The sequence below is a fragment of the Moschus berezovskii genome, chromosome 8 (assembly GCF_049115385.1).
Source record: "Moschus berezovskii isolate FMDL1 chromosome 8, NW_MosBer_1.0, whole genome shotgun sequence".
NCBI lineage: Eukaryota > Metazoa > Chordata > Mammalia > Artiodactyla > Moschidae > Moschus > Moschus berezovskii.
This window is the reverse complement of record NC_142467.1, coordinates 107,821,351-108,057,453: the sequence shown is the minus strand read 5'-3', so window position 1 is coordinate 108,057,453 and position 236,103 is coordinate 107,821,351. Positions and strand designations below refer to the sequence as shown.

Genomic DNA, 236,103 nt, shown 5'->3' with positions numbered 1-236,103 from the left:
TGTGGGCAGGGCAAGGGGCTGAAGGGGCCACGGGCAAGGAGCATAAACCAAGACCCCTCAAAAAGGTTGCACCTCTAGAGTCCCCCACCACTCCAAACAAAGGGAGATTCTTTTGTGACATGACTGAGATGTGTTGTTATGTTTCTTAAACCAAGAGGAATTATCAAAGCTAGAAGGCAAACCTATGTTCCTGGGCTTTCTCAACAATAAGTGTAAGGTGGGAGAGTGGATGTCTACAGCAGGGAAGACTAAAGACCATGGTCAAGGATATGGGTCTAGCTTGGACCTCTCCATCTTTCCCTAAATCTTCCTGTGTGTTAGAGCATAATTAAGTTTCAACTCCTTTCCCCACAATAGAGGGCAGGGTGAGTCAGCCAGAGGCAGGACCAAATCCTTATTCCTGTCTTGTAAGCCAGTGCCCTTTGCTTATCTGAACCTCAGTTTTCCCTTGTGTAAAATGGGGAAACAATGGTTCCTAAGTCACTGGGCTGTTAAGATTCAAGGAGGCAGTGTGTAAGTCCTTAGCTTGGTGCCTACTCCATAGCTGTCGCCTATGATTATTACTTCCCTGGAGGGATACAGGCTCAGTCAATCCACTTCTTCGTCTACTGAACCCTTCGAGAAATTTGCTCATTTTTCTTTCCTGCACAGGGCCATGCTCCACTGTGGCTTTTAACACTAATCCACAGATGTTACCCAAACTAGAGAGGTCGAGAGTGGACAAAGGACATGGAGGGAAAGCTATGGATCTTTCCTTGCCAGAGATCAGGAAACTGATCCAGACAGCTGGCTTGGGGAGACGTTTTACACATTGTAGATTCTGGGGAGGAAGGCAAGTGATTTCTTTACCACTTGAAAAATTAAAAAACTAAAAGAAAAATGTGTGTGTGTGTATTTCGGTTTTAACACAGCACAACTCTCTATATTACCACAGGTAGATGTTACTACTTCAAGGTTTCAGCATTTCTAGTCCACCAGGCAATGAATGGGGCGAGGGTGGGGATGGGACCCAGGGCAGGAGCACTACCAAGGTCTGCTCGAGGGATGGATGTGGGCACTGAGCTAGAAAACGTGGCACCTCCTTGGTCCACAAAGGAGGTTCTTTGTCTCCCTGAGAGATGGAGGGGGAAGAAATCTGGGCTTGTCAAGCCCTAAACATCCTCTCATCTGTGTGTGTGTGTTTGAGTGTGCATGAAATTCACCACACATGGAAAACCACCAAATCTCAGCACTGGACTAGACCTGGGAGAGCCAGCAACACAAATGCCCTTCCCTGTCCACAAATTTCTCTGACTATTCTGACCCCTAACCCTGAGGGCATGGAGGGATGTTGTTCAAAATAACATTCCTAGAATTCAGCACATAGGAATTCCACACTCAGTTTATCCACCAAGACTAAGGACCAAGCTTGGGCGGAAGTCCAAGCTGAAGGAAGAGCAGTCATCAAGTCCAAGCAGTGTGCTTCCACATTCTACGCCCAAAGCCAGTGACCTTCACTAAAGGCTTCGGCCTGCACCTAGGACATCTGACAGCTAACTAATCTGAAATTCTGGCAGTGAACGCAATTCCTTAGTGCAAATCCAAACACACAGTCCTGCACCCTTATCGAAGCCTTATTTTCACAACTGGCAATGAGTCTTGCCAGCAAAAGACTGAACCACTGCAAAGAATGATCTCTGTCAATTGTGCTTCCCTCCACTGGGAGATGCTCCCAGAGCTCAGCCTCACTAGAACTGACTTTCCAGACACAGGGCTGCACCTGCCGAGAGGACCTTGTGTATGTAAGAAGGAGGGGAGAGGAACTTTTTACAAATGGGAATGTACGCTGGGGGGATGTGGTTTGGGGCTCAGGGACTTCCGGACCCTCTTGTTTCTCTCTGGGCTCTGTCTCCCCAGGTGAAGGCTCCAAGGGAGGTGTGGGAAGGGGGTTGTGCTTTCTTGTGCCTGGTTCTTCAGCAGAAATTCCCTTCTTCCTTCTCCCAGTCCTCTGCTGGGTGCTTCCTGTGTTTTCTGCGCTCCTTGCGAGATTTGTGGTGGCGATGCTGGTGGCGATGCTGGTGGTGATGGTGGTGTCGCCGCATCCTATGGGACCGTCTGGCTGCAGGGAAGCAAGGGAGGACAGAAACGCGGCAAAGCCGGTGAGAAGTGGAGGGCCTGATGCAACGGGCCTCCTTGGAGGAGGGGGAAATGGAGGGAACACCAGGCAGACTGGTGTTCTCATTTATCGGCAAGGTCATATTATCAGACAGACAGCCAGTGAGATCAACGTGTATAGTCATGAGATGTTTAATTGGAGACTATATATAGCTGGAAACATGGGTTGGGATGTCTGGGGGAAGCCACTTACGTTTGGTGCAGACGATTTGGGGCCGGTCCCATTTGCCATTGCTCCGGCACCGGATGATGGCCACATGGTGCTGGGCAAATCCTTCGTCACACTGGTAGCGTACTGTGGCATGGACGTTATACTTGGCCTTGCGCGCGCCAATGGGTGAGGCGTTCTCCACTGCTGGAGGGGGACCACACAGCACTGGGGACAGAGGGACTTCCCGTTAGAGAAGCAGACGGGACTAGTGCCAAACTGGTTTCAACTCTTGTTGAGATGAACCCTCAACAGGTACCCTCCTTTGCCCAGCTGTGACCTTGAAAGGCTAGAAGTGAATATGTCTGTCTCCGCCAATCAAACCAGGAGCCTCTGAAGGGCAGGAACCTCCTGGACCCACCTCACCCTTTAATTCTCGTGCATGATGGGAATGAAGGAGATGGGAGGCAAGAATAATCCGAGCAAATGAAATGAAGAAAGAATATGAAAACTGGCAAAGAAACAGAAGCCAGAGTGAAGAAAAGTGTAAGAGAAAGGTGGACATGAGAATATATATATATACTTAGTATGTAAAGAGCTCTTACAAATCAATAAGACCAATGAACCTATAGAAAATTACACAAAGGAAATTAATTGGTAGGTCACAGGAAAAATACATGCAAGCAGCTTATCAACATATAAAGAGCTGGTTATCCTCATCCTCAAACATACGCAAACTATGAAAACAATGATATACTGGTTTTTTCAAGACTTAGATGAACAAAGAACAAAAAGTGTGAGAACACACAGAGTTGGAGAGGTTGGGGGGGAATGGGTACTCTCATACGTGAAGAGTGAAAACAGGGCTGGAATGACGCCTACACTTATGAACTTAGATGAAACAATGAATCAGTGACAGGCAGGAGGGAAGGTTGGGGGAGAGGGGTGGGAAGCAGACCAGAAGCATACCTGTGCCCTTCTTACAGACATAGGGAAGGTTGTAGTTGCAGGGAACGTCGTTCCAGCGCCCGCTCTCGTGTGCAACCATCACCACACAGTCCTCCCCACCCGCGAAGAAATTGTCCGGCTGATTTTCCCGCCAGTTCTCAAATTGCTGTAAGAATGGGGAGCAGGGGATGCTGAAGGGACCTGCATCCTGACCCAGGCTCTGGCACTAGCACTGTGGGACTCCCCTGACCAGCCCACTCACATTCTTAGGGACTCAGCGTTCCCACCTCTACAATAAGCACTCTTCTGACTTCCCTGAGGGTGGCTGCCACTGCAGTCTGGTTCAACCCTCTTCTAGCTGGGAGGCTGTGGTGCCCTCCTCCCTGGTCCTCATGCTTTCCGTTTCACTCCCTGACAGTTTTCCACATGGGTCACACATTGTTACATAAACAGTTGAACAAAAAGTGACTTCAGACTGGAAGTCCAGGAGGGCTTCCCTGAGGAGGCAGTAGGAGAGCTGAAGACTCAAGGATAAGACTGATGCAGGCAGGGAACAGAGTTCTGAGCAGAGGGAATAGCTAGTGCAAAAGCCCAGAGGCAGGACTGAACTTGTCCCGTCTGAGGATCAGAACAGAGTGAGGAGGGCTGGGGCTGCTGGATCCAGTTAAGAGTGTGGTCAGGAAGTGGGCAGGGGCCAGTTCTCATGGTGGAGGAGAAGAGGTGGATTTTTTTTTTCTAATCGTGATAAAAATATAGAATATAAAATTTACTACTTTAACCATTTTTTTTCTACATTAACCATTTTAAAGTGTCCGATTCATTGGCATTAACTGGATTTACAGTGTTGTACAATCATCACCATTGTCTGTTCCCAGAACTTCTTCATGGCACCAAACAGAAACTCCGTACCCATTAATCCGTCACTCCCCATCCCCACTCCCCACCGCCCCTGGCAACGACTGATCTACTTTCTGTCTCTATGGATTTGTCTATTCTGGGTATTTCATGTGAACGGAATGTGACTCCTTTCACGTCTGGCTGTTTTCACTGAGCACAATGTTCTGAAGTTTTATCTACACTGTAGCACGTATCAGTGCTTTTTCTTTTTCGCCTTTTTAAAAAATTAGAGTGTAGTTGCTTTACACTGCTGTGTCAGTTTCTGCTGTACAGCAAAGTGGATCCACTGTGTGTCCACACAGATCCCCTCTTTGGGATTTCCTTCCCATTTAGGTCACCATGGAGCTCTGAGTGGAGTTCCGGCGCTAGAGTTCCTGAGGAGAGGAAGTTCTCATCAGTTATCTAGTTTATACATAGGAGGCTTTACAAATAGTTGAGGAAAGAAGAGAAGCGAAACGCAAGGGAGAAAGGGAAAGATATACCCAACTGAATGCAGAGTTCCAGAGAGCAGCAAGGAGAGATCAGAAAGCCTTCTCAAATGATCAATGCAAAGAAATAGAGGAAAACAACAGAATGGGAAAGACGAGAGATCCCTTCAAGAAAATTTGAGATAAGGAAAATTTCATGCTAGGATGGGCACAATAAAGGGTAGAAATGGTAAGGACATAACAGAAACAGAAGAGATTAAGAAGAGGTGGCAAGAAAACAGAAGAATTACACAAGAAAGGTCTTAATGACCCAGATAACCACGATGGTGTGGTCACTCACCTAGAGCCAGGCATCCGGGAGTGTGAAGTCAAGTGGGCCTTAGGAAGCATTACTATGAACAAAACTAGTGGAGGTGATGGAATTTCAGCTGAACTATTTCAAATCCTAAAAGATGATGCTGTGAAAGTGCTGTTCTCAATATATCAGAAAATTTGGAAAATTCAGCAGTAGCCACAGAACTGGAAAAGGTCAGTTTTCATTCCAATCTCAAAGAAAGGCAGTGCCAAAAAATGTTCTAACCAGCACACAATTGCGCTCATTTCACATGCTAGCAAGGTTATGCTCAAAATCCTGTAAGCTAGGCTTCAGCAGTATGTGAACCAAGAACCTCCAGATGTACAAGCTGGGTTTAGAAAAGGCAGAGGGACCAGAGATTGAATTGCCAACATCCGTTGGATCATAGATAAAGCAAGATAATTCCAGAAAAACATCTACTTCTTCTTCATTGACTACGCTAAAGCCTTTGACTATGTGGATCACAACAAACTGTAGAAAATTCTTCAAGAGATGGGAATACCAGACCACCTTATCATCTCCTGAGAAACCTATATGTAGGTCAAGAAGCAACAGTTAGAACCTTGCATGGAACAACTGATTTGTTCAAAATTAGGAAAGGAGTGTGACAGGGCTGTATATTGTCACCTTGCTTATTTAACTTATATGCGGAGTACATCATGCAAAATACCAGGCTGGATGAATCACAAGCTGAAATCAAGATTTCCAGGAGAAATACTGACAACTTCAAATATGTAGATGATACCACTCTAATGGCAGAAAGTGAAGAGGAACTAAAGAGCCTCTTGATGAGGGTAAGGAGGAGAGTGACAAAGCTGTCTTAAAACTCAACATTCAAAAATCTAAGATCATGGCATCCAGTCCCATCAGTTCAGTTCAGTTCGGTTCAGTTTCTCAGTCATGTCCGACTCTTTGTGACCCCATGAACCGCAGCACGCCAGGCCTCCCTGTCCATCACCAACTCCCGGAGTCCACCCAAGCCCATGTCCATTGTGTCGGTAATGCCATCCAACCATCTCATCCTCTGTTGCCCCCTTCTCTTCCTGCCCTCAATCTTTCCCAACATCAGGGTCTTTTCAAATGAGTCAGCTCTCCGCATCAGGTGGCCAAAGTATTGGAGTTTCAGCTTCAACATCAGTCCCTCCAATGAACACCCAGGACTGATCTCCTTTAGGATGGACTGGTTGGATCTCCTTGCAGTCCAAGGGACTCTCAAGAGTCTTCTCCAACACCACAGTTCAACAGCATCAACTCTTCAGCACTCAGCCTTCTTTATAGTCCAACTCTCACATCCATACATGACCACTGGAAAAACCATAGCCTTGACTAGACTTGACCAGTCCCATCACTTCATGGCAAATAGAAGGGGGAAAAGTGGAAGCAGTGACAAATTTTATTTTCCTGGGCTGCAAAATCACTGTGGCCAGTGACTACAGTCATGAAACTAAAAGATGCTTGCTCTTTGGAAGGAAAGCTATGACAAAACTAGACAGGGTATTAAAAAGCAGAGATGTCACTTGGACAACAAAGGTCCATATAGTGAGAACTATGGTTTTTCCAGCAGTCATGTACAGATGCGAGAGTTGGACCATAAAGAAGGCTGAGCGCCGAAGAATTGATGCTTTTGAATTGTGGTGCTGGAGAATACTCTTGAGAGTCCCTTGGACTGCAAGGAGATCAAACCAGCTAATCCTAAAGGAAATCAACCCTGAATATTCACTGGAAGGACTGATGCTGAAGCTGAAGGTTTGGCCACCTGATGCGAAGAGCCCACTCACTGGAAAAGACCTCGATGCTAGGAAAGATTGAAGGCAAAAAGAGAAGAGGGAGGCAAAGGAGGAAACTGTTACATAGCATCACCCACTCAATGGACATGAATTTGAGCAAACTCCAGGATATAGCAGAGGACAGAGGAGCCTGGAGTGCTGCAGTCCATGGGTAGCAAAAAGTCAAATATGACGTAGCGACTGAACAGCAGCAGCAAAGGTATATATATGTCCATCTCAATCTACTAATTCATCCCACCCCCCTTCCCCCTCAGCAGCCATGTTTGTTCTCAAGGTCTGTGCCTCTATTTCTGCTTTACAAATAAGATCATACCGCTTTTGTAGATTCCACATACATGGGTTAATACACAAAAAACAGTGGTTAGATGGCACAAATTTGGAGGCAACGCCTTAACCGTAGGCTTGTCAGGCCCAAGGGCCTCTTCCATCCTTGTCAAGAGAAGTACTAACCTTGTCTCCTTTCGCATAATGCTATCACTACTTTCTAATTAATGTTTAATGACCACATTGTATTCCTTATGTGGATGGACCACATTCTCCCCATCCATTCAGCACGGATGGCCATTCAGGTTGTCTCCACTTTTCAGCTACTGTGATCAGTGTTGCTGTGAACACAGCTGTACCAGTATTTGTTTGAGTCCCTGCTTTCACTTTTTTGGGAATCTACCTAGGAGCAGAATTACAGGGTCATGTGATAATTCTAGGTTTAAATTTTGAGGAAGTGCCAGAATGTTTTCACAGCAGGAAGAGGTATATTTATTTTTCTCTTAAGAGGGTTTAAAGCACAGATAATCCTGATCTGATATATGATCTTTAAAAGGCCCCTATAGGGAATTCCCTGGTGATTTAGTGGTTAGGACTCAACACTTTCACTGCCGAGGGTTTGACTTCAATCCCTGGTTGGGGAACTAAGATCCCATGAGCCGTGGCCATGGTGTGGCCAAAGAATAAATAAATAAAAGAAAAAATAAAAGGCCCCTATGTACAGGGTTACCTTTTGGGGTGCTGAAAATACTCTGAAACTAGATCAACACGGTTTTTGCACAATATTGTATAAGTGCTAAAGTCACTGAATTACACACTTTAAAATGATTCATTTTATGTTATATGAATTTCACCACAAATTTTTTAAAAGTCCCCATAGCTGCCAGGTAAAGGGGCAGGAGTGGTGGTAGTGGGGGGAACTGGTGTAGGTGTCCAAGTGAGTGCTAAGAGAGGCTGCACAGGCAGGGAGAAGGGAAGTAGGAACACTTGAGAATTTATGTCTGGTGAGCCAGGCAGAGTGAGCAAGATGGGGCTGTCAAACTGAGCCTAAGGTTTGCAGCCTCAACCACTGGGTGACCAGGCTGCAGGGCTGGGAAGTCAGGTGTGTGTGGGACTTCACTGAAGTTCCTTGACCAACTCCACCATCTCAGAGTCACTGCTTTTTTTTTTTTCAATTTGTTTGTTTCCTGCACCGAGAGGCTTGAGGGATCTTAGTTCCTCATTCAAGGATTGAATCTAGGCCGTTGGCAGTGGAAGTGAGGAGTCCTAACTACTGGACAGCCAGGGGAGTTCCCCACCGAGGACTTTTGATGGCCACTTGCGGTGGTAATTTTGCGCAAGACAGCAAAGTGAAGCCAGAGGGTCTGACCACTGCACTTCACCCAGATCTCTCCATTTTAGGCAGGGTCAGAGTCAACAGTCTGACTGCAGGGACCCAGGCCCCAGGCTCCCGCCACTCACCAGCCCTGTGTTGTCCGTCCACTGGAAATCCCTTTCCACGATCCTGTCATTCAAGCCGATCCATGTGTTTTCACGCCCAAAACCTGTGGGGTGGGGGTCATGAGGGCTGGGTACCCACGCCTCCCCCAGCCTAAGTTACTGGTTGGAGGGAGGTGGACTGGGGGAGTGGGGGTGGGGCACCTGTTATGCACCTTTCTAGGACTGGGATTAGGCTCCTGGCCTTGCCACACCTTGTGACTTAAACCAAAGGCCAGAGGAAACAACAAAGACAAGTCAGATCTCAGGAGAAATGAGAGAGTAGGAGCTAGGAGAGCCGTTGGGGAGGGCTGGACAGGGCAAGCAGGTGAGTCCAGAGGAGAAAGCAGCTGGATGTGTGTGTGTTTGATTACATAGAGGGAAAAAACACCTATGAACCAGGGAATGAACAAATGAAAGAATTAACAGGGGATGGGATGGGGAAGATGTGAATAAATAAATGGATGAAAAAGGGCAGAAGAGATAATGAGGAAATCAGTAAATGTTGGATTTAATTTATGGGATATGCCTCTTTCTCTAAGTCTCTTATTCTCCCTCATTTCATCCCCTGCATCACAGATATTTCTCCATCGCCCTCTAACCCCTGGCCCTGTTTTAATTTTCATCAGTATACTTAAGACCAGTTAAATTATAGGATGTGTGTGTGGGGGGGGCTAAGTCACTTCAGTCATGTCTGACTCTGCAACTTTATGGACTGTAGCCCACCAGACTCCTCTGTCAATGGGATTCTCCAGGCAAGAATACTGGAGTGGGTTGCCATGCTCTCCTTCAGGGGATCTTCCCTGATCCCAGGGGATCTTTGATCCTTCAGGGATCAAAACCTCGTCTCTTAATCTTCTGCATTGGCAGGTGGGTTCTTAACCACTAGTGCCAGCTGGGAAGCTCACACATTTAATTAGATGTTTACTTGTTTGCTTATATCCTCTGTAAGAACCTCACTCCTTCAGGACAGGACGAAGTGTTTCCCTGTGCCTGGAATGATGCCTGGACCATAACAGATGCTCAGTAAATAGCTGGCGAATGAATGAATAAAGTGAATGGACAAATGAACCGGCAAGTGAATAAACAGACAGGTGAATTAATTATCGGTCAGGGCTTGCACTGCCTTCCCTGATGGCTCAGTTGGTGAAGAATCTGCCTGCGATGTGGAAGACCTGGGTTCAATCCCTGGGTTGGGAGGATTCTCTGGAGGAGGGCATGGCAGCCCACTCCAGTATTCTTGCCTGGAGGATCCCATGGACAGAGGAGCCTGGCGGGCTACAATCCAAGGGGTTGCAAAGAGTCAGATAGGACTGAGCGACTAACACTTTCAGGGCTTGCATTAATGAATGTGCCTTCAGAAAGGTGGCATCTTCGGAACCCTGGGGGGATCCCCTGACAAAGGGACTGTAAAGGCCGCCACTGCCCACCCCAGAGTCCCTACTGTTAATGAAGCTGTGTTCTTCCGGTGAGTGGACGCTGGTCAGGTGGCCGGCTCGGCGGCGGCAGTCCCTCTCGGCGTCCTCCCACGCCCGCCGGTGGGCAAAGTAGCGGTAGCAGTGGCCCTGAAACTTGTGCCAGCCGTGGTCACAGCCCTCTGTATCTGGGGGTGGAAAGAGAGCGTGAAGGGGGCTAGCATCGGGTTGAGGTCTGCCTTGCCGACTGTGAGTGCAGCCAGCCCACCAGAGAGGGGGCCCAATGCGAGGTCACTGTGGGGCTCAACCACCCCTTCCCCTGGCCCATCCCCCCCCACCCCCGCTCTACCCCATCACCCTGTCACCTCCCTCCTCCCCTATTCACATCTTTTCTCTTTGCAAAGTAGAGATTCAACTGGAAGATCATTACACCCATCCCCTCTTGTCCCAACTCTGATGTCTCCGTCTCTGATCTGGCCACATCCTGGGAACTCAGGAAACAGTCTCAGGAAGGCCTAAAATTTCCCTCCTGGGAAAAAGCTCCAGTAGACATTTCTCCACCAAAGATATACAAATGGCCAACAAAATAGACATTTCTCCCCCAAAGATACAGCCAACAAGCTCATGGAAAGATGCTCAACATCATGATCATTAGGAAACGTTAATCAAAAAATAATCACAAAAATAATAAGTGTTGACAAGGATGTGGGGAAATTGGAACGCTTGTGCGTTGCTGGTGCGAATGTAATGGCATAGCCCCCTTGGAAAACAGGCTGGCAGCTCCTCGAAAAGTTAAACACAGAATTACCATATAACCCAGCCGTTCTACTCCCGGGTACACCAGAAAGAATGGAGGGGAAGAAAAGAATGGAAAGCAGGTGTTGAAACAAACGTGTGTGTGAATATTCATAGCAGCACTATTCACATTAGCCACAAAGGGGAAAACAGCCCCAAGGTCCATCGATTGGTGAGTGGATAAACAACACATGACTTATCCAGTGGAGTATGATTCACCCATAAAGAGGAAAGAAGCGGTGACCTGTGCTGCAGTGTGGATGCACCCTGAAAACATCATGCTGAGAGAAAGAAGTCAGATAAAAAAGGGACACATAGCACATAACCGCCTTTGTATGTAAACATCTGAAATACGCAAATCCATAGAGACAGAAAGTAGATTAGTGGTTTCCAGGGGCAGGAGAGGAGGAAGGGGAGTGACTGCTCATGGGAACAGATTTCCTTTGGGGATAATGAAGACGTCTTGGAACTAGCTAGAGGTGGTGGCTGCATAACACTGTGATGCACTGAACGCCACTGAACCCTACACTCTGGAAAGGTTCATTCTGTGTTATGTGACTATCTGAAGGAAAGATGTGCCTCCTGTCTGAATCCTGGCGACGGAACCAGAGGCAGAGGCCTGGAGCTCTGTGTGTGGGAAGCCTGTGGCCCAGCACCCGACCCCGCTCCTGTACTATTTCTGGGGTCTTGGCAGAGACTCACCTTTCTCGCAGAGGCTCCCCCCATAGCTGGGGAGGCAGAGGCAGATGAAGGCATTGACCTCATCAATGCAGGTGCCACCGTTCTCACAGGGGCTGGAGATGCAGTCGTCAATATCTGGAGGGGAGGGTGGGGCTCAGTCAGAGGTCAGTCTCCCCTTGGCTCCCGGTCCCCAAGGAAACCAGGCAGAGGATGCAGTCATGACCCCCCCATCTACCCCAGACCCGGGGACATCAGCAGTGGTCTGCACTGCTGACCCAGTGACTCTGGCAGTCAAGGGAGTGGAACCTCATACAACTGACGTGAATCTATATCAGTGAGAGCAGATGTCACTGGACTGGCTAAAGGCCAGAGTGTGCAGAACGTTCCCCCCAATTCCAAAACAGCAAAGTTGTGTCCGGCAAACGGACCCGTAGAATTTTGGAGCTGAAGGGTCTTCAAAATGTGGAACCTCGGAAATTGAGTTCCAGAGCATTTACAAGGGTTTGCACAGTCACAAAGCTGTATGCGGGTATAGGGAGCTATCCATCGAACAATTATGCCAATCTCTGTGTAGATAGTGCCTGAGGCACTTAGGATGCCAAGCAAGTCACTTGCCCTCTCTGAGATTCAGTTTCTTTTTTTTTTGCAAAGTGATGATAATAATACCTCAGTGGTGGAGGGTCAATGGAAGAGCTTCAGAAATTATGTCACTTATAATTATTTTTGTAATTTCACAATTTGGTGTATTTCTTGTGTAGGGCTTTGGGGCTAGCATGCAACAGTTCTGGTGGTGGTGCCTATACCCCTGCCCATCCAGAAGAGGGTAGGAGATCCCCAGGGGCCCTTGGGGGTGGGAGTCTGAACCTTACCATCCTTTTGTCTTCCCCTCCCCTACCCCTGCCTGGTAGTAATGGGAGTCTGCACCCCAGAATGAGAGCTCAGATGTTTGGCTATGGGGCTGGTTTACTGGACCCAAGGAGTGAGGGAGGGGAAAGGAGCATTGGAAGCCAGCCTCTTGCGATCCCCTGATCCCTCATGGAGATGTCTGCTGGGATATCATTGTTTAGATCCTGATTCCACAGTACTCACCGATCTCACAGTTCTCTCCAGCGAACCCCTGGTCACAGGCGCAGCCGTACACGGTGCCATTGACTCTACAGGTGCCCCCATGCAGGCAAGGATTGTTCTCACAGGGATCCAAGGGGACTGCAGGAGGGAAAGGCAGTGTCGGAAGGAGTCAGACCATCAGGCCGGCCTCGCACAGAATCCAGAACTCAGACCTCATTCAGTCCCTCTCTGTGGAGTCCCCTCTGGACCTTCCCGGTAAGTGACTGCTATCTTCCTCTCGCGTGACCTTGTAATGAGCTTTCTCTTTGCAGGAATCTGTTTCCAAAAAATACTCATTAGAAAGCATCTGTTGACTGCGCTGCCTATGGCAAAGTCTTTCCTTGGACTGAACTAGAATGGGATTCCTGGTTAAGACTCCACGCTCCCAGTGCAGGGAGCACAGGTTCAGTCCCTGACTGGGGAACTAAGATTCCACATGCTGTGTGATGGGGCCAAAGGATTAAAAGAATAAAATAAGAGAAGCCCAGGTTGTTCTTTTTACAAGAATGGGATTCCTTCAGCTTCTCTTACAAAGTCTTCTCCTAGAACAAGGCCTCAGTGCTCTCCCTGACCTACCCACTCTTCTAGACACACTCTACTCTCATCGCGCTTCTCATACTTCAAGGGCAGAGTAGACACAGATTCTAGATGGGGAATGAACAGCACCAGGCCCAGTGGGAACCACTGCTTCCTTCATTCTTGTGGTTCGATCCCCTTTGATTCAACCTCAGGGGTTACAATGGGGAGAAGCGGTTACTGTGCAGTCAGAGAGTCTGGTTCCACTCCTGCCTCTGACACTCACTAGGAAATCCTGGGCAAATTCTGTGCATTTCTGTTGCCTCATTTACAAAACAACGATAAAAATAGCTCATCCTTCTCCCATTCCTGACCATAATGCCGTGTCTGGCTCTGTGTGTATCAGCCTGGGGCCTCTCGAGGCCTCTTGTCCATTGCTTACCATGGACACGGGGAGTGAATGTGAAGCCCTCTCCCCCTCTCTCATCCCTTCAGCGGTGTTTCTCTGGAGGCAGGAGAGTCTCCCCCTCCCATCTCAGGGGCCCAGGTGCCTTGGTGGGTGGGCTCTATCCGGGAGCCTTGGAGGGGCACAGCAAGAATCCCCAAGCACCCCAAAGGATGCCCATCTCTTGCCAGGGCAGTGGCAGCTCTTCCACTGCAAGACACTAGAACTGAGACTTAGAGAAGACCCAGAGACCCAGGGCCTACCTCAGAGTCACACCGCAGGACAGTACAAGAGCCACAACTGGCCTTCGGGGTGCTGAAGGCCGAGTTTAAAGCCCTCTCCCGAGCTCCCATCACCCAGGATGTGTTCCTGCTTTGTCTTTGTCTGGGGCCCCAAAAGACACTGAGACTAACAAGCAGGCACCTCCTCCCGGCCTTCCGGCCTCCACCTTCGCCCTTCGCAGGGTATCCCCCAGCTGCCAGAGGAGGCCCATGCAAACCTGAGTCAGACCGTGTCCCTCCTCTGCCTGGATTCCTCCATGGCTCCCGATTGCCCTCACAGGAAAAGTCAAAATCCCTACCTCAGCCCCCAGGGCCCCACACAGCCTTCCCCAGTATCTCCCTGCCTGACTCTCATCCCCCTCCTTCTCTTACCCAGCTTCCAGCCATGCTGGGCCTCTGCTCCTTCACTGAACCAGTCACAGCCCTGCCTCAGGGCATTTGAACAAGCTGTTTCCTCTGCCTGGACTGCTCATCCCCCCAGATCTCTGTGTGGCTCCTTCCTCAACCTCCTTCAGGCTTGCTTAGATTTCATCCTAACCCCTTTCCAAAACCGAAACTGACCACTGGCATCCCTCATCTCTTGCTTTATTTTTCTCTTTTGTCTTTCTTACTCTGTAACCTCCAGGGTAATTTATTAAGATCATCATTTCTTATCCATGCCTCCTGCGAGCGAGGTGATGGTCCACATGGCAGTCACACCCAGCTATTTAAGTTAAGTAAAATGGAATAAAAATTAAACTGCAGTTCTGGGACTTCCCTGGTGGTCCACTAGTTATAAGAATCCACCTTCTAATGCAGTGGATGCAGGTTCAATCCCTGGTCAGGGAATTAGGATACCACATACTGCCAGGCAGCTAAGCCTGCGTTCCACAGCTGCAGAGCCCACACACTCCAAAGCCCTTCGGCCACAACTGGAGGGAAGCCTGAGAGCCAGGCTGAAAAGCCAGCGTGCCACAACGAAGACGCCGTGCGCTGCGAAGAAGACCCAAGTGGCTGGCTGCTAACGTGCTAGACAGTGTAGCTTGAGAACATCTTCATCACTAGGAAAGTTCTAGAGTATTGCTCTAGAATGCCAGCTTCCAGAGCTGTCTCGATCTCACCCTCGTGCCTGGAATACAGCCAGCACTCAGCAGTCACTTGCTAACTGAATAAAGGTAGCCGCTGGGCCTCCTGCAGGGACAGAAGCCTGTCCCTGGGGTGGTAGCTTGTGCCCTCGCGGATGGCCAGAGAGGCCTGTGGCTGTGTCTGTGCCTGGCGCCACCCGGGCACGTGTGTGCACACACGTGGGGCTGCCAGGCACCGGGACGCGTAAGCCCCACCAGGTGCCCCGTGCCGCTGACACCTGCCCACGGGCTGGCGGTGACTCAGTCGCTTGCTGGTGCTGCATTTATTTTTGGCTTCATTAGCATTTCTGCTGCAAGCAGTAGGTGAGTAGGCGCCTGGGTCTCCCCCAGCACTGGCTGCCTCCCTCCACCCCAGCTGCCAGTGGGTTGAGTCTGGAGCCGAAAAACCAACAAAGTCCAGCACAGATCCAGCCGTGGCCCTGGGGGCTCCTCTCAATGCACTTTCCTTAGCACCCCACCCCTAACTTTCGGACCATTCCTCCTCTAGCTCCTCTGGCACTGAGCCCCTTTCCCATACCCATCCTCCACAACCAGTCTCTTCTCTGCCCGCATCCCAGGATGAGCTTACCCCCGCCTCCAAAACCTCAGGGCATTTTGATTTTTTACGCCAATGAAATAAACATCTTAGATTGAGACAAAGACTGTTGTCAGACAGCCTGGATTCAGACTTTATCCTTGACATTCCCCAATTGCAAGACTCTGCACAAGTCACTTGACTTCCCTGTGACTCAGTTTCCCCATCTATAAAGGAAGAATCATAGTAGAACTTGCTCCCTAAAGACATTAAAAGGATTAACTAGGGATTTCCCCGATGGTCCAGTGGTTAAGACTCTCTACTGCCAATGGCGGCAGTGGGGTGGGGGTGGACATGGGTTCAATCCCTGGTCAGCTAACTAAAATCCTCCATGCTGTGCAGAGTGGCCAAAAGATAAAAAATCTTTAAAAAAAAAATTAAAAATAAAAAGATTAACCATGATGATTCCGGTAAAGCGCTCAAAATAATCCAAACACAAAGGCAATCACCGATAATCATCAGCCTTTACCGATGCAAGTGTCCCTGCCCAGGGTCTGCCTGCCTCCTGGGCATCTAAGAAAAGAAGATGGGGCCCCAGACACAGCCCAGAGATGACAGGGTGGGCGATGAAACCCTGCATCCACCATTTCCATTGCCGTGACACTTTGCCTTCAAAAAAAGGAGCAAGTGTAAAACCAATTGTGTTAATAAGAGTGTTTTGCAACTCAGAAAAAGTGCCTTTTAATTAGCTGCTTCTTTTTTTTTAAAACTCACTTGACCAAAAAAATAGCTCAATATGACAGGACCTAAAAACTAAACGGCTGGAACTTGCAGGCTGAGTTATGGGCAGACCTGACCTCAGGAGAACAGGGTGGTGGCTTTGTCTGGACTCCACTGGGCACAGAGCAACTAAGGCACATGTGGACTTGAGGTTTGGTCACTGACTGGCTGGTAGTGACAAATCTCCCTGAGCTTCCGTTTGCTATCTGCGAAATGGGGGTGATGCCCACCACTCCTGCCCTTTCCTAGCATGCACACTTCCCTGTGGCAAGAGATCCCTCAAGATGTTCACCACTGAATTTCAGCTGCAGTTCAACACTTGTCCAGGAAGACCTCCCTGCCAAGCCTGCTCCTTCCGCCCCCACCCAGGGAGGGGTCTGTGCCAGCCTCATCTTCAGACGGGGGCATCACTGAAGGCAGGACCCCGGCCTTGCCCAGCACTGTCAGCTCAGAGAGGACACAAGCATGATCTGCTGATGGTGCTCATTCCCAAACCAAACTCCGCCCAACTGTTCGTCATTGCCTCACCACTCACGGCGTGCAGAACACATCATACACGACTTCACCTCGTGCCCTTTGCCCAGGCTGGTGCTTCTGCCAGGAACACCCTTTCTGGAATTCAGCTTTGTCTGATGAGCCCCCATCTTGAACATCAACCCCTGCTAGAAACCACCTTCCCAGGCACCGAGGACAATCCTTCCTCCCAGCCCCAGCTCCCTGAGCAGCAACACGGTGGCCTGGATGAGACCACAAGCTTCGAACTCACCCTCTTCTGCACTCCCATTTGCAGGAGTCCCTGGCAGGGCAGGCTCCTCTCCACTTGCTGCCTCCTCCCAGAAGCTCTCCACACCTGGGCTCCCCATCAGGACCTCCAGCTCAAATTCCTCTGGGCCCAGGGAGGCAGGCAGCAGGGTGCTGGGGGAGTCCCATGGCACTGTAGGCTCCCCCGAGGAAACTGAAATGGGCTCCTCCTTGTTGGCTGCTGTCGGTGTCCAAGGAGGAAGAATGGGGTCTCCTGAGTGGCTGCCCTCCTGTGGAGGTTCCAAGGCTCCCAGGGTTCCCTGGGTCACCAGCTGGCCCTCTGGCTCTGGGTGGGGCTGAGAGCTTGAGGAGGCCACTGTGAACACGGCCAGGACCCCAACCTTGTCCCCTAGGTCCAAGGACGTGAGGGATGTCACCACACTTGTATCCACAGCCATTTGAGGGCTCAAGGTGAGGCTTTCTGCTCCCTCAACCATGTGGGATCCAGGTTCCCAGTGCCCACCAGCATAGCTGGTGTCCAGCGTGACTGTGGAATCCATAGGATCCACTGTGACTTCTCCATCCATAGCAGCCCAGGGCCCCAAACGTGGGGTGACCTTGGGCATCAGGGAGACTTCAGGGACCCCCAAGGGTGCAGATGGGGAGTGGGGGTCCAGCCCTTCCTGGTGCAGTGAGGCCCACGTTCCCTGCGTCTTGTCCATGGAGGCTTGCAAGCTGGAAGTGGGACTCTCTGCTGTGTTGAAGAGCCCAGACTCAGACTCTGAGATGCCTCTGGCTCCCATGGGCTCAGTGGCAGTCTCAGAAATAGTGACATCTGCCACCACACTCCCGTCCACAGAGGCCTGTGGGCTGGATCCGGGGCGCTCAGCTTTGCGGAGCTCAGTAGAGCTGGCCCCCCGAGTTTTTCCAAAGTCTGCTCCAGGGGAGTTAGGACTGGCTCCAGCTTGTGTGTCTGTGGCTGCCTGTGAAGGGGCCGGAAGACTTCCTCCTCTGTGGCTGCTGAGTGACAGGGACGTGGACTCTCCGTCTTGTCCTGCCAGGCCCAAGGAGGAGGGCAGGGAGTATACTTCTGGATGGATGGGATCCTGTGGGCTGGCTTCGATTTCTGGGGCAGGGGAGGACGGGGCAGTGGCCATGGCCTCACTATGCCCCTTGACTCCACTGGCCTCAGTGGGGAGGGGTGTAGGAGGTTCCTGTGATAGGAGCCACAGTTTGGGGGCGCGAAGCATGGCCATGACAGGGAGGTCTGGAGAAATGACCGCAGGAGAAGTCTCCCAGGGGGCAGGGCTGGGGCCATTGGAGGGGTTGGGTGTGATCTCTGAAGGGGACCAGGGCAGGTCAGAGGTGACTGGTCTCATACTAAAGTGCTTGGCTTCTTCTAGTTCCAGGCCAAGGGCTCTGCTGGGGTCTGGGATGATGGGTGGGACCACGGTTGGGGGCCACAGCCAGGGCTCTTGGGGGCTCCTGCCACCAAGGGAACCTGAAACAATATCAACAGTTATTATAATTCTCTCTCAGCAGCTCCTTCTTCTGATGGTCTCCTTAGCTCCAGGCCTGAGAAAGAGGGGTCTTCAGAGGCTTGGGGAAGCCAGGGGACCCAGCTGTGATTCGGAGCCTCCTCCCCTGCCTCCCTTAGATACCCAGGCAGATCCTATCTCCCCCAGGGACCCCACTCACCAGCTCTGGGCATTTCCACCTCATTTGTCAGCACAGCCCAGGGGCTTTGGCTCTGGCCACTCCCCAAGGCGTCTGTGGCTCCAGTGGTCATGGGAGGCTCCACGTAATTCCCAGCAGCCTCTGGGGTGGGGGGCTGGACGCTTGCCTCGAGTGCCCCCTTCAGCCCTTGCTGGGGTTCCTGTTGCTGGAAGTGGCGCCCGTTCAACCCTTTAAAGCGCTCCCTCTTCCTGGGTGTGGTGCTGGCTGGAGCCGTCTCTATGTGTGTGCCCAACACAGTGCCTGTCTCCACGCTGCTGGGGCTGGGGGCCACCGTGCTCAGCCACACCTCCTCAGCCTCCAGGGCAGGACTCGAGGCTAATGTGGGGACCCCAGGGGCATGGCTGGGGGTCGCTTGAGACTCCTGCTTCTCTGCCAAGATCAGAGACTCTTCTTCCCCACTAGACACCAGAGGCTCCTGGACATCTGGGGTGACTACCCCCTCCTCCTCCTGCAGACTGGGCTCCAGTTCTCCAGCGGGGGCCCCTTCTGCTGACGGAATCTCCCCCTCATCTCCCGATGAGGGAGTCTCTGGGTCTCCATGTTGGGATGTGGAGTGATGAGCTGTGGGAGAAAGCAGAAGAGGTTGTGCTAGGCCCAGGGCCTAGCTGGGAAGTCCTGCCTGAAGTATACCCACATTCCAGCATGCTGCAGCACAGATCTTCTACGTATTTCTGTCTCTCTGTGCCCCTCTGACTCTCTGGGCTGTTTCTGGGATCCCCCTGACTGAGAGATGGAGGTGCAAAGTTTTCGTCCCATTGTTCAGACAGGCCCACTGTCAAGGTCAGAGTCAACTGGTCACAGTAAAGGGTCAAGCGACATCTTGGCTGGTGGGTGAAGCTCAGGCAGTGCCAACTCTCAGGGGGGCAAGTCAGACCTGGGCGTGGCTCCTCCCCAGGAAGAGAAAGCACCTAATGGGCGTAGCCTCCCTATGAAGAGATTCCCCCGACCCCCGCCCTTTCACATAAGACTCAGCTCCTTTGGATTTGAGGTTGGCAGCTTCTGAGGGTATGGAACCAACCCAAGGGCGAGGGTCATCCCGTGGTCCTGTCCGTGGGGCCGTGGCCTTGCTTAGGGGTCGTGGCTAGCCGAGGCATTAATCCCTTCCCAGTGGGTGCTCCCGTGCAAGGTTCCAGGCAAGAAACTTTCCATCCAGCGGTCTGAGATCATCTTTTAGAGATCTCAGGAGACATACGTGCTAAGTCGCTTCTGTCGTGTCCGACTCTTTGCGACCCACACTCCTCTGTCCATGAGATTCTCCAGGCAAGAACACTGGAGTGGGTTTCCATGCCCTTCTCCAGGGGATCTTCCCGATCCAAAGATCAAACCCGCGTCTTTTGTGTCTGTATTGGCAGGCGGGTTCTTTACCGCTAGCGCCACCTGGAACACCTAGACCACACACTGAACAGGACTTCCCCGCAGAGCCTGGCTTGCCTTGGGCTTGTCCTGAGGAGGGGCGGGGCTCCCATGGAAAGCTTGTCTCAGAGGTGTGACCTTTCCCTGGGGGCGTGGCTCACCGCGGAGTAAGTTTTCAACCTGCTTCTCCCCTGCCTGACCTCCGCCTCCACCAGAAACCCAGATTTCCAGGGGCGTGGCTGTTAGCAAAGCGCACGCCCTTGGGGCGTGGTCACCGGGGAACGCACCCTCCAGGGGCGAGGCTTCACACATACCTCTGAAGCAGTAGGCATCGAAGCGCTCTCCAGGTGCCGGGAAGCCGGTGCGGTTGACAAAGCGGTATACGGTGCGCACGCCAGGGGCTGGGCCACCGCAGCGCCGACGCGGCGTCTGGATCGGGTAGCGCACGCTGCCGTCAGCCAGCCAGCCCGGGTCGCACTGGTCCAGGCCCTCATGCCAGGCCAGGTGCAGCTGTCCTACCGAGGCCAGCACGGCGCCCTGGCGTCGGCACTGGGCACGCGCGCCGGCCAGTGTCAGGCGGCGGGCCAGGCCTACGTAGAAGACCTCGCCTGCGGGAAGGCGCGGGAGAAAGTCAGAGGTGTCCCAGGGACCCTCCCCCGGAGCCCGGGAAGGGGGTCCCCTCTCAAATAGCCCTGATCTGGCCGGATTTGGGTTGTGGCTAAACGAGATGGAGGCAGCCGCAGCTGCGCGTCCCCCGTCGCCAGAGCATCACTGTCATTGCCTCTCAGGCAGTGCTAAGAGGGGGCTTCACTTTCTTTTCACAAATGAGGTAACTGAGGCGCCTGAACGAGTTGGGCTTCAGAGAGAGGAAGGGGCTTGGGGAAGGTGTGAGGAGGAAGGAAGTAGGAAGAGGGAGAAGGGGGCAGGAAGGGGGAGAGATTCAGAGAAAGGGAAGGGGCACAAAGGAGAGGGGCTCGGGGAGTGGAGGAAAAACCGGTGCGTCCAGGTTTTGGCTGTGGGTTTAGAGAGGGATGAAACTTTGGAGAGCTAGGCAAGGACTTAGGGAAGGATGGGGGTTAGGAAGGATAAAGGGGCTCAGAGAAGGGGGCGTTCTACCAGCCCCAGACTTACCCCCCAGCTCACGGGCAAAGCAGTACACATCATAGAGTTCCCGTGGGTCCCGCCTCCCGTAGTTCCTCACCCCCGGAAGGCTGCTGCGGTCACCATAGCAACCAGGACGGGACTGGGTGATAGGATACCTGACAAGACAAGGAGAGGGCCTCTCTCAGATTTGTACTCTGGGGGCTCCCAAGGAACATCTTTCTCCAGGGGCTAGCTCTCCAGCTCCCTACCCTGTGTACCCCCTCACCGAACAGTGCGGTCAGAGAGCCACCCGGCATCGCAGTTGTCAAAGCCATCCTCAAAGGCAGCCTGCAGGTGCCGCGGGGCTGCAATGGTGGCTGAGTTGAGACGACAGGCCTCCTGAGCCTCAGCAAAGGTCAGAGAGTAGCGATCCAGGGCTGCTCGGTAGTGGAACACAACACCTATGCAGAAATACCCAGGATAGGGAGCTGATTTATGCTGAAATCTTCAAGCACAGACCTCCCTCTTGCAGAATGCACCACCTAGACTAACGGTAATAGACGACTTGCTGCCCTACACTGCCCTGTACCATGTCTGTTCACTCAGCACCAGGCATAGGGCTAGGGTCATGATGGGGAGTGAAACTGATATACCTTGGTTTTACAGATGAGGAAATTGATAATGGCCATAAAGGGCTGCTGCTGCTGCTGCTGCTAAGTCATTTCAGTCGTGTCCGACTCTGTGTGACCCCATAGATGGAAGCCCACCAGGCTCCCCCGTCCATGGGATTCTCCAGGCAAGAACACTGGAGTGGGTTGCCATTTCCTTCTTCAATGTGTGAAAGTGGAAAGTGAAAGTGAAGTCACTCAGTTGTGTCCGACCCTTAGCGACCCCACGGACTGCAGCCCACCAGGCTCCTCTATCCATGGGATTTTCTAGGCAAGAGTACTGGAGTGGCTTGCCATTGCCTTCTCCACCATAAAGGGCTAGAATTTGTTAAATATGTGCTATGTAAAAAACATTTATAAGCATTATGTACATACAGGCTAAGTCACTTTAGTTGTGTCTGACTCTTTGCAATCCCGTGGATTGTAGTTCACCAGGCTCCTCTGTCCATAGGATTCTTCAGGCAAGAAGAATGTCCATGGCATGGGTTGCCATGCCCTCCTCCAGGGGATCCTCTCGACCCAGGGATCGAACCCGGGTCTCCCGCATTACAGGCAGATTCTTTACTGTCTGAGCTACCTGGGAAGCCCTATGTTGGCCATGAGCCAACAATGTTTCACTACATATTTTATGGGGTTGACCAATCATTCCCTTTCCAAGGCCTTTCCAAGGGGATCTTCCCAACCCAGGGATTTAACCCACGTCTCTTAGGTCTCCTGCACTGGCAGGTGTATTCTTTACCACTAGCACCCCCCCGGAAGCCCCTTATACTCACCACCTCATTGAAATCTTACAATGACCCTATGATTATCCCCATTTCCAGAGGAGGAAACGAAGCCTCAGAAAGGTTGAGGGACAAGTCTAGAGCCACATGACCAGTATAATGGAGAGCCAGAATTTGTATCCAGGAAGATCTGGACTCCAAAGATAGCATTCTTCATGCCAGGGTTAGGGACTGGAGGCAACAGAAGGCATGGAGAAGACTGAAAGAGAGGTTCTTCCTTTTAGGGACTAAGTGCACACACATTGAGAGAGGAAGCAAAGAGCAACAGGCGATCAAACGTGGCTCTTGCCCGGTTTAGAGGCGGAGTCACCAACGGCTTACTGGAGAAGGCAACGTGTAATTCACATCCTGCTTTATCAGATGTGAAACGTCAGTAAGCTCACTGTGACTCCGATTCTGATTTAGGGGTGAGAGACATGGCTGAGCAAGACAAAGAAATTACACATTTTGCTCCATCTTATTACACTGAGAGCTCCCAGAAGGCAGGAGCTGCATCCCAGTCATGGCTGTGTCTCCAGCACCAGGCTGTCGTGTGGTAGTTGCTCAATAAATGTTCGGTAGAATGAACGAACTAAACAAACCCAGAGATGGAATTCCCTTCTTTCATCACTTATGAGTTTTCTTTGAGGTTTATTAGTTTTGAGAACAAGGCTTTAGAAAGGGAATTTTATGGGCTGACCCCATAAAATATGCAGTGAGACATTGTTGGGCGTGGAAAGACTGCGCTCCAGAACAGGGGGGTGCAGGGACTTTCCTCACAGCCAACATAGGGCTTCCCAGGTGGCTCAGACAGTAAGAATCTGCCTGCAATGTGGGAGACCCAGTTTTGATCCCTGGGTCAGGACAGTCCCCTGGAGGAGGGCATGGCAACCCATTCCAATATTCTTGCCTGGAGAATACCATGGACAGAGGAGCCTGGCAGGCTACAGGACAGAGTGACTAACACTTTCACTCCCACTTTTCAACATAGGTTAAGGGAAATTGACTTCCCTGTAGGCGTCCACAGGATGTTCTCCACACAATGATCCTTTCATTGATTCAATGCTCAGATATCTATTGAGCATCTTCTGTGTGCCATGCCCTTTTCTAGGACTTTGGTTTAATAATTAAAAGAAATATATTTGTTTGCTTTGTTCATCTTGACTGGTTAGGAAAACAGAAACTACACTGAATATTTCAACAGAAAGAATTTAATGTAGAAATTTGTTAAACAGATATTTGAGGACTGTCACTTCCTTAATATATAATTCCTTTTCATGATTTTTTAATGAATTCTACCTGCATTTTAAAAATGTTTATTATTTATTTATTTGGCTGCACAGCTCTTAATTGTAGCATGCAGGATCTTTAGTTTTGGCATGTGGGATATAGTTCCCTGACCAAGGATCAAACTCCAGGCCCCCTGCATTGGGAGCGTGGAGTCTTAGCCACTGGATCATCAGGGGAGTCCCCTTAACATATATTTTCAATCGACTTTTTAAAAAGAATGTCCCTTTTAAAAAACATATATTTATTTTAAAAAGAAATCTGTATTCCTATATTAAATACAAAACCAATATCCTCTGCCTTATGTGAAAGTAGATGATCATGACATGGACGGAAGGTTATGAAATCCTGTGGCCTATAAGAGACTAGTCAGAGGCTGCTCTCTCTTAGCTAAAAAACAGAGACGCTAAAGAGAGAGGAGTATGCATAAAGACTTTCTTCATGATTTTATCAGAATTGAGAGCAAACCACTGTTCAGGGAGTATTTCTTTCTTTCTTTTTTTTGCCTGAGGGATCTTAACTCCCCAAAAAGGGATTGAATCCAGGCCCTCGAACCCCGGCCCTTGGCAGTGAAAGTGCAGAGTCCTAACCACTGGACACCAGGGAATTCCCCAAGGAGTGATTTCTAAGGTGACATTCTGTGAATGCACTTCCCTGTCCCAGCCTTGGCCCCTCCCCTTCCCCCAACTGACCCGTCACCTCCAGAGGCACCAGGTCCTGCTCATCCTCGATGCCCCTCACCACCTGGCAGCGGTAGAGCCCGGAGTCGCTGGCCCTCAGTGGTCCCAGTAGCAACGTGGCGTTGGCCCGGTGCCGGGGGTAGGTGGGAAGTGACACACGTCCCTGCCAGCCCTTGGCGACTCGGACCACGTTGTCCTTGGCCACTAGGATGGGCAAGTCCTGCCGCTGGCCTGATGCAGTCCGCACCTTGGTCCACTTGATCCGTGGGGCTTCTCGAGTTGCACCTGGCCGTGGCCGCAGGCTAAAGAGACAGGGCAGGGCCACCAACTCTGCCAGTGCAGCCCGGACTGACCCAGACCCCACTTTCTGCATGTGGAGCCCCTTCTCAGCAGTGGCTGAAGCTGCGGTGGTATGCTGAGGGCCTGGGGTGGAGAAGGTGGAGAGAGGGCCTGATTGAGAGGCAAGGACCAGCAGAGACTGCAGTTTTCCTCGCTTTACAGACAGGGAGACTGAGGCCAGAGAGGTTAGGCTGCCTATACAACATCACAAGGCAGTACACAGATCTGTGATCTGCAGCTCAATCTGTGAGCAGAAGAGGGGTAACCGGGTTGAATCCTTTCATAGTTCTGCCTCCACTCAAAGTCCAGATCCTGGAGACCAGAGATTTGACTCTCAGTGTCACTGACGTGGCCATGGAAAAGTCAGTGTTCTCCTCTGAGCCATGGTTTCCCTAAAAGTTAAACGAGAGGCAACCATCGGAAGGGAAACGGTGTTTGTGGAGTACCTTCTATATACCAGGCACTTTATAAATAGCAATCAGCTCATTTGATTTTCATAACCATCTGCAGAGGTAGCCATCTCTCATCCTCTTCTGAGGGATTTGAGGAAATTGAGGCTCACAGACATCATACTTGCTTGAGGCCACAGAGCAAATCAGGAGGCATTTCTAAAGTCTGGCCTTTTGACCACTACTGGGGAGATGCCAGGGAGAGGCATATAGGGTTTTAGTTCTATTGCTGCACCCATGACAGGCATCACTAATCAATCTTCATACGATTCTCTCTCCCTCTTTTTTTTTTTTTTTTTCTTTCTCTTCAGCTCATCTCAGCAAAACAGTGAGAGGCGGGAACCTCTAGCCTCTGCTGGCAATGACTAAAAATAACCTCTCAGGTGTCTTGTTCGCTTTTGACTGTTCAAAGACTTTTTTCATCTATTCTCATTTTATTCTCCAGACCGAGCCAGAGAACCAGCAGGAGAAGGCTCTCAAGTTAAAAGGCTGCCCCATCTTGTCAGCTCTCCAGACCCCAACCTCTCCCACCTCATGAGCAAACTCACCCTGCTCCCCAGCCACAAAGAGAAGCATCTGGAGAGTCAGGAGGCCTGAAACCCAGACAGACAAGGCCCCCATCCTGGACCTGAAACAAGAGGGAGAGGGAGTAAGGGCTGAGTACATCCCTTCCAGAGAGTTGAAAGGACCAATTCCTCCCCCTCTACAGATCTGGAAACATGGGCTAGAGAGGCCATGCATCACTCAAGGTCACACAGTCAACAAGCAAGGGCAGATCCGGGATCCAAATCCAGGACCAACTTCCTTCAGAACCCCAGCAAGTGAAGTCTGATGGTCAGAGCATGAGTGCTGGAGTGAATCAAACAGGGGTTGTCTCTCTGCCTGTTCCTTGCTGTGTGACCTTGAGCAAATAGCTTAGCTTCTCTGTGCCTCAGTTTCTTTGCAGGTCAGATAGGGATAACATCAGGTAGTTGGAAGGCATAAATCAGTCAATACAGTCAATACATACAAAATACTTAGCACTGCCTGGCATGAAGGGGTAAATTTCAGCCGTTATTATTATTGACTTTAACAACCAAGATCAAAATCCCATTTTTCAAGTTGGCCTCCTAAATCAAATTGGGGGCTCCTAGAGGGCAACATCCAGTCCTAGTCTGCCTGGGGTCCCCAGTTTTGGCATTAGGCTGGCCTCCAAGCCAGCCTGTAATCTGGGTTTGCTGACTGACACGATTCTCAGCTTCAATTCCAGGATCTGGTTGTCGCCAAGATTCTATTCCTGGTTTCTGGGATTTTTGAAGAGCTGCCAAGTCCCAGCTGGAGGAAGGGGCCTCACCCTTGCCCATCCCATCCTCCCTCTGAATTCACACTGCTTGGTGAGGAGGCCTTCTAGATCCACAGAGAAACTCCCGTTGTGGGTCCAGACTTCTATAGAGGTTGTGGCACATGATCATAAAATGCACAAATACTGAGCACTACCTGTAAGCAAAGCCTGTTACAGACACTGGGACACAGCATGTCCTCCCAGACTTCACATTCTTCCAGAGACTAGAAACCCTGGGGTAAGGCTCCTCCCTAAAGCCTCCCACTCCTCTGAAAACCCCCTCTCTGTGTCCCCCTTCCCCACCAACGTGCCTTAGCAGGTGGGGACAGATGGGAAGTTAGAACATTACCTATAAACCCAGCCCCTGCACCCTCTTCCTGATAAAAGAATAGCCCTGAGAAGGGGAGTATGGGTGGAGTCTGGAATAGGGTCCTGCGGGGGACCGCGGGGCCATGCCAGGTTCCAGCTCCCAGAGGGCCCGTAGGAAGGCAGGCCGGGGACCTGTCCGTGGTGCTGAACTTTGGGGCGGCAACACAACGGCACTGCCCACTCTCCTTGCCTTCTTAGGGCAGTGACTTAGAATCCAGAGAGGGTGAGTGGTTTGCCTAGGACTGCACAGCAGGGCAGAGATCAGCTCCTGGTATGGTGTCCCTAACTACCAATCTGTAAACCTCAGCAGTTTCAACCTCCATCCCTGGCTGTCCTCATTTCCCCCTTTCAGAACCCTGAGCAGGGCAGGGTCCCCTGATAGCTCAAGTCCTAAATAGGTATTAAAGGGTGGGGCAGGACTCTGGCTGTGCCTGCCCCAGGACAGCCTTGTTGCATGCTAAGTCACTTTAGTCCTGTCTGGTTCTTTGCAACCCTGTGGACTGTAGCCTGACAGGCTCCTCTGTCCATGGGATTCTCCAGGCAAGAACACTGGAGTGGGTTGCCATGCCCTCCTCCAAAGGATCTTCCTGACCCAGGGATCAAACCTGCGTCTCTTACACCTCCTGCATTGGCAAGTGGGTTCTTTACCACTAGTGCCCCCTGGGAAGCCTTACAGAGAATTCTCATGCACATGCACAACCACACACCCTCCACAAACACACTTTGTATGATTAACAGCTCAAACTATATCCTCATGACTAGGTTTCAAGGCCTGTCTCTACTCCCCACATGTCGCTTCATCACTCTGTGCCTCAGTTTTCCCACTTTGTAAAATGGGATCACCCAGAACAGACCTCAATGTGTTACTGGGAGAATGGAATGAGCTGACTTGTGAAGTCTAAGAAATGTTCACTTAAACAACAGCTACTTGTACACAAAGGCTTGTGTACACACTCAAATATACAATGGTGGTCCAACAAGGTGACAGACACAGATTCAAGTGCACCCTCCTCCTGCCACACACATGCCTTCCCACACATACCCCATCCCCTCCAACGGCACCCTCACACACCCACACCCTTTCTCTTAAAATACCTCTTCCCCAGGACCACCAGAGGTGAGCATTTACACAGCTGTCTGGGGCTTGTCCCCTTATTAATAATGCATGAGTCTCATACATATGCAAGCAGGGGCCTGTGGGACTCTGGGGGAGGGGTGGGCAGGAAGAAAGAGAGAGAAGAAAGTGTGTGTGTGTATGTGTGTGCACGTGTCTCCCCCTCCCTCACACCCACCTCCTGTCTCGGAAGGCACTGAGTGACGGTGAGTTTGCCAGCAGGCGTTTTTTTGTATGTTGGGCCTGGCTGTGCATCGAGGTGCTGTCCAGGCAAGGATGTGCTCTGTGGTATGGGACCATGTATAAGGGTCCACAGCAGCAGTGTGTTCCGGGTGGGGCACAGGGGACCAAGTGTGGCTTCTGGGTGTGTGGGCACCAGTAATGCTTAGCAGACGCTATGAGCACACACGTGTATGTGTCACTGGCCTTGGAGTCAGGGTGTATTTGTGTGCATGGGTTCAATGCACGGAACTCCTTAGAGGAGAAAGGAAGCTGGGCTCAGTAAATCAGCCCTGGTTGCCCCATTAGCTCCCCAATTCTGCACACAGACCACATCTCACACTCCCCCACTCAGGGTCCACACTGCCAATCATATGGAGAGGGCCTGGCTGTACACATGGGACACACACACAGCCACACACTCTGGGCTCAGAGCCTTGGAGACTCACACTCGCAGATTCACAGTGACATTAACAAAGAGAGACAATACGGGCACTTACAAGGCAGGCAGCACGTCTTCTGCACAAAGACGCACACCCACAGTCTCAGGCTCCCCACGGAAACCCCTCGATGCGGCCACGCTGCCAGACACAGTTCCTCACGCACACTCGCACATGCAGCTGCCAGCCCCTGGCACAGACCAGACTGGACAAATTGTGGCTTTGGTGACTGGTGGGCACACATCATCTTGCAACCAGGTGATGTGGCCCCAGCACAAGTTTCCTGACAAAGACACAACCTTGGTCACATTAGACTCACAGAGGACACCATAAGCATCCACCTCCTCCCAGCATGAGGTAGACACACACACACACACACACACATGCACGCGCGCATGCACATATACACACACACATCCCTAGCTCCTGGGGGACAGCTTCCATTTGGGAATGTCCCCAAGCCAGCGAGGCTGCTGGGGTTCTGGGGTCCCACGGTCTGCCCAGGCTTCCCTCCCTGCCCTTCCCCCACAACCCCCGCTGGGGCCCAGCGCCAACCCTCTCTTCAGCCTGGCTGTCTCCCATTAATGCTGCTGAGAGGAACAAAGCCCCGCACACAGGGATGGGGGTCGCTCCTGCTCAGGCTGGGCCCAGGGCCCCAGCCCCTTACTTCCCAGTGCCTGTGCCCCCAAACCAATCCAGGACTTCCACATGCATCCATATGGACAGACAGAACTGAAGGGGTGAGGCAAGGGTCTGTGTTTAGCGGTGAGGATGTGGTCAGATGTGAAAGTACTGGAGGCGGCTCCCCCTTAGCGACTGGGTGCTCTGATCGATAGCTGGGGGTTTTAAGGGGCTCTCACCTAGTATTCACCTAGGACACACAGCATGCTCCCCGAGAGAAGGGACAGCACCCCAACTCTAGGTCCCAGAAAACAACAGGAACCACCGTGGGATGGAGCGCCCCCAGAGCCTCCTGCCTGAGTCAAGATGTGGTAACAAGATCTGAGCCAAAAGGGCAGAGACACCGCAGGACACCCTTTCCCTATGGGGGTTCAGTCTTTGTACAGACCCCCTTCTATCGGGCTCAGGCTGGTCTGGGGAGCCCCTTCACCGCTGCAGTCCATCCTGGAATCCTGCATTCATCTGCAAACTGGGAATCCCCACTTAAAATCTTGGGGTGTCTCAGCTCAGACACGGGGTGCCCTGTTCCGGAGTCCCACGCTCAGCGGGCGGCTGTTCACCTCTTATCTCTAAACTTGGGGCGCCCCTTCTTTAGCCTTGGTTCCCAGTGCCTCCCCAGCTCAAAGACCCACCCCCAGCCCGGCCCCTCCCCATCGCAGGGTCGTCTCCGCATTCTCTAGACAACCTTACCCCCAAATCCGAATCCCCCTGACATTCTCAAGCCCTATCCTAGTTTGCGTTCCCTCCCCAACTCGAGGCTTCCCTCCCCCTCTAAGCCACCACCCCATGCGAGGGGCTTCTCTCTGATCCCAGCCGCCCCCCCTCCCCAGTCTTGAGCTCTGTGTGAATCCCCTAGGACCTCTCCCTCAACGTAACCCCCTCCCCACGACCGACCCCCACCTGGCTCCTAGCTCCAACGCATCCCGGGGCGGTCGACCGGCACAAAGGACGCTCCGGTTGGGCTCAATCCGCGCCGGGTCCACCCCTGCGCCCTGCGCTCTGCTCGCCCCAGCGCCGCCTCAGCGCTTATAAAGGGGCTGCGGGGCTGCTTTGCGCATGCGCCTCCTCCAGCCTGAAGCCTCCAACTGTGCGAGGGAGGGGGCTCCCTCTGCCTAAAATCCCCTCCCCACTCCTACGACCACTTACCCCACCCCAGAGACGACTGTGCCAGACTTCCTCCCATTCACAATAAGTGTCCCCAGAAGTGCCATGGTGGGGCCTGCTCCATCTTACAGATGGGGAAACTGAGTCCCCAGGGAGAGGAAGTCACTGTCAAGGTCATGCCTAGGCAAAGAGCAGAGCTGGGATTCCAATTCCGGTCTGTCTAGCTCTCCAGGGCTCACACTTGAAACAGTTTTGGCTACAGTTACTGTTTTACACCACAGTATAGAGAGGAAGGGATTGGGGGCGGGAGGAGAAGGGGACGACAGAGGATGAGATGGCTGGATGGCATCACCGACTCGATGGACATGGGTTTGAGTGAACTCCGGGAGTTGGTGATGGACAGGGAGGCCTGGCGTGCTGTGATTCATGGGGTCGCAAAGAGTCGGACACGACTGAGCGACTGAACTGAACTGAACTGATAGAGAGGAAGCGAGACTCAGAGAGGAAAGAAAGCTGCTTGGGTCACACAGATGGCAAGAGACTTGCAACGCCAGAGCCCAGGGGTGCCACACCTAGAGCTGTTTCTGCCAGCACCAGCCAGAACTGTCATTCAGCCACTCATTCTATTATCTAGTCAACTTCTATGGAGCACCTGGTGTGGACCAGGTATTGTTGTTACAGAAATATTTTTGCTTTGATGGGGGGTGGTGTGCCTGTCTTTGTAGGGAGATCCCAGATCTTAAAGGGTCTACAGTGGAATATTATTCAGCCATAAAAAGGAATGAAGTACTAATACATGTTCCAACATAGACGAACTTTGCAAACATTATGCTGAGGGAAAGCAGCCAGGCACAAAAGGGCCACAGTCTGAGTCCCTTTATGTGAAATGTTCTGAACAGATCAATACAGAGGCAGAGAGCAGACTGGGGTGACCAGGAGCTGGGGGAGGGGGTGACAGGGAAGGACTGAAATGGGTACAGGGCTCCCTCTGGGCATGTCGGGCATATTCTAGAGCTAGAGGGTGGTGACGGCCGCACAGCACTGTGGGTCACTGCCGCCAGTCGCGCACTTTCAAATGGTGAATTTTGTGTTCTGTGTATTTTCCCATAACGATGAGTGGAAATGAGAGAGGACAAAAATATAAAGAAATCAGTCCTTTCCCCAGCAAACCTTTCTTCCCAGGGTCTCCGTTTCTCAGCATTGAGACTGGGCTGTGCTGGCTGAGTGTCCTGCATCCTTGTGTAACTGTATGTCTGAGGGGGGGTCTCGACTGGTGGAAAAACAAAGAAACAAACTGGATGATTAAAGCAAGAATGCCAAAAAGGGGGTGAGAATGAGTGAAGAATGAGGGAAGACCCCAAGGGAGCAAGTTTGCCCTGGAAGGCCTGTGTCAGCAGGCTGTTCTGGGGGTGGGCTCGTGGTGGCCGTGGAGACCAAAGTGACACACCGGGGAACTTCTCATCACAGAAGAGGGGTGGAGGTCAGAGATCACACCAATGTGAGTGTCTGCAGGCGGCAGGCCCCAGGGACAGGAGTCTGGGTGACATGTGTGGGGACAGCTTGGTCCCCACAAGTCCAGAGTTCAAACCCCTTTCTGAGGAGTTCCATGGTGGTCTAATGGTTAGAATTACACACTTTCATTACCATGGCCAAGGTTCAGTTCCTGGTCAGGAAACGGAGAGCCCACAGGCTTTGAAGCATGCCCCCGCTCCAAAAATAATCCTCTCTGAAATCCCTAATAGTGTAATTCTGGACCAGCCATTGCATTTTTCTGTCTCAGTTTCCCTGTCAAAACGGGGATCATTAAAAGCAAACCACCTTACAGGGTTACTGGGAAAATGAAATGGGGAGTAAACACACAAGCTGGGAGCTGCTATCAAGCTGCTGCCCATTTTCCAGCCAAGAAAACTGAGGCTCAGGGAGATAGGACCAGCTGCCTGAGGTTGCAGAGTGTGGGTAGGGGCCAACCAGGAGCCCTGATGCTGAAGCTGAAACTCTAATACTTTGGCCACCTAATGCAAAGAGCTGACTCATTTGAAAAGACCCTGATGTTGGGAAAGATTGAGGGCAGGAGAAGGGGGTAGCCCAGGATGAGATGGTTAGATGGCATCATCGACTCAATGGACGTGAGTTTGAGCAAACCCAGGGAGATAGTGAAGGACAGGGAAGCTTGCATGCTGCAGTCCACAGGGTCACAAAGAGTTGGACATGACAGAGCTTGGGAACAACAAGTGGGAGACCAGGTCTGTGGCTTCAGAACCAAGCTAATCCCCACCCTGACTCCCCCAACTTGTTCCCTCCCCCCCCTCCCCACTCTCTGGCTCCCCTCACTGGTGCCAGGGCTGAGCTTAGCGGTACTGGCCTGGGGCCTGAGAGCAGGCTGTTGCTGGGGACTTGAATGAGGCAACCTTGCCTGGGAATCTGCTGGGCTCAAAGAGCTATTTATAGGCCTGCACTGGGAATGGGCCAGCAGCCTCCCACCCTCAGCCCTGAGTGCCCTCTCTGTCTCCCCCACACTGGGTCTTAGACCAGGGACTGCTGTGAGTCGGGGGCGGGAACAGGGGAGGAGGCTGGTTGCCCAGAGGATGAGCTAGGAGGCAGGACCCTCCAGGAGAGCTGGGCCTCAGGAACAGACACTGTCCCCTGAAATGCCTCTCACACACCAAAGGTGACATATCCACAGGGCATGTGCAAGCATATTCACACCTGTCACATACAACGTCACTACCAACCACTGATACGAAGTCATATCCCAGACATACACAGGCAGCCAGCCACACCTGACCAGGTCACATGTAAGTCACACAGGCCACACACACTGTCACCTGGCCACACACAAATCATATCTACTGTACAACCAAACTCACAGCTCTGAGCCCAGCTGCATCTAGCCCCTTCACACTCACACACGCCTGTTGCTGTGCATATCCATGGAGACAGCCTTCCCGGCAGCCACAAACAGCTCACATCTGCCCCACGTTGTTTACAGCCAGCGTGATCACAGCCACAGGTGTGACTGTAGACAGCCTGCACCCAGCCACGACCACTTGACGCCAAGCCGCCGACACGGGGACAGGCCCCCGGGGCCATACCCAGCACAGTCACTCATGTTCACCACCCAACACACTCAGTTGTGGCCCAAGGTGTTCCCTGGCCAGCTCAGCTCTGGCCCTTCATGCGTGGCCACCCCCTCTGCTGCCTACTGTCACCTCCACTTACCCAGGCTCCCAAGCTTACCTCCTGCCAGGACCGACGAGTCCTGTCAGAAACAAGTGAACATCATTTTACCTTGAGCTGGGCCCTGTGCTACCCATGCAGGCCCCGGTGGATAAATCAGACCCAGATCTGCCCTACAGGGGGCTGCCAACCCCAGAGGATTCCATCACCCTTACCTCCACAGACTCTCCAGGCTGTGGCCTTGGGGCAATCATTACACTTATGCCCCAGGGGAAACTGAAGCTCAAAGCAATCTGAGGGCTTTTCCCTGCCCTACTCCAGGATGACAAACTGATGGGAAGTGGGACCTGTTTTCTGCCATGAGGGTGGCTGCCTCCCCAGAGTCCTTGCTGACCCATACTTGCTGTGTGACTTCAACAAATCCATGACCCTCTCGGAGCCTCCATTTCCTCTCCTGAAAAATGCAGAACTCAGCTCAACTCCAGAGTGAGGCTGAAGTTTCCATCCCTGTTCCCCTGGGTGACCTTACATAAGTGACTTCTTTGCCTCAGTTTCCCTCAGCCAACCAGAGTTACAGTTCCTGGCTCTTCTAAACTTCCCTCTGCCCCACCCCCTGGGGTGAGGAAGGAGGGAGTGATTAGTCTCTTCTCACTAAGGCAAATGAATGGACCACTTTTGGCTGCCCTGCTGGGAGCTTAGAGAGGCTAATTCCCTGGAGAAACAGGAGGCTCTTTCATGCCCAGGCGCCGGTGGGGTGAGGAGGCGGGAAGAGGGTACGAAGCTGGCTTCATCCCAGTGGGCACGGTGGCTCCATGCCAAGACCAGGAGTGGTAAGGGGGGCCTTGGGGTTGTGCATATCCTCCCTGGGGAACATTGGCTGCTGAGTGGCTGAGCAGCTGTATCCTTAGCTGTAAAATGGGGGTGACAAGGACCAGCACAGCAGATTTAATGATTTAGTGGATGGAGACAGTCGTGGCTTCAAGTTAAACACGGGTAGGTGTTCAACAAATGTCAACCACTGTTGTTACATGTCAGCCTGAAGAGCCCACTGAATTCTCTAGCAGTCCTATAAGTGGAATTCTCTTAATTTCACAGATAAGGGAACCTGCTCAGAGAGGTCACCATATTTTTCCAAGATCACACAGCCAATGAGTGAATGGTCTAACCAAGATTTGAACCTGATCTGGACTCTCCAGGGTCCATACTCTTCCTAAATTCTTCTAGAGGTAGGGAGGTGTTTTTTGACAGCCCCAACCCACCCCCCGCCCGGAGCCCTGGCCCTCAGACCAGCAGAGCCAGGTCTGGATGGCATGAGGCCATGACTGAATGCAGGAAGTCCTGGCAGACAGGGGCTGATGGGGTGGCTCTTCCGCTGGTGTCCCAGTTTCCCAGCCAGCCCCCACTCCTGGTGTGGACTTGGGCAGACACTAGTAGGATGCCAGGAGGACCATTCCCCTAGCCCTTGAAGAAAGGGGCTGGATCCCAGACCATTCAGTTAAAGCCAGGAGCTGCAGCCTCTTGCCAGTGGCTGCTCTGTCCAGAAGTCTCCATTCACGCGGATTGGATGGTGTACCGCCTTCCTCAAACACCTTTCTTTCTTGACTGCTTTAGGCCCAACAGGATCTGGACTCACATATTTTATTCAAATTCATGGTCTTTTTATTCAATCAGGCCTTTGCTTATGCTGTTCACTCTGCCTGCCCATCTACTACCCCACTCCAACTTTTCTCACCTTGGTGAATTCCTGCCCATTCAATAAGGCACAGGCACAATATCCCCTCTCCCAGGAAGCCCTCCCTCAGGTAGACCCTCTACTTCCCCAACCTCATCTCTCCCTCTGGCTCAGCTCTGGTCCCATGGGGCTGGGATTGTATGTGTCTAGCTCTTTCTTCCCCAGATTGGGAGATCTTCAGATATGGGGCTGGAACTGAGACCTCTCATAGTCCTCAGCATCACTCAACACAGGGCTGGGCAGTAGGGAGTGGCAGGAGTTGTTTACTGAATCAGTGCACCAAAACTTTACCCAGGTATCTGAGGCTTTGTATAATACAGTTTGGCAAACTCCTCTTCATCCTTCAAAACCCACCTCACATTACTCCTCCTCCAAGAAGCCTGTCCCAGGCAGCATTTACTATGAAGACAGATTTGGAAGCCAGGACATCTGTGTCCCAGTGGTGACACACGAGGCTGATAAAGACGCCCAGTACTTGCACCATCATGGCTTCTTCCTCAACTCTTCCTTTGGCCTCTGGGAGGCAGTGAAGTGCAGGGATTCCCAGGCTTGTGGGCTTCCCTGGTGGCTCAGTGGTGAAGAATCCTGTTTGCAATGCAGGAGATGTGGAAGATGTGAGTTTGATTCCTGGGTTGGAAAGATCCCCTGGAGAAAGAAATGGCAACCAACTCCAGTATTCTTGCCTGGGAAATCCCATGGACAGAAGAGCCTGGAGGGGGTCGCAAAAGAGTCAGACATGACTTCCCTGGTGGCTCAGACAGTAAAGAATCCGCCTGCAGTTAAGGAATGAACTAGGCAGACTTCATTCTACTGGTGGGAAGACATCATTATACGAAGTCTCTTGCACTCTAAAACCAGTGCTCTATACCCGCAGGCACCAAAGGACAGCCCCCCCACACACACAGTAGGCACACACTTGCTTTAGATACCTGCATTTTCCCTCCAGATTCAAGAGACTTGCTTGTAGAAATCCATGGCCCCCTTGTTTTCCACCGAAGTGCGAAATGGCACTGCCTGTCTCCTTGCAGGGCTGGCCTTGGGGAAGTCCTAGCGAAGGAAGGCTCCTCCTCTAGTAAGAATCTCCAGCCTCAGGTTTTTTTTGTTGTTGTTTAGTCATTGTGTTGTGCTCTTAGTCGCTCAGTCATGTCCGACTCTTTACCGCCATGGACTCTGTCCATAGGGATTCTCCAGGAAAGAATACTGGAGTGGGTCGCCATGCCCTTTTCCAGTACATCTTCCCAACCCAGGGATCGAATCCAGGTCTCCCTCATTGCAGGTGGATTCTTTACCGTCTGACCCACCAGGGAAGTCGGGTCTAACTCTTTTGCGACCCCCTGGACTGTACCCCTCCAGGCTCTTCTGCCCCTGGGATTTCCCAGGCAAGAATACTGGAATTGGTTGCCATTTCTTTCTCCAGGGGATCTTCCCAACCCAGGAATCGAACTCAAGTGTCCCACATCTCCTGCATTGCAAGCAGGATTCCTCGCCACTGAGCCAGCAGGGAAGCCCGCAATCACTGGATCAGGGCCCTTTAAGAGGCAGGCACTGAGGGGCGGGGCAAATTAAACCACGCCCCGGGCGCGAGGGCCCGGCGCGCCTGCGCGGCTTTCACGCGGTTCCGGGTCTTCCTTTTGGTTCCGAAAGCGGTTTGAGAGAAACTGAGGCTCCGAGAAGGAGCGACCGCTCCCTAAACCGATGGGAAACCCATTTACCTTCCTTGGACCCGCTGTGCAAGGCCTGGCCTGGGGTCGTTAGCAGTGTCTCCGAAACTCCAGGTTTTTCCAGCAAGGGGTTGGTTGGTCAGGCGACGTTTAGGCCTGGAGAGACCGGGCAGTGGCGGATCTTGTGCCGCGCTACAGGTGAGGACGCGCAGATTCTGAGGCGTGAACAGGGTCGCGCTCTGGCGGCCTGGATTCGAACCTGGACTGAGCCCAGCTCTAGTCCCGCGAGGCCTCGTGGAACCGAGATGACCCACTCTTTGGTTTGTCCAGAGACAGTGAGCAGGTGAGAGCCCGGGGCAGGGGTGGGGTGTGAACGGGGGCGGGCAGTGGCGGACGAGGCCCTTGGCCTGGAGTGTAGTCCCTAAGGGGCAGACGGAAATGAGGGTGGTGAGTAAGGGGTGAGCCAGGTAGTAGGCGAGCCCTCGCCACGGTGCTCAGCACCTCTCCACGCTGCGACTCTGCTTTTAGGGTGAGTTCGGTGCTGAATCGGAACACCAGGCAGTTTGGCAAGAAGCATCTGTTCGACCAGGACGAGGAGACCTGTTGGAACTCGGACCAGGTGACACACCCTCTCCCTGGACTCTCCATCCTTAGTGTGAATCAGAATCAGGGCGGGGAGCCTAAGAGATTCCCTGTTGGTCCAGTGGTTGAGAGACTGTGATTTCCCTGCTGAGCGTGTGGGTTCAACCCCTGATTTTGGAACTAAGATCCTACAAGCTGTGCTGCACCGCCAAAAGAATTAATGAATTAGGGGTCTAGTGTCCCCCGACAATTTGGGGGCTCCCCAGCTGGGCAGATTGGCCAGGAAGGGAACCTGTGCTCACACTGTGCTCCCCACCCCTCATGGACTGTGAATGAGAGAGACAGGCATAGCAGGGCTGAGTCTGAAGTGCTCATGGGCCTTTCCTTTTCTGCTTCCAGGGTCCCTCCCAGTGGGTAACACTGGAGTTTCCCCAGTGCATCTGTGTCTCTCAGCTGCAGATCCAGTTCCAGGGGGGCTTCTCCAGTCGCCAGGGCTGCCTGGAAGGTACTGGAAAACCCTGGAAAGTGGGGGGACTAGAGAGGACTCGCTGGCCTCACTGCTTCTTTCTCTGCTGCAGGTTCTCTGGGGAGTGAGGCTCTTAGCAAGATTGTGGATTTTTACCCTGAGGACAACAACTCGCTTCAGATATCCTGTTTCAGCCGCTGGGTAGGATTATCTGTGCCTCTGAAAGTTGTGGGCCCTGGCATGTGACCTTGGGCAAGTGGCCTCTAGGTCTCCACTAGTTCATTTGTAAAATGGGCTCATGACAGTCTGTTCTGTGCGAGAGCTTCTGAGGGACCAACAGTGTGCTGGGTAACCCAGCACAGTGGATGTATCTGAGCTGGGGCTGGCGGGTGGGAAGAGATAAAGAAATCCATTTCCCTTGACTGTTCTGCTTACACCTTCCCAGTGCCACCTGCTGAGGTGGACCGGCTGAAGGTGACGTTTGAGGACACAACTGATTTCTTTGGCCGAGTGGTCATCTACCACCTACGTGTGCTAGGGAAGAAGGTGTGAGGCTGCTGGGTGGCTGCCTCCTCCAGGAAGCCCTCCAGGAAGCACAGCAAAGTCCTTCAAGTTCTGCACAGGTTTATTGGTTCCTCTTGGAAAGGGCCCCCTCCCACCGTCTGTCCAGGAGCTGCCTTTGAAGCCGGTTCTGGGTTCCCCAGCTCTGGGTCGACCATTTTGTTCCCTGAGTGTCTTGAGTCCCTGGTGGGCAGTGTTTACTCGGGGTCGGCAGGCACCAGGTTGCTCTGGAAGAGTTTAAGGATGTGGTTCTCGATCACCTGTTGCACTGGAAACAGAACAGGGAAGGGGTGGGCCATGAACTGAACAGTGGCTGCAAAGGCACAGGCCAACCTGTACCTTCTCCTTGGGGTATGAGCAGGGCCCTCAGCCATGGGGCCTGGATGGAGGACCTATTTCCTCCTCAAGGAGATCAGATCCTTACCAGAGAACATCTGGGAAGACAGAGGCTCCCAGCCTAGGAACCTCAATTTCCCCAAAGTTTGTAAAAATGCATTTTTGGAGGTCTTTCAGTTATAAACATATTCCTTACCCAACAAAATTGACAAAGTGGAACTTTTAAAGTTGAGAGGGACTGTGAGAAATTATTTGTCTCAAATGGACTAAAACTCCATCAAGGTAGGATGGAATGGGATATTTCCCATGCACCACCCCCCATAACCCCAGGGGTTAGTTCTGTTAGGATCTCCCCATTTTCTGAAGTAGGGAGTCAGACTGGGGTCTGTCTCCAGCCCAGTCCACTTCCTGCCATGGAGGGGGCTGGTCTCCATGGCCATACGCACTGTGGCCCTCCTGGTATCCTCGCCCCATTGGGGCCTCCTTGAGACCTCTCAGTGCCTGCATGTACCTCCATTACGGCCCCTGTCACTGATACACATCGGCCTCCTGCCCCAGTACACGGGGAGCCCCGAGAGCTGGGGCTAGTACATGCCCAGGCCAAGTATACACCAGCACCTGACATGTGCTAACATGAGCACTTTCGCTGCTAGCATCTGACATCCAGAAGGGATGTCCCATGCACCCTGCTGTGGATTATCCCACCTATAGCACCCTGACACTGCCTCCAAGGGTCTCAGGCCAACCTTTCCGATATCCCAAGGCCACGGCGAGGTCCATAGGGGTGTAGCCAGAGTCTGCCTCAGTGGTGAGATCAGCTCCTCGGGCTGCAAAGCAGAACAGAGCTGTAGAGGAAGCTGGGCTGGGGACCAGGAGCCTGGGTGGGGCGTGGAGGTGCAGGGACTACCCACCACACAGCCACAGGTCTGCTGGTAGCTGTGTGGCCCTAGACCAGAGCCTGACGTGATGAATGTGGCCGCTTGAATCTCCACCTCCAGGGTCTCTGAGGTATGCAGAGTGTGGGTGCTCAACCCAGTCGGCCAGATCCCTGTGCTGTTCCTGCCACCTCCTGTCCCCACCTCAATCTTCCAGGAAAAAGCTCTTAACCATCCTAAGAGCAGTTCAGGCAGAGCTCAGACCCCTCCCTGGCCGTCAGGATTCCTGCAGGGCCAGCCTCTACTCCACTCACCCAGCAAGGCCTCCACACACTTCACGTGGTTCCCCCGCACGGCGTACAGCAGTGGTGTCCCTCCATTCTGTCAGGAACAGGGATAGAGGACAACCGACACCATCTTTTCCAGATTCTCATGACCCCCCCACACCTTCCAATTTAATGTGGTTCCTCCTCCTGTTTGTCACTTGGCCCATCTAGCTTCTTTCCTGGATCTCAGCTTAGATACTGCTTCTTCCAGGAAGCCTGCCCTGACTTCCCTTGGCTCTGCAGGTGGCCTCAGCTCTGTTCGCTATATCTGAGCTGTTTATGTGTCAGCTAAACCCCTCAAAAAAAAAAAACAAAAAACTGGGAGCTCTATGAGGCTTGGGGATGGGTCTCAGCATTCTGAACAGACTTGGTACTCTGTGATGTGCCCAGGGCCAGTAGGTGGCGCCTCACCCAGTCATAGATGTTGATGTCCACATCACGTTCCAGCAGAAGCCCCACGATGTCCGTGTAGCCACCGGTGCTGGCCAGTGACAGGGCACTCTCCCGCTCCTTGGCCAGGATGTGGGGGTCGGCACCCTGGGAAGAGCAGAGGGGGCAGTGACAGAGCCAGGGCAGAGGGAGGGGTGGGGGCAGCCTCTGCAATCCTGGGGCCCCCATGTTAGCTCCATCTTACAGACACGGCCCCAGCAGACTCAGCTGAAACTGCTGCCCGCCCCCCAGTCCTTAGGAAGCCCCCAGCTGGCTGGGACGCACCCACTCGAGCAAGAAGCGGACAGTCTCGATCTCTCCAAAGGCAGAGGCCCAGATGAGGGGGGTGAAGCCGCGCTCGTCCGGCTTGTTGATGAGGTTGTCGCCTGGCAGGAGGGGGGTGGTACCACTGGGATGTACCCCTGCCCACTCTCCCCAAGGCTGTAGAACTGGGGACGGGGTGGGCGGTTGGGGTCAGGTGTGGGGCAGGTAGGCATACACGTGGATGACACATGTGGACACGCGCAGGCACACGTACAGGCATAGGCACACATGTGGAGGTTCAGGTCATGTCAGCAGCCACACGCACACACCAGCAGGTGAAGTCACACTGGCGCACACGTGTGGGCACACACCTTTCCTCAGATGCTCCTTCAGTTGGCTCAGCTCCCCCTGCGCTGCGAGCTGGTGGATGGACAGGGCTAGGGGCCAAAGAGAGGCAGAGTCCTCACCTGTCCCATCCCTGCTCCATTATTCAGTTTACTCCCTGTCCAAAGTTGCTCCTCTCAGCCCTTGCCGCCCCGCCACTTCTCTCGCCCTGGGGACCAGGGGCCCACTCACAGTCCAAGGTGGCTGGCAGGGCCGAGACCTCATTGCCCCGCTGCCGGTTGGTGAGGGTCGTTGAGTGCTTCAGGGAGCTGCCTGCTGGGAGAGAGAAAAAGGGCTTCAGTTTCCCCTCAGTATGTCTTGGGTTTTAAGGCCAGAACCTGGGGGCTTGGCAGAGAAGGCAATGGCGACCCACTCCAGCACTCTTGCCTGGAAAATCCCATGGGTGGAGGAGCCTGGTAGGCCGCAGTCCATGGGGTCGCTGAGTCGGACACGACTGAGCGACTTCACTTTCACTTTTCACTTTCGAGCACTGGAGAAGGAAATGACAACCCACTCCAGTGTTCTTGCCTGGAGAATCCCAGGGACAGCGGAGACCAGTGGCTGCCGTCTATGGGGTCGCACAGAGTCGGACACGACTAAAGCGACTCAGCACCAGCAGCAGCTGGGGGCTTGGAACTACCAGAAGCATTGCCTGACTCCACTATCCACTCACTCCACCCTCTCAGAATCCCAGGGTGTATATTTCTTCTCCATCCTGGCGAGGTTCTGCACAAAGTCCCTGCCCTCAAGGGCCCATGGACAAACCAGGGAGTCAGACAAAAACAGAAATAGAATGAAAGCTTAAGCTGAAACACGGGCTCAGGAGAAATGAAAAGCATGTGGAAGAGGGGCAGAAAGAAGGAAGGGCAGGGGGCGAGTCCCTTTCAGAGAAAGTGGTCAGAGAGGGCCACTCAAAAGAGGCCCAGCTGTGAGCGTGGCCAGGTGAAGAAAGGAGGGGAGAGGTGTAGGAAGAGCATTTCACACAGCAGGGGCAAAGGCCCTGGGGCACTGAGTAAGATGCTCAAAAAGTCCCGCCAAAAGAAATCCTTGGGCCCTCAGTAAGTCAGAGTTATCCGACCTAGCATGGTACCGCCCAAAGGGTTGAAATCATGTGTTCAGACAAAAACTGTACATACATGTTCACAACAGCACTGTTCATTCACTAAAAGAGGAACAACCCAAAGGTCCATCAAGGGATGAATGAATAAAGTAAATATGGTCCTTCCACATTATGGAAGATTATTCAGCTATGAAAGGGATGAACACATCACAATGTAGGTGAACCTTAAAAACATGCTGAGTGAAAGAAGCCAAACATGTTCATGGGCTACACGTTGCATGAACCCATTTATAGTCCATAGGAACAGAAAGCAGACTTTGATTGCCAGGGACTGGAAGAAGGGGATGGGGAGTGACTGGCTAATACCTCTGGGCGATGGACGTGTTCTAGAACTGAAAGATGTGGAAGTGAAACACCACGGTAACTTACTGCCACTGAATTGTAAGCAATTCCAGTTAAAATGGTTAATTTTATCTTATGTGCATTTTACCACAATTTAAAAAAAGAAAACAAAACAGTTGAGCAATCCCTCACAGGCTGGAGAGGGAAGACACATTCAAGGTGATGGGACATAAAGACAGAGGTCTCGTCTTGGGCCTGACATGCCACCGTTCTTGCATCCCAGAAGCAGGAGTTCAGGGGAAGTATCCTACCTTGAGGTGAGGAGCTGCCAGCATCTGACTCAGGATTCCCAGGCTCCGGGATACAGGGGAAGAGACTGAGGACCACAGTGTCTGAGCCATCAGGGGCTTCGTCCCTGGGGTCTTCGGGGTCCCCAAATTCTGGGGTTGAAGGCTGCTGGGTCAGGCTGAGATCCTCGGCAGGTTGGGTGTGCTCCATGGGGAAAGCTGGTGGAAAGGCCAAACAGGGAGAGATGGCAATAATTATCAACAACTCATTAAGTAGGCACTGACTGCATACCTGGCCTTACACAGTAAGGGTGGGTAAACTCGACTCAGCCAGAAAATTAAAACCAGAGTCCAGTTTTAATTGGACTTCTCGGACCCACTCCTCCCCACCACCAGAGCACACATAACAGGCATTGCTTGAAAGCCCTGGCTCTGGGGTCGGCTATCTGTTTGAATCCCTCCACTTATACGCTGTGAAAGCTTGGGCATCTGACTTAATTTCCCTAAACCTCATTTTCTTCATTAAAAAAATGGGTAAATGAGGCCTAAAAAAAATCATGTCTGTAAATATCTGAGCAGGAGGCCTGATACCCGGGCAGATCTTAATAAATGTCTGCTGTTGTTTTTTTGGGGAAGGGGGAAATCCCTAGAATGAGCGAGGGCTAAACAAAGATGTGATTGGCTGCATCCCACCCGCCCCTCCCAAGCCAATCCATCAGGGTCCACTCACCTCCAGCTAGCCTCCTCTGTCACCCGACGCCGCAAGTCAGGGTACCCCCAAACTTGGGGGCGCAACTCACAAACTTTTCTCTTCCAATTGATGTAAGGGGCAGCAAGATGGAGCCTGTACTGTATGCGCCTTTACTGCTTCTGCTGGGACGAGAGCAACTTGATACGCGACCGCTACCCCCACCCCGAGTTCTCCCACTGCGCCTGCGCACCCCCGCCCCCCGCAAAAGTGAGGAAAGGCTGGAGCAGTAGGAGCGGTTTCGGGCCCTTTAAGGCTTGGGGGAGGGCCGTGGCTTCCGCCGGGGCAAGAATTATGTAATTGCGCCTGCGCATTCCCGTCCCCGCCGCCCCGGAGGGAGCCTGGTAGGGTCGGGAGGGATGGGCGGGGCCTCAGAGGGCTCTCTCCCGAGTTCACGGCTCTCGTCCCCTCACCCGTAGCTCCGCCTACACGCTTTTCCTGACTCAGCCAATCGACTCCGCCTTCGGACAGACGGGCCGGGCTTTCTTTAGTAGGTGGGCGCCAGCGACTCCACCACTGCTGCCCCTTCTGTAACAATATCTCCTATTCAGGCGTGGGGGCTCAGGAGCCTCTGCAGGGATTTGGTAGCAGCAGTGGGGTACAAGTGCATGGAGTGTTTCCCGTTTTTTTGCCTCTTGAAAAGGGGTTCGGTAAAGGAGGGCACCCTTGCTCCTCCTCCTTCTGAGAGTCCCTCTTGGAGCTTCAAGGGGTCTCCGGCCCCTCTTCACTCACCTCCCGTTTGCTTCTTTCCCCAGTCTCTCACTCACGGCCCTTCTGTCTGGGTTGACTAAGAATCTAGACGGGAAGACCAATTAGTAGCGGAACTGGATAAGCGCGGCGTCCAGTTTCGCAGGGAAAGTTTAGGCAGTTGTCTCTACCCCCAGACTTCCGGTTCCGGTCTTCGGAATAGGACCGTGGCTACTATGGAAGAACCCGAGATGCAGCTCAAGGGGAAGAAAGGTGGTGTGGGCCCCTACGCGGGGCGGGGCGGAGGGGCCAAGGGCTCGTGGAAGGGCGATCTGAAGCGGGTGATAAGGGGCCACGGCGCTGAGGGAGCGTTTGGGGGCAGTGATTGAATTACCAAGAAATTCCGGCTCAACCGCTGGCTAGTTTTGAAACCTTTAGAGACTCTCTGTGCCTCGGTTTTGTCTTCTGTAAAATGGGGAGTATAACAGTCTCCTTGCCTCCTCCTTTAAAATTGTTAAGAGAATTCAGTAACCTGATATGTTCAAACATTGTGTTAAACACTGGAAGAATGCCAGGGGCGTGGCAGTTGTTGTGTGTAATGTTTGCTTTGTATTTAAGCATTTGTGTTTATTTGTTGTTGTTCAACCGCTAAGTCGTGTCCGACTCTTTGGGACCACCTGGACTGTAAGCCCACCAGGCTTCTCTGTCCATGGGATTCTCCAGGCAAGAATACTGTAGTGGGTTGCTGTGCCCTTCCCAAGTTGTACATATTTACATATTTGTAATCACATAGTTACAAGTTACAGAATGCCACAAGCTATTTTTAAAGTATCAATGTCGTTTTTAATTTGTTACATACATTATTGCTAGTTGTTTATTTACACGTCACAAATACATTTAATTCCACATCTTTCATAACAGCACCGCGAGGTGTAAGCTGTTACCACTCTGTTCATTTTCAAAGGGAGCAGCCCTAAGAGGGTAAGAGGAGGTACAGTTGGGAGGTGGCAGGCTGGGCTCTGCCTGAGTCAGGGCACAGTGGTGAGCTGGGCACAACCAAACTGGACAGTCTCAAGCACAGCCTCACTCGACTCCCAGACACCAGTAGGCTCTCCCTCACTAACTACACTGTCCTGGGCAGTGGGATGGGGTCCATCTCGGTAGCAAACCTTGAGGTGGGTTCTGTTATCCTCCGATTTTTCCAGATGAGGAAACTGAGGCTCAGAGATACTCCTGCCCTCACAAATCCCAAGTTTTAGGTAAACGTAAGGCACATCATGAGGAACGCTGGGCTGGAAGAAGCACAAGCTGGAATCAAGATTGCCGGGAGAACTATCAATAACCTCAGATATGCAGATGACACCACCCTTATGGCACAAAGTGAAGAGGAACTCAAAAGCCTCTTGATGAAAGTGAAAGAGGAGAGTGAAAAGGTTGGCTTGAAGCTCAACATTCAGAAAACAAAGATCGTGGCATCTGGTCCCATCACTTCATGGGAAACAGATGGAAAAACAGTGGAAACAGTGTCAGACTTTATTTTTGGGGGCTCCAAAATCACTGCAGATGCTGATTGCAGCCATGAAATTAAAAGACGCTTACTCCTTGGAAGGAAAGTTATGACCAACCTTCATAGTATATTAAAAAGCAGAGACATTACTTTGCCAACAAAGGTTCATCTAGTCAAGGCTATGGTTTTTCCAGTGGTCACGTATGGATGTGAGAGTTGGACTGTGAAGAAAGCTGATCGCCGAAGAATTGATGCTTTTGAACTGTGGTGTTGGAGAAGACTCTTGAGAGTCCCTTGTACTGCAAGGAGATCCAACCAGTCCATTCTAAAGGAGATCGATCATGGGTGTTCATTGGAAGGACTGATGCTAAAGCTGAAACTGCAATACTTTGGCCACCTCATGCTACGAGTTGACTCACTGGAAAAGACTGATGCTAGGAAAGGTTGGGGGCGGGAGGAGAAGGGGACGACAGAGAATGAGATGGCTGGATGGCATCACCGACTCTGGACATGAGTTTGAGTGAACTCCGGGAGTTGGTGATGGACAGGGAGGCCTGGCGTGCTGTGATTCATGGGGTCGCAAAGAGTTGGACACGACTGAGCGACTGAACTGAACCTAAGAAAGAATGAGAATTTTTACACCTTTCTGAAACTGACAAAACATTGGAAGTCAACTATACTCCAATGTAAAATTTTAAAACCGAATAAGAATTTAAGTATAAGGGAAATGAATTAAGTTCTGAGGTTGAGAGTGAGGTTGAAGGGACATCTGATTAAGCTTGGTAATTAGGGAAGGCCAGGAGGTGACATTTGAGCTGAGACATGAGGGGTGAAGGGAATTGAGAGGTGGGGTCGGAGGCAGTGTCATTGGCGGGATAAAGTACAAAGGCCTTGAGGTGGCAAAGTGTTCAGAGCTGTGCTGCAATGCTAGTCACAGTACTTATTCATATTTAAATTAATTAAAATTAGATAAAATTTAAATTTCAGTTTCTGAGTCACATTTCAAGTGCTCAGGAGTCGAATATGACTAGTGGCTACCATATTGGGCAGTATAGATTATAGAACCCGTCCATCATCTCAGAAAGTTCTTGTGGAGAGTGCTGAATGTCCATGGAAAAGCCTTGAGGCCATTGTGCCTGGGGCAGAGGGCCAGGCAGGTGGTGGTGGGGTCGTGGTAAGAGCAAGCAGAAGATGCAGAGCCTTCTGGGCCATGTGAAGCAAGGCAGATTTAATTCTCTGGCTGATGGGAGTCATGGGAGTGTTTCAACCAAGGGAGAGACCTATCTGATATGTTTAGTAGGAGCTCGTCTCGTCTGTTTTGTGGGGATTGGATTGTTGGCAGGAAGGGGAGTGGGGAGACCAGGGAGCAGCTAAGTTTGGGTTCTAGGTGAGAGACAGCTATGCCTGGACCAGTAAGGGCAGTGCAGTGGTAAAAGTGGGTGAGTTTTGGGCTTTGTTTTGTGACTGAACAAGCAGGAGCTGCTCATTGATGGGGTAGGAAGGGCAGAGACCACCATCTGGCTTCTGTTTTTGAGGCAGACCCTGGGATAAGGAGTTGTCTCTAAGTATCTTACTAAGAAAGCCCCACAGAGGACAGGGGGAAACAGGACAGGGTTGGGGAGGAGGCTGAGCAAGCAGCAACTTCAGGTAGAATCCTGCAGAGGGGAGCCACGGTCCATTCCCATAGGGGAGCTTATGGGGATGAGTCACACCTCAGAGTTGTTTGAACACTCAGCATGGGCTTTCCTCCCGCTCTGTGGTCAGTCATGGCCTAGAGCCATCCACCCATGTAAACTTGCAGGCACTTTTGGGTCCAGCAGCCAGTGGGCATCTGAAGAAGAACCTCTGATTTTGTCACGGGTAAATGAAATATGAATGAATCTGAGCAGGTGCCAACAAGCAAGTAGCTTTAGGAAGGGAAGGATCGAAAATTCACTGGATACATTAATGTCATCAAGACTGAGGCCCTTCTGTGACTCCCAGATGGAGTTGTGTGGCCCTGCTGTGGTCACTTCCAGCCCATCACCAGGGCCACGGTGACCCAGCTGGGAGGGATGCTGGGCTCTCGTCTCCTCTGGGTGGACTCATGGGTCGAGCAATCAGGAGTCTAATGCTTTGTCTCCTTGATCCCCCGTCAACCCTCTCCCCTCTCCCCACCGGCCCCACTTTGCCAACTGTCCATCCTGGACCCAGTTACTGACAAATTCACTGAGAGCGTCTACGTCCTAGCCAATGAGCCATCTGTGGCCCTGTACCGGCTGCAGGAGCATGTGCGCCGCTCTCTGCCGGAGTTGGCCCAGCACAAGGTGAGTGTCCTGCCCCAGAGGCTGAACTCTCCCAGGGTCTGCACCTTGTGAGCGGGGGCCTGCTAGGTGGAGCAGGGGCTATTGGTGCAGGAGTCAAAGCCGGGACATGAGCAGGGAGGTGCATGGTCACTGACCCAGCTTGGGGGGTGGATTTGGAAGAAGAAGGTGCTGCGTCTGCTGTGACCCTTGTGGTGAGAAGGAGGCAGCCACATGAGGACCCAAGGGAAGGATGTGCCAGGCAGAGGGAAAAGACTGTGCAAAGGTCCTGAGGTGTAGTTGCCAAGTGTTCACAGAAAACTCAGACTAAGGAGGGGTGGGGGTTGCCGGAGTAAAGATTGGGGCTGGAGGGGGCTGATCTCTGCAGCCATGGTGATTAGCCTTCGGGTACTCCGTTCCAGAGAACTGGGAGGAAGGAGGTAACAGCCAGTCCTGCTCACAGCTCCCCATCCTCTGCAGGCTGACATGCAGCGGTGGGAGGAGCAGAGCCAGGGAGCCATTTACACTGTGGAGTATGCCTGCAGGTGAGTACCGTGGCCTCCCCACTGCCCGCTTTGCCCCACTGTGGCCCGGGTGTTCAGCTGCCTGCTGAGCCCTGGCCTGCCAAGCCCACCTGAGTAGGTGCAGGTGGAGCTCACCTCACCTGGCCACAGGGCAAAGTTCCAGCCCAGACCCGTGCTTCTCACTATTTGACTGATCCTCAGGTGTCTCGGTCAGGCTTCTTCCTGGTTCTCAGAAGCCCCCACCATCTGTCACAGGAAGGGGTCATAAGGATTCCAGGAGGTGCCTCAAGAGGCCAGTGTTTCCCACCCACAGTCAGGACCACAGACTGGCTGGTGGGGTGGATGGCAGCTGGGGGTAGTGCCCAAACACAATACTGTTTATTTTTATTTCTTTCTAATTTTTTATATTGTTGTAAGAGACGCATAAGTAAAATTTATCTTCTTAACCATTTTTAAGTTCAGTGGTATTAAATATATTCATAATGCTGTCCAGCTATCCCACCACCCACTTCCTGAGTTCTTTTCCTCTTGCAAAACTGAAACTCTGTCCCTGTTAAACATGAACTCCCCATTCACCATCCCCCATTCCTGGCTCCTGCCATTCTGCTTTCTGTCTAAAAATCTGACTCTTCAAGGGACCTCACATTAATGGAATCATACTTTTTTTTTTTTGTCTTTTCATGACTGTCCTCTTTCACTTAGCACAGTATCTTCAAGGTTCATTCACGCTGTAGCCTGTGTCCGAGTTTCCTTCCTTCTTTAGGGCTGAATACTATTCCATCCTATAGATGGACCACGTTTTGTTTATCCATCCACCTCTTGGACATTTGGGTTGCTTCCGTGTTTTAGCTACTGTGAATAAAGTTTCTGTGACCATGGGTATACCATTTGTTATTTGTGTTTTCTTGTTTGCTTCAGTTCAGTTCAGTCAGTCGCTCAGTTGTGTCCGACTCTTTGTGACCCCATGAATCACAGCACGCCAGGGCAGTTCACTCAAACTCATGTCCATCGAGTCGGTGATGCCATCCAGCCATCTCATTCTCTGCCGTCCCCTTCTCCACCCGCCCCCAATCCCTCCCAGCATCAGAGTCTTTTCCAGGGAGTCAACTCGTCGCATGAGGTTGCCAAAGTATTGGAGTTTCAGCTTTAGCATCAGTCCTTCCAATGAACACCCAGGATTGATCTCCTTTAGAATGGACTGGTTGGATCTCCTTGCAGTACAAGGGACTCTCAAGAGTCTTCTTCAGCACCACAGTTCAAAAGCATCAATTCTTCGGGGATCAGCTTTCTTCACAGTCCAACTCTCACATCCATACTTGACCACTGGAAAAACCATAGCCTTGACTAGATGGACCTTTGTTGGCAAAGTAATGTCTCTGCTTTTTAATATACTATCAAGGTTGGTCATAACTTTCCTTCCAAGGAGCAAGCGTCTTTTAATTTCATGGCTGCAATCAGCATCTGCAGTGATTTTGGAGCCCCCAAAAATAAAGTCTGACACTGTTTCCACTGTTTTTCCATCTGTTTCCCATGAAGTGATGGGACCAGCTGCCACGATCTTTGTTTTCTGAATGTTGAGCTTCAAGCCAACCTTTTCACTCTCCTCTTTCACTTTCATCAAGAGGCTTTTGAGTTCCTCTTCACTTTGTGCCATAAGGGTGGTGTCATCTGCATATCTGAGGTTATTGATAGTTCTCCCGGCAATCTTGATTCCAGCTTGTGCTTCTTCCAGCCCAGCGTTCCTCATGATGTACTCTGCATATAAGTAAATAAGCAGGGTGACAATGTACAACCTTGACGTACTCCTTTTCCTATTTGGAACCAGTCTGTTGTTCCATGTCCAGCTCTAACTGTTGCTTCCTGACCTGCATACAGGTTTCTCAAAAGGCAGGTCAGGTGGTCTGGTATTCCCATCTCTTTCAGATGTTTGCTTACCTTTCTGTAAATACACAGAATTTTTAACCCCAAGTGAAAGATGCACCCGATAATAAAAAGCGGCAGTTGGTGTTTCTCCCCGTTCTTGCAGCTTTGCCGGCCTGCCTCCTGTGCTTCTGTTGGCTCCCCATGACTGTATTTCATGTCCAGGCTTGTTCCATTTGCTTTAGGAGTTGGTGACTTAGGAGTGCTGTTTGCTCCTAGTGCGGGCTATAGGTTGTTTTGGTGGAGGCTAGACACTCCCCAGCAGTCCTTGTCAGTGGCACTGTGGGATTTGCCTGCCTGTGTCTGTTTTATAGTCAGAGTTCCTTGACAGAAAGTCCTGTTGCTGGGAGTTCTGCCATCACCAGCCTTGACCCCTCCGCTGGGACTGGAGAGTGATTCAGGCTGATGGCATCTTCCTGGGGATTGTGGTCACAAACAGTCTTCTCAGCTCCAGGAAGAGTAGAAAAGATAAAGGAGTTTTTCTTGCAGCTACTAAGTAGTTCCTGGTCAGCCAAGATCCTTTCGGCCCAGGTTTGGGACTTCCCGGGTGGTCTAGTGGCTCCCAGTGCAGCAGGCTTGGGTTTGATCCCTGATCCGGGAGCTAGCTCTCACAAGTCGCAACTAAGAATTTGGATGCTTCAACTAAAGATCCTGTGTGCCACAACTTAAGACCTAGCACAGCCAAATAGAAACAATTTTTTTTTAAAAAAAGGCCCAGGTTTAAGGAAGAACAGATCAAAGTCTGTATTTTCTCCCAGTTCCTCTAGCTGCCCTGTCCATTGCAGGAGCTTGGACCCTGGTTGGCTGTTTACAGTTATATTTTAATGAAATAAAATGAAAGATTCAGCTCCTCAGTCTCACAAGCCACACTTTGTGTTTAACAGCCATCTCGATGGATAAAGAATGTGTCCATCATGTTCCAGAATGTTCCATTGGACTGCCTTGTGGTAGGCAGGGGGCCAGTCTGCTCTGAACTCTGAGCACTTCTCTTTAATGAGATGTAAATTTCTCTAATGCTGAAAGACTGTTTCCTATGGACATGAAAGTGCCCTTTTAGTTCTTTAAAATGCCTTATGCAGTATTAATGGTTAGTGTGAAACTGGAAGATACTATATGGTCTGTTGGTTGGGCCAGTTGTGAACTTGTGTTAGACAGCTTTTTATCGAAGTGGACAGATGCTAGGAAGGCTGACTGCATTTGGTGGTGTCAGGTGAGCAAATGGACAGTCTGGATTTCAGCCAACGCTCCCCTCCTTTGATCTCATGGCCATTTTCAAGCAGGTCCTTGACTGATAATGAATGGGAATGACTTCTTTGTCTTTAACAGAAGGACTTGAAAATGACCCTTTTATTTCTACTGCAGGTGTCATCACACAGGCAATTTTCTGGCCTTAGTGATGCCCCAAGAGGTTTGGTGAGCATTTCCTGTAGTGCTGTTGGGAGCAACATTTTCATTAGACAGTCATCAATGTGGCAGCAACGTCAGAGCTCAGCACAGCTTTGCAGTACTCCCTCTCTAACGGTGCTGAGTCTAAGCTCACTTTAAGTGCTTTTCACAGTCCAGCTGACAAACTTCCTTTAGAGGGAGGAATAGGTTACCTAAAAGGAAAACATGATATTTTAAAAACTGAAAGCTGAGTGCTTTCATTTATGCTTGTGAACTGTGGTGTTGGAGAAGACTCTTGAGAGTTCCATGGATTTCTAAAGGAAATCAGTCCTGAATATTCATTGGAAGGACTGATGGTGAAGCTGAGGCTCCAATACTTTGGCCACCTGATGCGAAGAACTGACTGACTGGAAGAGATCTGACCTTGATGCTGGGAAAGATTGAAGGCAGGAAGAGAAGGGGACAACGGAGGATGAGATGGTTGGATGGCATCACCAACTCGATGAACATGAGTTTGAGCAAGCTTTGGGAGTTGGTGATGGACAGGGAAGCCTGGCGTGCTGCAGTCCATGGGGTCACGAAGAGTCAGACACGACTGAGCAACTGAACTGAACTGATTTTATTTACACAAGAACTTTGCTACACATGCAGGCTTTCTCTGGTTGCGAAGAATGGGGGCGACTCTCTAGTTGTGGTGCTCAGGCTTCCCGTGGTGGCTTCTCTCTTTGCAGAGCACAGGCTGTAGGGTGCATGGGCTTCAGGAGTGCTAGCACACGGGCCCGAGAGTGCCTCTTCAAGCGGTTGCGGTGCATAGGCTTAGTTGCTGCAAGGCATGTGGAATCTTCTCGGACCAGAGATCAAATCCATGTCCCCTGCATTGGCAGGCAGATTCTTACCCACTGTACCACCAGGGAAGTCCAGAGCATGTTATTTTTGAGGTCATCTTTGAGTGCTTATAGCTCCTTCAAAGCATTAAATGGTCTAGCAGCCATCAAGCAAAAGTTGTATCTTGCCATCCAGTGTTCTGGTCCATAGGGAAATCTAAACTTTAAGCACACAGTGAGCCCTCAGGGAGGCCCATGGAATCCCCCAGCAGCTGGACAAACCACTGGGCCAATGCGGGTACCCACTGAGATCTGGTTACAGGTGTCCACTGGTCTGGTCTGGTGCCGCTGACTGGGTCCCCCCTCCCATTTCAGTGCGGTGAAGAACCTTGTCGACAGCAGTGTCTACTTCCGCAGCGTGGAGGGTCTCCTCAAACAGGCCATCAGCATCCGGGACCACATGAACGCCACGGCCCAGGGCCACAGGTAGCTGCTGGGACTGCCCGCCCCTGCTGCCCTCAGCCTCCTTGCTGCAAGGACCTTCGCTGCTCAGCCAGGAACTACACCTTCTCACTCCTTAGATAACTCCCTTTCTTGGTCCTGCGGTGGCCGGTGACTTCCTTTTATCCTTTGCCGTCTGTGGAGGTAGTTGCCTCAGTCCGCACCCAGCTCCTGCACGCTGCTGTGTGCTTGGGCTGGGTGCTGGAGGCATGGCAGTGACCGAGACAGGTTTGTTCGCGGCCTCAGGGAGAGGCACAGAACAACCAGATAGACACGGAACACACAAGAACATTTCAGATACGTGTGAAGGAGGAGAATGGGCCCCCTCTGAAGAGGTGGCAGAGATGCAAACAGAGGCTTGACCAATAAGCAGACAAAGGTGACCATGGGTGGGTGTTCGGTGTGGCAGGGGCGGGGCAGAGGCCCTGGGCGTGGTGAGCTGGCTGTGTTGGAGGAACATCCAAGGCAGTTGTAACTGGAGTGGGTGCAGGCGGGGAGACGGGGCTAGGGAGGTGGGCAGGGGCCTTGAGGGCCACAGGGAGGGTGTCCAGAGCTGAAAGAGGCCTTGAGCCGATGACCAGATGGTCCAAGCGTGAAAAGTGCTTACAGTTCATACATAAGGGGGAGAAGTAGCTCTTTTTGGTTTTGTTTTCATTATAACTTAATAAACATGCATTTGAACACCCATGTACCTGCCTTACCACTTCGCAGGTGGCTCAGTTGTAAAGAATCCACCTACCAAGCAGGAGACACGGGTTTGATCCCTGGGTCGGGAAAATCCTCTGGAGTAGGCAGTGGCAACCACTCCAGTATTGCTGTCTGGAGTACTGGAGTACTCCATGGATGGAGGCGCCTGATGGGCTACAGTTCCTAGGGTCGAGAAGAGTCAGACACAGCTTAGCGACCAAATGGCGGCAGCAGCCCCACCTGCTGTAAGCCGTCACTCAGCCTTGAGATGGGTCTGACTCCTGCAGTGTGGGGTTCTGGCATGCCTGTCCCCCACAAGGCTTTAGAAAGGAAGAAAACACCTTTATGTTGCTGTGTGTGAAAACAGACATAAGAACTGTCAAAACCGAAAAAACCTTGCATATATGTAAGAAGGGATATGCAGTGACCTGCCCTCTGAGGGTAGCATGAGTGGGGTTCTTGGGGGTTTACCAAATCACCACCTGGCTTCTCTGCCTCGGGTGGGTGACAGCCACTGGGACTGGAGTTCACCGCAGCAAGCTTTGCACAGTACTCCGCGACTTCACTTTCACTTTTCACTTTTCGTGCATTGGAGAAGGAAATGGCAACCCACTCCAGTGTTCTTGCCTGGAGAATCCCAGGGACAGGGGAGCCTGGTGGGCTGCCGAATATGGGGTCGCACAGAGTTGGACACGGCTGAAGTGACTTAGCAGCAGCAGCAGCCCCCACAGCAGGGCCACAAAACCAATAGCTTCTACTTTCAGCTCAGTTGCCCAGCTGCTTCCAAAAGCCCTGCTTGTGCCCCTGAAAGACATCAGCAGCAGCTTGGGTAGTAGCTGCTCACCCCCTCTTGCCTCTCTTCGCAAGCCCCAAGGATTTGAAGCTCCCAGACCTACACGAGACCCAGCCACAACCTCTGAAGTGGGTAGCTGGTCCTATTTTTGCAAAGGATACCCTGAAGGCTCAGGCCAGGAGTCCTGGGAGACTGGGGCGTGACCCCAATGTGCAATCCAGTCTAGCCAAGCACGCCTCAGGGCCTTGGACCTCAGCCTCATAGACGCTGCACATGTTTTGTTCCAGCCCTGAGGAACCGCTCCCACCCTCCTCAGCCTGATCCTGGAAGAGACTTTGAGGAGCTTCAGCCCCTCTGGCCCAGGTCAGTGCCAAGTGGACCTGGAGCCTCTCTGCTCCGTGCCCTGAACTAACCCATCCTCTCAGCATCTGAGAGGGGACCTGCTTGACTAACCACTGCGGTTTTCTCCCTGGGCTTGCAATGGTTTCGTTTGTGGGAAGCTAGTGTTCTTGCCTGGAGAATCCCAGGGACGGGGGAGCTTGGTGGGCTGCCGTCTATGGGGTCACACAGAGTCGGACACGACTGAAGTGACTTAGCAGCAGCAGCAGCAGAGGGTAGGGGCACCTGGTGCCCTCTGTTGCACAGGGCTGTCGTCAGCCCATCTCCCTGGTGTTCTGTCGTCTTCCTGCCTCTCTTCCAGGCCACAGGCCCTGTCTGGATCCCAAGGGCGCCTGCCCCTCAGGAAGAGCAGAGCCCCATTTTCGCTACCCTCCGTGTGCCACCTGCTTGCTTTACCCTCACTCACTGTCTCAGGCAGAGCCCGGCACGGCAGTTACCCACCCGGCTCTGGAATCCTCTTTCTACTGGCGACCTGCTGTGTGACCCTGAGCAAGTCCCTCCCCATTCTGGTCTCTGCCTTTCCCTTCTGTCACAGTGGTTCATTAGCGGCAGAGAGGACATCAGTCAGCTACTGCTGCATGACAAACTGTCCCCAAACTTAGCAGCTTATGACACCAATCATCTGCCAGCTTACAGTTCTGCAATTTGGGCTGGACTCAGCCAGGCCGTTTTGCTGGGCTCACGTGGGGGCCGTTCGTGGCTCTTGATGGGGTTCTGTATTCTGAGGTAACCTCAGCGCCGCCTGGTGTTGGGGGGAGTATCTGGTTCTCCTTGTGGACTCTCGCGGGCCAGCCCAGGCTCCCCTGGTGCTTGAGTGCCTGGTGTGCACACGCTCCTTCAGCCTTCCCTTGCTGCACGGTTACGGGTGTCCCATTGGTCAAGGCCAGTCATGTGGCCAGGACCGGGACCAATGGGAGAGCAGGAGGGCTAGTACCGGGAGGTGTGGTTGACCATCTGAGGAGAGCATGGCACCAAGACTGGCCTGGCGTCTTGTTATTCTGTGCTCATGCAGGGTGGACACAGGCAGATTGGAGGTGCCCGAGGGACTGACCGTGCCCATGGCTTGTGGAGCTCTCAGAGCCTCCTGCTCATTTGCCACGGTGTGCTCTTGTGCTGCGGAAGTCTCAGAGGGTCAGGGGAGGCCTGGGTGGGGACAGAGACCCCTGTGCCTCCTCGGGCAGCAGCCCTGAGTGCCAGGAGGTGGCAGCGTTCATGGGTGTGCAGTCAGAGTTCTTTGGGGGCCCCTGCCATGTGCCAGGTTTGGCTCTGGCTGTTGGGTTAATGAGGAACTCTACGGATTGTGGGGTTGTTCAGGGGACCCCTGGGAGGGCCTGAGCAAGAATGGCTGCCAAGGGGGTCAGCAACCCACCCCATTCCACCACCCAGTGTTGCCCACCGCCCCTGGACCCACACGCCCCCATCTCCTGCATCCTGTGCCCTGGCCCCACCCACCCTCGCGCCTCAGGAAGCTGCCCTGCTGCCCCTTCTATCCCCTCCACACCCAGCGTGTTTCTCCTGCGCCTGCCTGGAGGCTCCAGGCCAGCCGTGAGTGCCCTGAATCATCTGCTGTCCCCTGACTGCTGTACCCCTGCAGAACAAAGTGCTCTGTGGTGCCTCCTGATCCCACCTTTGTCACCACAGACCCTGCTCTTCTCCCCAGAATTCCCGCCGCACACCCCCTCTCAGAGCCTCCGCTGCCACTGTTGCCCAGAAGGCTCCCCACAGGGTTGTTGGTGGCCTTTCACAGGGCCAAGTCTTAGTCTCCCCTGCTTCTCCTGGCCCAGGGCCCTGCACACACCCCCATTTTGCAGAAGAGGAAACAGGCGTGGAGACGCAAGGTGGGGTCAGCATCGTGACCGGAAATGCCGGGGTCCACACCCAGACTCTCTAACTCCCAGCACTTCACCTCTTCTCTTGGCCCCACCCAGGATCCTGCTTCAGATGCCACCTCATCGGGGCTCCCCTGAAGCCCTGGGGACATCTCAGAGCTCACCTTGACCCTCACCTCTATCCCTATAGCCTGACCAAAGCTGGACTCTTTGACACAACCTTGTGGGACTGGACAGGGACCGAAGACCAAGCAAGTGTGGCTGGTGCATCCCTCCTGCCTCTGGGCCAGCCATGAACGTTCTGAGATGAGCCTTTGCTGCCCTTGGATTCTTACCCGCCCCTCACTGGCCTGGACATGGCCACGGCCCCTCGGACCAATAACTGCTGCCACAACCACACACCTGCTGTGTGTCCAGCTCTGTGCCGGGTACTTCAGTCATCATTCATCCTGACAGCCCTGTAAGGGAGTTGTCACCCCAGATACAGATGGGAGGAGAGAGGCTCTGAGAGGCGGCGCCACTTGTGCAGGGTGACACAGATAGGGGAGAGTAGACCCTGGTCTGGTGTGGTCCCAGCCCTGCCTCTGGCTTGCTGGATGACATGGGGCCTGGCTCGAACCCTCTCTGGTCCTACCTTTCTCCATCTAGACAAGAAAGTGTGCACGGGAGCCTTCTCTACAGGCTGAGGCGGACATTTGTGTAACTGCCTGCCTGGACTGTGTTCTACCTCAAACAGAAATGCCCACCCCAAGCTCCAGCCATATAGAGAAGACACCCTGACCCCAGGGGTAGGTGTGGGACCCTGGCCTGGCTAACAGAGCGCCCCATCTCCCAGGTCACATTGCTTGGTTTGAGATGGGCACATAATCCAACGAGGGGTCTTCCCTGAAGATTTTGCTGGAAAAGTACAAAAAGTACCATCTTCTTTTGGGGGTTGGTAAGCTCAGCAGATAGAATGGATCTAGCTGTACCTGACACTAGAAAAATCTTAATTCTTCAGTTTCATGAGTCCCTAAAGTCACTGCATTTGCCAAGATTGATCTGAGTCTGTTTCTGCTGACTTGAGGGTATTCCAAGCCTGGGAGATCAGGGCCCCTGGTTTGTACGGCTCCAGGGTCAGCTGTGTGCCAACACAATGCCCAGCAATATCTATCAGGACGATCAGAATGGAGTTGAGGGTACAGCCAGGATGGGCCCCAGGCGCACCGCTCTGGGAGCATCCCCCAACTTGGCGCTGTGAAGTGGTTGGGAGGGGTGGGGTGCAGAGAGGGTCCCGGTGGGGTGTCAGGGCTGTAGAGGGGCCTGCGGGCCTGGGAGGAGGTTTAGGGACCCTGGAGGTGTTGAGAAATAACTGCCTCCCACCATCAGGAAATGGTCAGCCCTCCCTCTTCTCTCCTAGGGTATCCTGGGGGTCTGTGTGCAACCATTCTGTCTTCCCTCTGCCCTAGCTCAGTTTAGAGGGACGAGCCTCAGGTTCACTATTGTAGGCCCTGACTGGTGTGTAGTTGGCCCCCCGAGACACTCTCTCTTCATCCACTCTGAAGGCACCTCTTGTCCATCTCTCCTTCCACCATGATGCCATGTATCCAGCAAACACTGATCTGTCTGAGCTAGGACCTGTCTACCCCAGGGGATGCCCTGATGAGTCAGACAGACCAACCCTGGCCCCAGAGCTCAGACCCACTAGACAGCTTACTGATGTAATTTTATGAATCCGAGGGCCAGCCTTGGATGGTTCAGGCTAGTGAGCTAGTGGGTAGCAGTCATGGGGTGCCCTAGACCTTCCAAGGCTCCCTATCACCCACAGCCTCTGAACACGACTTCAGCCAGTGACTAATAGTACTCTCAAAGAGATCTGTGCAGGACTGTGGGTTGTCAGATCCCACCACCACCCCAAGTCCTGTGCACACAGGGGGTGTGATTAATTGTGCCTTTCATTCGTATGGCCAATTTGCCCTTCACTCCTGGCAGACGTCCCTGGGGCTTCCCTCATAGCTCAGTTGGTAAAGAATCAGCCTGCAATGCAGGAGACCCGGATCGGGAAGATCCCCTGGAGAAGGAAATGGCAACCTACTCGTTTTCTTGCCTAAAGAATCCCATGGATAAGGGAGCCTGGCGGCCTACAGTCCATGGGATCAATGGGGTCGCAAGAGTTGGACACGACTTAGCGACTAAACCACCACCTGGCGAACGTCCCACCCGCGATGACCGCCAGGGGGCGCAAGAGGCAAAGCCTTGGCGGGGCTCTCCGCCTCTGGGCGGTCATTGTCCGCAGTCTTGGCAGATCCTGGAGAGTGCAATGTGACCCTCTGCCCTTTTTCACCTCATGCGTCCTTGCTCCAGTTATCCAGAAAGTGAATTAAAACTTCGAGAGGCCACTACCCAGAAACACCTCGCATCTGCCCCCATGCACTAGTGGCCTTATGTATTCACCAGATTGGAGGGTGTGGGCAGTCCCTGGCTCACCAAGACTTGCTCTCGGAAACAACCTCCTCAAGCCAAGGGACATTCAAGTAGGGGTCCTAGCGCCCGCAAGAGTGGAGGTAACCTGGAAGGGCTCCCTGGGTAATGTGTGGGACCCCTCTTTCTGATCTCTGGATGGAGTAAAAGGAGGCCTGAGAAGGCAGCGACTTGCCAGCGGTTGGTCTACGGTGGTCAGAACAGGAATCAGACGTGAATTTTGACTTTCTGTTTTTAGCCCCTGATCCAAATCCTGGTCTTTATTTCACTCATGCTCTGCCCTCTCAGAGGGTCCTGCCCCTGGGAAGCCCATTGCCAGCCCCACCTCATCCCTCAAGCAAGGACCCTGGTTGCCCCAAGGTTGGACCCCAGGCCCCTAGACTACTCAGAACCTCTCCAGTGTTTCAAGAAACCCATGAAAACACCCCTTTTATGTTACCACAACACACGGCCCAATCGCAAGGAGATCCCCGACTCCAGGAGATGATGAACACAGGCATTTCTGAACCTCTGGGCCAGCGCTGAGGTGCAAAGAGGGATGGGGGTGTCAGAACACCAGATGGAGGGGGGATAATGAAAGCTTTTGGAGGAGGAGGGCGGTATTGGAGACAGAGCTTGAAACACGTCTACCCCTGAGGAGGCACCACTATTGTCCCCATCTTTCACATGAGCAAACAGGCTCAGAGGAGTGAAGTGACTGGCCTGAGGTCACACAGCGAGTGGGAGTCAGAGCGGGGTGGGGGGGAACCCAGGGCCCTTGAAGCCTGAAGCCCTACCCACTGAACCATACTGCCCTTACCATGGAGGAGCCGTCAAAGGCTTCCACTGCTGACATTCTGGGAGAAGATATGGAGAAGGGAGACTTGGGGGGAGCAGCCTCTACAGCCCCTTACCTTCCCACCCCAGTCCACCTTCCCCATCTACCAGGCCCTCTTCCCAGATCTCCCTCTCCAGCCTTTTCTATTCCAATCTCCCCTGAAATCTCCCTTTCAATGCCCAGTCTCTTACTCCAGCTCCTAAGAGGGTCCCCTCATCAGAAAAGATTGAGGTCAAGGTTCCTGATTGCCCCAGGGGAGGGTGTGGGTCCACACAGGATAACACAGCCAGTGATGGGCGCATGTATAGGACAGGAACAGGGGTAAAGGCAAAAAGAAGGAGCCATTATAGGAAACTGGATGATAGAAGAGGGTCTGGACTGGATTGGGAAGGGGGTTTGGGAATGAGAGAGGTGTAAGGGGGCCACGCGTCAGGGGCGGGAACACCAGAGGGAGCCCCAGTGGTGGGAGGGGGCGGGAGGTGTGCCCCATGGTGGGCAGCCCCAGCTGGCTCAGTTCTGGCTGCCCCCAGGGCTGCTCCAGCTGCCGCCCTCACGTAACCAGAGCCTGCCTGTTGCATCAGAGGCAAACGGGCGGTCTCGGGTAAACAGAGCGGCCCTCGAGGGGCCCAGAGCTCCCTAGCCACCTCCACACTCTGCAGGACTCGTTCTGTGCCTTGGAGCCTAGGCAGAAGCCCCCAGCCTGGCCTGGGTCACCCTGGTGTGTCCTTGGGACACCTGAACATCTGGTGTTGGGCGCTGAGGGGCAACCGGGTGGGGTGGGAGAGGAGGAAACCTGATCCCCACCGACCCTAGTTGTTTTTTTTCTCTAAAGAAAAATCTGTTACCAGGCTCGGGGTGCAAACTGCCCATGTCACAGAAACTGCTGTGTGGGGAGACGCACAAGCCTTCCAGGATCTCTGTTGCCTTCCTCAGTGTCCCTCACATACTAATATCGCCTCATGTTCCCTCCTGAATCCAGAGGTCTGATCATCTGCTGTGTTCTGAGAAGATGGACAGACAGCTATTGCAATTCACCTACTGTCCCCTTTCATCTGCCCCAAATGGACCCCCTCCTCCAGTCTCCAAGCCCTTCTTTAAAGGGCCTCCAGCCCAATCTACTTATGCTCACTGCTCGGGCTTCATCTTTCCCCACCAAAGAATGTTCTGCACTCTTTCTCTGCCCCCTTGCAAGTCCTCTTGAAAAATCTCACCAATGCCAAACTCTTACTCATGCTTCAAGGCCCATTACAAATGGCCCCTCTTTGGGGGAAGCCCTCCAGACTGGGGGCTTCTCCAGAATTGCCCAGTCCAAAGTCATATTCATCCTGCAGTCCTTTCCACCTTGATTCACTCCCTAATCCTGCTCTGATGCCCCTCTGGGTTTGAGACCTGTCCTGGGTGGTGCGGGGATCCCAGAGAAGAGGGGTCGAGTCCCGGAAGATGACCGCTTCAGGAGGAGGGCGCCCAGTTACTGAGGGCCCTGTTACCCTCCTGTCGAAGCATGTGGGTCACACATGCTGCTGCAGAAGGCACGCAGCTGGGTGAAGCCACAAGCGATCCCAGAAGCCTCTTCTGCAGTCCCTGCATCTGGGTGAGGGCAAGGGTCAGGGTTGGCTGCGAGGTCTCTCTGTCTGGGGCCTCAGGGTCCCGATCGGAGTTATATTTCACTTAGGTTGGAGTTAAGCCCAGGGTAGGAGATAGCCACTCCAGTACTCTTGCCTAGAAAATCCCATGGACGGAGGAGCCTGGTAGACTGCAGTCCATGGGGTCGCTACAAGTCAGACATGACTGAGCGACTTCACTTTCACTTCACTTTCACACATTGGAGAAGGAAATGGCAACCCACTCCAGTGTTCTTGCCTGGAGAATCCCAGGGACGGGGGAGCCTGGTGGGCTGCCGTCTATGGGGTCGCACAGAGTCGGACACGACTGAAGTGACTTAGCAGCAGCAGCAGGGATAGCAGGGGTTACAGACAGGGTCCGAATTAGGGTCAGGCAAAATAGTAAGGTCAGGGTCGCCCACTGACAGCGGGGGATGCCTGGCAAGTCTTATCCAGCCATCTTCCGTGAACCCCTCCCTCATTATATTATTTCCCCGTCTCACAGTCTTCCAGCGTCGGATTCCCGGTCCCGGAACTCCCAGGGCCCGGCCACGCCCACCGCAATCTGCAGACACGCCCTCTATGCAAATTTGCGTCACGCCCAATCAGCTCCCGGGGGCGGGGCCACCCGCTCAGTAGGCACCTGTGGCCGCCCCGCGTTCCGTCCGAGTTCTGAGCCTCTGCCGCCCGGTCAGCGCGGGAAGGTTCAGGTGGAGCAGGTGCGTCTTGCGTCGGGCCGAGGTCTGTACAGCGTCCTTTGAATGGCATCTGTGGGCTGGGATGAGTTTGAAGGTCCGAGGGTGCTGCTGTACGCGGGAGAGCTGTGTCTAAGAGGTTTGCAGCCCTAGGATTGTGTTTGAGAGGCTATGCGTCCAGGGTTTGTGTGTCCAAAGGTTGTATGTCCAAGGGGTGTGAATCTGAGGGGTGTGTTCGAGGGTTGTGTTCCTGAGAGGTTTGTGTGTCCAAAGGGGTGAGTGTCCCAGGGTTTGCATGTCCAGGAGTTACATCTGAGGGAGTGTGTGTCATCGCTGAGCAGTTGTGTGTCCAAAGGTCATGTGACTGAAGGTTTTGATGTCCGTTGGGAGTTGTGTGTCTAAAGTCGTGGTGCCATTAGACTCTGGTATGCGTCTGTGAGCTCCAGTGGTTCCTTTTCCTGTGGCACACCCCTCTGTGCATCCTGGAAGGCTCTGTGCACAACCACAGCCCCCTGCCTTCCTGCTGTGAGCATGCCCTCGTGTGTCACGGCCCCACACCTTCGTGTGGCATGGCATCCACGTGTGCCTGTGACTGCTGTGACCCTTACCCACCCTGTGGGGTTTGTGTCTCGTGGGCTGGGCACCACGGGGTGCCCCTGTGGCTGCGGGCAGGACGGTGGGCATGGAGCCCTTAGCAGGGGACCGCAAGTGCCTGGGCCACTTCCTCCCCGTGCCTCAGTGTCCCATCGGAGGAACAGTAGTCACAGCCCCCCGCAGTTGTCAGCATATGACAAACTGGTGGCCGAAGTACTTTCCTGGCCATGGTCCCCACCCTCTGTATTTCTCAGGGTCCTGGTCAGTGGACGTCACCAGCTGGAATCCCAGTCTGTACCCTGTCCCCAAGCTGCAGACCTGAGAGGTCAGACACAGATGAGGCCTTTAGCCTGACCTGGCTGAGAACCCTCACAGGGGAAGGGCAGGACCTCTGGACCTTTGGCGTCCGGGGTTGAGCACTTGCAGGCTCTTGGGGTAAAGGAAATGGGGTTCAAAGAAGTATTTAGACTCAGAAGGACAAGTGTGTGGAATTTGATTCCAAAAGTCGACGGGGCTTTGGGAGAAAGCCTTGCTCCCTCCTGTCCGCATACCTGCCTTCCTTCACCTGTCTAAGTCCAGAAGTGAATCTTGGCTTCCAGGGAAGGGAATCTGGGGACATTGAGGGTCCTAGGGTCTCACCTGTGACAGCTGGAAACTCACTATCTAGTCTGAAGCTGCCACTTTGCAGGAGGGAAGACTGAGGCCAGGTGGAAACACCCAGGCCCCTCAGAGAAAGGATGAGCTCCAGGCTGCCCCTCAGACCCTAGGAGAACAAAAGCCAGAAGTGAGGGGCTGGCCCCAGCTTCCTCTTGCCCGTCTCTGTGTGACCTCAGACAGATCACTGCCCTTTTCTGAGCTCTCTGGATGCCCTTGTGACCTAAGCAATCTGAGCTCGATCTTACTTCCCATCTTCAAGTAATGATTGATTTCATTAAATCATTACCCAACCAGGCAGACATCTGGAAAATGCAAATTAGAGGAGAGAGGGAATTAAGGTCATTTGTCACCCCAACTCAGATGCAATGAGTGTAGACATGTTGGGAATTTGACCTTCCGGAATATTTGAGGCACACAGGCACTTGCAGACAGATGTCATTTTTTGGAGAGGATTTATCACACGCCTGGGATCCCATTTGGGGTAGGAGAGGTCACCCCAACCCAGGCTCATGAATCCAGTCCAAGTCAGATGTACACAAGGATTGGATCCCATTTCTCAGCACCCCCAAAGGGCTTCCCTGTGCCTGCAACTTGGGGGCCTTGTGAGGCTGCCCATTGGCTCCAGGCAGTCCAGAAACAAGTGTCTCAGACCCCACTAGTACCCAGGCCCACTTCTCAGACTGGATCGGGGGGCTAAGGGGGGCTGGGTTTGGGGTGCAGCTGGACAGCCATGGGATACAAACCCACACTTGAATGAGGATCTGGGGTCCCACTGTGTGGCCCTGGGAAGGAACCCATTTCTGGCTGTGTAAAACAGGGCAGCCACCTCCACTGCACTGGGCTATCTGAGTCAGGCTGGTTCCCGTGTGTAAATGAGGTGGAGTGTGGGCCCCAGGTAGACAGCAGGCACCCAGAAACAGGAGGTGCCATCCGAACCATGACCAGGTGGAATGCTGTGAGCCCCATTCAGGCCCCCCTCACCCCACCCTGCACCAGGGACCAAGTAGGCCTCAGGCCTGTCAGCTTCCCTGTCTGATCCCCTCCAGGTTCTTGTTCACTAGAGGTTGAGTTGGAGGTCTGGTTGAGCTGGGTTCTTCAGAAGGGAACAGTGCAGGCCAGATGTCACAACAAGTCACTGCTCTGACACAGGCCTGCCTCTGTCCAGTTTCCACAACCAGAGCCTCATCTCCTGCTGGATGCTGTCCTGTACCTAAGGACTCCTCCTCACAGCAACCACGGGGTCTGTTGAAAATCCGGAATCATACCACAGCCCCCGCCCCCGCCCCCCTGACTCATACACCCTCCATGACTCAGTTGCTCTGCAGTCCCCTCTCTCACCTTGATTCCCAAGTCCCCTGTGGCCTCCTGGCTCCCCTCTGCTTCTGGTCGCCCATTGCTCGCCCATTCTCAGCAATATAGACCTCCGCCATACCTGGAACCCACCTAGCACATTACCTCCTCCGGGCCTTTGCACCTGCCGTTCTCCACATCCTTTCAGGGTTGGTGTACTCTCCTCCCTGTGGTTCCCTCCTCCTAGTGTTTCCTTTTTCAGAAAGCCTTTTCTGGCCCCTCTGTTCAAAGCAGCTTTCTCCGCACCACCTCCCCCACTGCCTTGCCCTGTAGAATTCCATCATTAAAGTCTTCTGTCCCTGACACCGTGATGTGTCTGTCGTCTCCCTCACCAGACCCGGCACTGCAGAAGGTTCGGCTGGGTCTGTCTCCTCCCTGCCCTTGTATCCCCGACACCTTGGTGAGCCATAGACATTTCTAGGGGAAGAAAGTGGGGACCAGGGATGCCCCAGGGCCCCCAGGTTGGATTCCCCACTGGCTGCATCTCTGCTCTGCTGGGCTGTGGGCTGAGTCCCTTCCGCCCAGCTCTGACAGATGTGTTAATTTCCCAAGCAGGGAGGCCCAGGCCTCTGGGGATGAATTTCTGGGGCCCTATGGGGACATCTTTCTCTGGAACAAAGAGAGAGAAACCTTGGGCTGTTCCTGTAGCTGCCACTGCAGCTTAGGAGACATCGTTGGGGGCCTTGGACTGGGCAAGGGCCCTGACTTGTGTGAGATAGCAGGATTGGGTGTTGAATGTACGGTCTCTCTCAGCCCCAGGGGTATGCTTCCTAAGCCCCACAGGAGACGAATGGGGCATTGAGTTGATCTTGCAGTGGCTGTGACAGAAACCAGCCTTCCTGGCAGGACCTGCAGTGGACAGGGAAGCCAGGCCCTCATGGCTTCAGGACGTAATTTCCTTCTGAGGTGGGCACGGGAACCTGGGGCTGAGAGAGGCCTGAGCACCATCCAGTGTGCCGTTGTGCTGGGGGCTGTTTAGCGCGAGGATGTTGGGGGGCCACTCACACTGGCAGCCTGTGGGCCAGATGGGGCTTCAAGTTTGTTTTGTGAGCCATGAGGTGTTTAAAAGAAAACAGAACCCGTTGCCGATGTCTCTTCCGTTTGTTAAGCAGTTGTTGGTTGGCTCGTTCAAGGAAGGGTGATGCAGACCTCCTCTGTGCTGGCACTGGGAAGGCCCCATCTCTGCCCTCATGGAATGGGCCTCTCAGGGGCACAGTATGACCATCAGAGGGGCTTCCCTGGGCTCAGATGGTAGAGTCTGCCTGCAGTGCAGGAGAGCCGGGCTCGATCGCTGCATTAGGAAGATCCCCTGGAGAAGGGCATGGCTACCCACTCCAGTATTCTTGCCAGGAGAATTCCGTGGACAGAGGAGCCTGGCGGGCTGCAGTCCATGGGGTCACAAAGAGTCGGACACAACCGAGCAACTAACACACACACACACACACACACGATCATCAGAGAAACTAACAAAGAAGCACCAAAAATACCTGGTACGACTAAGCTGCGCAGGGAAAGAGAAATCTGCTCTGGGGAAATGAACACTCCTAGAGAAGTTTCTGCCCAGCCTTGAAGGACATGTAGCAGCTTCTCAAATCTGGGTGAGTCTGAGAAGGGCGTTCAGGACAGAGGGTGCGGCGGAGCAAAGACTGGCGATGGAGAAGAGGCAGGTCTGTCTGGGGCTGGTGTCTCAGGTGCCAGGAATGGGACAGAAGGTGAGCGAGTCTGTTTAGATGAGGCCTTCCTAAAGTGGAGGCACAGGTGAGCGGGTGCCAGGGCCCACTGCATAGATGGGGAAACAGGCTTGGAGCACGTCAGGCAGTGACTGTGCAGTGGAGCCAGGGTAGGAACCCTGATCTAGCCAAGCCCCCAGCCACAGCCAGGCCCGCAGACCCCTCAGCGCACAGCCATGCTGGGCCCTCCCAGAAGCAGGCCTGCCGAGGGGCTGTGGAGGGGGGGTTTGAGGGTTCCCAACTGGGCCTCAGTTTCCCCCTGATTGTCAGAGGGACCGACAGACAAAGGGACCTCCCCCCACAAAGGGCCTTCTCCACCTGGAACCTTCTGGGTTTCTGGGATTCACAGCCACATGTGGGTAACGCATCCCACCCTCAACACCCCCCACCAGTCCCCAGAACTACCCACAACCCCCTGCTAACTGCACCGATGCAGCCTGTGGTCCCCGTGCGGTGTCCATACATATGCTCCCTGAAGCCCTCCTGCCCCCCCCCACCCTCAGAACCCCCACCCCCTAACCTGCATCTCTCCCCTGGGGAGTGCTCCCACCCTGCCTCAGGAAGCCAGAGGGGGGCGATGCCACTGCAGAGACAGAGGCCCGATCTGTGTCCAGGTGCCTGCTTGTAATGGGAGACCAGCATGGGTCTGGGGAGTCTCCCTGTGTTTGGGGGAGCTCTGTGTGTGTCTAGTAAGGTTACATGTGGGGGTCACGGTGTGTTTAGGGGTGTCTATCTATAATGAGGGTTTGTGTGCATGTGGGGGATTGGCATGTGTTGGGGAGTCCATGTGTGTGTGAGAGGTCTGTGTGTAATTGGGTATCTGTGTGTGGTCTGCGGGATACGTGTGTTTGGTGAGCCATGTGGGTTTGGGAGGGGTCTGCAAGACCTGTGTGCTGCACGTGTTTCAGGTGGTTCATGTGTTTGGGGGGAGTCTCCCTATGAGGGGAATCTCCCAAACCCCCATCTGTACATGTAAGGAAGGCCTTTCCCCCTGAGCCACCTGTCCCCAGCACCGTTCCTGGGTCTGCCTGGTGCCCTCAGTCTGTCCTGGACAGCCCCGGGCTGAGGGGAGAAGACCCTAAGTAGTTCTGCTGCCTGCATAGAGAAGGAGGGATACAGCCTCCCAACCACACCTACTTCCGAGAGCCCCCCAACTCAGGGAGGTGTCCCCGGCTCTCCCCATCTTCTGGGGTAGGAGACAGGCCTGGAGAAGCTTGGCCACACAGGAGTCACTGCCAGAGCCTGCCTTCTCCCGAGGGCAGGAGAGGGGCTGCTGTGGGCTACCCAGCCCCTAGGTCACCCACAGTGCTCCCCCCAACCTGGGCCTCCATCTCCCCAGGCTCCCAGGGGAGGAGGCGGCCCAGGGCCCCGGCTGGGGTGGGGGAGGGTCTCCAGCAGCTGGGGTCAGAGCCTCCGGGGCCCTCAAGAGAGGGGAGGGGGGGTCCCGACTTTCCAAGGGGCTCTTCCTGTCGCCCGTAACGAGGTGCTTGGGGAACAGGTGATGAAACCACTGCCTGGGTTGCGTGAGGCTGGGCTGCCGGCCTGATTTGCTGCTGGGCCCAGGCGCAGCGACCCCTCCCCGCCTCGCCACGTCCCCTGGGCACTCACCTCCCCCCGCCACCCACCTGCCTCTCACTTCTCCTTTCCTCCCCTCCTTCCCGGCCTGGGTCCCCCGCCACACTGTGGCCTCTGGGCTCAAGGGTCGGGCAGCCTAACTCTGCTGCTGGCCCCTCCATTAAAGCCCTGCTGAGAGCCGAGAAGGGGAACTGGTCTTTTATCTCAGACCCTCCCTGCAGAGCCTTTGAGGTCAGGATTCCATGACCTGCTTTATGGAGGGGGGGCAGGTAGGGGCCTGATGTTGCCCAGCCTGCCACAGGAAGGGTCCCCGTGGCCTCACGAGATGGCATGCTGACTCAGCACCCCCAGCTCCAAAGCTCCTCTGTCTTCTGGCTCCTGGGAGTCCAAAGACAAGGTTGAAAGACCCCTCCACTGCCCCCTCCTCCTCAGCTGGTGGCAGATGGATTCTCACTCCCATTTATAGATGAGAAAACTGAGTCCCTTCACAAGAAGAGCCCCACAGTAAAGGTTGAGTGGGAGGGTGGGATTCCTTCCAGACCCCCATCTCCATCACCATTTTGCTGAGAGGCCTCTTAGTGGGAGGTGACAGTCATGGCCTAGAGGACTTCAGGGGTGCTTGTTGATGGACTTAGTGACCACAGGTGTCACAGTAGAGACTTAGTCATGCTCTGGGTGCTTATGAGATCTTCCTGTGTGCTCCCGGTGTGGGGCTTCCCCAGTGGCTCAGCGGTAAAGAACCCGCCTGCAATTCAGGAGGCTTGGTTTTGATCCCTGGGTTGGGAAGATCCCCTGGAGAAGGGAATGGCAACCAACTCCAGTATTCTTGCCTGGTGAATTCCATGGACAGAGGAGCCTGGCGGGCCATATAGTCCATGGGGTCTCAAAGAGTTGAACATGACAGCATGCATGCACACACCACACGCACCCTCAGTTTCCCCCACAAATAGCGCTCAGGCCTGAGACCCCAGGCTCCCTCCAACCCCAGGCATATGCCACCAGCATATCCTGTCCCCTTGGTTGACAAACAGCCCATCCTCTCTGCCTTCCCGCAGCCCCATCTCAGTTCAGGCCCCGCATCTCCTGCCTGGACGTCTGCCCCAGCTTCTCCCTGTCATCTCACGCCTGCCCAGACAGCTGCTGTCGTCACAGCTACCTGAGTGGGGGATGGGGGGAGGTACTTTTTAAAAATCCTTTTGGTTAAGTCACGTAGAGGGAAATGCAAAAATCACTGGAGTAGGGCTAAAAAACTTGCACCAACTGAATACAGCTGGTCCAGGGAACAGAACGCTCCAGCCCCCTGACTTGCATTATCCTGTCACAGCACCCGCTTAGCATGGCCGCTGTGCTCATATCCATCACTGGAGGTGAATTTTGCCTGTTCTGGAACTTCGTATCAATGGAATCACATGGCATGTCCGTTCTGCAGAGCCCAATATTGTTGAACCCTCCCGCAATCTGGGAGGTTCACCTGTGCGGTTGCGTGGAGCTGAGACGCATCCTTTTCCTGTGCTGTATAGTAGCCCACCATAGAATTTACGAGAAAGTAGTTGTCAGTTCTCCCATCGAGGGCGTTTGAATCATTTCCAGTTTGGGGCTATGATGAATGAAGTTGCTGAGAATGTTCTTGTTTGTGTGATTTCTTACATGGGCCCATTTGTGTTCGGTAAATACAAGGGGAAGGGAAGGATCACTGGGTTGGAGGGTAGCTGCTTGTTCAGCTTTAGTAGATGCCAGACAGTTTTTCAGAGTGGCTCTTCTTCTTTCCCCTCCCACCAGCAATGCCTAAAAATACAGGGGGATTTTAAACTGTCAAAATCATATCTAGGTACTCCGTTGCCCCCAAATTCTCTGTAGCTCCCTAATGCCCTCAGAGTAAACCCCACACTCTTCACTGTGGCCCACAAGGGCCTACGTGGTCCAAACCCCATTCCCACCACCACCATGCCCCTCCCTTCTCCCCACTGTTCACGTTGTCCAGCCATTCAGACTTTTTTGCTGTTTTCAAAATGTCAAACTCGTGAACAGTCTGAACTTTTGTCCTTGCAGTTCCCCCTGCCAGGAACACCCTTCCACCAGAGCTTCTCACTGACTCTGCCCTTTGATGCCTGTCTCTTTCTTGTGCCTCTGGTCTCAGTTCAAACGTCACCTCTTCAGAGAGGTCTTCCTTGAATCCCTGGCTACTAACATTGCCTCTTTTGTGGTCAATACTTCTCTCTTTTTAGACTCAGGTTCTGACCTATAAGAGGCTCATTAAAATGACTTGGGGTGCCCCTGTTTTTAAAGGTCTGAGTTAATATAAAGAACATTTCACTTTCCTGTCCTCTAAGGTTTGATAAAACAGCTATAAAACCTTAGGGGCCTGTTATACTTTGAATGTTACGTCTCGAGACGCTTTTTTAATTTTCCATGGTCATTGGTCTACTCAAGCTTTCTCCTTCTTTTGAGGTCAGTTTATCGCAATGGTTGATACATGGCTGACACTGGATAAGTGGGGTACAAAGATAGGGGTGAGAAGGTGCTGGACTCTTGACTTCAAATGCCCACTCCCTTCAGTTCTCAGGCCCCCACTCAGCCCTCCCACTGAGGCCCAGCTGCATGCTTTCTCTGCTGAGGTGCCCTCTTGGATTTATCCTGGTTCTTCTTCCCTTGCCTGGGTCAGTGGGTTCACCTCTGCCACTCTGCTGGGCAGATGCAACAAGCTCTAGGCTTTCTAGCTGGACCTTGGTGTGGGGTGGGGAGCTTGTGCCCAGAAGAAGCCTCCCCCAACCTCAGCCTCTCCCAACCTCAGCCTCTCCCAACCTCAGCCTCTCCCAACCTCAGCCTCTGCTAACCTCAGCCTCCCCCTCGTGCCCTGCACATTCAGCACGCACCACCACCTCCCCCCAGCAGTTCCGATCACCATCACGCCAACATCTGGAGAACTGGCCGCCAGGTCTGTCTGCGGCTCAGGGTGGGGATTTGCATGTGAGTACAAATATATATGCACACCCTGGGCCTCCCGCCTCTGCATTCCTGGGCTGGCCCTTCACACCTGGGCCTGAGGCAGGTCAACGCTGAGTGGTTGGATTTGCATGCGCGTGTATTTCTGGGTAGGGAGTCAGCTGGGGGAGTCTGAGAGGAAGTTGTTGAGGGAAGCTGAGGGGAGTTCAGACGTGTCCCTCTTGACCCACTCCATATCTTCCCAGTCACCCCTGTGTCTGGTCCTGAGGGTCTTCCAGGCTAGGGGAGAAGGAGAGAGGCCCCGCATCCGACAGCCCACAGTATCGGAACTAGAGGGGAAGGATGGAGGCTGTGAGCAACCAGAGTGAGAGGGCAGGGAGGGCTTCCTGAAGGAATGGATTTCTTGAGCTGGGTTTTTAAAGTGTGAATTGGAGTTGGCCAGGTGCAGAAGAGGCAAAACGGGGATTTCAAACAGACGTTCTGCTGAAGGTTGAGAACAGTGGACAGGAGCTGATCAGGGTAGGGCCTTGAATGCCAGACTGAGGACTGGAACTCCCTTCCTCCTGAGGGCGGTGGGGAGCCGTGAGGAGTGTGTCATCAGGAATGGGCATGACCAGAGCTATGTGCTGGGTAGGTCCCTCCAGGACTGGAGCAGGGGGTGACTTTGGTTCCTAGGTGAAGACTGGGGGTTCCAAAGTCATCAAGGGTCAGAAGATGCAAACCCCTGCATAAGTCCATCTGCACCTGTCAGGCCTGCCTCCAGAGATGGCAGAGGACCTGGTGGCCTCTTGAGGAACCAGAGAGCCCTAGAGCACAGTGACTTAAAGCACAGGACTCAGGCATGGCACAGAGGGGGCTAAGCCTGGTCTCGACCCAGAGGGACCCAGCTCTGGCCTCCCTGCAGTTTGCTGTCCTCTTTGCTTCTGCCTTCAACAGTCTTGCTCCCCATGACAGCTATGACCAAGTTTTTTTTTTTTTTTTCTGACTGAACCAGTTTTTTTTTTTAAATTTGGGGCTATATCGGGTTTTAGCTGCAACACCTTGGATCTCATATGGGATTTAGTTTCCTGACCAGGGATCAGACCTGGTCTCCTGAATTAGGAATGAAGAGTCTTAACCACTGGACTACCAGGGAAGTCCCCGTGTTCAAGTTTTTAGAGTCCTGTCCCTTCTTGATGAACCCCCATCCTTCACGGCTCTCCATTGCTCTTAGAGCAAAACCCAGAGGCCTCATGGCAGCTCAGAGGACCCAAAGTGGCCCTGCCTCCGCACTTTCCCCCTCTTCCCTCACTCGAGCCTTGTTGATGCGTCTCCTTCTTCCTTAGGGACTTTGCACCTGCCATTCCTTCTGCCTAAAACTCACTTCCTGTCTCAGCTCTTGAGTCTCAGTTCAGGGTCCCCCTCCTGACCTTCCAACTCTCCGGGGCGCCCCTATTATGTGAGCCCTGCCCGGGCCAGGAGGTCCTTGTCTCAAATGCGGACAGCTGGAGAAGGGGCCAAAGGTGGATCTTCCAGACCCCGAGACTCATGTCCAAGTCCCCCGTTCCCATGGGATTCCAGGCGTGGGGGGCATTTCCGGAATCATCTTGGCACCAAGACCTCCGGGCCAATGCCCTCCTCCTGTCCCCAGGGGCCCGTCAGGGCAGGGATAATGCATCCCAGCCGTGGGAACTAGCCTGATTCCGGACAGGGATTAAAATTAGCCCCAAAGGTTAAATTTAGCAAGTCAGGCTGGGGGGCCATGGTGGGGGCTCGTTTCGGCCTGGACTCCACGTAGTTGTGACTGCTCAGAGACCCAGACCGGGGGAGGTGGAGGGTGTGCCTGGGGTGACCCAGTGGGCTGCATATGACGGCTGGGGTGACTCACGTTTCCAGCTCTGGATCTTTGGGAAGATGGGGATCCCCCACCAGACCCCTCGGGCTGGGGTATGTTTCTCCCAGAGACAGACCTGCATTTCCCTACACTTCCCAAGACCTCATTCTCAGGCTTTGTGCGAGGTACTCTGCCTTTTGTACCCACCCCATTTACAGAACAGCAGACTGAGGCTGAGGGAGAGGCTGCCCTTACTGAAGACCTCTCTTCTGGTCTGAGGCTGGCTGGGATCTGAGCACGGGCCCACTTCATCCTGGGGAAGGCCTGTGGTGCGGCCTCAGTCCCCTATGACACGAGAGGGCTGGGGGGTGGAGTGTGGTCATGGGGTTGGCGGAGGTGTCTCGGGGGCCAGTGGGGTGGGTGCTGCAGGACGCGAATATGATTCCTTGATTCCAGGAGCCCTGCCTGGGGGCTGCTGGGGAAGGGCTGGGCCAGGTCTTGGTTACCTGTTGCCCTCACTGAGCTGCCCATTCTCACCTTGGGGCCCCCACCAGGGAGATCCCAGATCCCCATGAGGAGGGTCCAGACTTCCTCTCTAGTTTGCATGAGCCCACCCCTCCTCCCAGTCTGAAGTCTCCAAGTGAAAGTCTTCCCAGGGGATTCCCCCTCCTCCCACTGGAAAGTAGTTCAGGGATGGGGTTTCTCTTAGGCTTCCCCCCATTTTTTATTTCTATCTTTTCGGCTGTGCCATACAACATACGGGATCTTAGTTCCCTGACCAGGGATCCAACCCAAGCCCCCTGAGTTGGGAGCGCATAGTCTTAACCACTGAACCGCCGGAGAAGTGCTCCCCCAACCCCCAACCAACACACATTTAAAAAAATAGAAATTTTTAATCACTGAGGGAGAAAAGTTAGAAAATTCAAAAGATAAAAATGAAAAAGGAAGAGATGAAAAGGCCACACATTGTATGATTCCACTTATAAGAAATGTCCAGAACAGGCCAGATGCATAGATCAGTGGTTGCTGGAGGCTGAGGAAGGGGGAACGGGGAATGGCTGCTATGGGGCTGGGTCTTCTTTTTGTCTTGTTTATGGGTTTTTGGCTTGGTTTTGGTTTTTTGGTCTTGCCAAACTGCATATGGGATCTTAGTTCCCTGACCAGGGATTGAACCCAACCCCCTGCAGTGGAAGCACGGAATCTTAACTACTGGACTTCCAGGAAAACCCCTGGGGTCTCCTTTTGAGAGGATGTAAAGTTTCTGGAACTAGGTAGAGATGATGGTTGCACAACGTAATAAATGCTCTAAATGTCACTGAATTGCACATGTTAAAACGGCGAATCTTGTGTTAAGTGAGTTGTATCTCAGTTTTTAAAAACTCACCCATAAGTTTCCACCCAGCACTGACTCCCAGCTTGAGTATTTCCTTCTAGTCTTTTCCACTCGCAATGCAATGTTTAAATATATGTTTTATATATATTTTAATGTATGTTTTCTGGTAACCACAGCCCTCAACTTTGCTCATGGAAGGGCTGTCGTGGGTGGACTGAACGAGTTGAAAAGTGTCTGCTGTGCGGATCAGGCTTACTTCCGGATCACTAAGCCCCACTGGGTACCAGCATCGGATGGCCCTCCAGCCTGGCCTGTTGAGGACGTCTAGGCTGCCGCCAGTGTTCATAACAGCAGTGCACCCGCGGCACCTGCTGTCTGCAGGGCAGATCTGAGTGCCCTGTGTGGGCTAGCTCATTTCATGCTCCAGCAGCGCTGGGCAGTGCACTACACTGTCATCTCCACGCACAGACAGGGGGTCAGGCTCCCCTGAGGTCCCACGACTATCAGCTTGTTTTGCTTTAGAGCCTCAGTTGGGGGCACCTGTACCTCTCAGTCTTTCCCCCGGGGTCAGCCTTTTCCTTATAAGGCACTGGTCTGAAGGTGTTCAGTGAGCGTTTGATGCATCCTGGGCTGGCTGGGGGTGTGAGATGTGGGGTGACCCACCCACCTCACTCTCCCCCATTGTCTCCTGGCAGGGGTATGCTGGGGAGCCTGTCCCCACTCTCCATCCACCTGCTCTGCTCTCTTCTCCTCCCCCACCCCAGCCTCCAGACAAAGGACACTCCACCCAGCCTGGGACATGGGGAGGAAAAAAATTCAGATCTCACGCATTCTGGACCAAAGGAATCGGCAGGTGAGTTCACTGGGTGGAACAGTGGCTGGGGGAAAGGCTTTCCTGGCAGAAGAAACAGCCTGGGCAAAGGCTTGGCCATTTGGGGGAACTGCAAGGGAATAAGGAGACTCGATGTAGTGTCAGGAGTTTGAGATGTAGCATTTACTCATTCTCATGATTTATTCATTGATTCTCTGTGATGACTGGAGCCCCAGTCACAGGGGAGATAGAATGCAACACAAACACATCCAACTCAAAGTGCTGGGCCAGAGACAGGTACAGAACTGGGGAAGCTCAGAGAGGGAGTGTGGGATCTGCCTGGAGACCAAGGAAAACTTCCCTAAGGAGAGAACATTTGAGCCAGGTTTTGACGCATCAACAGGAGTTTGCCAGGTTGAGAAGTGAGGAGTAGTACATTGGAAAGAGCACATGCAAAGGCATGAAATCATGAAGCATGTTCATGGAAAAATAGGGCCCTCAACTTCCCCTCTCACCACCCTGAATTTTTGTCTTCTCCTGCCCTACCTTTGGATACTGAGTCCAGGTAACATTTACCAAGCGAAAGTTCGGGCTGATGAAGAAGGCCTATGAGCTGAGCGTGCTCTGCGACTGTGAGATTGCCCTCATCATCTTCAACAGCTCCAATCGCCTCTTCCAGTATGCCAGCACAGACATGGACCGAGTGCTTCTGAAGTACACGGAGTACAGTGAGCCCCATGAGAGCCGTACCAACACCGACATCCTCGAGGTACCCCCGGGAGCCTCCTCCCTGGCCGCATGAAGCCCAGCACACTCTGCGCACTCAGAGCCTAGGGACTCTTGGTTTGCACAAAAGATGAGCGTTGCAGTTTGGCTTTGCTGGATCCCCTGGAGAGGAAATGGCAACCCACTCCAGTATTCTTGCCTGGAAAATTTCATGGATAAAGGAGCCTGGCAGGCTAGAGCCCATAGCATCGCAAAGAATCGAACACCATTGAGCGAGTGAGCACGCATGCACACACGCATGCCCACACACATGCCAGTCAAAGCAGGTCTGGGGTAATGGAGAGCCCCTTCTGGGGCAGCTGCCTAGCACCACCCAGGATGGGCAAAATCACTATTACTTTTTTGTTTTCCTTTGATTTTGGCTGTGCTGGGTCTTCACTGGGCTCTCATCGTGGCACATGGGCTTTTCTTCAGCTGTCACAGGCGGGCTTCCCTCGTGGAGCTTGGGCTGTAGAGTGCACAGGCTCAGTAGTTGTGGCACGAAGATCACTGTCATTTTGGATCTGGGCATCTTTACCCAGGAACGGGAAGCTGAAGCCACTGGATGGATAGAGCACTGGGCTAGGACTGACTGGGGAGCCCCAGGGTGACAGACAGTGGGGAGAAGCTGGCAGAGGAGAGGTGGGGGTCTAGGAGTACCGAGATCACTGGTCCCAGGGGATGACAGCTCAGGAGAGCCTGTGAAGTAGCCTCGAGATGCTCAACTAGCTGATGTTCACTCACCGCCTGCTGCATGCCAGGCTCTGAGGCTGCGCCTGGGCGCGGGATGGAAAAACCAAATCACACTCAGGAGGAGCATTAGGATAATGCCAGCAGGCCTGGGTGGATCTCCGCCCCTGCTGTGTGACCTGGGCCTCTCTGGTCCCAAGGCAGGACAGTCCCTCGCTCACGTACAGTTGGAAGTTACTAGATGATAACTCCCTGGGGGTTTTGGTTAGTGGGATTTAGCTGGAGCAGCTGTGCCTGCACTCTGCCTGCCCACATAGCTGGGAGGGATGGGGCGTGTCACCCTGCTCTCTCCCCTTCCCACAGACACTGAAGCGGAGGGGTGTGGGCCTCGATGGACCGGAGCTGGAGCCAGACGAGGGGCTTGAGGGGCCAGGAGAGAAGCTGCGGAGGCTGGCAGGTGATGGGGGTGACCCAGCCTTGCCCCGGCCCCGGCTCTATGTAAGTGACTCCCTGTCCCACCTTACGTGGGCCCTCTCCCCACTTCCAAGGCCCCCGTGGCTGGGGCTGAGACTGAGAGAAGGACTCAAGACCAGGATTCCTAGCGTCAGGGGACAGGGAAGGCTTCCTGGAGGAGTAGGAATTATAGTAGGGGCTTTGAAGGATGGAAAAGAGTTCAACAGGCAGACAGTTCCTTCTATCTTTATTTCTTTGATGTATCTAAACCTGGGAAGCCCCCTTGGGACCAATCATTTGCTTAGTAAGAAGTTTCAGCTCGGCCTAGCTGTCAAGGAGTGACAGAGGCAGTCACAGACTCCCCAGCCACGTGGCGTTTAGGCCAGAGGGGGAGTAGTGAGGGCTTCCAGAAGTGGAAGCTGGCCCTTGAGCTCACTGGGATTTTCTAGGTTGAATTGATGCCCTCATCTCTGTGTTCCTCAACCAATCCTGTCCTCTGTGACCGCAGCCCGCAGCTCCTACTATGCCCAGCCCAGACATGGTATATGGGGCACTGCCCCCACCAGCCTGTGAACCCACTGGACTTGGGGAGGCCCTGCCTGCCCAGAGCCGCCCATCCCCCTTCCGGCCAGCAGCCCCCAAAGCTGGGCCCCCAGGTGAGCATGGGGCACAGGCCCTGGGTGGGGGGTGGAGGTTCCGGTGGGGGTTGTGCAGCGGGGAAATGTTGGCTTTGGCCCTGCTTGGCTGTGGGCGTCACTCTGGACCTCAGACTTCATCAGATGACGTGGCCGCCTGCCTTCTCTGGGGGTCCCCTGCTCCCCAGGCCTGGTGCACCCTCTTTTCTCGCCAAGCCATCTCACCAGCAAGACACCACCGCCCCTGTACCTGGCAGCAGACGGGCGGAGGCCAGACCTGCCTGGCGGCCTGGCCGGGACCCGAGGCGGGCTGAGCAGCTCGGTGAGTGCGGGGAAGGTGTGGAAGGGCTGCGGGGCAGGGCGGCCTGGCTGTGGGTCTCAGGCTCCCCTTTACTCTGTCTCCCCGCAGAGAGGCCTCTATGGTGGCCTGCAGAGTCCCTGCTCCACCGCTGCCCCCGGACCCCCGCTCGGGAGCTTCCCCTTCCTCCCTGCCGGCCCCCCAGGTATGCACTTGCCCTGGCTTTCGGAGGGTGTTTCCACACTCCCCCGCCCACCAGAACCGCAAACTGGCGGGTTGGGCGGTCAGGCTGGGGAGGGGCTCCCTGGGGTCAGAGCCTCAGTTTCCTCTTCCTGCCCCGCAGAGTATGGCCTGGGGGATCCTCCTCCACCCCCAGGCTTGCTGCAGCCCCCCACCCTGGCCCCCTGGCAGCCCTCCAGGGTTGACGGGCCCCCGGCCACCCCCACGCAGTCTAGGTAAGTGCCCCAACTGTCTCCCCGGTCCCTCACTCCCCGAGTTCGGGTTCACAGTTGCCCCCCCCGCCCCAGTTTCAAAGCCCCTAGCCACGGCTGACCCCTGGTGGCCACTCTCGGTTCTGCACACAGCCCCGCCCGACTGGTCTGGTGGGATGGGCAGCTATTTTGGAGGCCCCAAGAGGGATCGCCACCCCCTCCTTTCCCAAGGTTCTCCTGCCCGATCTTTGCCCAAGCCATGCCACCTTTCTGCCTTCCTCGCTGAGCTCACGGCCCCGCTCCTCTCCCTCTCTCTCCTTGCAGTGGGGGCCGCAGCTTGGGCGAGGATGGCCCGCCGGCCCGCGGCGCCCCCTCGCCCACCCCTCCAGTCAGCATCAAGTCCGAGCGCCTCTCCCCGGCCCCCGGAGGCCCCGGCGACTTTCCAAAGACCTTCCCCTACCCTTTGCTCCTGGCCCGGCCCCTAGCAGAGCCCCTGCGACCTGGACCGCCTCTGCGCCGGCTGCCCACTGCCGACGGCTGGCCCCGGTAGTCGGCCCGGGAATGGCACCGGTTCTGACCCTCACGTCAGGCCAGGCGAGGGCACGTGGGTTCCCAACCTGCCTCCCTGCGTCCTTGGAGAAGACGCAGCAGTTACCACTGTCTCTGCGATGGGGACGTGGAGTGGGGAGCCTGGGTTCGGATTCACGGTTGGGGCTTCTTTTTCCCTTTCCTGTGTGTGTGTCCATCAATAAAACACAGGTGGTACCCGTGGACGAAACTGTCGCAGCCCAGAGCCACACCCCCGCCTGGCTGCTTGCATCTCTCTCCAGCGGCCTCAGTCTTGCCTTGTCTTGGGTTGGGTACCTACTCCGGAAGGAATCGGACGGTGAGAAGAAGCCTCCTGTGAGGCTTGGAAAGGGGTGTAGTAAGGGGAGAAGCCCTGTAGGGGCGCCAACGAGCAGGCGACCCCCTGGCAGTGGGTGCACAGCCCACTGGGGGCCCTAGGTGCCTGCGTAGAGTATGCACTTAGAGTGATTCCACTCCAGGAACAGCGGCCTGGGCTATTTACCCTCCGTCTCCTGGGAGTGCTAGGTCCAGGGCTCAGGCTCGGTCACAGTTCCTTGCAGCAAGGAGCAGTCGGGATCCATGAGTGAATGCTGGGTTATGGGCTCGCTGGAATGGCTGCGACACTGTCCATCTTTAAATGGGCGTATCTCTTGATCTACAGCAGATGGAGGAGGGGGCCAGGTATTTATCCACCCATTTTTGGATATGGTCAAACTCCTTCCACTTTGGCCTGTCCTGTGTGAGGGCAGACTTGGGGTTCCAGGGGGAAGCCAGAGGGAGCTCCATCTATTCCTCCCCTCCAGCTACTCCCCAGTGGTCTCAGTGGAATCTTTATAACAGATCTGACCCCTGACCTTCCCGAGCTCCTCAGCTGCCTCCACCCACTGTGTCCCCTGCCCTGAGGTCTCTAGAAATACTTGCTGTTCCACGCTAAGGCCATATTGATCTTTCCTCCTGGGCCACTTCCTGCAACCCCCAACTGACTTTCTTTTTAGACTGCTTCCTACCCTTCAAGGCCCAGCTCCATGTTCCCTCCTCCAGGAAACCCTCTGCACTGCCCCAACCTGAGAAATGGCTCTGACAATTCTCAAAGGGTTTGCTTAGTAAAGATCACTGATTCAGACCAAAAAAATGTGGAAAGCGTACAGTGTTGGCATCAGCGTTTGTAAGATTTCTGTGCCCCTGTTGCATATTGTGGCTCAGCTGGTAAAGAATCCGCCTGCAGTGCAGGAGACTTGGATTCAATTCCTGGATTGGAAGATCCCCTGGAGAAGGGAATGGCTACCCACTCCAGTATTCTTGCCTGGAGAATTCCATGGACAGAGGAGCCTGATGGGCTGCAGTCCACGGGCTCACAAAGAGTTGGACGCGACTGAGCAATGAACATTTTCACGACTTTTCATCCCACCATCATTCTAGCAAGGTCCAAAGCTGATTGGTCTAACTTGTCCGGGGAGAAGTGAGTCAACTTGACCAATAATTTCAAGACCCTTGTTCTGGGACTTCCTTGGTGGTCCAGTGGTTAGATCCCTGGTCAGGCAACTAGATCTCACATGCTGCAACTAAGACTGGCACAACCGGAAAAAAAAAAGACCTAACCCTGTTACCCCAGCACTCCACTGTGGGCCTTTCTCAGTAAAATGCAGTCTTTCATTCCACCGTGAGCACACGCAGACCTGGATGTGGATACAGAGGCAACATGTGTGCAGGCTTCAAAATCTTTTAAGGGGTAGGAAGAGGGAAAAAGTATAAACTGACAGACCCTCCTTGTGAAATGAGAGCTCCTGCTTGAACAGCCACATGTATAACACCATTCATGTCCAGATCCAGCCTGGGGTTTGTCCTCTAATCTTCCCAGTCCTCATCTCCTTCATCCCCAGTGAAGTTGGGGCTTTGGACTTCCAGTGTCCAGGGGAGAGACATGATAAGATCAAAGTTTGTGAAAGCCTCCATCCCTGGGTCTTCTGTGGGCGAGAGTGGAGGTGGGGTCGGGGAGCAAAAGAGGCAGGAGACCGAGGGGGCAGTGGAGGGACACTCCAGGGTGTGCTTGGGGGCACAGCCACCAGGACCTGTGGATGGCTTGGATGTGGGGGTGAAGGGCTTCACACGCAACTCATACAGGGAGTTCCTTCTTACACAGGGAAACCCGCAGAGAATGCAGAGGCTGTGGGGTGAACTCAAGGCCTCAGTGGAGTGTTTAAGTTCAACTGGAGAGCTCTCTCACCCAACTCAGACGCAGGTCCTAAATCCTCCCACCTGCTTCCTTCTGTCCCTTCCTACCCCCAGAGAAGGGGTGGGCCGCTGTCTGCACCCCAGCCAATGACAAGGCACTCTGGGCACCCGGCTGAGCACACAGCCCCTGCCGTGCCCAGCAGCACCATCGCCACACGCACCATGGTCGCTATGCGAGTGCAAGTTTCTCCATCTGGGGTACCCTTCTGGGGACCCCCTTCCTCAGGTCTCAAGGACCCTGGCCATGCACATGAGGTGCATGAACTGCCAAACTAACCCCCCCCCCCCCGGCCGCCTCCTCACCACAGCGTCTCAGCCACAGTTCCCCATACAACCAGACACAGGGCCAGGGACTTAGGGGGAAGAGAGAGGCCAAGGCAGCCAGTCCTCTGGGGGAAACTGAGGTATGGCCAGAAAGGGCTCCTTTTCAACCTCTGCATCTTACCCACACGGTGAATAAGAAGGTGGGCCGGGCCCTGAAGTCAGTGCCCAGTGTGGAATTCATAAAAATGTGGGCTGGTCTCAAACGCTGGGGGCCTCCAGGGCCAATGGGTGTGGCTCCGTTCAAGCCTGGGAGGTTGCACTTTCACCATCTGCCTTTAGGTGGCGCCCAACAGTGCCCTTTGGATTCCGAAGTCCCCACGAAAAGTTTCAAAATAAAGTGAAATAATAATAAATGGGGCTTCCCAGCTGGTGTTAGTGGTGAAGAACCCATCTGCCAACGCAGGAGACATAAGGGACACGGTTTCGATCTTTGAGTTGGGAAGATCCCCTAAAGGAGGGCATGGCAACCCACTCCAGTATTCTTGCCTGGAGAATCCCATGGACAGAGGAGCCTGGCGGGCTGGATAAAAACAGTGATGGAAGTCGGAGATATGAAAGATGCATTTTTGAGAGCACTATAAATAGAGACAGTGAAACTGTGGAATGAGAGAGTGGGCCTCAGTGTGGTCAGAAATTGTGGGATGTTAGACATAGGGGCTATGTGAGGATTAGGGAAAATGGAATAGCCAGTGTAGGACAGAGAACATGGAGTTACTCAGTGGAGAATAGACGGTGAAGAACATCCAATGGAAAACGCGCAATGTGAACATCCAATGCAGAACAGAGAACGCAGAACAGAGGCATGGCCAGTGTAGAGCAGACAACATAACGCATGCAGTGCAGAGCAGGGAACGAGGAACGTTTCCTATTGCATAACTAAAATGTTGCCATTTCCTGGCGGTCCAGTGGCTAAGACTCCACACTCCTAATGCAGGGGGCCTGGGTCTGATCTCTGGGCAGGCTGCAACTAAATAGTCCACATGCCGCAACTAAGACTAGACACAGCCAAATAAATATATATATATATATATATATATATATATATATATATTTTTTTTTAGAAAAAGGAACTGGGGCTTCCCTGGTGGCTCAGTGGTAAAGAATCTGCCTGCCAATGCAGTAGACGAGGGTTCGTTCCCTGATCTGGGAAGATCCCACGTGCTGTGGAGCAGCTATGGAGCCTGTGCTCTAGAGCGCAGGAGCTGCGACTACTGAGCCCGAGTGCCACAACTATGGAAGCGCGTGCACCCCAGAGACTGCTCTGCAACAAGAGGAGCCACACAACGATAAGGCTGCACACTGCGACTAGAGAGGAGCCCCCGCCGGCCGAAACCAGAGAAAAGCCTGCGCAGCAGTGAAGACATAGCACAGCCAGATATATAAATAGAGTTATTATTATTTTAAAGAACTGACAAGTTGACCAGTGAAGGGTGGAGTGCATGGGCCAAGAGCAGACTTTGGCATTTGTTCTGCGTGAGGTGGGAGCAGGATGGTTGTGTGAGCAGAGAAGGAACACGGTCGGGTTAAATGTTAACAGGTTCCTTTAAGATGCTTGGGGAAAACTGTGGGAGTGTGGGGAAAGGGGAATGGAAGCTGCAGGAGACCAGGGAGGAGGGGACTGCAGGTGGGAGATGAGACTGGACTGGGTGGAGGCTGTGAAGGGAGGGAGGGAGGCTGGGTGGGACAATGGTTACAGTTGGAAGGTGAAGCCATTAGGAGGGACTAACAGGCCAGGTATGGAGCAAGAGAAAGAATTTAAGGCCAACTTCAGAATTTGGGAACAAGCGCCTGGAAGATGTAGCTGCGTTTTCTGCAACAGGGAGAGGCTGCAGAGGGAAGCTCAGAACTCCAGGGGCCTGGATGTGTGCGAGCTGCCCGCAGTTCACCACATGAGGGCGCTGTGATGCCTAGATGCGTAAACCCCATGGCCCCGGGAGAAGTCAGGGTGTGGATTAGAGATTTGGGCCTTTCAGAGTCTCAGTATATTTATCAGTTTAATGGAGACAATTGTCCCAGCACCCTGATCTGCTGCAGAAAGCAGTCGAGCCGGTCCTCCAGCCTGGTGAGCAATGGACCTCCACCTTTCCTGACACCCTCCCCAAACCCCAGCTTCCCTGGATCCCTCCTGGATGCTGTAGCCCTGAGGGACGTCTCATGACCCCCATGCAGGACCTGTGAAATCCTAGTGGTCCTCACTGCCTCTGTCACCCACCCTCTCTCAAGCCAACACATTGGGTCCAGAGGATCAAAGTCACAGAGTGAATGTCCCGCAAACAGACATCCACGTATGCTCATATGCAGAGACAAAAACAGAGAGACAAGGCAACCGACTACATATTTGTATAATTATATACAAATATACATATATAGTATATATACATATATACGTGTGTATATACATATACAATCAACTATACACAGGCCCCACAAAGGCCCTCAGAGAGTCACACCCACAGAATATGTCCACGTTCAGGCAGACATACTCATCCATAGATATACAGCTGCAAAACTTGGGCTTGAAACTCTTTCATCTAAGCCTTGAAACAGAAAACATTAGATTCCTGAGGCTGACATTTAGTTCTTGATCTAGCCATGCCGGAAGCTGACAATGCTTTTGGAGTTTTCACACGAGCCAGTTTTTTCCTTTTATTGCTGGAGCCCATGTAAGTTGGCCTCCCTCCCTTCCCCTCCATCTTCCCGCCACACCCCCCCCCCCCAACTTGCAACCAGAGATGAATAAGGCTTTTGCCAGATGAAATAAAGCGTTGGGGGGAAGATACAAGAAAGCAAGGCTGGTGGCTAGCTGTACTGTTGTGAGTACAATAGTGCTGGCAGCAAGCAGATTGAAGTCAGGCAGAGGGCTCTGAATTCAGTCTGAGCAGTCAGTGGGGGTCACCGAATGTTCTTGATCATTGGAGTTCCACGCTCCGAACTCTCTAGCGGGAGACAGTGATTTGACGAATAAGTATATTCGCTTCAAACCTGCGAAATAGGTGCAGGTGAGGAGATTGGGTCTCAGAAACAGTGGTCTCCCTGGGGTCCCAAAGCCACCGATCGGAGCGCGTCAAACATCTTTAAACTACAACTTCCGCCATGCAATGCGAATGACTCCCGGTCCTCGCGATTTGCCCCGACTCCAAGCCTGACGATTGGTTGGATGGGCTGCTTGTCAGACCAAAATCGGATTCTGATCGGTCGAGTTCCGCGCAGAGCTCTGAGCTCCAGGCCTGGGGGTCCCCACGCCGCGCTCCAGACGGCAACATGGTAAGCCCGCAACTCTTAGCTTGCGGGCCCCGGAGAGACTACGGATTCCGCCGTGGGGAGTCCAGGAAAACACCGAGGAGACAGAGATCCCTCTGTGGGGACTGAGGACTCTGAGGGACTCGGGATCGCCCTGAGGGCTGTGTTTCCTTCTCTGGGGTTAGGTCTCGCTCCGCGATCTATGAGGGGGTAGGGGTTGTGCAAGGGAACCGGAAGGCCTTGAGCGTTCTGGGCTTCTGACAAGTCCCTGGGGTGCCTTCTAGGGGCCTAAGGGCCTGCTGAGGGGCCGTCCCTTGGAGGGTGCTGGGGATCTGAACACCTTCGGAGCCCCGCGAGGGGCTCACACTGGGGCCCACTCTGGGCACAGTGTCCTGCGGGAACCTGGGGACACACCGACAGGACCCATCTGGGCTCCCTCGGGGTATGGGGTGTGCTGAAGGACCAGGGAGAATCCTGAGGCGGGGGGGCATGCTGAAGGGCTCAAGGTGGGTTCTGGGCGGGCGAGGGCCCCAGAATTGGAGAGAGAACAGTTGGAACCCTCAGGTCTCTCGTGGTCCTGGGTCCAGCCCATTCAGTTTATTCTTCATTATCCTGGCCTCTGTGGGCAAGGCTGGTGTTGGGTGAGGGCGGAGGCCCCACCCCCCATCCCAGTCCCTAGGACTGGGCAGAGGCAGCGACAGACTGGAGGGGCTGGGAAAGGGGCCTGACCTTGCCTGCAGTGGGGTGCGTCCCTGAGGCGGGGTGTTGGAGGTGGGTCTGAAGTAAGAGCATTGATGGAAGGGGCTGGTGAAAGAGGAGGTCATTCCAGGGTGTGGGGTGTTGTAGGAGGTGAGGGGAAGGGCTGTCTGAAATGGGATGCAGGAAAATCCCGGTGATGTTATTGAGTGGCTAAGTTGTGTCCAACTCTTTTGCGACCCCATGGACTGTAGCCTGCAAGGCTCCTCTGTCCATGGGACTTCCCAGGCAAGAATACTGGAGAGGGCTGCTTTTTCCTTCGCCAGGGGATCTTCCCAGCCCAGGAATCGAACCTGTGTTCCCTTCATTGACAGGTGGATTCTTTACCTCTGAGCCAGCGGGGAAGCCAGCCGCATTGATTTGATGTTACTTAGCAGGATTCTGGGATCACTGATCTAGGGAATGGGTTTGAGCAGACGAGGGACATGGGGTGATGGGAGGCTCCAGAGATCTTTGGAGATCTGCAGAGCGTGGACCCTAAGACCAGAGCTGTGGTGTAGGGCCATGAGAAACACCCTTGGACGGACCTTGGGAGTCTTAGGTGTGGGGTGCGTGCCTTCCTTCTATTCTCTTCCTCCCATGCCTTTCTTCCTTCCATCCTTCCTTCCTCTCTTTCTCTCTTCTCTTCCTCTCCTTCCCCTCTCCCGTCCTCCCTCTCCTAGGTGCTGGGAGCACAGTTTGAACAATGGGTCTCCTCCCTGAGAGGTGTCCAGGGTAATGGGGTTAGCAACGGAGAGCTCTGGGGTCTGGGAGTGTCTCTGAGACCCGAATGGTTGGGCGCACAGGGCGTTAGGGGAGAGAGCTGGGCAGGTTGGTCCTGAGCAGGGTCCACTGGGCCTTGCGGGCTGAGGAATGGAGCTGGACGTTCATTTGTGAGACTGGGAAGGTCCTGGGCCGCCTCTAGGAGCCGTGTCCGTGGGAGGGATGGGTGGGTGCTGGGGTCTCCAGGGAAGGGCCTCGAGGAGGCATGGTCTGCGAGCTCAGCAGAGAGATCTTGGCTGGAGGTGCCGGTGGGCTGGAGTCGTGCTGGGCTATGTCGGTGGTTAAAACCCTGCCAGGGGATGGTCACAAGGGAGAGGTATCTGGAGAGCTAGGGAGACTGGAGAGCAGCTGCTGGGAGGTGCTGGATTTCTTAGGGAGGAGTGGAGGAGGGGTCCGTGGGGAAGGGCGGGGCCGTATAGAGAGCCCGCCCACGGGCTCCGAGCCGGCCCACTGCTCACGGTCATTAAGCCTGCTAACCAGTTTGCACTTGGGTAGGGGTAAGGGTGAGCAGTGAGACCAGAAAGATGATGCCCCACCTCCTTACTGAAAAAATGCTCTTGGTCTCAGTTTACAAGTCACAACATAGATAAAATATCCTATTAGTCCTTTTATTTTAAAGATGAATTTCTCAACACTCATTCTGAATGACGGGGCTAAGCCCGATAGCCATCACTTTAGAGATTTTCCTACTGAAGTTAGCTTATTTTGGCCTGATTAAAGGATAATTTTAGTAATGAGTTTTAACATTAACATAATCTTTATTTCCTTTAGTTGTTAATACCATGATAGAAGCTGACAGCCTTCCTGAGTGCTTTGTTTTACATAATTATTGATAGCAAGGACTTCCCAGCTGGCGCTGCTGTTAAAGAACCCACCTGGCAATGCTGGAGACAAGAGATGCAGGTTCCATCCCTGGGCCGGGAAGATCCCCTGGCGGAGGAAATGGCAATCCACTCCAGTATTCTTGGCGGGAAATCCCATGGACAGGAAGCCTGGTGGGCTACAGTCCATGGGGCCACAAAAATTCAAACACGACTGAGCGACTCAGCACTGTTAGCAAATGGTTATTTACTACATTCACGCAGGAAAACCCATCTTCAGACTGATTACCAGAAACATTTTAAAATAAGTATATGGAAATTTGTTATGCTTGTTTATGTTCCATAAACATATATGGAAAAATGTTTTAAATGTTGTTAGTAGCACTGGGTGAGGAAATTCCTAATTAAAAAAATTCATCCCACTCAAATGTGTAAGTGTTAATCCTGAAACAGGTAGTGGCCAGAAATAGACCACTTTTCTCCTTGGTTGATTACAAAGGAAGGGAGAGGGAGAAAGGATGATTTCAGTTTTCAGGGATAATTTCAGATGGAGACAGATGTAGGGAACAGAGCCAGCTGGGTGAACAGTGAAGCTGGAAGTTCAGCTGAGACACAGTTGGTGCGTGGGGCGGGGGAGGGGTGGTACCCTGGGAGAGGAGTAGCTTTCACTGGGTGTGCCGGCTCGCTGTAGGTCCCGGAGGTGGTCCTAAGAGTATATGAAACAAAATAGGAAGCACCCATTTCCAGATGAGGAAACTGAGGCTCAGGGAGATTGTTACCTTAAATCCTTAGCACAGGAGGAAATTGAGCCCCAATCCCTGCTCCAGCACGTGCTCTCCGCCACCGCTCACCCCTGCCAGGTGATGGGGCGGGACCCGCGCCTTGTGCGGCTCCCAGGGTTGGGTCTGAGCCCACCCTCGGACCCTTCCCCAAGAAGCAGCTGGAGCCAGGGAGGGCCTCCCTCCCCCACCTGGCTTCAGCTTCTGCGTCTCTCTATAAATAGCCGGGTTTGCGAAGGTGAGCTTGTGACCCTCTGGCAGGCACTGCCTTTCCCGTCTCCTTCCCGCAGGCGGTCCTTGGAGTGCAGCTGGTGGTGACACTGCTCACTGCCACCCTCATGCATAGGCTGGCGCCACACTGCTCCTTCGCGCGCTGGCTGCTCTGCAATGGCAGGTGAGCCACGCCCCTTCCCCGGGCGGTGGGCGGGACCCCAAAGGCACCGCCCCCTTATTTTCCCCAGCCCCGCCTCACGCCCTGTAAGGCGAGGGTTTTTTTAAGAACTTTATTGAGATAACTGACCCAATAATTGAAGATATTTGAAGCACACAGTTGGATCAGTTTTGACAGACTGTACACATCGCTGAGACAATCTCCACCGTCAGAGGAGCAGCCGCTCCCTGACTTCTGCTCCTGTTTCTCCCTACTCTACCTAGAGATTTTATTTCCTAAAATTCTTTGTCAGGGTTTGGATCTTGGACCCTTTTTGAAAACCCAGTGGCAATTGTGAAACTCTCTTTCCAGGAGAAAGACATGCCGGTTCCGCCAGGAGAGTTAGCCAGAAGATTCTAGGGTGTCGAGGACCCCTGCTGCACTCCCCTGTCAACCCCCAGCCCACCTTCCCCCGCCCCCTTCGATGACCCCTGCCCATCCTGTTCCAGGCTTATCAGGGCCAGTCTCCCCTCTGCAGTCTCAGCTTTTGAGGTTCACCACGTTGATCCCCTCCATGGCCAGGCTTTCCTGACGGCCTCTGTTTCCCTTCAGTCTCTTCCGATACAAGCACCCTTCGGAGGACGAGCTGCGGGCCCTGGCAGGGAAGCAGAAGCCCAGAGGCAGGAAGGAGCGGTGAGTGGACCCCCAGCCTGAGGTCAGTGGCTCCCTTTCAGGGGCGACCCTGAGGGCACAGTGCCTGCCCTGCACACCTCCAAGCACTGCTCTAGGCACAGGCAAGTTGGAGACACCCCAGGAGAACTGGGAACACCCCAGGCTGAGGAGGTGGTCGCTGTCTTTCACTGTTTGCTTCCCGTTGGCATCCCATGCTCATTGGAACTTTGCTCGGGGCCAGCCCTGTGGGTGGGTGGTGGCCACCCCATCGCATTCAGAGGACACCCAGGCTGGGATGAAGGTACCTTCTAGACCAGATCCTTCTGTGCTCTGAGGGTGACACTAGAGCCTCCCAAGCTGGGGTGGAGGAGGCCGCCATGGCTGCCGATGCCATTCCCGCTCATCTCCCCTGCTCCCAGGTGGGCCAATGGCTGTAGCGAGGAGAAGCCGTTATCTGTGCCCCGAGACGCCCCATTCCAGCTGGAGACCTGTCCACTCACAGCTGTCGATGCGCTTGGTAACAGCTGGGTCCCCGCCCACCCGCACCCCCTGGTGGAGTTGGTGGGGGGCGTCCCGGGCGGGCTGGGCTGGCGGCTGAGCGGCGTCCTCTCTGCAGTCCTGCGCTTCTTCCTGGAGTACCAGTGGCTTGTGGACTTCGCCGTGTACTCAGGCGGCGTGTACCTCTTCACGGAGGCCTACTACCACGTGATGGGCCCAGCCAAGGAGACCAACATCGCAGTGTTCTGGTGTCTGCTCACCGTTGCTTTCTCTGTGTATCCTTCCCCTTGCTGGGGGCGGCGGAGGCCCCTGGGAGCTGGGTCAGAGGCTCCTTCTCCCCACTAAATTGGCACATCAGTTCCCAACTGCTGTGCGGTAAACCTGCCCAAAACTCGGTGGGGGTAAAGCAATCGCTATTTTATTTGTTTTCCTGACCGGGTTTCAGCTGGGTTGCTTCATCTCTGCTCCAGGTTAGGGCGACCAGGAAGGAAAAGGGGGCGCTCCAGGCCCCCTACAGCTTGGGCTGAAGTCGGTCCACCCCATCCCTGTCCATACTCTGGGTCAAAGCAACTCAACAAGCCAGCGTAGATGCAGGGGCTGGCAAAGAGACACCCCTCTGTAATTGTCTTTACTAAGCTGCATAGAGAACAGAGGCGGAACTGTGACTTTGAGGACCCAAGTTGGAGGCGGCGTCCTTGTAGAATAGGGTTGCAAAGAAAGGCAGCCAGTCTTGAAACTCACACCACTGGTTCTGGAAAGCCCTGAGGGTCTCTCTCAGGAGAGCTTAGAGATTGAAGCTGTGTCTCTGGCAGCCTCTTGGAGGAGCAGGAAACAGGACCTGTGAATGCAGCTGGGAGGCTGGGTGGGTAAGGGAGACGACCTGAAGAGAGAGCTGGTGGCCAGTGCTGTTTTCTTTTTAAAACTATTCTTATTCCTTGGTTGGTAGTATTTGTTTTTGGCTTTTCTGGGTCTTTGTTGTCGCAGGCGGGCTTTTCTCTCTAGATGAGTGAGCAGCAGGTTGTCTTGCTGTGGATCACAGGCTCTCGGGCACGAGGGCTTCCGTGCTTGCAGCCCATGGGCTCAGTAGTTGCAGTACACAGGCTAAATTGTGGGATCTTCCCAGACCAAGGATCGACCCCTGTCCTCAGCGCTGGTAGGCAGAGTCGTAACCACGCGCTAGCAGGGAAGCATGGGGGCTCCTCTTGCTAGCGGTGCTTGGGCTTCTCACTGCAGGGGCTTCTCTGTGGGGTGCACAGGCCCCAGGCCCATGGGCGCCAGTTGTTGCAGCTCTCAGGCTCTAGAGTGTGGGCTCAGTGGTTGTGGAGCATAGGCTTAGCTGCTCCATTGCATGTCGGGTCTTCCCGGACGAACAGTGTGCCTCCTGCATTGGCAGGTGGATTCTTAACCACTGGACCACCAGGGAAGCCCGTGCTGGCCCTTTCTAACTGACTGCAGGCAGTGTGATGAGGCCGAGCTGGAGGCCTGGCTCAGGCTCACTTGGTCTCCGGTAACCCGGGCCTGAAGAGTAGTGAGCCTTGTGTCCTGGGCTTTTCCAGCGTCTGTCTTTATCACGCCCCTGCTCTCCAGGACTCTGAAACTGGACTTCCATGTTTGTGGTCTGGAGTTGGGGGGGTCACTGGCTGCGGCTGGAGGACGGGGGGGTCACTGCAGGCGCCCGAGGCCTCCTTAGCCCTGCCCCCAGCAAGGTGTTCCTGACCGTGACCCGGCTGTACTTCAGCGCGGAGGAGGGAGGTGAGCGCTCCGTCTGCCTCACTTTCGCCTTCCTCTTCCTGCTCCTGGCCATGCTGGTGCAGGTGGTGCGGGAGGAGACGCTGGAGCTGGGCCTGGAGCCAGGTACGTGCAGCCTGGGGCCTGGGAGCACCAGCTCCATCACTCCCTTGTGTAGGCTGGTGAGGGCGGGCTGTAGGTGCCTTTTCCACCTGCACACAGCAGGTGAAGGACGGGAGCCCTGGGGCTGGAGCAGTGTCTGTGGGTGCTTGCCACCCTGCGTGCCCCCTTGGGCTTTGAGGAGAGAGGACACCTCCTCTCACCGATGGGGGCCTGTGCCTGTGACTTCTCCTGGGCACATCTGCTCCCTGCAGGCTGCCCTCTGCCCAGCAGCCATGGTGATTTAATGTTCACCTCCTCTAATTTAATTGGGAGCGGAAATAGATACATGGAGTGCTATTCCTAAAGTACAGGAGGATACAGAGTAAACTCATCCTTTCACACCAGGTCTCCCCAGATGAGACCTAGGGAACCACACTGCACATTCACACAGAACAGCCGCAGAACAGTGGCTCCACACCTTGTCTTTTTCTCTCAGAAACAATGTGATTATCATATTAAGTGCAGCAAGTCAGACAGAGAAGACTAATAGCATGTGATACTACTTATATGTGGAATCTTAAAATGATGTAAATGAACTTATTTACCAAAAAAACCCAAACGACTCCCGGGCATAGAAAACAAACTTATAGTTACCAAAGGGGATGGGAGGGGGAGATAGGTTAGGAATTTGGGATTAACATATACACACTATTATATATAAGGACTTACTGTTTAGCACAGGGAACTATATGCAGTATCTTGTAATAGCCTATAGTGAGAAAGAATCTAAAAAAGAATAGATTTTTGTATATATATCTGAACCACTTTGCTGTATACCTGAAATTAACACAACATTGTTAATTAGCTGTACTTTAAATTTAAAAAAAATTAATAAGTATTGGAGGTTGTCCCTAGATGCTGCTGCTGCTGCTGCTAGGTCGCTTCAGTCGTGTCCGACCCTGTGTGACCCCATGGGACTACACACAGTAATAGAATGTTACAGTGACATAGCAACAGTAATTTGATACTGCATTTTGTAATTTTATGAATTTTCTGTGATTCTTTAACTAGGTCTCAATTTATGGCCATGTAAGTCTTTCTCCTATTAAATGCTGTTGCACAAAGCCATGCTATATACAACAGTGTTGCACCTTGTGCCTGTGACCCTGTGCAAGAAAGTGCATTTGTAATTTTAATAATGTTGTTGGAAAATTGCCCATCAGAAAGAGATGGGTGAACACACGTATCCCCACATCCTCTCCAATGTATTTCTCAGACTATTTTGTCTCGGGTGATATGATGGGTGAAAATGTAAGTGAGGATGAGCATCTTTCCACGTGTTGAAGAACCATTTCTATTTCCCTTCTGGGAAAGATTTGTCCTTTTGCCCAGTTTTCTATTGGGTTGTTGACCATTTTATTGATTTGTAGGAGCTCTTCATATATTAAGGAAATCAGCCTTTATGTGTGATAGGAGTTGTACATTTTTTTCAGTTTCTCATTTTTGTTTTGATTTTTTTTCTGCTTCTTGAATGATCTTTTAAAAACATAATTTGGATCACTCTTCTGCCCAACACCAGACTCTAATGGTCTTCGGATAAAGATAAAAATCCTCACCATGACCCACATGACCCTGCTGACTCCTTGAGCTTTGTTATCACCAATACTTCCTACCTTTCAATTTTTAAATTGTATGATGAATATATATATATATATGAGAACATACATATAAATTACAAAGCCAAATACTGTAAACACTCATGAATCTACCTCTCCCATTCTGTAGGCTGCCTTTTTGTTTTGTTGATAGTTTCTTTCACGGTGCAAAATCTTTTTAGTTTAATATAGGCCCATCTGCTTATTTTTGCTTTTGTTTGCCTTGCCTGAAGATACATGTTCAAAAAATATTGCTAAGACCAGTGTCAAAGCGTGTACCACCTATGTTTTCTTCTAGGATTTTTCTGGCCTCACGTCTTACATTTAAGTCTTTAACCCATTTTGAATTTATTTTTATATATGATGTGAGAAAGTAACTCAGTTTGGTTTTTTTGCATGTAGCTGTCTAGTTTTCTCAGCATCATTTATTGAAGAGGCTGTCTTTTCCCATTGTATATTCTTGCCTCCTTTGTTGTAGATTAATGGACCTTGTAGAGTGCTCCATATATTCTTGATTAAGAATATATTCTCTTCCTCTCCGTCCAATAAATTCAAATTTCCATCTTTACTAACTTTTTGTTTCTGATATAATCAGAAACAAAAAGGGTTAATCTCCCTCTGGGATGGTACTGTGCTATGCTAAGTCGCTTTAGTCGTGTCCGACTCTCTGTGACCCCATGGACTATAATCCTCCAGGCTCCTCTGTCCATGGGATTCTCCAGGCAAGAATACTGGAGTGGGCTGCCATGCCCTCCTCCAGGGGACCTTCCCGACCCAGGGATCGAGTCCTCCTCTCTTACGTCTCCTGCGCTGACAGGCAGGTCCTTTACCACCTGCGCCACCCTGGAAGCCCCAGACTTCAGGGACAGTGGAAGTCTTCGTTTCTCTTAGCAGTTCTCTCAGTGTTTGCTTTATATATTTTGAAGCTAATTGACAAGGTGTTTACAGGTTTATCTTCCTGGCAAATCAGCCATTTTTTTTCATGATGTATTTATTGACCCCTTCTGACATATTTCCATCTTAGCCTAGTTTGTCTGTGTCAATATAGTCTTTTCAGCTTCTTTCTTCCTTCCTTTCTTTCTAACTTGAGGTATAATTGACATATAACATTGTATTAGTTTCAGGGGTATAACACGGTTCAATACTGTGTGTATTTGCGGAATGATCACCACAATGAGTCTAATTAACAACCATCACCTCACATAGTTACACATTTTTCTCTTGTGATGAGAATTTTAAGATCTACTCACTTGGCAACTTTCACATATACAGTACTGCCTTTCTTTGGACTAGTACATCACTTTCAGCCTTCCAGTGACCTCATGTCGAGATGTGTCTACTTTAAAACACAATCAAGTCTGATAGGCCGTGTCATTTAGCTTCAAGTTTAATCCACTTACATTTATTGTGATTTCTGACCTTTTTGGCCTTGTTTCTATGATCTTACATTTTCACTTTCTATTTGTTCTTTTCTGTTGCTGCTGTTGAGAGTGACTGCCAAATTAACTGTCCTTCCTTTTAGGTGACCTGTCGTAACTCTGACTGCTCTGAGGTCTTTGCTTTTGGTATTCTGCAGTTTCACCACAGTGTGTCGAGGCATGGGTGTCTTTGTATTTATCCAGTTTTATATACTTTGTGTGTATCATGCATTCTGCAGACTTTTCAGTCATTCTCTTCCAATATCTCTTCTCCTTCATTCTCTTTCTTCTCTCGCTTTGGGGCTCTGACTTAACTTGTATTAAACTTTCTATTGTGTCCTCCTTGTCTCTTAATCTCCCTTCATATTTCACACCTTCTTGTCTTTCTGAGTTGGAATCTGAGTGATTTCTTCAGATCCAATTCATCAGTTATTCCTTGGGCTGTTTCTAGTATGCTAACAACCTATCATTTCAGTAATTATATTTTCCTTTTGGAAGAGCTTAGTTGGTTCCTTTGCAGATCCACTTGGTCCTCTGAGGTAGTCTCATGTCACCTGTTCTGTGACTCCAGCTTTTACTTTCCTCGGTCATTTCACACAGAATTTATAACACCAATTTCTGAAGTCTTTGGAATTTAAGCTTATCTTTTTTTTTTCTTCTGCTGATTCACTTTGATGTTTTGTTTCCTTATGTGTCTGGTGATTTTGGTTGTGAGCTCATATTTATTTGCTTTTACTCTGTGGAAAATGTGGGGGCCTGAACTGAGAATTCTTTCCAGGACATTGATTTTCTCCTGTGGAGCCCTTAACGCCAGCATCCAGGAAGCTCAGACTCAGTGCCCTGTGCCTCCATGTCCCCTAGTCAAATCAAGTGTCTGCCTAGCACATTCTCCTGAGCTGCACAAGGGAACAAACTTGTCCTCATGCTTGTCGCAGGGCCTGGCTGTCACTAGCAAGTTCTCACCTGGGGAGCAAATGGATATCTGGGAGACGAGGCAGAGTGGGCCCTGGGGCCCCGGGGCCTGTTGGACACTGCCCTCTTTTTGTCTTCCCCAGGCCTGGACAGTATGTCCCAGAACTTGGAGCCACTTCTGAAGATGCAAGGCTGGGACTGGGCGTGAGTCCTGGGAAGGGAGGGAGAGCCGAGGCAGGCTGTGACCTGCACACAGGGTGCGGGCCTGCCACAGGAGCCCCCTGAACCCCTCTCTTTCCCCCAGTCTTCCTCTGGTCAAGCTGGCCATCCGCGTGGGGCTGGCGGTGGTGGGCTCCATGCTGGGTGCCTTCCTCACCTTCCCAGGCCTGCGACTGGCCCAGACCCACCATGATGCACTGACCATGGCTGAAGACCGGCCCATGCTGCAGTTACGTGGGGGACCGGCTGGGTGAGGGGTGAGGGGTTAGGGAGCCTGGAGGGGGGTGCAGGGGGGCACAGTCGGTGCCCACGCCTACCAGCTCCGTGCCCTTGCCCCCAGGTTCCTCCTGCACACCAGCTTCCTGTCCCCCCTGTTTGTCCTATGGCTCTGGACCAAGCCCATGGCGCGGGACTTCCTGCACCAGGCTCCCTTGGGACGCACGTCCTTCTCTCTGTGAGTATGGCAGTGGGGCCGGGAGGCCGGGCAGCTGGGCCCCCTCTGGGTACTGCGGACTCTGAGGCTGAGGGAGGAGCCCGGGGTCCTGCGGGAGGGTCCTGGGGCCGAGGGCGGCTCCTCTAGCCCGTCGTCGCCCCTCCGCACAGGCTGTCTGACTCCGCCTTCGACTCGCTGCGCCTCTGGGTGCTCGTGGTGCTGTGCCTGCTGCGGCTGGCGGTGACCCGGCCGCACCTGCAGGCCTACCTGTGCCTGGCCAAGGCCCGCGTGGAGCAGCTGCGGCGGGAGGCCGGCCGCATCGAGGCCCGAGAGATCCAGCGGCGGGTACCGACGCTGGCGGGGAGGGAACGCGGCGCTCGGGGTGTGGGCCTCTGCCCCCTCGGGCCTGAGGTTCCCCGGGGCGCGAAGGTCCCCGGCTGCAGCCCCTGCTCCCTGCCAGCAGGTGGTGCGCGTGTCCCGCTACGTGACGGTTGTGAGCCTGCAGTACTTGACTCCGCTCATCCTCACGCTCAACTGCACGCTGCTGCTGAAGACCCTGGGTGAGAAGCCGCCTGGGCGGGAGCGCGCTGGGGCGGGGCCGGGGGCGGGGCCGGGGCGGGGCCTGGAGCTGGAGCGGGGCGGGGCTCGGGGGTGGGGTTGCAATGGGGTGTGTGAGGGGCGGGCACGGCCCGGAATGGATCCGGTGACTGGAGGCCTGGCGATGAGGGAGGGGGCGGAGGCTGGAGAGCCTGGAGGCTGGAGAGAGTGAGGCGAAGCCCGGAGTGGGGCCCGAAGATGGGGTGCGGGTAGAGCCTGGGGCGGGGCGGGTGACTGTCAGCCGGGGTCCGGGGTCCCGGAGGCCAGCACCGCCTGTACCGCCACCCGCCCCTCCCTCTACCCTCTTCTTGCAGGCGGCTACTCCTGGGGACTGGGCCCGGTCCCCACGCTGTCCCCTACCCCGCCTTCAGTCCACGATGGCCCGGTCAGCCCCGAGGAGGATGAGGCCCAGCAGACTGCAGCCCTGATCGCCGGGGCCCTGGGCAGCCTGCTTACGCCCCTCTTCCTCCGCGGAGTCCTCTCCTTTCTCATCTGGTGGATCGCCGCCTGCCAACTGCTCTCCAGCCTCTTCGGCCTGTACTTCCACCAGCATCTGGTGGGCTCCTAGCCTTCTTGCAGACACTCCTGTGGTCCCGGGTTTGGTCCTGGGCCAGTGGGGCCCAGCTCAGCCCCTCGGTGTCCCCAGGTGCAAGGCGCTCCTGGGAGTTCCTGCTGCGCGGCTCCTCCTTCGCTACAGTGCCTGAGCCGTGGGCCCAGCCTTGCACACTGAGCTTCTGCCACGAAGCCGCCTCCCCAGACCCAGCAGCAGAGGGTCCCAGGGCCGGCCACTGTTCCCAGAATGCCTCTGCCCACTTTGACTGCAATGGGCCTGTGCGGCGTCGGAGGGGGCACTTTTCTGAACAAATAAAGGAGCCAGCCGCTTTTAACAAACAGGATACAAGTGGTTTGGGAGGCAGCTTTCTGCATGTTGTGGCAGGGTGGGTGGGGGCCCGGAGAGTCTACAGAGGGCCTACATTGCTGAGTGAGGGGAATGATGGAGGAAGAGCTTAGCAAAGGCCTGGAAGGAAGAAGCGAAGCCTTGGTAGAAAGCTGACATGGGAACAAGTAAATAAACTGGGGAAACTACACAAAAAGAATTGATTTCTTCTTACAAGGAACGATCTCAGATGGACTCTGGGGAGAGACAAAGGCGCAGGTAGTATTCAATTGTGAGATGCTATTTTTTAACTTGTCAGATTGTGGAAGATCAAAAAGGCTGGTGTTTATGATCTGAATTGTGTCTTCCTCCCAGTTCCAATGTTGAGGTTCTAACCCCCAGGACTTCAGGATGGGATTGTATTTGGAGATACGGATTAAAAGTGATTAAGCTGAAATGAGGTTGGAGACTTCACTGGTGGTCCAGTGGTTAAGAATCCACCTGCCAGTGCAGGAGACACAAGTTTGATTCCTGGTCCGAGAGGATCCCACATCCCCATTTAGGAGCAGCTAAACCCGTGTGCTGCAACTGCTGAGCCTAGGCACTTAGAGCCCGTGCTCTGCCACAAAAGCAGCCACACCAACGAAGAGTAGCCCCTGCTCGCCACAACTGAGAAAGCCCGTGTGCAACAGTGAAGATGCAGTGAAGCAAAAAACAAATAACAAATAATTTTTTTTTAATGAGGTTGATAGGGTAGGCCCTGATCCAGTAAGACTAGTATCCTCACAAGAGGAAAAGAATATTTTTTTTACAAGAGGAAATTTTGACCCCAAACTTGTGTTACCTGAAAACTTCACCTCTTGTCAGGTGTTGAGCCAACTGACACAACCAAGCCGAAGATGAATGAAAGGAAGGACGTATGTTGACTTTCAGCAAGTAAGGGAAACACTGGGGATCTTTCCCAAAGCTGTGTCTCCCTGAACAGCAAAACTGGGGAAGTTTTAAGCTCAGGGTACATGTATATTCATGAAAGGGCTTGAGCAGAGGAGGATTCAGCATAGAACTGGGGCAAAGGTCCACAGAGTCCAAGCTTCAGTTGACTGAAGTCAGAAGAATCAATGTCATTCCACCCTCTACCTGCTTGGGGGCCTTAGTTCCTGCAGGACTATTGTTATAATATATCTTATTATATATCTCGTAAGATAATTATTAAGATATATTATTATAGGGAAAAGAATCTGAAAATACACATATTCTGTGCTGCACACCTGAAACTTACATAATACGATACTATAAATCAACATCAATTAAACATTTTCTTAAAGAGGCGGAACTAGGACTCTGCCTTATTACTGCACTACTATTTGACTGCCTTTTCTCTGTTCCCGCCTTCCTTTGTTCCCTTAAGATCATTAATTCCGGAGACCTGTTCAAGGATAAGCATTGCAGCCTGGCTTAGCTCACAAAGTGGCTTAGGCCAAAACGGCTTCTCTCATGTCAAGAGAGACATTCCTGGTCCTCTTTCTCCAGGAGCCCCACCTGATCTGCCTACACGAGCACAGAGGACAGGCGAAGGGAGGACGCAGGGAGAAGCCAGTCGGTCAGAGCTCAGTAACAGGCCTAGAATGCGCCCTTCCCTCCCGGCCTCGGAACCAAACCTGCCAGCACTCTGGTTCTGGGCCTCTGGCTTCCAACTCTGACAAAACTCAGTTCTGTGAGTTTAAGCCACTCACTCCATGGTCCTCTGTTAGGGTGGCCACAGGAAACTCAGATACCGAGGGCACGTGGTGTGTATGGATACAATGTCTCTGCAGGAGGTGTTTCTATCCATCTTTGGATAGATTGCCCCCCAAAGATGACCCTGTCTCTAAGACTCAGGGACCTCACCTGAGAGGGGACCTCATGGAGCCTCTAGGAGGGTAGCGATGTGAGACAGGGAGGAAAGAAGCCAGCAGGAGTGCCTGTGAGCCGGCGACTCTGGGCAACCTGGGCTGGGTCCTGCTGGGGACCTCAGGGGGAAAAACACAGTGCACAGCCTTAGAGTGGTCCCGTGCCGGTGCTGAGGGGCTGCATGGCATACCCCTCAGCTGTCCACAGTCACTGGCTCCTGGACTGTTCCAGTGGGGAACCCTAGGCTGGGTCCAAGTGACTTATAGTTAAAAACAGGGTGGGAACCATGAATGCCAGGCTTGCCACCAGCATCAACTATACTATTAATATATCCCTGATATTTATCCAGCAATTACATTCCTAGAAACTTAGGCCACAGGAACACTACCTTACGAGCTCAAAGAGGTACATACAAGGAGGTTTGTGTCAGAAAGGGCCAGGAAATTCAACTCTGTTTCAAATACAGAACGAAATGATTTCTGTTGTTGGAAGTTGAGAGGCAGTTTGGCTTCAGGTAAAGCTGAATCAAGCATCCCAAAATGTCACCAAGAAATCCAATTTCTATGTGCATCTCTGCTCTACTTAAAAAAAAAAAAAAAAATATATATATATATATATAGCCAAGTCAGGTCTTAGTTGTGGCCTGTGGGGTCTAGTTCCCTGACCAGGGGTTGAACCTGGGCCCCCTTGCACTGGGACTGTGGAGTCTTAACCACTGGGCCACCAGGAAAGTCCCTCTGCTCCACTTTCTGCAGTGGCGCCTTCACCCTGGGATTGGTTCCTACCTTGCAGTCACAAGATAGTGCCAACAACCACCCAGGGTTGGGGTTTTATATCCTGGACCAGTGGAAGAGGGAAGGTGCATCTCGAAGGTCTCCCTGGAAGTGGTTAGCAAACATCTTTATTTTCACAGGTCCAGATGGGGTCAAGAGCTCACCTCTGTATATCAGGGGATGCCACAATGTTGGAGGAGAGTGAGGAGGGGCCGACCTCACCCCTCAGGCTCAGGAGACAGTGTGAGAAATGGGACTGACCAGAAGTTAGGATGGACGTGGGGGGGAAATTCAAGAACCCCCAGGGACTGACCAGAAGTTAGGATGGACATGGGGGGAAGTTCAGGAACCCCCAGGAGCCACTAATCAGGCTGTCGTGGCAACAACCCAGTAACAGCCTCGCTGTTGGTCAATAGGGGCTGGTGGACCTCATCACAGGCCATCCCCCTGGGGAATGCTAAACTGCTGCTAAACGCATCCTGTATTTGACAGCTACTGACGTGCAAGAAATAAGGCTGGCTAAACGCAGCTCACAGAGCAGCTCGGCAGACCATCCTGGGACCTAGTTTGCCTCTGTGTGCCTGCACATGCGCTCACCTGGCCCCGTCCCTCCCCGGCCCGCAGAGGCTCCCACTCCTGGTCTCAGTCCGGGTGGGTGCTGCAAGTCATTCTACACGATGGGCTGCAGGCGAGGCAAGTCTCAGGGCCCCTGGGAGCCCTCTGGTGGCCTCACCCTCCTGCCCCTGTGGACAGTGACACTCACGCCGGAAGACTCAGCCCATCACTGAGCAGACCCGGGGCTCTGGAGAAACTGTGGGGTTCTGGGGGCAGTGCTCGCTGAAGGTCACAGCCTGTCGTGAATGACGTCCCCAAAGGGACAAGTGTGTGCACACAGGGTCTCTCTGGAAGGGGGCACTGGTAACGGGAGATATCCCTGCAAAGGGAACAGGGAGCCAAACCTACTTTTCATGGTAAACTCTTTGTGCAGTTTGCATTTTCTAGCAAATCCTGACCAAATCAAGGTCGGGATTAACAATCCATACAACAATTACATTTTTTAAAAAAAAGTTATTCAAAAATCTGTCAAAATAACTTCAACCGTGTTTTTGGTTCCTAGGGGATGAGGATCAGAGCTGAAGAAGAGACATGGGCAGGAGAAAAAAAATCATTTTGACTTTTATTAAATATACTCTCTTGGCACAAATCTTTAAAATATATAAACATTATATATAAACAAAGTGTCTTCATGGCATCAAAATGTAACTCCAAATCAGGCCAGGCAATCAGTGAGAGGGGTATGACTGCCGAGGGCAAAGGTCCAACTGTGTGCAGGGCTTGAGGTGAGGAGAGTCGGCGCTGCCGAGGTGCACTTGGCTGGGAGCCACTTTGGAGAGGCACACTGGGGCCGGTAACCCTGGGGGGCCCTCCCTGCTCCTGCCCAGCCTGCAGCTCAGAGGAGGGCACGACCTAAATATCCATTCAGTTTCACCCACCAGGGGTGGGCCCCAGCCTGGGCACCCTCATGCTCCCATCCCGCCTCCCTGTGAGGAGTGCCCCTGCCTCTCCTGAGCGCTGGGCAAGGCTGGGAGAGAAGGTGGGTATGATGCTTATCAAGCGGGGCAGCTTGGGCCCCCTGGGAACAAAAGTCTGGGGACAAGACTGGGGTTGGCTGGTGGAGACACGCAGGAAGGACAGAAAGAGGGGTCTTCGCACCCAGGGGACTAAGGCAAGAAAAATGGAAACAGGACAGAATAAAAGGAGGAAATGGAAGCCACAATCGGAAATGCATGTGTGGCAGAAACACACCCTCTCAGACTCTCACACCTCAAGCTACTGAGCCCACTGGGGAAACCAGCCCTCTGCTTGTCCTGGTCCTGGAACCAGACTGGACTGGTTAGGGTTTATGGTGTCTGGACCCAGGGCCAGCCAGATTGAAAAACAAAAGCAAAAATCAAACTCCAAACGTCATTAGAAAACAGGTGTTTCTGAGTCCCTGTGATTCCTGGTGGCCCCTGGGGGGTACTCTGTAAGACCAGCTCCCGAGGGGACCCTTACTCTTTCAAGCATCCTGCCCCCAGCCCAGATGCTGTCTCGGGCTCCCACTTAGGGAGAATCAAGGCTACCAGCTGCCTCCATGTTCTCCATTCGCGGGAAATCAGACAACCCCATGGGCCTTAAACTGCCTCAGGACCCAGCCAAGTAACTGCTCAGGTGGGGCACCCACAATGTGCCAGATGCCATGGGCTCCCCCTAGGAGCCCTCATGCCTAGGGGCAGAGGTTCAGGGCCTGAGGCCTAGCCTCTGTTACTGCAGTGGAGCAGGACCAAGAGCTTCCTGGCAATCCAGGCAGATGCCTCCAGGTTGGGACTCAGACCAAACCCATGGCGATTCCTCAAACCCTGTTGCCTGGAGGTGTGACCCTCAAACTGGGAGGGAGTGGGATAACAGAGGGGAAGACCCAACTCTGGGGCCTGGGATCAGGAGTCTCTGATCAGGATGACACTCTTGGGAGAAGCCTCAGGCTCTGGGGAGGGAGAAGACATCTGGGAAATAGTGGTGAAGGTAGGAAAAGGCGGGGCAGGGTGGGAGGCTGCACTAGGAGCCACAGCTGAGCAGAAGGCTGGTCTTACGGAGGCCAGGCCTTGGCCCCACACTCTCTGGGGCTCCCCCTATCCCCTCCTACCTCCGCCCAAGAACACGGACTCTGAACAGCAAGGGGCAGGCGAGGTCTGGCTCTGAGCCTAGTGGGGACCAGGTCCCTAGAACCAGGAGCCTGTCCAAGGGCAAAGAACACCCCAGGAGGCAGTGCTGGCCACGCCCCCCTCAGGGCGTTCACGGTGAACGCCTCCAGGGGCAGCCCCAGCCCAGCTGAGGCCGGAAGAGGAGGGCGTGGGAACCCCGCCCCAGTCCCAACAACGCGCAAGGGCCCCCGGCTTTCCCCTCAGACCTGGGCCGCACTGAGCTCAGGCCCCCAGGCCCCCAGCTTGTTTCACAAGGCGCATCCGTGCGCCTTCTGGGTGGAACCCAGCACATCTTTGCTCCCTGGGCTCAGACACGGAAGGAGTCAGCGGTCCACCGCCAACCGAAGCTCAAGCGCGGCCGCCGCCACCCGCCCCTAGCTCTGCAGGTGTCGCAGCAGGATCTGCATGAGGTCGAAGGTGGTGAAGCTGATGCCCACGGCGATGGGGCCCTTAAGCCAGTTCATGCTCAGGCCCTTGTAGAGGCCGCGCACCACGCCCTCCTCCCGCACGATGCTGCGCATGGTGCGCGCGATGGAGGCGCGCTGGTGGCCGGTGACGCCGGCCGTCTGCATGCGCCGCCGCACCACGTCCAGCGGGTAAGAGGCAGACTGCCCGATGAGACCGGCGCAGGCCCCGAAAATCATGCGCTCAAAGGGGTAGGGCTGCGGGCGGCCGCTGTACTCTGCAGGGGGAAGGGTGGGAGGAGCTGTGAGGGCGGTGGTGGGAAGGCGCGCCCTGGCAGCCAGAGGCGCTGGCACCCGCCCACGCCCCTGCACCCCGCTCCCGCGCGCACACAGTGTCACAGCTGTGCCTCGGACCGACCAGCGTCCCTTCTTCCTCACCTACTGACCCCCGCCCCCATGTTTAATCAAATGTGAGATGCAAAAGAGTTTTACAACTGAAAAGCACAAAGAATGATGTGACCAAGTTCTATGACCCAGAACAAGCTCAGACCCACTCACTGCTGTTTCCCATCTTGTGAAGAAAGAATATCACTCTGCCCAAACCCTCTGAACTGCCCAGCCTTCCCATCAGGTGCCCTCTCTACGGGTGGTGTGCGGACCTGCTGGCTGGAGGGAGGAGGGGACAGCAAGGGATCGATTGGGTTCTTTAAAAACACGCTGTTTTCAGTTTGAAACTAGGGAGTAAAAACAGGGAGCTGCCCTATTCACTCAGCAGACTGGCAGAACGTATGGAACTTGTCAGCACCGAAAGCGGTGGGAAGGCAGCCGGGCCCCAGTGCAAGCCTGGTCGCTGGAGGAGCAGAGGGTGGAAAAGGTAACACAAAGAATGAGGCCTCACACCACACAAGGACAACAGCTCCTGGATGCCAGCTGAACACAGAAAACCCGCAACAGCCTCACCGCCCCCGACAGGGGTCACCCTCCCCCACAAGACGGATCAGAGCTGCAGGACCGCAAGCGCAGGGGGCAGCCACTCAGTTACTTCCCATAACCAGAACAGCACTAGGCTACACACAAGCCCAGGTAGAAGGGTTTGCAGTGAAGGTGAAAGGTGTAGCCAAGCCCTGATAAAGAGGCAGGGCTGAGGGGAGACGGGCTGGGGATTGGGTACTGGGGATCTGGGCTTTACCCTGACCATTTCCCTAAAAACAACAACTTGGAGCCAATAAGGCAGATCGTTAACACCAGAGCAAACCAAGCAGCAGGTATCAGTGGGCTTGTCTGCTCTGTGTCTCCTGACCCAGACCCTGGGCCTCCAGCCTGCCCCTCCCCCACTCGCCCCCACCGCCCCACCCGCCCACAGACAGGTGAGCGTGCCCCGTGGAGGTGCTGCCCCAGCCGGCGCTCCTCACCCCGGTGCAGGCTCTTGAGGGTCTCATAGGTGAAGAAGCTCAGGCCTGCGTAGGGAATGACTCCCAGCACGGTGGGAACAAATCCGTGGTAGAGGGTCTTCAGCCCCTCTTCTCGAGAGATGCGGATGAAGACGTGAAAGATGTTGCTGTACCTGTAGGCAGAGCGGTGCGGGGGTGGGGTGGAGGGCTGCAGACCTCAACTCACTAATTCTCTCTCCTCCCACGTCAGCGGGGGCAGGCCTGGACGCTGACAGAACCACCATGCCGGAGTTCTGGCATTTGAGGGGGCCGCGCATGCCCAAGACACAGGCCACCTTCACCACTGGACTCTTCCTGTGCTTGGCCTGTGGCTGTTTACTCAGATGCATTTTAAGCAGATCTGTTTCGACTCAACATGGAGACTCTGGGTTTGATGGAAGTAGACTGCCACCCAAGCTGAGAGACCCACTGTCCTTCTGGAAAGCTGCAGAACCCAGGCCCAGAACCTATCCCCAGGGGCCTGGTTGGGGGAGCCCTCCTGGGAACCCCACTAGACACAGCCCCCAGTGGTGAAAACGTCACCAGGGAGACTCACATTTCCTTTGGGGTCACAGCCATCCGCGCTCTGACCAGGTCCAGCGGGTAGGTCAGCGAGGCGGCCGTGGTTCCAGCCAGCGCACCCGCGAGGAGGCGGGGCCAAGGGGGCAGGGCTCTGAAAGAGGGCGGGGGTGAAGGTGAGCCCCCAGGGCTCCGGGTGCCCACAGGTCTGGGGTGCGGGTAGAGATGGGGGAACGGGCGGCCGAGCTGATGGGCGGGGCGGGGGTGTATCTTGGGGGTGCCTGCCTTTGCCCCTGCTTGTCTGAATGAATGAAGGGCAGGCGTCTTTCCACCTGCTCTGGGGCACAGCGGGACGGTGGCCGTCCTGTGACGTAGGTTCGAGGAGGGCGGGGAGACGAGAGAAGTTCTGACATGGTGAACAGGTGGAAGGCAGGGTCAGGTGACAGAGCTGGGAGGGCCGGGTTTTTTGGGGGGAGGGGGTCTCACTCTCCGCGGAAGCCGTAGTAGCTGCCCAGGAGGCGTTTGTACTCCTCGTGCGCGCTGAACTGGATGGCGGCGTAGGGAACCACACGCACCATGGTGGCCGAGTTACCGCGCCACAGGCTCAAGAAGCCTTCGTGGAGGTAGGTGAAGTAGAGGAGCCGGAAGGCCTCCTTGGGGGCAGGCAGCGGAGAGGGGCAACGTCAGTGCCCAAGGCCTCTGACCGAGCGTGGCCTTTGCGGGCAGAGCGCAGCTGCCCGCTCAGCTCGCCTTTGCCCAGCCGTGCGCCTGGGGAGGGGGTGACCTCACAGACCGCCCCCACCTTCCCTGGGCTCTGCGCTGGGGCCCCCAGCCCTCCTCCCCCAGCCCTGGGAATCATGCAATGAGACGGGGAAAGCAGAGCTGCAAAGCAGAATTACCCCCACTAAGGGGGTTTTGTAGGTGTTTGGTAGCCTAGCTTTTTAAAATATTCTTAATTTTCCTTTATTAAGAAGGAAACACCTGCTCTGTGGGCTTCCCAGGTGGCTCAGTGGTAAACAACCCACCTGCCAATGCAGGAGATGTGGGTTTGATCCCTGGGTGGGGAAGATCCCCTGGAAGAGGGCATGGAACCCCACTCCAGGATGCCTGCCTGGGAAATCCCATGGACAGAGGAGCCTGGCGGGCTACAGTCCATAGGGTTGCAGAGAGTCAGATACGACTTAGTGACTGAACAAGGACAAACACTAATACCTGCTCTGTGTTTAAAAATAAACCAATTCTGAAACCTGCGAGTTTAGACCAACAAGTCGCCTCACCAGCACCCCCAGGACAGGTGGGTCTCCCGTCACTTTTCAGGGTGGGCTGTGTCCAGGCAGACTTGGGGTGCAGACAGACGGCCTTGGCCCCAGCGCCCAGCAGGGGAGGCCTGGGTCACCCAGCAGTCCTGCAGCCGGCCTGGGGTGGGGGTCGGGGAACCAATGGGAAAAGCCCCTTGAAAAGCGTTTGCCCAGCCCCTACCACCCACCTCCCTGCCTCTGCCAGCCCAGTAGGGCAGAGGTGAAGGCCCCAGAGACGGGGGTCCATGACCGAGCGGCTCACCTTGGCAGAAAATCTTTTTGAGGACACTGGAAAAAAAAAAAACACAACAGAGATTGTTGGATGTGAAGGATGGGACTGCCCCCACTCCCGTCTGCACGGCCCCACCACAGGGGCCTAGGTTGAGCAGGGGAGTGAGGGCCTCCCCTGGAAATGCCCCCCCCAACCCCTGTAAGGGCCGAGGCAGGCACATCCCCAGCAAAGTCACTGTTCCCCAGGAGCCTCCCCACCACTCCCCACACCCAGGCCACTCTGCACACCAACTTCTCCCCTTCTTCAGGGAGAGGAGCCCAGCTGCCACCTGACCCCGCAGGACAGTGAGGGCCTGTGGAAGTACACACCTCTCCTGGGGGTCTCCACCCAGCTGAACTTCATCTCCCCCAAGTCCCTTGGAGGGGAGGCATCCCAGCCGCCAGCCATGCGGGATACAGCTAAGCGGCTCCAGCTCCCTCAGCGGGGGTGTCTGCCCTCTCTTCTCCATGACCTGGCACGGGCAGCCCTAGTTCCTGCCCTCCGGAGCTGCCCGGCCCACCCCAACCCCCTACTCCATAGTGAGCTGCACCGCAGTGGCCAGGAGGACCCGGAAACCCAAGTCACGAGGGGTCTCAGTCTGGCAGCACCCCCAGCGCTGCACTTCCCAAGCGTCTGCTGCCTTCCCAGCACAGCTCCTGCCTTCGGAATTAAGCTCAGCTCCCCGTGTGGCGCTCCGGTGGGAATGTGTTCCAGGACCAGCTCAGCTGATGGAGGAGATGTGTCCTCAACCACAGGCCTGCCCTTTCCCACATCAGCTCACTCCCCCGCTCCTCCTCAGGCAGGAGGTTGGTATCAATGATCCTGTTATATGGACAAGGAGCCTGAGGCCCAGAGAGATGAGGGGCAGGGGTCCCAGCTTACGACCACCCCCTGCCCATCATGTACGGGACACAAAGGCCTCATCTTCCGGGGACCCTGCACCTGCTAAACCCTAAGGAGGGAGGGAGCTGGATTCTTGAACTGTCTTCCCAAAGAAATGTCCATGTATGCTCGCACTCTCAGCACCCACGAATGAGGCCTTAATTGGAAACAGGCTCTTTGCAGGTGTAATTAAATGGAGGTCATGCTAGAGTAGGGTGATCCAATGGTGTGGGTCCATAGAAGAGGATTCAGACATACAGACTGGGGTGGGGGGGAGCAGTCACAAGCCAAGGATGCCTGGAGGCATCAGAAGCTGGAAAGAGGCAAAGAAGGGTCCTCCCTCAGGGCCCCAGGAGGAGCTCACCCTATGGACCCCTTGAGTGTGGACTTTTGGCCTCCAGAAAATGAGAATAAATTCCTGCAGTTCTAAGCTGCCTGGTTTCTGGTACTTTGTGATGCCGGTCCTAAACACTACAGACTTTCTAAGTGGATTCTAAAGAGGCATTTCAAGGGCTTCCCTGTTGGCCCAGTGTCTGAGAGTCTGCACTCCCAATGCAGGGGCCCAGGTTCGATCCCTGGTCGGAGAACTAGATGCCCCGTGCTGCAAGTAAAGAGCCTACTGCAGTGAAGACTGAAGATCCCATGCGCCGCAACCAGGGCCGGTGCGGCCAAAGAAATACATTTGTTTAAAAGAGACGTTTTAGAAAGCCCTTGGCAGTGCAGTGTGGGGGCCCTGGGGAGGAGGGTGAACCTGGCAGCCGCTCTATCACAGGCGATAGGCGCACAGGCAGCGTTTACCTTGGAAGATGATTTTGGTTCGGTCCAGGGGAGCTACAGCTGTTTTGGCAAGAGCACCAGCCAGTGCCCCAGACAGAAGGGAGCTGAGAACTTGCCTGTGGTCACTCTGCAAGAAAACACACGAACACACTGCCTATCATCAGAGAGGGAGAGGAGACGTCTGCCCTGCTTGGGACAGTTTTCTCTCCGCCTGGCCCGGGGCAGCCAGGGTGACACCGCCCTGCTGGGCCCTGGGCAGGCTGCGGGGGACACAGTGAGAACCTCTTGGGCCACAGGGACCATCCGCGTGAGAGGGGACACACTGTGCAGGGACCATCTGCGTGACAGGCTGGGGTGCCGCGCGTGGTTCTAAGTTCTCAGAGACGGCCTCCAGTGGGATTGATGCCAAACGTAAGAGTCACCCTTGACCATTCCTACTTTCAAGCCTTGGTCCCACCCACTGCCCATGTCCAAGGGACTCGTGAGCTTTAGTGTCTCAGGGTAAAGGCTCCTTGTGGTCTGGGGAGTGAGTGGTGGGTATTGGGCAAGCAGACCCTGACTCTGCTCAGCGTTTCTGCTTTCCACCACTTTCTATCAGGACTTCCGGTGTCTGTGGCTCTTCATCCAGCTAAGCCGAAGGTGATGGGGACAGGCAGAGCTGACTTGCACTTCATGCTCCTGTGGCCAGTCTCAAAGTTGGTGCTTTCCCGAGTCTTCCTGTGGCTCCTGGAGCCCTGGCTCAAACAGCCCTCCTTCCCTTGAGGCCCACAGAGCCCGAATTGCAGCCTGGAAGCCATCTGCTCATGGGGCTCTGTCCCCCACCCCCACCCCCATGACTCAGGCAGAGAGCTTGCCAGGGGCTCCGTGCAGGATACACCCCACCCATCCTCACTGCAGCAAGCAAGGAGGTGAGAAGCAGGGGCGCAGCGATTCCGGGACTCTGTGACGCCCACCCAACCCAGGTGCCCTCCAGAGCCTGGGGTCACAGTATGGGGCGGGGGCATGCACAAGCCCCCACCGCTCCCCTCCCAGGGATGCCCGTTGGCGGGGGGAGCCAGACATGGCCGAGCTCTTCAGACAAATGTGAGCAGAATCAGCAGGCTGTGAGGGGCTGTGGGGAGGGGGCTTGAGTTCCAGGAGAATGCGGGCTAAGGGGTCAAGGGGGTATGATGAGGCGCACCTGAAGGCAGGGTGTGGGTGCTTGTGCAAGAGTGTGTGTGTGACACACTAATCAAGGGGGAGGACCTGAGCACTCAGAGGCCCCAGTGAGAAGGAGCCGGGGCCACACGCAGAGGCCCCAGCGAGAAGGAGCCGGGGCCACACGCAGAGGCCCCAGCGAGAAGGAGCCGGGGCCACACGCAGAGGCCCCAGCGAGAAGGAGCCGGGGGCACAAGGAGGGCAGGGCGCTGACACAGGGAAAGGGAGGGGGCAAGGGAAGAGAGACGTGATGAAAGGCGGGCGAGGCTGGACCCCACAGAGCCTGACAAGGAGGTTGACCTTGGCCTACAGAGAAATGGAGAAGCATGCAAGGTGAACAGGTTACTTTAACTGGAACCAGAGGAGACGCAGCTCCTGTGAAAGCCAGGGCTGAGACGGCAGAGGCTGGGACCAGAGGAGGCTGCAAGAGGGGAGTAATGAGGGGGCATTTGAAGGGCTCGACTGGCAGTCTGGGTTCCTGAGTGGGCATGGTGGAGTCCAGGGTGATGCCCAGGTTTTGCTCAGCTGTGTGGGAGGCTTGGGGGAGGGCCGGGTCTGCCCGCAGTGACTGGAGGGCCTCTCTGCTCCCCGGTCCCTCACCTCTGACACAGTCAAGTGCTGACTCCTGGCCCAGACCCCAGATCGTGTCCCAGGTGAATGTCCCCAGGGCCCTGTGCCCCTCGGCCTGGCCCCTCCCCTGGTGCCCCCTCCACCAGCCGCGCCCACCTCTCCCTGAAAGAGCAAATCCCCACAGCAGTGTGTTCCTGACTCAGTTTCTGAGGCCAAGCTCTACCACAGGGTCCACCTTTGTGCTTCACAGAGACCCGTCACTGGGGACCCCTGCCTCCTCTGGGTCGCACAGCAAGGTTCTGGACATCTGGCTTCCAGAGACGTGGACATCAGACGCCAGAAGGCTCAGGGGTGTTTCTGGGACCGGCTTTGAGGCCCTCTGCCCCTCTGCTTCAGTCTGCTCTCTGTGAACCCATGTGGCGACCGCTGACCTCGAGCCCCTGTGAGCACAGGGTAGCCTGCAGCCTGCCCACGGCCTGTGAGCGCTGCAGGCAGAGCCCAGGTGCCCCCCCCCATCTCCCCACCAGGCGCTTCGGGAGACCTGCGGTGCTCAGCGTCGCCAGGCCAGGGCTGCGCATGCAAGGACACACGTCCTGAAACCCTAACCCTTGGTGTGGCGCTCTTAAGACACTCCGTGAGCCTGCTCCACACGCTCAGTGCAGGAGGCGGCTGCTGCCTTCCGCTGACTCCCGGGACTCCTAAATGACGCAGCTGGCTTATCCTTTGAAGATAAGTGTTAGTTGCTCAGTCGTGTCCGATTCTTTGCTACCCCATGGATTGTACCCTGCTAGGCTCCTCTGTTTGTGGGATTCTCCAGGCAAGAATACTGGAGTGGGTTGCCACTTCCTCCTCCAGGGGATCTTCCCGATATCGAACCTGGGTCTCCTCCACTACAGGCAGATTCTTTACCATCTGAGCCACCAGGGAAGCCATCATGGTTGGCAAAGGCATCACCAAATGGTCAAAGTCTCCACAGTTATCACATGGGCTGTTGCTGTTCAGTCTCTAAGTCGCGTCCAACTCTTTGGGACCCCATGCACTGCAGCACACCAGTCTTCCCTGTCCTTCACTTTCTCCCAGACTTTGTGCAAATGCATGTCTGTTGAGTCAGTGATGCCATCTAATCACCTTATCCTCCGCCACCCCCTTCTCCCCTTGCCCTCAGTTTTTCCCAGCATCAGAATCTTTTCCAATGAGTCAGTTCTTTGCATCAGGCAGCCAAAGTACTACAGATTCAGCTTCAGCATCAGTCTTTCCAATGAACATTCAGGGTTGATTTCCGTTAGGATGGACTGGTTTGATATCCCTGCAGTCCGAGGGACTCTCAAGAGTCTTCTCCAACACCACAGTTCGAAAGCATCAATTCTTCAGCGCTCAGCTTTCTTTATGGTCCAATTTTCACATCTGTACATGACTACTGGAAAAATTATAGCTTTGACTAGATGGACCCTTCTTGGCAAAGTGATGTTTCTGATTTTTAATATGCTGTCTAGGTTTGTTATAGCTTTCCTTCCAAGGAGCAAGTGTTACTGTCCTCCGTGATTTTGGAGCCCAAGAAAATAAAATCTGTCACTGCTTCTGCTTTTTCCCCTTCTATTTGCCGTGAAGTGATGAGACCAAATGCCATGATCCTAGCTTTTTGAATGTTGAGTTTCAAATCAGATTTTTTACTCTCCTCTTTCACCTGCATCAGGAGGCTCTTTAGTTCCTCTTCGCTTTCTGCCATAAGGGTGGTGTCATCTGCATATCTGAGGTTATTGCTATTTCTCCCAGCAATCTTCATTCCAGTTTGTGATTCGTCCAGCCCAGCATTTTGCATGATGTACTCTGCATATAAATTAAATCAAGACAGTGACAACATACAGCCCTGTCGTACTCCTTTCCCAATTTTGAACCAGTCTGTTGTTGCATATCCAGTTCTAACTTCTCATCATAGGAGAGATCCTTGAAATGAAGAATGAGGCAGGCAGCCTGATGGAGAGAAAATGGGTGATCCACAGACAGGATCCACATGAACAGCGAAACCACAGGAAGACGCCCGGCTCTTTCACCAAAGAAATGGGACACTGTAGAGTGAGCTCCCTGCACTGCGTTAGCCAGGCAGGCAAGACTGATGTGGGTTGTGCCAGCGGGAGGAAAGCTGCTGCCATGTGTGCCCCAGTGCAGGCTGGGCACGGGCGCCTTTTCTGGGCACGGGGGCCTCTGCTGGGCATGTCTGCTTGGCGGGATCCATCTGGGCCAGTGGAGGGATGGCCACGTCTCCCTCATATGCTATAGTTCACTGAACTGTGGGGGTGGGGTGCCTGCTTTGGGGCTCACCCGTCTGTCGACCAGCGTGGTGACGATGGTCCTGAGAACCAGGCTTCCTGTCCACCTGGTGCTCCACGGAGCAACCTGGAACTTGGGGAAAGGCCAGGAAGGCCAGAGGTTGACGCTGCTTCAGCCTTTGAACCCGTGGACTTTGAGAACTGCCTGCGGGCCCCTGAGCCGGCCTGGCAGTGAAGGTGGATTAGTCCATGCTCAAGGTTCCAGTGGGAGAACTCCTGGCTCCTGTGGTGAACAAGCACGGGCCTGATCCAATTTCTTTACGAGGGAATAAACCTTTAGTCTTCAACTGAAGGGCGTCACTGGGGATGAACTTCAGAGCTGAGGGTAAACTCCTCCCTGGTGTGAGGAGCTCCCCTCAGTCCACCCAACCATTGGTTAATTACTCTGTGTTGGCAAATATAAGTCAGAAGAGGGACCCCAGGACACCTGTGACATCCCCGCCAAACGTGGGCGAGGTTTTGACTTCTTGCCAAGCGGTGGGGCGGTGGGGCAGTGGGGCGGCTGGATCCACAGCACAGATAGGGCTATACAAACGGAGTAGGAGGCGGCCTGCATCACCCCCCACCACCCCCGCCCTCGCTGTGGGAGGGGTGATTTACATGGCGTGCGAGCACAGAAGAGGGAGCAGGGGAGCACGCCCACGGAGGGGCAGGGGTACTTGCCTTTGAGGAGACGTGCGCGGGCAGGACGGGCTCGGCATCGTCACGCAAACGCACCACGCCTTCCTTCACACCATTACCCATTCCAGTCCTGCTCAGAACGGCGGAGACTCAGTCCTGGGGAGCAAAATGGGGTGCGGTGAGGAGGCGGCCTCCCCCACCAGCCCGATGCCAGCACTGCTGCAGAGGCGCGTGGCGCCTGCCCCGACTTCAGTCTCCCTGAAGGAGAAAGACACCAGAACCCGCCTCTGGATGCCAGAGTCCCCTGCCCTGACTGCTTCATCATTGACAAGAGCACTTCCCATCAGCTCTGTGATGTCGTCATCACCAACAGGCCTCTGAGTCCTCTGCTGCTTTTCAGCCTGGTGCCAACCGCCTTGATTGGCTCAGAGAGGTTAGGCTGCCAGCCAGGTCACACAGCAGGAGGCTGGGGTGGGGGGTGGGCTCTAGGGTGTGGAGGCTGGAGGTCTCCACCTGCCCTGGAGCCCAACCCACTTTGGGGTGATGCCAGCTTGGACCTGAGATTCCGTTCTCAGAAATACTTGTAGAAAATTAACCTTTGGACTTCCATAGTAGTTCAGTGGTTAAGAATCCACCTGCCAAGGCAAGGGACATGGGTTTGATCCCTGGTCTGGGAAGCTCCCACATGCCGTGGGGCAACTGAACCTGTGTGCCACAAGCTGAGCCCTCGTGCCCGGAGCCCATGCTCCACCACAGGAGCAGCCACCTCAACAGGAGGCCCACAGACCGCAACAAAGAGCAGCTCTGGCTTGCTGCAGCCAGAGAAAGCCCGCTCACAGCAACAGAGACCCAGGGCAGCCAAAACCAGCAAATACAATTAACTCTTTAAAAAGGAGGGCGGCTTTGTCCTCCTGTGTGGCTGCCTGGCCTTTGTGGCCCAGCTTATAGTAAGTGTCCTGACACTTGAGGACTTCTACCTGGAAACCTGTAAGCAGATCAGTTAGGGAGTCCCTGGAGAAAGACAACCAGGAATGGCTCTCTTGACCAAAGAGAAGCATTTTGGCCCAAGTCATTTTGTGATCAAAGCCTGGAGGCAATGACTGCCCTTGAACAGGTCTCAGTAATGAATGATCTTAAGGGAACAAAGGAAGGCGGGAACAGAGAAAAGGCAGTCAAATAGTAGGGCAGGAATAAAGCAGAGTCCTAGTTCCTCCTCAAAGGATACACATAATAATAAATATATCTTTGAGTTCTGTGGGAACTAAGGCCCCCAAGCAGGTGGAGGGTGGAATGATGTTGATCCTCCTGACTTCGATCAACTAAAGCTTGGACTCTGGACCTTTGCCCCAATTCTATGCTGAATTCTCCTCTGCTCAAGCCCCTTCCTGAATACGCATGGACCCTGAGCTTAAAACTTCCCCAGTTTTGCTGTTCAGGGAGACGTTGCTTTGGAAAAGGTCGCTTGTATTTCCCTTAACTTGCTGCAGGTAGTAAGTCCTTCCTTCTCCCCATCTTTGGCTTGGTTGTGTCTATTGGCTTCACATTCACGAAGAGGCAAACCCAGTCTTCAGGTTAACACAGGTTTGTGTCCACATTTCCTCCTATAAAAGAATGTTTTTTCCTCTTTGTAAGGACGCCCAGTCCTAATGATGAGTCCGTCCTAACAACCTCAAGTAATAAATCCTTCCTTCTCCCCATCTTTGGATTTGGTTGTGTCTATTCGCTTGACATCCACCAAGAGGTAAACCCACTGTTTTGGTAACAAACCTACCTTTAACCTCCCAGAGGAAGCGCACTCAAAGCTTAGCTAACCACAGGGAAAGGACCAGGAGGAAAAACGTACAGTATGAAGGACTGGTGTCATCGAGATGCCACTAGGCACTGGTGTGCTTGGAGGTCTCAGTTCCCACGCTTTAAAATCACCCAACAAACCAACAGGCTTCCTTGGGACTTTCCTGATGGTCCGGTGGTTAAGAATCTGCCTGCCAATGCAGGGGATGTGGGTCCGATCCCTGGTCGGGGAACTAAGATCCACAGGGCAGTTGGAACCTGAGCCAAAAATAAAAATAAATATTTAAAAAAATATTATGCTTTCCTGCGCCCAGTCACGTGTCACCCCGTGGACTGTAGCCTGCCAGGTTCTTCTGTCCATCCCAGCAGGAATACTGGAGTGGGTTGCCATTTCCTCCTCCAGGGGATCTTCCTGACCCAGGGATCGAACCCATGTCTCCTGTGGCTCCTATGTTGGCAGGTGGATTTTTTAGCACTGAGCTACCTGGGAGGCTCCATGCTTTCCTGTAAATGATGCAACTGAGGCAGATACCCCCTGAGCCAGCCTTGGAAGCCCCTCCTGCCCTCTGGGCCCTCCCAAGCACCCGCTGGTGTGGGACATCCTAGGAAGCACAAGCAGGATTCTGTTCCAAGTGGCTTCTGCTGCTGTTTGCAACCTAAAACAGTCCCTGACTCAGGGAGGAAGGGCTGCTTCTAAGACAGGGCCAGAAACTTAAGGATGAGCCTGGGCCACCCTGAGGTGCTGGGCAGAAGCCACAGCCAATGGTGCTGTGACAATGGGACCCAAAGGCAAATCAAAGCACTCCCAGTGGCCAAAGTCGGAACACTGGGTCGGAACACAAAATCAATAAAGCAGTGTTGGTTATTATTATTATTTTGGCTGCACCACAGCATGCTGGATCTTAGTTCCCCAACCAGGGATGGAACCCACACCCCCTGTAGTGCAAGAGCGGAATCTTAACCATTGGACCACCAGGGAAGTCCCAGCAGTGTTGGATTATAACCCGAAGTGCAAAATAAATATCCACAAGTCCACACGAACATAAATAAATTATTGACTAAATAAATGAGGAGGAAAAGACAAATCTCCCTGGTTGAAGAATCCCAAGTAACTGACACAGATGCTCAGCCCTGGAAGAAGAGAAGCATAAGCATGAGCCCTGAGGTGTAGGCCACGGGTGGTAACTTCCTTTCAAAGGCATAGCACAGAAAGTTAGAGGAGAGTCAATTTAGTGAAGACAGCTGCCAGCAAACCCCCAGCCAGGTGATCGAGGCCAGCACCACAGCCACGAGTCACATTCACGGCACATGCCCTAGGCACCTGTGTGATGAAACAGGCTCCTCCTCTCCGAAGCCCAGTCTAACCGTGAGAAAAACATCGGACGAATCCCAACCAAGGGCTGTCCTACAGAACACCAGACCAGTTCTTCTCCAACCTGTTACAGTCATCAAACCAAGAGAGTCTGAGAAACTATCTCAGCCCAGAGAAGCCTAAAGAGACGTGACGTGATGACTAAATGTAGTGTGAGGATCCTGGGATAGAAAAAGGACATCAGGGAAACACTAAGGAACTATGAATAAACAATGGGCTTCAGTTAATCATAACGTGTCACGGACATCCCTGGTTGTCCAGTGGTAAAGAACCCGCCTGCCGATGCAAAGGACATGGGTTTGATCCCTGGTCCAGGGAGACTGCAAAGGCCTGGGGGGAGCTCAGCCCGCACATCCCAACTACTGAGTCTGAGCTCCAGAGCCCAAGAGCCACAACCCCTGAAGCTCTTGTGCCCGAGAGCCTTTGCTCTGCAGTAAGTGAAGCCAGGACAATGAGAAGCCCATGCACCACAATTAGAGAGTAGCCCCCCCACAACTAGAGAAAGCCCACCAGCAAAAAATTAATCACTTTAAAAATAATAATGTATCGGTATTTGTTCATTAGTTGTGATAAATGTAACATACTAACAGAAGATGTTATTAATACAGGAAACTGGGAGTGTGCGGTGCTGGATGGAGGGGGACTCTGAATTACTTTTGCAACTTTTCTGTAAATCTAAAACTGCTCCCAAACAAAGAGAAACTAGGCTGGAGGGCTTTTTCTCAGCCAGTTGCTGGGCTCTCCGTCTGGGGAGCACTGCGACCACATCACACCCCATGTGTCTGGCTGACGCTCAGCGCCACTGCCAGCGCTCTGGGGGACTGTCTCCACACCTGGGCACCTGCATGTGAGCAATGCAGCCATTTTTTCTTTCTACATTTATTTGTTTGTCTGCTTCGGTCTTAGCTGTGGCGCCCAGGATCTTTCCTTGCGGTGCACGGGCTTAGTTGCACCTCGGCATATGCTCCCGACCAGGAATCAAACCCACATCCCCTGCATTGCAAGACAGATTCTTAACCACTGGACTGCAAGGGAAGTTCCTAATTTTTTCTTTTTCCTGTACTGCTCGACAGGTAGGATCTTAGTTCCCCGATCTGGGATCAAACCTGTGCCCCCGTCAGTGAAGTACACAGTTGTAACTGCTGGGCTGTCAGGGAGGGCCCGATGCAGCCTTTCTCAGGGCTGGGTCAGGCATGGTGCATGTGGACACGTTCTGATAAACTGCCCTCTTGATAAAGGATCCAGCCCTTTGGTCCCTGCCTCATAGTCTAGAGTCTGATGACCTGTCTTCTTGCCTCCCTCTGACTCTTGCTCCAGGCTCCCCAGGAGGAAACAGAGTTCCCCAGGCAGGTAGGGTGCAGGCTCAGCCCCAGGTTCGCCCGTGTTGCCCTCTGAACCATTCGTCACCCTGTGGCCCAGGCCAGGGGCCTGTCCTGGGAGCTCTGCAGACCCAAGACAGGTCCTCGGTGTGGTGGACACTGACAGAAGCAGAGTCACTGCACAAATCAGTGAAGACCTATGAGAGCACGCCACATGTCACCGCTGGTGACAGAGTGCCAAGGCCAAGACACAGGAAGGCACTGCTGGGGGCTGAATGGTGCCCTTCCCCCCCAGACCTGTCTGTCCCCCCCGGAATCTGTGAATGGGGCATTATTTGAAAAAAAGCCCTGCAGATGTCGTTAAAGTAAGGATCTGAAGAGCCTTACCCTGGATGAGGCTGGGACCTCAAATCAAGGACAAATCAAATCTCTTATCTCTGATAAGAGACAGAGAAACAGACACAGGCAGGGAGGCCCTGTGAAGACAGAGGCATTAGGATGACACACCCAAGCCACAGGCCGAGAAACACCTGCAGTGTAAAAGCTGGAAGAGACCAGGAAGAGTCTCCTGGAGCCTGAGGAACAGCTCTACAGAATTACTGTGGGATTTGTGGTCTGCAGAGCTGTGGAAGAATACACTTCTGTTGTCATAAGTCAGTTTGTGCTGGTTTGTCACAGGGGTCAGGGAAAACTAAGACACTTTTTGGAAGAGAATGTGGGGTGCCCCAGGCTCCCTAACTCTGAGCAGAAGGGGCAGCCAGAGTTTGCAGGCAGCTCCTGCCAGGGCCTGGTGCCTCCAGGAAACTCCCCAGGATTGCAGGGTGGAAAGAAGGAGATTCCTTCCACAGGGCAGTGGTGGGGGTGGTCACAAGATTTTGCTTCTCAGGCCAAATGCTAATTTCCTAGCCTTTGCCCTTTCAAAAAACAAAAATGAACTCAATACAAAGGCAAAAAAATGACCAGGTCACTGGGAAGGAAATCCATGGTGTCTCAAAGAGTTGGACACGACTGAGCAACTGAACTGAACTGAACTGAACTGGGAAGGAAAAACAACTTAAAAATATGACAGAGGGGCTTCCCTAGTGGTCCCATGGCTAAGACTCCGTGCTCCCAGTGGAGAGGCCGTGAGTTCCAGCCCTGGTCAGGGAGGTCCCGCAGGCCTCAACTAAGAGCTTGCATGCTGCAACTAAAAAAAGGTCCTGCACACCTCAACTAAGACCCAGTACAGCCAAATAAATAAATAAGTGACAGGTACCAGACTGCACTCGCAAGGAGAAAGCAGGTTTAAAACCCTTGTGGGAGCTGCTGGCATGTTGGGACAGTAGCACACGGTGGATGAGCGGGCAAAGGGGCAGGCCGTGGGCAGCTCCTCTCAGCTGGTGATTTGGCGAATGTCAGAATGTGTGCCATTCCCCCACAGGTTAGCGTGGAGCCTCATGGACTGGTAAGGCCATGACCAGGCACTGGTGTGACCTGCAGGCATGACGGTCTGGATGGGAAGCCATGGGGGAGAGAAGGGAGGTGGGGACAGGGAGAATGTGTGACCTCAGCCCTCATGGGAGGATGCCAAGCAGCCTGTCACTAATGAGCGACCCTGCCTGAGCCTAGGTGGGAGGCTGTCTGGATGCAAAGACGGGAAACAGATCGTGTGTTTACAAAGTGCTGTCAACAGTGAGGAGGACTCTCGGACACGGAGGGGACAGGTGCGGGAGGAGCCTGACCATGGGTGCACAGACGTCCCAGCAGTTAGCATTTCGCTGGCCCCCACTCACCTCTTCACGAATCACAGAGTGAGGATACGACGTCCAAGGGGCTGCCCCGACACCCACAGTGCCCTTCCCTAGTCAGACACCCCCCACACACACTCAGGGACCCCTCCCTGCTTCCTCCTGGCTTCTTTCCCCCAAACCGCCACATGATTCTGAATTGACCCGTCAACCTGCCCCAAGAGGCCCCCTCACTGACTTCGGGCTCCCACAGCCCACACTGCTCCCATACGCAGGACAGTCATCAGGCCCCCTCGGCCACCAGGGTGGGTCCACTGAGGCTGGGGCTTCTCTGCAGCTGCCGAGACCACATGCCCAGAGCCCGTGCTCTGCGACCAGAGCGGCCACTGCAGTGAGAAGCCTGGCACTATACGAAGGGTGACGCACTCACTGCGACTAGAGAAAGCCCGCGCAAAGCCACAAAGACCAAGCACAACCAGAATAAACAAAATAAATTTAAAAATCTTTTCCATACCTGTTAGCTGACCAGTTATTTAAGAAATCTTTGTGACTGTAACCTACATTCAGAAACATGTTCTGTATCATATATTCACTTATACTCAGACACTTCTGCTTCCATGCCCTAACTGCAACCAGAGTTTCAGGAAGGAATTCACTGCAACTCGAGAAAAGTCTAAGCAGCAGTGAAGAAGACCCAGCATGGCCAAAATAATAATAATAAAATTAAAAAAAAATGTTTAAATGCAATTCGCTCTGCCATCTCCCCCTCCCGCCCCTCTACTTAATTTCGACAAAGCTAACCACAACCAACCACGCTGACTTCATGAATAAAGGGTCTCAAGCAGCAGACTGAAGGAACATTGTTACAAGCTATGGGTTGGGAAATGGTCATTTCTTCCTATCTTATGCATTTTATATTATATCTTAATACATGTATTAATATATGGCAACCCAATCTAGTATTCCTGCCTGGAAAATCCGATGGACAGAGGAACTGGGCGGGCTACAGTCCATGGGGTCACAAGAGTCAGACATAACTCAGGGACTAAACCATGCATACACATTTTAAGCTCTGACCTCAGACTTAAACCCACATTTCTTTCTAGGGTAGTGATACAAAATAAACTTTAGGTGAATTAAGTTAGAAAAGAAAACCGTGAAGTAAATCCTAGAACAGGAGGTGCAGCTAGCTTTCATAACTGAGAGAGGAGGTCCCTAGGGATCTCAGAGGCACCAGGCCCACAAGTCACCCTGGTGTCTCTCATCACAGCAGAGAGATGCTCTCTGTGGTCCAGGAGCCCCAAGGGAGAAACCAACACATGGTCCTGGGGTCAAGGGCGAGGGTCAGACTGGGGCAGCCGCTTGCTCAGAGTGACAGATTTGCTCCCTGACAAGCAAATACGCTTCCGGCCCAGACAGAATCACAGAAGCATCTTTTGGGCGGGGAGCAGAGAGAGACCTTTGGTTTCCCTTCAAAGCCCACATGACTTTCTCAAAATGAGAGCTGCTCACAAGTTCAAAGATGTATTTATATAAAATATCTGTGGCGGGGAGAGGGTGTGGAACATTAGATTAGGCCAGCTGGAAATGCTGGCTCCTAAAAAACGATCCTTCCAAAAAGACGGAAGAGAGCTCAGAGCTCTGGCTGCCGTGTCCCTCAGGGCCTCAGCAGTACACACTCCCTGCGGCCGTGCCTCTCTCCCGGTCCTCGTTGGAATGTCTGGCTCCTGTGCTGCTGCGTGTCTGCTGCACGACCGTGGATCCACGGACCAGAGGGACGCACACTGTGCTGGTGACACTGGCTCTCTGCGGGGCTCTGTGTGCAGCTCAGTCTCAGGCTCCGGATGTCCGCTCACGGGCAGCCCGCTGCTCACCCTCAAGGCTCCAGCCTCCTCTTGGAGTGCACGAACACCGCACGACCGGCTGGAGCACTCTGGCCAGAGGTTCTTTCTGTTACTCTTTGCTGTGAACGACACCCCAGCAGTCACTCTGCTGGGCTCACTGCCCTGAGGCCCTCCTTCCAGTAGAGAGTATGCCTTAATGTTTCAGCACATACTCCTCACTTCAGGGGGGAGTCAGCAAACTCTACAGGAGGCGCTGGCTTGGTTTTAGGTGGCGCAGGCAGACTAGGCTCCCATGAAGAACACCGTGCAGGCTATGGGATTTAGGTGAGGGTTTTTTTTTGGGGGGAAGGGGTGGGAGGGGATCTGAGATCCTCCTTAAAAATATCTTCAGCACAAGAAAAAAACAATTTGTAATTATGCATGATGACATATGTTTAACTTACTGTGGTGCTTATTTTGCAGTGTACACAAATATTGAGTCATTATGTTGTAAACCTGAAACTAATGTACCGTCAGCCCTCTGTATCCACAGGATCTGCATCTATGGATTCAACCAACTGAGGACTGAAAACAGTTAAAAAAAAAAAAATCAAGAAAGAAAGAACGAAAAAAAAGAAAAAAAACCCAGAAAGTTCCAAAAAAGCAAAGTGCACCAGGGCTTCCCAGGTGGCTCAGTGGTAAAGAATCAGCCTGCAGTGCAGGAGATGAGGGTTCCATCCCTGGGTCGGGAAGACCCCCTGGAGAAGGAAATGGCACCCACTCCAGTATGCCTGCCTGCAGAGTTCCATGGACAGAGGAGCCTGGCCGGCTACAGTCCAAGGCAACTACTTATATAACACACTGTATTAGGTATTGTAAGTAACCTGGAGATGATTTAGGGCTCTCCTGGTAGCTCAGCTGGTAAAGCGTCTGCCCACAATGTGGGAGACCTGGGTTCGATCCCTGGGTTAGGAAGATCCCCTGGAGGAGGGCATGGCAACCCACTCCACTATTCTTGCCTGGAGAATCCCAGGGACAGAGGAGCCTGGCGGGCCACAGTCCACGGGGTCGCAAGAGTCTGACACGACTGAGAGGCTAAGCACGGCAGAGAGATGATGTAAAGTAGACTGGAGGATGTTATACACACATACTACATTATTTTATAAGGGGCTTGAGCACCCCCAGATTTTTATATCTGAGGGGGATTCTGGAACCAGTCCCCTAAGGATAACAACATGGGTGCTTGGTCGCTCAGCTGTGTCCAACTCTGTGTGACCCCGTGGACTGTAGCCTGCCAGGTTCCTCTGTCCATGGGATTCTCCAGGCATGAATGCTGGAATGGGCTGCCATTTCCTCCTCCAAGGGATCTTCCTGAGCCACGGATGGAACCTGCATCTCTCACGTCTCCTGCGTTGGCAGGTGGGTTCTTTATCATTAGCACCACCTGGAAAGCCCAAGGATAACAACAGGCGACTATATGTCAATTATACCTCAATAAAAAATGCAAAAACCCACCCCCATTAACAGACAGGAACTATTATACATAAAACAGATAAGCACCAAGGATTTACTGTACCGCTTTGGGAATTATATTCAATAGCTTGTGATATCCTATGATGGAATATAATCAAAAAAATATATAACTGAATCACTATGCTGTACATCAGAAACTAACATGATATTGTAAATCAGCTATACCTCAAAAAAAAAAAAAAGTTCTCAGTAAAACAACAACAACAAACAAAACAAAACCCAAAAACCTTCAGGTAAGAGAGACAGAGCATATACAGGAACAACAGCCAGATCGTGCATGATGGTAGGACTCTGACCCATGACCTCTGCAATAAGCAGCCAGGGAAGCAAACCATAAAGACCCCAGCAACTGGCCCAAAACAGCTGGAGTTTAGTGACTGCCACTTCCCTAATTTTTGTTTCTGCTTCCAACTTAGGACAATCCAAAAAAAAAAAATTGTATGTCTCCCTGACCATTCACGGAAGGCAACTGCTGTTGGCAGCCATCCCCTCACCCCACTTGCTCTTGCCAAGAGCCTCCAACAGGCACACCTGAACCTCCTCTTCTCCACCATAAAGCTCTCTCCCCACTGCTGTCTTTGAGTCTCTGCCAATGCAGTGGTGGCAGCTGACCCCCGTCTCTAGCAAGCCTCTGCTGTTTTCACTGAAGTGGCCTTTGTTTATTTCCACAGGTAACTGGATGAAGAAGGGAGAAGAGACAGCTCCTCCTTATGGCAGAATGTCAACTAATGAACGTGCAAGGAATGATGGACACAGAAAATCACCAACAGACAAATGTCGGTGTTCACCATTGCTGCCAAAAACCGCGAACGGACTTCCCTGGTGGTCTGGCGGTTAAGAACCTGCTTGCCGACGCAGGGGACACGGTTCAACCCCTGCTCCTAGAAGGTTCCACATGCTGCGGGGCACCTGGGCCCATGCACCACAACTACTGAAGCCCGAATGCCCCAGAGCCCGTGCTCTGCGACTAGAGAAGCCACTGCAATAAGAAGCCGGCACAGCACAAGAGAGCAGCCTCCGCTTGCTGGAACTACAGGAGGCCCACACAGAGCAGTGAAGACCCAGCACAGCCAAAAAGAAACAGGGAACTCAGTAATTGAGAGAAATTTACAAAAAAGAACTATGGGCGGACCGACACTAACGGGGGAGGGTGAAAACACAGTGAGAAGGGGGTGTCTGTGTGGCCTCCAAGCACCCCTCACAAGACGCTTACTCTCTCTGGGCACAGCGAGCTGGCAGCCCCATCCTGACCAAGCGCTCGAGGTCAGCCACTGAGGGCAGGACACAGCGGCAGCTCACACGCTGGATAGAAAACAACGGGAAGGACACAACGTCACCTCTGCCAAAGACGCACAACCCCGATCTGATCCCGAGCAAACACCTGACCGGCCACACTGAGGCACACGCTGCACACAGCTGAGTGGTTCTCAGCGTGAAGGTCATGGACGACAAGGGAAGGCTGCAGAACCATCACAGCACAGATCAAAGGTGACTCAGGAGACACGAGGACCAAATGCAACATCCGAGCCTGGCAGAAAAAGAACCTAAGGGGGAACCCTGGTAACATGAGGTTCCGGTCTGGAGGTGAGATTCTAGTGTCGCATCGACGCTTACTTTCTGGTTCAGATGACTGTATTGTGTGAGACGCTAACCATGGGAGACGCTGGGGGAAAGGAATTAGGAACTCTCAGCTATTTTTGTCATTTTTCTGTGAGTCTAAAGTTATTTCAAAATACATAGCTTAAAAAAAAAAAGAAGTTATGAGAAAACCAGGAGCTTCTGGGACTGCCAAAGTTTTCAGAGAAACACATGTCAGATGCCTGTGGCTAGAGGGGCTGGCACAGTGAGCTGGCTCCTCCCTGCCTCAGGGGCGCTTTTGAGCAGCGTCTCCAAGTTCTGTGCTGGGAAGGGTGCTGGCAGTCACCGCCCCACAGGAGGGATTAGTGCTGCCTGGCTTGAAGGGAGACCGGCGTCCTTCCTGGCAGGCGCACCCTGACCCTGGTCTCTCCTCAGGCCAAGGCCTTCACCCTCTGCCTCTGGCTCTGCATGTCGGGGTGAGAATGGGGTGAGGGGTGACACTCGACACCATGGAACAACAGCAGCTGTTGTTCATTAAATCCCTCCGCCCCTGCATTCTCTGTCCAGCCTGAACCAACACCCATGGATGCCGCTTTACAGATGGGAAAGCTGAGGCAGCATGCGTCCTTGCTGGAGACCGGTGTGGTGATAACCATCACAGCTGATGACTGCGGCCATCACAGTCGCTGCTTTAGTCCCCGCTTTGCTGATGAGACGTGGAGCAGCTTGGCCAGACCAAGAGCAGAAGCGACTCCAGCCTTGACACGGAACTCCAAAGCCGCAGCTGAGTCCATCTGCACAGAGCCCGGCTCCTCGGTGACCTCAGTATCAGTTCATCCTGAATGCTTCTTGCAGAGAAGCACATGCCCCTTAACGAAAGGTTCTGTTTAACCTGAAGGAACAGTAGCGCAGGGGAGGCAGTGGTAAGAGTTTGGCTGCACTCAGACAGCGCCTGAGACAACTCTCAAAGCCACACAGAACTTGAAGCCAAAGGGCAGGGACCCCTGCCATCTGAAGGGGCTGGGTCACCAGAGGCCAATATCAGCACGTTCCTGAGATGTGAGCCTGGAAGAGGCAGCCAAGGGGCCCACTGAGCAGTCGGCGGGGAGAGCAGTCAGTGATGGAGACCCTGGGTAACCAGTCCCTGGTGGGGACTCACTGACGGCCGCGGGGTGGAAGTAAGGTGTCAGCAGGAAGCCTGGAGGGATGGAGGCCTGGTGTCTGGCAGCCTGAGAACTTTCGGTCTTGAACTTGGAAGAAGGTGGCCCCAGTCTCTGGCTCCCTCAAGTCTGGAAAAAGCCAGCGGAAATACTGTCTGGGAAAAGATGATACCCTGGACCTTGCGGGATTTTAAAAAATCTAGTATTCTGGGCCCAACCTGAGATAATGAGGTGCAAGGGGAGACTGGATGAAAGGAGCAGAACCACCCCACATAGGCGGGCTGGGCAGATGCCATCTTGGAAAATGCCGACGGGTTGTTCAACAGGGAAGGGCTAGAGCTGGTTCGAGCCCCAGTTGCCCCTTCTTCTGAATGAAGGCCTCGTGTGGCCCACTCCCTGCATGGAGGTGACTTAGGGGCAGTGGGCAGGGCCACATGGCAGTACCTGATAAAATAAAGAAGCGGCGGCCTCTTGAGACCCCTGAGTGTCACAGTCCACAGATCTGAGAAGGGTGACCATGCAAAGGGCGCCTGGAATGACCCGGGCAGCGAGACCTTTACTGCTCTTGTTCTAACATAACTGTCAGCTGAACTCCTGGCTTTCTTCGGTTTCATGAGCTATTTCCTGGACCTCCCTTTTCTGCCTCTGTATCTCATCCATGAGCTTGAGGCCTTCCTCGTCCTGCAGGATAACCCCACCTCATCCCCCGGTCTGGGCTTGTCCGAAGTGTTTTCTCACCATTAGCCTGGGTTGTGGGGTTCCAGGAGGTACACAGAGGTGGGGGGCCCTCTCCCAAACATTATACCAGGGGACCCTGAGGGCACAGATTTACTCCAGGGGAGATGAACCTGGGCTTCTTGGTTGAAGTGGGGTCTGCCATGTGTCCCCCTGTCTAGTGACCCTTTTCTCCTTTCTAGACTCTTCTCTCTAGAACCAGCCCACCATGGGCAAGAGGTGGGGTGGGAGAGGGAAGTTAAGCAAGAGGCTGACAGGGAGGATACACACACACAGCTCAGAATTCTTCCAGAGCAGTGCTCTCCCCACCTCCTAACCTGTTTCAGTTGTGTCCAGCTCCTTGTGACCCCACGGCTCCTCTGTCCATGGGGTTCTCCAGGCAAGAACCCTGGAGTGGGTTGCCATTTCCTCCTCCAGGGGACCTTTCCGACCCAGGGATCGGATCCGAGTCTCTTTTGTCTCCTGCACGGGCAGGTGGGTTCTTTGCCACTAGCGCCAGCTGGGAAGCCTGTGTCTATTTACTCATTCAGCCATGTATTCAGATCAGATTACACTGTGGGTTAAATCGGTGCTCTGTTACTTATTTACTGCTTCACTCTTCCAGCACTGGCTGTGCTGACGGAGCTGTTTTCCATCCACTGGAGGTGGAGGGGCAGGTCTGGGGATGGGGTGGGGATGGCGACCCCGAGGATGATGAAATAGTGGTCCAAAACGTTCCAGCAGCTGCAGGAGTCAAAACTGGGAATGCACAAGGAACAAACATCAGTGTGCGCCTATAGGCCTCAAACCTGACTGCACAGATAGATGTAGGCGAGACGCAGGGCAGGGTGCCTGCTCCTGTCTGAGGCCAAGCGCCGCTGCTCTGCAGACAACCCTCTGAAGGCTGCCCAGCCACCTGCTGCCCCCAGCACCTGGGCAGTGGAAACTGAGGGGAATTCACTCCTTTGCTCTGGGTAAGAGGACCTGACAGGGGAGTGGTGCCACCAGGAAGGGCCAGGGTGGGAGGCTTGTGAGCAGGGACCAAATGGACTGGAACCTTCTTGTCCTGACATCTGGGGTAATGGTCCTAGAAAAGGAAGCCAAAGGTCCGTCTAGTCAAGGCTATGGTTTTTCCCGTGGTCATGTATGGATGTGAGAGTTGGACTGTGAAGAAAGCTGATCACCGAAGAATTGATGCTTTTGAACTGTGGTGCTGGAGAAGACTCTTGCGAGTCCCTTGGACTGCAAGGAGATCCAACCAGTCCATTCTAAAGGAGATCAATCCTGGGTGTTCATTGGAAGGACTGATGCTAAAGCTGAAACTCCAATACTTTGGCCACCTCATGCGAAGAGTTGACTCACTGGAAAAGACTCTGAGGCTGGGAGGGATTGGGGGCAGGAGGAGATGGGGACGACAGAGAATGAGATGGCTGGATGGCATCACCAACTCGATGGACATGAGTTTGAGTGAACTCCGGGAGTTGGTGATGGACAGGGAGGGCTGGCGTGCTGTGATTCATGGGGTCGCAAAGAGTCAGACACGACTGAGCGACTGAACTGAACTGAACTGAAGGACCACTCTGGTCCAATATTTAAAGGTAAGTGGTAAGCTGAATGATGGCCCCTAAAGACATCTGTCCTAACCCCCTGGGACTTGTGGATGTCACCGTACATGGCAAAAGGAACTCTGCAGTTGTGATCAAGTTAAGGATCTTGGGATGGAAAAACTGCCTTGGAGTATCAGGATGGCCCCAATGGCATCACAAGTCCTTAAGAGAGAAAGGTAGTCCTGGTAGTCCAGTGGTTAAGACTTCAAGCTCCCAAAGCAGGAGGCCCAGGTTCAATCCCTGGTCAGGGAACCTGATCCCACAAGCTGCAACTAGGAGCCCGCACACAGCAAAGAAGATCCTGCGTGCCACATGTGAGACCTGGTGCCACCAAATAAATGGAGAAAAAGAAAGAGAGAGAGGGAGGCAGGAAGGTCAGAGAAGGAGAGGTGATGACGGAGGCAGATCTCAGAATGATCTGAAGATGCCACCCTGGCTTTGAAGGCGGTAGAAGGGACCATCGTCAGGAGCACAGAGATGGCCTTTGGGAGCCGGAAAAGGCAAGGAAAACAGATTCTCTTCTGGAGTCTCCAGCCCTGCAGACCCATTTTAGACATCTGACCTCCGGAACCAAAGGATCCTGAGTCTGTGTGGCTTTCAGTCTCCGTGTGTGTGGCAGAGTGTTACTGCGGCCATGAGAAACTGACAGACTGTCACACGATGCTGGGCAGTGGTCCTGGAGGATAGTGCACAGAGTCACAGCAGGGCGACTCCAGGTCAGCATAAGGCGATAAGAAAACCTCAATGGTCAGTACTGCTTGCTGCCCAACGGCTGCCCCAGGGAGGCCGGGCTTGCACATAATGGTAGGTGCCCAGAGCCCCCTCGTGCCAGGCCCTGCTGGGCCCTGAGGGCATGGCAGCGAACTGGCATGTGCCCTCACGCAGAAGCAAGCAAGACAGTTCAGGGAGCTGAACCATCACACCCTAGGAAGGAAGGGAACAGGGAGATGGGGACCCAGATTCAAGACTGGGTGGCCAAGCTGGCCTCCTGAGGGGGGTGTTGGAGCGGATGCTGGAAATAGATGGGGCTGGGGGGTAGAGACTGGCAGGAGCTGCATTCCAACAGTGAGACAGGGTGTGCAAAAGGCCTCCGGGCAGGAATGAGCCAGCCAGCCTGTGGATCTGTATGGGTGGCGGGGAAGCCGGGGACAGGCTGAGGAGGCCTAGAGAGGCTGCCCGTGGGGTCACTCAGGCAGGACAGGGTCCGACAGAGGGAGGCTAGGGGGACCCAGGAACCTGCCCACGTCCTCTCTGAGACCCTGGAGTGGTGGGCTTGTTTTCTGGGATGGGGCGGCCTGGGAGGGGCCAATGTGGGGGAAGGGAGGCCAGCAGGGCAGGTGGCCCTTGTTTCAAGGGTTCCAAACTTGGCAGATTCTTGCCCACCCCCAACCCTGAGCTTCCCAATTGAGAAGAGATTGCCAAGACTTCTGGTACTATCTTGTGGTCCCATGACAGCATTGGGGAGGATATGAGGGCAAAACATATAATGCATCTAAGTTTAACTAAAAAATAGACCCAGTGGGGGACTTCCCTGCTGGTAGAGCAGTTAAGAATCAGCTTTTCAATGCAGGGGACACAGATTTGATGCCTGGTCTGGGAACTAAGATTCCACATGCTGTGAGGCAATTAAGCCCATGCGCTGGAACTACTGAGCCCGCAGGCAGCACCTAAGACCCAATGAGGACAAATAAATAAATATTAAAAAAAAAAACACAGTGGATTTGCACTGGAAATCACCTAGTGTCAGTCCCGTCTGGGGCGCTGCTTCCTCTCTCCCCTCCCCCACCACCCTCTGCCTCGCCACTCACCCTGACCACCAGGCTGGTTGCAATGGTTACTCCTGTGGTTCCTTGGTTCAGGGCTCGGCCTCCCCTCTGTCGCCTGTCAGGGAAGTATAACTGGGAAGGGAGAGTCATGGGTCCAAAGCTGGTTCCGCCCCTCGCCAGGTTCATGCCCTTGGGCAGTGCCCTAAAGCTTGGGGGCCTGGGCTGACCGGTGAGCTGGGCTTGGCCAAGCCTGGGGTGAGCGAGCCAGAACACAGAGAACCATGTTCCCCTGACTTCATCCTACTGAGGTCTGCCCAAACTTGCCCAAGGGACCTGGAATCCTCATGTTCCAGAAAGTGCGATAGGGCTGTCGCTGTGGAAATCAGCCTGGAGGCTCCCCAACTACTTGAACACAGAGTTACCATGTGACCCCAAGATTCTACTCCCACTCTGAAGAGCTGAAAACAGATGTTCAAGCAAATCCTTGCACACCGTGTTCAGAGCAGCCCTAGTTGCAATCGCTAAATTATTATTAGTCAGCCATAAAAAAGAATGAATTCCTCTTGGGGGAAAAAAGAGTGAAACACTGACATGTACTGCAACATGGATGAAGCTTGAAAACCTTATGCCAAGAGCAAGAGGGCAGGCACGAAGGGCCAGATGTTACGAGCCTCCACATACACACATGAAGTGTCCACAGCATGCAGATCCACACACAGAAAGCAGACTGGCAGCTGTCAGAGGCTGGGGGAGAGGGAACAGGCCTCCCTTTCTGGTGATAAAGAGGCTCTTTTCAAAGGTAGTAGCACAACACTGTGACTGCGCACCACGCCACTGAACTGGGTAGAATGGGAGAATGCCCTATCAGTCCAGGGGGTAGGACTCTGAGATTCCACTGCAGGAGGCATGGGTTCAATCCCTGGTCAGGGAGCTAAGAGCCTGCATGCTGTGAAGAATGGCCGAAAAACCAAAAAAACAAAAGGTAAAATGGTAAATTTTAAGTTATGTGTCCTTTACACACACACACACAAACCCAGCCGGTACTCCCTGGTGGCACAGTGGACAAGAATCTGCCTGCCAATGCAAGGGACACAGGTTCAGTTCCTGGTCCAGGAAGAGCCCACATGCTGGGGTGCAGACAAGCCTGTGTGCCTAGAGCCTGTGCTCTGCAGCAAGACACCCCAGTGGGAAGCACGCACACTGCAATGAAGAGTAGCCCCCATCCACTGCAACCAGAGAAAGCCTGCACACAGCAACGAGGACTCGGTGCAGCCAAAAATAAATAAAACTAAAAACAACACACTGTTTCGCTTTAAAAAAAAAAAAAAAAAAAAACAGCCCCCTACTCCATCTGCCCTGGGAGGCCCTTCTCTGATTCATCAGAGAAGCGCTTCCAGTGCCCTCCAGGGCTGTAGGAGCCTGGTCACACTTCAGGCCTCCCTTTCCTCACCAACCCTCTTCTCCCCTCAGTTCAGTCGCTCAGTCGTGTCTGACTCTTTGTGACCCCATGGACCGCAGCACACCAGGCTTCCCTGTCCGTCACCAACCCCCGGAGCCTGCTCAAACTCAAGTCCATCGAGGCGGTGATGCCATCCAATCATCTCATCCTCTGTCGTTCCCTTCTCCTCCTGCCTTCAGTCTTTCCCAGAATCAACGTCTTTTCCAATGAGTCAGCTCTTTGTATCAGGCGGCCAAAGTATTGGAGCTTCAGCTTCATCATCAGTCTTTCCAATGAATGTTTAAGATTCATTTCCTTTAGGATTGACTGGTTTGATCTCCCTGCAGTCCAAGGGACTCTCCAAGAGTCTTCTCCAACACCACAGCTCAAAAGCATCAGTTCTTCGGCGCTCAGATTCCTTTATGGTCCAACTCTCACATCCACACATGACTACTGAAAAAACCATAGCTTTGACTAGATGGACCTTTGTCAGCAAAGTAATGTCTCTGCTTTTTAATATGCTGTCTAGGTTGGTCATAGCTTTTCTTCCAAGGAGCAAGTGTATTTTAATTTCATGGCTGCAGTCACAATCTGCAGTGATTTTGGAGCCCAGAAAAACAAAGTCTGTCACTGTTTCCATTGTTTCCCTATCTATTTGCCATGAAGTGTTTGGACCAGATGCCATGATCTTAGTTTTTTGCATGTTGAATTTCAAGCCAGCTTTTTCACTCTCCTCTTTCACTTTCATCAAGGGGCTTTTGGTTCCTCTTTGCTTTCTGCTATAAGGGTGGTATCATCTGCATATCTGAGGTTACTGATATTTCTCCCAGCAATCTTGAGTCCAGCTTGTGCTTCATCCAGCCCTGCATTTTGCACGATGTATTCTACATACAACTTAAATAAGCAGGGTGACAATATACAGCCTTGATGTACTCCTTTCCCAATTTGGAAATAGGCATTGTCCCATGTTCGGTTCTGACTGTTGCTTCTTGACCGGCAAACAGATTTCTCAGGAGGCAGGTGAGGTGGTCTGGTATTCCCATCTCTTTCAGAATTCTCCACAGTTTGTTGTGATCCTCCCCTCCCCTGCTAGGCTATTTTGCGTCAGATTAACTGGGTGGTTGCCGTGCACGTGCTCTGGGAAAGCGCCACCATGGAGAGGGTGGGGCATGGCAGCCCACTCCAGTACTCTCGCCTGGAGAACCCCATGCGTGGAGGAGCCTGGCGGGCTGCAGCCCACGGGGTCATAGAGAGTCAGACACCACTGAGGAGACTCGGCGTGGCCACAGGGGCTGGGCGCGGGGGTAGGGCAGCTAGTGTCTGATGGGGGCAGGGCTTCAGTCTGGGGAGGTGGGGAAGTTCCAGAGATGGATGGTGGCTGCGGGTGCACAACAGTGTGAGTGTGCTTAATGCTACCGAACTGTACACTAAGAAAATGTTAAGATGGTATCTTTTATGTTGTGTGTGTATCAATGCTCAGTCGTGTCTGACTCTATGGACTGATGCTATGGACTGTAGCCTGCAAGGCTCCTCTGTTCATGGAATTTTCCAGGCAAAAATACTAGAGTGGGTTGCTATTTCCTCCTCGAGCGGATCTTCCTGACTCAGGGATTGAACCAGCATCCCCTGCATTGGTGGGAGGATTACCACTGAGCCACCTGGTAAGCCATATTTTATGTTGTATATATCTTAACACAATTAAACAAGAAATTCAAGCATAGACAAAACGCATCTGTGATGTTAGGATCAGATGGGGCTACCTTGGCAGGTAAGACAAGAAAGGGGTGTGGAGAGGTCAGCTGGGGGGCCTGAAATGCTCTGTATCTTGATCAGGTCTCACGTGTGAATGGACATAATAATTCCTGAGCTGCACATTTATGGGCTAGTCACTCTACTGTGTGTAAATTACAGTGCAATAACAAACTTCAAAACCATAAAACAAAACAGAAACCTTCTTGGCCCCTCCCAGGTCAACTGAGTCTGAGCTTGAGAGCCACGTTCCTAACTCCCAGGGTGCTCTGATGGCATCTGGGGCGTGGGGGTGACATGCACTGCTCACTACTGCTCACTCCCCTCCCCATCTGCAGAAGATACACCTCGGATGACTTTGACAATAACTGACAGTCTGGAGGAGATGCTTAAGCTCCTGGAAGGTGGGCCACACATGCAGTGAATGACCAGCCCTCTTCTGGAGACTGCACCCTGGTAGCCACCTACTCCACCCTCTATCTCCTTGGAGAAGGGGATGCTGACCCTCCCCTTGACTCCAGGGTGACCTCGGTGACCCTGCTCAGGTCATGAGAACTCACTCTCCTTGGTTTGGGGTGCTGGACTCAAAACTGAGACTTTTGAGGGAGCCCCCTATGCTAGATAAGTCCTTTTTCTCCAGGGAGGGGTACTTAGGCCAAGGGCAGTCAACATAGAGCCAAGGTCAGGAGGGGGAGCCAGACACCAGCAGACTTGGGGTGTCCTGGGACCCAGCAGGCTGAATGTACAGGAAGCACCTGGACTTTTTCTCCCTAAGCCCACAAATCCCCTTTTCAGTTCAGCCAGTTTGGGATGGGTTTTTTCCCCAAACAACAAGTGTTCATTGGGACTGCCCCAGTGGGTCCAGTGGCTAAGACTCCATATTCCCAATGCAGGGGGCCTGAATTCAATCCCTGGTCAGGGAACTATATCGCACATGCCGCAAATAAAGATCCCACATGCCACAACTAAGATGCAGCACAGCCATATAAATACCTTTTAAAAAGTGAAAAACCCAAATGGTTATCTTTCCACACACTATTTCTATACCACTCATTAAACAAAAATTAAAATGAAGTGGGGATGGGGGCAGGGGATGCCATGCAGCAATATAACTTACTGAACAGCACTATCTAAGAAACATGAACCTCAGACTTCCCTGGTGGTCCAGTGGTTAAGAATAAGCCTGCCAAAGCAGGGGACACAGGTTCGATCCCTGGTCTGGGAAGATTCCACATGCCTTGGGGCAGCCAAACCCTTGAGCTGCAACTACTGAGCCCACAGGAGAAGCCACTGCGATGAGAAGCCCGCGCACCACAACCGGAAAGCAGTCCCTGATGCTGCAACTAGAGAAAGCCCGCCTGCAGCAGTGACGGGCCTGCGCACTGCGACTGTGACCATCACAACCAAAAGGAGACCACTAAACACGTAAACAGATAGAAGAAACACGAGCCTGGGGTCACAGGGTCTTAGATGGCCCATCCCATGGGCACCACACTGCAGCCACTCCACGTCCGAGGCCGTCCTTACACACACTCACGGACACACACACTCACAGGCAGCTCCCTGAGCAGGGTCACCCACAGCTGGGTGCCCCACCTGTGGGATGAGGTAAGTGTTTACACAAACGGGAGGGCAGTTTCTCGGGAGATGGAGTCCCCAGCAGCCATGGAACAGATCCCGTAATCTCTTGGTAAAGGGAGGCCTATTAACATCCTATCTGCCTGTTGATAAAGGCTGTTTTCTTTTCCAGTTAATAGCCTACGTGAGCGGCAGCATCTTACATAATGGCCTTTCCCTGCTAACTCTGACCCAGCTGGCTGCGCCTGCTCCTTCTCCCTGCTGCAGTGCTCTTGGGTGCATGCACTGCAGACCAACTCCGGTCACTGCAACCCTGTGCTGCTGTCTCCACAGGTCAGACACCCATGTCCGGAAAGATCCAGAATGCTCTATGGGCAATCACTGTCCTTGGTCCTTGCAGACCGTGCTGCCAACGCCTGTAGTCAATGGTGTGTGAAGTGACCTAAAACAAACTGAGGCACTTAATGGTCTTCATGCTCCTCTGCTAAGAGGCTGCACTTGTGTAACATCTTTACCCCAAAGCCCTGTGTTCCTGACACACGGAGCCCAGCACAGGGCTACTCAGTTGCACCTACTCAATTATTTACTGGATGAGTGAACTGATTTCGCTTTGGCCATGTTCTCCATCCTACTCCTTATGCCTGGCAAACTCCTCTGCATCCTTCAAAGCCCATCCTAAATATCCTGGTCTCACCTTCTCAAGGTTAGCTGCTCTGCCCTGGACTGAGCACTCCGTGGTTCTCTGCTGTGCTGGGAGGGGCTGATTTCCACTGCCCTTCCCCACTAGCCTGGGGACCCTGGAAAGCAAGGGCCCGGGTCACACTTAGTGTCAGCGCCTAGCAGAAAGCCAGAGGTGTAGCAATGAAGAAAGTGTGAAGACAGTGTTTCCGCTGTCTTCCTGCCCTTCAGGCATCATGCACCAGCAGCATGAATGCACCTCTTCTATCACTGTCTGCCTTGTTCCCTGGGTGGGAGCATGCCCAGGCTCCTTGCCATGCTGAACTGGTGTTGTGGGAAGATGGAGTCTAGTGTGTGACCTTGGACATGTTACTAAACCTCCTTGGCCTCATTTTCCTCCTCTGTCACTATCTTCTGAGGCTGGGGCTGCCCAAGCAGGTCTCTGGGGTATCGTGCTCCCTAATGAGGAGTCAGACCGGGGCTAAGGTCACCCAGTTCTACCGAGCAGGCCTCCCCAGCTCCCAGGCCTCACCATGTACCCACACACTTCCATGCTGGGGCCTCCCAGAGGGCTGAGCATCAGTCTGTGGCATCCAGCCCTTGACCCTGTCTCCTGCAGGTTCATCTCCTCAAAGTGTTAAAATCTGGACAGTGGCGCCCTGCTGTCCATTAAATGATGGCAGTTTAGGAAGCTCCTGCTCTCCACCAAGCCCTCGGCCATGCTACCACTGCTGCTCACAGGCAGCAGGGCAACCTCCAATTCTGACATTCACGGCTGGCCAACATTTGGCTCTGACTGATCAAAGAGGCTCCCTGGGGGACTTCCCTGGTGGTCCAATGGTTAAGACTCTAAGCTTCCACTCTTCCACTGCAGGGAGCAAGGATTCATCCCTGGTTGGGGAACTAAGATCCTACGTGCCATGTGGCAGGGCCAAAAAAATGGGGCTCATAGGCCCCAAACTGTCTGTTCTTCAAAGTCTGGCTCTTAGGCACCTCATCACTAATGGGAGGCTAGACCCGGCACTGGCTAAGGTGTGACCAGCAAGGCTATAAGCCACATACTCCACCCCATCCCCTCCCTTCTCACGGTTGCAGAGACCTGCCCAAAGTAGGGGAGGGGAGGGCAGCGTTTCAGCTAAGCCCCCAGGAGTGCCTGTCCCAGAATCTCTGGTGACATTCGTGCAGGGCTCTTGCCCCGAGACATAAATCAGAGTCACTAAGTGTGATGGAGGAATCAGCTCTTTAGACAGGGCGAGGGTGAGATTAGCTATGTTGACACTGTGGACCGGGCAGGTCACTGTAGCTAATTAATACCTAATGAAATGTACATATTGACTTTCTCAACTCATACCATGGCAAAGGTACACCACTTGGAGACAGAGCAATGGCTCCGACATCCGTTCAGAGCACTGTCCTAGCACATTTCCAGGAAGTCTCAAAACCATTCACAAGGCAGGTCTTCCATTCTGGTCCTCATCTCATAGTCGGGGAGGTACAGGTGGTCAGAGGGTCTAAGCATGGGTCTGCTGATCTGGCCTGTCCACAGTGGCCTGGCCTCAATGCAAGACCCTCTCCTGTGTCTCTCATCAGTACCACGGACCAGGTCTTTCAACCCAATCCCCTCTTGGGACCCTCGTGTGTTCCCTGGCCCGGCCTTCTCTTGGGTCCTGCCATATTCAGGCTTGTTTGCTTCTTTCGCTCATAACGCTCTGTCACCTCGCTAACTCCCTGCTGGCTTTCAGGTCCCTGGGAGCCCCTGAATTAGCACCCTCAGCCTCTGCTCAGTTCAGTTCAGTTCAGTCGCTCAGTCGTGTCCGACTCTCCGCGACCCCATGAATCACAGCACGCCAGGCCTCCCTGTCCCTCACCAACTCCCGGAGTACACTCAAACTCATGTCCACAGAGTCGGTGATGCCATCCAGCCATCTCATTCTCTGTCGTCCCCTTCTCCTCCCACCCCCAACCTTTCCCAGCATCAGAGTCTTTTCCAGTGAGTCAACTCGCCGCATGAGGTGGCCAAAGTATTGCAGTTTCAGCTTTACCATCAGTCCCTCCAATGAACATCCAGGATTGATCTCCTCTAGAATGGACTGGTTGGATCTCCTTGCAGTATAAGGGACTCTCAAGAGTCTTCTCCAACACCACAGTTCAAAAGCATCAATTCTTCGGCGATCAGCTTTCTTCACAGTCCAACTCTCACATCCATACATGACCACGGGAAAAACCATTGCCTTGACTAGACGGACCTTGGTTGGCAAAGTAATGTCTCTGCTTTTTAATATACTATCAAGGTTGGTCATAACTTTCCTTCCAAGGAGCAAGCGTCTTTTAATTTCATGGCTGCAATCAGCATCTGCAGTGATTTTGGAGCCCAAAAAAATAAAGTCTGACACTGTTTCCACTGTTTTTCCATCTATTTCCCATGAAGTGATGGGACCAGATGCCATGATCTTTGTTTTCTGAATGTTGAGCTTCAAGCCAACCTTTTCACTCTCCTCTTTCACTTTCATCAAGAGGCTTTTGAGTTCCTCTTCACTTTCTGCCATAAGGGTAGTGTCATCTGCATATCTGAGGTTATTGATATTTCTCCCAGCAATCTTGATTCCAGCTTGTGCTTCTTCCAGCCCAGCGTTCCTCATGATGTACTCTGCATATAAGTTAAATAAGCAAGGTGACAATATACAACCTTGACGTACACCTTTTCCTATTTGGAACCAGTCTGTTGTTCTACGTCCAGTTCTAACTGTTGCTTCCTGACCTGCATATAGGTTTCTCAAGAGGCAGGTCAGGTGGTCTGGGATTCCCATCTCTTTCAGAATTTTCCACAGTTTATTGTGATCGACACAGTCAAAGGCTTTGGCATAGTCAATGAAGCAGAAATAAATGTTTTTCTGAAACTCTCTTGCTTTCTCCATGATCCAGCGGATGTTGGCAATTTGATCTCTGGTGCCTCTGCCTTTTCTAAAACCTGCTTGAACATCTGGGAATTCACGGTTTACATACTGCTGAAGTCTGGCTTGGAGAATTTTGAGCATGACTTTACTAGCGTGTGAGATGAGTGCAATTGTGCGGTAGTTTGAGCATTCTTTGGCATTGCCTTTCTTTGGGATTGGAATGAAGACTGATCTTTTCCAGTCCTGTGGCCACTGCTGAGTTTTCCATATCTGCTGGCATATTGAGTGCAGCACTTTCACAGCATCATCTTTCAAGACTTGAAATAGCTCAACTGGAATTCCATCACCTCCACTAGCTTTGTTTGTTGTGATGCTTTCTAAGGCCCACTTGACTTCACATTCCAAGATGTCTGGCTCTAGGTCAATGATCACATTATTGTGACTATCTTGGTCGTGAAGATCTTTTCTGTACAGTTCTTCTGTGTATTCCTGCCACCTCTTCTTAATATCTTCTGCTTCTGTTAGGTCCATACCATTTCTGTCCTTTATTGAGCCCATCTTTGCATGAAATGTTCCCTTGGAATCTCTAATTTTCTTGAAGAGGTCTCTTGTTTTTCCTATTCTGTTGTTTTCCTCTATTTCTTTGCATTGATCACTGAGGAAGGCTTTCTTATCTCTCCTCGCTATTCTTTGGAACTCTGCATTCAGATGCTTATATCTTTCCTTTTCTCCTTTGCTTTTCGCCTCTCTTCTTTTCACAGCTATTTGTAAGGCCTCCTCAGACAGCCATTTCGCTCTTTTGCATTTCTTTTCCATGGGGATGGTCTTGGTCCCTGTCTCCTGTACAATGTCACGAACCTCCGTCCAGAGTTCATCAGGCACTCTATCAATCAGATCTAGTCCCTTAAATCTATTTCTCACTTCCACTGTATAATCATAAGGGATTTGATTGAGGTCATATCTGAATGGTCTAGTGGTTTTCCCTACTTTCTTCAATTTAAGTCTGAATTTCGCAATAAGGAGTTCATGATCTGAGCCACAGTCAGCTCCTGGTCTTGTTTTCGCTAACTGTATACAGCTTCTCCATCTTTGGTTGCAAAGAATATAATCAATCTGATTTCAGGACTCATTAAATACAGTGCCCCAGTTCCTTGGAGGTATGTCTGAGCCACACCCAGGTCCTGCACCCTTTTGAGCTGGTGTTTCTGCCTCCCTCACACCTGTCCCTGACCCTGGCACACAGATATTTACAGATTATAGAAAAGTGTGCTGTAAGGCTTCAGGTCTGTTTCACTCCTGGAAGCGGTGCTGGTGGTGGTGTTCCAGGACATTGTATAAATATCTGATTCTAACAGTGGCAGGAAGCACAGTGCTATGGGTGGCTTGTTTGAAGGAGGACAGGATCTAGACTCAGGACAACCTAGGTCTGCCTTAGCTTTCCCTCGTTTTTCCTATGTATCTTTGGACCAAAGTCCCCTGATGCCTTGGTCACCCTTCTGTAAAGCTGGGGTGATCCAGACCAAGCTCCGTAGGTAAGCACGTGCCAAGGAGTGACAAAGAGCAAAATGAAGACATGCGTTCACGTGTCTGGGTCCTGCTAGCCCCGAGCAGGTGCCCCCATCTTCCAGCAGGGAGGCAGATGAGTGAGGGAGCCATGGGGACACATGGGCCACCTGGAGGGCCTGAGAAGCGTGTTCCGACCCTGCCGGCCCTGTCTTGTCTGAAACAGCAGAGGCTGCTGGACGAGCACCTCCTTCAATAATGTCCTGGCAGGAATGCTGGCTCTGCAGCTAGAGGGGTTAAATGAGGCCTCCTGAAGTTCACGTCTACCCAGGACCTCAGGAAGTAACCTCATTTAGAATAGTGTCTTTCAGGTGTAATTAGCTAAGGATATCAAGATGAGTCATCTTGGATTTGGTGGACCCTAAATCCAACGATGGGTGTCCTTAGAGGAGGATACACGTATGGGGAAGGTCACGTGAAGCCAAGCGAAGGGACTTCCTTGGTGGTCCAGGGGCTAAGACTCTGAACTCCCAATGTGCGGGGCCCGGGTTCAATCTCTGGCTGGGGAACTAGATCCCACATGCCAAAACTAGAAGATTCCCTCATGCCCCAACTAAAGATTCTGCATGCCATCACGAAGACTGGAGATCCTGTGCCTGTGTGTCGCAAGTAAGACCCAGCACAGCCAAATAAATAAATATTATTTTTTTTAAATTAAAAAATAAATCTTCAGAAGACAGAGATGGAGATTAGGACGCTAGAGCTGCAAGTTGAGGAAGTCAAGGACTGCTGGCAGCCGTCAGAGGCAGGGAAAGGGTCTCCCTCAGGGTCCAGGTAGGACACAACCCTGCTGTCTTAGTCAGTTCTGGCTGCTGTGATAAAACACAGCAGGCTGGGTGGCTTGTAAACAGAAATATATTTCTTGCGGTTCTAGAGGCTGAGAAGTCGAAGGTCAGGGTGCCAGCAGATTTGGTGTCTGTTCAGATTCTCTTTCTGGTTCACGAAAGTCCACCTCTCTGCGTCCTCACAGAGCAGACCGGGCAGGAGAGTTCTCTTGGGCCTCTTTTAGAAGGCTAGAAATCCCATTCATGGGGGCTCCACTCTCATAATGGAATCATCTCCCTAAGGCCCACCTCCTATTACCGTCACATGGGGTTAGATTAAGTTTCAACATATGAATTTTAGGGGAGACACAAACATTCAGTCCACAGCACCTGCCAATCCCTTGATTTTGGACTTCTGAACTCCACAACAATGACAGAATAAACTTCCGTTGTCTCATGCTGTCCAGCTTGGGGTTATCCGTTAAGGCAGTTCCAGAAAACTCATACAGCAGGAGTGTGAGCCTCCCGAGTGCACTCTGTGCCCATGGCCCTGAGGTCACTGCGCCTCTCCTTGTATCCCTCAGGGTGCCCTGATGGCCAGGCTTCAACAGAAAACCTGGCTTCTCCTGATCTCCGTTGAGACCCTGTAACCTAAGCCCTCAGCTGCAGCAAAAGGTATTCAGTGAAGAAAACAAACGTTGACAAGCATATTTTAAAAATAGCACAGGACCAGGGAGGGGCCACTGGGGCAATATTCTACTGTTTAAACTGGGTGTTGGATTCCTTATTCTTTCTACCTTCTTTCGTTTCATATGCACATTGTGTACTATTATTACTAAGAAGTAGTTCACACTTAAAACAAAAAATACCATGCATTTTTTAAAAGAGTTGGCTTGCAAAACCCAAACAAGCTAACGGCTCCAATCAACTCAATAGTCCTCTAATGTCCAAGTGCCAAAAGAGAAGACTAAAATACAGGATGACAAATGTGAAACGGCCTGCCCTTGGTCCGATGACGCCCTCCACCTGGCACCAATAGTCGGAAATCACTGACAACGCAGGAAAGTCTCAAGACAACTTCCAAATAGATTTAACATCTGTGACTTGTGTCAGCCTCATCTGACACCTTCATTCTTTTGCTGGATCCAAGTGTTAAAAAAAAAAAGAAAGCAACAGTCAATATCTCCGACCTCCCATCCTGGGACTCCAGGCAGTGCCTGCATCTTTCTCTAGAAAGGACCGCCTCTCCCACCACCAACCACCATAGTTTCCTTCGGAGCCCTGCAGAGGAGGGACTCAAATATTTTTTTGGACTGAACTTTAGACTTTCGAAGAGAAACAAATCTAATGTTTAATCACCACCCACTACAGGCAGGAACACCTCAGAGAGGGACGGATAGAAAGATTGGAGAGACCGGAGCTTGACAATAACTGCCCTGGTCACCAGGGGAGGAAACGGGCATTCCAACTCCACAGCTGAGAATACTGATGACCGCATGGCCTCCATGGAGGAGCATTAACCATTTAGATGCACGTGTCCTGTGGCCTGGCCACTCTTAGGAGGTTGCTGCATTTGGATGTTAAACTCCATGAAGACAGAGAGGGTTTGAAGTGTCTGTGCTTGGCTGGAGCCCCACACACTTTTATTACCTATTTGCTCATGCAAGATTCAATCTATTCACTGCAGTTTGGTTTGTAAAAGCAAAATATGAGGGACTTTCTTGGTGGTCCAGGGACTAAGATTCCGTGCTCCCAATGCAGGGGGCCTGGATTCTATCTCTGGTTGGGGAAATAGATCCCACATGCCGACCTAAGACAGCACACAGCTGCAACCAAGACCTGGTGCAGCTAAATAAATAAAAAATAAAAATTTTATTAAAAAGCAACATATGAGAGACAACTTAAACAGCCATCAGTAAGGAACTGGTTATAAAGTCATCCACCTTTTTGATACAATCTGATACAAATTTACCAGTGGTTTAAAAGGGGCCCTTAGACCACCTCTAGGAGAAGGCAATGGCAAGCCACTCCAGTACTCTTGCCTAGAAAATCGCATGGACAGAGGAGCCTGGTGGGCTGCAGTCCATGGGATTGCTACTAGTTGGACACGACTGAGCGACTTCACTTTCACTTTTACACATTGGAGAAGGAAATGGCAACCCACTCCAGTGTTCTTGCCTGGAGAATCCCAGGGACGGTGGAGCCTGGTTGGCTGCCGTCTATGGGGTCGCACAGAGTCGGACACGACTGAAGTGACTTAGCAGCAGCAGCAGCAGAAGGGAATATTGTTATACAGGAGAAACTATTAACAATGAGGCCCTCCAGAAGGGGACAGGGCACAGGCATGGGAAGATCTGCCTGGTTTTTATTCTTGCTTCCTTTTGTACCACTTGATTTTATTTATTTTTACCATGTATATCAATTACCTTGTCAGTTTATTCATATCTTTGCATATGTATATATATATATAATACATGCATCTACATACATACGTATAAAATGTGTGCGTGTGTAACCAAATACATACGATGTCTACAGATACACACACACATACACACAAACGCACACATTTCAAATGACTGTTTGGATTTGGACAGAAAACCCCAATGACTTTAGAACAAGACCCTTCAGAACATTCCAGCACCATCTTTACAGGGAGAGACGGGGGCGGGGGGCAGGTAGGTGTTAAGAAGTACTTACAGGAAATGGCAGGTTATTGCTTTTTTAACAATAAAGACACCAGCCTCCTTCCACACTGCACACTTGCAAATCACACTTCAGGGAACTTAAAAAGTTCCAGAAAAATCTTTATCCCCAGCACCAAGCCAGGCTACAGTTTTGCAGTTTATCTCTAAGCAGCTGAAACATTAGCCTTCTCACTCTGAAGAGTGTTTCCTTACTCTCTCGGTTTATCAGCATCAAGGGCCCAAGGAGCTCTCCCGGGTCAGCAAGGAGACTCAGTCTGTAAGAACTGGAGCCAGAGTCCCAAAGTCTGGCAATCCCCACCACCAGGCGACACTGCGAGCTGGGACGGAGGCACCCTAGGTGTTAAAGCCCAGCTGCGACAGTGCCCCCGCCCCCCCGCAGCTCCTGGACTCTGAGACACATGCTCAGAAAGCAACCAGGGGCCGCCCCTTCCAGCTCAGCCTTTCCGGACCCAGCCAAAGTCATGACTCCTGAGGAACAGCTGCAGGGAGGGTGGGGGTCCCCTCCCTACCAATCCCTCAGAAATAAACACAACAGATGGGCAAAAGTGGGGGAGGTCCACGGAGAAGGGTCAGCAGCAACGCTCAGTGCTTGGGAAGAGGTGGGCAATGCCAAATCACTTTAGGTTCATTGCTGGTAAAATGGAGATAATTCCGGTTTGTCTGGCTATTGGGCTTATGCTAAGCCCGGAAGTCACTTAACAGACCATCATAAATGAAAAGATAACATCTGAGTGGGCTTTTTCGCAGGGGGTGGTGGTGGAAGGTGCCATGATCCGGAGATAGCAAGGCTTGGGTGAGTGTTGGAAAACCTGGATTATAGAGTGGGCACAAACACAGGTGCATGTGGAAGAAAGTACAGGTGGGTGCAGACTGGGGGCGTTCAAGTCACAGGGGGCTGCCAAGGGCACTAGACAGGTGTGTACATGTGCAGGTGCAAGTACCTGAGGGCGCTGACCCAGATAACTTAGGATGGGGGCAGTGAGAGGGGCACAGACTTGGGTGTGAGAAAAGCCAGTGAGGGAACAGGAACAAGTCCAGACGCGAGTGGGGAATGGTGAGTTTGGGGTCACAGGCTCAGGCGTCGGTGTGGGGGTGCAGGCCCGGGGGTGGTGGCGCCGAGAGGAGGAGAGGAACGCCCTATGGTGTAGAGGGCATCATCAGGGAAGGTCTCAAACGATGTGCGAGGAGGTGTTCGTGAGTTGGGGGCGCGGTGTCAGGTGTGTAGGGGGAAGGAATATAAGGGGGGGTCAGAGAGACAGGTGCGCGTAGGGGTGCAGAGTCAACTGTGCGAGGCACCTGGTGGCACGGCCCCAGCGGGGTGGGGGATGTCAGCGAGGTGGACAGACTCAGGTGTCTGACGGGAGATGTCAATGAGAAGGGCTGTGCTGTCAGGTACGTGTGGGCTGTCGGTGAGGGCCTCAGATACGGCTGCGGGGATCCCAAAGGGGCATCAGGTGCGGGGTGTGGGGGTCGGGGTGGGCTTTAACCTCTCCCCGTCCCGGCGATGCTGCTGTCACGCCCCGCCTCGTCCGCCCCCGCCTCGGGCCCGTGACAGGACTGCGCCTCGTCCTAGGTCGGCCCGATAGGCGCGGGCCCCCTAGACGCCTGCGCTGCCCCGCGCCCCCCGCGCCCCCTCACCGGCTGGGACGTGTCGCCACCTCCGCTGCCGCCGCCGCCGCCACCTCCAGCCGCCACAGCCCCGCCCCGCGCACCCTCCGCGCGTGCCGCGGGAGGGGTCCAAGCCGTACTCCGATTGGTTGCGTGCTGGCCAACCATCCTTGGAGGCAGCGGATATTGGTGGACATGAAGCGGACGAGCAGCCGCTGAAGCCAATCACTGAGGGGTGGAGGCGGGACTATTGGGAGAGACAGTGGGGCCCCCGGGTGGTCCAGCTGGGCGCGAGGTGTGGGTAGGCGAGGGCCCAGAGGCGGGCTAAGATTGGAGCCGCGGAGGAAGACGGGCAGGCCTGTTGGCCAATGGGTGGGGATCAAGGGCGGGGCTCCGAAGAAACTTGCGCGACTGGCGCTAGAGGAACTGAGGGCGTAGCCCGGAGGATGACGGAGATTGGCTAAGAAACAAAGACTGGCAAGTCCGGCGGCCAGTCGTAGGGGTCGTCGGCCGTGCGCCGGGACAAGACTTGGAGCAAAGCAAAGTGCAGAATTTGGCCCTGGACGCGGTGGCCGGAGGTGGCCTCGAGCGTCCCACGCAGGGTCTCCTGAGGCTGTGGCGAAGTCAGACTCTCTGGCCACCCAGTGCAGAAGCAAGACCTCCAACTTAGGCCGTGAACTTGGCCATCACGGCCGAAGGACTCGTGAATAATTCAGTTCTTTACCACCCACTATTCCGCCGCAGATGGTACAGAGAGGACAGAGGCTCGATGGAGGTCACTCAGCTGCAGCGCAGGGTAGTGCGAAGACGTGGAGACAGGTGGAATCCTACGCACGCGCTTTAGGATTTTCTGAAAATGTTTGATTTCTCCGAGTTTAAGCTTTCTCTTCCAGGGATCAAATTACATCCGGGCCACCGCCCTGCTAAGCGTTTGGTGAATAAACCGAATCCTAACCACAAGCCCGTGAGGTCAAAGCGACCACTGGCTCTATTGTATAGAAACCAGAGCACAGAGAGGTCAAGCTCCTTGCCCTCGGTCACACAGCACTTCAGCAGGCTCAAAGTAGCCTACTTTTTGGAAAAGGGGTGGTAAAGACCCCGCCTGTCAATGCAGGAGATATAAGAGATGAGGGTTCTATTCCTGGGTCAGGAAGATCCCCTGGAGGAGGGCATGGGAATCCACTCCAGTATTCTTACCTGGATAATCCCATGGGCAAAGGAGCCTGGCGGGCTATAGTTAATAGGGTCGCAGAGTCTGACATGACTGAAATGACTTAGAATGTTCGCAAGGCAGTGTGAGAGCTCAGCCACTGGGGGCCTGAGTGACCAGCCACTGGCTGACGACACAACTTTGAATAAGTCCCTCAGATTCCTCATGGGACAATGATTCGTACGTACATCTTGACCTTTCCTCTCTGGGACTGCTCCTCTGGGAGAACTTATATTCCAGCCCTCCCCTTGACCTTCAAGTGAAAACCTTTCCCCCCTCTGCAGGTTACATCTGGCCTGTGAGCCCCAGCTTTTCTGTGAGGTGCAGGGTCATGGGATTCTTTGCAGATAGGGAAGCAGCTGCTGTCCAATGCTAGGCTGTGTCATTGGCACCTCTCCTGAGCCCACCCGTTCTCTGACTCACTAAGTGCCAGGGCAGAGAGGTTTACCAATGTTCCAGATATTGGCTCTTATTTCCTCTAGGTGTGGGCTGGAGTTGGTGGAGATCAAGTTCAGAGTCAGGGAAGCCTGGGAGAGAACAAGGTTGAGGTAGGCTGTGAAAATGGCTCACATTTCAGGGCTGTGCAAACCCCCTGCTAAGTACGTAATCCATAACTTCTCAAAGGGCCTCTGTAAAGAAACAGTGGGGGGCTCACAAGTGGGAGCCGCTAGCCTGGGCCTACCATCTGACTCCTGATATTCCCAGCATATTCCCACCTGAGCCTCTTCTCAGGCATCTCCCAATTGTGGTTTGCTTCCCCTACAACTTCCAGGCCCTGGTCTCAATTTTGCCCTCTGGAGAAGAGGAGGAAGCTGCGTGCTGAACACCTGCTGGGTGTTGGGTCTTTCCTGAGCCAGACACTTCTCAAACACCATCTCATGACCTGACTTCCAGATGCGGGTGATGATGCCCATTTTGCAGATGGGAAAACTGAGCTTTGTGCAACAAGTGTTTCTTGCTGGGAGGGTCCGGGGCTGGGTTTGAAACCCTGCTTTTCTTGACTTGCTAGCCACAGGAACTTCCGCAAGTGCTTCAAATTCCTTTGCCTAAGTTTCTCCAATTAGCTCCAAGGGTTGATGGGAATATTAATAAAATGAATGGAGGCAAACCACAACATGTTGACCATAGCAAGTGTTTGCTGAATGTTGGCTGGATAAACTGTTCTTTTCAGGGTCTCTGTTTCCCTCTCTGTAAATAGCACCTGATGGAATGTAGACATAGACCGACTATGGGTATGGTTTGCCATGCAAAGAGGGAGAAGTCCCCAGCTGCAGCACCCACCTGCTAGGTCCTGTGAGGGAGTCACCAAGCTCCTGGAAAGTTCCACAGCACCCCCAGGGACAGTGCCAACTGGGGCAAGGGTCAGGCAGTGGCCCTGGAGGTGCTTGCTGGGCTCTGGCTTCTGTTTGCTCATCAGCAAGCTGGTACTGGCCCACCTCTCAACAATGGCAGACAGTGCCTCTCAGCATCAGCAATAGACATCTCCCCACCACAGGCACCTTGGCTGTACCTGGCCAGGGTGCCCAGGGGACCCAGCTCTTCCCTGTCCGCTTGGCTTCCCCTGGGCAGGACACTGACTCTCTGCACCTCCAGTTCCCTCTGTCTCGGGAATCCCAGGAATCATCTGACACGAGGGCCATGAGCCAGGCCTGGGCACGGTGACAAGGGCTTAATCAACCAAGGCTAGAGAGCCATTTGCCCAAGGTCAGGTTAGCAACACTGGCAGCAGAAGAGGGGCATGGAGGCAGGCTGAGCCGGGTTCCCATCCCATCTTGGCCCCTCGAAAGCCGGCGAGTCTGCTTCTCATCTGGAAAATGGGGTTCCCAGGCCCTGCCTCTCAAAAGCGTTCACATGAGAGCAACGTTGTTCCTTTCCCAGGACCCAGGGCCCTTCCTTGACATCTTGGACACCACAGAGATGACAGTCAGGACTGACCAGTTCCAAGGCAGCCTCACTCGGTGTCCCAGAGGCTCAGAGAGGTCAGGCCCCTTCCTCAAATAGCACACGGCAGTAGAGGAAGAACTGAATGTGCCGGCCCCTCCCTTGCAGCAGTTTCCCCCTCAGCCCACATTTCTGTGGTCAAGGACAGGATAGAAGCACTCTTTAGAAGAGTGCTGTGTATCGCTTCTCGGCCTTTTGGCTAAGATCAAGTGTAGAAGAGTGCTGTGTGCCGGACACCCCGAGCCAGGCCACGCAGGGGGCCTTCTCCCTGTGCGGGGACACACTTAAGCCCATATCCAGATGAGGAGGCGGAGGGTCACCTGGGGGGGAGGGGAGGAGAGACTGGAACGTGGACCTGGTGGATCTCAGTGAAATGGCTCTTCAGTTGGAGGTGGGGTTCCACCCATCCTGGGGATGTCCAAACAGGCCCTGACCCACACCCACTGAAGGCACGCTCAGGCAAGGTGGGGAGGACTGATAGGCAGGAGCCGCCCTTCTTGAAGAAGGCTGCAGCTGTGGGAAAGCTGGACGGGATTCCAGGCGAGGGAACCAGGGCGACAAGGACAGAGGCCTTCCCTACAAGCACCCTGTGTATCTGTTCATTTACTCGGGTGTACATCTGAAAACACTGATGAGAAGTTGGTGCAGAGCGGAGAGACAGGAGCCTGCTCATGGGCAGTGGGCCGGAGAGGGGGAAGACAAAGAAAAGCATACAAGTGAGGTGACCTCAGATGGGGGCAGAGGTCAGGGATACAGCCCCGTGGTCATGGGGCACCAGGGCAAGAGGGCAATAGGGAATTTCTCTGAGAAGGCAACTTGTGAGCTGGAACCTGGTGCCAGGAAGGAGCCAGTCATGGGGAGGGTTGGGGAAGGATGCTCCATGCAAGGCATGACATGTGCAAAGGCCCTGAGATGGGGAGGCTGGAGTGACTGGAAATGTGATTAAAGGGGAACATGGGGAAGATGTGGGTGGGAGGAGGGTAGGGCCTGGAGGACAGTTTGGTTTCATGTGGAGGACAATGGGGAGCTACAGGAAGACTCAGAGTAGAGCTGAGGCAGGAGTTACAGGGCTGACACCGCAAGCTTCCCCAAAATGGACTAGCAGTACCCACCGCCCATGAGACAGATGGAGAAACAGGAGGCTCACAGGGCCTCCAAGGACACAAGACTGATCCAAAGTCTCATGGTTGGAGCCTGGAGCGGGTACGGATCATCCCACCCACTGGCTGAGTCCCCAATGAGCAAAGACAGGCCTGGGGAGCTGGGGCAGAGGTTCTCATCAGCCCCACAGAGCTGGCAGGGCCCTCCCCATCCGGAGGGGGGGTGGGACCCGGATGATGCTCCTCCCGCAACTCTTCCCGCGGGCCAATTTCCACCGGTGCCAGGGGCCTTCTGGGAAAGGGCTTGCACTGACTTCGAGGACTGAATTCAGACCTTTTTCAGCCTAGAGGAGGGGAATGGCAAGCAGGGTGGTGGGGACTTAGAGGAGTGAAAGGGGCTCCTGCCCTGTGGCCTCAGGTTGTCGGGCATGACGCCAGGAGGCCACACGGGGGCCTGGGGCGGCTCTGACTCTGATTGGAACATGGGAGATGCCCGGAGCTGCCACATGACCACACCGTGAGCCCGAGGGTGAATAAGGAAGAGAGCTGGAGTCTGCCAGGCACTGCTGCCGAGCGACACCTCCAAGACACCTGCAGAGGGTGGGTAATGGGGGCAGCAACAGGGACACCCACCTTACAGATGGGGAAATGGGTGCTCAGAGAGGGAGAGCTGGCAGCCCCAGCCAGCCAGCTACCAAGGACCTTGACACAGGCAGGTGGGGGAGAGCGCAAGATGATTCTCCTGGGGTGACTCGGGCGCTGAAGTGAGACAACTGGGTGTCTCCCATGCGCCCAGCTCTGCACCACCACCCTTTGGAGGGGGCTCTAGCCCCTCCCCTCTCCCCATTTTATGGAGGAGGAAGTCAAGGCTCAGAGAGGTTGTGTCACTAGCTCAAAGCCACAGAGCAGAGTGGGGGCCAGACACCAAGTGCTCCAGAGCCCCCAGGGCAGGGCACATCCAGGCACAGCGACGCTGGCACCCTCAGATCCCAAGTCTGACGATGACCCCAGCAGCCCACCCCTCTGAGAGTGACAGCAAATCATATATCCCAGGCTGTGCTCAAAACCCTTTGCTTTCCTCAGTGAAGCCATGACTTCCCCAACGCACACCCCTCTCCCGTGTCCTTTGAGGCCACTGGCTGCAGCCCCCACTCCCCATGGTGCTATGGAAGAGACCCCTCCATTGTTCAACCAACAGTCTTTTATTACCAGGCTCCACTGGCTGGTCTGGCACGTCTGGAGACCAACAAGCCTTGGTCCTATCCTCTGTTCAGCACGGCAAGGCACCTGTGATCCAACTTACAGATGACAGAAGCGATAGCAGGGATGAGAATGGACTTGCAGGAAGAGAAGCAGGATCCCTGCCCTGCTTTGAGATCGGCCAGTATGGTTTCCAGATTTCAGACAGACTTCCAGCTGGAAGCAACGCTGAGGGGGCACTTCTACTAGCAAAGGGCAGTGGGCTGGGGGTGGGGTGACACAGGGCGGATGAAGCCGATGCTCTCAGCAGGTGACTGAGTGGAAGAACGTGCAGAGGCGCTGAGACCCAGGGGCCACTTTCTGCCGTGCAGGTTCCTCACTAAGACTCCCTTCCCACTCCCTGGCCTCCACCTGGGACCAGTCAGAAAAATCCTCTTCTGGACGGGGGAGGAAACTGGGGGCAGAGTGGCAGGACACAGACTGCTGGCCTGCCCCCAGGCTGTTCCCGAGTCACACGACTCACCCAGAGTCACAGTGCGCACTGGGTCTGCGGTCACGGTGCCAGGTCGCCCTTCTGGCCAGTCCACAGCTCTCGGAGCTCAACATGGCAGCCCAGGTCCCGCAGGGCGGCCTTGGCCACGTCCTCACAGTCACGGTGGGTGGCTCGGGCTCGCGAGATGAGGGCCTCAGCCCCCAGGTCCAGGATGGGCTGTGAGAAGGCTTGGCTGCGGGCCACCAGGTTTCGGATCAGCATGCAGGCCTGTTTCTGGAAGGGAGAGCAGGTCAGTGGCTGTGAGTCGGGGGGGTGGGGCCCACTCTGACCCTGGGGTCATCATAACACAACATGACTGCCGGCAACATGCAGCGGGTGCCTACGCTATGACTCATCAAGCGAGACCCATGCCTCCACTTCAGCCTCTTGGCACCCTGGCTGGGCTGATCCCCCCAGCTCCCAGGTGAGGAGACTGAAGCTCAGGGTGGCCGAGTGTTGGGCAGGCAGGGCTGATTCCTCAGGTATGGGACTCAAAGTCTCTGATCAATGTCCTTGGGTGCTGGCAAGAGCCTGGCCGGGGCGGGAGGGCAGGGAGACAGAGGGCTGTGCCCAGGGTCCGTCAGTCAAGTACACTGTTGACTCATTCCGTTAGCATCCGGGCTCTCTGTCTCTGCCGGGCAGCAGTGCTGAGAAACACCCCAACATGGGAGAGCCCAGGAGGAGCAGGCGGAACGAGGGCCCGCCTGGCCAGGGTGGTCAGGAGTGGACAAGGTGATGGGCCAGCCGAGGGCACGGCATCCTAGAGGAGGGAGCCAAAGCCCCCCATGGGACTGAGCCTGGCGCGTCTCCAGACCAACCAGGAGGTCCCTGAGTCAGGATGGTACAAAAGGTGGGAGTGGGAGGACGGTGGGTTTCTGACAAGGGTGTGCATGGCCCCGTCTATGCTTCAGCTTGACTGACCTCCAAAGCAGCAGCCTAAGGTGGGGCTGGGAAGCTTCCGTGAATCCCAGCAGAGCCCCATCTGTGGGTCCACCCAACTCCTGACCCCCTCCCTCCATATCCCTCTAAAGAGACTGTTAGGAAAAGGAAAGATCAAATGCAAGAAGAGCAAAGGAACAGGAGAGAGGACAACAGCGGGCAGAGTTCAGCACGTTTTTGGAAGCTGGGATGGAGACGCAGGACACTGGGGGCTGAGAAGGAAGGAGGCCCTGGAGGCTTGGGTCACAGTGGTAATGGGCCAGGCCAAAGAGGACCTGCACCCTCCTCTCTGCCCACCCCCAGGACCTGCTGGCTGGCCTCTCGCCCCACCTGCCCACCAGGCTCCCGACCTCTCCACCTGTCGCCCATGCCTACTTGGACGCCAGCCTCCTGAGGGTGTGCCTTCATGGCCTGCAGTGCGGCCTGGGCCCCGCCGCCCTCCATGATGACGCGGCTGTTCGCTGGCTTGCGCAGGGCCAGGACGCACAGGGCTGCACAGCTCTGCTCGCACACCTGCAGGGTGGGTCACGGGGACGGCTGAAAGGAGGCAGACAGACCCCCCACCACCAGCTCCTCCAGTGAGTGCTCTGTGACCTCCCTGGGACAGACCACTGTCCCCCTACGTGTGTACCGACCAGCAGTAACGGAAACGGTACCGGGATGCATCAACCAAGCTCTTAGGGGTGACAGTCTCGCCCCACCCTGGCCCTCACTCACCCTGCCTTCAGCCTCTGGCTTGCTGGCCTCACCCTAGGCCTGGCCTGGCTTCCAGAGATGGGATAGGCCATCATGTGGATACAGGTACTGATCCGGCATTCCAGCCATGTGGCCCTGCCTGTGTGCCCCTGCCCTGGGGTGGGTACCTGGGGACTGGCCAGGTGCCGGGTCATGGCAGCCACAATGGACTCGGTCCCGCCGGCGCGGACGATGGCATCCTTCACATCATCGTTGCCTGCGATAGCTCTCAGAGCACTCAGCACCTGCTTCACCAAGTCCTGGAGAGACAGCAAAACACAGGTTATCCCCAGCAGCACCCGGGCATCAGGTGCTTGGTTGCTGGATGGTGGGAGGGGAGTCTTGAGGCGGGTGTGGGCCTGTTTCAATGTCTGCTGCCTGAACGCACAGGGGACCACTCCGGGGTGTGCAGGCAGCATGGAGCAGCAAGCTTATCTATCACTCGCTGTGTAGAGAAGGCAGGGGAGGCCTGGGCCAGGCCCTGTGGTTCTGGCCACCTGCATCCAGGACAGGCATTTGGGTGATTTTGATCACCTGCTCTAGACACACAGAGGGGCATGTGGCTCAGGTCAGCACCCACACAGGTGGCCTCGCTCAAGCATCACAAACTTCAGCTGCCCCTACCACACCCACTCTGCTTCTCTCACTCCTGATTGAAAATAAAGGTGTTAAAGGATGGTGAGAGAGGGTGGGTGGGTCTGTTTCCCCCTAAGCTTTAGTTCCTTCTCACAGGTCGTGACAAGCAAAAACCGAACTTTGATTCTGGGCTCTGCAGACAAGGCCAGCATGTTCTGATGCAAGCCTGTCTGGCTGACCAGGGCCCAGAGGGGCCGAGTTCACTGGGAGACCCAGAGCCTTTCCCAGATATCGAGAAAAACGACGACTGAAATTCAGGTGAGGGACTTCCCTGGTGGTCCAGTGGTTAAGAATTCACCTGCCAATGCAGGGGGCACGGGTTCGATCCCTGGCCTGGAAAGATTTCACAGGCCGAGGAGCAACTAAACCCGTGTACCCCAGCTACTGAGCGGTGTGCCCTAGAGCCTGTGCTCTGCAACAAGAGAAGCCACCACAGTGAGAAGCCCATGCACTGCAGCTCGAGTGACCCTGCTCACCACTGCAACTCGAGAGAGCCTGAGTGCAGCAATGAAGACAAAGAGCAGCCAAGAATAAAGAAGGGAAACTCAGGCAAAGGAACTTCACATCCTGAGACAGCTGTGGACGCCCACCTGGTGGTCATTGCAGTCAGCCAGCAGGGCCACCAGGACGCTGAGGCCCCCGAGGTCGACGACCTCCTGGCAGAACTCGTTGCGGACAGCCAGGCGGGACAGGGTGCTGCAGAGCTCACTCAGGATGCTGGGATTGTCGGGGAACACTGCAGAGTGGGGAGGGGGAACCCCAGGGTGAGAAGCGGAGAACCAGCCCTGGCTCTGAGCCGGCACTCCTGCTAGGAATCCCGAATCCGGCTTCACCAGGGCAGCCTGGCCTCTCTGCCTGGCTGGGTGGCTGCCTGTTGGGGTGGATGGATAAGGCAGGGGAGAGGAAGGACCACTGGGGGCTGCCCAGGCCTGCAGTGCCCCCTGCTGGCTGTTGGGGGAGACACGAGAACGTGCCTTCCCCTCCGCTGTGCCCCAGATAAATTCCAGAACAACTGATGATCTCAACTAAAAAAAGAAAAACCATAATAGTGCAATAATAAACCATCTGAGACTATTTTTATGATCTTGGGTTGGGAATGACCTTTCTAAGTGCAACAGGACAGCTAGAAACTGCAGAAGGACATATGGAGAGAGTTGACCCAGGCAAAAATTAAACGCAGACGCTGCAGACAAAGTTCAGAGGCACCAGGGAGGAGCGGCCTGCCTGAGGATGATGGTGGGGAGGAGGGTCAGGGAGTTGCCGGCGCGGGGGTGGGCGGTGGGTGGGCACGAAGAGCCATAATAACACAGAGCTCAGCGATGCTCAGTGTGGATGGCCCCCTGGCCAGGCCACAGCCCCCAGTGGCTCCCGGAACTGTAACCTGGGTGTGCCATGGAGATACTCTGGAGATGTGGTGACATCCATGACTAGCTGACTTTTAAGTATAGCAGATGACCCTTGATGGTCTGGGTGGGCCTCGTCCAATCAGCCGAGGGCCTTAAAAGGGAAACTGAGGTCTCCCTGAAGAGGAAGAAGCTTGCTAGCGGACTACAGTGTTGGCTCCTGCCCAAGCCTCAGCCTGCTAGGTAAGTCTGAAAGCACCACAACCACACAAGCCAATTCCTTGCAATAAATCTTTCTGTGTATGTATGTATACATGTATGCCAAAACACACACGCCTCCTACTGGTTCTGTCTCTCTGGAGCACTCTAACTGATATGTGTTAGTCGCTCAGTTGTGTCTAACTATTTGCGACCCCATGGACTGTAGCCCACCAGGCTCCTTTGTCTGTGGGATTCTCCAGGCAAGAATACTGGAGTGGGTTGCCATTTCCTTTTCCACTCACTGATATGAACCCCTGTAAATAAACAAGGAAGATGTAACCCACCCCTCAGAAAAGCAGCTCAACTTTGCAGCCGGTCAGGTCCTGTTTTCCCCCTCTCTGGAGGTGCAGAGGGGAGACTGGGGCAGGCCCCACTCCCCCACAGCCAGAGCCAGAGTCACACACACTGGCCTGGCAACAGAGTCACAGCCACAGGGCAGGCTGCAAAGGGAAACTCACTCTCCTAGCACCTTCTGTGTGCAAGACCCCAGTCCGGCCTTTTCCAGGGGATGCAGTGCCCAGGGGGCAGGAGTTTTGGTGCCCATCTGTCCGTGCTGTGACGTCCTATGGCTGGCTCATCGGGGCCACCTCGGAGTCAGGCACACGGACATGCACGAGAACTGGCGGCCAAGTATGAGGCAAAGCGTCAACCCCCACCTGGGAGCAGCCCCGGTGAGCGCCAGCAGCGCAGCCCCACCTCTGGGAAACAGCACCCTTACTCTTCCCTTTGAGGAGCGCGCCCCTCCCACTCTCAGTCTGTGCTGCTGGACAGAGGCAAGTGCTTCCCTAAATGGTTCTAGAGGTGAGCACAGGATGTGGTCCAGGCCAATGATCGCTGGCTTGGAACCCTCCTAGAAAAACTAGGTGGAAGGACAGCGTCCTGCTAGAGCTGTCATGCAGGTGGGACCGAACTGACAGATACGACTGGAGCCCGGAGCCAACCATGCTTGAAGCTGTCCTAAACCCTGACGCTTCACTCTTGCCATATCTACTCCTACCTTTGGCGGCCTCAATGAGCACCTTTAAGCCTCCATTCTCCTGCACGATCATCTTGGCATGGTCATGGGCGTGGCCGAAGGGCACACGGATGTCATCGTCAAAGGTCATGACACGTAGGGCCCAGCAAGCCTCCCGGACCACGTCGGCACAGTGGCTGTGCCGGGCGATGGCGCCAGTCAGCAGAGGCAGCACGCCGGCCTTCACCAGGCTCTGCCGGTTCTGCTCGTGCTTCAGGCAGGCGTGGCGCACACAGCGGATCCCGGAGCAGGTCACGTGGGCTGAGTCAGCATTGTGGGTCAGCGTGGCCACGAGCAGCTGCAGGCCCTGGGTGTCCAGGAGGTCGGGCTGGCCATCAGTCAGGGCAGACAGGGCATTGAGGGCCTGGAGGAGGAGGCCCTGGTCACTTGCTGCAGCCAACTTCCAGGTCTCCAGGAGGATGGAGTAGGCCCCCTTCTCGGCTGCCAGAAAGCGGCAGGCTTTCTGCTGCTTGCACTGCTCACAAAAGCGGGCAAGGTGTGTGGACGCCTCCTGGGGGTGCGAGCGGGCCACGGACTCCTGCAGGTCATTCAGGGCCTAGGGGACGTGGGAGAAACGTCAGCGTCAGCTCAGTCCAAAGAAGGTCACAGTGACAATGCTGGGCCCCAGTGGGATCCCTCTGCCTGGGATCTGGTCCTCGGTGGAAGACCTACGGGGCCAGTTCCAGCTGGGGCCGCTTCCACACCTGTGCTTTGAGAGCACTGACTGGGCTTAAGAGGCCAAAGAGAGAGACAGAGGCCGTGCTATCTCAGTGTCCCTGACAAGCAGCCACACACACAGAAGCACAGACATGAAACATTCCAGCCCTGGGCATCAGTGCATGAAGTCCCCAAGTGAGACCATCCAGCAGTACCGTCCAGTTGTGATTAGTCAACCCAGCAAAATCACCAGAAACAATAAAACGGCTATTATTTGGGGCTGTTTGTTAGGCAGCCATAACTAACTGACACACCCAACAACGGCCAGCTGTCTAAGGAAGGTGAAAGCCACCTCCACCACTTCTGCCCGTATCATATGCCTCCTGCTTGCCTCTCTCATTCACTCTACAAGTATTTACTGAGGAACTGCCCAATGAAACCACACTGTACACATGGCTGGTTTACCCATGCGCAACTCTAAGCACTTGGGGGAAAAAATTATAATGAGAGACAACAATTTGAACGGGACAGACAAGTCTAGTGGCCACTCAGTGCCATAACTTTGGGACCTGCCTCAGCTTGAGCCCAAGATGAACCCGCGCACCTAGAGCTTATGACATTATTTGCATCCAGCCCTAAGGAGAAGGGGTCTACAGATACCATCAGCCCAAAGGGCGCAGATGTGGCCTCAACTGCCACGACAGTCGGCAACCCACTCCAGCACTCTTGACTGGAGAATCCTGTGGACGGAGGAGCCTGGTGGGCTGCTGTCCATGGGCTTGCACAGTGTTGGACACGACTGAAGCGACCTAGCATGCATGCATGCATGCCATGATAGTCAACAATGCCTGCCAGCCAACCCTTGCTGAGCTCAAATTTGTGGACTTAACTAAGCATACGTTATGATGAAATTGAATATTAAGGAATTAGTTAAAACCAGAATGTGTGACTTGAATAAACATTTCTTAAAAGATACACATACAAATGGCCACTAAGCACATGAAAAGATGCTCAACGTCACTAATCACTGCTGCTGCTGAGTCACTTCAGTCGTGTCCGACTCTGTGCGACCCTATGGACAGTAGCCCACCAGGCTCCTTTGCCCACAGGATTCTCCAGGCAAGAATATTGGAGTGGGCTGTCATTTCCTTCTCCCACTAATCACTAGGGAAATGCAAATCAAAACCACAATGAGACACCATCACACCCATGAAGGTGGCTACTGTTAAAACAAAGAAAAAGAACATAACAAGTGTTAGGAAGGATGTGGCAAAAACTGGAACCCTGTGTTGGTGGGAATATAAAATGGTGCACCTTCTGTGGAAAGCAAGTTCAGTGGTTTCTCAAAAAATTAAACCAAGAGATCCAGCAATTCTAGACACATACCCCAAAGAACTAAAAACCAACTCAGAAATATGTTGGCACACCCATGTTCATAACAGCGTTATTTACAACAGCCAAAAGGCAGAAGCAACCCAAATGCCCATCAGTGAGTGAATAAACAAATGTGGTGTTTCCATAAATGGAATATTATTCAGCCATAAAAAGGAAAGAAATTCTGACAAATAGTACAACCCAGATGTACCTTGAAGACATCAAGCTAAGTGAAATAAACCGGTCACAAAAGGACAAATACTGTATGATTTCCCCTAGGTTCACATCCAGGGCTGCCTCCTCCCACTTCTCTTTTTATCACTACTTTCTTTTGCAGCTGGGTGAGTCACTTTTTCTCTTTGGATCTCAATTTTCCCATCTGTTAAATGGGGATGATAACCCCACCCTTGCAGGTATCTTTGGGCTAACAACTGAGATGGCACAAAGCAAGTGCCTGGCACAGAACTGAATTCACAGATGGTTCTCAATAAACACTACAACTTTCTGCTGTTTTACCAACAGCTTACCAGTTTGATGGATGACCTTAAGGAAAAGACTGAACCTCTGTGAGCTGTATTTTCCTTGTTTGGGTCACGGTAGAGTGAGGGCAGGTTCTGGGTCTCTGTTAACCTGTCAGAAAGCCAGGAATGACGTACTTACCTCACACAGGCCAGTTTTAGTGTGGCAAGGGGGGGCTATAACGTGCCAGGAAACAGTGGATGCTCAATGAGTGACAGCCTATGATTGCACTCTCCTTTCCTGGGATTCCTGTCCATTTTACTGAGCAAACTCAGAGCTTGGCAGGCCCAAGAGAGGTTCCTCCAGGGGGTCCTCCAACCCAAGGCTCCCAACACCAGGACAAACACGAACACTGTCTGCCCCTTAGGCCTAGAGGGCTATCCCTTCCCTGTCCACTCTAATCCCAGAATGTCACACGTGGGTGGGTGGGCAGAGCATGGGGCCCCCAAGAGGCCCTCAGACATTGACTAGGGGAAATCATACAGTATTTGTCCTTTTGTGACCAGTTTATTTCACTTAGCTTGATGTCTTCAAGGTACATCTGTGTTGTACTATTTGTCAGAAACCCTAGCTGCACACTCAGGCTTGCCTGTGCTTGCTGGGCTGGCTTGGACCTTCTGAGTCTGTGCCTGCCATCTGGGAAAACGGAAAAAAGTACTCCCAACAGAGTAATGAGGTGACGCAGGATCACACACGTGAGGCCCAACGTGGGCTGCCCGCTCCTACCTGCAGGATGTCATGTATGGGATCCTGGGGTCCATCCGCAGAGACTTTTGGGGTTATCTTTACAATGTTGCTCAGGTCAACCCCTGTGGGAGGGTGGGAAGTCAGGAAACAAGAGAAAGTCGTCAACCCTGAGGGCCTGCCGGAGTCAAGCTGGTGTCCCTTCAGCTGAGACCACCCTACTCTGGAGGCCTTCTGGGATCTGCCCAGCTCGCCACCCCAACCCTCCCTGCCTGGGCAGGGCCCAGCAGCCATGCCTACGTGGGGTGTGGGGTCTCTGCACCTTGGCCCTGTCCAGCCAATGGGAGCAGAGGAGCAGTGAGGATGCACACCAGTGCTGCAGTGAGGGATGTACTCTGCCTGGTAGGCTCAGAGGGGAGTGCAACCTGTGGTCTCCTCCCTGGGGGCTCCCACTGGTCTTCACCCTGGCTGCGTCTGCACCCTTGCTGGCAGACCCAGAAGAAGCCCCCACTGTGCAGAACACGTCTAGGTACCCCTCCCGTCCCTGTCCAGGGTTTAGTCCCTACTCTGTGCCCAGGATGCCAGCTCCTGACCTGGAAGGTCGGATCCCCGGACTTCCTTGCCCTCTGGCGTCTGATTGGGTTTGGCCAATGGGAAGCTGGATCTGAGATCAGAGGCAGGAGGAGTGGGAGGATAGGGTGTTCATTCCCAGGTTCCTGCCTCTGCCTCTGTCAGGTGATTCCCATCGCTTGCCATGGCCTGTCATGGGAGAGGGGAGGTCCTGCTGTGGGTAGCACGGTCTCCCAACCCTGCCCACATGATTGCAAACAGCTCCCTCTTAACCATTCTCCTCCACAGTCTGGCTAGGACATGCTACCTGTTTTCAGAGGCTGGTGACCAATACCCCTTCTTCCTCCATGAACTCACACTGGGGCGCAGGTGGGGCAGGGTGGCAGGTGGCCGTTTCTTCGGGGGGGGGGGTCAAGAAAGGTCTCTTCAAGGAAGCGACCATTAAAATGAGACCCACCTTGAAAGACCCAGCCCTGTAGATGTCACGGTGCAGTCCAGGCGAGTTAGAGGGTAGGCATCAGTGAGGTGGGAGGGGGTGGCCAGCCCGCTTGGGTCACAGTGTAGAGAGAGGACAGCACCCGGGGCAGTCATGCCAGGAAGGATGTGTTCACGGCAGGACACCATCTTTTACATATTAGGAGCCATGGATGGGACGTCCCTGGTGGTCCAGTGGTTAAGACTCCGTGCTTTAAACGCAGGGAGCATGGGTTTGATCCCTGGTCAGGGAACTAGGATCCCATGTGCCAAGTGGTGTGGCAACAACAACAACAAAAGAGCCGTGGACTGAAGGCAACCCTGAGGCAAAGAGCCAGACTGGCGCTGAGACCGAGGCACATCGCCCTACCTTGGGATTCAAACTGCTCCACGGCCTCTCTCACCGCCTCCTCCGGCCCCATCTCAAACTCCTGGATGTTCTCACCAACAGCTGCGTCAAAGGTCTCCTGGGTGATGCGCTTGGAGGCCATCTTTATCTCCTCCACGTGGGGCCAAGCTGAAAAGGTAGAAGTTAGACTTGCTGAGGGTCAGAGGGCAACTGAGAACCTGGCCACCGTCTAGAGAGCGTCTTCCAAGAGGCCAGAGCCTGTAACTGTCTTGGAAAAATTCTAACAGCCTGAGTCACAGGAAAGGGTGACATCCCAACAGACAGCCTGAGTCACAGGAAAGGGCGATACCCCAACAGCCAGAGAACATCTAGAAGTACAGAAGAAGGCAGGTAGTCTGGTGCATTTTATCTAACTGGGGCATGTTAATACAATATGCCTTTATGGTAAAAAGTTGCTGCTGTTGTTTAGTTGCTAAGTCGTGTCCGACCCTATTCAACCCTGTGGACTGAAGCCTGCCAGGCTCCTCTGTGCACGGGATTCTCCTGGCAAGAACACTGGAGTGGGCTGCCATTTCCTTCTCCGGGGACCTTCTGGGCCCAGGGATCGGATCCCCATCTCCTGCATTGGCCGGTTGACTGTTTTACTGCTGAGCCACCAGGGAAGCTCCAACAGTGAAAAGCAGCAGTAGTAAAATAAAGGTAAAATAATATCTTAATAATATATGTTGTGGAATTTCCCTGCTGGTCCAGTGGCCAGGACCCTGCACTCTCAGTGCAGGGGGCCTGGTTTTGACCCCTGCTCAGGAAACTAGATCCCACATGCTGCAACTAAGAGTTTGCATGCCAAAACTAAAACGCCCACTTGCCACAGTGAAGATCAAAGATTCTGCCACAGCTGAGACCTGGAGCAGCCAAATACATAAATAGTGAAAAAGTGATAATAATATTATGGTGTATGTTATGTGATTATATTATAATAACATTATAAGATAAAGATATACTACTCGATTATACCGTTATGTACTTTATATATAATTATATAATGAAACAATGTTATCACAGCATACCATGGCACTAATAAAATATAAATGAAATTAATAACGATGTTAAGTAATTAAAATTAATATTAAATCATACCTATTACTTGTTACTTTTTAGACATTTAAATTACTTTTTATTATTTTTTTTATTGCTAATAATAAATAAGTAAATTAGAAGCTAATAGAAATAGTTACCTGTAAGAGGAGGTAGAGAAAAGGGTGGTGAGAGCAGGAATAGAAGCTGGATTATTCTCTCTTAACGTACCTTGCTTTAGAGGGTTGAATTTGGAACTCAGGTAAATGATTTACGTGATTAAGAAAAAAATATGCCAAAATAAAAGCAATCCCTAAAAATTAACAGCAAAATGAAACCCATGAACCTAACAGTATGTCTATGTGGATGAGATCATTTCAGGCAATTTTAAAACACAGTGATATGACTGCATATTCTAACTGGGATCTACCCTAAAGATGAAAGTGAAAGTCGCTCAGTCACGTCCGACTCTTTGCGACCCCATGGACCTGTGGAATTCTCTAGGCCAGAATACTGGAGTGGGTAGGCTTTCCCTTCTCCAGGGGATCTTCCCAATTCAAAAGATAGAACTGCAAAAGAAAATCTTCAACAGTTTTCAGTAATCATGTTATTGGACACCTCATTAGTAATATTATTTGGAAATGATTACAGATATAGTAAATAAGTAATGATGTTTATACCACGAATAATCAGCATAAAAGAAAATAAGATTTTGACAAAATCAGGGAAGTAAAAACTCAGAACTCCTAAATTTGAACTGGAAATACGACATGAACTCATTTTCTCTTAAGCAAATAAAGAACCAATTTTCTATTAATATGAACTGAAAATGCCTGGAGAAAATAATACTACCACGCAGCAGTGAGCACCCTGAACACCAAGTGTGGTCTCTACCATTTCCCACCAAAGAAACCAGGGCTCTTGGAATAAGAGTTGATTCCAGTTTTAGGCAGGAAACAGGCCAGAGGAGCCAGGAGCATCAAGTGAGACCAGAAAGCAAAGAAGCATCTAAAGACCACTGGGGTCATGTCAAAGGATTCAGGAGCCAACCCTCTGGGGCACCACCTAGCTAAAGATGGGATAAGTGAGCATTAAAAAAAAAGACTACTGAGCCCACAAGCCACAACGAAGATCCCGTGTGCTGCAATGAAGACCCCAAGCACCCAAATAAACAAACAAGTATTTTAAAAAAATTTTTTTAAAGGACACTCTCTTATACATTCACAGCAAAACTGAAATTTAACACAAGAGATTTAACACTGACAATGATGCTATTTTCTAACATACAGTACACGATGGACCTTCTTGGTTACTGTAATATCGTCTTTTAGAACAATTTTGTTTTTTTCTGGTCCTGGGTCCATTCCAGAATCATGTGTCACAGAAAGAACAGAAACTGTATTAGGGAGATGAGGCAAAGATGGCAGCAGGCTGATGGCACGGGAATGTGCAAATGTGGGCTGTGGGGGAACAAGCCACCCAAGCCCTCGCTTGTCTCTGCGGAGGCAGCACAGGACGTGACTACTGCACCTGTGTTTGGGCAGAAGCTCAGGGTCAGGTGGGGGAGGACAGGCTCCAGGGCAAGCGGGAGCAGTGGGGCTGTTGGTCAATTCTCATGTGTGACACAGGGACAAAGAATCTGCCTCACAGAATGTAGTGAAAATTCAACCCGCCAATTTCACAAAGCACTGAGAACAGGATTTGGCACAGAGCTCAATAAACATCACTTAGTTGTTCTTTTCCTCTTTTGCTTAAAAGGTGCTTCGACCAGTTCCTTAGGAGTAGGGGATTTTCGGGACTTAAATGCCTTGCCTCTCTCCCTTGCAGATCTCCTCCTCTTTATTTCCCAGAACAGGGAGCCTGTTCAGCAGTTGCTAAGTATTTCCAAATCAAAGCTGGAGGAAAAGAATAAGGATTTTCTGTTTCAAGATAAAGAGTTTCTCCAACCTGATGGTCTGTGTGCTGCAATGAAAGATCCCGCATGAGAGAGTGAAGATCTTGGTGCTGCAGTTAAGATCCGATGCAGCCAAATAAATAATTTTTCTTTTTAAAGATACAAGAATTTCTCAGTGGGGAGCCTGCTCTGGTGAGGGGAAAGGGTCCTGGCCAGCTCTGGGGCTGGGTGCTACTGGGGGGACTCTGCTTCTGGCTCTGCCACCACATGTTGCTTCCACCACCCTGGCCATGCTTCAGACCCAAGTGGGCCAATGTGGAGAGGCCACTGGGTCACAGAAGAAATCATAAAGGGGAACATCACTGTGCCTACTTTAAGGATGACGAACCTGAAGCTCAGAGAGGCAGCAAGAATCCTGGCCAAGACCCTGTTCTGTCTCATTAACACTTTCCCTCCACCGAGCTCCTCTGCGGAGCTTCCACCTGCTTGTCCAGGCTGCCTCCTCACAGGAGCCTTCTGTGGCTACTCAGACAGAGCCTGTGTACCCTCAGCTCTTCCCAACTCAGGAACCTCTCTCTGCACAGCCCTGAGATCCCTGGGCTAGGGAGGTCAGTGTCTGGCTCTGGAACAACCACTTCCGAGTCCTTCGAGGTCCCCTAGGTCCAGCACAGCCTGTGTGTGGGGCTGAGGGCAGCGATGAAAGTACAAGGCTGGAGCTCATGAGAAAGATGGTGCCTGGGAATGGTCACCTGGGGGTCACCTTGGGGACAGCGCAGGCCAGGAAAGGAGAGAAACAGCATTACCAGCCTTCATGCTGCGTCCAAGGCAAGCTGGGCCCCGATATTCATCGCAGCACTATTTACAACAACCAGGACCTGGAAGCAACCTAGATGTCCATCAGCAGTTGAATGGATAAGGAAGTTGTGGTACACAGACACTATAGAATATTACCCAGCTATAAAAAGGAACGCATTTGAGCCAGTCCTAATGAAGTGGATGAATCTGGAGCCTATTATACAGAATGAAGTGAGAAAAAGAAAGACAAATACTGTATAGTAACGCATATATATGGAATTTAGAAAGACGGTAATGACAATCCTACATTCAGGGCAGCAAAGGAGACACAGATGTAAAGAACAGACCTTTGGACTCAGTGGGAGAAGGCAAGAGTGGGATGATTTGAGAGAACAGCATTGACGTATATTACCATATGTAAAATAGATGAACAGTGCAAGTTTGATGAATGAAGCAGGGCACCCAAAGCCAGTGCTCTGGGACAACCCAGAGGGATGGGGTGGGGAAGGAGCAGGGGTTCAGGATGGGGCGGCACATGTATACCTGTGGATGATTCATGTTGATGATGTATGGCAAAAACCATCACAATATTGTAAAGTAATTATCCTCCAATTAAAATAAAAAATAATATCACTTTCACTTTTCACTTTCCTGCATTGGAGAAGGAAACGGCAACCCACTCCAGTGTCCTTGCCTGGAGAATCCCAGGGACACGGGAGCCTGGTGGGCTGCCGTCTATGGGGTCGCACAGAGTCGGACACGACTGAAGCGACGCAGCAGCCGCAGCAGCAGCAGGGAGGAGGGAGTTATCAAGGCTCCCAACTAACAGCCCGCTTCCCTCTCTAAGCCACCGCTCTGCTTATCAAGAACACAGTGCCCTCACAAACCACGGGCCCTGAATGATTAATCCTCCTCCGGCTGCACACCCACCTTGGTTCAGGTGGCATCAGCTGCTTCCTCCCAGCCGTACCCAGTGCTTCTGTTCTCCACGAGGCAGCCAGAGGGTGAATGGAAAGCAGAGACCATCTCACTTACTTATTTAAAACCCTGCAGTGGCTTCCCAGCCTTCTCTGAATAAAATCCAGTCTCCTTACCAACACTTGTTTACCTAGACCTCCTCACCTGTGCCTTCCCGCTTCTTTCTCATTCTTCCCAGCTACCCGAGGGACATCCTTCATAAAGCAGCCCTCGCTCTCCTACTGCATCACTCTCTCTTATTATTTTAACATTATCTCAACACGGAGTGAAATGTTTCTTCTATTTATTTGCTTTTACTGCTCTAGCCTCCTCCCTAATGAAATTTAATCTGCATGAGAGCTGGAGCTCGTTTTATTAAATACCCCCACTACCTAGGATGCGGTCGGGCATGCAGCAGGCATTAAGTACCTATATAGGTAGTGAAAAAATGAATACATGAAAACGACAGGCAGAGAAGTGAGCAATTTTGTCCACGGGCGGCTTCCGTAAGTCTATCATTTACCCAAAGCCAAGTCGTCGAAGGGCGCGCCCCCGTCCCTAATCCGAGCCCGCGGCGTCCACTCCCGGCTCCTCGCGCGAGGGGGCTCGGCGGCCGCTGCTTCTCGCCGGGTCTTCGGGGCCACGTGGGGAAAGGGTGCGGTTCGCGGCGGTGCCCGGCTGCCCCGCCCCCGGCCCCTTTCGGCCGCCGTACGTGCGCAGGCGCTGTGGCGAGGCCGCGCCTCGGCCTCCGTCAGCCCTGTGAGCCGCTCTCTGGGTGACCAAGAGTGACCGCGAGTACACGTAAAGCTGAGAGGGCCAACAGGTTTGCGGCGTCTCTGTCGCCTTTTTCGGGTCGCTGCCCGTCGCCGCCGGCCCAGGGAGAGAAATTGTTGGCCTCGAGAGTGTCCGCCCTGCAGGTTGGGCAGTGCGCCTGCGCGAGAGGCTCTGCCGCCTGCGCCGCCGCCTTGAGGCTCGGCCGCGGCCTGCGCCTGCGCGGCGCGGCGCTGCGGAGACCGTTGGTTTATTTGCATGTCCCCGCCTCGCGCGGTGGCGGCGGCGGGTGAGGCGCCTGAGGCGGTGGCGGGGGCGGCTCCGCGCGCGGTGGGCTCGGGGTGAGGCCCGGGCCCAGGCGTTGTCGGCGGGTGGGCCCGGGGGTGCGCGGTTTGGGCTCGATCCCGGGTCCCCACGATGGCGCAGCGGGCTCGGCCCTTGGACTGCGCGGCGGACGCATCGCGGCCGGGTCGGCCTGGGGGGGCGATCCGCGGCCTTCGAGGCCCGACGCCCCCTTTTCTTCGACCTCAAAGGCCGAGAGGAGGCGGGCCGCGCCCGAAGGGGTTCTTTCGTTCGTTCATTCATTCAGCCTGAGCCGGGAGCGGCCCCTCTGGTGGGGTGATAACGGCTGCGGGGCGCCGACTCCGCCTCTTTAGACATTTTTTTAACTGGTTCGATCCCCACAGCAACCCTTACCGTGAGCTGCCCGTTCCATAGATGGGGAAGTGGAGGCACGGAGAGGTTAGATCACTTGAATTGATCCTGGGCCACCTGGCCGGAACCCCCTCCCGTTCTATAGCAGAGAACAAGGGGGGCCAGGGAAGAGGCCTGAAGGGTAGGGAAAGGAGGTAATGGTTATAAGAAATGACTGTCAGGCAGGGGCAGGCTTGGGTTTTGAGGTGGAAGGAATATCTTGCTGGGTAAGGACACCACCACTGGATTTCTCAATATTGCTTCTCAGTCTTTTTCTAATCAGTTTTAAGGGCTTTGTCCCCACAACCAGTGTCCTGTTTGCCAGGTTCCAGCCCAGGCTGGTTGACCTTGGTTGGGTCACTTAGCCTGAACCTCCCTTTTGCACTTTTGTGTCATTTCATTCATAATGGGCCCCACTTGTTTATTGGATTGTTGCAAGAAGTGTTGTGGGAGTCCCTCCCCTTCAGCAGGAGCTGGCACAGAGCAAGCTCTGTCAGTAGGTCATTGTCACTAGTCCGGGATTTCTCCCCTCACTTGCTGAGACGCCTCTGTCAGAGGGGAAGTTAGCTCTCAGAGCCTCTTCGCCGTGTCTGTAGAATAGGAAAATAGAAATGGGAAAAATCATGTCTTTCCTAAACATCATTTGTAAAGGTTTATGCTCCTGATAAGTGTGTTGCTTAAACAGCCTCATCTTACTCCTTCTTAGACAACACACACCTGTGACGTTCATGTGGGCAGAGCTCCCTTTAAAATAAACCAGCCTTCCTCTGAAATGCCATACCAGATTATGGGTCACTGCTTGGTTACTCTGAGGATTAAGTGGAATAGATCAAGCTTTGTGAGCGTTAGTTGTCATTCTTAGTGTCTTTCCCTGCCTCTTCTCATTACAGATCAGAGAAACATGGCAGCAAGGAGAATTGCACAGGAGACTTTTGATGCTGTATTGCAGGAAAAAGCTAACCGATATATGGATCCCAGTGGTGAGGCTGTAGGTGAAACTCTTCAGTTTAAAGCTCAAGGTAAATTAAAGTGCGTGGTTTTGGGGGGAGTGAGGCAGGTGGATGGAGCATGTATTTAGAATTGGGGCCCAATCTGCAGCTCCTCAGATTTTACCTTCTTAAGTGGAGATAAAATTTTCTCTTGGTCCACCTGTTAAATCATGTAAAAGGAGATATTGTCATTATCCAGAGCTTCTCCCCAAGGCACCTTGCCCCACCTAAAGAAGGGTTCTTAAATAAATTGCCTGACTCCATGTCCACTATCACTACCCAGGTTTGAGCTCTTAATCAGGTCTTACCTGGATTATTGCAGTAATCTCCTCCTGAAATGTCTTTCAGTTTCTGGCTTCATTCCCTCAAATCTTCTCTCCCCACAGATCTGTTAGTGCTAACTTTGCAGGACCAAGGCCAGGCTTAGGCTCTTGGGGCTCCCTATTTTGGTTTTACATCCTCAGACAAGTGCGGGAGCAGCCAAGTAACTGGTGTGCAAGACAGGAGGGCCTTGGAGCCTTGTGGAGCTGCTGAATGTAGGCCCTGCCTGAAAACATTCCTTTTGCAAAGTTTTGAAGCATCATGTCAGCAGAATAAAAAATGGGCCTAGTGTAAATGGCAAGACAGCTTGGAGGTCCCGCCCCACAGTGCATGAGGCTCCTAGCTCTCATCCTCTGCCTTAGGCCTGTTGTTTCACTGATACTGTGTGCTTGTCTGTGTTGTGAATCCCTCATCTCAGCTCTGTGTGATTGATTCCCTCAGTCAGTAAGTCCTAGTCCACAGGTGTCTTCCGCCAGGAGGCCCAAGTGGGCCTGGAGATTGATTGTACACTGTGTGCGTGATGCCCTGCTATGGGCTGGCCTCCTTTGGGCCTGTACTGTTTGCTGCTGCACCAGCCCTTGAGCCAGCCTTGGTGTAGAGAAGGCTTCCTCGGTGCTGGCTGCATGAGTCTAAGTGCTTGGGGTGGGGATAACTTATTATGTGCTTTGGACCCAGAGAAACTGAGGCTTAGAAGGTGTCTCCAAAGTCTTGAGTTTTCAAAAATTGTATAAGCAGCAGACAAAACCATTCCTGTTACAAAAGATTGGAAGGATTAAGTAGTTAAGAACAGAATGTCGGGACTTCCGTGGCCATCCAGTGGTTAAGACTCCACACTCCTAAGGCAGGGTTTGATCCCTGGTTGGGGAACTGAGATCCCACATGCCACACTGTGGGGCCAAAAAAAAGAACAGGGTGTAAAAAGCCTCTTTGCTGCTTCCTTATTCCTTGGAAGTAACCATATCTGTGGTGTTTTGTGTATCCTTTAATTCTTTTAGCCATATATGAATCCTGAATACTTCATGTGTGTTTATATATATACATATGTGTGTGTGCATATGTACATTGATACACATGTATATGCAAAAACACGTGTATGTGTGTATATATATATTTGGAGATTTGAATTGGTTTATCTTCTCTAGAGACTCAAACTCTAACACATATCTTAAGTTATCTCAAGAAAGGTTGGGGGCGGGGGAGACTCTGAACCCAGTCTGATGCTGGATGGTTCTGGAACCATCTCTGTGTCATAGAGCTGCATGGTCCATTGGTCTGCCTCTCTCTCTCTCTCTGCTGCATTTTTCTGAGGCCTTGTAAACCAGGTCCTGTTGGGCAGAATCCAGTCACCACTCTTCCTCTAATGCTCCCACCATAACCAGGCCATCAAAAACCATCAATATCTGCATTATCTTGGTGGACTCCTTGCTGGAACTTCCACTCTTGCCCCTTGCAGTCTGTTCCCCACACAGAAGCCAGTGAGGTTGTCCCTTTGCTCCAACCCCCCATGGCTTTCTGTCTCATTCATGGTAAACTCTGGAGTCCTGTCGAGGGCCTGGGTTGATCTGGTGTGCACCCACTTCTGTTTGCATCACCTGTCATAGTAGTTCACTAATTTTGCTACATGTTAGAATACTTTGGGAGCATTTTAAAAGTCCTCATGCCCAGGTCACACCTCACCCCAGTTAATTAAATCAGAATGCCCCAGGACTGCAGTGTGCAGCAGAATCTAGGTGCTGCCTCCTTACCACTTTGTCCCTCCTTCCCTCTTCCATTCTCACCGCATTTGTCCTGTACTCATCTCAGCTTACACTCACTCTCCCTCTACCTGGTAGACTTTCCCCATAACTGCACATTCTGACCCCTCACGCCAGGCCTCTGCTACTCAGATACCTTGTTGTTAGAGCTGCCCACACTGACCAGCCTGTTTAAAAATGGCTTTCCCTCTTCACATTCCCGCCGGTTTGGCATTTCCTTACTCCTGAAGAATTTTTTGTTTATTATTTGGCTTCCTCAACTGAAGAGTCCAGGAAAGTAGGGACTTTGCTGTGTCTTTTCCATGCTATAACTTCAGGGCCTAGAACAGGGCCCATATACAGTAGGTGCTTAGTAAGTACTTGTTGGACAGATAAACTTGGATTTATAGAAAGCCCTTGTTTCCTGTGGCGTGTTGACCCGTCACTACTTCTCTCTCTTTTACGATTGACTTTTTGCCTCGGTAATGGATCCTGATTCAGAAAGTAAGAAAGGCGCTCTGTGCAGATGTCTCCCTGAGGCCCTCTGTTCCCTTGTGCCCATAGTTCTCTTCTTTTTTTGACTCCTTACGGTTTCTTTTTTCTTTTTGGCTGCGCCATGCTGCATGTGGGATTTTAGTTTCCTGATCAGGAACTGAACCCAGGTTCTTGGCAGTGAAAGCGTGGAGTCCTAACCACTGGACTGCCCGGGAATTCCCCTTTCCGTTTCTTTATGCATGAATGAACAAATGCAAACAGAGTGTCCTATTTTTCTCATTTCTGCACAGAGGAGGACAAAAGCACATACTGTTCAGTTTCCATTGTGGTTTCTGTTGTTGTGGCCTGTTTAACTTTTGCCTTCCCTCTTACTTGCTCAGTCTCTTTTTTCAGGTATTGGTTGGCTTAATGACCCTTTCTGAGGGAGCCCGTCAGCCACCTTTGGATCAAGTGCTCAGCTAAGGTCCAGCCAGCAGTGGTGGGTGCGGTGTCAGATATAGCTCCCGCCTCAGTGGCACTGTGGGCCAAGAGTTCCTCATAGGAAGCAGGCAGCCTCTAGAAAACCTGTCTGCTGTGTGATAGTACACAAGTGTTCTGGTCACAGTAAGACCAGGTTATTTGGGAACCAAATGCCCATCCCTGAGTCTAAAAGAAGGCTTGTAAAACAGAAAGTGAAGTGAAAGTTGCTAGTTGTGACTAACTCTGCAACCCCATGGAATTCTCCAGGCCAGAATACTGAAGTGGGTAGCCGTTCCTTCTCCAGGGGATCTTCCCAACCCAGGGATCAAACCCAGGTCTCCTGCATCGCAGGCAGGTTCTTTCCCAGCTTAGCCACCAGGGAAGCCTTGTGAAACAGAGGTAGGGCAACAGATCTGAATGAGTGAGCTGCATTGCTGCCTTGCCTCCATGGACTATCGTCAGGCCAGATACAGGCCCAGGACTCATAGCTCTTCTGTTTGCAAAAGTAGAAACCTAGGTTTTTAAGTGAAACCACACATATTTTCCATGTGAGTTTCTAAAATGCACTCTGACTGGGAAAGCACCCTGCTGGTGGTCTGCAGATCATCCACTTGCAGCCTCTGGTCTGACACATACCTTTATGTTTCTTTTTGGATTGCTTATTTCAGATCTTCTAAGGACAGTCCCAAGAGCCAGAGCAGATATGTTTGATGACGTCCACAGTGACAGCAGGTACACTCTGGGTGCATCTGTAACTCATCCTCGAGACAGTGGGAGAGAAGGCCTGAGAGGTGATGTATTTCCAGGACCTTCCTTCAGGTCAAGCAACCCTTCTGTAAGTGAAGACAGCTACTTTCGCAAAGAATGTGGTCGGGATCTGGAGTTTTCCCACCCTAACTCCCGAGACCAGGTCTTTGGCCACCGGAAACTGGGACATTTCCGCTCTCAGGACTGGAAATTTGCACTCCGTGGCTCTTGGGAACAAGACTTTGCCCACTCAGTTTCTCAAGAATCCTCTTGGTCACAGGAGTGTAGTTTTGGCCCTTCTGCATTACTGGGGGACTTTGGCTCCTCCAGGCTGATTGAGAAAGAGTGCTTGGAGAAAGAGAGTCGTGATTATGACGTGGATCGTCCAGGGGAGGCAGACTCTGTGCTTAGGGGCAGCAGCCAAGTCCAGGGCAGAGGCCGAGGTCTAAACCTTGCTGACCAGGAGGGTGCTCTCTTGGGAAAGGGGGAGACTCAAGGCCTGCTCACTTCTAAAATGGGGGTTGGGAAATTTGTCATGCTGAGAAACGTGAGCACGAAAAAGGGACCCACTATGAGTCGTATCACTCCCAAAACTCAGGGCACTAACCAAATCCCGAAAACCACCTCAAGTCCTGACGTGACGCTGGTGACAAACCCAGGGACAGAAGATGTCCAGTTCCCCACGCGGAAAGTTCCTCTGGGGCTTGATCTGAAGGATGTCCGGCTCCCCAGGAGAAAGATGAGTTTCGACATCATAGATAAGTCAGATGTCTTCTCGAGATTTGGGATAGAAATAATCAAGTGGGCAGGATTCCACACCATAAAAGATGATGTTAAATTTTCCCAACTTTTCCAGACTCTCTTTGAACTTGAAACAGAAACATGTGCTAAAATGCTCGCCTCATTCAAATGCTCCTTAAAACCAGAGCACAGAGATTTTTGCTTTTTTACTATCAAATTTTTAAAGCACTCCGCTTTGAAAACACCCAGAGTTGATAACGAGTTTTTAAACATGCTTTTAGACAAAGGTGCTGTGAAGACCAAAAATTGCTTTTTTGAAATCATAAAGCCCTTTGATAAATACATAATGAGACTACAAGACCGGCTGCTGAAGAGTGTCACACCCCTGCTCATGGCCTGCAATGCCTACGAGCTGAGTGTGAAGATGAAGACCCTCACTAACCCCCTGGACTTGGCTATTGCCCTGGAGACCACCAATTCTCTCTGCCGGAAGTCTTTAGCTCTTCTGGGACAGACATTCTCCTTGGCCTCTTCCTTCCGGCAAGAGAAAATCCTGGAAGCTGTTGGCCTCCAAGATATAGCTCCATCTCCCGCCGCATTTCCAAACTTCGAGGACTCTACTCTGTTTGGGAGAGAGTACATCGATCACCTGAAGGCCTGGCTGGTCAGCAGTGGGTGTCCACTCCAGGTCAAGAAAGCTGAATCCGAGCCAGCCCAAGATGAGAAAGCTGCGCCTCCTACAGAACCTGAAATTCAGGCCAAGGCTCTGAGTGGTCTTAGTGATGGTAAGGAAAGCAACAGCAGTTTCTATTTGTTGTGATTTGTTTGCTTTTTTGTAATGTCTCTCATTCTCTTTGCTATTTGTACACTGAAGTTCTTGTTGGAAACAAATCAGAATTTAAGGAGAAAACTCACAGTGACTGCCACTCATTTTATAAGCGTGTGGATGGATGTTTGTACACAGTATTGCTTTACTATCTGGGTTGTTTGTATTATCTTATAGCCAAGGTTAAGAAGCCTTGTTCCAAAAATTACCCCTTCTCTGCCCCGCCCCCCCACCCCCAGCCCTGAGTTATTACTTGAAAGGAAAGTAAATACAGGCCACAGTCTCCAAGGATCCCCCAGGCTTCTGAGGGGAAGAAATCACAAACCCAGCCCCTCCTGTGCTGGGATTAAGGGGATATAGGAGAGGCCCCAGCCCAGCATGGGGAGTCAGGAAGGCTATTTCTGAACTGTTCTGAGGGCTAGATGGTGGAGGCACCTTTTCGCCTGCTCACTTTTCTAAACTGGCTAGAAGTTGAGAGATCACTTCAGTATACCTGGTAACCTGCAGTTAACAAGTTGGCCTACTGGGGAGGGGAAAGACAAAGAAGAAGGTAGTAGAAGTGACTGGCTGTGTGGCGTCCCTTTCCCTCCTCCTGTGCTCCCAGGATGGATGTTTTCACAGCCCAGAAAGCCCAGAAGCCATGAGCACACATAGTGGCCACTGAGGAAGCCCCTTTTCCCTCTAATAGCGTTTTCAGCTTCCATTGCCCCAGTCAAGTTGGTAAGTTGCCTTTGTCCCTGAATCTCCTCAGTCTTCACCCTTGTGGAGTCCTGGCTGCTACAGGCACTGGGCAGGTCCCTCCATGGATGGGCGGCCACACCTGCTGCCAGAGAGGGAGCCTTTCAGAAGTGAGCTCAGGGCTGGAGTGGGGCCTCTCTTCCCCACGTCCCCCAAAGTAGTGGGGTGGAGGCCTGTGTGACCGACATTGAGAGGAACGAGAAAGCCCCCAACCTGAAGCTGCCCAGCACCGTCCCTGGCTGTGCGGCTGTGCGGGCGGCCTGCCGCTGCCATCGCGCTGCACCGAGACACTGCAGTCTGCTCCTGCACGGGATTATCAGAGGCTCTTTGCCGTGCTTCTGCAGCATTGCTGCATCTCCCTTGATGTTGGAGTCATAGTGCTTTTTATTAAAGGTTTCTGAGCCTGAGTAGAGCTGGGTCCCTGTGAAATTGGCATCTGTCAAGCATTGACTCCTTGTCTGGTCATCAGGTAGATGGCACCATTGTCCACATCTAACGGGGCATAGGCTGCCACTACTTCCATTACTGTTAGAAATGCTGGGATGATATCTTTGGTTGAATTTCTTGATTCTTACTATTATTTTCATTAAAAAAAAAATTGAATCCTCCTTGAAAGGAGATATCCACAGAAAGAGCGCTGGGCCCAAGGTAAGATCCACTGTCTGGCCCGTAACTGTGGTCATCTTCTCTAGAGTTGGTTGCAGTGATGCAAAAATTTCATTGTCTTTGAAAGCCTCTGATTTTGAAGCTCTTACTGTTTTGTAAAATCATGTAAAACCAGCAGTTATATAAAATGAGAGCCAACAACAAAAAAGTAATTTCAGAGGGGAAATGAAGGATTGATACATCCTGTGTTAAGAATTCACACTGATGTTGAGAATGTCAATACCTTTCCACAATAAACTGGAAAACCTCTCCAGTTTGGGACTGATTATTGAATGAATGAACAAATAGACCATCTGTGCTGTTAAAACTAGCAAATATCAAAGGAAATTCACACTTTAAAAGACGTGTTTTTTCAAACATTCAACAGATACTTTCTATGAACACCTATCTTGGAACTATTGATTTTTTTTATATTAACTTTTTTAATTGGACAATTTTTCTTTGTGAGCTTATGTATGTTTTCTGATTACACATCACATGTGTTTATTTTTTATAGATAAAGCACACAAAAAAGTGAAATCCCTGCTAAATCTGCCACCCATAGATAACCTCTGTTAACTTTCTGGTATATTTCTGTCTAATCTTTTTTTTTCTGTGTGTCTATTTATTTGTATCTCTGCTTCGTTTTTTCATATGCAAATTACAGTTTAGATATACTTTTTACAATATTTTATACTTAGCTACATTTTATGTTTTTCTGTTTTCCCCTTAATATTGTGAACAAGTTAAGCTGTATGCAAAAAGTGATAAGGAGTTGCTCCATACCATTTCCTTCTATAGAATATTGCTCTGTACAGTCACTAAGTTTGCGACTGTTTCTCTCCTAGTGATTATGCTACTATAGCTTTTGAGAGGATATTTTGTATATTGGTTTCTGGAATAATAGGCCCTTTCCCTGTTTTCAATGCTGGTCTCTTGTGAAGGAGGATTTCAGTTGCTGGCGCCTGCTTAGGCTCCATCCTTAGGCTCTATCCTGATCTTCCCAGGCCCCATGTGGTCCAGTATGTTTCTCAGAGAAGACCTTCTGTGTGTTCCAGAGGTCCCCCAGCGAGCAGATCACAAGGTGGTGGACATCATTGACCAGCTGGTCGCACGTGTCATTGGAGGCAGCCTGTCTCCCAAAGAGAGAACTCTTCTCAAGGAGGACCCTGCTTACTGGTAGGTCTCTAAATGGTGCTCTTCTGAATCCCTCCTGTAAAGTACAGGGCAGTGTTTCTGTTGCTTTGATGGTGTCCAGAGAAGAAAGTGAAGTGTTTATTTTGAGCTGCGGTGTCAGTCAATGGGAAGAGCATGAGCGTGGGTCGGGTTCATGTGGGTTCAGACTCCTCGTCTGTGCTGATTTGAGGACGAGCTGAGAGACGCGTGCAGAGAGTGAGTTTAAGATGAGGAAACGGCACAGCAGTTGATTTATTGCTGCTCTGCTCAGCTGTCTTCCTTTTGTCTTACTGCCTCTCTGCTTGAATAAAACAATATTTTAAAATTAAAGTTTCTGCCATAAATATTGATAACAGCATTTGCTTATTAGAAAAGGAGAAGAACAGACAGCTGGGCGAAGCCGCCTGTGCTCTCACTGGCGCTCGCTGGCATCTGGGGGTGTTTGCTAGCAGTCTGTCTCTCATTGGTGGCTCTGGTTTCTCACGCAGTTGTGATTTTGCTGTGGTGTACCCTGCTCCTTTTACACAGGAAAGTGCTCATGATTCCTGCTCTCTGAAGACATTTCAGATGGCTGTGTTTACTGGTCTACAGAGTAGGTCATCAGTTTATTTAGCCATTCCTCTCTGTTGGATTTTTAGAATTTTTTGTTTTTTAAATAATATGCCCTTCCCTTATTTAAATTTTTAAACATTATTTATTTCTTTGACTGAGCCAAACCTCAGTTGCACCCTGCGGGACCTCTCTTTGAGGCACGTGGACCCCAGCTGTGGCACACAGGCTCAGTGTTTGTGGCGTGTGGGGTCCTCGCTCTCCAACCACCATTGGACCTGTGTCCCCTGTATTGCATGGTAGATTCTTTTTTTTTTTTAATTTATTTATTTTTGGCTATTTATTTTTAATTTATTTTTTTTTAATTATTTATTTTTGTCTATTGCTGAGCTCAGGCCTTTTCTAGTTGTGGTGAGCAGGGACTGCCCATCGTTGCAGGGCGCGGGTTTTCCATTGGTGTGACTTCCGTTGCAGAGCATGGGCTCTCGGTGCATGGGCTTCAGCGGTCGCAGTCTGTGGGCTCAGGAGGGGTGTCCCGCAGGCCTAATTGCCACATAGCATGTGGGATCTTCCCCAACCAGGGATCAAACCCGTGTCTGCTGCATTCACAGGTGGATTTGGACCAACAAGGAGATCCCCAGATTTTCTGTTCTTGCTGTTGTAATTACTAAAGATGCTTGAAAGGTTAAAATTTCTGTGTAACGGTGCCAGAGCTTTGGTGATAACCAGTATGATTTCCAGGAGGAGAGTTAGAAATTGTTATGGTTTTATTTTGACAGAATTCTTAAAATGTTATGTTCATATATTGAATAAGATAGGCATACAACTTAAAAGTTAAAAAAAAAACAAAACCCAGTAACCTAATTGCCCCAGTATCATTTATTGAATACTTTTTATTTAGCGAATCTTTTGCTTTTTGTGCACTTGGTACCCTTCTTAGCACTTTACTGATTTAAGCACTAGCTGGCCAAACCCTCATAAACAACCTCTTGAAGTAGATATGTTGTCATATTTACAGACAGACAGAAAACTTGAGACTTAAAGAAGCCTCTTGCCTGGAGGATGCACAGCTAGTAACAGACAGAGCTGAGATTCACACTCAGGCGCTGTGGTCTCAGCCAGTGCTTATGCTGAAGGAAGGAGGCTAGATAGCCTCAGACTGACAGAGGAAAGCAGGGACTAATTCCTCTGGGTAAGATGTCATGTAGACTTGAAAGACCCAGGGCCAGTTTCCAGGGGATTGTTGAGATTATTGGGCTGGAGGGAAGGGGGACCCTGAGAGGACTGGGAACATGTATCCCTGCCCCGTGACTGCTGCACACTCCCTGCAGGCTCACGGTCACTGACAGCTGGGGGTGGCGGACAGAATCAGAGCCAGGCTTGGGGGTATGTGTGGTGGTGGTGGTGAGCGGGCCTGCAAATCAAAAGTAAGCATGTATTTGAGGAAAATCAGCGTCATGAAAGAGGATCACCAAACTTCAACAGATCTGACACCTAAGACAGAGTTACTATAAGAAAAAGAAGACTGTCTAAAAATACATATGTGATTAATAGTCTTAGATGGATAATAGCATATTATATCCATGAAATAGGAACTGCTTATTATGAAAAACAGCCAATTAAAGATCTTGGAATTGAAGAATGCGATTATTGAAATAATCTCAGTGGTTAGCTGATAGAAATGATCTGAATGAAAAACAGATTAGAGAGCTGACTCAGAGATTTGATCACTTGTGAACTCCTTCAGAATTACCCAGAGCCTATAAGAAGAAAGAGTGTGCAAAGAAACTGTGTTTAAAAAAAAATAGTAAACTTAGGTTTTTGGTGTATATATTTAAATTCTTAAGTCAAAGTGGTACTTGTGTGTGATTTACCAAAAAAATCAATGTTATCACAAAAGGCAAAATGTTTCTGCCATGATCCATTCTCATGCCAGTTCCACCTTTTTTTTTTTGGCCATGCCAATGCAGCCTGTGGGATCATTCCCCAACCAGGGATCAAACCCATGCCCTTCCTACAGTAGAAGAGTAGAATCTTAACCACTGGTCTGCCAGAGAAGTCCCTGAGTTTTCTCCTTAGAGACAGTCACTTTTAGTTCTTTAAGCTCCTTTTAACAGTTAACTGTTATATCCTTAGAGATGACACACCTATGCTGCTCTTTTCTTTTTTAATGCCTGAGCTGTGCGTCTTGTGAGATATTAGTTCCCCAACCAGGGATCGAACCCAGGTCCTGGCAGTGAAAGCACCAAGTCCAAACCACTGGCCCACCAGGGAATTTCCCAAAACATTTTCTTCGTAACAAAAAGTATATAATTCAAGCCTCACAGCAACATGGTGAAATAACTTATCATTATCACCCATCCCATCTTATAGATAGAGAAACTGAGGCACAGCTAGTGCGTGACTACACTGGGATTTGAGCCTGGCAGGCTAGCTGGGGAGTGCACTGAGCTGTTGATGTTATGCTCCACTGGAGCTGGGGGAGATGGGCTTGTGACTGATGTGTGGAACCTGCACTTGGCATTAGAATCGACCACAGAAAAGGGACTCCCGTGGTGGGGATCCGGGTCACCTGGCATTTACTCCGCTTTCTACCGTGGATAGGGGGCTACATTTGACTTGAGAGCTGGAGCATCCGTGTTGGTCCGCCTTCCCTCATGTGGGAACCTAGGCTGGTAAGGGTGCAGTCTCACAGGATGCTGCTGCTGCCCAGCAGAGTGTCTCGGGCAGCAGGGGAGCCAGCACAGCCTGTTCCCCCAGATCCAGCCAGACCTTAACTGTGTAGTGAGCATCAGCAGGAGCTCCATACAGAGCTGCCCGCCAGGGACACGCCACATTACACAGAACTGCCAGCATCCTGCTGTGCACTGCCACCTCATGGCCAGTCAGCTTCTGCCACTGGCAGTGGGGAACCTTACCTAATACATGATCTCAATAGCAGACAGTCCAAAAGCCTCGTGAAATACTACCATACTCACCAGATGCTGCTTATTCTTTAACACAAACTGAAGTTGAACATTCACAAAAACCTTGGTATGAATGAGGTCATGGAGAAAACTGCAGACCATCCTAGGAAAGGAAAATCATGTTGGCCACTTTGTGCAATGCATAAAACTTGAAACCAGCAACAGCCTAAATAAAACTGGCTTCTAATAACTTTTCGTATGAAAGAGAATTAGAATTGAAATTAGAAACTCTTTAGAAGGAAGTAGCAGGTTGGGGGAAAACTGTCACCTTGCATGTGTTTATCAGAAATAAAGAGTGAAGATAACCATTCAATTCATGAGGCGAGGGAAAAATGGTGAAAAAAATGGGACTAGGAGGAAGGGTTAATAGAGATGAAAGAAAGTGCTAGTGAAGTGGTCTGCAAAGTAAATAATGTGAAAGACCCTGCCATTCCCCTTTCTCACCCACTCCTTAGAGCAATCAATCTGTGTGGATAAAAACAAATATACATGGATGTTATGTACACAAAGGCAGTTTCACAGGGTGTGTTTCAGTGTTGGAGTTCTGTAGCTTGCTCTCCATGGGCTGTGTCATGGATCTCTTTCTGTGTTAGTACATGTAATGTCAGTACATGTAACTCAGACTGTTCTGTACTCTTCTCCTTATGACTCTGGCACATGATTTCACATCAATGGCACGCTGTCCTTAATGATGTAATTAAAAGGTCGCTGAGTGTCCACCATTTGAAGGGTGTCACCTCCTGAAAGCAGTGTCTGGGAGCAATCCCTGCCATTCCCTGGCAGCAGTTGACTTCCATGTGAGGCCACCAGGAGCCATGAGCTCCTTCATGGTGCTGAAATCGAGGAGGAATCAACCAGTGCTCCATCAAAGCTCCTGATCACCCCGTGGTCACTCTGAGCAGGACACATGACCAGGGCCCAGCGCTGGGTCCTTGGTAGCGCTGGGCAGAGCCTCTCCATCAGCAAGGAGGCCACCAAGTAGAAAGGGTTTGCAGAAATGTATTTACAGCAGCAATTTGGTTGTGCTAGTATGTTCACAAATGTCCTGCTGTTCCTGTTTTGTTACATAGGTTTTTGTCTGACGACAGTAGTCTGGAGTATAAATATTACAAGCTGAAGCTGGCAGAAATGCAGCGGATTAGCCAGACCTTGCCAGGAGCAGATCAGAAGCCAATGGCAGCAGAGTGTGCGGTCCGGGCTATGCTGTATGCCCGGGCAGTCCGGAGCCTCAAGAGAAGGCTCCTACCAGGGCGGCGGCGGGGACATCTTAGAGCTCAAGGACTCCGGGGCTGGAAAGTGAGGAGAGCCACCACTGGGACCCAGACCCTACTCTCCTCAGGCACCAGGCTGAAACACCATGGCCGGCAGGCTCCGGGCTTCCTGCAGGGCAAGCCGCCCCAGCCAGACAGAAGTGATGCTGCCAAGGACTGCCCCCCAGAGTTGGCCGGACCCTCGCCTCGGGACCCCAGCCCTGAAGCCTCAGGCCCATCCCCCAAGCCAGGAGGCTTGGATGTCTCCGAAGCCCCTCAGACCTCTTCTCTTTCCCCGTCTATTGATGGTGAGTGCTCACCCCTGTCCCTGTCCTCTGGGCCCCAGCCACAACTCTGGTCTATCTCCAGGGGTCTCTGCGGAGGCAGGCAGCTTCAGTGGGCTGGGCTGGGCAGCAGACAGCAGCAAGAGGGACCCAGCCAGGACAGCGCCCACCGAGGCTCTCCTCTCGCCTCCTCACGGGGAGGCCCTGGAGTCCTGCTGCCCCTTCCTCTTGTCCTGAGCGGGGAGCCAGCATGCGTGCTGCCTGCTGAGTCTGAGCTTCCCTGCACAGTTCCCTTGCTGGCCAGCAGGGTGTACCATGTGCCCGTGCTTGGAGCGGTGAGCTCCTTGATCCGATTCTCTCTATTCTTGCCCCTTGCACTTCTCATAGGGCTGCCCTGGTTCTCGTTCTGTTTCCTCTTCCCTGCTAAGTGTGCTCATTTCCTTCCTTAGAGTTAGATGACTTGCAGTTTCTTCTGTTTCTCCCAAGCATTGCCTTCTCCTTCCACACAACAGGGCTGCCCTATGGCCAGTGCTTCCCCTCAGCACTAGATGGGAATGTAGAGGGAAAAAAATCTACTCAACTGATAACATTTTTCTAGTTATTGCTATGTAACAAGCCAGTCCAAACTGTGGCTTCAAACAGAAAGCATCGAGTGTTGTTTCAAGTCGGCTCAGCTGGGCCTGCTAGCTGCAGGCAGTGGCCAGTAGTCAGGGACTGGTAGCTGAGGAGATGGAGCTTGTGGGCTGCATGCCTGTCACCCCCCAGCAGTAAGCCTGATGGTTGGATTGTGTATCCAGGAGATGCAGAGGAGGTGCTTGAGGCGTCTCAGGCCCAGGCTCCACATTTCTGTCACATTCTCAGTCAGAATGAGTCCCAGGGCCAGCCCCAGTTCAAGGAGAGAAAGGAGAGTCCACCCCTGCTGGACAGAGCGGCAGAGGCACATGGCAAAGGGTAAGACCACAGTGACGGGTCGTCTTTGTAATCATTCTCCACAACCCCATGATGTTCACATGGAAATTGGCAGCTCAGAACCGGTACATGACAGTTGCTTTATTTTGTAGTTGATACGAAGACAATGGAGACTGCAGAGAAACTGGCCAAATTTGTTGCTCAGGTGGGACCAGAGATTGAACAGTTCAGCATAGAAAACAGCATTGACAACCCTGACCTTTGGTACGTACCCATCACGCCCCTTTGATTTATGTTCACCTCATGAGTGTCCTGAGAGCCCATAGAAGGTCGCCCCCAGGATAGATCATGACTTCTCTTCCACCGAGCTCAGGGCTTTTCTGGAGAAGCATCTGTCTGGGGTTGTTGGAGACCTGCCCTCATCTGGGGCGTCAGGAAAAGCCGCCCTCAGAGGGAAGTTTAAGCTGGATCCAAAGGCTCAGTGGGTGTTGGTCAGGGGAAGGGGGAGAGAACACCCCGGCAGAAGGACGTGAAGGTTCCCCAGAGCCTGTGCAGAGGCAGAGAGGAGAGTGTGTCCTCGCCTGTGAGTCTGAGGAGGAGGGCACTGCCCCTGCTCGTGCTGGCAGCTCTGGGCGGGGTGAGAGTGTGCTGCTCATGTCGTGTGAGGGTGGGTTTGGTCCAGGTGTGAGCAACAAGCACTCCCCTGTAGTAGTGGCTTGGCACCCTTGTCCATTCTTCAGTGGGGTAAACTTTCAACATTCTACAGACCAAAGGCCATAGAACCCACTCTGCCTGCGGGGTGAGGATTCTGCTTCAGGGGGAGGCCGCCTGAAGGCCATGTGTTCTCAGTACCGAGCCTTAACTTGGCTGAGCTCCGCTTGGAGTGGGTGGGATTCCCATGCTTTCTGGATTGCATCCTACCGCCAGCTAGGGGTTCTGGACCCTTGCCCTATTCCCAACGTGCTAGAGAGTTGTGCCTTGGTTTACTTAAGGATACGGTTAAGAATTTTACATTTCCTGGAACATTTCTGGGAGTCAGTGTGTCTAAGCCCTTATAGCAAATTTGGACGTTGAGTAGGTCTCCTGCGCTGGATGCCTCTTGCTTCCTGTGAGACACAGACCAGCCACATGGAGCACTGGTGGCCTTGGAGGTACTCAGCCTAGTACTGCCTTTTACAGGCCTTGGGGCTGCTGGGCCTTACAGGTCTTAGAACTGGGCTGCTGCCGCATGTAGGACATCACACTGCTCAGTGAAGGGCAGGCAGGAGCATTTTAGCAGTTTTCTTTTTTCTCCCAATGCAGAAAGAGAACTCTGCATTGTCCTGCTTACTTGGCACTGCCAGGGCTTGGTGTTATTCCTCAGTCTCTGTGGCAGCCTTTTCTGAGCAGTGTTCCGCAGAAGATGCTGTCCGCTTTGTCCCCTGGAGAGAGAGCCAGAGAACTCCAGCAGCCTCAGGTGGGGTGATACATTCTCGCCCCCAGTGCTCGTAGGATAGGTGGAAAATGACTGCATCCAGTACCCACCTGTTTAATAAAAGGCAAGATGACTTTGTGTTTCTTTCCCTTAGAAGAATCACACCTGTAATGTGTTCAGTAGTTGCTTCAGTTAATTCATTTTGTGTTTGTGGTTATGTCATCAATTTGACACAGTCAAATTCATTTGTTTCTGCTGAGAATCTATTTGGAGGCCTTTTTTCTTATCCTTTTTAATTTAATTTTTAAAATAAGTACAGAATTTGTATGGCATGCTTACTCCTTGGAAGGAAAGTTATGACCAACCTAGGTCACACAGAGTCGGACACGACTGAAGTGACTTAGCAGCAGCAGCAGCAGCAGATAGTATATTAAAAAGCAGAGACATTACTTTGCCAACAAAGGTCCGTCTAGTCAAGGCTATGGTTTTTCCCGTGGTCATGTATGGATGTGAGAGTTAGACTGTGAAGAAAGCTGATCGCCAAAGAATTGACGCTTTTGAACTGTGGTGCTGGAGAAGACTCTTGCGAGTCCCTTGGACTGCAAGGAGATCCAACCAGTCCATTCTAAAGGAGATCAGTCCTGGGTGTTCATTGGAAGGACTAATGCTAAAGCTGAAGCTCCAATACTTTGGCCACTTCATGTGAAGAGTTGACTCACTGGAAAAGACTCTGATGCTGGGAGGGATTGGGGGCAGGAGGAGACGGGGACGACGAAGAATGAGATGGCTGGATGGCATCACCGACTCGATGGACGTGAGTTTGAGTGAACTCCGAGAGTTGGTGATGGACAGGGAGGCCTGGCGTGCTGTGATTCATGGGGTCGCAAAGAGTCGGACACGACTGAGCGACTGAACTGAACTGAAAAGTAAAAATGACAAAAGATAAACTCAGAGAAGCCTCATTTCCCTGTCCATCAGTAATGAGAAGCCATTTCCATTTATTGGCAGCACGGGTGTGTGTATTCTCTCTCGGTTCTTGCAGCGCGGGTAGGCCTCTGCGTGTAGCAGGGTCTTTTGTGCCTCGCTGTCTCCTGTCACAGCGCACCCAGAAGCCCCTCCCGCCCCGCCTGTGTCCACTTTCTCCAGTCTGCGTTGTCCTCCCCGTGCAGCCACATCCGACCCTGCTCCCAGTGTGCTTGAGTTAGGGGTCAGCTTAAGAATAGAATTAAGAGGGCTTCCCTGGTGGTCCAGGGGTTTGAGAGTTTGCCTGCCAGTACAAGGGACACAGGTTCAGTGCCTGGTCCCGAAGGATTCCACATCCCGTGTGCCACAACTGCTGAGCCTACACCCTAGAGCCTACACAACTGCTGAAACCCAAGCACCCTAGAGCCCGTGCTCCACAACAAGAGAGGCCACCAAGGTGAGAAACCCATCCCTCTCGAAAGGATAGCCCCTGCTTGACACAGCTAGAGAAGCCCGCACACAGCAACAAAGACCCAGCACAACCAAAAATAAATACATCTTGGAAAAAAAAGAGTACAATTAAGAGACCTGCATGGGCTGGACTTGCAAAGGGATCACCCTGCCTTTGGCAGGAATTTTATTGCATCCTTCCTTGGAAAAGAAGAATCATAAAAAGAAACAGCTTGTTCGAAGTCCAAATTCTTACTTTATGGATGTAAAAAGTCCAGGTAGATACAAGATTACTCTGGTTTTCAGCCATGCTCAGACTGGTCCTTTGTGTAAGTTGTTCAATAGTGAGTGGTGTGTCAGCCAACAGGAGGGAAGACCAGATTCCTCGAAGGGTGTTCATTTAGAAAAGCAACACTGATGAGCCACACGCCTTTCTGAGCTTGTGTTCTATCACAGGAAGCCTCATCAGTTCAGCAATTCCAGTTCATCTGCCTAGATTAACTAATTATGCTTCATTTTGTAAGGTATACAACTCGCTCTCCTATTTTGATGTCAGTTTTTCAATAAAGTTTTGATTATGGGTGAAAAAAATACAATTAAGAATATTTCCTGTAGCATAGAACCAATTTAAATATTTTTCTAAAAAGCTGCCTAGTGGTCCCAACACCATTTGTTGAAAAGGTGGTTCTTTTTCCAGTTTCATCAGAAACTGTGTTTCTGGTCTTTCTCTTGATCTGTCTGTCCATAGACCTGTGTCATACTGTTTTAACTATAGAGGCTTTACACACCTTGTAATATGTGGTGGAGCTGGGCCTCTTCCTCATCTTGTTCCAGGGGTGTTCCTAGATATTCTTGCATACTTATGTTTCTGTATGCACACCTGCTGGCTCAGGTGGTAAAGAATCTGCGTGCAGTGCAGGAGACTTGAGTTTGATCCCTGAGTCAGGAAGATCCCCTGGAGAGGAAAATGGCGGCCCACTCCAGTATTCTTGTTTGGGGAATCCTGTGGACACAGGAGCCTGGCAAGCTATAGTCTATGGAGTCACAAAGAGTTGGACACGATTGAGAGATTAACCCTTCACTTGATGAACTTAAGAATCAGGTTCAGATCCAGGGAAAAAAAATGATGCTTTTACTTTTATTTTATTTATTTATTTTTTATTTTTTTGCTTTTACTTTTATACATTAATATTTAGTTAGGGAAGAATTGACTCCTTTATGAGGCTGAGTTGTCCTTTCCAGGAACAAGGGCTGTCTTTGCTTTGGCCCAAGTATATTTTGTGTGCTTTTGGTCTCTCAGCACCAGCCACACCTCAAGCTGTGACTGAGGCCCTTGAGCTCTGGGGTGCGGAGAGGCCTTGTTGCCCCGTATTCACACAGCTTTGCTGCAGAACATGAGGCAGGAGGCGCTGTGGCTGGCACACCTTTTCCACCTCGTGGCTGGAGGGAGGGAGGAACAGAGTCACAGCACACACAGGCCTAGAGTGGCTGGTGACGTAATTAGAGATGAGGTGAGGCCCAGGCCGGATCTCCTGGGTGTGGTGTTAGAGCTCGTTCCAGTGTGTTCCCTGACCGTCCCTGCATACCTTGTTCCTCCAACTCCCTCCCCAAGAAAGCAGTTAGGCCTCTCATGTTTCTGGCTCCTTTGTTAAATTACTAATACTCCTCAAACTTTCTATCTCACTGTAAGGCTGACCACCAAGAAAGAAAGGCTGACTTTCTACCACAGCTGGTAGAGAGAGGTCATGTATCTGTTTCTTTGTGCCACCCCCAGTTCTGTCAGGTCCATTTGGACCGTTTCAGCAAATAGGAATGTTTAGAGAACCCTCTGGTTAACCAGTGTATCTCAATTTATCCTAGGTTTCTACATGACCAAAATAGTTCGGCTTTCAAATTCTATCGAAAGAAGGTATTTGAACTGTGCCCATCGATTTGCTTTACGTCCTCTCCACTGACCCTCCATGCCAGTGAGAGCGCCGATTCTCAGGAGAGCCCCCTGGAGCCCATGGAAGGAGAAGGCGAGTTTGAGGACGAGCCGTCTCAGCAGGAGGCTGAGCTGGAGAGCCCAGAGGTGATGCCTGAGGAGGAGGAGGAGGAGGACGAAGAGGAGGACGAGGAAGGGGGTGAGGAGGCCTCCCCTCCTGGAGGGGCCTCCAGGCCGGCAGAAGGGTCCAAGTCGGAGGGCTCGGAGGGCAGCCCCCCAGCCGATGGCCTCCTGAGCGAGGTGGCCGAGGACAGCCCGACTGGCGGGCCTGCCCTGTCCCAGGCCTCCTCAGGGGCCTGCTTCCCCCGGAAGAGGATCAGCAGCAAGTCACTGAAGGTCGGCATGATCCCGGCTCCCAAGAGACTGTGTCTCATCCAGGAGCCCAAGGGTGAGTGCCTGGGTATTAGTCCAGTGGCCTCAGCGCTGCTTCTGTTTAATAGCTGAGGAGGAATGGTGCTCAGCTGGGGGCTATGGAAAATTGTGGAGACGTGGCCTGTTTTGAGGAATTTACCTGACTCCCCCAGCCCAAGTTTAGCTGCAGGATGACCGGCTGGCCCGTCACCCCTTCTGCCTCTGATTACTCCAGCTAATCTTTGAGAATCCCCCCTAGGACCAGCACAGCCTGGGGCTCTTTGGTCTTGTATTTTATTTAATCTAGGATAGTCCTATTGGTTTTGCACACAGTCCAAAATGTTCATGAGAAACTGACGTTTCCAGTTGGTCCAGAGATGGCACTCTAAGGAGAGGCTGCCTTTGGCTTCTAGCACCCCACACATTGCTTGTTATTTTCTGTTATTGCTCAGCTTCCAACAGGGGAATCCTAGCTGTGGAAGGAACAGGCCTGGGTCATCTTGGCTGTTTCCTGCCTGTGATCTAGAGGGGTGCCCAGCTTTCTGAGCACTGAACACCCACCCTCCTGCAAGGCCCCCAGGGTGGTGATACCTGCTTGATGATGCTGAGGCAGGGGCCATGGAGCAGTCTGGGACAGCAGTTAGTGGGACCTGTGGAGTCCACGCTCTGCCAGTCTTGGCCATGAAAGGCCATCTCCTGCTCGTCTATAGGGAGGGTCAAGGTTTTTGAGGTACAAATTACCAGCAATAAAAGCACACCCTTTTCAAGTGGATAGTTCTTGGAATTTTGGCAAAGGCGTATAGGCGTGAGCCCCCTGGCACTGCTGAGCTGGGACTTCTTCCGGGAGTGTCTCTCTGTCCCTCCACCGTCTCCTACCTGGCCCCAGCAACCACTGACCATTTTCTGGCCTGTGGTTTTGCCTTTTTCGGACTGTCAATAGGTAAATCACATCATGTGCCACTTTGGGTGGGCTCCCTGCTGCCCACCCAGGTCTCCACACAGCCAGGCCTGGGCCGTGTTTCCTGTGTGGGGCTGACCCTTCGATGTTTGTGTGGGAGGAGGTGGTTTTGGTGAACAGTGCTCCACTGTGTGTGTAGGCTCTACGTGTTCTCGGTTATTGAGGGCATCATATTCACACCCAACAGTATCAGTCTAGTTTCTCCTGCTAACAGTTCTCATGATTTCTGTTTAGAAACGGTGTTGCAATCGATTGCTAACTCTCTACTAAGCTCTTCTGTCCTTCAGAACTTTCCAGAGGGCGGTAGCACATCACAATACTTGTTATGATGGCCTTCATGGGGGAAAAGTGGGATTCTTTCAATTTTCGAAGCTCTCAGTTATTTGATATGGTGGTTGATGAGATAGTACCAGACCTGCTAGTCTCTCTTTTGTCAAATATAATAATAATAATAATATGATTTAGTGCTCTGTATGGAGAAGGCGATGGCACCCCACTCCAGTACTCTTGCCTAGAAAATCCCATGGATGGAGGAGCCTGGTAGGCTGCAGTCCATGGGGTCGCAAAGAGTCGGACACGACTGAGCAACTTCACTTTCACTTTCATGCATTGGAGAAGGAAATGGCAACCCACTCCAGTGTTCTTGCCTGGAGAATCCCAGGGACAGGGGAGCTTGGTGGGCTGCCGTCTATGGGGTCGCACAGAGTCAGACACAACTGAAGCAACTTAGCAGCAGCAGTGCTCTGTATGAGAAGTGCAATTGTTTTTACTGGAAAGTTCTGTGTGGACTTTAGTTCTTTATCTGTGGAACACTTGCAGAGACATGAAGAGGGCACAGTGTCACAAATCAGTTATTTGTTGAAGCAAAATGCCTTTCTCCAGTCATGGAAAGCAATGCGTGTGTAGGGTCTGTCATCATAAACATGGCAGTCACACTTAAGGAGACTCCCACAGCAAGGCAGCACTCAGCTGAGCCTCTGTGTTCATTTCTGCACTCTGCAGGCCGCAGTACAGCTCCTAGCCTCTGTCAGCAGAAGGGCTGTTAGCCAAAGCTGCAGCATGCTTGTCTTCTAAGTGTCAGTAATTTGGGGAAAGGACCTGTGTATTTGTATATATACATTTCTTTTGTCTTCCAGTTCACGAACCAGTTCGAATTGCCTATGACAGGCCTCGGGGTCGCCCCGTATCCAAGAAGAAGGTGAGCATGGCTGAGCGTCCTCACATGTGGCATAGAGCTTGCCCGAGTTCTCAGGGGTACTGGATGCAGGCTGTACTCACTCTGCAGGCCAGGTGTCAATGTGCAAAGAACAACACACAGCCTTATCTCTCTTAAAACTGTTTTGCATTGCCCAAAGCACAGGATGGAGTAATTAGTCTATTTAATGGATGGGTAAAGCCTGATGTGTGCAGTGGATCTGCGAGATGAACAAGATAATGTCTCAGCCATTGAGAGGTTCAGATTTAGTAGACTATAATTGTGGTCAGGAGTACGCTGCTTTGCTGGTAAGCTGAGTGTATGTGTGTGTGTGAGTGTGTCTGTGCTCGTGCACGTGCACATGTGTGCTCACCTGCATGAGCGTGTGTGTGCGTGTGTGTGTGCATGAGTGTGTGTGCATGAGCATTGTGTGTATGAGCGTGCATGAGCGTTGCGCGTGTGTGTGCACACGCGCGTGTTCATTAACGAACCAGCACCGGCCTCGGGTGCTCTCTCTTCCATCTGCCCGCCCAGAGGCAGCAGTGAGCAGGGCTGTCAGTAGCAGAAATGTGCAGAACCAAGCATGGTGGGTGAGAAGGAGCAAGGTGGGAGGCCTGGTAGAAGCCCCAGGGCAGACACAGGTCAGCAGCAAGCCCTTTGTGCCTAGAGTGGAGTAATGGGGGTGGGGTGCTGAGGAAGTGGAGGTGGCAGCAGCCAGGTCACATGGGGTCTGTAGGTGGGTGTCAGCACTGTGCCCCTTCTCTGGGAGAGGTCAGGGAGCCACACCACGGTGGGGATTTGGGTAGAAGACATGGCCATTATGACTGCTGTGTGGAAAGCAGCCTATGGGCTAGCGGGCCAGGCAGAGCTGAGGCCCAGGCGGGGTGAAGTGGAGTTGGTGTGACTTACTGATGGACTGGATGTGGACCAGAGAAGTCCGGAAAGAGTCCAGGGTGACTCTGGGATTGTCGGCCTGGACAGTTAAGGGAACAGGGCTGCTGTTGACTGAAATGGGACACCCCTGTTGGGGGTGGGTCATTGGAAGGAGACAAGAGCGAACTTCAGGCAGGTGAGGCTGGCCCAGGTCACCTGGGACACGGGACATCACAGGTCCCTAGCAGCCCAGGAGGTGAGTGGGAAACCAGGTGTCTCTGCGGGCGTCCAGGGATGAGGAAAGCCCGTGTGGTGGCTCAGACTGTTCTGAGTGCATCGCGCCAGTCTCAGCATATAGATGAAGCGTCAGTGTGACCTCAGTTACAGCTGGGAGCAGGAACCTTCCTGTCCGTGAAGTGTGTGTTTTTAACAGGTGTGTTGGGTTTTAAGCTGAGCCAGCACCCAGGTACCCATCTGTTGAGGCACAGCCTGGTGAGAAGGCAGCCATTTCAAGCTCAGCCTGGCCATCTAATCTTGGCATGAGGTTCTGTTTGTCCATCTGTAAAGTGGGACAGTTGCACCTACCTTGCAGGTAGGAGATCCCACAAGGATTAAATGAAATGGTGTTAACCCAGTGTGCAGCCAGCTGGTATCTTGCCAACGTGGGTCTCTCTTTGGGGTGACTGCTGACAGGGAGGAGGTCTCCTCGTCGCTCTCTGTGCACTCTGCAGCCTGGCCTCAGGCACATGGCTTTGCTCTAGCCCCAGGAGGCTAGGAAGGCTGATTCTTAGACACAGTTGAAAACTCACCAAGATCTGTCTGGCTGAGTGGACCCCTGTTCCTCTTGTTGCTTCCACTTGCGCAGCTTTCTTGAAGCGGGGTTCAAGCCTGCCCTTGGGGGACCCGTGGCCAGCCTTTCCTGTCCCTTCTCCACTGTCTTCCCACCCACACTGCAACCCTCCCTGCTGCTCCTCGCTGCCTGATCAGGACAGAGGAACCTTCTCCCTGGGAGCGCATGAGCCCCTCTCAGTCTCCCCAGGCCATAAATGGATTAAAGAAACAAGCTCAGGCGGAAGGAACTGTGAGCCCCTAGCTGCCCAGACTTTGCAGCACCCAGTAGGTGCTCATGAATTCCCGTAGCTCACACTAGGCAGGTGTCTCCTCCAGAGGCCTCTGGGCCTTTTCATTCGTCTTTCCACAGCCTGCTCTGGAGCCCAGATCTCTGCCAGGGCTGCTTACTTCTCCACCCACAAGGTCATTCCCAAGCCCTATCCTTCCCAGCTGCACCCACTCTCAGCGAGGTCTGCTCTGTGCTAGACATGGACTGCAGAGTCCAGGTAACACCTCATCCCTGCCCTTGAGGAACACTCAGAGCCCCAGACCTGGGAAGGACCAGACACACACATAGGTCAGTCAGTAAGTAATGCCTGAGGGCTGCCCAGGAAGCTTCCAGGATGGAATCTCTGTCCAGCATTTTGAAAAGCTCACAGGAATGAATGAAATGATGAGAGAGGAGTGGGCGTCAAATAGAGAGGACCCTTTGAGACAGTTTTTCTGGACAGCCTCTCTCCATGCCTATTTGGCCCCCTCCTGCCTTAGCCCTGCTTCCCCTCTGACTCTGGCACTCCAGGGGCCTTCCTACCTCCAGGCCTGTTCCACCCAGACTGGGATATGCCCCCTGATCATCACATGGCCACTTTCTTTATTCAGGTCTCCACTCTGGGATCTCCTAGTCAAAACTTTTGGGCCCAGTCCCTACCATCCCCTCACAAAGTTTAGTTCACAGTCTCAACACTGCAACAAGAGTGGTCGCAGGAAAGCCTGAGAGACTGGTCTGGTTCAGTTCTCTGGGGACACCTCAAGCTGTGATCTCCAACCTTTACAACTATCAGCCCCCTGCCAGGGACTGTTGCCGGGACCGTGACTTGATCTTGAGCATCTGGGGCATCAAAGAGGTGTTAGGGGTGTCAGTACTGGACCATGTCCAGGTGCAGCCCGGGGCAGACTCTTGACCCAGGTGCTTTGCTGCCTCTCATGTGCCACGCTCTCCTCTCTCCTCAGAAACCCAAGGACTTTGATTTTGCCCAGCAGAAGCTGACCGACAAGAACCTGGGGTTCCAGATGCTACAGAAGATGGGCTGGAAGGAGGGCCATGGCCTGGGCTCCTGTGGGAAGGGCATCAGGGAGCCCGTCAGCGTGTACGCGGCAGGCATCGGGGGCCGGGGGGTGGGCAGCTGTGCTGGGGAGACAGGCTCTCTGGGGGATTCTGGCCCTAAGTCCTTTGACCGGCACCCCTTGGTTTCCCTGATGTTGAACGTGGCTTCTAGCAGGTCATTTCCCTCTGCAGGTGGACACACAGTTTCTGGCTGCATTTGCATAACCTTGGTCCCTGGCATTTGGCCATGTTCATTATTATCAGAAAAGCCGAGCGGTAATTCTGGGTAGTTAGGCTAACAGCCACTTCCCTTTTCCGGGAACCCACACTCAGACTGGCCAGGAAAGAGCATGGCCCACAGTTTAGGAAGCCCCACGAACGTGCAGCAAGCATTTTCATTAAAAGTGAGCTTAGCACCTGCTGGGGAGGCTTCTGCTGTAATAAGGGGCTGGCTTCTGAGCACGCTTCTCAGGAGGTCCACAGGCCTGCACAGGTGAGTGTCCCTTGTCCCCACCATGAGCTGTGTGTCTATTTCCTCTCTCCCTTGCTATCACTGGCATGTGTCCCTCATACTGCCGTGCCCCTCTGGCAGCTCGGGCTGTGTCCGTGCCCTGGTGGCCAGGCCACGGGCTCAGGCGTGGCTAACTGTCCATTTTGCTCCTCAGGGGAAGCGCATCGGAAGGGGAGGGGCTGGGTGCCGATGGGCAGGAGCACAAAGAAGACACTTTTGACGTGTTCCGTCAGAGGATGATGCAGATGTACAGACACAGACGGGCCAGCAAATAGGTACGTATGTGAGCCAGTGGGGGCTCTCTGCCTGAGCTGGCGTGCCAGGGCATAGAACACGAACACCAAGGTGTCACTCCCCCAAATCACAAAGCTCTGTGAGGGAAACACTAGGGGTGTTTGTGGGTGTGTCCCGCCTCTCACCTTCCAGGTGTGGCTGAAGGAGCGAGCCCCACACTCACCCTGCTCCGCTGCCTGCAGCCTGTGGTGGGGCCTGAGCGCCGGGCCATCCTGTGGAAACAAGCTGCCTTGGGAGTGGCCTTGTGTCCTGCATGTGTAAGGGTGACCTCGAAGCTGGCACCACAGAGTACAGCACTCGTACCTCGTCTCGCTTTGAGGGTCTTCCAGTCCTTTTCCTTCCCGAGGGCCTTTGCCTATAAACATCCTTATCTTTCTCCCCTCCTTTTAGTTGTCTTCCCCGCCCATAATTTCCAACTCAGTTTTGAACAAAATCGTTCTCTCCCTGAATAGATGAAAACCATTGGTGAGAAAGATAAGGCTTGAAGCAGCAATTATTCTTAAAACACCACCTCTGTCCCGGATCAGCCCTGGAGCCAGTGCCCAAGTAGGTTTGGTGTGTACATGGAAAACAAACATCTCTGCAGTTTCTGGTGTGGAGGTTCCCCCAGCTGGCTTCTCTTTTTCTCAAAAACAAAAAAAAAAACAAAAAAAAAACGCCGTTTCCAGTCTGCTTTTGCCTTTCCCCCTTCTTCCAAATGCTTTTGGCAGCAGGTCTTCTGCAGGTCTCTGCTGGTTCCACTCAGAAGGTGGAGTTGCCCCTAAAAGCACCAGCACCCTGTGAGTGCTCAGTAACTGGCTACTGTTGGGTTTCCTGTCCCAGGACACATTGCTCTCTAAAAGCAAACTTGATCCCGAAACAGTCATGGATTGTGTCTTCTCAAATTCAAATAGGGAATATGAATCAGGAATAATGAAGCCTGCACTCTAGTAACACAGCCTGTTGGTCTGAGTGCTGAAGCTCTTTACACAAGTGGATTCGATGAACATGTTATTTATGGAGTCTCAACTCTTAAATGCATCCCTAGAGACTTAATGAAATTTCACCGATGTATTCAGCAACTAAATTCATTGGGGAGTAATCATTGCACTAATGAAACTTTCCCCAAATTTACATTTTCTTTAAAATCCACAAAGCAAACTAGTTTTTTTTTTTTAAACCACATGTGGAGTGTTTCTTGCAAAGGGGTAGGAGGTGTAAACTCCAAGATTTCGTTTTTTGCGCATGTGGCAGTGTAAAGAATTCTTTTATTAGGGCCTTTGTGCAGAACAGAAAGGATCCTCTTGGGGTGGGCTCTGCAGCTGTTTGCTATTTCAAGACGTATGTTTGCGGCCCCTTCCAGCTTCTCACACTCTGCCTCTTGCAGCTACATGTGGAATTCTCAGGTTGTGGGGCTCTCTTGACCCTTCATCAGAAAGCAGCAGTGTTAAAGTTTTAAATATGTGTCAAAATCTGAAAAACGAGATACTGCTGATACTGTGAGCTCGGGGGACAGAGCAGTGAATGACCCCATCAGCCACTTTTATCGGCAGTTATGAAACCCTCATTTTCTCAAATCCTCAGCTGTCCTGGGCTGTAGCCCCAGTCTCCTCTGGGTCTCTCTCTATCTGGCCCACACTCATTGGCACAGCATCATGTTCCCACTTGATGCTGCCTTCATGTCACAGGTAGTCCCCAGAGCTCTGCTTGCTTCTGGTCACTTCTGTTGTTTTTGCAGATCTTTATGGGTGGACATGTTGGAGGTTCTTCAGCAGAGTTGAAATAGCCTGCAGGGGTGGTATGGTTTGGGGGAACCACAACTTGGGGGAATCACCTTCTTTCTTTTTTAGTCCTTCCAACAGCCTTCCATGTTGGCTGTGAGTCAGGCAGAGTGATCGAACTCTGAGACCTGGGCCTTGGTTCCCCATGGCCTGTCACAGAGCATGCACTCCCAGCGCACGCCCGGAGTGAGGTGTGCACCCCCAGCGTGGGTTCTCGCTCTTCAAGCACAACGTTGACCGTCGTATTCACTTTGTCCTAGTGTGCTCATTCTTAGCTCTCTGCTTTTATTTATAAATAAAATACTTTAGGAATTCCCAGGATTCGAGCCCTATTCAATCCACAGCCTCCTGCCACTGCTGGGGGTGTCCTGCTTTGGCTGACACTGAGCCTTTGGCAAACGTCAAAGGGAACACCTACTTCTTGAGCCTGGAGAGCCCCGTAAACACTCAGGTGACATTTCTGTGGAGATGCCATTGAGGCAGTCAAGGTGTTGTGGGGGCCGGGGAGGAGCATGGCGGTGCGTCCTGTGCCGTCTTGTCGGCTGGGGACCAGCACGCTGGCCCTCCATGCCTGCCCTTGCTCTTTCCGGCAGAGGCCCCTCTGCAGGGAGCATGCATTTAAGCAAGCATGACGTGCAGTTGCGTAGCCTTGTCAAAGTCACAGTGTCTTTTCTGTCATTCTAGTTCCAGGGGCTCTTCGGTGAGGACGACAGGCATCCGGAAAGTGCTAACTCGCCACTTTGGGTGCTTACTGTCTCTGCCTTGTTTCCATCACTGGAAATCACATAGAGAATGTTAGCTTTTTGGTCCTTGGTAAAACCTAGAAGACATTTGTGATGTTACAAAATGGAAGTTTTGGGGGTTGGGGGTTGTTTTTTCTTTTTTTTTAATCTAAGAAGTTGTGGGTGTTGTTAATCATTTAGCAGTTGAAATAAATGTAGACAAAACCCAATTTTCCGTGGTCTCCACTGATGCATTTTTCAATCGTACTGGCCTGGGAACATGTGGTGGATGTGGTGGGGCCTACATGGAGACAGATTGTAAAACTGCTGCCTCTTGGGTGTGTGCTCGGCCAGCCGGGGCCTCTCTGACTGCCCCGCTGTAGCTGGGGGGCCTGGTAAGTCACCAGGAAAGCCTGAAGGGTGCCAGAGAGCAGGTGGTGATCAGGGCCCAGCATAGTGGCTGGTCCACTGTGTTTTTTGTGGAGAACCAGGGGCAGGTTGCTGGGTACAGAAATCTGCTTTTGAGAGGGTGTCGGAATATGGGAGCTTTACCTGAGCCACCCACAGTTCACCTGCCCACCACACAGCCTTCCCAGGGTTGGGGTTCCAGCTGCCGGAGTTAGAGGAAGGCCCACTCGGGCTTTGCCCTGACTTCAGAGCCAGCCTGTGGAATATCTTCAGAGCTCATTGCTGTTGCCATATGCAGCCCTGTCTGTCTGCTTGCTCCATCAGCAGCCCTTGGCCCTTCTGGTGAGGAGCGGGCATCCGGAGCACACGGGCGGGAAGCCTAGCGCCTGCAGGGCCTGTGGGGACCTCCACCTGAGCACAGCCTGATGGGCAGCAGCCTGCTTGGGCCCAGGGTGGCAAGCAGCCCAGGAAGGTTTGGGGGCTGTGTTAGCAAGTTAGGGGTGGAAGAGACAAGACCCCTCAGGAAGCTGGTGTGGGTCCCCTGAACTGCTCCTTTCACTGTCCCAGAGGACACTCAGGAGTGACAGGCCCACATAATCATGATAGGCGGTCTCGTCAGCCAAGCAGCCACACGCTTGCTGTTGTCCTCACCGGAGCCCCGGGGGTGGTGTCTGACCGTGACTTCTGTGCTGCTGCCTGAGAAAACTTGAGAGCCTGCAAGGGCCCCGCCCACTCTCCTCCTCCCTCTTGGGAGACCCCCTTCCCTGCTCCTCTGCCACTGCGCAGGGCTGGGGAAGGTCACCTAGACAAAGGCACACAGAGCGAGCTTCTCCACCCAGGAGAACTCAGGACGGTCTCTACCTCAGGCCTATCTTCCCCTCTGCGATTAGGAGAAGATTTCTTTCCGTTTGGAAGGTAAACTTTCCTCTGCTGCCTCGTCATTTAGGGCTGATTGGAACCTGAGCATACCGTTACCAGCGTGGATGGCCTCTCCCCGCCCCTTCCTCCCCCCTCATCCTCCCCTCTCCTGGGAAGCCTGTGGACCAGGACCTTGAGAACGGCAGTGGCGCTGCTGGAGAAGCTCTAGTCTGTGGGCCTGTGTAACATGCACATGCGCTACACGCAAGCATACACATCCAGGCAGCATGAGTATGTTTTCTTTGTAAAAGATTTTTTAAAATGCAAAACCCAGATAGATGTAGAACAAAGCATGGAGGTTTCCTCTCTTTCCCACTCCCATGTAAAAGTAACTAAAAATTTAAGACTCACCATGCATGCTACCTTCCTCCTTGGAAGAAAAGCTATGACCAACCTAGATAGCTTATTAAATAACTTTGCCAACAAAGGTCCATCTAGTCAAAGCTATGGTTTTTCCAGTGGTCATGTATGGATGTGAGAGTTGGACTATAACGAAAACTGAGTGCCGAAGAATTGACGCTTTTGAACTGTGGTGCTGGAGAAGACTCTTGAGAGCCCCTTGGACTGCAAGGAGATCCAACCAGTCCATCCTAAAGGAGATCAGTCCTGGGTGTTCATTGGAAGGACTGATGTTGAAGCTGAAACTCCAATACTTTGGCCACCTGATGCGAAGAGCTGACTCACTGGAAAGACCCTGATTTTGTGAACAATTGAAGGCGGAAGGAGACGGGGACGACAGAGGATGAGATAGCTGGATGGCATCACCGACTCAATGGACGTGAGTTTGAGTGAACTCCGGGAGTTGGTGATGGACAGGGAGGCCTGGCGTGCTGTGATTCATGGGGTCGCAAAGAGTCGGACACGACTGAGCAACTGAATTGAACTGAACTGCCTGCTACCTAGATACTTGCTTCCTCATGGTCTAAACAGTCTTTCCACAAGTATCATTTTCAAGTACTGTTTGTGAGTAAATAATGCCTAGCTAAAGTCAAAATGTACAGAATTGTGTTCCATGGGAAAATAATTTTCCACAACCCAAGGCCTCAGATCCCTTTGTATAGATGATTTTATATATGGGCATGTTTTAGACAGAACGCTTCTTAAAACTGCAAATTATACTTCATATTCTATTCTGCCTTCTGCATTTTTTCACTTAACTTTCAAAAAAACCATTTAAGTGTATCTGTGTCTTGGACTGATCTTCTCAGGTGGCGCTAGTGGTTAAGAACCAGCTGCCAATGCAGGAGACATAAGAGATGCGGGTTCGATCCCTGGGTCAGGAAGATCCCCTGGAGGAGGGCATGGCAACCCACTACAGTATTCTGGCCTGGAGAATCCCCACGGACAGAAGAGCCTGGCGGGCTAGTCCATAGGGTCGTAAAGAGTCGGATATGACTAAGCACGCACACATGCACACGGATAGCCTTGGACTATCGTTTATCTCACAAGTTCCCCACCCATAGCCACGTGGGTTGTCCAGAAACTTTGGCCTGACATCACAGATTACCTTTGTGGATAAAGCTCTAGAAGTAGCATTTCTGGAGCCCTCCCTGCAGTCTCTCCACCTCACTGCCTCCCTCCACAGTGTTCCCTGTCACCCGCCTTTGGGGGCAACCCTGGGGGTGCCCTTGTTTCCCCAGCTGTGTCTGCCTTGCTAGAGCGTAGAAGGGCTGTGGATCCTGGAAGTGCTCCACTGTGAACCACAGCCTGTGACCCTGACCCCTCTGGACCAGGACCCAGGCCCAGCTGCCACCCCTCTTGGCTTCCCCCAGATTCCTTTAACCCCATCACCTGCTCCACCCTATTTTGACCTGTGTGGAGTCAGCGCAGCTGTTGCTGATGGTCCCCAGAGTGGCCATCGACCGGGGTAGGGGACCCTGCCTCGCCAGGCCTTGACTTCCCCCCTCTACACCTGCCTAAGTGTCATCATGAGGGCTGAGGACGCACCAGCTGGGAGCGAGGGAGAGGGGAAAGGGAGCCTGCCAGAGCAGGCGGTGGGACTCCTCCGGTGAAATGGGATAGCTGATTTGCAGGGTAATCCAGGCCCACTTCTAGAGAGGGACTGGTATTGTTACTGACCCTTCCTCGCCCCATCCTGTTGGGCCTCAGTTTCCCCACCTGTGAAGCAGGAATTGACCGTGAGGATCCCAACCCCCTTCAGAGTGCTCTCCTCACCCCTCTCCGTGGGCAGAGCCACACCCCCAAAACTGCCCCCCTTCCTAGGCTGAGGCCTAGGGTCCAGCCCTTAGGAGAGGAGTAAATTGTCAAACTCCTGTGTGTGGGGCACGGGTTCTATCAGAGGGAATGACCAGGGGTCACATTTTTTTGCTAGGGCTGGAGAAAAACTCCTGCTCAGCTGGAAGATTCTACCAGCTGTCCTGTACCTTTCGTACAGATGGGGAAACTGAGGCCCAGGAAGGGGCAGAGCCCAGGCCCCCACTGCACAGGGAGCACTTCAAAGTCTCCATGCCTGCTCAAGCCTCAGTTTCCCCATCTGGGGAGGGCTGGCACTGTGCTGCAGCAGGCATCAACCTTTAGAGCCAGTCCTTGAGACTCACAGTGGAGCCCTGGGGTCAAGTATTGTCTTCTGCTCCTGGATGTCAAGTGTGAGGGAGACTCCTAAACGGTATACCCCGCTGGCCATCTGTTGGGGGTGACTCTCCACCCTGTCCTGAGGCCCCACTCTGCCTGCAGGATCTCTATTCAACCTTCAAGTCCCACCTCCCATGTCTCCTCCTCCAGGCAACCCTCCCTGCCCTGCCCAACAGAGGCCCGACTGCCCCTCTGGCTTCCCCAGGTCCATCCCTCAAACCCTTGGCTTGGGGCATTCAAGTCCCACTCTGTCTCACCCGGGCTGAAAGCTCCTTCACCCAGGCCTTCTTGTCTTAAACTCCCAGCATTGAATGAGTGTTTCATGAAAGGACAATGAGCACAGTGTCTGAAAGGGACCCACTTTGGGGTAGGACATGCAGACCCAAGTCAAGTCCTAAACCAGGGCCGTGTCAGTGGGTGACCTTGAGCAAGCTCCATGACCTCTAGGGCTCCATCTCCTTCATCCATGACATCAGATGATGACGTATAAGTTCAGGGAGTCCGAAACGTACCACTAGTTGAAAAGCCACTTTTCTCTGGTATTTTACAGTGCTGTTTTAATTATTTACTTTTAATTTTTGGCCACACCACACAGCTTGCAGGATCTTTGTTCCCCAACCAGGGATCGAACCTGGGCCCCCAGGCAATGAAAACGCTGAGTCCTGACCACTGGCCCACCAGGGAATTCCCATACTTCATCATTTTAAAACACTGTATCGGACTCTAGGGAAATAGAGAAGCTATTCCCTTCTCAGAATACATACATCCATCATCACAGACAAATTCTGGAAAACTCCACATCCACCTTTCAACAGGGGTTCCTTGGGAAGGGTGGAGTTTCCTCTATTTATCTCTTTGTGGTTTGAAATTTTTGCTTATATGATTTTAGAGTGACAAAAATTTGTGGTCTAGGAAAACGTGGATAATAAACTAAGCCTTGGCTTTGCTTTGAGAATCAAAGGAGATCACAGGTGTCGACTTCGGAGCCTGTAGACCAGACTAAGTGCTGTAACCAATCTCCTTCCAATAGTCTCCCTGGACTGTAATCCACATCCAGCAGGAGCTGGCCAATTTCCCAGTGGAGAAGCTGAAGTCTGGAGTCTGACTCCAGACTCACACTAAACACCAGGATTTCCAGTTGGTCTTACTCTTGCCAAAATCTTGGCTCCTTGTCCACTAATGCCAAACAGAAATACGGAGACAGAGTTTGGAGGAAATAGAAAAGAGTAAGTAGCTTTATTGTTTTTGCCAGGCAAAAAGGAAACACAGCAGGCTAGTTCCTCAAGAACTGTGCCCCTTTCTTGGGAAGAGGGAGAGGTTTTATATTCTCTTGAAGTGCTTGCTTTATTTTTTTTCTTTTGCACAGTTTCAAAATGAACACAGCTAGCATTAGGCAGACCAGCTGGGTCCGGTGTCCCTGACATTATCAGCCCCTGACCTTTCTGAAATGCAGAATGCTACAACGGGGAGCAGGGGGAGAAGAACGCCAGGTGCAGATTATAATCTATATGGAGTCAGAGAGTAACCAGCTTTGTAAAGGACAAGTCCAGCTACAAGTGTCTGTTAGTAGTAACAGTTAAAAATAACCAAGATTGTTTAACTCCTGCAGGCCTGTTTGGCTGGTATGGGCCAAAGACTGTTCACTCGTTTCTGTTTTTGCTGCGACGAATTCCCCCGTTAGTCTATTCCCTCCAGATCAATGCAGGAAGGAAAACAGGCATTGTTTCTTGTCTGCCTAAAGGCAAAACTTCAGTTTTGTTCCATTTGACAAACATCAGTTTCCTGGTCCAGGGGCCCCATCCATCTCCTTCTTCAGCTTCTTCCTTCAGAACCCCAGGAGGGGGACCTCATGAGCTGAGCTGAGCTTGATTTTTCTCCAGAGACTCCTCTGTTTGGTCTTGTGGGAGTGCCATCTCCCAGCTTCTGGAGTCCCTGGTCCAAGTGTGAGATTTGAGGCTTCAGCTCCAAGATCTCAGTTCTACTTCTTGATAATTTGCTTTTGCCCAGAGGCAGCTCAGCGCAAAACAGAGCCTGAAGGTTTGAACATTCCCTCCCTGTGCTGTGCGACCTGGGGTGAGTGATTCACCTCTCTCAGCGTTATTGTCCTCATTGATAAAACAGGCTTCTGAGAATCAGCACCAGCATGCTTCAACGCTCACAAATATTCGCTGCACTGTTTCCATTGTTCTGTGAGGCTGGAAGCCTGTCACTGAGGATCCTTGGCCTTCTCCTCCTAAAGATAAAGTCCCAAGTTCCTGATGTGAAGGAACAGCCATAATGGGTGATCTTGGAAAATTCACTTCATCCCCTGGGAACCTCAGTTTCCTCGTTTGTAGATAAGGATATTAACGCTGTCCTGGAGCATCAGCCAAGAAGTGTGAATGAGCAAGAGATTTGGAGGAAAGGAATGCATGCAGCCAACAAATCCCTGAGAAGAGGTGGCCTCGCTGACCACAAGCCCCTACAGGTGTAAGAATTGCTAATGCCCGGTGGCTGCCTGCATTGGCAGAAACAGCACTTCCCTCCTTGCTGGCTTCCATGAGGATCGCCCCAATTTTTTTGTTTCTTATTGCTGTAAAATTCACATAACATAAAATTTACCATTTTATTCATTTATTTTGAAAATTTAAAGTTTTTGGCCGTGCCGCATGGCACATGGGATCTTAGTTTCCTGACCAGGGATCAAACACACACCCCCTCCCTGCCTTGGGACCATGGAGTCTCTTAACCCCTGGACCACAAAGGGAGTCTTGAGATTTACCATTTTTGAGTGAACAATTCAGTGACATTTAATACATTCATGACGTTGTGCGAGGACCATCCCTATCTAGTTCTAGAACATTCACCCCAAAAGGAAACCCCATGCCCACTATCAGTCAGTCCTCAGTCCCCTGACCCAACCCTAATAATCGGTACTGTCTACTCTGCCTTCTGTCTCTGGATCTGCATGCTCTGGACATTTCACAGAAACCGATCACATATTACGTGGCCTTTTGTTTCCAGTTTCTTTCACTCAGCATGGTGTTTTCAGGGTTTGGTCATATTGCAGAGCTTTTCAGTGCTTCATTCCTTTCTACGGCTGAGGAATATTTCGCTGTGTGGCTGGACCCTATTTTGTTCATCCATTCATTTGTCAGTGGACATTGGGATTGTGTCCTCCTTTTGGTGATTGTGAATAGTGCTGCTCAGAGTACTCGCTTATAGGTGTTGAACTCCTGTTTTCAATTCTTCAGGGTCTCCGCCTAAGTGTGGAATTATGGGATCCTATAGAAACTTCACATTTAATCTTTTGAGGAGCTGCCGAGCTGTTTTCCATGGGGTTGCTCCATACTCCAGCCTTTCTGCCAGCTGATGTGGGCCAGTGTCTTTTAAAAACCGTGATCTTCCCCCTCATCTGGCAAACACACTGAGGTGAACCTAGGGCATGACTCTTGATGTCCACAGATGTGAGGCGGAATCCTGAGAACAGAGCAAACAGAGGGAAGGCAGGGAGAAGTTCAGGGGTCTTTGATGTGAAATCTCGTGTAGCTTTTCATGAAGAAGTTAGACCCGGGGGGGACAAAATCTGAAGCGTGATGTGATTTTTTTGTGGGAACATAAAGGAAAAATTGCAAAGCGTGATGTGATTTTTGTAGAAAACATAATATATAAAATGTAAGCAGATCCCCTACATGCAAAGAGAGAAGGGTCTGCTCCAAACTGCCTGAGTCACAGGGAAAGTGGTGGGGGTGGGGCAGAAGCTCTTCCCATCCCTTCCCCAGCCACGTGCCTGTACCCAGCGAGAGTGCACGCCTATGCAGTTTAAAAAGAAAACCCACTGAAGAACATTCAAAGGAAGTAAAAATGATGAAGCATGTGTCGGCGTCAGTTGTCGGTCTTTGTTTCAGAGGCAGCTGCAATCTTAGGAGAAAAAAGAACCAGATGTGAATCTAGACAGTTTCTTCCCGTGTCAAACAGGTGATTAAACATCGCTTCCTCCAGGACTGGTTTGTAAGCTGCCATGAAAACCCCTCCAGCATCTCCCTGACACCATCTTGGTAGCTAGCCCCTGTCCATCTCTGTTGGTTCACACGCTCATTCATTCGTTCACTCACAGAATCATTTATTCATGTACTAATCCGCTCATTCACGCACCCACATATTCATTGACTCATTCATCACTAATTCACTCATTCGCGCACCCACATACTCCTTCACCCACTAATTCATTCATTCGTTCACAGAATCATTCATTCATGTACTAATCCGCTCATTCACGCACCCACATATTCATTGACTCCTTCACCCACTAATTCACTCATTCACGCACCCACATACTCCTTCACCCACTAATTCATTCATTCGTTCACTCACAGAATCATTCATTCATGTACTAATCCGCTCATTCACGCACCCACATATTCATTGACTCATTCATCACTAATTCACTCATTCGCGCACCCACATCTATTCATCCACTCGGTCACTCAGTCATCTGCTTACTCCTTCTCTCACTACACATCTGAGAAACACCTAACTGCTCCTTCCTGGTGGGACTTTCCACCCAAGATCTAAAACCACAATGAAATTACAGCCTGCAGTCAGTGATTCGAAGGAAGCTTCCCTGATAGCTCAGCTGATAAAGAATCAATTCCTGCGTCAGAAGATCCACTGGAGAAGGGACAGGCTACCCACTCCAGTGTTCTTGGGCTTCTCTTGTGGCTCACCTGGAAAAGAATCCGCCTGCAATTCAGGAGACCTGGGTTAGATCCCCGGGTTGGGAAGATCCCCTGGAGAAGGGAAAGGCTACCCACACCAGTATTCTGGCCTGGAGAATCCCATGGATTATATAGTCCATGGGCTTGCAAAGAGTCAGACACAACTGAGCAACTTTGACTTGCACTTTCCCAAGGTACAGAGAAAGGGCTGTACTGGAGCCCGGTCTGGGAAGGATGAATAAGAGCAAGCCAGGCAGAGAGAATGGCACGTAAACAGGCCCTGAAGTATACATGTGGAAGAGGAGCGGGGAAAGTTGAGGGTGAGAGGTGTCTAGGGTGGGATAAGTATGGATTTTGTCCCAAGACAATGCGGAGTCACGGGAGGCTTCAGAGCACAGCAGGGGCATAGCCCTATTTATGCTTTTTTTAATTGTTGTAAAAGTTACCCAACATAAAAGTTACCACTTTAAAATGTTTAATTCCATAGCATTTAGCATATTCACAATGTTGTACAGCCACCACCTCTATGTATTGGGTTGGCCAAAAAGTTCACTCAGGTTGTTCATAAGTTGTTACTGAAAAACCCAAAGTTGGGTTACTTTGGCCAACCCAATAGTTCCAGAACACTTTCACCATCCCAAAAAGAAACTCCATCCACATTAGCAGTCTCTCCCCTTTCCTTGTTCCCCAGCCCCTGGCCACCATCACTCTGTTTTCTGTCTCTGAGGATTTGCCTGTTCTGGACTTTTCATATAAATGGGATCACACAACACGTGGCCTTTTATATCTGACTGCACCATGTATACTTTTAAAAGAGCAACTTGGAAGGGCAGGAATAGAAATAGACACTATGCTACTCCATCCACACCCCTCCATCCCTCTCCTGTTTAACTGCAAGGACACTGTGTGATTGCTTGTGGTTGCCAGGGGATCCTCTGGGCTCCTGGAGCACCCTTTGCCTGCATGCTGACCTGAGTTGACATCCCCCAGGGCAGCCCTAACCAATGGCATAACACACTTCCAGATCTCCCAGCAGGCCAGAACCAACACCACCCTCCAAGGACTCTGTGGGAGGCACGCCTGGACTTTTCTCCCATCCCTCCCCCTGCTCACATCTTCCCTTCCCTGTCCTTCTGCGATTTTCTTTAAAAATCACTCAAGGGAAAAAAAGTCACTCAAGGGACTTCCCTGGTGGTCCAGTGGCTAAGACTCCATGCTCCCTATGCAGGGGGCCGGGGTTCGATCCCTGGTCAGGGAACTAGATCCCACGCACTGCAACCAAGAGTTTGCATGCTGCAACTAAGGCTAGGTGCAGTCAAATAAACACATAACTAAACATTAAAAATCACGCTCCCACAAATGCTTGTTTCAGGCCTTGCTACAAGAGCCAGTCACAGGTGCGAAAGGCCAGGGCAGAGGGCGTCAGTCCTCCAGGCCAACGTGCCACACCATTCCTGCCCCACAGTGGGCCAAGAGACACAGAGCAAATGACCCCATGTGCCGAACAGCTAGCTGTTTAGCAAAACAGCCACCAGGAAGGATTGGTCAAGCAGTTCCATTAGTGTGTCAATGCTACTGTCTCTCTGGGGCTGTCAGAACAGCCTCCATCTTAAGCTGTTACCTGAAATGGGACAGCAGACGAAGTGGTGGGCTCCACCCCAGCCCTGAGCCCAAGGGAAGTCACTTCTGGGGGGTTTCAGAGCCAAGCCTGTCCTTTCTGGGAGTGGCTCATCTCTCCCACTGCCCACCCTGGAACCTCGGACTCGAGACCCCAGCCTGAGATATCCACTCCCTCCATCCTCTGGCCTTCCGTGTTCTTGGAGGACGGCTGCAGTGGGAAGGAATGGTTGGGCTCACCGGCATCACTTGGAGAACCTTTTTGTGTCTGTATCAGGAGGAGCCCAGAGTGAGCTGGAGGTGTGCTAGATAACACTAGAGATTTTATCACACCAGGCACATGGGACTTCCTGGTGGCGGTCCAGTGGTTAACACTCCACGCTTCCACTGCAGGGGGCCCAGGTTCAATCCCTGATTAGGGAACTAAGATCCCAAAAGCCAGCTGGTGCAGCCAAAAACAAACAAACGAACAAAAACACCAGGCATGGCACAGCTCAGGGCACTTGCAGGGCACTCATCCCTCATGCCCCTTTCAACTTGTTTTACAGAGAAAGAAACCAAGGCCCAGAGAAATGAATAACTCTTAATTAAGGGCTAGATCCACGCCATCTCTGTCAGCTGCAAGAAGGCTAAAGGGAAGTAACTGGTTAATAGGATTGAACAAGATAGCTTCAGGCTCGGCTGAACCAAGGTGCGTAAGCTACTTGACTAGGCAGCCTCTCTTTCCATCTCTCAACTCTGCTGTCCTTGTGTCGGCTTCATTTCCAGGCAGGCAAGATCATGGCCAGCAGCTCTGAGCTGACAGTTACACACTCAAGCAACGTTTGAAAGAGCTCTGTTTTCTGATAGCTATAGCAGAAGCAGGGCTTCCCAGATGGCGCTAGTGGTAAAGAACCTTCCTGTCAGTGCAGGAGACATAAGAGATGCAGGTTTGATCCTGGGTTGGGAAGATTCCCTGGAGGAGGGCCTGGCAACCCACTCCAATATTCTTTCCTGGAGAATCCCATGGACAGAGAAACCTGGAAGACTGTAGTCCAGGGGGTCGCAAAGAGCCGGACACGGCTGAGCGGCTGAGCGTGCACGCGCAGCGGAAGCACCAGGACTGCATTTTGTTGACTCAGCCTGGGGCACACGCCTCCCTCCAAACCGGTTACACGGGTTAAAGGGCCCCAGTACACTGACTGGGAGGGCCTGGGAGACTTCACTGAGAGGGGAGAGGATCAGCCCTATACACACCAAGATGCTGTTCCCAGAAGGAGCAGAAACAAAGGCTGCAGGTAGGCACAGCCAGGACCAAAACCCGAGCCTTCACCCAGAGCTCTACAGATCTACTGATCTCAGCTGCTTTTGACCACGCACATCCACCCCTTCAGATACCTCCCACTTCAAAACTGCCAAAAATCAGACCCAGGGAGGATACCTGGAGCCCCTCACTGCTGAATCCCAATCTCTGCTCTCTTCCCTTCTCTTTTTTTCTTTTCTATTTTCTGTTTATTTATTTGTTTGTTTTGGCTGCGCTGGGTCTTCGCTGCTTTGCACGGGCTTTCTCCAGCTGTAGAGAACAGGAGATGCTCTTTGTCGCCGCGCTTGGCCTTACTGTGGTGGCGTCTCTCGTTGCGAAGCACAGGCTCTAAGTGCAAGGGCTGCAGCAGTTGCAGGATGTGGGCTCCGAGGTTGTGGAGCCCGGGCTCCGGGGCTCCTCAGCATGTGGGATCTTCCCAGAGCAAGTTTCGAACCCGTGTCCCCTGCATTGGCAAGTGGGTTCTTATCCACCATGCCACCAGGAAAGTCCTCTCTCCCCTTTTCTGAGCCTTGATTTCGTTCTCTGTAAAATGGGCTGAGAGCAGGGAGCCTATTGCAGTCAGTGAACAGTCAAAGGTCACCCTGGGTTTACAAAAAGAGTTGCAAGGAAAGGACTTTTCTGAGTGCTAATGGAGTCCACCCTGAGAGAGGTGTCAGCCTCAGGGGTCAAGACCCAGCAGGGAAGGCGTCAGGAGGCTGGGAGCAGCTGGGGGCCCAGCAGAGGCTTAGCACACGGCTGTCAGCCCAGCCCTGGGAGGCCAGCCTCTGAAGGCTGCCTTCATCTTCCCAAGAAAATCACAATTCTCTCTTTCCCCTCAGCCCTTCCCAGTCCCCTCCTCCGCCCTCGTTTCTTGTTTACTCATTCAGGGCCATGATTTATTTTTGGATGAGAATGTTGGTCCTCTTTGCTCTCGCGGCCACCCGCCAGAGCCACCCACTGGCCACACTGAGAGAAGGGAGGTCAGGGGGAATCCAGCCTAGCTGAGATAGGGCGGGTCCTGGGGGGAGGGTCTCCATCAGGCCCAGCCCTTGTTCTTTTGTTTATCTTCACAGACAGCAACGAGGAGCACAGGCAGCCAAATTTTTGGATTTCCCCACTCTTGATGAACGAAGAGACTGACCTGTCAGTCTATAGCACTGTCTTTGCTGTGGACATAAACACTGTCACTCAGAAATTGACATGGGCAAGCCAGGCATGGTTTGTGGTGGGTTGTAAGAGGTCCAAATATGCACTCTTTCAGTTCATGCAGACAAGAAAGGATGGGTTTGTTTCCATTTTTAAGATTATGTTTAGGACTTCCCTGGTGGTCCAGTGGTTAAGATTGTGCTTTCAATGTATGGGGCGTGGGTTTGATCTCTGGGCAGGGAAGTTCTGCACACACATGGCCAAATATATATATATATATACTTAGTTCAGTTCAGTTCAGTCGCTCAGTCGTGTCCGACTCTCCGCGACCCCATGAATCACAGCACGCCAGGCCTCCCTGTCCATCACCAACTCCCGGAGTTCACTCAAACTCATGTCCACAGAGTTGGTGATGCCATCCAGCCATCTCATTCTCCGTCGTCCCCTTCTCCTCCCGCCCCCAACCTTTCCCAGCATTAGAGTCTTTTCCAGGGAGTCAACTCATCGCATGAGGTTGCCAAAGTATTGCAGCTTCAGCTTTAGCATCAGTCCCTCCAATGAACATCCAGGATTGATCTCCTCTAGAATGGACTGGTTGGATCTCCTTGCAGTATAAGGGACTCTCAAGAGTCTTCTCCAACACCACAGTTCAAAAGCATCGATTCTTCGGCGATCAGCCTTCTTCACAGTCCAACTCTCACATCCATACATGACCATGGGAAAAACCATAGCCTTGACTAGACGGACCTTGGTTGGCAAAGTAATGTCTCTGCTTTTTAATATACTATCAAGGTTGGTCATAACTTTCCTTCCAAGGAGCAAGCGTCTTTTAATTTCATGGCTGCAATCAGCATCTGCAGTGATTTTGGAGCCCAAAAAAATAAAGTCTGACACTGTTTCCACTGTTTTTCCATCTATTTCCCATGAAGTGATGGGACCAGATGCCATGATCTTTGTTTTCTGAATGTTGAGCTTCAAGCCAACCTTTTCACTCTCCTCTTTCACTTTCATCAAGAGGCTTTTGAGTTCCTCTTCACTTTCTGCCATAAGGGTAGTGTCATCTGCATATCTGAGGTTATTGATATTTCTCCCAGCAATCTTGATTCCAGCTTGTGCTTCTACCAGCCCAGCGTTCCTCATGATGTACTCTGCTGCATAAGTTAAATAAGCAAGGTGACAATATACAACCTTGACGTACACCTTTTCCTATTTGGAACCAGTCTGTTGTTCCATGTCCAGTTCTAACTATTGCTTCCTGACCTGCATACAGGTTTCTCAAGAGGCAGGTCAGGTGGTCTGGGATTCCCATCTCTTTCAGAATTTTCCACAGTTTATTGTGATCCACACAGTCAAAGGCTTTGGCATAGTCAATGAAGCAGAAATAGATGTTTTTCTGGAACTCTCTTGCTTTCTCCATGATCCAGCGGATGTTGGCAATCTGATCTCTGGTGCTTCTGCCTTTTCTAAAACCTGCTTGAACATCTGGGAGTTCACGGTTTACATACTGCTGAAGCCTGGCTTGGAGAATTTTGAGCATGACTTTACTAGCATGTGAGATGAGTGCAATTGTGCGGTAGTTTGAGCATTCTTTGGCATTGCCTTTCTTTGGGATTGGAATGAAGACTGACCTCTTCCAGTCCTGTGGCCACTGCTGAGTTTTCCAAATCTGCTGGCATATTGAGTGCAGCACTTTCACAGCATCATCTTTCAAGACTTGAAATAGCTCAACTGGAATTCCATCACCTCCACTAGCTTCGTTAGTAGTGATGCTTTCTAAGGCCCACTTGACTTCACATTCCGAGATGTCTGTCTTATATATATGTATATATATCTTCCCTCTCTGTACTGTAAGAGAGGAATCCTCCAGTACTATGGTCATCTGCTTATGACTCTGTCTCCTGCTCTGGGCTCCATTCAAGCACCTAGCTCAGTGCCTGGCATATAGTGGGTGCTCAATAAATGTGGGACTTTGGGGGAACATTTTTAGAAAACAGCTTTATTGAGATATAATTCAGGTATCATTCAATTCATCCATTTAAAATATATAATTTGACCCCACTCTAGTACTCTTGCTTGGACAATCCCATGGACGGAGGAGCCTGGTGGGCTGCAATCCATGGGGTCGCAAAGAGTCGGACATGACTGAAGCGACTTAGCAGAAGCAACAGCAGTAGAGATTGAGGAAGATCATTCAAGTGGGAATTTTGCTTGTGGAATAAAATGGTGGTGGAGACTGGGGACCAATGAAGCCTGAGTGTATCAGAGCATCACAGCAAGCTTGATTTTAGCACTTGCTAAAATGTACTTTCTGCGATCTTATTTTCAAGAGTTGCATTTTAATATTCAATGGTGATTTTGATGCTAGGAGTCCGAAAGTCATACTTTGAAAAATACTGGCATGAAAGGAAGAGAAGGGAAATTTGAAAAAATTAATGTGCTGATGTCAAGTACTGTTCCAAAAGAGCTTAACCAGAGGAAAATATTACGACCATTATTTTACAGGTGAAAAAAATTAGAACTCCACATGATATAAGACCCTGTGGTCATGTTGATAGGAAAGAGGTGAGCTCTGACTTGGATAAAAGAATTCTTAAATTCACCATCTATGGTCCTTTTGCTTCTGTTAGGTTTATCTAGTATTCACAGTGATCATCTTATAGCACTTCTATAGTTTGGCCAACTGTATACAGTTGTGTCAGCTTCCCAGGTGGCGCTAGTGGTAAAGCACTCAACCGCCAATGTAGGAGATGTAAGAGATGCAGGTTTCATCCCTGGGTCAGGAAGATCCCCTGCAGAAGGACATGGCAACCCACTCCAGTATTCTTGCCCGGAGAATCCCATGGACAGAGGAGCCTGGCAGGCTATACATAGTCCATAGGGTCACACAGAGTAGGACATGGGTGAGTGACTTAGAACACACATAGTTGTGTAAAGCCTGCTACAATCAAGATATAGAATCTTACCACCACCCCAAAAGATACTCTGGCACCATTTTGCAGTTACTCCCCTTCTCCCATCACTGGCAACCACCTTTCTATTTTCTGTTTCTGAGTTTGACTGATTTAGGTATCTCATATAATGGAATCATGAAATTTTTGTCTTTTAGCCATGGGATTATGTAACTCACCATAGTGTCCTTAAGGTTCATCTGTGTTGGGGTATATGACAGGGTTTCCTTTTTGAAAGCTGAATAGCATTCCATTGTGTATGTGTATATATATATGTGTGTGTATATATATATATTTGTTACATCATATTTTCTTTATCCATTCACCCATTGATAGACACTTAGGCTGTTTTCATGTCTTGGCTATTTTAAATAATGCTGCAACAAACATGGATATGCAAATAAAAAAATAAAATAAAATATATAATTCGATGGTTTTTAGGATATTCACAGATACGTGCAGCCACCACCACGGTCAATTTCAGAACACTTTCACCACCTCCAAAATAAACCCTGCGTCCATTTCAGTCACTGACACTCCTCCTCCCTGCAGCCCTGGCAATCACTAGTCTACTCTCTGTCGCTATGGGTTTGCCTATTCTGGACATCTCACACAAATGGGATCACACGGGGCCCCACGATGTGTGGTCTTCTGTGTCTGGCTCCTCTCACTAAGCGTGTCTCCAAGGCGCATCCACATTGGAGCAGGTGTCAGTGTGTCACCTTTTTGGTGGCTGAATAATATTCCGTTGTGGGGTTGGACCACATTCTGTTCATCCATTCTTCTATCTATGGACACTTGAGTTGCTTCCACCTCTGGCTACTGTGAATACTGCTTCTGGGAACATGTAAGTCCAAGCATTTGTGTGGATGTAGGTTTTCGCTTCTCTTGGGTATGTCCTAAAGACATAAATGTAAATGTTTCCTGGTTATATTGAACCCTGTTAGACTTCAGTCAAATAGGCACTTGGGGGGATTTCCCTGGTGTCCAATGGCTATGACTCTGTGCTCCCAATACAGGAGGCCCAGGTTCTACCCCTGTTTAGGGAATTAGATCCCATATGCTATAACTAAGAGTTTGCATCCTGCAATGAAGGTCAAAGATCCCAAGTGCCACAACCAGGACCTAGCACAGCCAAATTGATTAATTAATTAATTAATTTTTAAAATAGTCACCACCGTGGAGAACAGTAAGAAATTCCTTAACAAACTAGGAATAGAACTACCATATTGACCCAGCAATCCCACTACTGGGCATATACCCTGAGAAAACCAGAATTCAAAAAGGCACATGTATCCAATATTCATTGCCGCACTATTTACATTAGCTAGGACATGGAAGCAACATAGATGTCCATCGCCAGATGAATGGATATATACAATGGAATATTACTTAGCCAATTTGAGTCAATTGTAGTGAGGAGGATGAAACTAGAGCCTGTTATGCAGAGTGAAGTAAGTCAGAAAGAGAAAAACAAATATCATATATTAATATATGGAATTTAGAAAAATAGTACTGATGAGCCTATTTACAGAGAAGAAATGGAGACACAGCTGTAGAGAACGGACTTGTGGACACAGTGGGGAATGGAGAGGCTAGGAGAAATTGAGAAAGTAACATTGACTTATATGAACTTTAATGTGTAAAATAGACAACTAGTTGTTCAATCACTAAGTCATGTCCGACTCTTTGAGACCTCCATGAACTGCAGCATGCCAGGCTTCCCTGTCCTTCACTATCTCCTGGAGTTTGCGCAAGCCCAAGTCCATTGAGTCAGTGATGCCATCCAACCATCTCATCCTCTGTCGCCCCCTTTTCTTTCTGCTCTCAGTCTTTCCCAGCATCAGGGTCTTTTCCAGTGAGTTGTCTCTTCACATCAGGTGGTCAAAGTATAGGAGCTTCGGCTTCAGTATCAGCCCTTCCACTGAATATTTAGGGTTAATTTCCTTTAGGATTGACTGGTTTGATTTCCTTGCAGTCCAAGGGATTCTCAAGAGTCTTCTCTAGCACCACAATTTGAAAGCATCAATTTTTCAGTGGAAAGCTGCTATATAACACAGGGAGGCCAGCCTGGTGCTCCGTGAAGATCTAGAGGGGTGGGATGGGGAAGTGAGGCTCAACAGGGAGGGGATATATATAATTATGACTGATTCATGCTGGTGTACAGCAGAGACCATCACAACATTATAAAGCAATTATCCTTCAAAAAAAAAAAATCAGTCACCTTGGTTGGATAGATAAACGATCCAGCCCCTCCGGCTTTGAAATCAGGAATGCCGGCTGGAATCTTCCACTGGCTCACCTGTGAGGAGGACCCCAGAGGCTCCTGGATTCCTCTGATCGCCTCGTAGAGGTCTGAGAGTAGAAAGTGCCCTTTCATTGTCAGCTGGTATAATCAATTCCTCTCTCCTGGGTCTCTCTAAAATGATTTTTTTGTTTTTCTTGAGGCCAACCGGTCCACCCCTCAAGGGGATGGGGAACCAAAGATAGCCCTGTCCATGGGACTGGAGACACCTAGATCTCTGATCTGAATCAGGCTTTGGGGTTTTGGAGGGGGACTGATCTCAGGGCATCCTGCCCTGGGTTTATTTTGGTTGAGGGTGGCAGGCTGGGTCAGCATGTTGGGGGTGGCCTGTGCCCAGGACCATGAAACCTGAGGCCTCAAATCCACGTCCTTGGCATGCAGGTGTCTTGGATGGCATCCGAGGCCAAGAACCTGGTCTGAGTCCAGTCAGGAAAGGCCGAGGTAGGCTGTTCTTGCCTCTAGATGCTCTCATTTTGTCAAGGAAATCCCATCTCTAAAACGCAAGCCCTGGACGTCACTGATGGTCCATGGTTAAGACTCTACACTTCCAGTGCATGGGGTGCAGGTTCAGTCCCTGATTGGGAAAGTAAGATGCTGCAGGGACAAAAAAATAAAAAACGAGGGCTTATCTGGTGGCTCAGTGGTAAAGAATCTGCCTGCCAGTGCAGGAGACATGGGTTCAACCCCTGGTCTGGGAAGATCCCACATGCTGCTGAGCAACGAAGCCATGGGCCACAGCTGTTGAGCCTAGGAATCGGGAACCTAGAGCCCGGGAACAGCAACTATTGAGCCCTTACACCCAGAGCCTGGGGCTCCGTAACAAGAGAGGCCACTGCAGTGAGAAGCCCGCACACTGCAACGGGAGAGCAGTCCCCCCGCCGCAACTGGAGAAAAGTCTGAGCAGCAACGAAGACCCACAACACCAAAAATTAAAATAAATATAAATTAAAAAAAATAAAAAGCAAGTCCTGCCTCCGCACAGTGAGGCCTCTGGGTGCCTGTATCAGTGAAACAGAGTCAATATGATACATGTAGGGACTTCGCTAGTGGTGGAGCAGATAGAAATCCACCTACCTGCCAGTGCAGGAACACGGGTTTAATCCGTGGTCTGGACGAGTCAATACGCCATGGAGCAGCCAAGCCCGTGCGCCACAACTACCGAGGCCCAGTGCTGCAGTTACTGAAGCCTGGTCACCTAGAGCCCATGCTCTGCTACTAGAGAAGCCATCCCGATGAGCAGCCCCCCACCCGCTGCGATAGAGAAAGCCGGCGCAAAGCAACGGAGACCCAGCGCAGCCGGAACTAAACTGAACCGATCGAGGCACTAGGTCCTAGCCGCAGCACGCAGGATCCTCGGTCTTCGTTGCGGTGTGTGGGATCTTTTGTTATGGCATTCGAACTCTTAGTTCCCTGACCAGGGATCGAACTTGGGCTCTCTGTATTGGAAGTACCGAGTCTTAGGGAAGTTCACTGGACCACCAGGGAAGAACTTGAAGAGAGTTCTTTTTTCCCAGGAGACCGTTTTGGCTCTTAAGGCCTTCAAAGAAAGAAAAGAAAGTCGTTCAGTTGTGTCCGACTCTTTGCGACCCCATGGACTGTAGCCTACCAGGCTCTTCCGTCCATGGGGTTTTCCAGGCTAGAATACTGGAGTGGGTTGCCATTTCCTTCTCCAGGAGATCTTCCCAACCCAGGGATTGAACCTGGGTCTCCCACATTGTAGGCAGACACTTTACCAACTGAACCACCAGGGAAGTCCCCTCTTAAGGCCTTCAATTTATTAGATGAGGCCCACCCAGATTCTCAAGGATAACTTCGTTGCCTTAAGGTTGACTGATGGGAGATGTTAACCACATCTGGGAAATATTTTCACAGCACCATCTAGACTAGTGTGTGACCAAACCCCTGGGAACCGTTGCCTGACGAAGCTGACATGTACATTTTCACCATCAATATGTTTCCACGTCCCCGCCCCACCATGAGCCATCCATGAGAATGCCAGCTCCTGTGAGGAGACTGCAGTGGTGTCCCCTGGTCACAAGGGAGAGCATGTGGAGGCGTGCTGACTGGCTGCCTCTGGACGGAGAATGCAGGACAGGAAGGACGAATGTGGGCACGTGGGGTGTCTGTGGGAAGGTGGGGGAAATGTCAGCAAGGGGGAGAACTCCAAGGCCAGGCAAGGTCTAGACTTCACCCCAGGGCCACGGGGAGACATAGTAGGTGTTAGAGCATGTTGCATGCTTGGATACAGCCATTCTCTTCTCCAGGGGATCTTTCTGACCCAGGGTTCGAACCCGGGTCTCCTGCATTGCAGGCAAATTCTTTACCGTCTTAGCTACCAGGGAAACTCATGGTTGGATACACTGACCATTAATAAAACTTGTCCCTGGGGAGACTTCCCTGGTGGGCCAGTGTATAAAATTGCATGCTTCCAATGCAGGGGGCCTGAGTTCAATCCCTGTTTGGGGAACTAAGATCCTACAGCACAACTAAGCCTGAGCATCTCAGCTACTGAGCCTGAATGCGCTAGACCCATTTGTTGCAGCTAGAGAAGCCTGCATGCAGCATCGAAGACCCAGAGAAACCAGAATAAATAATACATCTTTTAATTTAAAAAATTACCTAACAAAAAATTAAGGAAAAAAAAATGTCACTGACTGTTATGGGTCTCTCAGCACCCTCAGGTGGGGGCAGTGAGTGTTAGGATCCCAGTCCACGCAGGGCATGGCGAAGCCTGGGACCAGGACTGCGGGGATCGGGGTGGGTCTGCTTTAAAATGTTGCAGGTACATCAGCCTGGGATGAGTGTAAGTTGCTAAAATCAACACGCTGAGCTCTTTGGTTCAGGCCTCCGCTCTCTTCTGGCAATTATGTCAGAACGACCCCCCTGGGCTGCACAAGGCCAGTGACCTGGCCCTGAAAGTCTGTGGTGCCTGTGCCCCTCCCTCTGTGGGACCACTGGGGAGCAGTTGCCTAGAGACGGCCGCCTCCCCTCCCTGCTCCCAGTAGAAAACTAACCCCCTCTCCCCTGGCAGACAGTCTGGCAGGGAAAACAGGCTCCATCTTGCCATTCCCCAAACATGCAAAGATTTTTCCTACCCCAGGGCCATTGCACTGGGAGTTTCCTCTGGCTGAAATGCATTTCCTATCGTTTTCCACACAGCCAGTTTCTCCTTGCCCCTCAGGCTCGACCTAACTTTCATCTCCCCCAAGAAGCTTCACTATTGTCAGTCTCTACATTGTTATTCAGTTGCCAAGTCTGACTCCCTGCTGAGGGATGAAAGGAAGAGGCCTAGCTGACTCCATCTTGAAAAAGAAGGAAACTCCATCTTGCACTTTCAGTGAGCTTTGGACCGACCATGTGCCTGGCAGCCATGGGGATAACACACCTACGGCCAAACTGGCCTCCCGGACTGATAAAAACCAGATTCCATACCAAGATTTCCCGTCGCCAAAAAGAATGTAATGATCCCCTATGAGGTCAGTCACCTTTGTAATCTTTAGGGCATCCATTGGTGTAGGCCACAGTGTATAACCAGCTGACCCTTCTGATTATGAATCATGCCTGTAACCTGATTGTATCTCCCTCTGATATTTTCCAAGCTAGGTTCAAGGAATCTGGGGATGTGGGCTTGAGCAGTACATGTAAGGTATATAAGGTTTTCACAGAAGTTGGTCAGAGTCCTTGGCTAAGAGGAGACTCTGCCTTGGGCCCACCGGTGTAATAAACTGCCCTCCACTATCTGCATTGTCCTTCTGATTGAGTTTGCTTCCGGGAACATGTAGCTAGAACACTGTGACCCCACGGACTGCAGCACGGCAGGCTTCCCTGCCCTTCACCATCTCCTGGAACTTGCTCAAACTCATGTCTATTGAGTCGGTGATGCCATCCAACCATCTCATCCTCTGCTGCCTTCTTCTCCTTTTGCCTTCCATCTTTCCCAGCATCAGCCTCTTTTCCAATGAGTCAGCTCTTTGTATCAGGTGGCCAAAGTATTGGAGATTCAGCTTTAGCATCAGACCTTCCAATGAATATTCAGGGTTGATTTCCTTTAGGAGTGACTGGTTAGATCTCCTTGCAGTCAGTCCAAGGGACTCTTAAGAGTCTTCTCCAACACCACAGTTCAAAAGCATCAATTCTTCGGCGCTCAGCCTTCCTTATGGTCCAACTCCCACATCCGTACACGACTACTGGAAAAACAATAGCCTTGATTATATGGACCTTTGTCAGCGAAGTGATGTCTCTGCTTTTTGATATGCTGTGTAGGTTTGTCACAGCTTTCCTATGCCTCTGTGACATCACCTGTTTTACCTCCCAGGATCTAAAACAATTTTATTTTCTTTTATGCTTCCCTATCTGGAGTGTGGAGTCATGAGGGTGGAATTTTTTCTGCCTTGATCACCGACACATCCATAGTTCCTACAACAATACCTGCTGCTGCTGCTAAGTCGCTTCAGTCGTGTCCGACTCTGTGCAACCCCACAGATGGCAGCCCACCAGGCTCCCCCGTCCCTGGGATTCTCCAGGCAAGAACACTGGAGTGGGTTGCCATTTCCTTCGCCAATGCATGAAAGTGAAAAGTGAAAGTGAAGTCACTCAGTCGTGTCTGACTCTTTGCGACCCCATGGACTGTAGCCTACCAGGCTCCTCCGTTCATGTGATTTTCCAGGCAAGAGTACTGGAGTGGGGTGCCATTGCCTTCTCCGACAACAATACCTATCTCTCAGTAACTGCTTGTTGAGTGAGTGAATAAAGAGCCACACCCCCTTCTTATCCTCTTATCCTTTAAACAGTGACTCTGGGCTCACAGATTTCTTCCCCTCCTCCCCCCAGAGTTTCCACGTCACCATGGAGACACTGATGCCACTGCTTTCCTCTCCTCTCGCTTGCCTGAGTCATTCCTGCGGCTCTACCCTCACTCCTTCCAATCCATCCCCAGAGGAATATTTTATTTTTCATCATTTTTTGGCTGCCCCGCACAGCATGTGCAATCTTAGTCCCCCAGCCAGGGATTGAACCTGCACTCCCTGCAGTGGAAGCATGGATCTTAACTAGTGGACCACCAGGGGAGTCCCAAGCTGAACATTCTTGCGAGAGGGTGTGTTGATGACATGAAAGGATCTTGCCTAAGGGGTGGTGCAATGGACCTCACAGCAGCCCCACTACTGTGGGGCTCATCTTGTTTTTTAAAAAGATTTTATTTGTTTATTGGCTGCTCTGGGTCTTCATTCCTATGCTCAGCCTTTCTCTAGTTGCAGCGAGCAGGGCTGCTCTCTAGTTGCGGTGTGTGGGCTTCTTACTGTGGTGGCTTCTCTTGTTTTGGAGGCTGGGCTCTAGGCATGTGGACTTCAGTAGTTGTGGCACACGGGCTTAGTTTCCCCATAGCATGTGGAATCTTCTAGGAGCAGGGATCAAACCCATGTTCCCTGTACTGGCAAGCAGATTCTGAACCACTGGACCACCAGGGAAGTCCCAGGGGCTCATATTAGAGATGAGATGTTGGAGGCTCAGGGAGACCAGGGGGCAGGACGTCCACCTGGTGGTGCCCCCTAGGGGCAGGGCGCCAGTCTGGACTCTGCTCTATGTGCTGTGGGACACGGGATGTCACAGAGACTCGTGTTCCTCACCTGAGCATTGGAACCACGGTTAGACTTGGTGAGGAGGTGCTGTGTGCGTCCACCCCAGGCAGTGTGCAGCAGGACCTCAGTCCTCACGCGGCTCTTACGTTATTACTTCTCTGTTTCAGTTTGTCCATTGGTAGGATGTATGTAACGGAGTATTTGTCATTTTTAAGGTACAGTTCAGCAGCACTCAGTGCACTCACATTGTTGTACAACTCTCACCCCCGTCCACCTCCAAACTTTTCCATCTTCTCAAACCGAAACTCTGTGCCCATGAAACCCAAACTTCCCATCCCTTCCCTCAAGTCCCTGGTAACTACTCTGCTTTCTCTACAAATTTGACTATTATAGGTATGTCATATAAGTGGAATCATACAGGCATCCTTTAAATGTATTTTTGGCTACTGTACAGCACTAGGAACTCTACTCAATATTCTATAATACCCTATATGGGAAGAGAATCTGAAAAAGAATGCATAAATGTAGGATTTATTTCGCAAAAAGAGAGCTATGTTAAGCAACATGGAACTGAATATTATTTTTCAAACAAAGTTAAAAGCACATTGTATTTCCTTTCTGACCACTTGCCCAGTCCCCATCTCTTCGAGAGAGATGAGCTTCATCTAAATTGTTTCGTCTGATTGTCATTTATAACTTTGTTACTTTTGTCTCAGGTATTCCTTTGGAAAAGCTGTACAGAGTCATTACATATTCTAATGTACTGTCTATAGATAGGATAAAGTCAAGCATTTATCTGCTGATACTTTTTAAGTTGACCTTTCTTTATACTTGGAAACGTCTCTTAACAGTAGGCTTCCCTGGTGGCTCAGATGGTAAAGAATCTGCATGCAACGCAAGAAACCAGTGTTTGATCCCTGGGTTGGGAAGATCCTCGGGAGAAGTGAATGGCAACCCACTCCAATATTCTTGCCTGGAAAATTCTATGGACAGGGGAACCTGGCTACAGCCCATGGGGTCTCAAAGAGTCAGATATGACTGAGCAGCTATCACTCGCTCATATGTATAACTCAATCATCTTGCTGTACACCCAAAAGTAACAGAACATTGTAAATCAACTATTGGCTGCTGATGTATTTGTGAACTCAGACTTTGCGACCCCGTGGACTGTAGCCCGCCAGACTCCTCTGTTTATGGAATTTTCCAAGCAAGAATACTGCACTCTAGTATAAAACTAAAAATTAACAAAAGAAAGTGGTAAAATAAAATGTAAAATTTACCATCTTAACCATTTTTAAAAGATTTTTTTATGGACCACTTTTAAAATCTTTATTGAATTTGTTACAGTATTGCTATTGCTTTATGTTTTGTTTTTTTAGCCCCAAGGTATGTGTGATCTTAGCTCCCTGACAAGGGATCGGGCTCACACTTCCGGCATTGAAAGGTGAAGTCTTAACCACTGGACCTCCAAGGAAGTCCCCATCTTAGCCATTTTTAAGTGTATGGTTCAGTAGCATTAAGTATATACACTTTGTTGGGAAACCATCACCACCATCCATCTCTAGAACCCTTTTTACCAGGTAAAACTGAAACTCTGTTCCCATTAAAGAACCCTTTATTCCCACCTCCCTCAGGTCCTCAGCTCCCAGCACCCACCATCCTTTCTGTCTCCATGAATCTGATCATTCTAGGTGCCAGGTGTTACCTGGAGTCCTGCAGTATTTGTTCTTTTGTGACTGGCTAGCACCACTGTGGATTTTGATTGCAGTCATGAAATTAAAAGATGCTTACTCCTTGGAAGGAAAGTTATGACCAAACTAGCTGCTGCTGCTGCTAAGTCGCTTCAGTCATGTCTGACTCTGTGCGACCCCATAGACGGAAGCCCACCAGGCTCCCCTGTCCCTGGGATTCTCCAGGCAAGAACACCGGAGTGGGTTGCCATTTCCTTCTCCAATGCATGAAAGTGAAAAGTGAAAGTGAAGGTGCTCAGTCGTGTCTGACTCTTCTCGACCCCATGAACTGCAGCCTACCAGGCTCCTCCATCCATGGGATCCTCCAGGCAGGAGCACTGGAGTGGGGTGCCATTGCCTTCTCCTGACCAAACTAGATAACTTATTAAAAAGCAGAGACATTACTTTGCCAACAAAGGTCCGTCTAGTCAAGGCTGTGGTTTTTCCAGTGGTCATGTGTGGATGTGAGAGTTGGACTGTGAAGAAAACTGATCACCGAAGAATTGATGCTTTTGAACTGTGGTGCTGGAGAAGACTCTTGAGAGTCCCTTGGACTGCAAGGAGATCCAACCAGTCCACTCTAAAGGAGATCAATCCTGGGTGTTCATTGGAAGGACTGATGCTAAAGCTGAAACTGCAATACTTTGGCCACCTCATGCGATGACTTGACTCACTGGAAAAGACTCTGATGCTGGGAGGGATTGGGGGCAGGAAGAGAAGGGGACGACAGAGAATGAGGTGGCTGGATGGCATCACCGACTCTGTGATGAGTTTGATTGAACTCCGTGGGTTGGTGATGGACAGGGAGGCCTGGCGTGCTGCGGTTCATGGGGTCACGGAGAGTCGGACACGCCTGAGCGACTGGACTGACCTGAGCTGAGCGCCACTTTAATGGCCTCAAAGTCAGTCCGCACTGTTATTGTTGTCCAGCTGCTCAGTCACGTCCAGCTCTTTGCAGCCCCATGGACGGCAGCTCGCCAGACTTCCTTACCTTCACCATCTCCCAGAGCTTGCTCGGACTCATGTCCATCAAGTCAGTGATGCCATCCAACCATCTCATCCTCTGTCACCCCCTTCTCCTGCCCTCAATCCATCCCAGCATCAGGGTCTTTTCCAAAATGAGTCAGCTCTTCGAATCAGCTGGCCAAGTATTGGAGCTTCAACCTCAGCATCAGTCCTTTCAATGCATATTTAGGATTGATTTCCTTTAGAACTGACTAGTTTGATCTCCTTGCAGTCCAAGTCCATCCATGTTGTAGAATGTGTCAAAACTTCATTGCTTTTTAAGGATAATGTTCTACTGTCTGGATACCCCCATTTGTTTTTCCATTTATCCATCAATGGACAGGGTTGCCTCCATCTTTTGTCTACTGCAAACAAAAGGAAAAATGCTGCTGTGCGTGTAGTGTGCGAACACCTCCTCCACTCCCTGCTGTCAGTTCCTTGGTTGCACCCGGAGGTGGAATTGCTGGACCATGTGGTGATTCTATGTTTAATTTTCTGAGGAACTATCAGACTGTCTTCCACAACAGCTGCACCATTTCACATCCCCACCAGCAACACATGGTTCCAATTTCTCCATATTCTCCACAGAGTGTTAGTTTCCCTTTGTTTTTATTGTAAACATCCTAATGAGTGTGAAGTGATAGCTCACTGTGGTTTTGATCTGTATTTCCCTGATAACTAAGGAGCATCTTTTCATGTGCTTATTGGCCATTTGTGTATCATCTTGCCCATTTTTATTTATTTTTTTGTTTTCTTTTTTCTGTTTTTATTTTAAGGTGAATTTTCTTTTTTTTTTAAATTGGGGTATAGTCTTTGCCCGTTTTTAAATGGGGTTGTCTTTTTGTCTTTCAGTTGTTACGTGTGTGTGTGTGTGTGTATGTCCTAAGTCACTTTAGTCGTGTTCAACTCTGTGCAACCCTATGGACTGTAGCCTGCCAGGCTTCTCTGTCCATGGGATTCTCCAGGAAAGAATATTGGAGTGGGTTGCCATGCCCTCCTCAAGGGGATTATATGTCTATATTATACACATATATAATTATATATTGCCTTTTTACTCTCTTGATTGTTTCCTTTGGTGCACAAAAGTTTTTAATTTCCATGAATTTCATTTTATATATTTTTTATATATTTTTTCTTTTGTTAGCTGTGTTTTTTGGAGTCATATCCAAGGATTTTGCCTGATGTTTTCCTTTTTTTCTTCTTCCATTCAGGTCTCTGATGCATTTTGACTTCATTTTTGTACATGGTGTTAGGTAAGATTCCAGCTTCATTCTTTGGCATGTGGAGATCCAGTTTTTCCAGAACCAGCTGTTTCATTGAAGAAAAGAAAACCTGTCCTTTACCCCATTGAATGACCTTAACATCTCTATCAAAAACTATTTTACCATGTATTTGAGGGCTTATTTCTGGAATCTTTGTTCCATTGATCTATTTGTTTTTATACCAGTGCCACACTATTCTGATTATTGTAGCTTTGTAAGAAGTTTTGAAAACAGGAAGTGTGAGTCCTCTAACTTTGTTCTTCTTTTTCAAAATTGTTTTGGCTATGCAAGGTCCTTGAGATTCCATATAAAATTTAAAAATTTTTTGGCCATGCCATGTGGCATGTGGAATCGATCTTTTTTTACCAACCAGGAATTGAAACCATTCTGTCAGCAGTGGAAATGCAGAGTCTTAGCCAATGGATCACCAGGGAAGTTCCAAGATTCCATATAAATTTTAGAATAGATTTTTCTATTTCTGCAAAATAAGTCATTGCAATTTTTATATGAGTAGCATTGAATCTGTAGATTCCTTTGGATAGCATTGTCATCTTAACAATATTAAGTTTTCAGTCTACAAACTCAGATGTCTTTCTGCTTATATCTTCTTTAATTTCTTTTGGCAACATTTTGTAGTTTTTAGTGCACAAGACTTCCCTTTCCTTATTCAGTATATTCCTAAGTATTTTATTCTTTCTGATGCTGTTGTAAGTAGAACTGTTTTCTTAATTTTCTTTTTGGATTCTTCATCGTTAGTGTATACAAACACAACTGATTTTTGCATGTTAATTTTGTATTCTGCTGCTTTGTTGAATTTGTTTATTAGTTCTAAGAGAGGTTTTTGTTGTTTGGTGTATGTGGGGTCTTCATAGGATTTTCTACATATGAGATCTTGCCGCTTGCAAAAAGAGATCATTTTACTTCTTCCTTTCCAATTTTGGTGCCTTTTATTTATTTTTCTTGTCTAATTGTTCTGGCTAGGCATTCTAGGACTAAACTGAATTCAATTGGTGAAAGCAAACATCCTTGTTGTTACAGACTGAGTGTATACCTACCCCCAAATTCATATATTGACATCTTAATGACCAATGTGATGCTGTTAGGAGGTAAGACTTTTGGGAAGTGATTTGGTCATGAGAGAAGAGCCCTCATGAATGGGATTCATGCTTTTATAGAGACCCCAGAGAACTCTTTTACCTTCTTTGCAGCCTGTGAGGACACAACCAGAAAGCACCCGTGCAGCTCAGAAGAGGGCCCTCTCCAGAGCCTGGCCACAGTGCACACTGGTCTCAGACTCCCAGCCTTCAGACTGGGGGAGACATGCTTCTGCTGCTTGTGAGCCACCCAGTCTGTGGCCCTTTGTTATCGCTGCCCAGATTGACTGACACTTGTCTTATTTCTGATATTAAAAGAAACTCTTTAGTTTGTCACCACTGAATGTGATGTGACTTGTGGGGTGTTCAAACTTTGTCTTCATTCTATTGAGGAAGTCCCCTTCTATTCATAGTTTGCTGAATGTTTTTACTCTTAAAGGGCGTTGGATTTTGTCAAATGCTTTTTCTGCATTGATTGAGGTGATTGTGTGATTTTTGTCCCTTTTTAATTTGGTTGTCACACTGATCAATTTTCACACACAGATTAGTTTTGCCTGTGGCAGAATCTCATATAAATGGAAGGAGAACTGATTCAGCAGATGTGGTGGTAAGTTGATGGTAGACTCTTTTTTGCAACTGTATAGTATTCCAGGTCTTCCCAGGTGGCACAGTGGTGAAGAATCCGCCTACCAAAGCAGGAGACACAAGAGATGCAAGTTTGACCCCTGGGTCGGGAAGATCCCCTGGAGTAGTTAACGGCAACCCAGGCCAGTACTCTTGCCTGAAAAATTCCATGGACAGAGGAGCCTGGCAGGCTGCAGTCCACAGGGTCGCACAGAGTCGAACACGACTGAACACAGCACAGCAGTATTCCACAGCAGGCCTCAAGCACAGCGCCTCCATCCTTTGGTGGATGCGTATTGGGGGTGACTTCCAGTTGGGGTGACGAGGAATGGTGCCGCTGGGGGCATCTGTGTCACAGTTCTATGGGTCAAGTCCCCGGCGTGGAGTTGCTGGCGTGGGCTGGTCTCCTGCAAGCTAGAGGTGCTTTGGTCCCAGCCCTCCCCTCATCACACCGTGGTTCATCACCTACACAGTGACTTAAAGAGCCCTCTTAGGGTAGGTCTGGGGGCTGCTTCCAATTTTCCCCAGAATTAGAAATGTCACTGAGCTGTGCATCACCATGCCAAAGCTTCACAACAGCTCCTCGAGGAATGACAGGGCAGGGGCATTCGAGAGTCCTTGGTACCCCCTGCCATCTGGCCTTCCCTCCAGATGGGCCCTGGCAGTCAATGTCACAGGGTTCCTGTGGGCTGATTTCCCTTCAAACCCTCCACATTTGTTGTGGTGGTTGTTGTTTATTGTTATGGTCTGTGCAGCTGTGGGATCTTAGTTCCCTGGCCAGGGATTGAACCCAGGTCCTTGGCAGTGAAAGCACAAGGTTCTAACCATTGGACTGTCAGGAAATTTCCCAAACCTGCCACTTCTGACTGCCAAATTACCAGCCACCAGCATTCTGAACTGAGCTGGAACAAATGAATATTCTGAACTTCTCTTGAAAGAGAAAGGAGCTCCAGGAGGCTGAGGGTACTTTGTTCATCTCCACGTCATTTGTTTACACATACTACGATGCCACACTGGGTATGGCCCCACACCAAGTGATGCTGGACTCAAGAAGCCTCAACCCTCAAGAGCCCCCCAGCCCGGGGAGCAAAGGCAAACACAGATTCCCCCACCCCCATGGGGTTAGGGCTGGGTTGGAAAGAGGAATTGTGGCTGGAGGATCCCAGACCAGGGAGCTGGGCCCTGCTGGGGGCCATTAAAGAGGGCTTCCTGGAAGAGAGGGCAATGTTGAAGAATGAACAGGAGTTCAGCAGGTGGGGCGGAGACAGCAGTGACCCCGACAGAGGGAATTTGCCAGAGCATGAGTTCCAGGACATTGAGCAAACATGGGAAACTGTGAGCAGGTGGGCACACAGAGGCAGCCGGGGACACTGCTCAGGGGTCCCTTTCTGCAGAGTGACCTCAGAGGGAAGCACCTCCTGCAGAAGCAGTGGACAGCGTTCCTCAGGTTCAGCCTGATATGCTCCATCCCAAGACTGGCACATCAACATCCTGCAAGACTAAAGACTAGAAGAAACCTTCTCTTATAGGAAACTTATGCCTCAGTGAAGATCAGCATCATCTCAGTGCCTCTGGGAGCAATAATAGGACACCTACTGCATGCTCACTCCTCATTGTTTTTGTTGTCGAGTCGCTCAGTCATGTCCGACTCTTTCGTGACCCCATGGACTGTGGCCCGCCAGGCTCCTCTGTCCATGGGATTCTCCAGGCAAGAATACTGGAGTGGGTTGCCATTTCCTTCTCCAGAGGATCTTCCCGATCCAGGGATTGAACCCGTCGTCACGTTTCCTGCATTGGCAGGTGGTTTCTTTTACTGCTGAACCACCTGGAAAGCCCGAAAACAGCAGCTCAGGAAGGTTTAGGGCTTTGAATTTGAATCCTTGACTGCAGGCCTGGGCTAGGTGGGACCATCCTTTCCTTGAATCTATTCATTTCATCTTCTCCTCCAACACTTCAGAGGAGAGTCTGATCTCCATTTATTAAGCCTCCAAGAGAGGATTTCTTTTTTTAAAAAAAAGATTTATTTATTTGGCTGTGCCGGATATTAGTCGTGGCACGTGGGATCTTCGATCTTCATTGCAGCAGGCAGGATCTTTAGTTGAGGCAGGCGGGATCTCATTTCCTGACCACAGATGGAACCCAGCCTCCTGCATCGGGAGTGCAGTCATAGGCACTGGACCCCCAGGGAAGTCCCCAAGAAAGGATTTCTGCTTGAGGGTTCACAGTGCTGGTACGTCTGAGGAAATGCATAGCCCGCCACCCCCACCTACACCCCTCTCCCCCCAACCCTGAAAGCAAACTGGCAGGAGGCTGAGAGGCACCTTCAGGGCCAGTCCCTGCCAGAGGCAACACCTGGAGTGACAGCCCCACCCCAGGGTTTTATATGGTCATTTTCTCCTAATTATGAAAAGGTGGAGCAAATTCCAGATGGAGAATTAAAGAAGCAGAAAAGAAAACAAACAAAAAAAGACGCTCTTTCCCACAGTCACTCAGCTCAGAGAAAACCTCCCCTGGCATTTCACGCACTGCCTCCCAGCATTTAAAAAATGGCCTTTTTATATTTTTGTTATTATCCAAGTAATGTGACTCTCCTGGAGAATCATCAATTGACGAGCTAAGGAGAAGGAAGAAATAAGCAGAAATTACCTCTCATTTACAAAACAAGGACTCTTACTATTTTAAAGTATTCATTTTTCTTAGTACACAACAACACTTCGTGTCAAACCAAAGGCGGAACAGTTTCTTTTCATTCCTTCATCTAGAGATGAGCCTCGTTAACTCCACTTCTGTGGTTTATTCATACTATTGAATACGCAGGAGATGAAAAACAGCAAAGGGTTATGAGCAAAGACTCTGGACTCTGACGGTTCAGGTTCAAAGCCTAACTCTGCCCACTGGCTGTGTGACTTTGGACAAGTAGCTTCGCCTCTCTAGGCCTCAGTTTTCTTTCTTGTTTTTAGAAAAATGTGTTTGTGGCTGCGCTGGGTCTTCGTTGCTGTGCACAGGCTCTCTCTAGCTAGGGGAGCAGGGGCTGCTCTCTGCTGCAGTGTGTGAGCTCTAGGACCCAGGCTCCAGTTGTTGTGGAGACAGCCTTAGTCGTTCCACAGCTTGCAGGATCTTCCTGAACCAGGGGTCAAACCCGCACCCCCGGCACTGGCAGGCGGACTCCCAGCCTCCGGACCACCAGGGACGACCGTCCTCTTCTTACCTCTACAACAGGGAGGATGGCCACTGTGCTTCTAAAGCACAGTGAACACCGAGATAGCTCACTTGTTTTGCCAGAACGTCATTTACAACTTGATGTTTATGTTTCTTTCCTCTGCTTCCAAAGATGAGATGTGCATACCATTTGCACAAAAATACACACACACAGAAGAGGCAGCAGTTAATAGGAAGGGACAGGCTGGCAGCCCCACCCAGCAAAGCCCAGCTGAAAACAAGTTAGGGCAAGATGAGCTGATGTCCAACCTCGGCCTGATCCCATGGGGAACACTGCAGTGTGAGCAGCACCCCAGAGCTTGTCCCACCCAGAGGCTAGGAGGGCCTGGGCTAATATATGTAAGTCTCAGGGGCTGTTATTAATATTTCTCTCCATTTTACAGAGGAGGAAACTGGGACCCAGAAAGGGAAATGCGACTTGTCCAGGGTCCAGACTTGATCCATTGCATAGATTAGTCAAGTGATTAGGAAAAAAGCGAATTCTTAAATTGTTTTCCTTTTGTTATTTTATTTTAAATACAAAAGTATGATACTCTCAGTAGGAAAGATTCAAGTTTACAGAGTCCTGTTCAGTAAAAAGAGAAGCCCCACTGTGCCCTTTAGAGAGCAGCTATATATGAGTCCATTCAGGTAGTTTATACCTATATAAAGATGCAAAATTATATAGATACAATTATTTTACTTATGTATTATGATATATATTCTTATTATAATATATTACAATATATTCTATTATAGTGTATGTTATTTTTACAGAAATTCTATTCTACTCTGCATATTAATCTGAAAATTGTCTTGTTCACACACTCTGTTGTGAATATATCTGCACATCGAAACATAAATCTCTTTTTTTTTTCCTTCAATGGGGGACCACTTTAATCCTCCATTGACATTTTTTGTATTTTTTTCAAATTTTTTGTGAAACGTAGATTTATATATTTTCTTTTTTCTTTATTATTGCAGTATGGCTTACACCCAGCAACACGCATAAAGTACATTAATTTTAGGTGTGGGTTTCAGTTAATTTTTGATGTGGGCACACCCAGGTAACCACCACCCAAGCCAACTTGGCAAGTCCCCTGGTGCCCTTCCCAGTGCATGTCCCAAATAGCTGTATGCATTCTACTATCATATCATATCATAGAGGTTGTCTCCCACTTTAATAAATAAATTTATTGTTTTCCATTATTTTCATTATGCCCTGATCTTAATTTCTCAGCATTGCAAATCTTTTTTTCTCCCTTTCATTAAACATTTTTCTGGGTTTCATTTTCAAGTTCTTTTTTTCTTTTTTTAAAAACTGAAGTACTGCTGATTTACAGTGTTGTGTTAGTTTCAGGTATATGAAACAGTGATTCAGATATATATATGTGCTGTGCTTAGATGCTCAGTCATGTCCGACTCTTTGTGACCCCATGGACTGTAACCTGCCAGGCTCCTCTGTCCATGGGGATTCTCCAGGCAAGAATACTGGAGTGGGTTACCATTTCCTACTCCACAGGATCTTCCCAACCCAGGGATCAAACCCAGGTCTCCCACACTGCAGGTGGATTCTTACCAGATGAGCCTCAAGAAAGCCCTGGGAAGTTATATATTCATATATATGTATATATATGATACATGTTTTTTTTCAGTTTCTTTTCCCTTATAGGTTATTAAAAGCATGGAGTATAGTTCCCTGTGCTATTCAGTAGGTCCTTTTAGTTATCTTCATTAGATATTTTTATTTCTAAAATTATTCTAGATTCACATGCAGTTATTAGATTGGTGCAAAAGTAGCCGTGGTTTCAGACTCTGAATTTTAAATCATCATAACTAGGCTCAAACACATTTTATTTATCAAAATAAGAACCATTACAATCAGCACATTTTTGTCAATAAGAAATAAGTTTGTTTATTCCCGTAGCATAAAAAATCCATGCTTCAGGATTCAATGATACTAAGAAGAGGTGGTAAGAATACACGGAAGAACTGTACAAAGAAGATCTTCACAACCCAGATAACCACGATAGTGTGATCACTCACCTAGAGCCAGGCATCCTGGAATGTGAACTCAAGTGGGCCTTAGGAAGCATCACTATGAACAAAGCTAGTGGAGGTGATGGAATTCCTGTTGAGCTATTTCAAATCCTAAAAGATGAGAGGTGGGAGGGGGGTTCAGGAGGGGGAACTCATGTACACCCGGGGCGGATTCATGTCAATGTATGGCAAAACCAACCAATATAATATTGTAAAATAATTAGCCTCCAATAAAAATAAATAAATAAATAAATAAAGATGATGCTGTGAAAGTGCTGCACTCAATATGCCAGCAAATTTGGAAAACTCAACAGTGGCCACAAGACTGGAAAAGGTCAGTTTTCATTCCAATCCCAAAGAAAGGCAATGCCAAAGAATGTTCAAACTACTGTACAATTGCACTCATCTCACACACTAGCAAAGTAATGCTCAAAATTCTCCAAGCAAGTCTTCAACAGTACATGAACCATGAAGTTCCAGATGTTCAAGGTGGATTTAGAAAAGGCAGAGGAACCAGAAATCAAATTGCCAACATCTGTAGGATCATCAAAAACACAAGAGAGAAACAGAAAAACATTTACCTCTGCTTTACTGACTACATCAAAGCCTTTGACTGTGAGGATCACAATAAAGTGTGGAAAATTCTTCAAGAGATGGGAATACCAAACCACCTGACCTGCCTCCTGAGAAATCTGTATGCAGGTCAAGAGGCAACGGTTAGAACCAGACATGGAACAGCGAACTGGTTCCAAATTGGGAAAGGAGTACATCAAGGCTGCATATTGTCAACCTGCTTATTTAACTTATATGCAGAGAACATCATGTGAAATACAAGGCTGGATGAAGCACAAGCTGGAATCAAGATTGCTGGGAGAAATATCAATAACCTCAGATATGCCGATGACGCCACCCTTATGACAGAAAACGAAGAAGAACTAAAGAGCCTCTTGATGACAGTGAAAGAAGAGAGTGAAAATATTGGCTTAAAGCTCAACATTCAGAAAATTAAGATCATGGCATCTGGTCCCATCACTTCATGGCAAATAGATAGGGAAACAATGGAAACAGTGTGAGACTTTATTTTCTTGGGCTCCAAAATCACTGCAGATGGTGACTGCAGCCATGAAATTAAAAGACGCTTACTTCTTGGAAGGAAAGTTATGACCAACCTAGACAGCATATTAAAAAGCAGAGACACTATTTTGTCAACAAAGGTCCATCTAGTCGAATCTATGGTTTTTCCAATAGTCATGTATGGATGTGAGTTGGACTATTAAGAGAGCTGAGCACTGAAGAATTGATGTTTTTGAACTGTGGTGTTGGAGAGATCCAACCAGTCAATCCTAAAGGAAATAAGTCCTGAATGTTCATTGGAAGGACTGATGCTGAAGGTGAAACTCCAATATTTTGGCCACCTGATGTGAAGAACTCATTGGAAAAGACCCTGATGCTGGGAAAGATTGAAGGAAGGAGGAGGAGGGGACGACAGAGGATGAGATGGTTGGATGGCATCACCGACTCAATGGACATGAGTTTGAGTGAGCTCTGGGAGTTGGACACAAAGCTTGGCGTGCTGCAGTCCATGGGGTCTCAAAGAATCGGACACGTCTGAGCTACTGAAGTGAACTGAAAAATCCATGCTTCGGGATTTAATGAATTCTTGGAAAGCATTTTCTGCATCCTGCTGGTTGTGGAAGCATTTTCCCTGCAAAATGTTGTTGAGATGTTTGAAGAAGTGGTAGTTGGTTGGTGAGAGGTCCAGTGAACATAGCAGATGAGGCAAAACTTTGTAGCCCAATTCATTCATTCACTCATTCAACGTTTGAAGCGCTGGTTGTGCAACGTGCGGTCAGGCGTTGTCACGGAGAAGAACCGGGTCTATTCCACTGACCCATGCTGGCTGCGGGCATGCAGTTTTCGGTGCATCTCATCGATTTGCTGTGTTTACTTCTCAGATGTAATGGTTTCCCAGGTAACCAGGGATAGGACAGTCAGCAACCTCTGACTCAACCCAGAGCAGTCTCCAGGGCCCCTGTGGGCCTGTCCTAATGGCTTGCCAGCCCAGCGAGCTCTGTTTTGTCAGCAAAATGGAATGACTCTTTCAGGGCGATTGCCAGAGGAAGTAGGGTGGGGAGGCCCAGGCCCGCTCTAACTCGCTTCCTTCCTGTAGGGATGGCGAAACATCTCACTCTGGCTCCTGTCTGCCCTGACCCCACCTTTCCCATTTTTTTCCCTTTCCTGTCTTCTTCTGGGGGGAAGGTGGTTGTCTGGACTGCGAGTGAAGCCCCAGTACGGAAGGTCCAGCATGGCTTTGCCAAAGGGAAGTTCACGTTTGTGCTTACACTTTGGTCCCCTGGGAGAGGTGAGTGTGAGGGTCCCAGGCCACCCTCAAAGAGGCTCACTGTCCCTTGAGTCTCCCTAGATCAGGAAGTGTGCATGCTCAGTTGCTCGGTTGTGTCTGACTCTTTGCGACCCTGTGGACTGTGGCCCGCCAGCATCCTCTGTCCATGGGATCCTCAAGACAAGAATACTAGAGTGGGTTGCCATCTCCTTCTCCACGGATCAGAGAGAGGCTCTAAGGAATCCAAATATCCAGGAGTCTCCCTAGGTTTCTCTCCTCCCTTAGGCCCTGGAACATTCCTCTCTTGGGCCAAATTCTTCCCCTGCTCGGGTAGATCATCTCTCCCCCAGCAGGTCTGGGGATGGTCAGGAAGCCAGAAGGCCTGGGGTCCACAGTTGGCGCCTAGCAAATACTGAACAGAGCCATAGTTCTACTCCACGCCTCCTGACGCCCTTGTCCCCAAGTCCTTTCTCCCTACAGCAGCCACTGGGAGCTTTCTAGAACTTAAAAACCATATCGGGTTACTCCCCAGCTCACCCGTGTCTCCCATCATCCTACTCCCTGCAGCCGCCCAAGGAGCCCCAGGCCCTGCCTGTCCCCTTGGCCTCCTGTTTCTCCCTCCCCCACTGGCTCGCCTTGCTCCTGCTCTGCACCACCCCTCTTTGTTCTCAGTCACGCCCATCTCCTGTCCACCCCAGGGCCTTTGCATGTGCTGAGCCCGCCACTGGAATGTCTTTCCTCCTGACCCCAGCGCTCCTGACTCCCTCTGCTCTCTCTGCTCTCACTTCAAATGCCACCTCTCCCAGTTGCCTCCCCATTTCCTTCTCAGTACCTATCACCATGTGACCTCTTCTTATTTATATACGGGCCTTTTATGCTTTGTGTACCGCCCCCGACACCCAGTCCAGGGCCCATGACATGGTTAGAGCTCAACATACCTTTGTAGAATGAGTGAATGGACTAAAGTGGTTAAGGGGCCAGAAGTCACAGGAATCCCTTCTGAGGTCCAGCCACTGCGTAGACTGTTTACACCCTCCCTGGTTTGGAGATGATCTCACTCACCTGGCTTGCCCTGGGGCAACCCTAGCATTCTGAGCCTCAGTTTTCTTCTCTGAGAAAATAATTTTGACTTCCTCTGTTCTCCTCTGCCTTGTTTGGACCAGGACAGAGTCTAGGCATATCAGCTCCTTTCTTTGCTGGGATGACCGGCAAGCAGGAAAGTGTGGGAGCCACTTGTCGTTTAGGCACTAAGTCATGTCCAACTCTTCTGTGACCCCATGGACTGTAGCCCAACAGGCTCCTCAGGTCATAGGATTTCCCAGGCAAGAAAACTGGAGTGGATTTCCATTTCCTTCTCTAGGGGATCTTCCTGACCCAGAGATCGAACCCATCTCTCCTGCATTGTAGGTGGATTCTTTGCCACTGAGCCACTGGGAAATCATGGATGCCCAACTTCCCAGATGACTCAGTGGTAAAGAATCCACCTGCCAATGGAGGAGACACAGGAGACTTGGGTTTGATCCCTGGGTCAGGAAGATCGCCTGGAGGAGGAAATGGCAATCCAATCCAGTATTCTTGCCTGAAAAATCCCCTGGACAGAGGAGCCTGGCAGGCTACAGTCCAAATAGTTGCCAAGAGTTGGACACCACTGAGCCACTGAGCATGCACGCACCAGGAAAACTGTTGTCTAATCAGCTGAGCAGAGCCATGGTTACACTCCTTGCTTTCCTTGGGCTCTTAATTGGAAGAGCTTCAGGTACTTCTCTCTGCCTCCCTCCCCGCTGCTTCAGGGGGTATGTCATCTCTCTGGCCCACACTGCTCTAACTGAGCCCCTAAACTGGAGAGTAGATGGTGAATTTGGGGCTTAGGGCCCCCACCCCCACCTCAACCTCAACTTCATGGCCACCCAGAAGAGGAAAGGGAGGCCAGAGGGGCTTCCCTATTTGCCCAGCCTTGAGAAGGGAACTAAGGTGGGGGTCTTCCAAGAGATGCCTCACTGGACCTCTCCAGTACAAGCTAAGGATGGCATCAGGGGGCCGAGGTTCAGAGAGGTTACCTTGCTCACCCAGAAGTAGAGAGGGGAGGGGCAGAGCCAGGGTCCTCCTGAGACAAGGGGGTGCCCAGGCTGGCTCTGTGCCCTGCAGGACAATAGCAGAATCAGCCCACACACCACTCTGCTTCTGAATGCTGACAAGTGTCAGGCATCTGCGTGCAGCTGGTCGAAAAGTGAGATGATCCTGAGCACCTTTCAGTGGAGACCCAGGAAGTTCCCTTCCTTCCTCCCTCCTCTCCTCCTTCCTTCCCTTCTTTCCACTAAAGACACCAAAAGTTCGTTTTTCTTTTTTTGGCTGCATCTGTCTTAGTTGCTGCCTGCAGGATCTAGTTCCTTGACCCACGATGGAATCTGGGCCCCCTGTGTTGGGAGTGTGGGGTTCTTAACCACTGGAACATCAGGGAAGTCCCTCCCCACAGGTCTTTAGAAGCATCCTTGCTTTCTGGCCTCACAAGATGCTCCTGGATCCTCTGCCCAGTTCAGGAATCAGCCATTCCTCCGGGAGCCCTGGCTTCTTTCGTGGGAAATGGTAATTAGAGCCCACAGTTGGCATCAGGGGTGCTCACTGCTGCCGATCTGGTCACTCTTTCTAGGCCTTTTCAATGTAGAGAGCAAGAGCATGCTTTTTCTGTTTAGGAGATAGTACATGCTGCGTCTTTACTGATTTTCCAGTTCAATTATTCAGGATGGCAGGATTGTACTTCTTTGCTCTGTTAGTACATCTGTCTTCCAACACTGAGAATCTTGGTTTCTAACATTAACAGAATGACTTCTTTGCTTTATCTAAAAATATATGTAATAGCTTCAGCATAGCAACATCAATATTATTACTAACATTATGATTTCCCATTAGAGAATGTGCTTTATGTAGTTATACCGTGTTCGAATGACTGTGTTCTAAAGTCATCTGAAATAACTCGTTTGTGTGCTTAAGCCACCAACTCAAAACCACAATTAAGTTCATTTGTCTCTTTCTCTAGCTTTCTTTTCTGGCATCCTGTACAAGTTTGTGTAATCTTAGTTCCCTGACCAGGGATTGAACTCAGGCCGTTAGCAATGAAAGCACAACATTTTAACCACTAGACTGTCAGGGGATTCCCCATTTGTCTCATTTTTTTTTTTTAATTTCAAGGTTTTTTTTTCCTCTCTCTTTCATTTAATTTTGCTTTGTAACCATGCAAAACATTTATATGATCCCAAAGTCACATTTACAAAACAAGATAAGCTCGGATAAATCAGCTTTTAGCTTGTCCCTTTCATCCTGTTTTCCTTTAAAGTGTTGAGGTTTATTCTTCCTTTTTAAATATAAGCAAGTAAATATACATTCATAATCCCCCTTAGATAAATGTTAGCCTATTGTCCATACATGCACTTCTCTCTACCTTGTCCTTTGCACTTTATAACATACCTTGGAGATGACTTATATAGAGCTTTTACTTATTGCTTTTTACAATGGTGTATTCCGTTGGGTGGATGCACGGATAGTTCATCCCATCATCCCTTCTAGGTCCTTTCCAGTCTCTTTTATTATCATGCACTTCCCACTCATCTCTTTGGACAAAATTCCTAGAAGCAGAGTTGCTGGTTCAAAGGATGGATGAACATGGGACGTCCCTGTTGGCCAAGTGGTTGAGAACCTGCCTACCAATGCAGGGGACAGGGGTTTGGTCCCTGGTCCAGGAAGATCCCGCATGCCATGGGGGAACCAAGCCTGGGAACTACAACTACAGAAGCCCACATGCCTAGAGCCTGTGCTCTGCAACAAGAGGAGCCACCACAATGAGAAGTGTGAATGTTGCAGCTGGAGAAAGCGCGCGTGCAGCAGCAGAGACCCAGCACAGTCACAAATTTACTGCAGACTTCCACCATGCCATTATACTAGGCTACATTCCCACCAGCAACGAACAGAAGTACCTATTTCTTCACAGCCTCACCAAGGATGTAAGGTCGTATTTCTATCTCTATATATTTTCTTCCCCAAACAAAATGGAAATTTATTTTCTAACTTGTAAAAGTCCGGAGATAAATAGTCCAGGGCCGGTGTGGTACTGCTCTACAAAGTCCTCTGGAATTCAGCCCTGTTTCCTGGTGGCCTCCATGCCTAATGTCTCATGGTTCAAGATGACTGCTTCAGCTCCAGCCATCACACTTGCAGTCCAGGTATAGGAATGATGAAGGGATAGAGAAAGATAAGAGCAACTGAAATTAAAACTTTCCATTTCTCTTATTAGAGCAAGGTTGAGCATGTTTTCAGGGCCAGTGTATTTATTTAATGGGATCTCTTGTCCATTTTTAAACATAGGGTAGTTGACTTTCTTCTTTATTTCTGGGAACTCTGTATTAGGTATATATTAACCCTTTGTCTGTGATAT

General features: G+C 51.8%; 9 protein-coding genes, 2 long non-coding RNA genes, 1 other non-coding gene and 1 pseudogene across 38 annotated transcripts; 8 read left to right on the top strand and 5 right to left on the bottom strand.

The window, feature by feature from the left end:
- Window positions 1–1,950: 1,950 nt before the first annotated feature.
- Window positions 1,951–25,834, bottom strand: NCAN (neurocan). 2 transcript variants are annotated; one of them, XM_088838412.1, is made up of 15 exons: window positions 25,762–25,834; window positions 24,438–24,848; window positions 21,316–21,490; window positions 21,078–21,205; window positions 20,261–20,554; window positions 18,555–19,154; window positions 17,892–18,357; window positions 16,882–17,810; window positions 12,438–12,554; window positions 11,370–11,483; window positions 9,902–10,060; window positions 8,443–8,525; window positions 3,272–3,416; window positions 2,348–2,530; window positions 1,951–2,098 (listed from the first exon to the last, which is right to left on the bottom strand). In XM_088838412.1, the coding sequence occupies exons 1-15, from the start codon at window positions 25,832–25,834 to the stop codon at window positions 1,953–1,955; spliced, it is 4,023 nt and encodes a 1,340-aa protein (XP_088694538.1). In that variant the 3' UTR covers window positions 1,951–1,952. The 2 variants fall into 2 exon arrangements, with proteins under 2 accessions (XP_088694538.1, XP_055286743.2); XM_055430768.2 differs by having other exon boundaries at window positions 16,882–18,357.
- LOC129559673 (U6atac minor spliceosomal RNA) lies at window positions 7,067–7,189 on the bottom strand. The gene has a single exon (XR_008686615.1). It is a non-coding gene; the product is annotated as a U6atac minor spliceosomal RNA (small nuclear RNA).
- Window positions 25,835–36,961: 11,127 nt separating the features above from the next.
- Window positions 36,962–39,224, top strand: NR2C2AP (nuclear receptor 2C2 associated protein). The gene is made up of 5 exons (XM_088839225.1): window positions 36,962–37,374; window positions 37,560–37,650; window positions 38,013–38,118; window positions 38,192–38,260; window positions 38,516–39,224. Exons 1-5 carry the CDS (start codon window positions 37,337–37,339, stop codon window positions 38,629–38,631), a joined length of 420 nt encoding a protein of 139 aa, XP_088695351.1. The 5' UTR covers window positions 36,962–37,336; the 3' UTR covers window positions 38,632–39,224.
- RFXANK (regulatory factor X associated ankyrin containing protein) lies at window positions 38,687–43,154 on the bottom strand. 2 transcript variants are annotated; one of them, XM_055429146.2, is made up of 8 exons: window positions 42,968–43,154; window positions 41,447–41,530; window positions 41,242–41,307; window positions 40,892–40,992; window positions 40,589–40,714; window positions 40,166–40,232; window positions 39,723–39,803; window positions 38,687–38,908 (listed from the first exon to the last, which is right to left on the bottom strand). In XM_055429146.2, exons 1-8 carry the CDS (start codon window positions 43,152–43,154, stop codon window positions 38,838–38,840), a joined length of 783 nt encoding a protein of 260 aa, XP_055285121.2. In that variant the 3' UTR covers window positions 38,687–38,837. The 2 variants fall into 2 exon arrangements, with proteins under 2 accessions (XP_055285121.2, XP_055285122.2); XM_055429147.2 differs by having other exon boundaries at window positions 41,447–41,527.
- A 621-nt stretch (window positions 43,155–43,775) lies between these two features.
- Window positions 43,776–75,421, top strand: BORCS8 (BLOC-1 related complex subunit 8). 6 transcript variants are annotated; one of them, XM_088839223.1, is made up of 6 exons: window positions 44,466–44,651; window positions 48,079–48,191; window positions 48,648–48,712; window positions 53,197–53,307; window positions 55,090–55,165; window positions 57,130–58,030. In XM_088839223.1, the coding sequence occupies exons 1-5, from the start codon at window positions 44,615–44,617 to the stop codon at window positions 55,121–55,123; spliced, it is 360 nt and encodes a 119-aa protein (XP_088695349.1). In that variant the 5' UTR covers window positions 44,466–44,614; the 3' UTR covers window positions 55,124–55,165; window positions 57,130–58,030. The 6 variants fall into 6 exon arrangements, with proteins under 6 accessions (XP_055285124.1, XP_088695349.1, XP_088695348.1 ...); XM_088839222.1 differs by lacking the exon at window positions 57,130–58,030 and adding an exon at window positions 75,363–75,421 and having other exon boundaries at window positions 44,576–44,651; XM_088839220.1 differs by lacking the exon at window positions 57,130–58,030 and adding an exon at window positions 62,414–62,546 and having other exon boundaries at window positions 44,576–44,651.
- On the top strand, window positions 62,497–79,459 carry MEF2B (myocyte enhancer factor 2B). Of its 2 annotated transcripts, none has more exons than XM_088839217.1 (9): window positions 62,497–62,627; window positions 75,294–75,451; window positions 75,970–76,178; window positions 77,228–77,362; window positions 77,826–77,973; window positions 78,141–78,274; window positions 78,362–78,455; window positions 78,594–78,705; window positions 79,006–79,459. In XM_088839217.1, exons 2-9 carry the CDS (start codon window positions 75,298–75,300, stop codon window positions 79,229–79,231), a joined length of 1,212 nt encoding a protein of 403 aa, XP_088695343.1. In that variant the 5' UTR covers window positions 62,497–62,627; window positions 75,294–75,297; the 3' UTR covers window positions 79,232–79,459. The 2 variants fall into 2 exon arrangements, with proteins under 2 accessions (XP_088695343.1, XP_055285117.1); XM_055429142.2 differs by having other exon boundaries at window positions 62,588–62,627; window positions 75,363–75,451; window positions 75,975–76,178.
- A 5,518-nt stretch (window positions 79,460–84,977) lies between these two features.
- On the top strand, window positions 84,978–98,955 carry TMEM161A (transmembrane protein 161A). Its single transcript, XM_055428862.2, has 12 exons — window positions 84,978–85,068; window positions 88,453–88,556; window positions 89,145–89,225; window positions 89,624–89,721; window positions 89,821–89,977; window positions 91,405–91,556; window positions 95,661–95,721; window positions 95,822–95,965; window positions 96,077–96,190; window positions 96,340–96,514; window positions 96,633–96,729; window positions 97,081–98,955. Exons 1-12 carry the CDS (start codon window positions 85,066–85,068, stop codon window positions 97,332–97,334), a joined length of 1,440 nt encoding a protein of 479 aa, XP_055284837.1. The 5' UTR covers window positions 84,978–85,065; the 3' UTR covers window positions 97,335–98,955.
- A 2,505-nt stretch (window positions 98,956–101,460) lies between these two features.
- Window positions 101,461–144,833, bottom strand: SLC25A42 (solute carrier family 25 member 42). Of its 8 annotated transcripts, XM_088839216.1 has the most exons (9): window positions 115,187–115,392; window positions 114,822–114,944; window positions 113,386–113,499; window positions 108,650–108,755; window positions 106,961–106,986; window positions 105,887–106,053; window positions 105,438–105,554; window positions 104,864–105,015; window positions 101,461–103,729 (listed from the first exon to the last, which is right to left on the bottom strand). In XM_088839216.1, the coding sequence occupies exons 3-9, from the start codon at window positions 113,464–113,466 to the stop codon at window positions 103,422–103,424; spliced, it is 957 nt and encodes a 318-aa protein (XP_088695342.1). In that variant the 5' UTR covers window positions 113,467–113,499; window positions 114,822–114,944; window positions 115,187–115,392; the 3' UTR covers window positions 101,461–103,421. The 8 variants fall into 8 exon arrangements, with proteins under 8 accessions (XP_088695342.1, XP_055284838.1, XP_055284839.1 ...); XM_055428863.2 differs by lacking the exons at window positions 114,822–114,944; window positions 115,187–115,392 and adding an exon at window positions 144,744–144,833; XM_055428864.2 differs by lacking the exons at window positions 114,822–114,944; window positions 115,187–115,392 and adding an exon at window positions 143,298–144,730.
- Window positions 144,834–145,289: 456 nt separating this feature from the next.
- On the top strand, window positions 145,290–146,823 carry LOC148777191 (uncharacterized). The gene is made up of 3 exons (XR_016037973.1): window positions 145,290–145,509; window positions 146,406–146,471; window positions 146,696–146,823. It is a non-coding gene; the product is annotated as an uncharacterized LOC148777191 (long non-coding RNA).
- A 3,328-nt stretch (window positions 146,824–150,151) lies between these two features.
- On the bottom strand, window positions 150,152–165,629 carry ARMC6 (armadillo repeat containing 6). 4 transcript variants are annotated; one of them, XM_055429304.2, is made up of 8 exons: window positions 165,496–165,629; window positions 160,274–160,420; window positions 158,902–158,984; window positions 155,608–156,181; window positions 153,597–153,742; window positions 152,499–152,630; window positions 152,011–152,148; window positions 150,152–150,930 (listed from the first exon to the last, which is right to left on the bottom strand). In XM_055429304.2, exons 2-8 carry the CDS (start codon window positions 160,392–160,394, stop codon window positions 150,718–150,720), a joined length of 1,407 nt encoding a protein of 468 aa, XP_055285279.2. In that variant the 5' UTR covers window positions 160,395–160,420; window positions 165,496–165,629; the 3' UTR covers window positions 150,152–150,717. The 4 variants fall into 4 exon arrangements, with proteins under 4 accessions (XP_055285279.2, XP_055285280.2, XP_088695340.1 ...); XM_055429305.2 differs by having other exon boundaries at window positions 165,402–165,534; XM_088839214.1 differs by lacking the exon at window positions 165,496–165,629 and adding an exon at window positions 165,138–165,377 and having other exon boundaries at window positions 160,274–160,440.
- Window positions 165,630–165,656: 27 nt separating this feature from the next.
- On the top strand, window positions 165,657–195,143 carry SUGP2 (SURP and G-patch domain containing 2). Of its 9 annotated transcripts, XR_008686394.2 has the most exons (12): window positions 165,896–166,032; window positions 167,327–167,455; window positions 171,102–172,706; window positions 175,189–175,309; window positions 179,892–180,379; window positions 181,417–181,528; window positions 185,952–186,463; window positions 188,521–188,582; window positions 191,514–191,650; window positions 192,273–192,393; window positions 192,865–192,958; window positions 194,857–195,143. XR_008686394.2 is itself a non-coding variant. In XM_055429298.2 (11 exons), the coding sequence occupies exons 1-10, from the start codon at window positions 166,002–166,004 to the stop codon at window positions 192,391–192,393; spliced, it is 3,318 nt and encodes a 1,105-aa protein (XP_055285273.1). In that variant the 5' UTR covers window positions 165,896–166,001; the 3' UTR covers window positions 192,865–195,143. The 9 variants fall into 9 exon arrangements, 6 of the variants coding, with proteins under 6 accessions (XP_055285276.1, XP_055285275.1, XP_055285273.1 ...); XR_008686393.2 differs by having other exon boundaries at window positions 192,273–192,958; XR_008686392.2 differs by having other exon boundaries at window positions 192,273–194,623.
- On the top strand, window positions 183,696–185,938 carry LOC148777190 (small ribosomal subunit protein eS27-like pseudogene; annotated as a pseudogene).
- Window positions 195,144–206,307: 11,164 nt separating the features above from the next.
- LOC129559286 (uncharacterized) lies at window positions 206,308–226,861 on the top strand. Its single transcript, XR_016037972.1, has 3 exons — window positions 206,308–206,403; window positions 222,330–222,371; window positions 223,419–226,861. It is a non-coding gene; the product is annotated as an uncharacterized LOC129559286 (long non-coding RNA).
- The last annotated feature ends 9,242 nt before the right edge of the window (window positions 226,862–236,103 follow it).

Excerpts from the sequence above, each read along its gene's own strand:
- NCAN (XM_055430768.2), bottom strand. The coding sequence starts at position 25,834 with ATGGGGGCCTTGTCTGTCTGGGTTTCAGGCCTCCTGACTCTCCAGATG. Across the intron at positions 21,491-24,437 it reads GGTGCCTCTGGAGGTGACGG|GTGTTGTGTTCCACTACCGA; the intron begins GTCAGTTGGGGG and ends ATTTCTGCATAG. Across the intron at positions 8,526-9,901 it reads AGAACACAGCTTCATTAACA|GTTTTGGGCGTGAAAACACA; the intron begins GTAGGGACTCTG and ends CCCACCCCACAG.
- NR2C2AP (XM_088839225.1), top strand. The coding sequence starts at position 37,337 with ATGACCCACTCTTTGGTTTGTCCAGAGACAGTGAGCAG. Across the intron at positions 37,375-37,559 it reads TGTCCAGAGACAGTGAGCAG|GGTGAGTTCGGTGCTGAATC; the intron begins GTGAGAGCCCGG and ends CTCTGCTTTTAG. Across the intron at positions 37,651-38,012 it reads CCTGTTGGAACTCGGACCAG|GGTCCCTCCCAGTGGGTAAC; the intron begins GTGACACACCCT and ends TTCTGCTTCCAG.
- RFXANK (XM_055429146.2), bottom strand. The coding sequence starts at position 43,154 with ATGGAGCACACCCAACCTGCCGAGGATCTCAGCCTGACCCAGCAGCCT. Across the intron at positions 40,993-41,241 it reads GAAGGAGCATCTGAGGAAAG|GCGACAACCTCATCAACAAG; the intron begins GTGTGTGCCCAC and ends CCCTCCTGCCAG. Across the intron at positions 38,909-39,722 it reads GGCCTTGGGATATCGGAAAG|TGCAACAGGTGATCGAGAAC; the intron begins GTTGGCCTGAGA and ends TTCTGTTTCCAG.
- BORCS8 (XM_055429149.2), top strand. The coding sequence starts at position 43,797 with ATGCGCCTTTACTGCTTCTGCTGGGACGAGAGCAACTTGATACGCGAC. Across the intron at positions 44,652-48,078 it reads GCAGCTCAAGGGGAAGAAAG|TTACTGACAAATTCACTGAG; the intron begins GTGGTGTGGGCC and ends TCCTGGACCCAG. Across the intron at positions 48,713-48,892 it reads ACTGTGGAGTATGCCTGCAG|GTGTCTCGGTCAGGCTTCTT; the intron begins GTGAGTACCGTG and ends ACTGATCCTCAG.
- MEF2B (XM_088839217.1), top strand. The coding sequence starts at position 75,298 with ATGCTGGGGAGCCTGTCCCCACTCTCCATCCACCTGCTCTGCTCTCTT. Across the intron at positions 78,275-78,361 it reads GAGGCGGGCTGAGCAGCTCG|AGAGGCCTCTATGGTGGCCT; the intron begins GTGAGTGCGGGG and ends GTCTCCCCGCAG. Across the intron at positions 78,456-78,593 it reads CCTCCCTGCCGGCCCCCCAG|AGTATGGCCTGGGGGATCCT; the intron begins GTATGCACTTGC and ends CCTGCCCCGCAG.
- TMEM161A (XM_055428862.2), top strand. Across the intron at positions 91,557-95,660 it reads GGAGCTGGGCCTGGAGCCAG|GCCTGGACAGTATGTCCCAG; the intron begins GTACGTGCAGCC and ends TGTCTTCCCCAG. Across the intron at positions 95,722-95,821 it reads ATGCAAGGCTGGGACTGGGC|TCTTCCTCTGGTCAAGCTGG; the intron begins GTGAGTCCTGGG and ends TCTTTCCCCCAG.
- SLC25A42 (XM_055428863.2), bottom strand. The coding sequence starts at position 113,466 with ATGGGTAATGGTGTGAAGGAAGGCGTGGTGCGTTTGCGTGACGATGCC. Across the intron at positions 106,987-108,649 it reads AACCAAAATCATCTTCCAAG|TGTCCTCAAAAAGATTTTCT; the intron begins GTAAACGCTGCC and ends TTTTTTTTCCAG. Across the intron at positions 106,054-106,960 it reads CAAAAAGATTTTCTGCCAAG|GAGGCCTTCCGGCTCCTCTA; the intron begins GTGAGCCGCTCG and ends CCTGCCCCCAAG.
- ARMC6 (XM_088839214.1), bottom strand. The coding sequence starts at position 165,193 with ATGAAGGATGTCCCTCGGGTAGCTGGGAAGAATGAGAAAGAAGCGGGA. Across the intron at positions 158,985-160,273 it reads GGAGCAGTTTGAATCCCAAG|GGGTTGACCTGAGCAACATT; the intron begins GTAGGGCGATGT and ends ACCCTCCCACAG. Across the intron at positions 152,631-153,596 it reads CTGACTGCAATGACCACCAG|GACTTGGTGAAGCAGGTGCT; the intron begins GTGGGCGTCCAC and ends CTGTCTCTCCAG.
- SUGP2 (XM_055429298.2), top strand. The coding sequence starts at position 166,002 with ATGTCCCCGCCTCGCGCGGTGGCGGCGGCGG. Across the intron at positions 166,033-167,326 it reads TCGCGCGGTGGCGGCGGCGG|ATCAGAGAAACATGGCAGCA; the intron begins GTGAGGCGCCTG and ends TTCTCATTACAG. Across the intron at positions 180,380-181,416 it reads TCTTTCCCCGTCTATTGATG|TTGATACGAAGACAATGGAG; the intron begins GTGAGTGCTCAC and ends TTTATTTTGTAG.